We start from the raw sequence: 222,486 nt of genomic DNA on the forward strand, positions 1-222,486 counted from the left end.
CTATCTGCTGAACTCAACTTTATTTACAGAGCACAACGATAATAATAATAATAATGAAAATTATAATCATAGCTACATAATAATAGAATAATACAGTAGAAACAGCTGTGTATGATGCAGTTCAGTTCTACAGCACTGACACAATCATAAACAAATATGGTTAAACCAATACCTATTCATAAAACTATTTAAGAGACTGGTGAGGTGTTTTTAAAAAAAAAAAAAACTAAATCTGGAGCAATTATTTGTAAAACATTTACAAAATTGCCCCTATAAGGTCACTTACAATTAAAAAAATAAATAAATAAATAAAAAATGTAAAAAAAACAGCAGATGGCAGCATTGACAAACTAACTTGAAGGCCTGAAACAAATGGCAGCCTCCTGAAGATGAGCTGACAGAAAGAAAAAATTGATGTTTTAAAGGACAACCGTGAGGACAACAGTATTGTTTTATTGGTTCAGGGATTAAAGCTTCATGTGAGGACATAAATTAGATAAAGCCATGCACCTTCACTCCTCTTTATGCATGTGATCTTGTCACCATCACGTCTTCTATTCTGACTTGGACTGTACGTGCGTGTGCACCCATGGGGTATAATTACGATAAAACAAATGCATTGAATTAAACCGTCACGGTCCTATATGTGCTTTCCACAACGACAACAAGCCTCAGTACACTCAAGAATCCTCTCTGCGTTAATCCCGCTGTGCACATGTGCACTCATTCCTGATTTTTGCCTTTGTGTGTGTGCATGCTTGTGTGTGCGTGTGTGTGCGTGTGCCCTTGACGGCCCCCTCAGTGTGTGTGTGTGTAAGCTTTTGCGTGTTTTTATGCATGAGCACATCAGTGCGAGGGCCTCTCCCCTTTATCTGCACCCGTACACACGCCAAGAATCGGGGTCTCTGTGGGACCCGCGCGCGCGCACACACACACACAATGGACATGATAATTACATGTGAGATCTTGCCCTGTTGCACCTTCTCTAACTCTGGAGGAATTTCAAGGTCGAATGGAATCTTTTATTTCAAGGATTTAACCTATACAGGGTGCATAAATACTATATGGGACTTCGCACCAGCGGGAATTTTGGCCCAGTCCTCCAATCCAAGGCTTTCTTATTCTTCTGGCATGATGTGATTTTACGTTCCGGTGCTCTAACTTTCTTTAAATCCACTGCTTTTCCTAACTGGATGAAGGTCAAATGACGATATTGGCTGAAGGGAGTGAAAATGATAAAAAAAAAAAAAAAATTGGCTGAGCACACGGCCCCCCGCCTCCAGGTTGGATTTGGCTTATTTGAAGTAGAACGTCACCTGTTAGGAGGTGTCCACACGGGATCACCTTTGTATGCATGATTTTCAATGTCCATGTTGAACATGGAGTTAGCGGTCTGCACCTCAATGTGAATCGATCACCGAGAGCACTTCAGACATAATGTGCCCATTTCATTTAGTCCTGAAAGTCTCTTGAATTATTGACTAAGCAATTGGTCATACAGAACTCTATCAATGTGTGTGGGGTTCTTTAACTGAAAAGGTCCAGTTCACATGTGCTAGAATCCCAGTTCACTTAATTCAGCAATGCAGAAAATCTGAAATTAAATTAGACCTACAGTAGTTCTACAGTAAGTAATGTATGTATAAATCTATGTATGTGGTCTATGTGTATTTGTACTTATCTATGTAAATGTGAGGATTGCACATAACCAGTAAGCTCCAGAAATTTTAGTCTTTTAATTCTTCGCAGACGCTAAAGAATATGTGCCCGTGAGTATTGTTATATTATCGGTCTATATGTGTTTCTCCACCATTTGTGCTCAAATATCTGTTGCTTGAAGGGTTATAACACCGAGACACAGATGCTATTGTTAGCCCGTCTATGGCGTTTTTAATTATTTGTTAGCATCAAGATAGCACACAATGTGTTTCAGTATATTCATATTGTATTTTTTTTTGTACTGCATGTTGGAAATAAACATTCAGTCTGAAAAAACTATCCCAAAAAAAATTAACAAATATGTCAGTTGTGTAAAGGCAGACTTTTTAAGTTTTGTATTATCGGTTATTATTATTAGTATAATCTTGCATCTAAACATAAAATTCCCTCACTTTATAGCTATCGTATATACGCCTCCTGTTCGTGATAGGAAGAAATTGATTTTTTTTTGTTTGGTTGTTTGTTTGGTTTTTGTTTTTTTGCATTTATCAACGCGGGCGTGGCTGCCATGGCCGCCTAAGGCAGTGGCAGAAGAGAAGGGGTCTGTAGCCACGGTCTTCCCGGGGGCTTGTGGATGCGCCAGTGATGGATGAAGAGTGACAGATCGGGGTTAGCCGCCAGGGGAGTCCATTTTCTTTGCAGTGTACGCTGCCATATAGCGAGGGGAGAGGAAGGCGTGAAGAGAAGAGAACCCCTCCTCTCCTTCTCCTGCTCCTCCTCCTCTTCCTCCCTCACTCTCTCTCTCTCGCTCCACTCCGGTGCATCAGTGAGCTTCAGGCGGCTCCACGCCGCATTGACGCTGCTCCATCCTACTCAACTCACACACCGGGACGAAAACAGTGGATGCTATTTGCACTGGATTTTGGATCCTGTGATATGCAACACATTTCCTCCTCTCCTTTTCGCTTAGTCCAATGAGGAGGCGCTCCCCACTGCCCGGTGATGATGAATGCAGATGCAGCACGGTCACACATTTGGATGTAACCCACAAGTTTGCGCCTCGTGAATGCAGCGGTTTGTTTGTTTGTGTATTTCTTGACTGAGAAAGTGAGCATTCTACGCTGTCTCCAACATGGATGTTGACAGAATGGAAGAGCAGCAGAGTACATGAAGGTGCACTTTCTGGATTTCCAATTCCGCAATTCCCCGCACGATGCAGATCCTCTCACCCGGGATGTTATTTGTGTTATTTCTTGTCCATGCACATGTGTGTTTGTCCATGAGAAACAATGGGCACATAAAGGAGGACGTGAGCGCACACCCCGCCAGGACTTCCAGCGGGTCACCCCAGAAGAGTCGCCAAATTAAAGCCAGAGACCGCGCCACAGGTGAATCCCCGGTGGAACTGCAGGCAATCGTCCGAGGGACCTTCAACTCCACGCATCCGTGGAAACGAGGGGTCACGGGAGAAGTGAGGCGCTTTGCGCACAACAAGCACGACTTGAATAGGACAGTGACATCTGCGGGGGATGCTGTCTCACATTGGGACCTGACGCGGCACCGTAGTAAGAGGATAAAGTTGAACGGCGGGCTGAGTAGCGCGGGCACGCCGGCAAGTGGACACCACAATGCGCCTAAGCCCTCCTCAACGGGAGGTGGGGGGCCCACGGATGGAGATCGACACAGGAGGGGCACAAAAGAGGAGAAGGCTTGGAAGAGGGGGAGAACCCGGCAGAACAAAAGCTACGGGGCTCTGGCTCAGCCTCACGCGTCGCCATGGGAACCCATCCCCAAGCCCGTGGCCCTCACATCCACAGACGCGCCCTTTGACCTCTTCACCAGGAGGCCCGAGCTCTTCACGTTCCGGGAGGAGAATCCCTGGGACGCCACGCCGATCACGCCGCCCGGCTTGCAGGACTTCGGGGACGAGATCAAGAACCCGTTCTACCCGGTGACAAGCGAGACGTCGAGCGCTTACGCCATCACCTGCGTCTCCGGGGTGATCTTCCTGGTGGGCATAGCGGGCAACGTCGCCATCCTGTGCATCGTGTGCCAGAACTACTATATGAAGAGCATCTCCAACTCGCTGCTGGCTAATCTGGCAGTGTGGGATTTTGTGCTCATCTTGTTCTGCCTGCCCATGGTGGTCTTCCATGAGTTGACCAAGTCGTGGCTTCTGGGGGAGTTCACCTGCAGGGTGGTGCCATACATGGAGGTAACGTTGTGCCATCAATCTTTATGGTTTTACTGTATTATTGGTTATCAATTGGTTATCACGTTGGCCTCACAATGAGGCTCTGGGTTTCAATCTTGGCCTTCCTAGCGTCCTCCCACATTCCATAACCATGTACAGTATGTTAGGTTCGGTGGAAACTCCAAATCAGTGTTTCCCAACCGATACTGAGCCAAGGCATACTGTTTTTTATGTTAATAAAATCTCACAGCACACAGCTAAACAAAAATGTCACAAAATGGGTACAGTGGTGCTTTGAGATACAAGTGACGCAAATTTTAGGTACGAGCCCTGTACGGTGGCAACAAGCAGCAGTTTGGCAGTTAGTGAACAATTCTTCAAAATAAAGAGGCTTCAAGCTGTTTATTGTCACTCCCGGTTGAAGTTTACTCAAACAAAGAGAATTACAAGTGTATTTAATCAAACCACATAACTGCCTAGAAGTAGGCAGTTAAAGCTAACACATAATGGGAAACTCCATAGAGGGGCTGACGAATAGCAGCCGTATCTCTGTGTTATAAGCCTTCAAGCAACTTATATTCAAACACAAATTGTGGGGCAACACATGTAGACAGACAATGTGACAATAAAGTCATAAAGCTGCCTCATGCAGTCGGTGCCTCTGACCACAGACATCTTGCTCTGTCACGCAGCAAAATATAATATCAGAAAGAAAGGTTATATGAGGTTATAACATAGAATACATTTTATAACACAAGTGAGGATGTATTAGTTTGCACTCTGTACCTGACAGTGCAGCTCTGCATTAGGATTTGGGACTTTGAGGTGGGTTTCCTTAAATGGCCAGAAAAATGCATAGAAACTGGTTTAGGATATCAGCCAATAGAAAGAGACACTGATTTGTCACCTGCAACTCATGTGAAGCCTCACCTGGCCTCAAGGTACAAGACACACAAATACAGACAACCCCTTCCCAAAATAAAGCTTGGGAGCACACCTGCCACACCTACAGACGACTTTTTCACACAAACACAGTCAATCTAGGACTCTGCCATTTGTTATTTCCGTGCACACAGACAGCCACCTTTGAATGACAGGTTGTTTACACCATGTTGATTCCTTCCCCTTTGTGCGCTCGCTGCAATTCCATCAGCGTCACCTGACAGGAGACGCTCCCTTTTGTATCTGGAGCAGGTGTTTTTAACGTGAGGGAGCTTCATTTTTGGAAAGGGCCATCATCATAAACTGCCTCGGGATGGAAAGCAGATGAAGGCAGGTTTAAAGGCTTTCCTCCTGAAATGACAACAAACCCATTTGGTTAAGGACGCAACCAAAGGATATCAGGATATGACTGAGTATGCTTATGCTATTGTCACAGATACATTAATACACATAAAATGCATTTGTTGGCTGTCACATGCATAACCCCTGACTGTAAGGCAAGTTAAGCCAATCAAAAGCCAGATGAAAGTAATTGATGGAAAAGGCACCATGACAACAAGCAATTTCAGGAAACTGTGTAATGGTCAACCCTGAATATAAAGTTCACAGTACAAAAAGAGTGAATGGGAGTTTGTGTGCATGCGAGTCAGAAAGTCAGCTTGCAATGTTGCTTAAGGTTATTGTCTCTCAGTAGACACTACAGTAGACACATAACTCAAATTCAGTGTGATGGAATGTCAGCATCTGGCCACAAAAACCTGACGACACGCGAGCCCAACCACTGACAGCCCCGCTATGCTGCCTTCAGTGAACCTGGTTTTATTTGGCGTTCAATAGAGAGGTGCGAAAAGCGCATCAGAGATTTGGGCTGGAGCCAGCCTGTATTATTTCAGATAAGCTGTGTTGTCATGCAAATGCCAGACAGTCGTGCACAGAGCAGCACATTCGTATGAGGGGCCCTTAGGGACATAATACAGGGATAACCATTACACACACACTACTGAAATCCGGTCGTGTAATATTTAATATTAAGTGTAATATAGACAGATTTTTAAGCATAGAGCACACCGTACTAGTAAGACACACCAACAAACATTTAGCATTCAAAAGCATAATGACACAGTTGTTTACAAGTGTATAATAGAAGTAAACGCCCAGTGTCTTATTGCCTTAAAACCGCAATGTCACACATGGTCACGCATTCTTTTTGAAACTACAGTAAGAGACTGATCCCTTTGGATGAATCGGGGTGGGGTGTTTTCCCCCTACGCACACGCTTCTTTCCATCTGGCTTAATGCTAATTGTCTCTCCTCATCACGGAACACAAATCTAACAAGTCCCTGAAGGTGAGTGAATTCCAGAGTGAGTTCTCTGGCAGTTGTACTCGATCATCAATGGGGTCACATGTCATAAAGATACACTAAGCTGATTTTTTATTAGGACTTCATGAGGTACACCTACCCTATAAGACCCAATATAGGTGGTGAATTAAAATACCTGAAATAATGATCCTCAATTAGAATTGACACTTGCAGGTACACAACATTCCGCCATAGTGGATTAGATTTTGTGTGGCAATGAAAAACTCATTGTTAACTGCATCTCAGTGAGCTCAAGTCAAAGCATTGTGCTCTGACTGTTATGGGACACGTTTCTTTATCAACTGCCTCAAGGCTGATTGCCACCCTTTCACATTAGATAGGACACCACTTGTGAAGATATATGAACTGTGTGTTGAGTAGATTCCTCTGGCCTTGTCGGCAGGATTTGAAAGTAAAATACAACAACAATCACGGCAGTCAGTTGCTTTTAACTTTTAAGTTAAATACATTTGCATTTCATTTTCATCTTCAGGAACACAAGGATAGGTGATTGACAGGTGTGGAGCGTGCTTTTCGTGCGTCAACTCCCGCTTCTGTGCGGGCCCTGCTGGGTTGTACTGCACCCCGCCAGGCCGCCTCCGCTACGCTACAGCGGACCTCCGCGAGGAGGGGGGGCAAAGAGAAAACCGGCACACTGATGCAGCGCCAGAGAGGGAAGACTCTCTGAGAGAGTGAGATTTATTAAAAAGGGCCGCAAGGAGCTGCAGAGGAGCCGGGGGTAAAGACCCACCGAAATGGTGGGCATTCGTCAGCTTGACACGTTCCCATTGGCTGACTTTGAGGGATGACAATCACAGTTTTGCCTTGTGTAACGCTCAAGCAATCCTAGTTTAGTACAAGCTTGTATATCTAGTTAACCATCATGTCTGCGCACACACATGCAAAGTTAGTGGGGCATGCTTATCCAGCAGATGGGTGGAATGGCCTTCTCCCCACTGATCGCTGCCCGCGGCTGTTCTCCCTGCATCAGCTATCTGTGATTAGACAAAAGCCTCAGGGGAACACACACACTATCGCTCACACACACAGTAAGTACAGTGTTGAAGCATTTTTGCAGCACGCAACCCAGCTACACTATATCTGATGTCGCGCCCTGTCTGCGTCGCGGCCTCCCGCTATTGATTGCTCATTGGAGGGTATTTAAACAATTCAGCTCAGCGGCTGTCCATTTGCCCACACATTACAGACGTTATTGTGTTTTTCAATGAAGCGACAAGCCCACACAATGTGACGCATAGGCCTATTATTAGTAGCCAAATTGATCATTGTGAGAGTACTACTGTGAAATATTCATTCGGTGATTTGCGTACTTCAGTCAATTGATTGAACAGCGGCATGGACAGGCCAATAAATGAGGCTCTGTAGAATAGTGCAGAATAAAGTTGAAAAGCCCATCTGTCCGCTGCGACACCTCTAGCACAACTCCAACGACCTGGAAAAGTCACTTTTCCAGCAGCTACGCTCAAGACTGGAAGGCAAAGGTATTTCTTTTTCATATCCAATGGAAATATGCCCCAGACCGTGATGTAATTTAATGGAGGAGGAATTTATTGTCCAGAAGAATGTGCCTGGGAGATGCTATAAAATGCAAGGAGCGGCATCACTAAATGGGGCTTTTGATATTTGATCTCATGAGAGGCTCTACTTATGCTAATTATTGTATTTCACTTTGTTGCACACTGCTAGAACCCTCAAGGCAATTCATATAAAACATTATTTGGCATGTAATAAAATCTTTAGCGGCTTTCTCCAGAAGCGTGTGATGGTGTGTTGTAGGGGTTGAACGACAAAAGACTTTTTTGGGGTGATTCTGATGTGATGAAAGACGGGTCAAAGTCGATTATTGGTCGATTATTGGTCGATTATTGGTCATTTTTCATCACAGCAGAACCTAGGACTATTTTAAGACGAGTTGCAATCAGAATAAACGAAGCTAGGCTAGCCAACCTCTATTCTGAACCACAACTTCCTATTTTCATCGTCTCGGACCTGTGCAGACTGTGTCGCTTTGTAGACTTCGCATTTCACTGATCCTGGAGTTCGTTATATCGTCCGGAGATGGCAGTAGACGGGGCGAGTCGAAACTCCTGTAAATTGGCCGACGGCTGTTCTCCCTGCATCAAGCTATACTTGCGTCCCGTTTTAATAAAACCTTTGATATAGTGATAAAAAAAAAAAAAATGAAATGAAAGGCGATACCATTTTATTTGAGATGCCGCACAGTCAAAAGAAGGCCATGCGAGTTGACCCATTCGAAGACGACACACCCTGGCTGGCAGATTGATGTTATGGTCTGGTGAAGACTCAGTCTATGGCAACACACACACACACACATACTGGGTGTGTGTGAAAGTGTGTTGGGTGTGCACACTATCCCCATTCATCATTTGAGAACTCGCATTACAGCTGACGGCGGTCACATGGCCAAACAGGCTCCACCAGTGCTCGTTAGGAGCCAATTAATAACGTGCAGCCTTTGTGGCACCGTCACACCAGACCTTGAATCAGGGAGTTAATGACCTTTTATCAAATAAATCCACAGTGGGACACCTGCATCACCCGCTGCTCATATAAATGACCACAACATAAAAAATAACATGTTGCAGGCATATTCCAAGCCTAATTATAGAATCCGGCCTTCATAATGGAGCAGTACTGAGCTTGGATATAAGTCATTTATGAGAAATTTTGCAACTCAAGTCAAATTCAAGTCGAATCCTTTGCCCTCTTTTTTGAGCTGCCACACTCTTACAGCAGACTGAGTAATACCTGCCTAATAATAGCGTATAAATTATACATGAACCAAAATTACTGTTTAAATATGGATGTATAACCAAGCCAGTTCCCAACTTCCAATGAACCTGGGCTGGTCAAGAGGTAGAATTGGAATATCAACAAAGTTAATCACTTGTTACGGCTCATTTCTCTCTACTTTCCATCTCCAGTCTTTTCCCCTCCTTCTTCCTATTTCTATTCTTCTGTCGCTGTTTTCCCTGCCTCATCTGCATGAAATCCCATCCCCGAACACGGCTTTGTCACGCCACCAGCCCTGACTTTTGGACTCCTCTCTCTCTTTTAAATCTGCCCCACTCCCCCAGAGAACAAAGTTTGTTTGTTGTGCCCTCGCGCGCCGCCCTGATACACTGATCAAAGCTACTCCTCCGTGGCGGTGTTTAAAAGACACTCGTCCGGTGTATTAGCATGCTGCCACACGTGGGAATGAAGATGCCATGAAGGAAAAATTTGCGCTTGCATTGGCCAAAGACAAGACATACCATACATGTTGGTGGGTCCCAAAATGTGTGTATGCTGTTCTTAAATTCCAGATGACCTTTCCTAATTATCCTGGCTTTTGATTTGTCAAGGGAAAAATATTAAGCCTCTAGTAGACAAAGAGACAGTTGAAATATAACCTGATGGCTGGTCTAAGAAGTGTCTGGCGAAGTCATATATGCACACATGAACAGGCAGTTATCATCTCCCTTATGCAACTTGTCCCCCCAACCGTAGACATCTTGCTTTGTCTCACAGAAAAGTGATATAATATTAGGGAGAACTCCTCACAAGGTTATAAAACAGAATACATTTTATAAGGGCAAAGGCATATTTTCCTAACAGGATTCCGGAGGTCATCAAACATGCATGTGTGTGCGCAGCATTACTCATCATGCAGTGCGTGTGTATTCATACATCCATCTCCGTCCAGGAAGTTTGTGTTTCGAGAAGCAAAGCCGGGGCTCACTGGGGCCATCTGGGATCCTGGCTGCCGTAATTAAATTTCATATGACGGGAGGGACTGTTGGGGGGGAGTAGCGGCGATGGTGGGTTATGTGTGAGGAAGGGATGTTTAATGTCGAACAAGAGAGTGAGGAAGTAAAGTCATTGGGAGAAAAGCCAGAGATGGAATGAAGAGGATGTTGGGAATAAGGGGGAGCGTGTGTTTTGGCAGGTTTGGTGCTGGAGGCCAGTTCACGAGATGGTTCGTGCGAGGACACACAAGGATACACACTCCAGCTGCTGTAGAGGAATACTTTGCACGGTGCCAAACTGGCTGTTAATCCAACAGATCCTTTTGCATGAGGAACAATCCTTCTCATGATCTTAAATAGCAGCCTGCAGCCTTCTGTTGAGTGTCAGACATCTTCACCCCGTCTCTTTATTTAGAGCCTGTTTGTGTGTGTGCTGCGAGGAAATATACTTTCTCTTTAAGATACTGCCAAGTGGAGATGAATGCATCTGCTCGTTGTTATCCCATTCCCAGTGAAGAATGGGAATGTGACAGGCTTGACTACAAGTTCAGAAAGTGTTTCACATCTGTGGCGTTTGTCAGATTAGCACTTCCTTTCCTCCGCCGCCTCCCGTCGTCCTGGAGGAACAATGCGGTGGATAATGGATGCTGGCTTTAATGTGACGTTAATCCTCTCTGCTCCTTTCAGGTGGCTTCCCTGGGCGTGACAACCTTCACCCTGTGCGCGCTTTGCATCGACCGCTTCCGGGCGGCCACTAATGTGCAGATGTACTACGAGATGATCGAAAACTGCACCTCCACCACGGCCAAGCTGGCCGTCATCTGGATCGGGGCTCTCCTCCTGGCGCTGCCCGAGCTGCTCATCCGGCAACTGGTGGTCGAAGACGCCGAAATCCCAGACGAGCCTCCCGTGGAACGCTGCATCATCCGGATCTCCACGTCCCTCCCGGATATGCTCTACGTGTTGGGGTTGACCTACGAGGGCGCGCGGCTGTGGTGGTGCTTCGGCTGCTACTTTTGCCTGCCGACCCTCTTCACCATCGGGTGCTCGCTGGTGACGGCGCGGAAGATCCGACACGCTGAGCAGGCCAGCGTGCGGAGCAACAAGAAGCAAATCCGCCTGGAGAGCCAGATGAACTGCACGGTGGTGGCGCTAGCCATCGTCTATGGCGCCTGCGTGGTGCCCGAGAACATCTGCAACATCGTGTCCGTGTACATGGCGGCCGGCGTTCCCGAGAGCACCATGTCCGTGCTCCACCTGCTCTCCCAGCTGCTGCTCTTCTGCCGGGCGGCGGTGACCCCCGTGCTGCTCCTGCTGCTGTGTCGCCCGCTGGGCAGGGCCTTTTTGGACTGCTGCTGTTGCTGCTGCTGCAGCCGTACGCCCTCCTCCACCACGGCCAGCGACGATAACGAACACGAGTGCACCACCGAGCTGGAGCTGTCGCCGTTCAGCACCATCCGCCGGGAGCTGAGCAACTACACACCGGCCGGATCTCACTGCTAGGATGAAGGTCCGGTTGCCTTACCCAGTCCAGTTGCCAAATAGGCACATGATGGAGGACACTCAAGGCTTGGTTTCTTATTACCTCCGCTAAGCAGAAAGGCATTTGTGTTTCCCATGTAAAGTACGGTTCATCGTTCGCAGCCCTGCGATATCACTTCTTTTTTTTCATTTTACAGTTGTACCTTGAATTACAAGTGCCCCAAATAACGAGTTTTTCAATTTACGAACTGTAAACGATTTTTTTTTTTTTGCTTTGTGCGGCGAGCCAACATTTTAATTACGTGCGAACTTCAGATACGCGAGCGACAGTTGTCAATGCACTTTCAGCTGTTTATTGAAAGGGATAAACAGGCAAACACACAAATACAAAATGAAAACACTCGCAAGGAGCACGGCCTGAACACTTAACTAACTGTGTGGTAAATGGCCAACTTGTGTTTGATTTAGAGCTCCTGAGTGTACACTAGGCCACGCCCTTTTGAAGACACACAGCAACACACAAATACTAGTGTGTTGGAGTGTGTGTGTGTGCGTGTTAAAACGGCGTGTGTGTGTGTGTGTGTGTGTGTGTTTGACTTTCAGCCTAATTAGACACATTCTTTTATTTTGTTTCATTATGTTTTCATATTTATATTTTCCAATACATTGCTATTTTACTTTATTAAAAACTTAACAAAAACATTGTTGTTTTTTTTTAGGCGGTGAGCTTGGTCACAAAACAACTTAAACCAGTAAGTCAAGGTACCACTGTACTCACTTACTGCGATGCCCTCGCATGTGGGAAAAGCGAGCCACAATCGCCGATGCACTTTTCAGCCATTCGTTGAAAACCGGGAGAAGAGTGAAACACAGCAAGCACACTTACTGTATGCAGAAGCTGCTGTCGTTCACAACTCTCATCCAGGCGCTCACCTCATCAGGCCCCGCCTCTTAAAGGCACAGTATTTTCTAAACATTTTATGCTTGCAATAATTTTTTGTGTTGAAATACATTTACAGTATGTTTTTAAAGTGTTTTTTAATATATTTAAATGTGTTTAAACCATAATTTTGTTTACAGTTTTGCTTTGGCGAATTTCTACGCTCCACTGACTCCTATTCTATTTTAACACTGCAAATTCACTGAATCATAACCAAAACAACCGTGCCGCCACTCAGTTAATATGTGGTCAGGCGTCTAGGACAGAAGTTGGCTACAGACCTGTCATTGCAAAACACAAACTTGTTGAAATTATGCCAAGCAACCACGTGTCATGATGAGAGACATCGCATCCAGGCAGTTCACACTGCCTGAAGGTATTACAGGACTGTTTACATACGAAATCTACTGTAATTGTACACGTTGTTATGCACATTTCCTCTTATTTGTGACGGGAGATTGTTGTGGTCTTAGCTTGCACGTTCTGTTGAAATCCAATACAAAAGCTGTGTCAAAAATTGCTGAATGTTTGATACAGTTCTTGTTTAGGATGTCCAAATTTTTAATTGTGCAAGTATACGTCTATACTGTACATACTAAACGCATTACTGTGACTGTGTTGGACATTACTGGGCTGGTCTCAGAGAAGCATAAATAAGTGATAATAAAAAGGTTCTCAACGGACTCATCAAATGGACCACGATTGAATACGAAACGCACTCAGCATGGACAACACGGACTGCTCACTACACTATTGTATCATATTATGCCTTGCACTTGGAGCTGTATATATAAAAAAAAAACAAAAAAAAAAAAACGACAGAATACTACACTCTCTTTGGTGCTCTTATGATGAATGCGCTGTAAACAACAAATCAATCAGTTCCACATAAGAATCGCGAGCAATTGAGCTGCACACTTCATTTCTGGTCAAAAAGACAAATGGTGGTTATTTGTGTGAGTGTGGACTATACTAAAAATGAGTGTGATTAAAAAAAAAAATTTAATAAAAATTTTAAAAAAGCTACATTTGAATAACTGATCAGCTCGAGAGTAGAGTGCTACCGCTTGTAAAACTGTACCAAAGTGACGACTTTTAAAAAGTGTAAAAATGACGAATCAATGTGTGTAATGTACTGTAAATTAGCATTTCTAATCCCGCAAAGGAGACCTGGGTTGAGACCATTTTGAAATTACAATCAAGACAACTGGGGAGGAAACAGCCAAAAAGAGTTTACATTTATCCAAAAAAGTCATCCCCATCAAGCCTTTGATGCCCAAAATCTAAGCAAAAACTCTATTCATTTTGAAAGATGTTTAAAAACAACAGATTGAGGGTTATCTCTCCTTTAGCAAATTTCTCGTGGTTATTTGCATGTATCCAAACAAATCCTATTGATTTTGAAGTATATCTCACCCAAGATGTAAGAGGAAGCGCAGGCTAAGGCCAGACGGCATTGTACTTTTTCCACTGTCAGCACTTTTTCACACTTTGGGGAATTATCACTCCATGTCAGAGCAAGAATCTGAATGATTATGGATAATATACAATCCAAGATGCTTAAAGTAGCTCACAAAGGTCATATTGGTGCATGTTGTTTTATTGATTTTTTTTTTTGCACTGCTAATTAGCGATTGCTTCCTGGGGATGACTATCTCATGTTTTCTTCTTAGATTGACCAAAATAAATAAAAACAAGCCTTATGATAGTCACGACCCAGATGCAATGTTTTTAAGAACTCTGTGTATCACAATCAGTTGAATTCTGCACTGCCAAACACCTATCTGTAGCAGCAGATCGCCATTTCTAGCGCTCACTCTCACACGAGAGGTCAGTTTGGCTCTAATGTCGACAATCCCAAAGGTTGATCCTGCAGTGCCGTTAACTACCGTGGTGCTACTGTACGTGCAAACCAGAGCACAAATCATAGCTCATTATTTCAACTCACAAATCCAGATTTTGTGACCGAAGTCAAAGTGACCTCCCAGATTTTTCCGGAACATTTTACGCGGCGGGTTGGGGGAGGGGTACGGCAGATTCTAAGTGGCTCGGTGTGTAGTTGTGTGTGGTTCAAGCTGTTGATGATGTGATTCTTGTGGCATACAGTGTGTATTCTCAACTGTGTCCTCTGTCCTTAATTGGTGGCTGCAAATGTAAGCACATGCACTGTTGTCTTCAAACCCACTCACTGGTTTCTAAATAGCTTTTTATATAGCCAAAAACTGTCCCTTTTGTCTATCAAGGAATGGAAAACTGTACATTAAAACCCACAAATCCAAGTTTCAGTTTCTTGTTATCATACCAAGGAGGCTGTTTCTCGCACTATTGTTTACCTCAGCTGTTTTCTTACAGAGATGGGAAAAGTATTCACACCCTGTAGTTAAGCACTGATTCAACCCCTCTATTTCAGTAAAAAAAAAAAGGAGATTCTGAAAATGTAGTGGATATACAGTAAAAACATCTATACACCTCAGTTCCACCACCTCTGTGAGACAGATAAATCATTTCAAAACATTTTACACCATTAATGTGACCTATAACCTGTACAATACTGACTGACCCCAATTAAAATTCTTCTGTTCTTGTAGGCTTTTCCTGACATGTTTTTGCTTTCAAGATTTTGCTGTGGTGCACTGAAACCAAGGTTGAACTTTTGGGCAATAAGTCCCAAAAATATGTTTGGCCCAAACAACAACACTGCTCGTGACCAAAAGAATATCATTCCTACAATGACGCATGAGGGTACAAATCTTAACGACAACTTGAACACAGACTGCAATCCACTTTCTGCCATTTTTCTGTCACCTCCTTGTTGTCACTTTGCTATGTCAACTTCCTCCAAAGTCTTTATTCATTCTATTTAAAAATCCATCGTCTTGCCGTCACACCAGTAGGGCTGTTGCTATGGAGACACGTTGCTGTTACGGATACCATATCGATACCGCTCTGCCACTGAGGTGAATAAACTTGTGATAAAAGCTGGCCGGTTTTATAGAATTCGGATAAATCTATGGTACACCGCCAAAGAGATGAGCAAACCACCAGATCTAACAGCCTGTTGTGTCGCAGTTATTTTTTCCCGCAGTTGCTCCCCAAGCTGTCGCAGCTTCCTTTACGGACCTCACACAAGTGATGAATATCATCATTCTGCCATTAGCATGAACAATCGAGCCCTTGTTTGCCATAAGGATGCAGCACGGACAATTTAAATGAGCAGAAACTGAATTAGCGGTCTCCACACTGAGCAGAAACACAGAAAGGGTTACTTTTGCTTGCTTTGTCACTCATTTATAGGTCTCTGAGAAACATGAACGGCTGACTGAGCTTGAAGCATATTCATTGATGGATCTCAAGTGTGTGTGTTGAGAGGCGAAAGACCTTCAACACATCACACACACATTACTGCACCACTGCTGCAATAATAGTTTCCTTAAATGTCCTTTCTCGTGCCTGGGAGCAACTAATGAGGTTTTGTTACTTCAAAAGGTCTTTTCTCTTCGACTCTAAACAGCAGGCCAGCAGGCCGGTAATGATACCTTGGCAGATACAAAGAAACTAAAACTAAAGAAGTCCAAGATGTATTTAATGCGCTCAAAAGGTGACGGACCCCAATTAAATTATGCAGATTGCTGGTATACAAGCGAATGTAAAAGTTACTGAGGCCACTGTTTCCCAACCTGTAGAGCCAAAACAGATTTTTACATTTACTTGTAACTTTCTAAAAAATAAACTAAAATCTTTTTTTCATCTCCAAATTTGAAAACAGATGTTGAACGACTCCAAATTTTAACTTTTTTTGTTGTTTTCTTCCACTCCTCATTTGAATACCAGGACTGAAAGCAACAGGGGTTTTTAGCATACAATTAGCAAATTGTTCTGCTATCACTATGTCGCTGGCATAGATAGAAAGAAGAAAGGCACACCTGATGATATCTCACAACTCATCTCTGTACATGAAATTATGTTACTTTGTTGCTATCACCCAAAAAAAAAGGACCGTTTGTCAATTATGTAAACATGGTCTTCATTATCAGGAGAGCCAGACGGGCACCTGCTGCTGACTACTCGATGGGCCCTCTCTAACGAGCGCCGTATATTGCCATGGAAACCCTTCAGCCCGCAGATTGACAGAGAATGGTGATGCTTCTTCTCGGTGGCCTCATGCACCCTCCGTTCACATCCCCTCCTTCCTCTTGTGACATCTCTCTTCCCCTTTGTCAAGTTATATTTTGTCTTTTAATCTACAGCATCTGTGCTTTTCCTAGTTTTTACTCCGTTGTTCTATCTTTAGCCTCCTCAGCCTAACTCTATGTTCCCCTTCCACCGCTTCACCATCTCATCAATAATCCCCCTTGGTAGTTTTAATTACAGAGAGGAGGACTAAATGAAACCCCAATTAATGCCCTCCTTGTCAGTGCGCAGAGGGAGCCACCACGCTGCTCGAAAATCCGATTTTCATCAAGGGGCATATTTTCCGGAGTGATTACTTTACGCAATGTTTAACTGTATTAGGGTGGTCCATTGAAACTGCAGATGAGTTAGGATAATGCTCACAAATAGCTTTACCTCAATCTGTCGCTTGTGGGGGTGGGGGTGGGTGGATGGGGGGTGGGTGCGGGGGGGGGGGGTGGGGGGTGGGGCGGGGCGACGGTAAAGCTGCAGGAAATGATTTTTCAATGGACAGACATATATCACAAGCTGTGGAAACCTAATGCACTCTGCATGAATTGGATTTCAGTCAGACATAATCACATTATGATTGATCATAATGCGGCACTGGATGTCACAGTTGGTGACATCATCACATTATGGAACAGAATTGCTTTTATTTAGTGATGTAAGCTGTTCAGTTTTGCAACATGATTTTTAATGAGGCCAATACAGGTTAAAAACATGGTGTCCCTAAAAGTCACAATACACTTCATCTTTTCTATTTTTTGTTTCAGTTATCATTCAGACAGACATGAGGCCATCAGCAGAGAAGCTTAATGGCCGTCACACTGCTCCAACTCTGAGTAGACTTTACGCTCTCAATGGCAAGTTTCTTGAAACAGGACCTGATCTTCTTCTACCACGCTAAACTCCTAGAGCAGGCATTCATGCAAAACAAGGGAAAGTCCATGCAGAGGGCTGCACTGGAACTCGACATCAATAAAAGCTTGATTTAGCGGATGCTTCCGACAGTGAGAAAGCTTTACCCGTACCGACTTCAGGTTGTTGAAAGGCTTCAAGCGGAAGATTCTCGTGTGGGTATGTGGGAATCAATTGCATAATGACTTTTTGGACACCCTGTATATTAGTATTTTTCTTTTTTTCCCCTAATTTAGGCGTGTGTATAAGAATGTGCACTTGACATTTGACTTGATGTTATGCTGCAACACTCCTGTGACGGTTACTGCCTTCAATATGTAAAAGGGGCTAATTATGCAAAATACTTTGCCCACCATCTGGTGACATACAGCAGCGCACAATCACTCCATTGCTCCCATGCACGCAACAGGGGGTTCCTTTTCTTCTCCGCCCCCCTGGTGAGTCCAGCTCATTGCGATCTTCTTTCCAGATTCACTAGTACTCTCACACACACAGTGATAATCTACCATTGATTGGCCGGACCGACTGAAAGCCATTGTCGCATCATTCACTCTGCAAACCTACAGTCCAAAGGAACCAAAGCCTAGAAATGCATTGCCGACCACAGCAAACCCCGCTGGGCATCTTCTGGGTTTATTCATGTGTTCCGATACACAAACACACGCAAAAAGTGTAGTAAGGAAGTAAATTACCATTTCAGCAAGTTAAAGAAGCATTCCAACATGTTCCACTGCAGGAGAGACAGGATGAACACCCCCACCACCACCCCCCAAAAAAAGGCGTTCTGCACAGCCACCTGCAGTGTGACAAGGACCCATCTCAACGGATTGGGTCTCTTCTGTTGGTGAGGTTCGACTGCATGATTATTGCACTCAAGCCACAAGCTGAGCCAGACACTTCTCCCTGGGAGGTGGCAGCCGATGGCTAAGTGCACTGGAAGCACCAGTGGACCAGGACAATACCAATTAGGCTGAGCAAAGAAAAAAATATGGATCCTTGCCTTTGTGTCTCCTGTTCATTCATGAGCTTACCATGCAATACATAAAAATGTTATATGTATGTGTAATACATTTTCCATCTAAATCCCATCAGAATATGTTACCCAGTATAAAACAAAAACTTGTATTACTTTTTCTGCCTTAATCCAATCAAAAATTCACGATAACTTAATAATCTGTTATATACCAGACTCCTGGAAGGCTTTGTCTTGGAAGAGAATTGCTTTATATAGTTAATCGCATAGTTGTCGAAGTCATTTTTTAGCGTTTGCAACAAGAAAAAACACAACAAATCAACCAAACAAGAATCCAGTTGCCTCAATTTAACCTGTGCGGATGACTGAGAATATAGGCCCTCTCTAACGAGCGCCGTTGGTGTTTTTATTGATATTGTGAAAGTGACTAAAAAATGACTTGGGCAATTATGTTACTAGGCTAAAGAAGTACAAATATACCCCTAAACACAAATTTGAAGTTAACTGTAATTTTTTCTTTCAAACAAAAGACAAGGGATTGAAAACAACAACAAGGCAGCAAAGCGTAATATTTGTTAGCACGTCTCACAGTTTTGAGCTTTGAGGTTCGACTCTCAGCTCTGGCTTTGCTGTATGGAGTTTTCAGGTTTTCCCTGTGCTTGCGTGAGCTTTCTCTGTGTACTGCGGCTTCCTCCCACATTCCAAAAACATGCATGTTAGGTTCATTCAAGACTCTACATTATCCATAGGTTTTAATGTGGGTGTGGTTAGCCCAAAGTCCAATGGAATAGGACTCCAGCTCACCCATGAAACTATTGAGGATAAACAGTATAGAAAATGGACACAACAATGAACCCAAACCCAACTGTTCCAAACAACTATACCATCAGAAATTAACTATTTATGTGTATTCAAATGGCTTGTCCAAAAAAGGAATTACCCATGATGCCTCAGCATTATGATGACATCATGCTATGATCACGCTTTTCCAATAACCTAATGCGTCGACACAGAGCGACGCTCTGGGTGATGTCATGACACGACACATTAGAGCTGTGAGCAGCCCCATTCCTGTGGTCGAAAGAAGCCCGTTGTGGCTGTCCAGCCTTTAGCTTTGTCAATTACACCCTTTTACAAGCTTCTGGACTGCCGCTCTATCATGAACCGTGAGTACGGCCTCCACTGGTGCCCACTGCTGCTGACTCTGCATGGCAGACTCACCCTCAAACACTCTCTACCTCCAGTGACCTGAATCCACACTTCATTCAACTCAATTAATCTTCACAGCTAGTAAAAAAGCTACCCATTTGTAAATGGAATGGATACAAACACCATGCACAGAAGAAATTGAGTTTTACAATCAGCTTGACTCCACAGATGACATGTCAATATTATTCCACCATGCAGCATGGAGTGACGAAACAAGTTCAGCTGGAAGTATTTTTGGTGATGAATTAGGTCTGGAGGTAGGATCTCTGATATGCTCCCCCTCTGCAGAATACATGGTGGAGAGTGTTTTGGGGTGCGGGTCGTTTGGAAAGGTTGTCCACTGCAAGAAGCTGCCCAGCAACGAGTCAGTAGCTCTTAAAATCATCATGGAGAAAGACTTCATCAACGACGCACACAAAGAGGTGGAGACCCTGGAAGTGCTCAAAAACTTTAATTTGGAAAAATTCAACATCGTCAAATGGTACAGCTCCTTTGTCCACGAGGGTCATTATTGTCATGAGTTTGAGAAGCTAGACATGAGTCTTTACCAATACCAGGTCACAGAGAAAAATTCTCTGGAGCTCAAGGAGATACGGCCTATTCTGCAGCAGGTTTGCTTCCACCACAGAATGATGCAGGATTGTTGAGTTTGTTGACGAGGTGAAATGACTATTATTCTAAATCATTTCAGGTGGCTGTATCTCTGCAGCTCCTAAAGAGCCTGGGGATAGTCCATACCGACCTCAAACCAGATAACATCATGCTAGTGGATCATGTACATCAGCCACTGAGAGTGAAAGTCATCGATTTTGGTACAGCCAATTTGATTTCAGAGAGGTGTAGGGGTTCAGAACTTCAGACACTCTGGTTCAGGTGAGCTAGTGACAGCTACGATGGAACATACCGCATGACCATTAAATGGTAGTAAAATGTTAATGTTTGCCAAAGATCTCCGGAGATTCTGCTGGGAGCTTCCTTCAGTGAGGCTATTGATATCTGGTCTCTCGGCTGCATTGCAGCAGAACTGTTCATGGGCAGAGCATTGTTCCCTAGCAGCGATGAGTTTGATATGGTGAGTCCAGTACAACTTTGTTTGGAACATAGCCAGATATACGCAACATTTGTTTAGTAAATGTAATTATGATTATTTCACTAGATGAGACACATACTTCGCGTCATAGGAAAGCCACCCAACCATCTGCTGAATACTGGCATACACACAAAACAATATTTCCAACATTACATTGCAAGATGTGAAAAAAGGACACCAACCCTGTGGATGTTTAAGGTATGGAATGTTTTGAAGATTTATATTCAGAACAGCTTTTAATAAATACAAATAAATTGTATCCTCTTTAGTCAAAACTGTACAGTTCCTCTTGCATACCCTGCACCGTTAACAGCCTAAATGACCTACTGGAGGTAAGAGGCCTTAAGTAGCTGAAAGTCATTCCAATTGGGAGTAAGAACACACACAAAAGTCCTGCCATTTTTTTTCTTCTTCTTTATGAGGGATGCAGCGAGCTGTCCGGAGAAGACGCGAGAGCTGACGATCTTGACAGGAGGACCTTCGTTGAAATACTGGGGAAGATGCTGCAGCTGGATCCCAATGAAAGGATCAGACCCAACCAGATTCTTCAGCATCCCTTCATCACCATGAGCCACCTCATCAGGGACTTCAATGACTGCCAATAGTAAGAAATTGTCAACCTCTATTGTCGAGAAATTGCCAACCTCCATTGTCGCAGAGGTTTTTGACATGCTCAATCCCGGATGATTTCTAGCGTTAAATCCTGCTCGGACCTCCTGAGCAGGCATTTGACTGAGGGCTCGTTGAGCCAAGGAGATATCCAGCAGTCCTGTGCAGTGTGACGCCACCATCAGACCTTCAAGACTCTTCAGGATGAGGACGATGGGTGAAGATTCAGACACCAAGACAACGGGATATAAACTAACTTGACGCAGGCGGCCATCCTACTATCTGTTTGGTTTTGGAATGTTTCAATAAGAACAATTGGAATATACGGAAAAATATCAAGTGAACGTTAAAATCAAACAAAAATGTAACTGTCCTATGTTAAAATGCCATATGAGAGCAAGACAGATTAAAGGATGACCCCCTTTGGGTCCTCCCATAGATTTTGAATTGGAATCAGCTTTGAGTTCTGGTTGCTTTCACCCAAAACAACTGGTTAGTGTGACTTCACGACTGAGTGTACAACAAATCATACACAAATAAATGTGGGTCTGCCCTGAAGTATGATGGAAAAACTTGGCAGTGCAAGATTATTTCTCCCTCTTGGCACTCACTACTTACACAGCATCTTTGAACAAAGCCACTACAAACAAATGTTCGGTTACAGCGCTTTTTACAAGGGATTAAGCGACATTATAAATGTAGTTCCATGCATTTTTGATATCTTATGGTCATATACCGGTGCTGCTGTTCAAATTGACTTTATAACCGAGGTTTAGTTTTGTTGGGTGAGACGCTTCCCAGCATACCTATAGGACCACTCGTAATTGAGTGTCACACATCACGGGACACGACGTCAAATTCTCCAGATGAGTACTTTTTAATCCCCTTTTCGAACATGTAAACTCTTATCTTTCATGACGAAGGATGTATCAACTGTGATGCGGTGTTTCATGGCCACTGTTTAAGATACATGGAGCCTTCTTCAAGTGACAAAATGAATGCTAATGAGGATGATCCTTACTATTTTATTGTCGGTGCAACTGAGGATGCAGAATTCCTAAATATCATACCCTGATCCTGCCACACTGCACCAAAGCTCAGTCTGCCGCAGAATCATTCTCAATACTGGAATTTTCAGCCAGTTTTGGTTGGTAAAGGCTGTTCAATGTGACTTTTGTGAATGAGGCAGCATCTGTGGATCTCAAGGACAAAGGCCATCCCGTGGCCTGACACAAATGTCAGTAGATATCTTTGGATTTCCCCCACTAAATGTCAGCGCCTGCCTGCATCTCCGCCCTCGTTACCTGTCAGCACATGAGGGAATGAGAGGAAACACTTGAAGGATGGGTGAACATGGTTGCAGCACAGCACAAACAACCATACTCCAAAGGGTACTGTCTTATTTTGGTACCTCCTGAAAACCCAAATAGCTTTGCTATTTCCCTTCTTTTATCCCATGTGCCTTCCTCAAGTTGACTTTGGACAGCATAGCAAAAATGTACATGCACAGACTAACTGCAATAAAAACATACACCACATTTTCTTTCCCCATTTTTTTGTCATAAATCACTAAAATGAGTTCAGACTTGCTCAAAACTTCCTAACATTAAAAAAATGTAGGCGTTTAACCTTTAAAACTGACAATTTTAAAATTTGAATTATGGACTTTTTTTAACAAAATGTAATTTTTTTTTCGATGTTTTTGCTGCTGGGCGGAAACCAAATATGTCAATTAGGGTTAATTTATTATTATTATTTTTTTTTTTTTAAATCGATAGTAATGGTTAGTCTCCATGTGGTCATGTGTTTGTTTTTACCAATTATTAACCAATCTAAAGTTATTACTATGACTATTATTCTCTTGAACACTTCTGAGAAGTGTTCTATAACTCCACCTCTTTTTGACTTTGCAGGAGCCTCCCAGCAATTTGTTGCCTCAAGATTGAAAGTCTGTATGTTTTTTTTAGACAAAATCCGGTGAAAATACTTTGGTTATTTACATTTGAGTAGGCCAGTTTTGTTAAAAATCGATAGCTTTCAATGACACAAAAGTGAAGCCCTGAGCAACCATTCCATCGTGTGTCTGATAATTTCGGGTCCGAGCGTCGCCATTTTATCACTGGCCTCAATGAGTCGAAAACTGACAGAAGGCGACAACTCTTCGCATCGCTTCCCTTTGCAACCACCCACTCGCTCTGCTTTACTCTGGTTCAGCTGGAGTTTAAACGCGGTGACATCGCGCATTGCCTGTATGCTAATGCAGGCGGTTGGGAGGAAATCAGAGTCAACACAAATAGGCCACGATGCCGCCGCTAGTGCTGTTTGCTACGACTGGAACCCTTCAGCGAAACTGGGGTGACATGTCATACTTTTTTTTTATATTATTTGTACGTCAGTGTTATTATCATTAGATTAAGTTTATTTAATGTAAGGAGCCAACATGACCGCCAAGGTTTTTGCATTCCTGCTGTTCTTATTCTCTGCCGTAAACCAATGATTACACTCACAGCTCATCCTAAAGCTCTTTTCATTATCTGGTTTACCTTCCACCTCAGCGTTTGAACAGATTAGCTAGACTCACACACATACACACACACACACGCACACACGCACACACAGACACACACACACAGTTCTAATCTTCTGTTCATAGCTGCCAATGACTCAAGCAAAATGGACCAGGGAATTGGGGACTATGGCCAATGAAAAGGAAGCTGCTTCATAGCAACACACACACAGATAGACGACTGTTCTCCATTTTTAATGTCGCACAGACAGCTTGACCTAGTATTTGGGGCTCTGTGTGTGCTTTGTGTTTTGAGGCAGAAGACAAATTCATTGTTTATGTCAAATGTTAATGCATTCAGACGTGTATCTGCACCCCAAATAGCGCTTGTGACCGCCGCGATGAGTCACACAAACAGTCAAGTTGTATCAACATACCGCGCAGGGTGTTCAGGCCACTGGGCCCACCTGAATATATTTGTCACAGTCTTTGCAAACCCACACATTAGCTGTCATGCGACCGCTTTTTGACCTCCCTGTTGGCGTCCGTTTTGCAGTGGCCTACATCCATGCCAGCTGCTCTTGTGGCAGCAACCCTTCCAACTTGAAAGTGCAATGTTTTGGTAAAGCACGCTCTGGTTGCCAAGTCAACGGCGCATAGTGGAAAAAGAGTTGAAATAAACGCTCTTGACACAAAGAGGGCAGCTCGTTAAAATAAATCTGAACTTCGAGGGGAAAACTGTTAGCTAAAACGAGGTGACGTTTTACCCAGATACAGAATATTACACACTGTAATGAGATCCCATATCAGCTCGACAAATTAAATGTTGAGTTGATAAGATTTGACAGAGATATAAGCATCCAAGCATGCTAAATGGGATTTTTCATGTTCATTTAAATTACTGCCTAATCTGGATCAAATATGGATGAAATTTTATTCTGATTTTTTGAACAAATTACAAAATACCGCATCATGAGAAACTATAGATCCTCGCCTTGCTAAAATAATAGTTTTCTTTTTTTTCTAAAAAATACAAGAAAAGTCAACCAAATACTGAATATATTAGATTTACTAATCATTTCATTTCAGGGGTAGAATTGCACGATCTGTTCAACAGAGGATGTAGCCAATTTTAGTAGAGGTGGCCCAAGTCTTGAGATGATTTTGGCAAAAAAAGATTTCTTTTTTTTCCCAAAAAACCAACAAACAAACAATATACCAATAAATCATTTCATACAAATGAATAAGAGTGTCAAGTAAACAGTCCCAGATTTCATCCAGCCATCCATTTTCTGTACCGCCTTTCCTCACTAGGGTAGCGGGCGCGCACACAAAGTCAATTTGTATCATCTCAACTTAATTTTATTTATGAGCACATTAAAAACAACTACTTCAGTATATTTTGTATACATTTTGCGAAATATTTGTTTGGTCAAATGTTCCTTTATCCAATAAAGGTTGGAAAATGTTATCTGTAGGCGGCAATTCCTTGGATCATAACCTTTACACAATGCACAAGGACTCCAAATTGTAATTACATTTTGTTTTGCTTTTTCCATTGTCATATGTTATGATATTTGTAGCGACTTCCTTGTTTTTTTTTACTAGCACACAAGTAAACCAACAAATAACAGCCTTGTAAAATCCATCAAGAAATTGTCTTTGCAGCTTGCCCAGCAGTCCAAGGTCCTTTGGCTGCTCTGCCTCGTGGATTATGTGCACATATTATTTACATGTCTTTCATGTGTGTGAGTCACAGGAAGAATGACTGAGGCAAATAAAACCTATAGTCAAATTCAACATTTCCTCCATATCGGTAGAAATCATGGTTGCTATACTGTCCATCAACCTTCCTCGGACAAGTTAAGTTGTGTGATTCTACGTCATATTTCTCCCTTGGGAGATGTTTGCTTGCGGTAGCGTGAAACAAAACCTAGCACAACAAGCTGTCATTGTGCAGCAGTTGTTGCTGCACCATTTAAAAAAAAAAAGAAAAAAAGAACAGCACACTCGCAGCAACGAGGATGCATGGGGGATGTCACTGTTTACACCAGGGAGGAAGAGATTGTGTTTCGTTGCTTCACTACGGGTGTCATGTGCTGCAAAATTGAGGCCCTCGTCATCAGTACTGGGGGGTTATTCAGGGTTGATGGAACCATAACACGCAACTACACGATAAGTGTGCTTGCATATTGGAACACTGTGCATTATTGTTGTCCAGCACCACACATTTTATTTACATTTGGATGTCTGAGATTTGCTTTATTTCATATTTAGTATCGCTCACACACTTTGAATTAGAGATACTATACATCTGTGCACGTACTCGGACTAGTAAAAATGCTCCGATACCACGACACCCAATACCCTTTACCAGGTTGTCATATATTGTACTATTCTATCCTCCCTCAGCGTGCGGTGTGCAGTTCTTATAAATAGAATAGTGTGCTTCCTTCAAGTCGTTTATTGACGTTCCCAGTTGAATTTCTCAGTAAAACTACCACAAAATAATTGGAATTACGTTGTATATTTATGCAAACACAGAGCTAGTTAACTAAATGCTAACACATCATGCAAAATGCCATAGATAGGCTAACGAACAGCACTGACATTATAGTATCAAACTTTAAATGGGTATATATTCTTTCTATTCTGTGAAAAACAAGTTTTAAACAATATTTAATTGTCACATTTGCACAGCTTGTGCTTTATGCTTATTACTTTTTGAACAGTAGTTTATTAAAATAAAACGCATTTTCATCAATATTGCAAGACATAACTATCAAGTATCTGTACTCATCACCGGTGAGTACTCAAATGTAAGTACTTGTACTCGTACTTGGTCTGAAATATTGTGGTATTGGTGCATCCCAATTCAAATGTTTGTTAAAGGTTGGGACGTCACTTCCAAGGTCAAAAGGGTCAAGTTGGAACAATACCCACTGTGTGTGTCTGTGTGAATATGTGTGTGCATGTGTGTGCGTGTCTGTGTTTGTGTTTGGACGTGTGGGAGTGATCCAAACGGATCGGTCAGTTCCCTGTCACCACACGTACACGCACGTCTTGTCGGGCCCACTCGCACGGATATGTAGATTTCGTCGATTACGCACACACAAAGTGTACAGTGTAAAGACAAAGGGAGGCAAGTGCATAATTTGTGAGTCAAAGCCGCACTTGTTCGCACGACACAAACACTCACACTTGGACAAAGACGAAGGGAAACAGGAAGGAAAGCTGTAACTTTCCACTGAGGCTTGGCCACTACCCCGATTTCACTTTCTCTTCTGTGGTCATGGCAGCCTTTGTGTGTGCTACCTTGTATCCTGTGTGCATGTTAGTGTGAATGAATGAATGCAGGAGGTGCGAGACGCGGTCTACAGCCTCATTTTCGGTCGCTAAGAATTGTAACACCTCGTCTTTTCTAATGAGTCTCGCCTTTTCTGGTTAATTCCTCCTCGATTTGCCCATCTATTACGTCATACTTCAATTGAAGCTACATGCTTTTGTGCACGGATGCAAAGCAGCCCCTGCGTGCTCGTGCATCAAGTCAGCACTGCGTGCCTCTTAGATTCTCATTGGACCTCTGCCTCTCTGATTGGAAAGTTGTGAGGACAGATGGGGTCTACATAACGGTGTGAAGTCTCAGATGTGAAGTTTGGAGGCAAAATAGAGAGTTTACAAATCATCGACATTTGGCCCACTATCTCAATATGTATAACGATCTTATCTAATTCAGTACAGGGCACTTTTTTTACTTTTCATGCACAGTAAATTTTTTAAGTACAGTTCAGTTCTATTTAACTTTTAAGTACAGTACAATACATATGATTTAGTTTTAAAGAACTCCGTTTTTACACTTTTATTGTAGTACATTTTTTGTGTGACTTATGTGCGATGCATTTTAATGGAATCATTATTTAAGTACATTTGTACTCTTCGTATATTTAAGTCTTTTTTAGGGGCTTCTAGTGTAAAAAGTTTGAGAACCACCACTAAAGTAATGGGCTTCTAAATTATTTTTATATTTTAGGGGGGAAACACTTCAGAATTCATGAATATTATCAGCTCGAACACGAGTCTTGTGTAGTTCTTGCAATACACAATTGAGCTGCTATGCTTGAATTAACCTACCTCTCCTGCTTTGAATTAGCATTTGAAATAATGAATAACTAAAAAAATGGGAACCTGGATGTCCTTGTTCATGCTGAAATTTTATTTTAGCGTTTTGTGTGCGAGAAAAATAGGATTTCACAAATTTGGCGCACACGTCAGTGTAATATATTCTAATTAGAGGTCCCTTTTCAGAGCTCCTCAAATGACAAAATATTTGCCTTGTGTGCCGAGTGAGCTCTCAGCTATGATTACACAAAGATGTGCTCCGCACGGCCACGTTTCATATCGCAGTCATTGCCATAGTAACAACAAAAAAAAAGGTCTCCTTTTGAATATCATCCCTTAGAAGATTTCGCGCAGTGGAAGCCGTCAGGAGATGTGCTCGGAGATCAGTAAGAGAGCGGCACTGGGAGCATGTAAATCCGCTCCCAGTGTTCCCAGCTGTAGCGTGCGATGGGAGGGAGGGGGCAGGCTGTTGCTAGGTGGAGCCGCACTGGTGCTTTTCAGGCAGATTAGGCTGGGTTAACTACACTCGAAACACGCTGAAAAGCTCTCGTTTATAAAAATCCGCTTGTGCCTGCTACAGCACCCGTGGGTGGACCTGGATGTAAAAATATAGAACAGCATGTAGATGAAGCTAGGGAATGGCAGAAGAAGGATGGAGAGGAGGTGGTGAGAAGAAATGTGGGAAGAAAAGCGCACATAGAAAGGGAGGGGCAATCACAAACTGTATTTGCAGTTAGTTTGACGGAGAGGCACTCACTTGCCACAATATTAGGTACGCCTGCACAATTGAATGGCATCCAATAAAAGAGCTGCGCTAATGTCATCACTATATTACTGGACATCGTAATGACATGCTGTGATAGCATTCAGTATTGTAGTCCTCAGTTTATATTTGGCATTTCAACCAGTGTCGGCTCATCAATAGAGGGTAATAGGGCGCTGCCCCACCACATTACATCCTGTGAAGACAAAAAAATGGAATAAAAATACTGACAATAGAATAAAAGATTTAGAAATAGATGTAGATCTATTTTTAGATGAGTAAGATATCATAATTAATTATGAGTTTTGTTCTGTTGTCTGATTTTATGGTGCACTTCCAGTCTGGGGGTGCGGAAATCTTTACCCATTGACTCTTGTTAAAAGTTTGACATGCGTAGTAGCGCCTCATAAATGCAAAAAATAGAAGCAAGGTGGGGCACATTGCAGTGCCCCGAAATGACCTATGTCACATCTTGGCTGGCTCTCTATGCACACAGCACTTTGGCTTTGGTTGGCGTGTTGAAGACGTCACTCATCACTCTTGTTTAAGCTAACAATAATAGATGATCGTAAATATGACTACAATTGTTTAATGGGAAACAGACATATTTTATGCTCGTGCTGTGCGAAAGCACATTCAGACTTCACACTTCGGCTGGCTATCGGGCTGACAGCAAGGATTTTGCTAGCGGGAATTCGATCCCCAGTGAAGACCCCGACAGAGAAACACAGTTTTTATCATTGCAATGGTGTAGTGTAGTGTGTGTCTCTAATATTTAGCCCCTTGCACAAAGCTTTTCCGAGAACAACAAGCAGCTCTCATTACCCAAAAGCTTATACTCTCAATTACAAAAGGCAGATTTGGGGCTTCTCGACAGCAGTCAGTGGTAATAAAAGAGGACAAACAGCTCCAACGGATTCATGTTTTTCCTCCCATTCCGCCCGTTGGATTGAAACAACTGATTGGTTTGCGCAGGATGATTGTTTATTGATTGTGTAGCGGAATACGACGCATATTTGTTCACCTCCATCTTGCTGAATCTCAGCTGCAGTCTGTAGGTTAGTCAACAATGCGACAGAGATCCTTTTGAAGACTTCATGTTAGTGAGCTAAGGCAGGCAGGATGCAGACCAGAACAATAGACAAGTACAGTTCGGAGATTCAGGTGGGCAAACCCCAGCTAAATTGTGTTTCACACACACACGATTGCTCAGTGGTTTAAAAAAAAATAATAATCCAAACTTGCACGCTAGAGCACACGCCTATGCACGAGCTGTGGGGCAAATGGAGTTCACCATGGCAACAGCAGAGTCCGACACAGGTGGTCCGATATGTGTGGATGCACCTGCATACATGGGACCCACACATGAGCGCACACAAAAAAACAGGGAGTCGATGATGTAAATGTGATAGAGAAAACATGTCCGCCTTTTAATGGAAATTAAATATCTTTTACAAGTTGGACAAAGACCTTTTTTGAATGAATGAATAAATGAATGAAAAAAAAAAAAACAAATACACAAAAATCTTGTAGAATGCAAGCTGGAAAATCATGGATGAATTCGAAATTTTCTTCCATTTTTACTTCCCAATATCCCAATACTATTCTCCAGATAGAGTACACACACGAGAGTGAAAGTCGGAGAATCCACAGGTATTATGCGAGTGCCCTTGACAGAATAGAGTGGCCGTCGCCTTAATGCAGACGGAGTGGGGGAGAAAAAAGGATGTGATGATGACGCAAAACCATTAGAAGCCCAGAAATACGCCTGGACAGGACAGCCAGTCAGGAAGAGAATGGGGTCACGGGCTAATTGGACAGCAAATACATCAGTCTGGATGATCTGTGCACTGGCACGTGTGAGCAAATGATTAGCACCTGAGCACGAATGTAAACATGTTGTGCACTGATGGATATATTATAAAAAGTCTCAAAAGACTTATTTTTGCTGTATCACACAACAGGAATCTGGCATGTACACACACACACACACACACACTTGTACTCGGGCCTGGATGTATTTCAGACACACTTTGATCCAGCAGATTTCTGAGGGGTGTTATAAGATTATAGGGATTGTTGGCGACAGATATGGTGAACTCTCCTCCCCTTGCGCTCATTATCTGCTGTTGCCTCTCTAGTTCCCTCTTCCTCTCTTTCTGTCTCCTGATGAATCAATTTAGAATATTATTTCTGCATTGTGGAAGCAAAAGTCAATATAGAGCAAAAGTTGAATCAGGCAGGACTTACATGAATGATTAATATAGCTCAGTAAGCGTGCTGCTCTGCACCTGTCTTCTAGCACCTGCGCATGAAGCTGGAAATAACGCCGACTTTTCTTTATGCACACTACTTGATTATGCACTTTAAAGGGTGCGGAAAGAAGTGGGTTATTCATGCATGACAAAAAGACAAGGAGGCGAAGGTGATGCGGTGAACGGAGGAAAAACGAAGGAAAATGAGGAAGGGAACGGAAGCAGATGGGGGTCACTGGGGAATGATGGATTAAAGAAGGGGCCAGCAAAGAGATTTATGTATGATTTATGGATCTTTTCGCTTGCTGTAGAGGAGAAGTGAGCAGCAGGGGCGGCGTGCCACTGAGGACGGCAAAGCCCAAGGTTGAATTATTCAAGGAAGTCGTCGGGTAAACATCCGAGTCAACACGCTCACGTCCGAGCCTTCGCCCCTCCTCGGATCTCCTAGTAGACAGATGGAACAGGAAGTGTGTCAGTGGGTCAAAGGCAGATGTCGGTGCCACAGCGCCGACTGTCACCTCGATTAACCCCGGGGGGGGGGGGAATTGGCTTCTATTAAATGAATGTCCGATTACCCCAATTCCAGCTGGAGTGACTTCTCATGAGAAGTATTGGAATCAAGGTTGCGTTGCACCAGGGAGGAATTTAGGCTTATAAGCACATTATTTGTTGTACATGAGTACAATCAGTAAAATGGTCAGTTTAAAAAGAGACAGAGACATATATTCTTTATCCTCTGCAAAGAACGACTAATATTGCTGCGGCTTACTGAGGAGCTGTAACCGTCTCCTTGTATATCTGTATTACAAGTGGCCAAGGCGTACACACCAGGAGCAACACAATGTCCATTGAATTGACGCAAAAAAAGTGGCAAAAACTGTTTACAAAATTCTTTACATTCTATTTGATTATATCTTTACATTATTGCATTTCTTAAGCACAACATTACATATTGCTCTTTTTCTTATTTCTGTGATATCTTTGGAAATGCGTCATTTACGATACAACTCTCGCATCAGATCTCATTTGATTGCAGCAAATGAAGCGTGCAAAGGCTATAAGCTATACTCGAATTGGACCACATCTTAATTGTTATCAGTTTGTCCTAAATAGTTGTGTGGCTAGCAATAACGATGCACCACAAACCAAGTGGAGCACTTAACTCTCCATTAAACCCTAAAGTTGTCACACTCTGCGAAGAGAGTCGACGTTAATAAACAAGTTCTGGCATTTACTGATCTTTATGATTTCCCTCTGCAGTATTTATTGTGACATTTCTTTTAATCTGTTGAACATCAGGCTTGACTAAAATGCTAATGTGCCATTTACATATGAAACCGCAACTATTCCACAACTGCGCGGTCATTTAATAGGTTGGTTCAAAAGGTTAAAAGTGTCATTGTAGCTTTCTGATACCACAAAAGAGTGTTTACATGCCCGACTCGCCTACATGTATTACAGGCATTTGTGTGTTCAAATGAGCATCTTATATTCATAATCCATCGTGTTTTTCATTATGCATGGATAAAAGCAGCCTTAAGGGTCCGTATGCCAAGGAAATAGCTTAAAAATATTTATTGTGACGGCCATGTTGGGTGAATGGGGCAGGGATAATCTCGCTATTCATGTCATTGTTTTTAATTTTTCATTCAATTTGAAGTCTTTTTTTCGTTTTGTTCTTGTGTGAGCTCCGGTGTGGTGCAGCTGTCGGAACCTCGTCACCTGTCGGGATCTACGAAACGGAAACACCCGTTCCTAATTAACGTCAGGATTATGCAAATCCAAATTGAACTGTGGAATTTAGCGGCCCGGTGACCCCGTCTCCTGATTGACAGCGCAGCGGTCATAATGCACACACACGAAAACAATAATTTCTGCAGCTACTGGCGTGTGTGAGGAGGGGTCCATGTGGTGGCCATGGAGGCCCTGTTGTCCATGTGCGTGAGATGAATGATAATTTGGTCATTACAGCTGCGGCACGAATTACGCTCAGACGAACACACACAGTCCACACTATTAGTTTTAAACAACAAAATGTTGCTGTATACACTATCTAACCCTCTATTCCTCTATTTTGTAGCTCAGTAGGGTTGCAGGGTAGCTGGGGCCTATCCCGCAGAGTGAGGAAAAAGGTGGAGTTTTACACATGCGGCCAAGACACTCTCAGTCACTTTAAACCAAAAACAAGCTACCCTTAGCTCCTCCCCCAAATATCTTCAAACAAGGAAGATGTCATGACTCACATGTCATGATACCGATAGAAAACCATTTCACGGAGCAGAAATGTCACCCTGTGCAATCGCACATATTGTAAATATTCAAATAACCTAATATGCATGTCTTTGGAATGTGGGAGGGAGCCTGAGTACATGCAAACTCCACACAGGAAGCCCAGAACACGAACCTCCAAAGTGTGAGGAAAGACTTGCTAACCACTAGTCCACCATGGTGCCCCAATAGAGCATCAAGTAACACCAAAAGACAAGGGGTTGTTATCACATATTTAGCACCTCTTTTTTAAATCTCTAATAAGTACCAACTTGGCACTCCCTTGACATTTCACTGTTTAAAAAAAAGGGCTGGTTCTGCTAAGTGTGTGTTTGCATATACGTCTCAAATGTGTTTGCACGCACTCAACAGACGCGAAGACAGCAGCGTGCGTGGGTGCCGCGTGGTGTGGGAAGTGAAGGAGGAGGGTGCGAAAGATGGCATCGGCGGCAGGATCACAATGAGGAGAAATAAAAGCGCACATGTGAGTTCTGGACATGGGGGACAGATGGAGTGACTCAAATGCAACCATTGCTGTTCCAATTTTAACATTTTGACCTTGATGGGAAGCATGCAAATGTCATCGAAATGTTGGCAAGAAGAAGAAAAGTCACCTGTATTGCAGCTCTTATATTTAAATGTGAAAATCTGCTGTCTGCAGCTAGGCGGCCTATCGTTTGGAGTCAGCCAGCACTTTCTTAAATGTCTTTGTTTGGCTCAAAAGGCTGCCCCTCGCCTCTTAACTGGAGCACATATCATTTCTCCTGACCGTCACGTGCTTGTTTTTCATCCATCCATTTCCGCTCCTCCCCCTACTCATCCTTCAGTGACGCACGGCATCATATTCTCTCTCTAGGGAGTATGATGTAACTTAATATTAGTCATTGATATGCAGAGAAAGGCTCTATACTCCCCATCAGGGTAGACCGTGGGCTGCATTTGTGTGCGTTTGTTGTGTTTGCGTGTTAATGCAACCCAAGTATAAGTCTATTTCATAATGAAGTCGGCCTAGTGTTACATTGTAAAGCGCTTGGATTTCAGGGTGGAACATTTGATAAAAGCCCACTGGAGACTTTCGAGTGTTCACCAAAGCAGGGAGGCCGCCGTGGGATCTCATTAAAAATGTTTCTGTTGTGCGTTTTCTGAAAAGGAACAACCACTGCTGTGATAGTCGTCTTTATTTGTCATTTTCATACCTTTATTTTTGGGGGCTCTAAGACATATTGACATGACAGATATAAACACAGTGTCTCATTTCCATTCCGGTGTGGATGTTTATTAAAAGACACACTTTGGGCTAAGAATAGACTTTGTAGAGCATGATTGATCTTCAATAGGAATGAGCATTTTGTGTCTTGAGGAGTTGCTAATAATATTTGAGGCTAATAAATTTCAATCTATCCATTTTCTATACTGAAGGGAGTTGGAGCTGTAAGTATTGCCTGATCGATGTTGTTGTCTTCTAAAATACAAAATCAAAAGTCATCTGAAGGTCATACTGTTTTCCCCACGGCGCCACACTTGATAGTCAACTTCCTACGCACTGCCTCGTCTGTCTGAGTCTGAGTTGAAGAGGAGGAGGAGAAAGAGCGCAACAACAACAACTATCAGCAAGTGTCCATATGACTAAATGTCGGCGTCGGGCTCGGCCAATTGGATCACGCATAGAGTCTCCGTAACCCATGGCTACAATCTCCCACAAACCCCTCTGGGCACCACGGAGGATGGTGAACAGGATTTGAAAAGAACGCACAAAAACCCTCGCAGTATACAGTTTCAACGTGAGAATAAAAGCAGAAACACACTAGCCCCACCTTAGCGGACACCTTTCAGCCAAATTGGATCATACACTGACTGAGCTATCATCCCTCGCTGGAACCTGGAGGTGGTTGGGACTGTCTGGCGGCAGGTACGTAGAGCCAGACAGCGGAGTGTGTCGCTGATTGAACAAAGAGGGGGCGTACGCGGGCGGTGAATATGACAGCTACCAGCAAAGGTCAACAAGGGGGAACAAAAGACTTGTAAATGTCAGTTGCTATAAAGTTGCCATGGACAACCAGGCCCAGGCTCATAAAAATTGTGACAAATAATCCTAATTAGATTTTCCTCAATAAGGGGCTCTGGGCGCCTTGTTGCCATGATGATCACTTTTTATTGATTTTAAGACACACAGCGGGAAGCACGCCACGTGTAAAAAATTACATAACTAAGATTCCATCAAGGGAAGTGCATAAAGGTTTTCGAAGTAAAGAGATGTTCTTGCTCAAGCCTATTGGAGATAACTGGAGTGCAGTTGAAGACGAGGAGAGGTGAAAATGAAGGTCAGGTCGAGGTTGAACCGACGTACAAGCGAGGACGAGGCGGTGATTGGGGTTAGTTCAGATGACGACCTTAAAAGGAAGGTCAGTGGGGTCTCTCGCAAGAAAAGCAGATATTTCGCACATATAGACAAACAAGCATTCACACTCGCATTCACAACTATAGACAACTTAGATTCTTTGATGAACATAACATGCATGATTTGGTAACGGGGAGGACATGCTAACCACTATTTTTGGCCATTATTGGGATTTCAAGTCCTTTTTGTTTATGCAGTGCAGACTATCAGGCCCCGTTTAATGTAGTTAAGCAGACTAAACAAAAATAAGCCGTAAAAAGGTAACAACTGAAGAATAAAATGCCATTTCTGGCCCAAGTTTACGCTCTTAGGTACTGCCACGAACAAAAACAATGCACACGTAAAATATGACCTCTCCATGCAGGGCGGATGTGTTGGACAAGATAACCTAACAAAAGCACTATCAAGGCTGTATTTAATGAATAAAAACAAGCCACCAGAGTAGGGGAGGTTCATTAAATCCAAAGGGAGGAGAGAAGCTGCATAAGATTGCTACAAGGGACATTCAGACAAGTTGATTACAATATCACCTTAAGGAGGAGAAAGGCGGGGAGAGGAGAAACGGGTGTTTTGCCTCTTTGTGACGGGACGTGCCCTCCGCGGTCAGGGGGGTTGCTTTGAATCCCTAATGAGGAAACTGTTGAACGCCTCCCGGGCATAATGCAAAGCTCCTTTTGGGAGGAATGTCTTTATCCTCGCTTCATCTTTCCCGCCCTGGAGGAAGCACAAATCTTATCCGAGCAACAGGCGCCTTGGAAATATCTCCAACGCAAAAAAAAAAACATGACAACATATAGTGTAAACAAAAAATTAAAAAAAACAAAAAACATTTATTATGAATGCCTCTCATAGGCTACACAAATGCACAGTGCCATCTGTCCATTCAATAATGGCTCAAATTGGAGGAAATGGGTTCTGAAATTACATTTTCTGCGCTCCTCATTCTAAGTGCGTGGCCACAGACTCACATTAATTTCCGGAGGGACTAAGTCAAGCGTCACCCAAAGACAGCTTCACCGCCAGGCCATTCGCCGCCTGAAATGAGCCTAATGGAACGGATTTGATGAGAAAATGTTATCGTCACGCTACTGACGGCAGGCTTGTCAAGCACCTTAATGGGATGCAGACGTAACAGGGGCGTTTGGCTTACTGTTCTTGACAAGCAGGAAAATATTATTATGTGTTAGCTAAAGCACCAAAAATGACTGCAATACAGGAGGGTGGGGGTGCATGCAGTGTTTCTGTCGGTGTTTTTACGACATGATGGCTGCTGAGTACTACTGGGACAAGCCTGAGCAGCACTGATGCATATATGAGCAACCATTTTGCTCATGTTTCTGTGAATGAAAACAGGATTTTAGGCTCAGAAGGGGCCCGCCCAAGCCAGGACACAACAACGTCACGTTGCTGCCATCTACTGTGCAACCTTGGTACTACAGAATATTACAGTCAAACTTTGCTCTGGCCAATAAATATCCATCACAAAACAAAAAACTAAACAAAAAACACAGAGGGAGTATATCAAACTCTGAACTCTCCCCACAGAAAACTGTTCCGGCATTTAAATTGTTTTAAGATGGGGGGAAAAGTACAGATCCAGCATTCTGCATGACCAAGTAGCCGAACAGGTTAGGTTAAAAATAAAAAAATAAAAAATAAAAGGATAATGCCAGGATATGCTCAAATAATACTTTTCGGACTGTGTCAATCAAAGCTGAAGAAGGATATGTCTGTAGAGTCGTATAGCATGTACTTTTGAAATGCACTTTTAACAACACATTTCATTCTCGAAAAATGCTTCTTTTTTTGTAACTGCAAATACTACTACTTCTTTGAGATTATATTTTAACATTGAAACGCCACATTAATTGCAATAACTACAATTTCATAATAAAGCTGTGCGGAAACCGTGAGACGCTCAAGTCTTGTTTGGTTTTGTTTTTCCCCGGTTGTACCTGAACGCACCAGTAAAGTCATCAGACGCTCGCACCCGCTGCGGATACTGCAGAGCGCCTTTGAAAACAATGTTTCGGGACAGGGAAGCAGATGTATCTCGATGACCAATGATGGTCCGTCGTTCCAGAGACACTCCTCGGATCAGGACCGATGAGTCCAGCGGTTCCGGTGAGTCTGATGAGTCCGCACGCGGGCTGGCGCCATGGATGCGGCTGTACTTCTACGGAATGCACGGCGTCACCCTGGATGTGCTGTTCTCCGCGGTGCAGGGGGTTTTATCCGACCGGGACCCGAAGTTACTGGGCTTTTCCTCGCCGTGTTTGTGCGTGGTGCATTCACTGACCCACTTAGCGCTGGAGAAGGTCTACTCGAAGAAGAGGTGCTTTCCAGGGAGGCCTGTGGTTTTCCATCTGCTCCTCTATCCATCTGTTTACATCGGGCTGCAGGTTCTGATAGGAAACATCCGCAACGCACTGACCAAGCAGGTGAGGGTCATTTCAGGGACGCACTTGGTCCTCCACTACATCCTGGCTCTTTATTTTAGTCAGGTGTTCCACAAGGGGCTGTCTAGGCTGCAGTACTATCCCACCAGAGGAGCCCTTCCTCTTCAAAGCCTCCCTGGGTACTTCCGCTTCTTGTTTTTTGGGATGCACGGCTTTTTGGACGAGGTGGCGTTCACCTCCGTGTTCAATCTGGTGGAGAACCGGAGCCTGACGGGTTACACGTCCCTGTGGTCCTTCCTCATGTACGGCAGCTGCAGCTTCGTGATGGAGAAGCTCTACCTGCACCTGCACTTCCAAAGAGGCTGGAGGACCTGGCAGAGGCTCCCCATCTACATCTGCTTCATCTACACCTGGGAGCTGTGCTGGGGTCTGGGTCTGAGGCACTTCGGCGCCTGCTCCTGGGACTACTCCCACTATCCGCACAACTTCATGGGACTCATCACCCTCCTCTACTTGCCGGGGTGGGCCTGCCTGAGTCTTTACCAAGATGTGCTGTCCAACATCCTGCTCGGCATCAGGTGCACCAAAGAGACTCAGCGATCAAGCGTGGCTGGCAGAGAAGTCAATGGACAGCCTCGATCTCGGGAAAAAATATTTTAAATGTACAAACTGGCGTAGTGGTGTTACATTAACACTGACTGTGATTCACACAGGCGAGACATTTATTAAGAAATTAAAGAGGGAGAGTCGATAATTACATGACCTCAAAGGCTATTTATACAGCGGTTTCACCCGTGCATGTGCAATGCGGACTTGTTTTTTTTTTTTTTTTACTTTTCATATGAAACTAGGAGAGAGATGCTTAACTACAAATGAAATTCAGCCAATATCAGCATAAGGCGCCTTTGAGACCTCCCCATTTCAAACAAACAAAAAAACAAAAAGCATTTCATATTCCTCGTATTAAGTAGATGCTGTGCTGTTAGAAATGCATATTGGTCAAGCTCCCACATTTTAGTTTATTTTTTGTTTAATTAACTGCAAGCAGACTACGTCCATGCAAACAGAAAAATATGTGAGCTTGCTGACAGGGTGGACAATGACAGGTTGGACATTTTTGGCTAACGTTTGCATGTAATGAGCACATGGTGCACCATCACTTAGCAATATGATTCAATCAAAAACCCGACCGCGTACTGTTTAAAAAATACGGTTTTGATATTTCACTATGACAGAGTTGACACGCTCAACATCCAACTGCACACATACTGTGATATGAGAAAAATCACAAAACATAAGTGTAAATATTTACCCCGCAACTATCCACTGTTTCATTCTCTACTGAAGACAAAATGCTGGTCGTAATATGTCACTGTAAACATTCTAGAGCTTCTTAAACGGGTAGCTACGCGATAATGACAAGGTGGACAGCAATTTCAGGGACACGTGCAAAACCTTCAATATGATTATGAAAATAGAATATACGTGGTGGAAATCACCCGTTTTATCAAGACAATAAAACCATGCAATAAAATTTGGATTTAGTATCATTTAACACCGTATTACACACACTGTTATCCCGAGCAGTGTTTGGGAAATGCCTTAATCATGCATAGCCGATGAACAAAAAACGGTGTAAAGAAAAGGAAACATATTTTAAGAGGCTTATCATTGTAGTGGTATGTGTGCAAATGTTTGGTCACCTATAATAAGACCTTAAAGTGTCATTATTCAGCTGCATTTTCATGATGACTGAGTGATTCTGATGAAGACACCAAAGGCACTTTGTAGTGATACTGACCCTTCCACACTGTCTGGCTCTGCCATGTTTCTACTCACAGAAATAGCCTATCTTACGGTCACGTAAATATGTAGTCACTGTGAATGGAATCCTCCATTGAGTTGTTTTAATCCAACATTATAGTCTGCTCTTGTGCTCAAATTATGTGTATATTAGTAAAGCGTACTTAAAAAAAATAAAAACCGATACCTCGCACTGTGATGATCAAATCAAATCTCTGTAAATCCTGTTTAACTAGTTGTCGTTGCAGGTGCGCGGCATGAATTGGACCACAGAGTAACATCTGTTCCCATAAAGCTGGTTCCTCATTACAAACGCAACATCAAGTCCCGACATGACAAACCTGTTTTGAATGCCACGTTAGTAAGACCAGTTTGGATGTGATGACGTCAACTTGCACTGTGGCATGGATTGTCAAAATAAGAAGAAGAAGAATAAAAATGCAATAAAATATAACATGTTCTTGCGTCTGACTTTGCATTTCTTAATTGAAACATTCTGTCGACTTGACATGAACACGATTGCATGCTCCAGCCTTCAGCCCCCTGAACACAACATAACGCCGGTGAGAGAATACTGCACACACAGACCTCCATGAAGAATTATTAGCAGACAGATGAAACACTACCTGTAAGACAGCCGTACAAAACACTATATATTTTCTTGCAATGAACTTTGCAATCACCAAAAAAGAGCTGTATAAGCAATAATTTGGGTGCAAACTAAAAATTGAAAGTTATTTGTAACACAATGGAAGCCATCCACTTTGTTTTTCCATTGAGTTTGAACACAATATAGCACTGGGAGGAAGTCAGCAAGCAAAAAAATGCACACTACAGTATGTTTATACCGCCATCTATCGCAAAAGAATCACTGTCTTAAGTACAGTCAGTTGTATTTCAGTTTTAAATTCAAAACATTTGCATTTCATTTTTAACAACTGTTTGTTTTCAAACATTTATTTAGGTACAATTTTTGCTTAACTTTTATGTTCACTCAGTAAGAACTTGCCCCCTATATTGAAGTGCAGTGTTTAAGTTCAAACTATGCATGTTAGAGTGGTTTACAACAATATTAAATATAATTTTGGGGGACTAAAATCTCTGTCTTGTTGGCTAATGAATTTTAATGTTGCTCATTATGGTTCTACTTGGAGAGCTAAGTATTTTTGTTGTTGGTGGTGGTGGTGGTACATAAGAACCACTGAGCTCGTGAAATGATGCGCTTTTGTGGTACACTTCAGCAAATGTATTTTTGCTTAATTTAATTTCACTTGTTTTATATCACCAAAAAGGTCTCATTAAGAGCACAATACTTTTGGTGTAGCAATGTAATCGTTATGTCTATTTTATTTGTCAGGATTCCAATAAAATTTACCAATGCAGCAAGCAAATAAATAGATACAATTTTATATTATGTGTCACAACACCTCTTAATTTTAACAAATAGAAATATTCCTAAGAGTACAGTTTGATCTGGATTTTAATTCAACAATGCATGTTTGACAAAGGTTTTCTGAATCTGTCTCTTATTCTAGTGAAATGCTGCTCTCTTGTGGTTTACTTGAAGAGTTTCGCTTTAGTTTTTGAGTGATGCACACACAACATTAGCATAGCATGGCTGCAGTTTTATTTACTATAGCACAGGTGTCAAAGTGGTGGCCCAGGGGCCAGATTCATTCTGCCACATCATTTTATGTGGCCCGCGAAAGCAAATTTGGCTAAAGTTTGCATGTATTTGCTCATTGTGTTCTGGTGGAATAGCATTGAGATATTTGCAAGCATTTTTTTTTTTACCAATCCCACTTTGAAAAACCGTCGAAAAACATGTTTTTATAGGCTTCTGATTTCAAAACTGGTTATTCATCTACGTGTTGTGTATACTGTATGTAATTACACTATATAAGGTCATCTTTAATTTATATGGGTTCACAGTTGTAGTGGCCCTCCGAGGGAAGTCCTAACTATGATGTGGCCCGTGACAAAAATGAGTTTGATACCCCTGTACTATAGTGTATTCATCATTTTTATGTCGTCATTCTCTGATATTGACTTTATTTATTTATTTATTTATTGCACATTGTGGTCCCAAGTGAAGACCAATCTTCCCATTGTTAGGCATACAGACAAGTTGTATGAATGCCAACCTGTTAAAAAATGCATGTGAAAGCCTATAGGCCACGTCTTCCTCCAAGATCCAAAATATAATATTCATGTCATCCTCTGCCCTCCTTCTCGTTTTGTGGGTCAGACTAATATTTCATGAGGGCGACCCCCTGCTCGGTGTCTCCAGAAAAAACACACACAACATGACCATGCAGACACACAACTGACACATTCTTCTCTTGCATGTTTGCCTGAGGATGTGGATACCAAGTGACATTAGCTGGCACTGAGATAGAGTTTCCAATACATGGACTGTTTCACGTCACATTTGCTACTTTAACTTGCGTAGTTTACCTTTGAGGTATTTGTAAGATGGAAGCGGGAAGAAGCAACAGTTTCAGAACTCACTTCCACACACTCAAAAGGAAGCGAAGCCTCTTGTGTTCTCTCGCTGTGGCTATCTAGAAATCAAACCAGGTGGAGCAATGCAGCGTTTCCCGTTTTTCTCCACCTGTCAGTCAGGTTTGTCAAGGTGGCCAAGCATCTAAGTGTCGTGCACAGAATTTGGTTTGACCAAAGACCACGTGGAAGCACGCATTAGTGATGAATAATGTAGAAGCTGCGTTGATTCAAGTTATTCAGATAGATCAATAAAACAGACATAGAGTGGATATAAAGTCTAAACACCCCTGATCAAATGTCAGGTTTTTTGTGCACAAGATGACTCAATTCAAAACTTTTTCCACCATTAATATGCGCTATAGGCGGCACGGTGGACGACTGGTTAGAGCGTCAGCCTCACAGTTCTGAGGTGCGGGGTTCAATCCCCGTCCCCGCCTGTGTGGAGTTTGCATGTTCTCCCCGTGCCTGCGTGGGTTTTCTCCGGGCACTCCGGTTTCCTCCCACATCCCAAAAACATGCATTAATTGGAGACTCTAAATTGCCCGTAGGCATGACTGTGAGCGCGAATGGTTGTTTGTTCCTATGTGCCCTGCGATTGGCTGGCAACCAGTTCAGGGTGTACCCCGCCTCCTGCCCGATGACAGCTGGGATAGGCTCCAGCACGCCCGCGACCCTAGTGAGGAGAAGCGGCTCAGAAAATGGATGGATGGATGAATATGCGCTCTAACGTGTACAACTCAATTGAGAAAGAAAATCTTTTTGAGAGTGGAAATAAAAAAATAAATAGATAATGTGGTCTACACACCCTCTAACAACATGGAAGGTGGCTGTGTTCACAATGTACAAATTCATGTTAAAAGGGAGTCAGCACACACCTGTGCCTCTGATCTATCCCAAATGAAGTTCAGATGTTCTAGTAGGCTTTTCCTGACCGTTTTTTCCATTTGAGATTTTTGACATTTAGCCCCAAAGCATGATGCTGCCACCACCCTGCTTCATTGTAGGTATGGTGTTCTTTTGGTCATGAGCAGTCACGTGTTTGTGCCAGAAATACCTACATCTGAAAACATCTAAACTGTTGCAAACCCATCTGAATGCAATTTAAGTTTCATTCACAAGCCAGTCATTCACCAACCGAGCCACAATAAGACAAGAATTTGGATTCGTGCAGCCTGGAAGAGACTGTACACTAAAATGTTCCCAGATATGGAGCACAACGCAGCCACTACCTCCCTAAGGGCCCACGTTGGACAAGTAACTGAAAGCCACTTGAACTGGGACACTGGGTTACGCATTTAGGAGTACAAAAGCACAAACTGTGTCTCACAAGTGCCATAAATAAAGCATGTAGCAAAAAAATAAAATAAAACAAATTTAAAAAAAATTCACATCTGGAGTGTATTTTCTTTTTCTTTTTTTTTTAATTTCCACCACACCGCCATTCTGCGTGACACCCATTGATGAGCCTGACTGAGCATGTTGCAAAAATATCCTCAGGCTTACTGTTGAAATGTGTATGACTCATGCAGGCAATGATGTATACTTGTGTAAAAAGGCGAAGATAACGATAGAAATATAATATATAAAGGACATGATTCATGTATGTGCCACACATGGTCCTCGTGCCCCTGAGGGTACGTATACTAACTAGAGCAGTCTTAATTTTACCTCAATGTATTATGGACTATATTTAGTGCGTTGTGATAAATCATCCAAGCTGCATTCATAGTCCAGGGAGCAAATTAAGTCTTAAATCCATGGAGAATGGTTCTTTATAATGCCCAGATAACTGCAGACCCTCTTTTCTGACTGAATTAAGCAGCACAATCCTATATGAGGAAAGGAATTATCATTTTAATACTTTTTTTTTTTTTTTTTTTAAAGGTGCATTTAGATTTGCATTAATTTCAACCCATAGTCCCTCAAGTAGCTCTCACTATTATGTTGGCAACATGCACCTTGTGTCTTACCTCCTCCCATTCTGCACTGCACACATTCCTGTCATAAAAGGCAGGGGCGGACAGGACCGTACCAAACCTAAGAGAGGATATCGCGAGACATGTTATTTTATGTATATTAATAAAGCCACTTCAATTCAAGTATAACAAAACCATGTTCAATTGAGAGATGATGACGTCAACGCGTTTTTTTTTTTTTTTTTTTTTTTTTTTTTTTGAGGGCGTGGGACGCAGCCGTAGGAGGTCGTGACACCCCATTCCACAAGAATGGACTCGTCCTGACACTGCCATGTTGGATGGAACAGGCTGCGGGCGCTAAGGCAGCTGGACTTCCCAGGAAAGGGACGGACGAAGGCCACGGATGACCCGGGGATTGTTTATGGATCTTTCCGGACTCAGTTTACCGTCTTAGAGTCCGTAATACGTTATCGTTTGGTGAACAATGAGTGGACTTCATAAGCAACAACGGCATATAAATGTCGGTTCCATGCTACTGACGCCTCAAGAGAATGACTACCTTTTCAACCACCTCGGCAGGAAATGCATCGTAAGTTACTTTATATTAACCTTGCGATAACTTGGTTTATTATGATTGCGCCACGCTTCATGTTTGACGTTAGCTTGTCCCTTTCTTTTCCTATTGGAGTGGGGAAGGTGGGTTTGTTTTGACAGCCGAGACGGCGGGGGTGTGGGGGTGGGGGGGGGACGTCGAACCTCGCTCGGGACGGTCACTTTCGGCCGTAACCTGCGTTGTCATCCAGTTTTGTTTTGTTTTTTTGTTTTTTTCCGCCCACGACGCTTAAAAGTTGACGCTTGACACACCTGAAGTCACCCAGCAAATGTTGTTACCTGACATAGCTCCGCCACTCCGCTACGACCGAGTTGACATAGTTAGCTGCTAAATCAATCATCGGCTCGCAAAAGTAGCATTTGTGTGTGTGCGTGTGTGTGTGTGTGTGTGTGTCGGTATTATATAAGGTTAGCCGAACCTGGGTTGTTTTCGGGAAGTGTGTTCACTGAATGTGCCGACAAGGCTTGGCAGGGGACAGCGCTGACTAGTGAAAACTCATCGGGGCTTTTTATTTTATTTTATTTTATTTTATTTTATCCCCCCGCCCTCGTCCCGTCTTCGGTCCCCAAAAATCTGAAGTCTTGCTCGACCAGTCTGACTACAGTGCCGTGTCACCTAAAATAAAAATAAATCACCTGTCCCTTCTCTCCTTTTCTATTACTTAGTTTAACACTATGTATTTATCCACTTTTTTTGCCCCAATGGCTGGCATTCGAGAGAAAATAAATAAATAAATGCTCCAGTACTTTTGACACCTGTGGCACTTTACCAGCCTGACGTAACTTCCGGGAAGGTGGCATTGGAGTCACGTCAGCATTGTGGAGATACTTTCAAGTTAAACGCAGAGGATAACACTTTTGTTAGTAAAAGGCAAATTATGCTCTGCAGAATGGATGATGGATATTAGATTGTTTTTTCATTTTCAGTTATCAGTTTAGTCCATTATGTAGCTCGTCATTTGGTCAAAGGTGGTTATATCCAACATATTGTCAGTGTGCTTCCCCCTAGTGGGCTGGAGCTGTTTTTCTCAACCCGAATTGAGCCAAGGCACATATTTTCCTTTTTAAATATCCCAAATCTTACCAAACGTACATATAATGAAATAATGATGATGGTGTTGTCTCAATTGATACAATAATGTACTCACTCGGTGTGATTATGTGGCCCGTTTATTTGAGCATCACTGTCGTCTTCCATCTAGTGGAAAAAGCATTTAATTGCTCTGCCTGTCACCATACGTAACTCGCATAGGTAGATGAACAATTATGTTATTTGTAAAGCGTGAAAAAAAATTGTGAAGTTGTACAATTTCCCATAGGACAGTGGTTGGGAGTGACTGGTCTGGAGTGTCATAGTTTTTAAAGATTACTTCCATATTACCCTTTTTATAATGTTATTTATAAGTGTCATGGCATATCAGCCACACTATTGTATTGTAATGGCCCTTATGTTCTGATTTTCACGTGACCTCATCTCAGTTTGCTTCCTCAATGTATTCACTGATTCGTGAAAGTGAAATTTGCAATGGTTGGGGAAGCGTTTTTTTTTTCCTTTTTCTTTCTGCTCACCTGGCAGCAGTGAGCTACCTGTGCTCCATTTCCTTTTCCCGTGAGCCTTGACAGACACCTCACACTCTGCTCTCTTTGTCTTCCCTCTTGCGTAAGAACACAGGTTTCTGGGGTGTGCCGTAGGTTGACGTAGGCCCGCTCAGAAATACGGCGACGACGTTCCTCCGGCGCTCTTTGGCAATTGTGTGACTCTGCATGAGACGGGGGAATTGGGAGCATTCCTCGCAATTGTACGATATCTTTGCATCCAGAGAGGGTAGCTTGTCTCTGAGATTGTGTCTCCTCAATAATCTAATTAAAATGCCTGGGAGTGATTTAACGGCTGTCTTATATATTGCACATAGTGTCTCTTGTTGATTTTTGCTTCTACGTCTTGATTGTATTCCTGGTTGACTGTGGAAAATGGGTCAAGTGAGGTTTTTATTGCTTAGTCAGTGCAATAAAAAAAATAGAGGAACATGATTTCACGACTGCTTTGACTCATGCACGTGCAGAGATGCTCATTGGTATTCCCTCGCTTTTCACCATCAGCAGTACTGCCGGCCTCGGAGGGGGGTTGTTAGGGGTCCAATCGACGCTGTGTGTTTGTGTGCGTGTGCGTGTGCACAGACTGCCTGATCAGCAATCCCCATCCTACAGGAAGTCCCGTGGTCAGACCTCCTTTGGTGATTTGTGCTGGATAAGTGGAACATGATTCCACTCGATATTGCCCTATCTATCTCCTTCCTGTCGCCATTATTTAAAAAAAACAAAACAGAAAAGAATCTAATTTTAACTGATTCTTTTATCTATTTCTACCTCCTGCACAAATGAGGTCAAGCTTTCTTGTCTCCTTGTACTCGAGGGGCACAGAAATGAAAAATTGTCGTCACTGGTTTGAGTAAAAGAAGCAAGCGAGCTCATGTAGCCATAACGCTACAGCCAGCGCTTCACTTCCTGTCATCTTTGACCCTATCAGGAACTATCAGCACTCCATGGGCAGAAGAAACCTCAGGCTCTTAAGTCCTGACGTGATTAAAAATACCTTAAAATAGCCGCTTTTTACTGCTGCCATGAGAATCTGATTTGAAGCTATTATGTAAAGGAATTACTAAAGAAGTGGCATTTCAGAACATGTCGTGTAATCATGTGTGTACTGTATAAGCAAAGCAAAAACATGTATTGGAGTCTCTATTTGTGTATTTAACGGAGCACGCATGCTGACCATGATGTAATGTCTGTGGTGCTTTTCCTTGTGTGCAGTAATGCGTGGGCTGCATGATGCACTTTAGCAAATGTGGCAATGCTTCAAAAATGATATCATGAGCAGTACAAGTTGTCACTTCTATCAATATTTAACTCAGAACAGGAACCCGTGTTTGTGTTCCTTGCAAGCTTCTCAGTCACAAGATAAAATGACACCTGAGGGCTTCCGTGGCAGAAAACACCTCCAAGCCTCAACCTGTTCTTCCCAAATGTGAACACGAGACATGATGCGAATCACAACTAAAATGGGCCATCAGCTCAGCATGTGTTTCCATCCCTGATGCTTTCATCTGTGCGTTAATAGCTGAACCCCACATGACGCCGGTACCCCCACAGCAAGCTGTAAACCCAAAATGGCGTCTGAGCTGCGTCTGAAAGGGTGCACCGCTCGTCTGTGCTTTACGTGTATCCTTTAACTTCGTCAACGTAAAGAAGCAGGAAGGATTTCTCGGTTAATGCCGGTGATGAGGTCGGAGTGTCACTTTTAGTAATGCCTTTTAAATAAGTTTTTATAGTTCTTGAGCAGCTTCCTGTTCTTAGTCTTACAGTGTAAAGTTAATCTAATCCGAGCATGTGTGCTTAGCCCCAATAAGATCTTAAAACCTTAAGGCAGCGGTTCTCAAGTACCACCTAAAAAAAGTACTTGGCTCGCCAAGTACCGAAAATTTGTATTCAACATTATTGTAAGACATAAGTGAGGCTTGACTCTGTTGCTGTGTGTCTTTCCCCGATCCTAGACATTATCCTCAGGGGTGGTCCAGGTGTTCACTGCAGACAGGAACGCCACGTGGACCAAGAGATGTTGCGGCGTTGCCTGTCTGATCAAGGACAACCCGCAGCGCTCCTACTTCATCCGAGTCTTTGACGTCAAGGTAGGCGAATGCGATGCGGTTGAGTGTCAACATCAGAAACGTAACGCGTCTGTGCCTTCTCTATCCTACATGGTGTGTTTTGTAACAGGACAGTAAGATGCTGTTCGAACAGGAGCTGTACAACAACTTCAACATGAATCCCTCCAGACCGTACTTCATCACATTTGCTGGAGACGTGAGTTGACTTCCACCTTCCTGCGGCAACCATAATAATGATGTATTTTGCATCTATTTATAGAAACGCTGATTCAGAAGCTTAAAGGAGTCTCCATCTCCATCATATTGACAAAAGCGCATGCCCTCTCATCACTGGGAAACCGTTTTTTAATATAAAACAGGAACGACTGTGCCTTTGTATGCCTCAGTTTGAAATTGAATATATTTATTGTAGTGAGATTTTATCCAATAACGAAAGTCCTAAGCAAGACCCGTTTTATCTGTTGTGCCGCAGCGTTGGTGGGTGCAGCAGACCGTGAAGTATGCGGCACTGTAAATTGTGGTGATAAGAGACTCATCGCTGTGTACACATCGTCAAAATTGTTTTAGCACAATAAACTCAACACTCATTGTACACTCAGCTGTGTATGACTGTATAAGGAATTGTGCCTTTGTTTTCTTTCTGTGTTCATTCTTTTGTTGTCCCCCTCACCCAAACCTACAGTCCAGCCAAGTGGGCCTGAACTTTGCTAGCGAGGAGGAGGCTAAGCGTTTCCGAGGTCACCTGGCAGAGCTCTTGGGCAAAAGGCAAAGGAAAACTGGTACTGACTTCCTTATTGCGCCTCACCCTCTTTAACCACCCCTTAGTGATTGATTGGAGTTCAGCTCAGGCAAAGGCAAAGGGCCTTCAAGGATGGAGAAGTCAACTTCTAAGCGTGTCATTTTCCCAGTGTTTAATCACATGCAAAAACACGACACGTTCGTCACCATCTTCAGTCTGCTACAACAAAGCAGATCGGTAAATGTACAGTGTACATATTTATGCATCAGGTGTTGCGTTCTACGGTAAATGTACAGTGTACATATTTATCCATCAGGTGTTGCGTTCTGAAATAGGCAAGTTGCAAAAGCTTATCCAGAAAATGTAATGTTGTCCCTGTCCTAAGGAGGAGGGCACTAGAGACCAAATGCAACAGCAGAACCTGTCATGAATCGAAAATAAAGATTCAATAATTATCTTTTCAAGCACACTGACAATCATCTTTCTTGCAAACCCTGAAGAAAAAGTCAAAATTTCTTGGCACAATTTCACTGCTCAGGTTTGATGAAGCATATTTGTCTCTCACCCTTGTCATCTTCTTCTAAACTAAACCTTCCATTGGAACCTTCACTTTCCTCTTTCTGCTTTGGGTTGACTCTTTGCTTAGAAGGCTTCTTTCCTCTGTTCTCCAGAGAACTCGCACCGTAATACAGCAGCATCTTTGCATCCAGGTCACTTCTCCTGGACCTTTGCCACACTTTCTTTCGGATGTACGGCTGTCATAATAACTGTATGTATGTGCCGAACGTAGCGCACTAACTCTCCCAATTTCGCCAAGCCTTTCTTTTTCACAAACTCCTTTCTTTGTCTGTCTGCCTTAGCTTCTCGCCAAGCCACCGCTTAGCGCAACGTTGTAACTATTTCATTTGTCTGTGTTCACAGAGAAGAGACGCGAGCCTCCAAATGGTACGTCCTCCACCGTTTCCTGTCGCTAACGTCACATTTCTTAGTATGCTTGCTGTTTTTAGGTGAATGGATTTTGTCCCAGACGGTTCTTCTCCCAATCACCAATTTCCATCCTCTTTGTCCCTTACTTTCCCTCCCGACCTTCGTGTTTTCATAAGCAGAGATTTAATCTGGGATTAGGCATCCATGAAGAGTTACATAAAATCTGTGTGCTAAATCCTCAAATAATATGACGGGATTAGAGCCCCGAGTGTGTGTGGTTTGATGGGAAAGGGAGGAGAAACCAGTAAAAGTGGGTGGAGATATGACAGCGTCGAGCCAATCCAAGCGGGATAATCTTGCGATGGAAAGTCGGTTGGAAAAGGCGTCCATGTGTGTCGATTGACAATCACAGCAGGGACTCCAGCTGTCCTGATGGAGGGCTTGTCCAAACAAGTGTTGGCAGGATGTGCGTCCCTTCAGCTCAGACAGCACACCAGTCCACTCTTCCAGATGTCTGATGAGGGTATTAAAGGCTAAATCCAAGTTGGCTTACGATGTGCACCTCCTTTGGCTCTTGTGTTTTGGAAATCTTTTTAGACCAGGCAGAACCATCTTCTTGACTTTCGAGAGTGGATTTATTTGTCACCAAAGGAGGATTCTTTTTCCAGAGTTGATTCTCACCTGGATATGATGCGTCCACCAGAAACAATTTGTCATTTTTTGTCCTGAGAAAATCGTCTGTCTTTGGAGCCGATGCAAGTTCACTCCAGGATCTCCCTCGCAGCGATGATGTTCTGCACCACCTTCCTGTCCGCTCCCTCGGAAGAGCTCGGCGGCGAAAGCGGCGGTGGAGCGGGAGCCGGCGGCAGGGGCTTGGGCCCGGCTAGCTGCTTGTCCACCTTGCACTGCTTGGTTCTCCCCCAGGATGAACTTTACCCGGGTCTCTCGGAGCCCTCCTTCACACAAGTGCGAGCTCACAGCTTTATCGGCGACATGCTGCTAGACGTCAGGGGGGGCGCATGCCACGATCGAGATAGTGGGGGTATTTGGGACAGGGTGAGGAGGAGACGCAGTCGCTCCGCTTCGCCTTTACCCAGCAAAACACCAAAAAGTCCTTGTAGTGACAGTTTGAAAGGTATGTAAGCCTCTGGGACTAAATCTGCAGAAATGGGGCTGTGTTTTTGTGTTACTCTCCTCTCTATATGTGTAAAATCTACCCGAGTGAGCTTGTAGTTGCAAAATAGTCAGACGACGGCCACCGCATCTGTCCGAATGATACTTGAAAGGAAATAGAAAAAAGGAAGTGCATTGTGACTTATGGGGCACCCTGTACTTTCGATAGAAATATGGCGTTAAGGCTTTCTCTCAATGTCATCTTCTAGGCCCCACGCTGCCAATGGCCACTGTGGACATCGAAAACCCAGAGATCAGCACGGGGCACCGTTTCCATAGCAACTCTCAGGTGAACAACATCATCCACTCCACCTTCAAGAGGGAGAAGAAGGGCAAAGGCAAAAAGAAGAGGCTCACCAAGGCTGACATCGGCACACAGAGCAACTTCCAGTGAGTCACTGGGCTTTATTTGTTTATTGCATTTTCACACTGACATTCGAGACCGATTTGCCAGTGAAGGTGTCACCTGTGGTTTTGTTGATTCACGCATCTCTGCTTTGGCACAGGCACATTGGGCACGTAGGATGGGATCCAAACACAGGCTTTGACGTAAGTAAAGGCTTAAAGGAAACAATGCAACTTTGCCCTGTATGAATCAACATGATGAGTGCGTGACACTCCACATGCTTTCAAATCAAGGCCTGGCTGTTTAGCTCCGTGTCATTCAGACTTACAGATCTTTGAAATTAACCATCGGCTCCAAAATATTAATCTTCGCCGCACGGCCGTGTCGTCAGTGCAGTTACACAAGGAGATTTTTGGAGGGAAGGCGACCTGTGTTTGCATAATCCTTGGACTTGTTCCCCAAAAAAAAAAAAGCATCCCCAGTATGAGATTATACCGGGGCGTGCTGAAATTCAAATGATTTCATTTCACAAGTCAATGCTTTCAAGGCCTTAAAATTGATAGGAATGGATGATGTCATTCAAATGAATTGTTCCCATCTTCTGGTTTAAATCAGTGGATTGACACAGGGGCCTGCAACATTCTAGTTCAAAGAGAAATTGGTTCTCAGCAAAAATTGGTTACGAACACTAGAGGGTGGTGGTGAGCAATTCTTCAAAAAAAGAGGCGAATTGTTTCCTTGAAGCTGTTTGACACTCCCACTGGAAGTTGAAATCTAAAGCAAAGAGAATTACACATGTATTTGATCAAACTTCATTTTTACACTAAAAAAAAAATAATAATAATAATTAGCATTATGCTAACACAAAATGCAAAACAAAATAGCATTGAGGTGACATAATTATAACTCTTTAAACAATGGATATTTGAAATCAAGGAGAAGCGGCTCGGAAAATGGATGGATGGATATTTGAAATCAAACAGTGGAGCAACCCATGTAGACAGACAGTAACGATATTCAGGCTAATATTCTTTATTTTCTGAGATTACCGTTTTCCACTATGTTAACCATTGTGTTTTTGTTTTTGTTTTGTTTTGTCCTCACAGCTGAATAACTTGGACCCCGAGCTGAAGCACCTCTTCGACATGTGCGGCATCTCCGAGGCTCAGCTCAAGGACAAAGAGACCTCCAAGGTCATCTATGACTTCATTGAGAAGAAGGGTGGAGTGGAAGCTGTCAAAAATGAGCTGCGCAGACAAGGTGGGCCACACGAGAGTGCGCTATGTGTCGCTTCTGAAAAGGATAACTGACGTCAACGTAACCGGTGCTGTGGTTTTATGCTCAGGGCCTCCCTGCATTGGTACGTTTCCATGCATGGTGTGGTGTGACACACCATGCATGTTAAATGATAATCAGCACCGCATTTGTCATAAAAAGCTATGGCAAAAATTGAAGAGTTGAAACGAAAAAGCAGGGGTCTTCATTTTTTTTTTTTTTTTTTTTTTTGTGAAGTGAATTTTTTTTTTTTAGTTCTGGTTCCAGGTTAAAGCTATCCATCCATTTTACGAACCGCTTAACCTCACTAGGAGGCTAATTTGGGGAAACAAATCTCACTCTGATTGAAGTCTTTCAAAGAGTTCTTTATTTTTTTAATGGTAAAACCAGACAACTCCCAAAAAATAACAGACAAGTCAAAAATGTTCACGTAACTTTAAAATTACACTAAAATTAGGCTTTGAGAATAAAAAATAGCTTGCGCTCACTTTCCTGCAAAATGTAAGCTATAATAGCGGTGAGTTAACGAGAAATAGCTGCCGCTGCCATGTTTGTGATGATGTAAAAACGTATGGGCTTGTGATTGGCTTAAAATGAGATGATGGCAGCTGCAGCAAAATGTTCATGGCGCTTGGCGTTTCTGTTAGGAAATGTAGCATCGAAAGATGCATTGATAGGCTGTATGCTTTTAGGCATGGCTCTATTTTCGTCTTAATGGTACTTCATGGCTTTTCCGGTTGAACTCTTCAATTAAACTTGGGTGAAGAAAAAGGTATAATCTTTTATCCACTGAATGTCACACTAGTTTTCACACTGAGAAACAACACTGTGGTTGAAAACACAAACTAGGAACCCAACCCAGACCTTTTGTTTGTTTAGTTTTTTACTCCAGGTGTCTATGTGGTTGATTTGGTGTGCACTGTGGTTTCTGTTTCCCATCAGTCCCATCCAGGTCACTTCTCCTGGACCTTTGCCACACTTTCTTTCGGATGTACGGCTGTCATAATAACTGTATGTATGTGCCGAACGTAGCGCACTAACTCTCCCAATTTCGCCAAGCCTTTCTTTTTCACAAACTCCTTTCTTTGTCTGTCTGCCTTAGCTTCTCGCCAAGCCACCGCTTAGCGCAACGTTGTAACTATTTCATTTGTCTGTGTTCACAGAGAAGAGACGCGAGCCTCCAAATGGTACGTCCTCCACCGTTTCCTGTCGCTAACGTCACATTTCTTAGTATGCTTGCTGTTTTTAGGTGAATGGATTTTGTCCCAGACGGTTCTTCTCCCAATCACCAATTTCCATCCTCTTTGTCCCTTACTTTCCCTCCCGACCTTCGTGTTTTCATAAGCAGAGATTTAATCTGGGATTAGGCATCCATGAAGAGTTACATAAAATCTGTGTGCTAAATCCTCAAATAATATGACGGGATTAGAGCCCCGAGTGTGTGTGGTTTGATGGGAAAGGGAGGAGAAACCAGTAAAAGTGGGTGGAGATATGACAGCGTCGAGCCAATCCAAGCGGGATAATCTTGCGATGGAAAGTCGGTTGGAAAAGGCGTCCATGTGTGTCGATTGACAATCACAGCAGGGACTCCAGCTGTCCTGATGGAGGGCTTGTCCAAACAAGTGTTGGCAGGATGTGCGTCCCTTCAGCTCAGACAGCACACCAGTCCACTCTTCCAGATGTCTGATGAGGGTATTAAAGGCTAAATCCAAGTTGCCTTACGATGTGCACCTCCTTTGGCTCTTGTGTTTTGGAAATCTTTTTAGACCAGGCAGAACCATCTTCTTGACTTTCGAGAGTGGATTTATTTGTCACCAAAGGAGGATTCTTTTTCCAGAGTTGATTCTCACCTGGATATGATGCGTCCACCAGAAACAATTTGTCATTTTTTGTCCTGAGAAAATCGTCTGTCTTTGGAGCCGGTGCAAGTTCACTCCAGGATCTCCCTCGCAGCGATAATGTTCTGCACCACCTTCCTGTCCGCTCCCTCGGAAGAGCTCGGCGGCGAAAGCGGCGGTGGAGCGGGAGCCGGCGGCAGGGGCTTGGGCCCGGCTAGCTGCTTGTCCACCTTGCACTGCTTGGTTCTCCCCCAGGATGAACTTTACCCGGGTCTCTCGGAGCCCTCCTTCACACAAGTGCGAGCTCACAGCTTTATCGGCGACATGCTGCTAGACGTCAGGGGGGGCGCATGCCACGATCGAGATAGTGGGGGTATTTGGGACAGGGTGAGGAGGAGACGCAGTCGCTCCGCTTCGCCTTTACCCAGCAAAACACCAAAAAGTCCTTGTAGTGACAGTTTGAAAGGTATGTAAGCCTCTGGGACTAAATCTGCAGAAATGGGGCTGTGTTTTTGTGTTACTCTCCTCTCTATATGTGTAAAATCTACCCGAGTGAGCTTGTAGTTGCAAAATAGTCAGACGACGGCCACCGCATCTGTCCGAATGATACTTGAAAGGAAATAGAAAAAAGGAAGTGCATTGTGACTTATGGGGCACCCTGTACTTTCGATAGAAATATGGCGTTAAGGCTTTCTCTCAATGTCATCTTCTAGGCCCCACGCTGCCAATGGCCACTGTGGACATCGAAAACCCAGAGATCAGCACGGGGCACCGTTTCCATAGCAACTCTCAGGTGAACAACATCATCCACTCCACCTTCAAGAGGGAGAAGAAGGGCAAAGGCAAAAAGAAGAGGCTCACCAAGGCTGACATCGGCACACAGAGCAACTTCCAGTGAGTCACTGGGCTTTATTTGTTTATTGCATTTTCACACTGACATTCGAGACCGATTTGCCAGTGAAGGTGTCACCTGTGGTTTTGTTGATTCACGCATCTCTGCTTTGGCACAGGCACATTGGACACGTAGGATGGGATCCAAACACAGGCTTTGACGTAAGTAAAGGCTTAAAGGAAACAATGCAACTTTGCCCTGTATGAATCAACATGATGAGTGCGTGACACTCCACATGCTTTCAAATCAAGGCCTGGCTGTTTAGCTCCGTGTCATTCAGACTTACAGATCTTTGAAATTAACCATCGGCTCCAAAATATTAATCTTCGCCGCACGGCCGTGTCGTCAGTGCAGTTACACAAGGAGATTTTTGGAGGGAAGGCGACCTGTGTTTGCATAATCCTTGGACTTGTTCCCAAAAAAAAAAAAAGCATCCCCAGTATGAGATTATACCGGGGCGTGCTGAAATTCAAATGATTTCATTTCACAAGTCAATGCTTTCAAGGCCTTAAAATGGATAGGAATGGATGATGTCATTCAAATGAATTGTTCCCATCTTCTGGTTTAAATCAGTGGATTGACACAGGGGCCTGCAACATTCTAGTTCAAAGAGAAATTGGTTCTCAGCAAAAATTGGTTACGAACACTAGAGGGTGGTGGTGAGCAATTCTTCAAAAAAAGAGGCGAATTGCTTCCTTGAAGCTGTTTGACACTCCCACTGGAAGTTGAAATCTAAAGCAAAGAGAATTACACATGTATTTGATCAAACTTCATTTTTACACTAAAAAAAAAAAAAAAAAAAAAAAGATTAGCATTATGCTAACACAAAATGCAAAACAAAATAGCATTGAGGTGACATAATTATAACTCTTTAAACAATGGATATTTGAAATCAAGGAGAAGCGGCTCGGAAAATGGATGGATGGATATTTGAAATCAAACAGTGGAGCAACCCATGTAGACAGACAGTAACGATATTCAGGCTAATATTCTTTATTTTCTGAGATTACCGTTTTCCACTATGTTAACCATTGTGTTTTTGTTTTGTTTTGTCCTCACAGCTGAATAACTTGGACCCCGAGCTGAAGAACCTCTTCGACATGTGCGGCATCTCCGAGGCTCAGCTCAAGGACAAAGAGACCTCCAAGGTCATCTATGACTTCATTGAGAAGAAGGGTGGAGTGGAAGCTGTCAAAAATGAGCTGCGCAGACAAAGTGGGCCACACGAGAGTGCGCTATGTGTCGCTTCTGAAAAGGATAACTGACGTCAACGTAACCGGTGCTGTGGTTTTATGCTCAGGGCCTCCCTGCATTGGTACGTTTCCATGCATGGTCTGGTGTGACACACCATGCATGTCAAATGATAATCAGCACCGCATTTGTCATAAAAAGCTATGGCAAAAATTGAAGAGTTGAAACGAAAAAGCAGGGGTCTTCATTTTTTTTTTTTTTTTTTTTTTGTGAAGTGAATTTTTTTTTTTTAGTTCTGGTTCCAGGTTAAAGCTATCCATCCATTTTACGAACCGCTTAACCTCACTAGGAGGCTAATTTGGGGAAACAAATCTCACTCTGATTGAAGTCTTTCAAAGAGTTCTTTATTTTTTTAATGGTAAAACCAGACAACTCCCAAAAAATAACAGACAAGTCAAAAATGTTCACGTAACTTTAAAATTACACTAAAATTAGGCTTTGAGAATAAAAAATAGCTTGCGCTCACTTTCCTGCAAAATGTAAGCTATAATAGCGGTGAGTTAACGAGAAATAGCTGCCGCTGCCATGTTTGTGATGATGTAAAAACGTATGGGCTTGTGATTGGCTTAAAATGAGATGATGGCAGCTGCAGCAAAATGTTCATGGCGCTTGGCGTTTCTGTTAGGAAATGTAGCATCGAAAGATGCATTGATAGGCTGTATGCTTTTAGGCATGGCTCTATTTTCGTCTTAATGGTACTTCATGGCTTTTCCGGTTGAACTCTTCAATTAAACTTGGGTGAAGAAAAAGGTCTAATCTTTTATCCACTGAATGTCACACTAGTTTTCACACTGAGAAACAACACTGTGGTTGAAAACACAAACTAGGAACCCAACCCAGACCTTTTGTTTGTTTAGTTTTTTACTCCAGGTGTCTATGTGGTTGATTTGGTGTGCACTGTGGTTTCTGTTTCCCATCAGCCTTAAGAAAAACACACCTATAACATGTTAGCTCACCATAATATGAACGGTAATGTGTGAATGCTGCCCTTCAGTGGCGTACCATTGTAACTGCATAGTGCCTTCACAGACCGGAGCATAAAATGTCTGCAGTGAGTGTGATGTTTTATCCATCCATCCATGTGCAAAACCGCTTATCCTCATTTGGGTTGCGGATTAGTTGGATTCTACCCCAGCTGACTTCTGGCGAGAGGCGGGGACTGGTCGCCCTGGACTGGTCGCCGGCCAATCACAGGCAGATAGACAAACAAGCACATTCACACCTATGAACACTTCAGAGTTGTCAATGAATCTCACTTTGCTCATCGCTACCTGGGGGGCTGCACTCAAACAGACCAAAATCCAGATGTCAGTGGGTAAGGCAGGGCAAGGAATCTGATGTGTTTTTGGGGGGGCTAGTGGGAGAAAGCTGGAGTACCTGGAGAAAACCCACATACTTAAAAAAAATTGATTAAATCGAAGTTTTTTTCTTTCTCCAGCTCCTCCGCCCCCGCCATCCAGAGGTGGCCCTCCTCCGCCTCCCCCTCACCATGGCTCAGCCCCGCCGCCAAACTATGCATGTTAGAGTGGTTTACAACAATATTAAATATACTTTGGGGGGACTAAAATCTCTGTCTTGTTGGCTAATGAATTTTAATGTTGCTCATTATGGTTCTACTTGGAGAGCTAAGTATTTTTGTTGTTGGTGGTGGTGGTGGTACATAAGAACCACTGAGCTCGTGAAATGATGCGCTTTTGTGGTACACTTCAGCAAATGTATTTTTGCTTAATTTAATTTCACTTGTTTTATATCACCAAAAAGGTCTCATTAAGAGCACAATACTTTTGGTGTAGCAATGTAATCGTTATGTCTATTTTATTTGTCAGGATTCCAATAAAATGTACCAATGCAGCAAGCAAATAAATGGATACAATTTTATATTATGTGTCACAACACCTCTTAATTTTAACAAATAGAAATATTCCTAAGAGTACAGTTTGATCTGGATTTTAATTCAACAATGCATGTTTGACAAAGGTTTTCTGAATCTGTCTCTTATTCTAGTGAAATGCTGCTCTCTTGTGGTTTACTTGAAGAGTTTCGCTTTAGTTTTTGAGTGATGCACACACAACATTAGCATAGCATGGCTGCAGTTGTATTTACTATAGCACAGGTGTCAAACTGGTGGCCCAGGGGCCAGATTCATTCTGCCACATCATTTTATGTGGCCCGCGAAAGCAAATTTGGCTAAAGTTTGCATGTATTTGCTCATTGTGTTCTGGTGTAATAGCATTGAGATATTTGCAAGCATTTTTTTTTGTTACCAATCCCACTTTGAAAAACTGTCGAAAAACATGTTTTTATAGGCTTCTGATTTCAAAACTGGTTATTCATCAACGTGTTGTGTATACTGTATGTAATTACACTATATAAGGTCATCTTTAATTTATATGGGTTCACAGTTGTAGTGGCCCTCCGAGGGAAGTCCTAACTACGATGTGGCCCGTGACAAAAATGAGTTTGATACCCCTGTACTATAGTGTATTCATCATTTTTATGTCGTCATTCTCTGATATTGACTTTATTTATTTATTTATTTATTGCACATTGTGGTCCCAAGTGAAGACCAATCTTCCCATTGTTAGGCATACAGACAAGTTGTATGAATGCCAACCTGTTAAAAAATGCATGTGAAAGCCTATAGGGCACGTCTTCCTCCAAGATCCAAAACATAATATTCATGTCATCCTCTGCCCTCCTTCTCTTGTTTTGTGGGTCAGACTAATATTTCATGAGGGCGACCCCCTGCTCGGTGTCTCCAGAAAAAACACACACAACATGACCATGCAGACACACAACTGACACATTCTTCTCTTGCATGTTTGCCTGAGGATGTGGATACCAAGTGACATTAGCTGGCACTGAGATAGAGTTTCCAATACATGGACTGTTTCACGTCACATTTGCTACTTTAACTTGCGTAGTTTACCTTTGAGGTATTTGTAAGATGGAAGCGGGAAGAAGCAACAGTTTCAGAACTCACTTCCACACACTCAAAAGGAAGCGAAGCCTCTTGTGTTCTCTCGCTGTGGCTATCTAGAAATCAAACCAGGTGGAGCAATGCAGCGTTTCCCGTTTTTCTCCACCTGTCAGTCAGGTTTGTCAAGGTGGCCAAGCATCTAAGTGTCGTGCACAGAATTTGGTTTGGCCAAAGACCACGTGGAAGCACGCATTAGTGAAGAAAAATGTAGAAGCTGCGTTGATTCAAGTTATTCAGATAGATCAATAAAACAGACATAGAGTGGATATAAAGTCTAAACACCCCTGATCAAATGTCAGGTTTTTTGTGCACAAGATGACTCAATTCAAAACTTTTTCCACCATTAATATGCGCTATAACGTGTACAACTCAATTGAGAAAGAAAATCTTTTTGAGAGTGGAAATAAAAAAATAAATAGATAATGTGGTCTACACACCCTCTAACAACTGGAATGTGGCTGTGTTCACAATGTACAAATTCATGTTAAAAGGGAGTCAGCACACACCTGTGCCTCTGATCTATCCCAAATGAAGTTCAGATGTTCTAGTAGGCTTTTCCTGACCGTTTTTTCCATTTGAGATTTTTGACATTTAGCCCCAAAGCATGATGCTGCCACCACCCTGCTTCATTGTAGGTATGGCGTTCTTTTGGTCATGAGCAGTCACGTGTTTGTGCCAGAAATACCTACATCTGAAAACATCTAAACTGTTGCAAACCCATCTGAATGCAATTTAAGTTTCATTCACAAGCCAGTCATTCACCAACCGAGCCACAATAAGACAAGAATTTGGATTCGTGCAGCCTGGAAGAGACTGTACACTAAAATGTTCCCAGATATGGAGCACAACGCAGCCACTACCTCCCTAAGGGCCCACGTTGGACAAGTAACTGAAAGCCACTTGAACTGGGACACTGGGCTACGCATTTAGGAGTACAAAAGCACAAACTGTGTCTCACAAGTGCCATAAATAAAGCATGTAGCAAAAAAATAAAATAAAACAAATTTTAAAAAAATTCACATCTGGAGTGTATTTTCTTTTTTTTTTTTTTTTATTTCCACCACACCGCCATTCTGCGTGACACCCATTGATGAGCCTGACTGAGCATGTTGCAAAAATATCCTCAGGCTTACTGTTGAAATGTGTATGACTCATGCAGGCAATGATGTATACTTGTGTAAAAAGGCGAAGATAACGATAGAAATATAATATATAAAGGACATGATTCATGTATGTGCCACACATGGTCCTCGTCCCCCTGAGGGTACGTATACTAACTAGAGCAGTCTTAATTTTACCTCAATGTATTATGGACTATATTTAGTGCGTTGTGATAAATCATCCAAGCTGCATTCATAGTCCAGGGAGCAAATTAAGTCTTAAATCCATGGAGAATGGTTCTTTATAATGCCCAGATAACTGCAGACCCTCTTTTCTGACTGAATTAAGCAGCACAATCCTATATGAGGAAAGGAATTATCATTTTAATACTTTTTTTTTTTTTTTTTTTAAAGGTGCATTTAGATTTGCATTAATTTCAACCCATAGTCCCTCAAGTAGCTCTCACTATTATGTTGGCAACATGCACCTTGTGTCTTACCTCCTCCCATTCTGCACTGCACACATTCCTGTCATAAAAGGCAGGGGCGGACAGGACCGTACCAAACCTAAGAGAGGATATCGCGAGACATGTTATTTTATGTATATTAATAAAGCCACTTCAATTCAAGTACAACAAAACCATGTTCAATTGTGAGATGATGACGTCAACGCGTGTTTTTTTTTTTTTTTTTTTTTTTGAGGGCGTGGGACGCAGCCGTAGGAGGTCGTGACACCCCATTCCACAAGAATGGACTCGTCCTGACACTGCCATGTTGGATGGAACAGGCTGCGGGCGCTAAGGCAGCTGGACTTCCCAGGAAAGTTTTTTTTTGCCCTTTTCCGCTCTATTTTTGACCTTATTTCGCACACAAGCAAGATCTGGCGTCTTCTTCTTCAGCACCTCTGACATCACAGCTGTACGACGATCGGATCAAAGTGACTTAAGTGTGGGGGGGGAGAGGGGACGGGGGACGGACGAAGGCCACGGATGACCCGGGGATTGTTTATGGATCTTTCCGGACTCAGTTTACCGTCTTAGAGTCCGTAATACGTTATCGTTTGGTGAACAATGAGTGGACTTCATAAGCAACAACGGCATATAAATGTCGGTTCCATGCTACTGACGCCTCAAGAGAATGACTACCTTTTCAACCACCTCGGCAGGAAATGCATCGTAAGTTACTTTATATTAACCTTGCGATAACTTGGTTTATTATGATTGCGCCACGCTTCATGTTTGACGTTAGCTTGTCCCTTTCTTTTCCTATTGGAGTGGGGAAGGTGGGTTTGTTTTGACAGCCGAGACGGCGGGGGGGGGGGGACGTCGAACCTCGCTCGGGACGGTCACTTTCGGCCGTAACCTGCGTTGTCATCCAGTTTTGTTTTGTTTTTTTGTTTTTTTCCGCCCACGACGCTTAAAAGTTGACGCTTGACACACCTGAAGTCACCCAGGAAATGTTGTTACCTGACATAGCTCCGCCACTCCGCTACGACCGAGTTGACATAGTTAGCTGCTAAATCAATCATCGGCTCGCAAAAGTAGCATTTGTGTGTGTGCGTGTGTGTGTGTGTGTGTGTGTGTGTGTGTGTCGGTATTATATAAGGTTAGCCGAACCTGGGTTGTTTTCGGGAAGTGTGTTCACTGAAGGAATGTGCCGACAAGGCTTGGCAGGGGACAGCGCTGACTAGTGAAAACTCATCGGGGCTTTTTATTTTATTTTATTTTATCCCCCCGCCCTCGTCCCGTCTTCGGTCCCCAAAAATCTGAAGTCTTGCTCGACCAGTCTGACTACAGTGCCCTGTCACCTAAAATAAAAATAAATCACCTTTGAGTCTGTCCCTTCTCTCCTTTCCTATTACTTAGTTTAACACTATGTATTTATCCACTTTTTTTTGCCCCAATGGCTGGCATTCGACAGAAAATAAATAAATAAATGCTCCAGTACTTTTGACACCTGTGGCACTTTACCAGCCTGACGTAACTTCCGGGAAGGTGGCATTGGAGTCACGTCAGCATTGTGGAGATACTTTCAAGTTAAACGCAGAGGATAACACTTTTGTTAGTCAAAGGCAAATTATGCTCTGCAGAATGGATGATGGATATTAGATTGTTTTTTCATTTTCAGTTATCAGTTTAGTCCATTATGTAGCTCGTCATTTGGTCAAAGGTGGTTATATCCAACATATTGTCAGTGTGCTTCCCCCTAGTGGGGTGGAGCTGTTTTTCTCAACCCGAATTGAGCCAAGGCACATATTTTCCTTTTTAAATATCCCAAATCTTACCAAACGTACATATAATGAAATAATGATGATGGTGTTGTCTCAATTGATACAATAATGTACTCACTCGGTGTGATTATGTGGCCCGTTTATTTGAGCATCACTGTCTTCTTCCATCTAGTGGAAAAAGCATTTAATTGCTCTGCCTGTCACCATACGTAACTCGCATAGGTAGATGAACAATTATGTTATTTGTAAAGCGTGAAAAAAAATTGTGAAGTTGTACAATTTCCCATAGGACAGTGGTTGGGAGTGACTGGTCTGGAGTGTCATAGTTTTTTAAGATTACTTCCATATTACCCTTTTTATAATGTTATTTATAAGTGTCATGGCATATCAGCCACACTATTGTATTGTAATGGCCCTTATGTTCTGATTTTCACGTGACCTCATCTCAGTTTGCTTCCTCAATGTATTCACTGATTCGTGAAAGTGAAATTTGCAATGGTTGGGGAAGCGTTTTTTTTTTCCTTTTTCTTTCTGCTCACCTGGCAGCAGTGAGCTACCTGTGCTCCATTTCCTTTTCCCGTGAGCCTTGACAGACACCTCACACTCTGCTCTCTTTGTCTTCCCTCTTGCGTAAGAACACAGGTTTCTGGGGTGTGCCGTAGGTTGACGTAGGCCCGCTCAGAAATACGGCGACGACGTTCCTCCGGCGCTCTTTGGCAATTGTGTGACTCTGCATGAGACGGGGGAATTGGGAGCATTCCTCGCAATTGTACGATATCTTTGCATCCAGAGAGGGTAGCTTGTCTCTGAGATTGTGTCTCCTCAATAATCTAATTAAAATGCCTGGGAGTGATTTAACGGCTGTCTTATATATTGCACATAGTGTCTCTTGTTGATTTTTGCTTCTACGTCTTGATTGTATTCCTGGTTGACTGTGGAAAATGGGTCAAGTGAGGTTTTTATTGCTTAGTCAGTGCAATAAAAAAAATAGAGGAACATGATTTCACGACTGCTTTGACTCATGCACGTGCAGAGATGCTCATTGGTATTCCCTCGCTTTTCACCATCAGCAGTACTGCCGGCCTCGGAGGGGGGTTGTTAGGGGTCCAATCGACGCTGTGTGTTTGTGTGCGTGTGCGCGTGCACAGACTGCCTGATCAGCAATCCCCATCCTACAGGAAGTCCCGTGGTCAGACCTCCTTTGGTGATTTGTGCTGGATAAGTGGAACATGATTCCACTCGATATTGCCCTATCTATCTCCTTCCTGTCGCCATTATTTAAAAAAAAAAAAAACAGAAAAGAATCTAATTTTAACTGATTCTTTTATCTATTTCTACCTCCTGCACAAATGAGGTCAAGCTTTCTTGTCTCCTTGTACTCGAGGGGCACAGAAATGAAAAATTGTCGTCACTGGTTTGAGTAAAAGAAGCAAGCGAGCTCATGTAGCCATAACGCTACAGCCAGCGCTTCACTTCCTGTCATCTTTGACCCTGTCAGGAACTATCAGCACTCCATGGGCAGAAGAAACCTCAGGCTCTTAAGTCCTGACGTGATTAAAAATACCTTAAAATAGCCGCTTTTTACTGCTGCCATGAGAATCTGATTTGAAGCTATTATGTAAAGGAATTACTAAAGAAGTGGCATTTCAGAACATGTCGTGTAATCATGTGTGTACTGTATAAGCAAAGCAAAAACATGTATTGGAGTCTCTATTTGTGTATTTAACGGAGCACGCAGTATTTTAGCAACGTAATGGACTGATTGACTAATGCTGACCATGATGTAATGTCTGTGGTGCTTTTCCTTGTGTGCAGTAATGCGTGGGCTGCATGATGCACTTTAGCAAATGTGGCAATGCTTCAAAAATGATATCATGAGCAGTACAAGTTGTCACTTCTATCAATATTTAACTCAGAACAGGAACCCGTGTTTGTGTTCCTTGCAAGCTTCTCAGTCACAAGATAAAATGACACCTGAGGGCTTCCGTGGCAGAAAACACCTCCAAGCCTCAACCTGTTCTTCCCAAATGTGAACACGAGACATGATGCGAATCACAACTAAAATGGGCCATCAGCTCAGCATGTGTTTCCATCCCTGATGCTTTCATCTGTGCGTTAATAGCTGAACCCCACATGACGCCGGTACCCCCACAGCAAGCTGTAAACCCAAAATGGCGTCTGAGCTGCGTCTGAAAGGGTGCACCGCTCGTCTGTGCTTTACGTGTATCCTTTAACTTCGTCAACGTAAAGAAGCAGGAAGGATTTCTCGGTTAATGCCGGTGATGAGGTCGGAGTGTCACTTTTAGTAATGCCTTTTAAATAAGTTTTTATAGTTCTTGAGCAGCTTCCTGTTCTTAGTCTTACAGTGTAAAGTTAATCTAATCCGAGCATGTGTGCTTAGCCCCAATAAGATCTTAAAACCTTAAGGCAGCGGTTCTCAAGTACCACCTAAAAAAAGTACTTGGCTCGCCAAGTACCGAAAATTTGTATTCAACATTATTGTAAGACATAAGTGAGGCTTGACTCTGTTGCTGTGTGTCTTTCCCCGATCCTAGACATTATCCTCAGGGGTGGTCCAGGTGTTCACTGCAGACAGGAACGCCACGTGGACCAAGAGATGTTGCGGCGTTGCCTGTCTGATCAAGGACAACCCGCAGCGCTCCTACTTCATCCGAGTCTTTGACGTCAAGGTAGGCGAATGCGATGCGGTTGAGTGTCAACATCAGAAACGTAACGCGTCTGTGCCTTCTCTATCCTACATGGTGTGTTTTGTAACAGGACAGTAAGATGCTGTTCGAACAGGAGCTGTACAACAACTTCAACATGAATCCCTCCAGACCGTACTTCATCACATTTGCTGGAGACGTGAGTTGACTTCCACCTTCCTGCGGCAACCATAATAATGATGTATTTTGCATCTATTTATAGAAACGCTGATTCAGAAGCTTAAAGGAGTCTCCATCTCCATCATATTGACAAAAGCGCATGCCCTCTCATCACTGGGAAACCGGTTTTTAATATAAAACAGGAACGACTGTGCCTTTGTATGCCTCAGTTTGAAATTGAATATATTTATTGTAGTGAGATTTTATCCAATAACGAAAGTCCTAAGCAAGACCCGTTTTATCTGTTGTGCCGCAGCGTTGGTGGGTGCAGCAGACCGTGAAGTATGCGGCACTGTAAATTGTGGTGATAAGAGACTCATCGCTGTGTACACATCGTCAAAATTGTTTTAGCACAATAAACTCAACACTCATTGTACACTCAGCTGTGTATGACTGTATAAGGAATTGTGCCTTTGTTTTCTTTCTGTGTTCATTCTTTTGTTGTCCCCCTCACCCAAACCTACAGTCCAGCCAAGTGGGCCTGAACTTTGCTAGCGAGGAGGAGGCTAAGCGTTTCCGAGGTCACCTGGCAGAGCTCTTGGGCAAAAGGCAAAGGAAAACTGGTACTGACTTCCTTATTGCGCCTCACCCTCTTTAACCACCCCTTAGTGATTGATTGGAGTTCAGCTCAGGCAAAGGCAAAGGGCCTTCAAGGATGGAGAAGTCAACTTCTAAGCGTGTCATTTTCCCAGTGTTTAATCACATGCAAAAACACGACACGTTCGTCACCATCTTCAGTCTGCTACAACAAAGCAGATCGGTAAATGTACAGTGTACATATTTATGCATCAGGTGTTGCGTTCTACGGTAAATGTACAGTGTACATATTTATCCATCAGGTGTTGCGTTCTGAAATAGGCAAGTTGCAAAAGCTTATCCAGAAAATGTAATGTTGTCCCTGTCCTAAGGAGGAGGGCACTAGAGACCAAATGCAACAGCAGAACCTGTCATGAATCGAAAATAAAGATTCAATAATTATCTTTTCAAGCACACTGACAATCATCTTTCTTGCAAACCCTGAAGAAAAAGTCAAAATTTCTTGGCACAATTTCACTGCTCAGGTTTGATGAAGCATATTTGTCTCTCACCCTTGTCATCTTCTTCTAAACTAAACCTTCCATTGGAACCTTCACTTTCCTCTTTCTGCTTTGGGTTGACTCTTTGCTTAGAAGGCTTCTTTCCTCTGTTCTCCAGAGAACTCGCACCGTAATACAGCAGCATCTTTGCATCCAGGTCACTTCTCCTGGACCTTTGCCACACTTTCTTTCGGATGTACGGCTGTCATAATAACTGTATGTATGTGCCGAACGTAGCGCACTAACTCTCCCAATTTCGCCAAGCCTTTCTTTTTCACAAACTCCTTTCTTTGTCTGTCTGCCTTAGCTTCTCGCCAAGCCACCGCTTAGCGCAACGTTGTAACTATTTCATTTGTCTGTGTTCACAGAGAAGAGACGCGAGCCTCCAAATGGTACGTCCTCCACCGTTTCCTGTCGCTAACGTCACATTTCTTAGTATGCTTGCTGTTTTTAGGTGAATGGATTTTGTCCCAGACGGTTCTTCTCCCAATCACCAATTTCCATCCTCTTTGTCCCTTACTTTCCCTCCCGACCTTCGTGTTTTCATAAGCAGAGATTTAATCTGGGATTAGGCATCCATGAAGAGTTACATAAAATCTGTGTGCTAAATCCTCAAATAATATGACGGGATTAGAGCCCCGAGTGTGTGTGGTTTGATGGGAAAGGGAGGAGAAACCAGTAAAAGTGGGTGGAGATATGACAGCGTCGAGCCAATCCAAGCGGGATAATCTTGCGATGGAAAGTCGGTTGGAAAAGGCGTCCATGTGTGTCGATTGACAATCACAGCAGGGACTCCAGCTGTCCTGATGGAGGGCTTGTCCAAACAAGTGTTGGCAGGATGTGCGTCCCTTCAGCTCAGACAGCACACCAGTCCACTCTTCCAGATGTCTGATGAGGGTATTAAAGGCTAAATCCAAGTTGCCTTACGATGTGCACCTCCTTTGGCTCTTGTGTTTTGGAAATCTTTTTAGACCAGGCAGAACCATCTTCTTGACTTTCGAGAGTGGATTTATTTGTCACCAAAGGAGGATTCTTTTTCCAGAGTTGATTCTCACCTGGATATGATGCGTCCACCAGAAACAATTTGTCATTTTTTGTCCTGAGAAAATCGTCTGTCTTTGGAGCCGGTGCAAGTTCACTCCAGGATCTCCCTCGCAGCGATGATGTTCTGCACCACCTTCCTGTCCGCTCCCTCGGAAGAGCTCGGCGGCGAAAGCGGCGGTGGAGCGGGAGCCGGCGGCAGGGGCTTGGGCCCGGCTAGCTGCTTGTCCACCTTGCACTGCTTGGTTCTCCCCCAGGATGAACTTTACCCGGGTCTCTCGGAGCCCTCCTTCACACAAGTGCGAGCTCACAGCTTTATCGGCGACATGCTGCTAGACGTCAGGGGGGGCGCATGCCACGATCGAGATAGTGGGGGTATTTGGGACAGGGTGAGGAGGAGACGCAGTCGCTCCGCTTCGCCTTTACCCAGCAAAACACCAAAAAGTCCTTGTAGTGACAGTTTGAAAGGTATGTAAGTCTCTGGGACTAAATCTGCAGAAATGGGGCTGTGTTTTTGTGTTACTCTCCTCTCTATATGTGTAAAATCTACCCGAGTGAGCTTGTAGTTGCAAAATAGTCAGACGACGGCCACCGCATCTGTCCGAATGATACTTGAAAGGAAATAGAAAAAAGGAAGTGCATTGTGACTTATGGGGCACCCTGTACTTTCGATAGAAATATGGCATTAATGCTTTCTCTCAATGTCATCTTCTAGGCCCCACGCTGCCAATGGCCACTGTGGACATCAAAAACCCAGAGATCAGCACGGGGCACCGTTTCCATAGCAACTCTCAGGTGAACAACATCATCCACTCCACCTTCAAGAGGGAGAAGAAGGGCAAAGGCAAAAAGAAGAGGCTCACCAAGGCTGACATCGGCACACCGAGCAACTTCCAGTGAGTCACTGGGCTTTATTTGTTTATTGCATTTTCACACTGACATTCGTGACCGATTTGCCAGTGAAGGTGTCACCTGTGGTTTTGTTGATTCACGCATCTCTGCTTTGGCACAGGCACATTGGGCACGTAGGATGGGATCCAAACACAGGCTTTGACGTAAGTAAAGGCTTAAAGGAAACAATGCAACTTTGCCCTGTATGAATCAACATGATGAGTGCGTGACACTCCACATGCTTTCAAATCAAGGCCTGGCTGTTTAGCTCCGTGTCATTCAGACTTACAGATCTTTGAAATTAACCATCGGCTCCAAAATATTAATCTTCGCCGCACGGCCGTGTCGTCAGTGCAGTTACACAAGGAGATTTTTGGAGGGAAGGCGACCTGTGTTTGCATAATCCTTGGACTTGTTCCCAAAAAAAAAAAAGCATCCCCAGTATGAGATTATACCGGGGCGTGCTGAAATTCAAATGATTTCATTTCACAAGTCAATGCTTTCAAGGCCTTAAAATTGATAGGAATGGATGATGTCATTCAAATGAATTGTTCCCATCTTCTGGTTTAAATCAGTGGATTGACACAGGGGCCTGCAACATTCTAGTTCAAAGAGAAATTGGTTCTCAGCAAAAATTGGTTACGAACACTAGAGGGTGGTGGTGAGCAATTCTTTAAAAAAAGAGGCGAATTGCTTCCTTGGAGCTGTTTGACACTCCCACTGGAAGTTGAAATCTAAAGCAAAGAGAATTACACATGTATTTGATCAAACTTCATTTTTACACTAAAAAAAAAAAAAATTAGCATTATGCTAACACAAAATGCAAAACAAAATAGCATTGAGGTGACATAATTATAACTCTTTAAACAATGGATATTTGAAATCAAGGAGAAGCGGCTCGGAAAATGGATGGATGGATATTTGAAATCAAACAGTGGAGCAACCCATGTAGACAGACAGTAACGATATTCAGGCTAATATTCTTTATTTTCTGAGATTACCGTTTTCCACTATGTTAACCATTGTGTTTTTGTTTTGTTTTGTCCTCACAGCTGAATAACTTGGACCCCGAGCTGAAGAACCTCTTCGACATGTGCGGCATCTCCGAGGCTCAGCTCAAGGACAAAGAGACCTCCAAGGTCATCTATGACTTCATTGAGAAGAAGGGTGGAGTGGAAGCTGTCAAAAATGAGCTGCGCAGACAAGGTGGGCCACACGAGAGTGCGCTATGTGTCGCTTCTGAAAAGGATAACTGACGTCAACGTAACCGGTGCTGTGGTTTTATCCTCAGGGCCTCCCTGCATTGGTACGTTTCCACGCATGGTCTGGTGTGACACACCATGCATGTCAAATGATAATCAGCACCGCATTTGTCATAAAAAGCTATGGCAAAAATTGAAGAGTTGAAACGAAAAAGCAGGGGTCTTCATTTTTTTTTTTTTTTTTTTTTTTTTTTTTTTTTTTTGTGAAGTGAATTTTTTTTTTTTTTGTTCTGGTTCCAGGTTAAAGCTATCCATCCATTTTACGAACCGCTTAACCTCACTAGGAGGCTAATTTGGGGAAACAAATCTCACTCTGATTGAAGTCTTTCAAAGAGTTCTTTATTTTTTTAATGGTAAAACCAGACAACTCCCAAAAAATAACAGACAAGTCAAAAATGTTCACGTAACTTTAAAATTACACTAAAATTAGGCTTTGAGAATAAAAAATAGCTTGCGCTCACTTTCCTGCAAAATGTAAGCTATAATAGCGGTGAGTTAACGAGAAATAGCTGCCGCTGCCATGTTTGTGATGATGTAAAAACGTATGGGCTTGTGATTGGCTTAAAATGAGATGATGGCAGCTGCAGCAAAATGTTCATGGCGCTTGGCGTTTCTGTTAGGAAATGTAGCATCGAAAGATGCATTGATAGGCTGTATGCTTTTAGGCATGGCTCTATTTTCGTCTTAATGGTACTTCATGGCTTTTCCGGTTGAACTCTTCAATTAAACTTGGGTGAAGAAAAAGGTATAATCTTTTATCCACTGAATGTCACACTAGTTTTCACACTGAGAAACAACACTGTGGTTGAAAACACAAACTAGGAACCCAACCCAGACCTTTTGTTTGTTTAGTTTTTTACTCCAGGTGTCTATGTGGTTGATTTGGTGTGCACTGTGGTTTCTGTTTCCCATCAGCCTTAAGAAAAACACACCTATAACATGTTAGCTCACCATAATATGAACGGTAATGTGTGAATGCTGCCCTTCAGTGGCGTACCATTGTAACTGCATAGTGCCTTCACAGACCGGAGCATAAAATGTCTGCAGTGAGTGTGACGTTTTAGCCATCCATCCATGTGCAAAACCGCTTATCCTCATTTGGGTTGCGGATTAGTTGGATTCTACCCCAGCTGACTTCTGGCGAGAGGCGGGGACTGGTCGCCCTGGACTGGTCGCCGGCCAATCACAGGCAGATAGACAAACAAGCACATTCACACCTATGAACACTTCAGAGTTGTCAATGAATCTCACTTTGCTCATCGCTACCTGGGGGGCGGCACTAAAACAGACCAAAATCCAGATGTCAGTGGGTAAGGCAGGGCAAGGAATCTGATGTGTTTTTGGGGGGGCTAGTGGGAGAAAGCTGGAGTACCTGGAGAAAACCCACATACTTAAAAAAAATTGATTAAATCGAAGTTTTTTTCTTTCTCCAGCTCCTCCGCCCCCGCCATCCAGAGGTGGCCCTCCTCCGCCTCCCCCTCACCATGGCTCAGCCCCGCCGCCCCCACCTCCCGCCCGCGGGCGCGGCGCCCCGCCGCCCCCGCCGCCCTCCAGAGCCCCCGTCTCTGCCCCGCCGCCCCCGCCTCCGTCCCGGCCAGGCATGACCGCTCCCCCGCCACCTCCGCCCAGCCGAGGCTCCCTGCCGCCGCCCCCGCCGCCGGCCCACGCCTCTGCACCCGGGCCGCCTCCTCCACTGCCCCCCACATCTTCCATTCCTTCCTTCGGGGGAGCACCTCCGCCTCCTCCGCCCCCTCCCGGACCCCCGCCGGTGTCCTTTGAGGCCAACGTAGTGGATAACGCCCTGGCGCCCGCCGGGGGCAAGTCAGCCTTGCTGAGTCAGATCCGGGAAGGCACCCAGCTGAAGAAGATAGAGCAGAAGGAGCGGCCTGTGTCCAACACCACCGGGCGAGACGCGCTCCTGGACCAAATCCGACAAGGAATCCAACTCAAACCTGTGAGTATCTCCTCATTACTGTAAACCTTGGCCGACTGTTTTTAGTCTGACCTTGAATCCTGCTTTCTCATCCTCAGAGGGATGAAACAAATGACTCACCTCCTTCCTCCCTGGCCCCCTCAGCCGGTATCGTGGGGGCGCTGATGGAGGTCATGCAGAAGAGGAGCAAGGCCATTCATTCTTCAGGTACTTTAATATTCTAAAGCACTGATTCTCGAAGTGTGGTTCGCAGGCTCCCTCTAATGGTATGCACAAGAATCACTGAATTAAATGGCCAAACTGTGCATAACACAGGGGCTTTTTTTACATCCAGTACTATACCGTTCAGTACATTTCAATTGTATTTAACTTTTAAGTACAATACATTTGCATTTAATTGTTTAGAAATGTTTATTTTCAAACATTTTTTTAGGTGCAAAGTTATTTAGCTTATTTGTATTTAATGACTCATTCAATACAAATTAGATTTTACTACAGAGGGCTCAATATTTTTGTAGGTGGTACTTTGTGTAAATGTTTAAGAACCACTGTTCTAACAATTCCCAGAATTCCCCAGGGGTCATTTTTGTCTGCCTCACTCAAGTCTGATTCTCTTCCATAGATGAGGACGACGACGATGAAGATGACGAGGACTTTGAAGATGAGGATGAATGGGAGGACTAGTGATGTTTTCTTTCCCCACCTGTATTCCCTTCCACACCTTTGGATGATTATGATGCAAAAATTGTTCCTTTCGTTCTTAAAAAAGGAATCTCTAATTTCAAATCACAAAAAAAATGTACATTTTCTATCAATTTGCTGTATATTTGTTGTTGCCTTTATGCTTTTTTTGTATTCATCTGTGCAATACCTCATTTAATCTGTCGGACATTCTCATCTGTTGTTTTTGTTTCTATGACAACTGTCTTTTTTTTTTAAACCCTTTTCTGCTTGTTTTGCCTCTCGTCAGACCATCTGTCACTTGTCATCGCACATTCCCTGCATCCTGTCGCGCTCGCCCTCGTCTTCCCAAAATAACGTGCAATTTTGACATCAAGCTGTCGATTATCTTCTGGTCAGTTATTGGAGGCGAGAGTTGCCACATGTCTTCCTTTTGTCTCTTCAGTGGCGGGGGAAGAGAAAAATATTTTCATAGCCTAATTGTGGTTTCTTTTTTCTTACTCTAATGATCTTAGTGTATGTAGCACTCCTATTTTCTTAAACAAAAACAAAAAAATTTGGACTATTTAGCTTGATCTGCTGTCCTCTGTCAATGCGCTCCAGATTTGAGTCTTGATATATTTTTTTGACACAGAAAGAGAAGACTCGCTGCATGACAACAGGACATGTTCAGGTCTGTATAGTCTGTATCATACGTGCGCGAACAATGGAATTGCGGCGGTGTATTTGACTGTTATCGTGCTGTGTACATTTGCTTATAATGCGGTATCGATAACTGTTGCAGACTCCTGTTGCATAAACTGACACAATAAAATGTTATTTTAATAAGTGATATTTTGTGACGCAGTCGTGCCGTGAATATCTCATACCATTGCAATCCTTGAGGCATTTGGACATAAACCCCCTCCCCAGCGCCCACCTATTAACATGATGCTACATACAAGTGGAGTTGTAAGTCACAACAGAATCTTTTTGTTTCTTCATCTTTTTATACTTTACAATATGAAGCAGAGTATTGACAATATTTGTTGGAATTGGGTCATTGTTAAACTTGAGGAATAAAGACGTTTAGTTTTAACGCCTGATGCTTATATTTATTAGAAACAAAATGGACTGCTTTTGTTTTATATGACCAACGTAACATTGACTATTAAGCAATCTTGTTTAAATGAAGAACTTATAGGCAGTGTTAAGTTTTCACCACTGAATAAACATACATTGAAAATGAGCCGAAATAATAATTAGACAGTCTATTTGACATTGGTGACGATTATGTGAGAAAGCTGAAAGCTAGTAATGCAAACCGGTCATGCATAACTAGTAAATAATGGTGTAAGCTTTATTATATTATTTATTATAGTATTCTTGAGAAAATTGTATCGCTCTAAGTAGAAAAATTGTTCGGCAATTTTGATGAGTCCTTTTTTGAAGGAAAAAAAATACATTTAGAATTGGCAAAATATACAGCCTTGAATGTACCGTTGAATTAGCAATGAGGCTGATTTGGCTAAAATGCTGACAGTAGCAAGAATGGGTGAAATTCAATACAGTATACTATTATTAGCATAGATAAATATGTTTTGTTAATATGACATTCAATGTACAATTACATTGGTGGAATAATATGGAATGTGCAGCTAATTTAGTTTAATTCTATGCAACCTCTTGTACATTGTGTCCTCCAATAAACAGATCTAATGACATATTTTGGTGTTTACTTGCCTGTTTACAATCAGATGGTGCATGTATTTTTGATATTGTGAAGCATATTTTACGATCAATCCACAACACAGTATTAAAAGAGCTCATTGTTCTTGTTTATGGACAAGCCCTTCTTTACGCAAGTGTGTCAATAACAACAGCATCAATTCTGTTTGCCATTTTATTTTTAGCTAAATGTATCACATCTCAGCTGTGGACCTTCTGACCGGGATCAGACCAAGGTATGTCACTTTCCGCTCGCTCTGTGTACCCATCGTGACATGCACGCACGCACGCAGTCTAAAGCCACATTTGAAATCTGCATGAGTAAGGAATGCAAAGGTTTAAATTCAGTTTAACAGCTTCAGAGAGATGTACTATCCTCATCCAGCTATTGCAGCGCTAACTGTTTCATTGTATCTTGGGGGACTGGTTTTATATTACTGTGTACAGCACAAACGTGTCTCTGAATTTTACATGAGGGGTCACTGACCACATTTAAAAGCAGGAAGTCTCCACATTTTACAGCAGATCTCGCTGGAAGGGTTCCCCTTATTGGCACTTGGACGGATTGTTATGACAAAGTGCTCCACTTCCTACGAGTAAGTTTTATTCTTAGGAACACTTAGGCCGTGGAAGGCATGCACGCTGAGGGGAAGGATATCGAGTACATGTGTTGTCACAAGTCCTAAAATTATCAAATAAAACATGCAGATTGCTGTCAAGTGAGCGGGCGCCAAAGTTAATAGTATTTTACACGTCTGGCGCAGGTTTTAAGGCACTTAACACCTACTAAACACGTACTCTTCATGCATCTGTTGACCGGGCCTCATCCATCCAAGTAGCAGCTTCATAAAATGATACAAACAAAGCATTTCCTGTTCCTTGCAACCGAAACATTGCTCATGATAATATCCCCTTTTATGTCAATGACGAGGGTGTCTAATTGTTATTATCAGCTGTCACTCGTCATGCATTATGAACGTCCCAACCAGAGCTATATACAGTAACCCCAGTGGGCAAAATGAATGGTTCATTTGCATCTCAGGAAACTGATCACAACTATTAAAAATTCTAGACGAAAAATGGAAACTGGATAGGATTCTTGGTAGTAATTAAGAAAGACAAACCAAACAATCTGTATTTAGAAATGAACACTTCATTCAATCAAACAAGAGCACATCATATTTACAAGTTGACAAGAAAAAAAAAATATCAATAAACAAACTTTTAAGTTTTTAAAAATAAAATAAAGTTACAAAATAGATCGTTTGTACCAGGGCAAAAAAAAAAATCCCACTTTTTTTTTTTTTTTAAACCACTGTTGCTCTTCCTGTGTCAAAGCCAGTTACCATGGCAACTTCTTCTTTCTTCTATATTATCGTAGGTGTAACGGGAGTTCAACCTGTAAGAAAATATCAATAATTCTGAAGCAAAGATTTGCACTTCAGCGTCAACTGACAGTGTTTGTGTTGTTGCTACGTCTGCCTTTATCAAACCTCTGCTGAACACTTGGCTATGAATAGCAGCAATAAGTGGCAGGAATTTCGCAGCTGGGGGCAGAGCTGACTTTTTTTCCACTGTGACAAGCCGCGAGATAACAACACACTCGCCTCATTTTAAAAGAGCTACAAGTTTTTAGCGGAGACCATTGATTCGACTTAAGATGCATTTGGGAGTCCGTCTCCCCATCTTTGGTGAAAATGTTACTTTTTCCTGAATCAATGTGTGTACGTACTCAAGTGACGGTTTTGAGTTCAACTAAACAATGTGAATATTGTTATTGTTGTTTAATATGAAGCAGCAAACGTCAACATCAACAAAGAATTACACGTTTTGTATTTAACCAAACTACGTCTCTCTAGCTTACGAACGTCAAAAAACTTAATGCTAACACACAATACAAAATGCCATAAACGAGCTAACGAAACAGGCATCAATGTCGCAGTAATTAGGATACAATTATAAACCAATTTATATTCAAACACAAGCAAGAACCAAACATGCAGACAGAAGATACAACAATACTCACAGGCATCTATTCTTTATCCTCTGCGAACATCGACTGATATTATTGGAGCTTAATTGTGACAGTGTTCGTCATCAAATCTGCGTGTAGTGTGTCTGCATGCATTGCACTACCCCCTGGTGGCCAATGTCCACATACCAGAAGGAGCAGCAAAATGTCAACGGGCATTGAAGCATGAAATCACGACGCACAAACCATTCATTAATGTTATTACTGTATGTTTGTATAAAGTACAATGCTGTAGAGTGTTAGTTTTCTTACTAAAAAACTTGCTAAGTATATATGTAACATAAATATGTGCAAGCTTGGCCTGATAGTGAAATGAATGTTTCCCTCACCTTCCTCAGGCTGCGGATGCTGCTGTTCCGGATGGAGTCCATCAGCTGGTCGTGGGCCGACCTCATGGGCGTGGACGGCCTGCTGCCCTCCTCCCCCCGCCTCTCCGCCGCCACGGGCCTCAGCGCGTTCTTCAGCTCCTTCAGGATGCAGGTGGTCTCGTCCTTGGCCTTGCCCTTCTTGCCCTTCTTCCCTTTGGTCTTGGACTTCTTGCTGCTCGCCTCGTGGGATTTGATCACCTCCGCGATGGTCCGGGTGGGCTTCTTCTTCTCCTGACGAGAGGGAAGCAGTGGCAGAGGAGGGGGTGGTGGTGGTGGTGGAGGAGGCGGAGGCGGTGGTGGAGGTGCAGGAGGTGTCTGTTTCTTAGCCAGGTTGCTGCGCGGGACTTTAGGAGAGGACCAAGGAGAGGATCTAGGTGAGCTGCAGGGTGTTCCTCGCTAGAAAAAGAAAGAAAGCCTCATGTTGGAAATAACACAATACTAATGCTGTCGTCTGTGACGTTACCAGTGCAGTGGTCCGGGGGTTGGTGGCTCCTTCCGGCGCCCCCTGTTGCTGCTGTTGCCTCTGCTCCTGCAGTCGTTTCTGCCTCTGACGGTCCTGGTTCCTGGTGAGGATTCCCGTCATGCTCATCCTGGGACCAGGTAGATTAAACTGGTAGCCCAGCTTGATCAAGGTGTGGTTTTCCCGAAGTATCTTCACCATCTCCATCTCTACCTAAAGTAGAGGAAGCCATGTTGTGGCAAAAAAAAAAAAAGGACATTCAGAGTAGGAGCGAGGCTAGACACCAACCTGTCCTCCACAGATGTGCCTCTGGTTATGGAATCGGAGCTCGGTCAGGGTGTTGTTTCCTGGCAGGGCTTGAACCAGCGCCAGGACGCCCTTCCCGCTCACGTAGTTGGACTCGATGTTGAGGCTCACGATGGACGAGTTCTCCCGCAGCATCTTGGCGATGGCCAGAGCCACCGGGTCGTCCGCGTGGGTATTGGCAAGGCTGAAGACGCGCACGTGCGTGTTGGGCCTCAGAGCTTCCGCGAATCGGATAAGAGTCTCCTACGAAAGCAATATTTTGTGCTCTGAATTATTTCTTGGTTATCTTATCTTGCGTCATGCCTTGTGTTTTACCTGCTGTTTCGGCAACACGTTTTGCTGTTGTGTCTTAATAATAGTAATGACGATAAAGCCCCAAAAAATGTAAAATTAGTTGTCAGATTAAAAAGAATAAGAAGAAACAAAGACATTTCAATACGGTATATGCTTATATGGTATTGAGATTTATTATGCTCAATAATTGTAACCACAGTGTGTTGTGGGAAATGATTCAATTTCACTTAATTTGTCTGAAAATTATTGATTATTCACTACATACAACGTTCATCTCTCTCTGCCAGCGACTTACAGTGACAGGCAAATAATTTAAATGCTGTTCCAGAAGGTGCAATTAACCTTTGGATCCACCAGTTGCCATTCATGCAACAGAATGATAGCGTTGTGTTCAACTAAACCAGATCTAGATTTCACACGAAGTGAATTTGACGAGTTTCTCAAGATAAGAGCTGTCGCTCGGCGGATTTCTTGTCTTCGGTTGTGAGCAAAAGTTTAATTTACGAATGCTAGATGGTGGCAGCAAACGCTAACAAACAAAGAAAATTACACTTGTATTTAACAAAACCACATTGCCTTATGAAAGCCTGCTAGCTCAATGCTAAAACTCATGCCAAAACGCCATAGACGGGCTAACGAAGCTAACATTGATGTATTCTACCTTATATTTAAACATATAAATTGATCGTTGTTTTGTTACCGTTGTTCGTCCTCTCTTTATTCTCTATTTATCTGATTTCTTTTTATTTTTTTCAGGGGGAAACTTCGTCCTGCACTCCCGTTCCAATATGGGGGAACACACCCGGAAAGAAGTGCGCCACAAACGTCTTTTTCTGACAGTGAGGTACAGTTCTGAGATTAGATTATGGTCAATTCTACATGGAAATGGTCGCATTTTTGTACCTGTGAGATGTCGTCGATGTTGTTCAAGTTAACTTCCGTAAGCTCGGGGTCGTCGCTGAGCGATCGTTGCAGGGCCTCGTCCACGACGGTGGGGTTCCCGTTGGCGTTAGGGTCTGCAGGTTGAGGGGGAGGAGTCAGTCTGACAGGCTCCGCCCTCTGCGGCTTCAGCTGCTGGGGGACGTTGACAGGCGTCGGCGGCAATACGGGCTCCACGTGAGCTTTTTCCCCTTCGTCGTCGTCTTCTTCGTCCTCTTCTGTTACGACCTCCTCCTCCTCCTCCTCCTCCTCTTCGCTTTCATCCTCCTCTTCATCCTCCTCTTCTTCCTCCTCTTTTTGCTGTTGTTGCTCTTTCTCGCTTCCGTCATCCTTTTCGTCCTCTGATTCGCTTTTTCTGTCTGTCACTCCCTCGTCGTCTTCATCCTATGTCAACACATTTTAAACAGCCTGTTGCTTTTAAAAGGACATTTTGTCCCAAATTCACCAATCACTCCCATCGTTTTTCTTTCGCGCTTATTATCATTAGGGTGAGCTGGAGCCTATCTTAGCTGACTAGCTGTATTTTCGGAGTAGTTTTGGTGCTGGCTCTGACTCTTATCCCTAGGGTCCCTAGTTCAACATTCAAACACACAGGAAGGCCCGAGCACAGATTCGAACTCAGAACCTCAAACCTGTGAGGCAGATGTGCTAATGACATTCCCTCCAATTCAATTCTGAACGACAAATTTCATGTCATCTTTTGCTACTGACCGTTTTAGGGCTGGTTCCAGCGATTTCATTTTCTAGGATTTTCTGGGTCTCGGCTTCCCAATATTTCATGAGGGCCTCTCTGCTGAAGGTCCCGGTCGGGGTCTTGTCGGTCTGGTCCCTCTGTCGTAGCCCAATGGGCACGTTGGCGTCGGGGTCGATGTCCACCAGCTCCTTCTCCAGCTCGGCCAGCTCTTCGGGGCTGAGTGACGCCAGGAGCTCATCCTCGTCCACGTCTTCGTACTTGCTCAGCTCCCGGCGGTATCCGAAACAACTCATCGCCAAAGCGGGATTAGCATAGACCGCTCACATTTAAAAACATAGACTCTCTCGTAAAAACTTATCTTTGGAATTCTGAATCAAGTCACAATCGGTCTCCAGTCCAAACCAGATATCTGCGCGTTGGTGTCCTCGCCTCGTCTAATCTCCCGCAGCTGCCGCCCCGGCCTTAAGAGAGGGATCAGAGGGGTATGTGGCAAAAATGGCGGCCCCTATGATGCGCCGTCTTTTTTTGGGAGGCCGGCGCTCTAAAGGGAACAGAGCCACGAAAAGCATGTGAGCTCAGAGGCTGCGGCCTGTCATCGTTGCGGCGTGTCACCGATGCCTGAGTGGCTTTGTTCATAGCCAAGAACAGAACACACAATAACAAACACAAATGGAGACATGGCATCACAAACCTCTCTTGGGTACATGGACATTGTTTATAGCCATCCCTATTGCAGCCACTAGGGGGTGTATATTTCCATGGTTTACGGGCTTTGCTATGCTATGCTTGGATGTATGCCTTCTCCATCTCCTTAATTCATTTCTTTGGCAATTCCGCCCGGAGACAGCATCTCAGCATAACTTCTAAGTGAATTGAAAATGGGATTTGAATGTATAATTCATTATACATGAATTATTAATGTTGTTGTTTGTATTATGTAGTATTTGAAGGTAAATATATATATATATATATATATATATATCACCAAGTCCCGGCTACTTGACAAGCTCACAACAAGGAAATACTGAGAAACAACAAACAAATGCAACTCATTGAATTAATAGGATGCAGGTGACAGAAAACTGGTCTGGAAGCCACACAAAGGGCAGATTGTACTGGATTAATTCAAATATAACAGGAAACGTGTTTGGCCACAAGACAAATATGCGATTGAAATATTCAGTTGTCTTAAAAATTTTGCCTTTTGAAAGATAATAAGGCTCAGTTTTGATTGATTGGGAAGTATTTATTTCAATGTAAAGTATGTATGAGGGACGTTGCTGATACTTAAGGCTCATTTAGGCACAAAATTAAACAAAAAGCTCTTGTTATGATCCATTATTAATTAATTCATTGTGCGACGTTTGCAAAGCAGAATTCCCCATATTGCCAGTAATTAGCAATGGGACATGGGTTGGTTTCACCAAAAACAGTGGTTTCTGACCAAAAAGTGGAGAAAAACAGCTTTTTGTGAAAAGAAACATCAAGCAGAACAGTGACTTTGACGTGAATATTTTTTTTTACTTTTGTGACACCTCAAACTATTAAAAAAAAAAAAAAAAAACTTGATTGAGAAAGTGCTTTTGATAGCAAACTGATTTATTGTTATATACTATACATATATACTATACAAACTTGTCTGACTTCCAGCGTGTTTGCATTTACAGACGTGACGAGCCAACATTCACTGCCTAATCTTTATCTTCGACTCAAAAGCTGTGCTGATCTCAAATCCAAAGCGATGCAACGCTGCCATCTACTGGGATCTGTGAGTCATTACAGTGGTTTACAAAGCTGAGTGTCACCGACAAGATGGGCGAGACACACCTACCCGCTGAAAAACGTACTTGACGAATATGCAGTAAACGGTTGGGTTAGACATTTAGTGAATATAAACAACCACGGCCGTTATGGATGCAAGTTATCCGGAAAGAAAGAATTTTGTGTACACATTTTTAGCATAGCTTTGTTATTAGTTTTATATGAGCTTAATTTAGGATCATTTTCTGACCTTTCTTTTGTGACCGCTATTGATTCAAGTGGAATGAGGGATGTCACAGCATCAGTCATTACGAAGCAACTGCATGTTGTCTGAAAATGAGCTTTTACGCATATAACATCATTTGTGTATGCTATATGTTAAGTAGATGCGCCTTGGTTGAATATCAAAGCCAAAAATTCCTTCGGCGGAAGAACAACCTGCATTCATTTACATTCAAAAGGAGCAGCTCTCGGGGATAACCCTCGCATATTCCGAATGGAATACACCCATCCGCGTTTCGAGCCGAAGCGCCCACGCGCCAGTGACGAGCCGGTTGATCCGTGGGAGAAGTCTCAGACGTGGTCAGCGTGTGACACGGTGACTCAGCCCGTAGGCGGCCTCTCCAGTCCTTCAAAAAGCCTCTGCCGCTCTGCGTGGAGGCAGGCAGACGGCTGGCCCATCCTCAAGTTTCACTGCTTGGACCTTGCACACACACACGCACGCACACACGCACGCACACACACACACACACGGGCTCTCAGTTATCTCCAGCTTCGGATTATAAAGACCGACTTTCATGCAGCGGATTTGGGCAGCCTTGCATTTGTGCTCCATATGAGGGAGAAAGTAAGTCTGGTTGTTTTGTTTTTGTGTTTTGACTCATTTGTCATACAGTATATTGTGTATGTAATGTATGGGCTGTCATCTGAGTACATGTGTGGACAATGGCATTCTGTGTTTAAAAGGATATCTCTTGTAGCAGTAAAAAGGTGGATTTTTTTTTTTTTTTTCCGCATGTGTGTTAAGTGAAAGCTGACATTTGTTTTCACTCATGATGTTGACAAAGGCAGATGAGCTTGTGCTAAGCCTGCAGTGAGACAATATTGACTTTCAGTGTTATATGCCATTGCATTTTCATTCACTCATCGTGCCAGGCCACAACATGGGAGGTACAACTCAGTGACAGTGTCAGAAAATGAGCATTATTATATAATTAGACTGCGTCCCTAATATTAGGACATCTTTGCAGATCTTCAAGGCACCTTGCGTCCTCCTGAGTCTGTTCACAAGTTTGAATCTGTGCTGTGGACAATTTGGAACCCCGATAACTGATGATGTGAGCAAGCTGTCGCTTCTGGTGAGCTTTTTAAAACGTACATTTTCCACACGTGATTGTTCGTTTTAATTAGATTGATGCCACTCCTTTTAGAAGCACAACATCCCTTCCGATTATGAGATTCCGCTTCATTACATTCCCAAAGAAGTGGTATGTATGTGACAAATATTGCCTTAGACCTTAAACGTGAAGAAAATATCTTCTTATTCTCAGTCAATGGTGTATTTCTTAGGCTGGTGCGTGCTGGGTGGTGTTGAACGTCTATCCTTTGGAGCAAAGTCTTCGCAACCTGGCCAACATGTTTGGGGCCGACTCCTCCAACAAGGAAAATATCCTGGTCTTCATCGCCATGCTGAAGAGCTTGCGCTTCACGTTTGACCACCAGGAACTGGTAAGTCGACATGGCTGTCCTCTATTCAGTCTTTGCGTACGGGAAATTAATTGGATGTCGTCACGCAGGAAACCGCGATGCAAGTCTTCCAGTGTCACTACCAGGAGGGGAGCTTGAAGAACGAGCTGTATTTCAACTACATTGAGGATATCCTCCACGTTGCAGGTCAAGAGACATCCAAATTCTCCTGCAAGCCACCATCGTGTCTCAGTACAGCAAATGCACCAGGTGAACACGCATGTTTATAATAGATGCTTCCAATATTTGCATTAAGTGGGGAGCAGAAGTGAGCGTGGGGCAGTTTTTTGTTTTTTGTACCAATATCCAGCCACGTTTATCCTTATTAAGGTCACGGGTGAGCAGGAGCCTATCTGAGGTGATTTTGGGCAAAGTACATTGCACTAATTGCCAGCCAATCACAGGCCATAATAGACAAGCTCACACTCAAATATGGACAATTTTCAGTCACATCAAGTTTATTCATATAGCTCTTAATCGCAAAAGAGTCTCAAAGGGCTTGACAAGCCCACAGTTCACAAAAATCAACGGGAGGGAGAGAAGTGGCAATAAAACAGGCCAAAATCCAGATGTCAAGGCGCGAGGTAGGGCAAGGAATCTAATGTGTGTTTTTTGGGGGGGCATGTGTGAGGATGCCAGAGTAGCCGGAGAAAGCACAGGGAGAATTTCTTGTCAATATGTGTTTTATAGTTAATACAGAACTGTGATTCAAACTCACTAATGTGTATCAATAAAGTTAATCTAGCTAATCTGCTCAAATTGGATTCCAGTCATTTGAAAATGACATATATTATCACTATACAATCACTGCTGTTTTTAGTATGGATAATAGGTTGACGCTTCAATATAACTCAAGATCAGGGGATTTGGACAGTCTGTGATCAGATTTCGTAGTTGGAATATATTCCGATAATATGTCCTTACCGCAGGGGATCACATGGAAGGCCGTGATTACGTATGGTGGAAAAGAACGCCGTTGCTGTTGGTGTTCATTCCTGTAACGGCTTGCGTCGTTCTCATCATATGGCGGGTGAGTGGATGAAATTTATAACGCTCGGTTCTGTTGTATTTACATGAGCGCTATGTAACCGCCTCACGGCAAGACATGTACGATTTCAGGCAGTTATTTTTACTGTGTCGTCTTTCCTGTGTTTACGAGAACATATTAACATTATGCAAACAATATAATCGCCTTGCAAACAGTTGTTTAAAAGTGTCCAAACTGAAACAGGACTAGTTTATGTTTTTTGGCATAGTTAGTATATCGTGGTGTAGTCGACACGTCTCCCACCGCACAATTCAGTACTTCAGCCTTATGTTTTGCCTAAAGCCATTTTAGAATTTGTCTATTGGAGAGGATGACAATTTTTTTTCTGTTGGCTATTGAATTTATAGCACAAATTAATGTAATAAACTCAAACTGGAGCTCATGTCAATCATTACTACCAATACATCTTATTAGCTGAATATATAAAATAATAGAAAATGAATGCAAATTATCAACGACTTGAATTAAGACAGATCCAAGCCAGACTCTTATTCTAATAATGTGTTTAAGAAACTGTAGTACTAACAAAAATAATAAATACACATGAATAATACAAAATATATTTTTTTTTTTTGGGGGGGAAAAAATCCCATTACATGAAATCTCCAAGGGCCACTCCAATAAATAATGATGTTCTCTTGTCTTAGTGAGCACTTCCTGAAAGGAAATCCCTGTTAACAAGTGCTCATCAAATATTCAGCAGTGTTTTATGGCTCCCTATTAGCTCACCTAATGACGTCCGCTTGGTGATTAACTAATCGTCATTTTCTTCAGGTCACATCTACGAGACATTTACCGGAGCACGCTGCTGAGGATATAGAAATGGCACCTTGTGACACCGTTCCCAGCGTGACTGTCTCCATCCCGCTTCAAAGGGCCGCCCACGCCCATGAAAGCAGATGAAGAATAAAGACCAAGGGGGGAAGGATCTGTACGGGACGAGCTCAGATGGCTCGTTCTGCCGAGATGTGGCACGTCAGTCAAATTGACACCACCTCCTGCGACGGCGAGCGTGTGGTTACCCTGACGCAGAACTCTCTTGGGCCACATATTATACAAATCGTATATGGACTTAAGGAACTGGAAAGAACCACTTCATCATTCCATGCTTTCCGATTTCTACTATCCAAGTGGTGTGATGCAGCAAAGCAGACGTGTAAAGCAACCAGGATGTTGCTGGTGTTCCAAACCTCCTCTGACATTAAAGGCAATGTAAAAACGGAGGCCGGAGCATCACGTATGGATTCCTGCAATGCTACAAGGTGTAAAATGTCCTACCACTGGACTCTGGAGCATTGGAAAAGCGGGTGCTTGGGGAAGGCAATTGTGTTCTTTGCACACAAAGCACAGTAAAAGCATGCTTGGATGGAGTTTCTGTGGAAGAAGACCAATCATCAAACGCCTCGGGAATGGACGACCTGCGGTTTTAGAATCAGGCGTCCTCGAGGCAGACATGGGGACTCAAGTCATCGCGACATGGACTTAAGTTGACTTGAGTCACTATTTTGGTGACTTGTAACTTAACGTGACAAAAACTAAAAGACTCAAGACTCGACTAGAGGTGTGAAGAGCTGTTGTACACACATTCAGGTTAGATAAATTGGCCAATCATATCACTGTCCGACCTTACTGGGCTTCTCTCTTTATGAAGACCAGATACTGCAGGTAAGACTGCAAAGGTGACTTGACTCAAGACTCGTCTTGACTTGAGGTAACCTGTGATCTGATTTGACTTTCCAAAGGCAAAATGACTTGGGACTAACGGGTTGAACCCATGAATCCCCAAGTTCAACCTCTACCTTGGACTTGCTCGAGATATCAGTGACATCATCGATAAATCGACTTCGACTCGACTTTCAGCACATTATACAGGCGTCCCACTATTTTTTAACACATTGTGTAATATTACAGTATAGCCATTGGAGTTTGATTACGCATGTCTTGCTGTTTCTTTTAATACCTTCTCAGCATATAAACACATAGAAAGGGATGCGTTGGAGCCACTTGTGCACTTGTTGTTGACATTGCGATGATCGGTCACAGATGGTAAAGCTGCCGGTCGCAAACAACACTGCGCCTGCGGTTCAACAAGGGTCCCACTTTGTGTATCAAAGCTCGGAGCAGATGGCAAAGATAGCCGCGGCCAGACTGGCTGTGAATCCCTCCATTGTGTCCCCCTTCCACCCGTGATCTATCACTTCTTCTTCTTCTTCCTCTTCTACGCCACAGCAAAAAAGCGCTGGACTTTCTAATGCCTCATTCACTGAGTCAATCCTGTTTCGGTCATGAGAACATGACTGTGTGGAGAGAGTGTCTCGCACACTCACACACACACACACACACACACACACACACACACACAGAGGGAAGACAGGAGGGTCGACGATGTACAGACGGACGGATGGACGGACGGGCGGATGAGCTCAATGAGGAGCATAAGAGGGACGCTTGTTCTCGGCCCACAAAAGACGTGGCCGTAGGCTGGGGGAAATGCCACTTACCAACACGACTGATGTCGGCCCAGTGCGATGAATAAACGCGCTAGGAATCTCTGCCGACCGCACAAAACTGCGAACGGTGATTAATATTGCAATAACAGTTTTTCAGTATTCCAATGATTGCGTTCCAAGGAACCCCTTCATTAAAATATAAACGAGTGCAAACAGCTAAAACAGATTTAAAAAGTTAAGAATTTGGGGGCTTTTGGGTGAAATTTCATGATGAACTTAAAATGCAACCTTTAACGGTGAACTTAATTTAACCTGATCTACACTTTTGAATGCACAACTGTTTAATGTTTCAGTTTCATCCTAGAATTTCACCTCAAAGCCCAATATCCCTACTTTTGGTGAGTAGTGTACATTCCAGTGTATGTTTTCCTTGAAATTAGTATTCAAAAGCGGTGTAATGTTTACGGACGCTTCCAGGGAAAGTATTTTTGTAAATGTGAGTCATTCTACAACAAAATGCAGTGAGCACATTTGTTCATCCTACACGTTTTTGTCTGAAGACTAACACTTCTATACTGTTTTTGCCAGTTTTACCAGCTTTAGAGACATGTATAATCATAAATTGCTAAGTATACTCAAAAGTGTGAAATGATATCCTGTGTTTGGCCCTACTCTTTTTTGGCTACAATTACAAATCTACAACCTGTTTAGAGGTGTTTCTAATATTCTGGTTGGCTTATTTAGCCACAATGTAAAAATGAAACTACAGTACAATTAGAAACAGCTCAGTATGACGCAGTGCAGTTTTGCACCACTGCGCCCCACTTGAATGAAACATGTATTTAAATGTATGTTTTATTATTATTAAAGTTTCAATCAAAAAAATGAGTTTGTGTTGGATCCTTTGACTTTCTGTCACATATTTTGTTGTGACGTTTATACAGCGTGTTAACTGTGTATTTAACGCAAGAACAACGACGTGTATGATGATCGTCTTGAGAGGCTTCTATTTTGTGGTGTTTTGCAAATTTCAAAGGGGAAAAGAGCACAACCAAACAGTCGTTGAATGCGTTCTTGTTTGAATATTAATTGAAAAGATGGTATTCCTAATAGGACAAAAGGAGGAGTGAAACAATTGATCGTCGCAATGCTACTTTATTACATTCTGTAAGAGAATTTTTAGCTACACGGTTAGATAATCATTGAAAGGTAAGATTTTTTTTTCTTTTTTTTACATCTAACAAGTCTTTAAACGCTTTGTTAAATTAATTTCCTTGGCGTTATGATTTTCCCGTCTTGAAATAGAATATAATAAACGTATTTTTGACAAGTTTACTCTGTCATTAACTCTCCGGTTTCCGAGGTAGACAAACGCAACATTCAGTTTCAACTATGCGATGCTTTTATTTTATTCAGTCATTTCCGCCGGAAACACCTCAGCTTTTGTTTTGGAAAGCTACTAGCCACGGTCGCCATTATTCTTCCTGGCTTGACGTTCGAGCAAAACATTTATTTACAAATTTATTTTATTTTTATCATATATTTTTAAGCAAAGAGCACGCTTTCAGCCTTTTATGTAAGTCGTTTGTACCCCCGTGAGTTTGCAACGTTGCCCGGCGGCCACAGAATGGAGAGGCGGTCCGAGGGCGCTGGTAAGTTGCTAAGCTAACGTTGGCAAGCTAACAGCTGCCGCCATGAACAGTTGAATAAAATGCGTTTTTTTACCCCCAATCTGTCGCTGTACATAAGCTAAATACTGACAGCTAAGGGCGACCGTATATGTTACACAAACGCTTAAATTTGGCCTGCATGGCGAAGTAAAATAGCACATGAGACCCTGCACGCGCTTTATAAAAAATTAAACAGGAGTTGCCCGGATGTTCCGATCGCCCACTGCATGTTGGGTTTTGCTGCTTCCCTTAATGTCGTAAACGCAATCAAGCACTTTATTTGATCAGTTGTTTCTAATGAAAACCCACATGCATTTGGGCGCCCGTTCCGTTCACGTAGCACGGTTCGGCTCATTTGCAGTTGATTTACAACGGTTGCTGTTTACTCTTCCGGTTTTAGGTGCACAACATCGAGCGTTTGCGCACATTGTTATGTTCATTAGCATGGTACAATTATTTGCATTTTCAAGTTGAAATTCTGGGGCGAGTTGAAGTCACCCCAGCGCAATGCCACCCTGTGCGGACGCACACACTGCACATGCCAGAAACCGCTACTGTATATGTGCCCTGCAATTGATTGGCGACCAGTCCAGGGTGTACTCCACTTCTCGCACAAAGTCTCGCCTCATGTGACCCTAACTCGGACAAACACAATAGTACATCGATGGATGGCTAGTTTTACGGGCCGCTAACTGCTTGTTGTGGCCCGCCTAGGCGGTGGAGGGCCTCTCCCCCTGGCCTCCCTCCGACTGATGGCCTCCCCGCTGCAGCTGACGTACTCCTACATGTGGCAGGTGATCCGCCAGAGGAACGTCAGTCAGTACAAGAAGGTGGAGGAGTTTGTCACCATGGTGACACAGACTGTTCCGGAGCTCATGAGTTTCAAACAGACGGCCCAGCTCGTCTTGGGTTTGAGGGCAAGGGTAAGAGGGTAACTTCACTATACACATGTCCACGAATCCAACTACTATACAGTACAGTGATACCTTCACCTACAAGTTTAATTTGTTCCATAACTCAATTATCTTGTATAGCACATTAATTTCCCCCATTGAAGTGAATTAAAATGCCATTTTGGCTCACAACACAAAGCTAAAAAATCAACAAGAGCGACTGCTGTTAACTTGAAAAAATTGGTCGGGGATGTTGAGGGACTTGTAAGTCAAGGTACTATTCTACTTGTCTACTTATTTCTTCTTTTAGATCATTTTGGATTTGCTCCAGAGGGAGGGTCAACCAGACTCCCGCACTATTCAAACACTAATAAATAAACTGAAGATCGCTACACATCCAGGGGTAAGAATGTGAACACTCTCTTTCTAAAACATAAACAGTGTTAAACATTGAATCCTTTCTGTCACGAAAGGATGCGGAAGTGGAGAAATGTCAAACCAACTTCATGGTGCTGGTCCAGAATCTGCTGAAAAGCGCCACAGAGAGGAAGCACTTCTTTAAGGTACGCTCTGACTTCATGGAACAATACATTGTTGGGCTCCGGTCCCAGTTGTCATGGATACAGTGGATTCATGGGGCCTGTATAATAATAATAACAAAAGATGAATCCATGGTAGCTGTGAAATTGGTCAGCTTTCCCAGATTTTGGAGGTCTCCGCTGTCATCGAAGCTCACGCATTGGGTTTTATTTCACAGGAAGTGTTCCCAGTTCAGTATGGCACAAAGTTTGACACGGCGCTGCAGACTCTGACCGCCGGTCTGGTGTGCAAGTTGGAGCAACTGCTTCCTGTTCCCAATCTCTCCCAGGTACGCACTCCACCAAAAATACCCGAAGAAAACAAACCCAAGCACAGGGAGAACATGCAAACTCCACATTTGAGCCCAGGACCTCTCGACTGTGAGGCTCTGTTAACCACTATTCAACTGCGCTGCCTCTGCCTAATCACACCAAAATGGATCAAATCTGGTCATTCGCAGCTAAGGGTCTGCAACACTGTCTGAGTCATCTTTTTCTACCTCAGCTCAGTGCCATGATCTCATCAGAGCCCACTAATCTGGACGCATGTGGGGGCTTCATCCCTGAAGGCAGCGACCTCAAAACTCTCCTCCTGTACCAGCAGGCCAAGGGCCTCCTGTCTGGTAAAGGTATGAACAAGCTTGCTTTTATAGCACATTATCTGACCTAACACGAAATGGTGCCATTACAGTAAACCCTGCCCATGTGTGTTCTTCACCTAATCACGCTTTTTGAATTAATTTTTTATTTTTTGCTCTTTCTGTAATGCCATAAGTTGCCACATTCCCAAAAAAAGTTACCAAATTCCTTGGTAAAAAAAATATATATATATAGTAATTGGTATCAAGGAAGTATGTTGAAGTTATACATCTCAACTGACAGACTAACAGCCAACTCTCTACCCTCATTTGCTGACTCCCACATCACTCACCAGATCAGGCCTGACCTTTTAAGCCATACACACTCAAAGCCACAGATATTACAGTGTAGAACTTGAGGATGGCAACTCCAAGTTGCAAAATAATTTCTTTACTGATTAAACGATGGGATAATTGGTAGAATAATTGATTCAGTCAATAATCAATAGCTGCAGCCCAAGTTTAAGATTATCAATATAGGCAATTATAACACATTTTGAGGCAGTTGTGTTTTTGCAGTATTTGTGGGTTTTACTGTGGTGAATCCTCTTCCATCTGTTTTCATTGAGGAGCCTAACCAAAACTTCTCCATGTGTCCAGCAACCATCTCGTCTTCAGTGGGCGAGTGTGTGCTCTCGTCGCTAGCCTTCCGACCCAAACCTGTCGAGCCGCCTCCGCCGCCTCCTCCTCCTCCTCCTCCTCCCCCTCCTCCTCCCCCTCTACAGCCCGTGGTCAGCCCCCCGATCGCAAGCCCTCTCACTGACCACGACGACTTAGGTGACATGTCAGACCAGTCGGATGACATGGCGGTCCTTGTTACCGCCTCTCAAGTCGATACCGCAGCCAGTAGCGGAGCCGCAAAGGGTCTCCCAAAAACAGCGGTTTCTGAGGCGAATCTGGGGCTGGAGGCGGAGCAAAGAAAAGGAGACGACGAGGCCGTGACGGTAGACAAGTCGGAACAGCCACGAACACCCTTGAAATCCATCCCCTTCAAGGTCGTGACGGTGCCCATGAAAACGGCGTCGCCGCATTCCACCGTGACAAAAGACGGCCAAAAGGTCCAAACGCAGCGAGTCACCCTGCACCAGTGGGTGTCGCAGATAGCCACCAACACCATCTCCCTCCCGGCCTTGCCGCCGCTCCCCCTTGACAGGCTTAGCGATGACGACTACTCCAGGCCGAGCATCCGGAGAAAGAAGCAAATCAGGCCCCCCGCCGACCGGTTCAACTGCACCATGTGCGACAAGAGCTTCCCTTACCAGTCCAAGCTCATGGACCACGAGCGCATCCACACGGGCGAGAAGCCCTTCGCATGCACGTCGTGCAACAAAAGCTTCCGCACGCAGGCATTCCTCAACAATCACCTGAAGACGCACAGCACGGCGCGGCCGTACGCCTGCGGCCAGTGTGGCAAGTGCTTCGCCAAGCTGCAGAGCCTCACCAAGCACATGCTGGCCCACAGCGGCCAGAAGCCCTTCTACTGTGACATCTGCAACAAGGGCTTCACGCAGTCCACCTACTTCAAGAGGCACATGGAGTGCCACACCAGCCAGATGACGTTCCCGTGCAAGCACTGCAACAAGAGCTTCCCGACCTCCTTCAAGCTGAGTAACCACGAGCGCTGGCACACTCGAGACCGCCCGCACATGTGCGAGCGCTGCGGCAAGCGCTTCCTGGTGCCCAGCCTGCTGAAGCGACACATGGGCTACCACATTGGCGACCGCCAGTACCTCTGCTCCCAGTGCGGCAAGACTTTCGTTTACCTCTCAGACCTGAAACGACACCAGCAGGACCACATCCCCAAAGCCAAGATCCCGTGCCCCGTGTGCCAAAAGAAGTTCTCCAGCAAGTACTGCCTGAGGGTGCACCTGCGTATCCACACTCGCGAGAGGCCGTACCGCTGCTCCATATGCGAGAAGAGCTTCACGCAAGTGGGGAACTTGAAGGTCCACATCCGGCTGCACACCAACGAGCGGCCCTTCAGCTGCGAAGTGTGCGGCAAGACGTACAAGCTGGCGTCGCACCTCAACGTCCACAAACGGACTCACTCGTGCAAGAAGCCGTGGATGTGCGACACGTGCGGGAAGGGCTTTACCGTGCCGGGCCTGCTGAAGAACCACGAGCAGGTGCACCTGCGCGAGGCCAACCCGGACTTAGCTGCCAAGCGCAGGAACAGGGGCAAGCAGAAGAAAAACTCCCTCAAGAGGAAGTTTGACGAGGAGGAGGAGGAAGGCATCGACGAATACTGATGGAATATAGTGGTGCCTTGAGATACGAGTGACTGCACCAATTTTTTTCTGCTTTGACTTACAAGCGTGAGATACAAGTGCTGTCTGGTGGCAGTGCCTAAACTCACTTCACAACAAGCAGCAATTTGGCAGCTAAAATTAGTGAACAATTCTTCAAAAGAGAAGCTTCAAGATGTTTATTGCCACTCCCCGTTGAAGTTTAGTGTCACACTAAAAAAGAATTGCACCTTGCGTATTTAAAAAAAAAAAAAAAAAAAAAACATAGCTTAGCCCTTCCGTACGCTAGATTAATGCTAACTCTAAAAAAAAAGCATCTATGTTGCAGTGCTTTAACCGTTTACGTAATGAATTGAACACAATATAACAGGACTCAGTCTTTATCCTGTGCATAGAACTATTATTGCCGTACTGATAACCTGATAGAGGAGAGAGATGTCGCAATTAGGGCTGCAACTAAAAATCATTTTAACACAAGTAATCAACCTGCTTTCATGGAGGACTAAAGAAATTTGAGAATATTTATTACTGAGGGGCTGAAATTCCGAGAATTTAGACAATTTAAAGTTAAACAAGGTCTCCAAACGATTCATCGGTTATCAAAATAGTCGATTAATTTGATAATTGATTAGTTGGCAATTAATTGTTCCTCAATAAACAGGATATTTGTTTCTGTCTTTTATAAAGTACACTGATATGGAGTGCTATTTTTCTATTGAAATCTACAATCCAGCAATTTTTGTTGTTTTTAGGGGAAGACTGGATTGACATTTCCATTCGTTTCAATGGGAAAAGATTTGAAATCAAGAGTAGTCAATGAAAGAATTCCACTTGTATCTCAAGGCACAACTGTTATTTTCAAAGGCTCTTGAAAAAGCATCCAACGGTGAACACAAGACTTTAACCTGTAATCAGGCTTTTGTTTTACATTTTGCTTCTACTATCAACTATGACTTATCTTAGCTAGCTTCGTAACATTTTATTTTGCTTTGCTCATAAGTAGCTTTATTCTGTAGCAAGTTTGTGTGTGTGTGTGTGTATGCAATCAATGAACTGAAAGGCAAGCATGGCATTAATCCTTTTCATTTGTGTAAAAAAAAAAAAAAGTGACGTAATGTATTATTTTCCTCAGTAGTATTCAAGTGCATGTGACTTGACTGACATTTGTAGTATTCTGACATTTGCATTGGGCTGCGCTCTGCTTTTGATTTTTTTTGGGAACGTAGTTTAGGCGGGGAGTGCATTAATGGATTACAAGTGTAACTCTCAGTGTCATAGTATTATTTTTATTTTTTTTATATACAAATATGATGAAGTTACAGCTGTACACCTGAGAACAATAAAAGTGATAGAGTACATTAGTGCCTTTATTTCACATACTCATTCATCTTCATATTAAGTGAAGACGTCCGCCATTAATCTTCCTTACTGGACCTGAGGCAGTCACCCTCTTAACACTTAAAATGTTTTGTCCTAATGGCTTTTTAATTTTAAGTCCTTTATTTCCCACCCCTCTTTGACTCCATTGTGAGTTTTTGTCTCCCATTCATGTTTAATTGAGCTCCTCCCTTACATCTGCTACTCACTATTAAAACCAGCCTTTGCAAAGATGATCATGAGGTCTGACTTTAAAAACATTTTTAGTAGTGGGCGCATTAAGATCAGTCTCGCTTAATGAGAATCTGTCTTTGCACTGTATGGTTTGAATTAATGCTTAGTTTGATGTTTAATAAGCTACCATCTGGGCCATTTTGTCTGACTAAACATTTTTTGTAGAGGGCGCATTAAGATCAGACTCGCTTAATGAGAATCTGTCTTTGCAATCCATGGTTTGAATTAATGCTTAGTTTGATGTGTAATAACCTACCATGTGGGCCATTTTTTTTTTTAAAGCAAGTGGACAGTCAAGAGGTGAGTCACTTCCTTTCCTTCCCCAGGAGGCCTTCCTCGACCATTATGGCCAAGCCAGCAGCAGTACGAGGCCACATAGTACATACATTAGTACGTAATTGAATCATCAGACTTAACTGTCTGTTGCCTGGGAGACGGTGACATCTGACATGTAAGACAACAATGCAGCTCATGTAAAACAGATGGTCTGGGCCCACTTGAGTTTTTTAAATGTTCAGAAAAGATTCACTCCTCAAAGATAAGCGAATTTTAAAATTACACTCAAAAGGACAAATAAGTAGACAAGTAAATAAAAAATGTGTTTATTATTATATACATATTATTTATGCGTCAGATATTGTACCTACTTTTTAATATATTATTTTTGTGCGGTAGTTATTCTGTCTTCCGTTAGGAACTTCTGAAGCCGGAACAGTTTATCCTTTTCGGGGGAGATAGTTTGTGGCGGACCACCGCCGGCCATATTTCCGCTAATAACAACCCTAGCTAGCCAACCCAATGATTGTTTTGTGCTAGCAACTGTGCTTCGGTGCACTTTGGAAACCATCATGGAGGAGTGTGATGAAAAGAACATTTAATTTACTGATAAGTATTCAATAATCTCTGGTAATAAAAGCGAAACAGAACAAAAATAACCCAAAAACCCTCCGATCGGCCAGCGTACTGCGATAGCCACTTGCTTTGCTCCTTTAGCATGTAGCCTGCTTATGAATTGTGGTCGGCTGTCATTAACATCTTTAGAATAATTAGTGTGTTCCCAATAGGTTTACAGACAAGTAAATGTAAACTCTGGTGTAATCATGTTTCAAGCGATCATTTCCTGACCGGTAAGCTTTGAAAAGATTTTCGTCGCGTGAGTAATGTATAATACATAATTATTAATGTGTCTCATTAGATATACTTCATTTGATATGTTTTCCCCACCATCCTTGCAGTTTAGCATTCACCACAGGCCTACAAGATGAAGATGTTCTCAGTGGCTCACAAGACTGTCTTTGTGGTGGACCACTGTCCCTACATGGCTGAGTCCAGTCGCCAGCAGGTGGAGTGTGATGTGCTGACCAAGAGCCGAGGCCAAGGAGTCATCCCTTTGGCCCCAGTGTCCAAATCCCTGTGGACGTGCGCCGTGGAGTGCTCTATGGAGTACTGCCGCATCCTGTATGACATTTATCCACTGGACAAACTGGTTAGTGAGTTGTTCTGGTTCCTTACGACAATGGGAGGCCAGATGCTTTCATTTAAAATCTATATTTCTTTACAGATTAATTACATTGTGAGTGACTCAGAGTTCCACCTCTTGAATAGCTGGAAACGTGATTACCAAAGCACTCATGAGGTTAGTTACGTCCCTTTTATTTTAGAAAAATCTCATGGGAAAACACCACAAAAATGATTGCATCTGAAACAATGATCATCTCAAAACGCCACAGACAGGCTAAGGAATACCATCGCTGTAGCTTTGTTATAACCATATAAGCAACTGATATTATAACACAAATGGTGGAGCAACACATGTAAACAGACAATACACAGGAATCACAGGCATGTATCCCTTCTCCTTTGTGAAATAAGAATATTACTGCAGCTAACTAAGTCGATTGTGAAACTCTTCGTGTGTCTATGTCTGTCCAGATGGACCAGTACAATGTACATTGACTTGAAGCAAAACAATGTGGCAAAAACGATTTTATTCTTTACATGTTTATCTCTCACATCAAAGCACAGTGTTTGGGAATCACTGCATTAAACGCAAGCCCGCTATTTTGTACAAATTCAAATGTGGACTATATGTAGTTCCATTTCCTTTGTTTCCTTGTCCGACAGCTCATGTCATCTCTGGCCGCGGTGGGGCCACCCAACCCGCGCGAAGACCCCGAGTGCTGCAGCATCCTGCACGGGCTGGTGGCGGCGGTGGAGTCGCTGTGCAAGATCACCGAACTGCAGCACGAGAAGCGCATCGCCCTGATGGACACGGCCGAGAGGGTCGCCAACAGGGGTCGTATTATCTGTCTAACGAATGCTAAGAGGTAGACATGACAGTGATAGAAAGTTCATCATTATTATCGTCAACCAAAAAATTAAAAGTACTATATACATTACATATCGTAATTTGTTGAATTTTGCAGTGACACTCACGTGCGCATGTTGGAAGACTGCATTCAGGAGACCATCTTGGAGCAAAACAAGCTAGCAGCAGGATCAGACAGGTCAGTTTGTTTCTTTTTATAGCTATTGTCGGTCTCTTTTTTTTTTTTACATCACAAAAACCTGGCATTTGAACTTCTTTACATACATACATATTTAATATACAGTATATTATTGGCTCTTTCAGGCTGATGGGCATCCAGCAGTGTGAGCTGGTCCTCATTCACATTTACCCCCAGGGGGATGACACGCTGGTGTCGGACCGGGCCAAGAAAGAGGTGGATGCTTCAAAGTCTTCTTTTTTATATATTTATATCACGGCATTTATTTTTTGAATTTCTCCGTCTCTCAGGTGTCGCCTCTGCTGACCAGCGAGGTCCACAGCGTCCGCGCAGGAAGACACTTGGCCACCAAGCTCAACATTCTGGTGCAGCAGCACTTCGACTTGGCCTCCACCACCATCACTAACATCCCCATGAAGGTAAGCGCCCTTGAACCCCCGGCGTCCATACTCACATACACATTCAAATATGCCTTTGCTTTGTAAACATGTTCTCACAAGCCGCATGCATTGCACCACTCACGTCTGCTTTGAGTTCTCACTCTTTTTGCTTGCCCGCTCTCTACTCGCGAGCCCCTCCTCACCTCCAACGACTAACTTCACGCTCTTTTTTTTTTTTTTTTTTCGTTTTGTACATCTCACCTGCATGTCGATGCGACTGAACCCTGCTGCTGGTTTCATGCTGTATTTTCTGTTTTGATAGCCCACATTAAATGTTTGCGAACAGGTTAGTACTTGATTCTCACACACACACGCACGTGCGGAGGAAGGGGCAGAGTCCGAGTCATGTGTCGTCTCTTTTTGTTGTGTGAGTGGTTGTGTGTGTGTATGACCTGCGAGACGTTTAAGAACAGACAACTCTGGTCTCACTGACTTTATTGTTTTGTTTTTAATACAGTGGTACCTTAAGTTATGAGTTGAATTCATTCCGTGATAAGCTTGTAACGCAATTTACTTGTACAGTGAACCTTGGGTTACAGATTCTATTTGTTCCGTGACCCGGTTCCCAAACCGAAATGTTCTCAAACTGAGGTATTGTTTCCCATTGAAGTGAATTGAAACTCAGTGAATCCATTCCAACCGCAGAGCGATGTTATTCATTCATTCATCTTCCGTTACACTTATCCTCACTAGGGTCGCGGGTGTGCTGGAGCCTATCCCAGCTATCTCCGGGCGACAGGCGGGGCTTGCCCTATAGAGCAATTTTAAAATTGATGTCAGACCTGTTAATTGTGAGAATCGTCAGTGGCCCATTCATTCTCAATGGGAGTTATTTTGGGAGTTTCTAAAAAAAAATAAAAAATTGGTCCAATCTGAGTACGGCCGAGACACATTTTTTGATACCACATTTGTTCAGATGTTAAACAATGTGGGCTGTACCACTGGAGTTGCTAAAAAGGAAATGACCTATTCAAACTGTTTTTTTGTTTGTAGCAAATAAATTGTGTGATCATTTAAATCACTGCCACCAGTGTTGTCTCTTCTTCACCCTTAAATCTGTTCAGTGTCTGTGTGTTCCTCCTTCACTCTTCCACTTACAGTCCCGACCAATCCCCCACTGTGTTATCCTGATTACATCACTTAAGTGTTGAAACACACCTTTAGCTCTTAGCATATAGCTTACCCTCCCCTTCCACCCCAGAGTGTAAAAGAAATCCACCTCGCATAACCAGAACATGAAATCAGCAGTGTGTGAGAATTTGTATTTTGTTATTAGACGGGATACTAACGTGTTGTATTTGTTTGTGTCTCTTCTGCGGACGGACAGGAAGAGCAGCACGCCAACACGTCGGCCAATTACGACGTGGAGCTCCTGCATCACAAGGACGCCCACATGGAGTTCTTTAAAAGTGGTGAGTAAAATGAAACAGGTCATAACTCTTAAGAAGACAAACTATTCATTCTGTCACTTTTTTTTTTGCGGCACAGGAGACTTGCATATGGCCGGCACCAGCACGCGGGAAAATGGACTCAAAGAAACGGTCACATTGAAATGGTGCACGCCGCGGACCATCTCCATAGGTGCGTTCAAGTCAAATGGGAGATGGAATTGTTTTGAAAATGTGTAATGACTCAATTACTTTTTTTTTTTTTAAACCGCATTCAGAACTGCATTATTGCACGGGAGCTTATCGCATCTCCCCCACTGACGTCAACAGTCGTCCTTCGTCATGTCTGACCAACTTTCTCCTCAATGGTAAGTCGCAGAGTCCAAAACGTGCCTTGGCTCAATAACAGTTTGCAAACACCATCTTAGACAGACGGGTGATGTCAATTGCGACTGAGTTTTGCCTAAGGCAGTGATTCTCAAAGTGTGGTAGTACTCTAGTGGTACATAAGTATCTCTAGTATCTGTAGTGGTACATAAAAGAGTCACTGCCTAAGTACAGTTCATTTGTATTCAACTTTTTAGCAGTACAATACATTTTCTTGCTGCCAATTTGGTCAATTTGATTTTTTTATAAATCAATACTATTGGTCATTCCCAACAAACTATTAACGAAACAAACTGTTTTTTGTTTTGTTTTTTGTTTTGTTATATACTTTAAAATTGTAGTTTTGCAGGTGCAGTGACAATTTGCATATAATCTTGAAGAAACATTCAATTTTAAACAAAAATTTGTTGGTAAACGTTTATGTGCAATACGTTTGCATTTAACAATTGGTTCTTGTTCGCTCCAGGTCGATCGGTGCTCCTGGAGCAGCCGAGGAAGTCGGGGTCAAAGGTCATCAGCCACATGCTCAGCTGCCACGGAGGAGAGATCTTCCTGCACGTGCTCAATAACAACCGTTCCATGCTGGAGGACCCGCCCTCCATCAGTGAGGGCTGTGGCGGCCGAGTGACAGACTATCGCATCACTGTGCGTTTATTACAAAAACACAGCCCAAAGATCTCCTGTTTTTTTTAAATTCCTTTCGTCTCTTTCAGGACTTTGGCGAGTTCATGAAGGAAAACCGCCTGACTCCCGTTTCCGAGGCCTCCCATCATCCGGCGGCGAAGCTGCCAGCGGAGCGGGCCAAAGCTCAGCTTGAACGCCACACGCGTTACTGGCCCATGATCATCTCCCAGACCACCATTTTCAACATGCAGGCAGTGAGCACATCATCCCTCACCTTTCTCACAATAATCAATGGGGCATCCTTTGGCATGTGTTCCCATCTGCTAAGGTGGTTCCTCTGGCTAACCTGATCGTGAAAGAGGCTCTGACTGAGGAGGACGTTCTCACCTGCCAGAAGACCGTCTACAACCTGGTGGACATGGAGAGGAAAAACGACCCGCTTCCTATCTCCACTGTGGGTTCCAGAGGCAAAGGCCCCAAGAGGTCGGTTTGTGTACAACTTCCTGTGTATCGTTTTTTTTTTTTTTTTTTTTTAAACACTACTCACAAAAAGTTAGGGATCAAGACGCAAAGAGTGAGATGTTGAAATGTTTTGCTTACACGGCCGACAGTCAGGGCAAGCCGAAAGATACTATAAACTAAACCGCACAGACCACAGGAGGGAGCGGTATGGCCAAACAGCTCACTGAGGGTGACACATTGAAACAACTCCCCCCCCCCCCCCCCAAACAGAAGTCTTAACGAGTATGAATCATTTTGTGACAAGCAAACCTGTGCCCCAGTGGTTGCATTTGACGAGGCAATTCATCAATTGTGTTGTTTGAAGATGAGTGGAGGCAAGCACTCACCCACCAACTACACAGCTGCACTATAACCTTTACAAGTGAACTTGTTTGAGTAGTGTTTATCAACCTGAATGAGATTTGTTCCCCGCAGAGACGAGCAGTACCGTATAATGTGGAACGAGCTGGAGACTTTAGTGAAAACCCACGCCGGGGCCACCGACAGGCACCAGAGGGTCCTGGAATGCATCGTCGCCTGCCGCAGTAAACCTCCCGAGGAAGAGGAGAGGAAGAAGCGAGGAAGGAAGAGGGAGGACAGGGAAGACCGGGCAGAGAAAAACGTGGCCAAGGATGTCGAGGACAAAAGCTGGAAGGACTCAGAAAGGTGACTCACTTTCACATGTGTGTGTGGGCAAACAGGTAACTGTGACTTCTTTGTTTTTAGGGTGAAAAGTGTGCCGGATAAAGAGGATCAGGAGTCGGAAGTCATCAAGGATTCACCGGACTCACCAGAGCCCCTCATCAAGAAACCCCGCCTGGCCACTGACGAGGTTGAAGCACCAGAGGGCGCAAAAGGTAATTGAATCAGGGTGGTTGTGTTTTCTTTCTCAACCTTGAGTGAGCCATTTTAGATGTATTTTTATTGGAAGTGTCATCTAAACTTGATGCCTTGTGTCGCCACAGGTCCCGTCTCGCTCCTCTCTCTGTGGACCAATCGGATCACTGCCAAGTCCAGGAAGCGCCGGGAGTTAATAGGCAGAGCGCGCTCAGTCAACAGCAAGTTCGAGCTGTACCAGCACCTCAAAGATGAAAACGGGTGAGTTGGGAATCGACTCTCAAATAGATAAAATCAACTCACATGTGCTCGGATGTTGCATTAATGGACATTTTCTCTGTTTACAGAATGGACATTCATGAAAATGGCAAGGCGTCCAGATGATACTTTTCCAACAAGCAGCGGTGCCTCTGTATGTTTTAAATTTGGCTGTCAGTCACGCCCTAAAAGCACGACTTGCCAGTGAAATGAAAGGAAGAATTTACATTTTTTTTAACCATTTTTGTAAATATGCCATTCTTGAATTGTATATTGCAATAAAAGCACACAAAAGAGAACGCTGGAATACATTAAGATGATGCTCACTTTTTATTACACACCCTACATGTAGCTCATTAACAATCAGTTTACAGAAAAACAGTCTCACGATGTTATCTGGCTTAACTAACTCACAAAACTAAGTTTTGATGTTTTGATGTATTAGAGAGTGAATATACGGCGTGAAATTGTACGCAAACATATATGGCAGTAGTATGCATGTAAGTGGAACATCATTAGTCGGAATTATATGGAAGCAACAATGAGAAGGAAGTCACTGGAGATTGGAAAAAAATTAGGTAAATGTCACAGTAAACAGACTGGAAGCAAACATCAAAATGACAGGAGCAGTTGGGAGCTAGTCTATTACAGATGTTTTTATTTTTATAGTTTTATAAATTGAGTGACAATTGGGATTAATTTAACAAAATAGATGTATCAACTTGCTGTGACGTCATTATCAACCAAATTCGGACTTCCGTGCAAAAAAAAGTTTGGTTATTTTTGTTAGTTAAATTATGATGCGATTTTATAATGTGTGTGTATGTGGTTTTTTTTTTTTAAGAAAAGAAATTCGAGATCGAAGTGATTTCATGTAGGCATCCGTCTTGGTTTTCCAACTTGCTGTGATCTGATATTAGACTCTAAACTTTGATTTACGGGGAGAAAGTAAAAGTAAAAAAAAAATGGCGTGATATTGTAATCTAAATGTATATATTTTTAAAGTGTGTTACAAAAACTGTTTTCACAACGTCAAGTCATTTCACGGAGGCTGCCATCTTGGGTTGTCGACGTCCCTGACGTCATCGTACCTCACCAAATTTGGATTTACGGTGGAAAACGAAACGTTACGCCTCCTTCTTCTTCGACCCCACCCGTGTTGTACCGCGTCTCTAAAGTCTCAACTTGGTCCAAAGTGTACTGAACGGTTGGTCAGTGTTGCGAAATTCACCTAAGAATGTACGCGGGACGGCGCCGTTAAGCTGCTGTGACTTCCAGACAATAAGCGAAAACTTTCGCTTTAGAGAGGCTAAAATGGAGAACGACATCCTGGAGATGGAGTCGCTCTCTGACGCCGAGGAGCTGGAGGCAGATGCCCGCTTGGAAATGATCGCAGAAGACGTCGGTGAGACAGACACTGGAGCTGATTTTTAATACTACTTTTGTTTGTTTAGTTTGGGAAGCTTAGTCGCAAAAGTGGCCACACAGGCGCACATATGGCAAAAGGGAAGCCCATGCCAACTCTCCATGAGTCATGACTTAAAACTGTGTTGAAATCAGTTTGCATTGCAATTTGCAGTGTTTTGAACTGTGTTGTTGTGACTTGCTGGCAACGCAAACTTGTGGTTTTCCCTAGCTTGGGCGTGTCTCCATGCCCGTCATAATTAAATCAATAAATAAACCAGCCCTTTCGTGTTCCTCAGGGATGTCACATGGGCCCGCTGACATTTTCTGGGATGTTGTGGTTCTGCTAAGCAACAGCTCGTTTGTTGTTGCTTCCATTCCTTGAGTGGAACCGCACTGCATCGTAGAAGTGGGCGAGAATGAAGTCCAACCTGTCTTTCAAGGGGAAACTTTTGTTGTGGGTTTGTGTGTTTGCTTTACGGCCATGTCACAATAGTAGATACATCTAATCAATCAGTCTCGTCCATCTATTTTCTATAGACTTGTCTGGGATACACCTGCACTGGTACCCGAATCTCTCGACTGTGAGGCAGACATGCTAAACACAATTTCACCGTGCTGCCCTTACACATAACATATTTGTTGAACGTGCATATCATATTTTGGGCGATGTCATCAATGTGTTGGTTCTATTTTCCGAAATGGAACAAATTTAAAAATTGGAATGCAGAAATCCGGCGGCACGGTGGACGACTGGTTAGAGCGTCAGCCTCACAGTTCTGAGGACCCGGGTTCAATCCCCGGCCCCGCCTGTGTGGAGTTTGCATGTTCTCCCCGTGCCTGCGTGGGTTTTCTCCGGGCACTCCGGTTTCCTCCCACATCCCAAAAACATGCATTAATTGGAGACTCTAAATTGCCCGTAGGCATGACTGTGAGTGCGAATGGTTGTTTGTTTCTCTGTGCCCTGCGATTGGCTGGCAACCAGTTCAGGGTGTACCCCGCCTCCTGCCCGATGACAGCTGGGATAGGCTCCAGCACGCCCGCGACCCTAGTGAGGAGAAGCGGCTCGGAAAATGGATGGAATGCAGAAATCCAGAATCTGTCCATCAGCATAAATTGTGCTCCTCTATCACATGCATTATTTGAATTTTTCAGCTTGTGTTGTATCTGATGAGATTTTTTCAGAAGCACCGCATGAAGTGGCTCCTTTTGCACCAATTTTGACAGGCACCTCTCAAAAGGAGGATATTATCGACCCCAATGTCAGTTAGTGCACTTTGCTTTAATGACTCATCAATTATTCACACCCAGACTTTGGGAGCATTATTAAGACTGAAAGCATGGAGATACAAAGTACAGTGTTGTTCCTTTTTTGTGATATCGAACCAAAACCACACAATAAAAAAAGTGTGACCCTCGCTGCTGGAACACAGGCAGGAAGTACCATTCACAATGGGGAGGGCATCAAACCAGCCTTGCTGCGTGTCTAAAATAAATAACACTCTAAGAATGCATATGTTGCATCGTTGTTCTCTGTGGGATTATTATCTGTCAGCTGGATGCGCTCGAGAGGAAGTGGTGAGGCCTCTGTAGATAATCATATTTAGTTGAGATTGCAGACATGACAACCATACACCACCCACCCAAAGCAAAAATTAGAAAGGATTTAACGTTGCGTTCCTACACGATTTCAATCTATCCATCATTTTTATATTTTTTTAACCTTTGGTTTCCTTCTACAGTCTACCCTGAGGAGTTTCTACCAACATATCACAGTATTATAGAAGGTTCGACGGTAACTAAAGTGCAACTGGTGAGTCTGGCATATTCCATATTTCCATAGTACAGGTGTGACTCAATAAATTGGAATGTCATATATACTGTAAATATAAAATAAGATGCTGCAGTATCGTTCTACATCAGTAAACCCACTGTAATAACCACACTGTTGAAAGCAGCTGCACGTGCTTTGTCATGTTTTATTGTTTGAGTGGAGGTGGAGGACGGGTGTCGTAATGTTTGCACATGCCACATCACCCGCGTAAACTGCGACCACACTTAAAACCCTCAGCGCCATATCAGCGTGTCGCAGGACACGGGGCAGCCGTCCTCTCCTCCCCGACATGTACGAAGTCATGGAGAAAGAGGAGTACGCGTTCCAGCCCGCCGACTTACCCGACGGGCCGCGCTTTTGCCCGCAGGCCGAGTTCAACGACAAGCCCGATTCGCTGTTCTTCAACGACGGCGTCCGGCGCATCGACTTCATCCTGGTCTACGAGGATGAGGACAGGAAGGAGTTTGAGAAGCGACATACGTTTGCACGCCGAAAGGTAATTTTGCGGAACTCTACTGAGTAATGGCCTGCTGTATTTTATCCGCATGTGCTATACCAGTAGTTCTCAAAGTGTGGCTACACGAGTTGTCTCTGGTGGCGAAAGAATCGCTGAATTAAAAATAAAAATTACATTTAAAACATGCATTACGGTTTATAATTTTTAATCCAGTACACTACATTTTTTACTTTTCATGCACAGTATGCTTTTGTATTTTTCAAGTACCGTACGTTTTTTAAGTAGTGCAGTTCAGTTGTATTTAACTTTAAGTACAGGAGGCTACAATGCATTTCTACTCCATCTTTAAGAGCTTTTTTTTTTTTAATTACATTTTTTATTTTCCTACGTTTAAGTCTAGTGTTAATGTTCAAACTGCAATGTTACTTTACTACGACTACTAATGTTACTAGTGGTACTCGTGTTCTCTCTATTGGTATGCAAAAGAATCAATAAAAAAAATACATTTACAACATATAAAACATGCAATTCAATCAAATATATTAGAATGAAGCTATGCATGCAGCCTGTTTTTTTTTTTTATTATTCCAGTATAGTAAATTTTTTTACTTTTCAAGTTCGCTACATTTTATTAAGTACAGTGCTGTTGTATTTAACTTTTAAGGACAGTAGGCTATAATACATTGGCATCAAAATTCCAACAACATTTTAGAATGTATTTCACCAAGCTTCACAAATACAAATACATACACTGTTGTTTGAATGCGGTTAAGCATATTGTAACGCACAAAAGGCCTTTTCATTGCCAGTGAATGTCATTTTTCAACGTGAAAAAAGTCAAACATTAAACTTAAGTTTAACATTAAACTTAGTGACTGTAGTTTTTGAACATCTCGTTATTATTCAAGATATTATTAGACTATGAATCTATGTCAAATATTTGGGAACGCATTATATGGTAATCTCGTAGAATCCATCAATAAATAGTAAAAAAAAAAAAAAAGCTGTAAATGTAACCTGCATTATTATTATTTGATTGTATTTCTTCACTGAAGTAGATATAATCACTCTAAACCGCAGCCACAATTAATCAAAATTGAGCATTTTTATTTTTCATAAAAGCCCCTTTTTTATATGCAATTCTTATTTTAGAGCTAAATTGTTTAGGTGGCGGCACGGTGGCCGACTGGTTAGAGCGTCAGCCTCACAGTTCTGAGGACCCGGGTTCAATCCCCGGCCCCGCCTGTGTGGAGTTTGCATGTTCTCCCCGTGCCTGCGTGGGTTTTCTCCGGGTACTCCGGTTTCCTCCCACATCCCAAAAACATGCATGAATTGGAGGCTCTAAATTGCCCGTAGGCATGACTGTGAGTGCGAATGGTTGTTTGTTTGTATGTGCCCTGCGATTGGCTGGCAACCAGTTCAGGGTGTACCCCGCCTCCTGCCCGATGACAGCTGGGATAGGCTCCAGCACGCCCGTGACCCTAGTGAGGAAAAGCGGCTCAGAAAATGGATGGATGGATTGTGTAGGTGGGTATACCCATTGTAGCGTCCTGTGAGTGTACAGTCGAAACCTATGCGTTTCAATAACTATTGACTCTGGACTACTATTTGCACAGGGAGTTTTAGTTTACATCAGCTTAAATGTGTCACAGCCATTCATATTTATGGAGTAGCTCTTTTTTTTTAATGCTATCTTAAATCCCTGCCAGGACATAAATGAACAGAATCACACTCATACAGTATGTTCTATTGCTGTATTTCACAACTGGGTGGTGCACAGTAGGTATTGTCGAATGCTCGTGAGCTCTGTTTATACCTGCAGTGTTGCGAAATGCATGCCCACAAGGTGATCTCATGACAAGTTTTGCCATTCTGTATCTACTCCAGTCACTCGTGAGTGTGTCCATATCCAAATGCACCTCTTAAAGGGATTGCTTTGGATCAGGTCAGCCAAAACAAACATTGATGGTATTCCGTGTATGTTATGGCTTCTCATGGGAATGATAAGAAGACGTGGGAAAACGTCCTGGGTCCCGCTGAAAGCCACAAGATTAAGGGCATCCCAGAATGCACTACTCAAATGAGTACTTATGAAGTCAATTGTTGTATTTGTGCAGCATAATAAAGTGTCTTCCTGGTCTGCAGAGACGGCGGGAATACTTTGAGGCCAGCCTGATGAAAATGGGAATGGAGTTAGAGGCGACACGATCTGTGAGTGGATTCTTTTAGGTTTGGTTGTTTGTTTGTTTGTGTGTGATTTTTCTGTGTGCAAGTTGTGGTAGAACCCAAGGGTGGACAAAGTTTGAAGTCGTAAAGATGGGCCAAGTCATTCATAGATGGTTAAAATGTGTATGTTAAATATGTGAAATTGTTTATTTTCATTATTAATCCATGCTCATTTTTTTATTATTTTATCATATTTTATATTTATAAGTAATTTAATTCTAACTAATTAACCTGTTTTTGTTTTATTATTTAAAAATAAAACAACCAGTTATTTTTTGAGCAATTTAAATAAATAATTACATTTAAATGTACCTATTTTGTGGCCAAATGGCTAAATTAATGTAGCATATAAAATATTTTATTTTGATAATAAAATGCAACGTAAAGTGCAATGCCACGTCGATCCAGGTGGCGGACGACAACCTGATGTTCGTCAAAGTGCACATGCCGTGGGACACGCTGTGCACGTACGCCGAGGTGCTGCACATCAAGCTGCCCATCCAGCCCAACGACCTGTCGTCGCAGCGCTCGCCGTGGTGGCACTGGCTGTCGGTGGTCACCAAGCCCTTCTACCCGGACGAGAGCCTCATCACCAAGGAGGCCGAGTTCTTCACCGCCCCCTTCGAGAAAGACCGTCTGGAGTACTTCTACGTCAAGGACAAGGACCTTTTCTTCACATCATCCATGAGGAACAGGATGGTGAGCTCGCACTTGAAATGATCATTTTGAGCATCACAATGAAGGACAACGACGCTGTCTTCCAGACTTATTACATTTTGAGTCGAGCTCCCTATGAGATACGAGGCAGCGTGAAGAAGTTTGGCATCCGAAAACTGTTAGACGGCGGCGTTTACAAAGCTGCGTACCCGCTCCACGACGTAAGTGTTGACCGTCACCTGTGGGTGTTCGCTCGCAGGACGTTTCCTGGAGGTTCATCCCGTGTCATGTGTTGATCCAGTGCAGGTTCAATGTGAAGTCCCAAGAAGAAGGCTGCCCCAACGAGAGATTCCGCCTCTACAAAGAATGGGCACACCCCAAAAGCTTCTACAAGATGCAGCCACTAGTCCTCATAAGGTGACATCATTCATATGTGCGCTCAACCGGTGATTCTCAACCAGGTGTGCTGTCTGAAAATGATTTATTTATCACAAATGATGTATCTTTGTTCATCTGTCTATGCCAGGATAATTAAATGCTCTTTGAGGAAATGGCAGAAATTACAGTTAACCTGTGTATCCACCTGTTGCCATTCGTACAACATAATACAGTGGAACATCAGTTTACAAAGAACCCAGTTTTTATTCACAACATTTCGGGAGAAAAAACATCTTCAGGCACTATGTTCGGTTCACAAACGGTCTTGGCATGGTGGTGTGCCATGGGATTTTTCCAATGTCCAATATGTGCCTTGGCTCAATAGAAGTTGGGAAACACTGCTCTACAATTGTTCCACAGGAAGTACTACGGCGAGAAGATTGGAATTTATTTCGCCTGGTTGGGCTTCTACACCATCATGTTGGCTCTGGCTGCTGTTGTGGGTCTCAGTTGTTTCATATACGGATACAAAACGCAAGAAACCAGCACGTGGAGGTACTCGTCACAAGTACATAAAGAGAGTCTTAATCTCTACTGTGTGCTAATTCCAGCTATTCCTTAACAACGACATCTGCTGTCTCGTGTGTTTGCAGCAAAGAGGTCTGCGACCCAAACATTGGAGGCAAAATAGTGATGTGCCCGCAGTGCGACCAGGAGTGCAAATACTGGCGGTTAAACAGCACTTGTGAAGCGTCAAAGGTCAATATACTGTATACATCTCTTTGTCTGTTGATGGGTCATATTATTCCCCCCAAAATATATTTAGGTACAAAAAGTAAGTTAGGGATATTGGTCTTAAACTTGATTCTTTTGTTTTGTAGAAACTGTGCATATTTGACAATTTCGGCACTCTGGTGTTTGCAGTTTTCATGGCAATCTGGGGTAAGTCTCTGATTTGAGTGTTGTTGTCATTGTTTTTTTTCCCCCCAAACATTACTCAGGCGTTATTCTAATCAGCAGATGTGTCTGTCTTGGTCTCCTCGCTGCAGTGACGCTGTTCCTGGAATTTTGGAAGCGCTACCAGGCCGAGCTGGAATACCAGTGGGACACTGTGGAGTTCCTGGAGCAGGAGGAGCCGCCCCGGCCAGAATATGAGGCCAAGTGTATATACGAGAGGAAAAACCCAGTCACAGGGGTGATTTTCAGTCCTTTTGTCATCTCAGTTTGGTTGCAATGGTTCAAAGTTACAGTAGTTTTATGTCTGTGCGTGTGTCTGTGTGATTTAGATGAAAGAAAAAGTGCCATACACAACCTGTGGACGATGCATTCGGGTGTCAATAGGAATAGGGACAGTTTTATTCTGGGTAATATAATTCTTTCAAGGTTGTTCCTTTAAGTCAAAATCCATCATGTTAAAGTTTGAATCTTTGCGTCACAGATCCTGCTAATTGTGGCGTCCATCGTGGCCATCACCGTGTACCGCCTGGCCGCCTTCTTCGCCTTCTCGGCCAGGCTGCGAGCGCAGGACCTGAAGGAGCTGGAACCCCTCAAGGAGTACGTGACGCCGCAGATGGCCACGTCGGTCACGGCCTCGCTCATCAGCTTCGTGGTCATCATGATCCTTAACATGCTGTACGAGCGGGTCGCCATCTGGATCACCAACTTCGGTGAGTCGTCGTAATCGAAACGGAAATGTGAATGTTTACAGTGTTCCCTCGCTATATCGATATATTTCTTTCTCCTAACAGAGCTGCCAAGGACAAAGACTGACTATGAGAACAGCCTGACGCTCAAGATGTTCCTCTTCCAGTTTGTCAACTATTACTCGTCTTGTTTTTACATCGCTTTCGCCAAAGGGAAAGCCGTCGGTTATCCCGGACGACCCGTCTACCTCTTGGGAAAATACCGCAATGAGGAGGTAAGGTTCTTCTCCCTCTGTTTGCATGTTTACTGGTTGAACTGTTTTGGATTTGTGTTCTCGTTTTTTTATTTTTTATTATTCTGATTTTTTTAAATTAGTGTGATCCTGGTGGATGTCTGATTGAACTGACCACCCAGCTGTCAATCATCATGGGCGGTAAAGCCATCTGGAACAACATTCAAGAGGTCCTATTACCGTAAGAAATCAAAAATGCACGACGAGCCGATACCGCTATAGCAGCTCAGCTGAACTATGACCTCCACCCCGTGCGTCTCGCAGGTGGGTGAAAAATTTGATCTTCCGCCACTGCACGCGTGCGTCGTCGCAGAAGGTGATTCCTCGCTGGGAGCAGGACTACCAGCTTCAGTCCATGTCCAACCTGGGACTCTTCTATGAGTATCTGGAAATGGGTAAGAAGAAGTTGAAGCGTTCAAAAGCCCACAAGCACCATTTACACAAAGCAATATTAAATAATGCATGAAATGTTGTCTTGCTCACCTAAAAATAAGAACTAATGAGGACAACCGGTATGAAAAAAAATTATGGATGGATGGTATTAACTGTGCAGAATTATGCATAATGTCAGACATTAATACACTATAATAATACACTGTAGATATGAATATAGTGGTGTGTTTTTCCACTCACGCAGTCATCCAGTTTGGCTTCGTCACCCTTTTCGTGGCCTCCTTCCCCTTGGCTCCGGTCCTGGCGCTGGTCAACAACCTGTTCGAAATCCGCGTGGACGCCTGGAAAATCACCACGCAGTTCCGCCGCATCGTTCCGGAGAAGGCCCAGGACATCGGCGCCTGGCAGCCCATCCTTCAAGGCGTCGCCATCCTGGCCGTCGCCACCAATGTGAGCTCCCGTCCTAGTTTGCCGTCCTCAGCCGTACGACGTCATCAATTGCGGATTCATTTGAATTGTGCCCAGGCTATGATCATCGCCTTCACCTCCGACATGATCCCACGGCTGGTCTACTACTGGTCTTTCTCCGTGTACCCGTATGGAGAGCGCGATTCTCAAACCATGCAGGGCTACATCGAAAGCTCCCTGTCCATCTTCAACATCAGCGATTTCTCCAACTTCAGCAGGCCTCTGAGCGCGCCGTACAACATCAGTACCTGCAGGTACAAAGAGGACAACGCCATAAATAGCTTTTGTTTTATGGGACAGTTGTAACAGTGTTAAGGAAGGACCTTGAAACAGTCCTGTGAACTGTCTGTTTTCACACAATTTTGACAAAGTCAGGAGTAGAAAGTGCAGATATCTGTTTTCCAGTGTAGTGAGTGAAAAGTCAAAAGACAAATGCGTAATTGTGAAAAATGTAGGTACAATGAAGTATTTGTACTTTCTTACTTCTCACCGCACAAACAAACACATTTTTTTCCAGGTATCGAGATTTCCGCTACCCTCCTGGGCACCCTAAGGAGTACGAGTACAACATCTACTACTGGCATGTGATCGCTGCCAAAATGGCGTTTATAATTGTTGTCGAGGTAGGAACACAAGCAGCAAGTCTCAGACTCTAAGAAAAAATACCTTATCTTGAGTTACAAATGGATGTCTGTCGACAGCACATCGTTTACTTGACCAAGTTCATCCTGTCCTATGTCATCCCCGACGTGCCGTACGCCGTCAAAGAGCAAATGAAGCGGGAGAAGTACCTGACCCAGGTGATCCTGCATGAGACGAACCTCAAGCTGGTCACCAAGCGTTTGAAGCCGGCCCACGACGCCGCGCACAAGAACTCGGAGGGCAAGTCAGCGAACCAGGAAATTGAGCTGAATCTGGATTTTTGAAAATGCTTGCGAATGACTGAAAGTGAACAAAACTGACAATTTCAAAGATGATATAAGCAAGCAAGTTGGACAGTAAGGAGAAACACTGCTCATGTGTTGCGATTCAGAGAGAAGAATACAATGTAAAGTGTAAATTGGTGTTTCCGACAGGTCACGTGATAAGCTTTACTGTTAAATTCTGACATATTTCAGTATTATTGAAAGCCATAGAGAGACACTTTGTTTTTACTTTACAATCACATGCCAATCATCTCACAATATATACATACAATGAGTTCATTAGAAAAGCGCTGCATAATAGGAATAATCTGTTTTAGATGAGACATTCTTATTTTAGCAGCAAAATAGTCTGTGTGGCACATGTCACAAAATGTAATGTTTACATTACGTCTCTTTGCCACGGTTTTATTATGTTTCTGTCAAAATGATGAATTTTGTATTTGAAAACTCCATTTATTCTGCTGCACTTTTTTATGGACAGGGTTCCACTTATGTGACCACTGCTGCACAGTATTTTTAACTGCATGTTGGAACCTGTGTTAAAACAGTTATCTGCAATACCTCTGCTGTATTATTGCCATGCTTTATGATGGTACTATAACCACTATAAAGGGCCTCTCTCATTTGTATCTGTCTTTTATACAGACCTATTAAATTGTTCTATAAAGAAAATGTGTGCTTCAAGTCATTCTTGTCATGGGGTAATAAAACAAAATAGCTTCATCTTAGAAGTATTTATTATTGTTTTCATGGCTAATATTATTATTTTGATTTAACTAAATGTATGTGGCAGCTTTAGTTCACATTTTATACACTATAAAATGCGTTATTAAGATAAAATACTGTGTGTTTTCGCCAGTTTTCACATTTATGATCAGGTGGGCGTGTCTTTGCGATGACGTGACGTCATCAACGTGCGCAGAAACCACATGGCTTGTTGGCAGATCCAGTTCTTGCGTTTTGGTTCACGACTTGTCATTTGTATACAGTAGTTTATCCACAATTTTACAAGTGTATTTCATCCATCATGAGTTCTCAAATTACTTGTATCGGCTGGGTGAAGCAAGGTGCTGCCAAGGAAATTCCGGACAAAGTAAGTAAAGTTGTAGAACGATTAGCTTGCTAACGTTAGCCTGTCGGGTCCTAATGTGTAAACAAGATAGTCTGACACCTATCCAGCTGTTTAAATAATGACGGCAGAGGTTTTCAGTAAGTGATGATGTTTATTAAGATGATTGCTCTTTTACAGGTTGAATTGAGTCAGGAGGAGCTGCAACGCATCATCAATGAGACGAAGGAGGAGCTGGGGTGCGTTTATGTGCAGTATTTTTAGTCAGGATATTCAAATGATGCGTGAGCTCTGAATTATGTGTTGTTGTTGTTTTTAAAATAAGGGAACAAGCAGCAGAGGAGGAGGAGGATGCCGGCATTGTAGCTGACGATGATATTGGCGATGTTGCCGCAGCGCAAAATGAAGAAGAGGATGAACTTGGAGAATATGACCTGGATAAATATGATGAAGAGGACATAGGTAAGGGATTTGACCACATTTTGTGCAGTCCCTCCTCGTGTTCTTCGATACTATACCTGCATAAAGTACCTCGATGCTAGTACTGAATGATGCCGATACCAACACATGAGTAAAGGCAGTGGAATAATAGGTGACAAAACAAATTCCAATTCTTTGTATTTTTATTCATTCACTATATTAGGATTCTAATTAGGTTACTATTGATAAAATAAAAAATGTAAACACATTTTAACACAAAATATTTAACATATTTAAATTGAATATATATATTTTTGAGGTGTATTTACTATATAAGATTTCACGGGTACACACTAGAGTATATGTATTATGGGACTAGATATGTGTAAAATTGCCTCGGCAAATGCAACCAGTCGGGAACAAGATTGATTATCACCAAATAATTCACACTGGTTTGACTTAAAAGGAAGTCAGTGTATCACATGCTAACCTTTCGTTCTTCTAATTGGTCATATAATTCAGGACACCGGTCAGCGATAATCTCTTCCGATAGCTTTCTACCACGCCTTGCAGACAGGCTTTGCCATAATTATCGGCTTGCCCTGGTGGTTGGCCATGTAGGCAAAATAATTCCAGATGACACCGCATGCGTCTGGAAGGTGCACAGGGGCACGAGAGTTAGTCGCCTTTTCTTGACTCTATATGTATATATACTAACAAATATTTTTTATACATATTAGACAAATACAAGTATCGGGACTCCACTGTCAGGCCTCTTAAAGAGAACAGCTAGCAAGGTTTAGTACAACGTTATTTTTTGGGAGTCAATTAACCAAATCATTTGTGTCTCCAATGTAGCAACGGCCAACCTTGGGGACAGCCTGGCTGGGCTCACCGTGTTCTGCTCGAATGACGAGGACCCTTACATCACGCTCAAAGATACTGTGAGTTGAACGCTCGGTGAATGTGGAAGTCTGCCATTTTAAATATAAAATATCATCTTTGGTCTCCATTTTGAGGATCAATATGAGCGAGACGAATTCCAAATCAAGCCCACCGACAACCTCATCCTTTCTGGCAAGGCTGACAAGGACTGCTGCAACCTGGAAATCTATGGTAAACCTCAGACGTGTCGCCACCAAGAACAATCCAGTAGGGTTGAAACAATTAATGGAACAAGTCATTCAGAACGCATTCATTCATTAGTTCCCGATGGCCACAACTCATTCAACACGCAGACTTAACAACCAGCCAACTCTGTACTCTCATTCGTTGATGCCCACGTCACTCACCAGTCTAGGCCCTCATGTTTTAATGCCATACAAAGTACTATCTTAGAATGTGAGGATAGTGACCCCGAGTGGACAAAAATAATACCTGAGCCTCACATGCTAATGTTAATTGTGTTTAATAATGAGAAATACATTTTTAACTGATTAAGCGAAAGAATACTCAATTCTAAAAATAATGTTACAGCCCTAATCACTTCCATTCCAGTGTACAACGCCGAGGAGGACTCTCTGTACGTGCACCACGACATTCTGTTGCCGGCGTACCCACTAAGCATCGAGTGGCTCAACTTTGATCCAAACCCTGAGGAAACTCTATGTAAGATAAAACCAAAAGTGTCATATTTGCTGTTAAATAGTTAGTGGAGATGTATAATTTTTCCTTGTGTGACCAGCTAACTACGCCGCCGTGGGAAATATGACGCCGCAGATCGACGTGTGGGACCTGGATGTGGTGGACTGCCTGGAGCCCGCGTTCACGCTGGGAAGCAAAGAGGCGGCCAAGAAGAAGAAAAAGAGCAAGAAGGTACGTATTTTAAAGCTGTCTGATTTTTTTTTTTTGTGACATTTCTCTTTTGGTTGATGTTAGGGTGCATCCGCAGAGACTGTGGAAGGACACACTGATGCAGTGTTGGATTTGTCCTGGAATAAGCTGGTCAGGTCGGTAATATATATTCATTTTAGGGCCCAACCGATTAGATCGGCAGGCCGATTTAATCGGCTGATGTAGATATATTTTTTACATTAACACATTACAGTATAAAGATAATCTGGAAAAAAAAAAAAAAAATATATATATATATATATATATATATATATGTATTTTTTTTATGAAAGGTGATACTCTGTGTGCTACGCTCCAGAGTGGTCCGCAAAAAAATAAATAAATAAAAATGTTCAAACTGTGTGTAATATTACAGTGGCTTAAACTTTTTTGTAATTCAGTACAGTACATTTTTTAGCTCCAGTGCAGTTATAGTTAACTTTATTTAGCTTTATTTTAACTGTATTTTAACCATGTGAAGCACTTTAAATCCTACTGTGGGTGCTATAGAAATAAAATGTACTTACTTACTGTTGCCTTGGCATGTCCTCGACAGCCTACAAATGCAAATTTCTTGTGACGAGAATGTTCTGAAATGTCATCATTATATATTTCATGTCCCATTTTAATTCTCAGGAATGTCTTAGCCAGCGGATCAGCAGACGCATCGGTTATCCTGTGGGATCTGTCTCAAGGCAAACCCGCCACCACCCTCCACAGACACGCTGATAAAGTATGATGCAGATTAATGGGGATATTATTAAATGAATATCACACTTGACTCCTGCTCTTCCTGTTATATTTATTCTAGGTTCAGACGTTGACTTTCCACCCATTTGAGGCGCAGACTCTCCTGTCGGGATCATATGACAAGTATGTTACACGTTGACATTTGCTTAGAGCGCATGTTTGAAACCCGTGGCACGCTGTCTTTGCAGGACGGCCCTCCTGTACGACTGCCGCAGCCCGGACGGCTACCGCACGTGGCGATTCAGCGGTCAAGTTGAGCGCTTGGTGTGGAACCACTTTTCACCGTGTAACTTCCTGGTAGGTGACATGAGTTATTTCAGGTTCAAATATTTTGAACAGCGCCGGTGATCTGTGATTGTGTTTCAGGCCAGCACGGAGGATGGCTTTGTGTACTGTCTGGATGCGCGCGCCGATAAACCCATTTTCACACTGAAGGCACATGATGAAGAAGTGTCAGGTGTGCATGAAAAATATACTTTAGTACAGTAATAAGGTATTTGTACTCTGTTACTTTGCACTTCTCCAACTTTGTATGTATTTTTAGGTTTGGATCTCAGCAGCCAGATTAAAGGCTGCTTGGTGACGTCGTCGGCAGACAAGCACGTCAAGATCTGGGACATTTTGGGGAGCAAACCCATTCTGGTGCATTCGAGGGACATGAAAATGGTAGGAATTTTGTGGAACGGTTAAATTGATGCAGAGAAAGAAGCAGCGTGACACTTGATGTTTGCGATGGGGCGCACAGGGCGTGGTGTTCTGTGCGGCATGTTGTCCCGATCGGCCCTTCACATACGCTTTTGGGGGACAGAGAGACGGCTTGCGGGTTTGGGATATAAGTGATGTTGCAGCAGGTATGACCAAAATTCTCCCGGAATCAATCTCCCGTAAAAAGGAATGACCTTTCTGTCATAAATGTCTAATTGTTTATGATATTTACCTCTAGTGGCTGCGACGTTTGGTAGTCGGGAGCGCTTGGTGGTGAATGCAGGATCTGAAACATCCGCAGCTGCAGCAGTGATGGACACCTCGTAGTGGCACGACGACAGTCTGCTCATATCAAAATACTTGTACTTTTTCATTTACAACAATGTGCTTTCACGGCAAATTCTTGTTAGATTCTCAAAGACGCAAGTTCATATATGCATTCATATTGTTGGAATTACCAGTTTGTTGCTGAAGGCTGCAAATCCTTTGTACAGTTCCCAGAATGCCAAACTAATACAGTTTACATATTTACTGGTATAACTGTTAATCAAAATGTTGTATATCCAATGTATAAATACAGTTTTTGAATATGCTAGCTTAATATTTTGTTATGTTTTCTTTTTTTTATTGGCTTTTTATATTATTGCAACTATGAGCCAACTTGTTACAGTGGTGGAGCCATGGCGTGATAAAAAGTCATGACGACATACTGTAATTGGGTAAATTCAATTGTAATCGGTATTGTTATTAAAAGAGAATTTTTTTTGATAATCAAATCTTTTATTTACACTTTATAAGAAGACTGATTGCAATTAATCCATTTATTTTTGTGAGTTGTGTAATTTACAGTAACTCAGTACATTTTATTTTTATTTTGGGGCGTTTAAATAGGTAAGCAAACTTGTCCACAAAAATACATTGTAATCCGTCTGCAAATACAAGTTAAAATAATATTAGACCCTATGCTATTTCCTGCTCACCTTGTCTTTGCATTTTACCGGGAAATTGGAAAGTACAATTTTCTAGATCAATGTAAAGCTCTGGTAAAATTTAACAATAATACAGACTATTGCGTATGCAGTTTATTATTTGATAAAAAAAAAATTATAGGACGTCGTTTTTGGAGCTAATGTAATGCGGAACCAATTTTAAAGGCTACACCAACCCACCCGGAAGCAAATAGTGACGCACATGGAGAAGTAGCAGCATGGCGTCGGGTCACTTGAGCAAAATAAACAGTCTAATATCGACATTTTCCAAATGTAGTAGATTTTGGCCCGCCCAAAGTAAGTACATTTTTTTATTTGGAATTAACTATCTGCAAGTTTGTATGTACGCCGTTGACCTTTAACGATGCCGAGTAAAACTAACGACAGCTAACCTTGACGTTTGTTGACCAGCTGAAAATATTAAAATGTATATTTTATTAGTAAATCGCGATCATAGCGAGCCACCAGGCCTTACTTGAAAGCAACAATTTCAAAATGTGTTTTGCAGCTTTCTTGGGTCCAGTTCGAGATGCGTCCAATGTCCGTGGTCCTTCCATTGATGACTGCAGGTTTGTTTATTGTCAAACTAATTACTGTAATATCCTGTAATTGATTGATTCTCTTTATTAGTGACGTGGAGATCGGTTTGACTTCAGACGGGAAGACCGTTGTGTGCTACCATCCAACCGTGGATATTCCTTATGAGCTCACCCAGGTCGTAGTACAGTACAGGACAGACATAATTCACATTGCAATCATGCATTGCATGCATTGTTATCTGATGTACCTTTCCTTTGCTCCATTGCAGCCGATCGAGAGGCCCGATCCGCTCAGTAGCCCGCCCGAGACCCACGAGCAGGTGCTGAAGGCCCACCTCAGCAAGGAGGTGCTGAGGGACAAACCGGGTCCCACCATAGAGGAGCTGAGCAAGATGTTTTTCACCACCAAACACCGCTGGTATCCAGTCGGACAGTAAGTCAACACACAATGCACAATTAATGGAAAATTAGCTCTTTTTATATGCGCTTAATGTTGTTTTCCCCCGCTATATTTACAGGTACCACATGAGACGCATAAAAAAGAATACTCCAAAGGACAGATAGTTGTCTGTATGTATATGTTATGAACATGTTTCTGTAAAATAAACTTCTAGGTTTGTGCACAGTATTTTGCGTTATTGTGGGCCTTTATGGACATAAAATAAAATGTTGTGTTATTACTCAACACAAATGGGTACGTCCCAACATTTGCTAGAAAACCTTAGTTTTCCTTTCAGAATCATTATTTTCAATGACATACTAGTCTGCAAAATAATGTTGCAACACTAAAAGTTGAGCAAAATGTCCATTTCAGATTAAAAAAATATTCAATCAACAAAATTCACTGAAAAAAAATGATGGTAAATTTCTCGTTTCAATGTGAAATGTAACTATAATGCATATCAGCAGAACGCATGTTTCATTCACTGTACATATTGTACGTATCATAATTAATCAATATGTTATTGTATAATCACTCAATATTATTATGCTGTTCTTCCCATGTTACACTAATTGTACAAATACTACTGTAGCATAATTAGACTCTGATTTACCAACATGCAAAATCTAAATCCGGTTTGTGTTGTTTAGAATAGATTTGAATTCATTTTAGAAGTTCCTCAATGTTGCTACTTATCATAAATACAAGTGTTTGTCCATTGCAATGCAACTGGTTTATTAATTGACCTCAAAAACACATTTCACACCATCAATTATGACATTATACTTAACGTATTAGAGAAAATAAGGATTAGAAGCATTGTACTGGAATGGGTTAAAAGTTATTTGGATAGGGGATAACAATGTGTAATGATTAATTATAATTACTGCTCAACACGTTTGGCCATTACTTGTGGTGTCCCCCAGGGATGTTATTGGAGTCCAAGTTACTTATAATATACTATACTTTTTTTTTTAAATTTATATATTTTTTGCTCGTGTCTACAAGCAGGTGAGTTTTGTTTATGAGAAAATAGAAAATAAATCGAAAACGCAAAAAGCAGACGATCCTGACTGGCTGCATTTTTTCCTGTGACGTACCTTGAAAACGGAAGCGGGCGTGGTGGGCCCCGCCCCGGCAGCTCGCTAGCTCGCTCAGTCCATCCAGCCTGCCGAAGAGAAGGCGACTGCACGGCTAATAATATCCCCCAAAAAAGCCAACACAAGATGGCCGGTTTGCCTCGTAGGATTGTCAAGGTACACTCCAGCGACACACCGTTGAGCGTGGGTGGTAACAGGACTCGCGTGACGTGGGTGTTATTTGAACGCAACGGGTATTTTTTTTTTTTTGCTGTCCTCTGGACGGGGAGGTTGACATTAGCACGGTTAGCTCCGTGGCTAGCTGCCTGAAATGTTTTGTTTGCCACTTCCGCTCTTTCGCGTCCACTCTTCTCCACGTCGGATGATACATAGTTTCTAAATTCGTTATATTAACTGAAACTCGTGAACGTACTGTGTGAATATAATGACACAGTTCGAGTGGCCATATGAATGGCATTCGCCAGGCTAAGCAACTGTGTCGCTATGGTGGTGGCTTCACATTCTAACTGCAGGAATTCACAGTACCAAACCGTTCAATTCCTGCTTTAAATGTGTTAAAAGATCCAGGTACACTCGGAACCTTCCGCCACAGCTTTTAATCAAGTTTAGCAGGATTGAACAGCGATTAGCATAACAAAGCTAATTGACAGAGGCCATCTAATAACGACTTCCTTGTCGCATCTAAATTTGAGGCTTTTTCTTCCCTCGGTGAGACAATCAAAAGGTCATGTGCATTAAAGCACAAACGTCATGATTTGCATTAAATTAAGTGTTTCACTCATTGCAGTTAGTGTTTTCCTCAAAGGGCCATTATGACTGAAACCATATATATATGGACGCCTCTTCATATTATTACATACACACCAGTGGTTCTCAAACATTCTAAACTAAGTGCCTCTTAAAATAGATCATTTACTCTCCAAGTATCACCATATTGAACAACTTTAACATAACAACTACTTTAACATACAAGGCCCAAGTGTTAATCAATAAAACGATATGCCAAGAGCGATCTGGAACTTTGCGGTATCTTGAAAAGTTTACCACCCCGTTTTAATCCAAGGCGCCTTGCCTGCCTTTCAGACCTTGACTGGAATCTTCTGTCACGCTGCTGTTTGCTGTCAAGCTGGTGGCCAACGCTAGCCGTTGGTGCCTTACCAAGAGCACGGTGTTACAAAGATAATGCAGATAAATGCAAATAAGTGTGTTTTTCAACAAATAGTTTATATTGTGTTCTACAGGAAACAATGTTAGTAGGAGTCTTCATAAATGGTGATTTGCAAATGAATTTCTTAAAGTCCATCTTGAGTGGCACAACATGCGGTGATCCCCAAAATATGTTCTGATTCGTCCTCAGGAGACGCTGCGGCTGATGCAAGAGCCCGTACCCGGCATCACGGCGACGCCTGACGAAGGCAACGCGCGCTACTTCCACGTATACATCGGGGGACCCAAAGACTCTCCGTTTGAAGGAGGCACTTTTAAACTTGAACTATTTCTCCCAGAGGAGTACCCCATGGCAGCCCCCAAAGTGCGATTCATGACCAGAATTTACCACCCGAACGTCGACCGACTGGGGAGAATATGTTTAGACATTTTGAAAGGTAACCTCATTTAATACATGTTGCTTTCTGGATGTGACCTTTTTTTAGTCATTATCTCCCATTTCTCCTCCAGAGAAGTGGTCTCCGGCCCTGCAAATCCGCACCGTGTTGCTCTCCATCCAGGCATTATTAAGCGCTCCCAATCCCGACGACCCCCTGGCAAACGATGTCGCTGAGCAGTGGAAGAAGAGCGAAAGCACCGCCATAGAGACAGGTCTGGATTTTTTTGATTGAAACTCACACTTTGAATCTTGGGCTCAAACGATTAATCGAAGCACTAATTTGTTGCATTGAATTTTTCCACACACGCTAATGTTACTCCAGACTCGTGCACCACTCTGTGTAGAAATAAGTTGGCACGATGCCAGCGAGGCAAGAGTGCGTAAAAGACAGTGGCCACAGTTTTTGATCATTTCACACTTGAAAAAGAAGATAAAGAGCAATGTGTCTACTGACCGAACTAACGTACGACAACAGCACGTCTAACATCGCCAACACAAGATATCAGTGTTGGCTAGTTTAATAGCCTACCATTGCTAGTTAAAACGAGGATAATTAGCCAGTTAACTGTGACTCCTACATCACTCACCAGACCAGAACTAAAGTCACAAATATTCTAATGTGGAATGTGCGGGATGGTGACCCAAAGTGGACCACAATAATACAAGTACCTCACATGCAGTTTTTGTTGTTTAATAATGCAACATCAGTTTTTATCCGATTACTCGATAGGATAAACTAACTTATTATTATTATTTTTTTCCCCCCTCCTGCAGCCCGAACATGGACCAAGCTGTACGCAAACTCCAACAACGAGCGTCACAGTAGCAGCACTGGCGTCTGAATGTGATCCGCGATGTGTACTCCATTACTGTCAATGTTTGAATTTGACAGACAAAATCAGATTATAAATCCACATCTATTTGAAAGAAATCTACTGTTGCAGACCTTTGGGGTGACTTTTTTTGTTTTCCTTTTTAAGATGTGTTTAATGGTTGTGAGCCTTTTTTTCCCCCCTCTCCCTTTCCACGCTTCCCCTGTGTTGCTATTTAAATGCATGGACAGAGAATGACACCCTCCTCACTACAGTCTTAAGACGAATAATGTGTTCATATACAGTATCATGGAAGAGCCAGGCGCACACTGGTATGAAATCCTCATGCATTAAAGCTGTCCTACTTTTAATACATGCATCATTTGTCAACTCATCTGTCTTTTTATGTCGTGTACTGTACACTCACTCTGCCAAGGGTTACTGTTGCTGAAATTGTAGGGTTTCCTCGAAGGTGTGTGTTTATTTTTTTTGTGATTACATAGGAAAGCTAAAACACATTTCCTGTTCTGTGATTGACAGCAAACTTGGAACAGTGTGATGATGCTACAAGTGAAAGGAGCTGTAGTCTAAAAAATTGGATTAAAAAAAAAAAAAAAAATACTTGTATATGCATAAGCAGTGTAGTACATAACTTTCCCTGCTAGGTAGAGCAGCCACATTTGAACGGCAGGATAAGGATGCACTGTGGTCATCTACTGAGAATTGTCAGGTACCAAAATGTTACAACTGAATTAGCAGACATTTATCTGCTCAGTCACAGTTACTTTATTACCTTATTTAATTAATTATGTATTTATTTTTAAATTGCAGGAGTAGTCTTTTCTACATGACCATGGAAATGAGCTGGTGACTCTCAGGTAATGTCAGCTTCACCATCACACATTTTGTGTTATGACCAAAAAATGAAGAAAATATAACAGTCAATGTTTTCTTGTCTTTGCCTCTGCTGTCCTACAAACGTCCACAGGATGGCGCCATAAGCCAGTCCTCCTGGTGACAGAGGGGACTCCCTAATATTGTCATTCTGAGGTACAGCAGATGTTAACTTGTAGGTTTAGTTCTGTGATCTAGTGATTGCACGCTACATCTAGGCTCAAACTGTTTTTGTCCTATTTCAAGTACTCCCCTGAAGCCTGGATGACAGTTTATGACCTGGTTCCCATGGTAACGGCCAGACATTGGGCTTCGCAGGAAACGATGTGAATATGTCTTGACTAATTATTAACTCATCAGCGTAGCTCGTTGTCACTCGAGGGCGTTATTGCTCCGACGGCCTTGTTTGTCATATTATATGAACCTGTTTTGAAGCCAGGGTCTAAACCTAAACGATGACGACAGCAGGTTACAGATGAGCATCCTATACGTAGTGGTGAAAACACTTCGGCCTGACAGGCGACGACAGGCTCCCATTTTAGGTCCGCATCAGCACTTTTATCGAACACCTGATACTTGCTTATGGTGGTAGAGAGACCTCATAATGTACACTAATAAAAAGTTAGGGCTATTCGGCTTGCAGGTAAAATTTCAGGATCTACCTAAAATGTACTGTGACCTTTACAGCTGAACTTATTTTAACCTCTAAACTCTTGAATGCAGACGTCCAAATGTTCAGTGTTTCAGTACTCGAACCGTGCTTGGGCCCACTTGACACCTAACGTCCGCTGCGTTTAGCTCGCCCAAGTGCGCAGGTTTGATACACTTTGTAGGAATGTAGCTGTATCAATTACTGTAATGCAACCCTTCCCTGCCAGTTAATCAAGTCCCCTTGAAAAATAGAAATAAACTATGACTAGAAATAATCGACATTAAAAAAAAATAATGCAATGCCTCTCACTAGTTCATGATAACAGCCACTTTGCTCAATAGAAATAAACACAACAACTTGGAATCAACAAAAAAAAGTCTAAAGGCGCACACTGGCACATGTATGTATGGGAGCAATGTATGTGTCGGAATTAATACAATGGCTCCTATCACCAGTTATTAATGCTAACAGCCAAATTGTGCAATAGAAATAAATGTGACAACTCGAAGTAATCCACAAAAAATGTCCAAGGAGTGCTGGTACATGCATGGGAGCAATGTACATGTCATAGTTAAGGCAACGGCTCTTCTCACCAGTTATACGTCCCGGCCAACTTGCACAATAGAAATAGACAATAAAGTAAAGTGAGTACACCGTCCTTAGCGTGTAGTTGCACTACCTACTGGAGAGTTTGGTGAATTGCATCTTCCTCATCCCTTTTCCAAAACATACTGCAAGTGCGAAGAAGAGAGCACTTTTAGCCCATGTTGACATCTCAAGTGCACACAAAATGTCAACACAAATAATTATTAGCACAAAGACGCCGTCGCTGTGCTGCAAAGCACCACAACAATTAAAAAAAACAGAATCCTTTTGAACGTGATGTCACTGCAATTCCAGACACATTTTCAAGCCCCTTCCTCCTCCCTCTCGCCTCCATCCATGCATTGCCTGTATTCAGGTCTCCACCCCCCCCCCCCCCCCCCCCCCCCCCCCACCTTACATAACAGCTCATTCATAAATCAGCACCACACCTCAGGGAGGGATGAGGCTGAGACAAAATGTCTTCACCGGGAGATTTTTTGCTGCAGCGTGTGAATACTGATGAGAGGTCAAGTCATGTCACGGGGAAAATGCACTGAAAATAGTGCAAACATCATAGTTCTCGCTGACCGCTACATTCAGCATCTCAATGCAACATTCAGTCAGCAGTTTTATGTAATACTGGGAAGATTTTGTGGAAATAGCTCTTCCTGCGCAATTATTTGATGGCGTTACATCGCGCAGGTGTACCTAATGTTGTGGCCATCCCATCGGAGGCCTCCGAGCTAATCAGATGAGGATTTCTCTGCGTAATCCGAGTGAAGCATCGCAACTAAATAAGATTACAATCGCTGTGTGCATGTGACAATGATGCGGCAGTTGTTAGTGTTGGTAACTTGTGACACAACCGTCCCGGTTCCTCCAGAAATTGGATCCCGCTATTCCCTTCACACTTGGGCTAAAAGAAGACTCCGAAATTGCTTTCCATTGCTGCGTAGGACGACAACAATGACGCACTTACAGAAACATAAAGACGGGACAATTTACTGTTCAGGTGACCCATGCACATATGAATACGAAAGAATTTACAAGGTGGCACTTTTTGACAGGCCTTTTTGGGCTACAAATGATTTTACCTTCCAAATTCTGCCTGGCAACAAAAAAATCATCTGTGCTGATTTACACTGCTATGCAATAGGATACATTATATCTGCTGTAAACTGTATAGAAGTGTGACAGTCGTTTGGGTGATTTAAAAAAAAAAAAAAAAAAAAAAAACATTTTCCTGTTGGAACAAGCAAAAACGCATTGGAGCAAGATGAAAAATGTCAACAAGACATATTTGTGGGGGTGTACAGGTTGAGTTTATGAGGATTAGAAAGCCACAACTGATCGGATCATCGTGTAGACCGCGGACCGGTTAGGAGTCGGCATTTTTCTCACGGACCGACACACACACACACACACACACACACACACACACACACACACATATATATATATATATATACACACACACACACACACACACACACGCGCTTGCCTCGCTTCTGCTTCATCCTTCGCCGTTCATGGTGCGTCCACAGTGGGCCCGATGCAGGGTTGGGGGTCGGAGTTATTGTAGGCAGCCAGACCAGATTGCAGTTCCGTAGCTCCTCAATGAGAGTAGACTTTGAACTCCGTAAAAGTAGTTCTGCCTGTGTCGAGCAGCAACCTACGACAGTATCTGTTTCAGAGCGGACGTGAGAGTTAACTGTTGCGATAAACCCATATTAGGACTCCTGATGTAGTGTTGTTTCGTTCAAAAGAACAAATCTTTTCAGTAAACGTAATGAGCTGAATTAGTTTATGAAATGATTTCGTTCTTTGAGGTCTGCCGCCATTAGCCAACCCACTCGGACCGGAAACAGAAGCGTTCGAGCCGACTCGGACCGGAAACGGAAGCGTTCTGTGCAGTCTCGACGTGTCAATTGAGATCCAGTCAATTTTCAAAATAAAACACATTGACACGCGAATTGCAATACAACAGAAATTATATAAATTGGTCATTCTTTCTCTGTGGCCCGGTACCGGTCTGCGGACCGGTGGTTGGGGACAACTAGTGTTGATGACTGGAAGTGTACACACAATCCTGACAAGTGTGTTATTTTCATGACAACAAAGGCCTTTTCTCCATTGAGCCTCCATTGTCTGCAACTTCGACTCCATTATCTCCACCAACAAGTCGATTGTCTCACATGGCCCACTTTTGATCAATCGTTATCTCGCACAGGGATGTCTCCCCTGTCTTCTGTTATCTCAACTTTTATGATGTGGATTCTCCTCAGCTAACAGGTGAAAGGTTAACAGAGGTTTAGGGTCCACATGCACCTTGATACATTTGAACACTTCACTCACGCACCGGAGGACTGTGTTACGTATTCATTATCAGCCCAGATGCGAATGAAGTTAATGAGTGCAGCGACTGCATTGTTAAATCAGCCGCTATCACATGCCTGACACTGAGTGGAACATGGGAGTGTCATGACATGTGGGACATATTTAACTTTTAACGTGTTTAGTCAGTGGAAGCAGTTTTTAGCAGTGGTATCTGTTTGCTTGCTACACTTGCAAATAGGAGCCAATGATCTCATCAATGTCATGTTAATGGGGACAAAATAGCACCAACAATTCATTGTCAGCTTGCCTGTTTGTTGGGGTGACTAATAGAACTTAAGTGACGTACTCACTAATTTTATGAGTCAAGAGGACTCAATGTGCGGCTTGTATGTACAGGTTTCACTCATTACAAGCACAACATATTAGCAGCTTTTCAGTTAAATTACTGTTTTCCAAGCTTTATTGAGCCAAGGCACATTTGACTTTTAAAAAAATCTCACGGCACACAACCGGACAAAAATGTCACAAAGTGTGTTGTCAGTGGTTCTCAGTTTTTACACCAAATATCCCCTTAAAAGATACTTTGCTTTCCAAGTACACCAAAGTTAGAGGCCCAACTGTTCATAAAAAAAGCAAATATTAGTCATAAAAAGTATATTTAATATAAATTGTAAGCTTCTGTAACACTATGCAAAGTGTGAGCATTATCACGACACTTCAATATAGTTTTTTTTTTTTTTTTTTTTAAAGTACTTAATTGATTCAATTGAAACTTCTTTAAGATTAAATGCAAATCTATGGTACTTAAGTGAAATACAACTGAACTGTACCTAGGCTGCTTCGGTTTTAAATGCAATGCAGATATTTTCCATTCATTCTTGTATGTTTGATTGTATTTCATGTTATAGCTCTCTCATTTTGTATTTGTATATGTGTTCAGTGATTCTTTCACTCATAGGGGACATTTGTAGTAAATAAATAATTTTCAGACCAATGACTGTCAGTGAAAGTGGATAATTTCCCACAACACACCTGATGATGTCACTGCACAATGGTTGTGAATTCCTGCCTGAAACTGCAAACCACATGATAGTGTCTAAATACAAAACGTATTGCAATATGTCAGCAGTTGACATTTACATCTTTCTCTTGGGCATTTACAATCTTCCAACATCGAAAAGTGATCAGAGTGCTAAAAATGGCACATTTGACTGACAAATTAATATTTTATGCATGCCTTTTTCTTGGCATTTGCACACAACCAGAGCCTGAGGCTTGTTTATTTGAAATGGAAGTGAAAGTTGTCAGTTGCTGATGGTACTTATGTGTCAGTTTCATTTTTAAATTGGCTAGGATTTCTCACTTATTTGTGTGTATTTTTCCAGATTACAGTTGTTTTTTTTTTTTTTAAACACTTGAAGTTTTGATTAACAGATTTCCAATTGTGAAATATTTGATATCTTTCCACAAGCTAAAAGCTGCAATGATGTGACGGCATTTCCCAAAGATCATAGTGCTTATTAGGCATCCAATCAGAATGCTCTGATGCTTGAGGGCATATTACTTATTAAATCATAATAAGAATATTGATAAGTAGTCATTAAATGCAATTGGATTTTTAAAAAAATGTATTGCTTATGCTTATCCTATTGTCACGACTTGATAGGGGATTGCTATGGTTGCCCATCGATTGATATTTTCGGGCATTTCGCCAGTGGATTGCTGGGAGACCACAGCCAATCAGATGACGCTAACCTGACGCGGAATACCGCCCATCCGGAATAACCCGTCCAATGAGATCGCGTCATCTTCCACAGGGGCGTGGCTTGTATATGTCAAACTCCACTCTGCTGTGTACTGAGTCAGCGGCGGCCATGCGCATATGGACCCAGAGGAGGGCCGTCTACATAAAATCCCTGGCGGGGTCGGGGGTCTCCATTCACCGCTTACCAGAGAACTTAACCCAGCCGTTGGAGATTCGACCTGCTTTCCTGACTTATAGTCAACCGAGGAACACTTAAAAAAAAAAAAAACCCTTGTGAGGCTTAACCCAGCCGTTGTAGATTCGACCTGCTTTCCTGATTTATAGTCAACCGAGGAACACTTAAAAAAAAACAAAAACCTTGGAGCCTCACAACTAGTCCCCTCCTCCTCTCTTGACTGTAGGATTTTGGTGGTGATGCGGCGGCTGTGTTGCTAGCCCCTATTTTCGGTATTTATTTTCTACTTGTCGCCGGTTCTACCTCGAGTGAAGACAGCATTCAGGATGAAACTGAAACCCAACCAGACCAGGACGTACGACGGCGACGGTTTTAAGAAGCGAGCGGCGTGCCTGTGCTTCAAGAACGAGCGCGAAGAGGAGGTAAGGGGAAGCCGTCTGGCCGTGCGTTGCCCTCGGCTACGCACATGACACACGCCGGTATACTTTTGGGGCCTTCTCGCTCCCTAAATACGCCGTCCATCACACACTAACTGGGGCCGTGACTTCAAATAACGTCGTTTGGCTTAAGCAATTCTTACGTTAAGTGGGATTCTCACTAAATGCGTCACAACATATTCAAATTTAGATGTTCTTTTTTTTTGTTATTTTTTCCTTTTTTCTTTTTTTTTTTTTTTTTTTGTCTACGGTTTCCACTGATGCGCCTTGGACCATCCAGTTTGGGCTAGTTTGAGGAGTCAAGAAAAAAACCAAAAACGAGTGTCGTCATCGGGGTCTCTATTTGGCAGCACTAAACTACCTGTTTGGGTTTTCAAAGTAATCCACTTCCGCTACTTTTGTATTGGACCCGTGCCTGGTTGTGATGCTATACTCTTATTTTGAACACTGACATATGTACTTCCGTGAAGCCTCTCGCTAGCTTGCAGGCGCGGAGGCAGGGGGGCGAGGCGCTTTATTGCACGTCCACCGGGTTTTCCCACGTACTCGAGTGTATCGATCATATCATATGAGTGTTTAAATGAATATACATCAAGTGTCACCCGGCCTTCATCATAAAACTACCTTACTGTGTAGTAGCTGGGTGTCATTCATGTCTTTTACTGCATCTCGATCGGCCAGTTTGGCGCATAGCGTTGGTGCGTATGAGGATTTAAAGGGGACGTAGCATGTAAATAACGAACACGAGCTGACGGGCATGAGTTGTTGTCTTCTAAACTCACCCCTTACGTTGGTATTCTTATCCGTGACCTATAGTTACCCCAGAAAGTTGACGCTAACTCATAATAGGGGATCAGTCCCTTGATTTTTATTTATTTTTTTCATTTAAAGCAATCAAACATTTGTGCCTAAATGTCTCAGCAAGATTTCACAAGAAGAGGCAAGTGGGCAACCTGTCAAAATATTGACTCACCATCATGGTATGGAACAGTAGACAATCACAATGTAGTCTTATTCAAGCCTGTTACACACTCACCTCTTGCTTAACCTGTATGTGTTTTTAATCTGTATGAATAATTATGACACGTCATGCAGGCCTGGATTCTAATTTGCAGTCTGATGCCAATCCGTCAACATTATGCACGTTAGTCGACAGTCCATCACATTTTTCAAGATGGCAACAGAAGCTCCTCGAACCTCCTGCGTAGCTTCGGCACAAAAAGGGAAGTCACCCACAATCTAGAATTACTACTTTGAGCATTTACACCATAATATTCTGAGGGAAGAAGTGTGTTAATGTTTTAGTGTTTTTTTTTGTTTTATGTGACTGTGCTTCACTAGTTAAAAACAATTCTAGTGATGATTGTGGGGATGATTATGTCATGGTTATTGGCCACAGGATACAGTCTTGAGTGTTTCAAGGAAGGGCCTATCTGAGGGTACGACTGCTGCTCAGGTTTGGACACGTGACCATTTGAATTTTATGAGCCTGGCATCGAGTCGGCGCCCATGTAATCGCAGAGGTGACTTCGCTTTGTCGCCAGCGGCGACTGTAATCTAAGTTGGTAACAAAGAGCTCCTTTTCAGGCCAAAGCAGCCTTAGATGTTAGACTTTGCCCCATCAGTGCCCGAGCCTGGAGACATGAGAGGCGATTGTTGTGAAAGAAGAGCCAAATTGACTCCTGCAACTCTGTACAATGGGACTAAACGGCCCTTGTGACTCATCAACTATTAGAATTGGCTTGTTAGTTGTGGATAGCAGGTGAAAGAGCAAGGGATTTTAATAGTTATTTCATCTGCCATGTGATAATCAGGAGCCCCGTTTTTCTATTTGACAGCTACAGGCGTTCCTCAACGGGTTAGATGAGGTGTTTATGTCGTCCAGAATATCCCGCTCGGAGGTTTTGCTGTTGCTGTGTGACTAGGGGAGATTCAAGGTACTCTTATTGTATAACCACCGCGATTTAATGTTGTGTGCAGAACACAAGTGTATTTTATTTTTTTTTTTTACTTCCCACACTTGAAAATGTTGACACTACTGATTATTCTCATGTCCACAAGTTCCACAAGTTATTGGTAAAGGAAGCATATTTGACAAGGTGATTTGGGCTACCCACTATAAGATATTTTTTATTTTACCGTTATGCAGATTATTTGCAATGGCCACCTGCTGTGGCTGCAGACAGCAGAGTAACACAAAGCAAAATAAAAGCAAATTCAAATAAACTGTACAATGTGATATAGTTACTATTCACTTAATAAGTTGCATTATATCATAGCATATGGTGAATAAAAGATTCATAACAGGCTAAAAACAGGTGTGGCAATCATGTGCAGCATCCCTCATCAACTTTTTCAACAACGACATTGGGGTGAATGAGGTGAGGTTTATTATTTGTTGCAGTATGTTCCAGTCGTTTTGGGTAGAAAATTGAAAAGATTGACCCAATGTAGTGCAGACTTTGGGAATGAAGAGGTTAAAAACTGCTGGAACAGAGAGTGCGGGTGGTGGTATGCATCGTGAGCAGAGAGCGAAAGGTCGTGGAACCGTGCGACCTTCAACAAGAAAAGTGAAAATTGATGGATAAATTCGACAAAAATGAAGTCAACTCTTATTTTATTTTTTTTTGCTCGCTCACACGATCAGATTGTGTGCTGTTTTGAATTCCACGAAGCTGTCCTTTCAGGTACCTTCCGTGCATATTGTCGCCTCCACTGGTGCGAACGACGTGCATGTAGCTTATACCGAGAAGTGTTGCTCGCTAAGTTTATGACATTTGTCAGGCCTCTATTGAGGCGATTTACTGTAAGTTGCTCCTCCTCCTCCAAGCAAGCGCCACACTGGGAGCTGGTGTGAATTGCTCAACAGTCAGGGAAACACTTCTGGGGTTTCGTTTTATTTATTTTTTCGCCCTTGCTGACCCTCTTTCCAAATTTAACCTGGGTTTCTGTCCAGCTGTCACTTGTCCTCTGACCTATCTTGCAGGACGGTGTGAGTTATTTTGTTTTTGTCGCAAGCGTTCAAATGGTAGAATACACTGTTCACTGACACACACTTTCGACTGATAGTGTAGTTTGGTGTTATTGCATAATGAATCTTACTTTTCATGACTCCTATTTTCCCAAGATCATAGCGTTATTTTCTGCATTTAAGTAGCTTCCAGTAGGCGTCTCAGCAATGTAGCGCATCAGCAAGCGTCTCCACATGACTAGTCCAAATTAAACACACTTTGTAGTATGTAGATTTGGTGCGCTAAATTCCTCTAGTCATTAAAGTCAAACCAAATGGAGCCCCGTGTTGCCGCCGCGCAACTGACAACCTGACGGTCCGTTTGGGTTTTGTCCTATCCACGCCAGCTTTTGTTTTGTACACACATCCCACCTCTTTTTGGAGCTAAGCCTCCACAGGACGGCGAGGGCTGGAGTGTGGGAACACGCCCAAAACGCAAAGAAAGAATGAATGAATTCTTCGAGGGGCAAGCACTTTGAGCAGGTGACAGCTCGGTATATAAGTCCTTTTGTCTCACCGTGAGGGTCACATTGTTCCATTGTGCACCTTTTCAAATACTGTACACTGCACCTGTTGTACATTGTAAACACCTGTATGTGCTACCGTTGTGGCATTTGCACCATCTAGCTACACAACACACTTAGCCAGGAGTTCTCGGACTTTTTGATTCCAGGTAGAGAAATTTTTCCAAGGACCCTCTCATAGTCCTAATGCCAATTTAATATAACTTCTATGCCATAGGACGGTCATTCTTAGTCTCAAAGTGTGGTACATGGGCTCCCTCTAGTGGGAGGTGAAAGAATCACTGCCTGAGTACAGTTCAGTTGTATTTAACTTTTTAGTGCAATACATTTGAATTTAATCTTTATGGAGCATTTATGTAGGTACATTTTTTATTTATCTTACAGGTATGTGCCATATGTTTTAATGGCATCATAATTTAAGTGGTTTTATTAATTTCAGACATAAAACCTGTCTTGTTTTTGATGAAAACTTTGACCTTGTGTGCTACTTACTGGTGGTACTTTGATAGCAAATAATTTTTTTAATTGCTAGGTGGTATAGAACGTTTCAGAAGCAGTGCCATAGGAATTAAAAAGTTGCCTGCTTTTGAGAAAAAAAGTAGAAACTTTTCAACCCCAAATTTATATTTTTTAGAGTAAAACGTTGTATTTGTTAGAGAATAAAGTCATGATTTTTCCAGAAATATAAAGTAATCATCTTTACATGAACAAAGACGTATTCTATCAGAATAAAAAGTCATCATCTTGTGAGAATAAAGTTGTATTCTTCCAAGATAAAGTTGAAATATTATACTAAAGTCAAAGTCTAATGAAGGAAGAAAGTATTATTTTAACAAGTACATTTCAAATTGCAAATTATTTTGCTGATCCCTAAGCTACAGTCAGGGGGACCGTACTAGTACGGTGGTAACACTGCAGCTACAATAGAAGCCGAAAGGTGCACAGATATGTTCCGGAAGATGGCTGCACGTGTCCAAAAGGAAGCATCTTGCAGTCGCTCTGACCCTACAGAGGCCTCTTGCTCGCCATCCAAATCCTGTTAAGGGTGCCAGCCAACTCCTCAGATTATGCGGGATCACATGCGGGTCTGTCACCATCTGTTGCGTAAGATGCTTTTTATTTGAATATTATATTTTACTGTGGATTTGTAACAAAAATGCACTGAAAAAAAACTTAAATCAGCAGTTTGTAACAAGAGTGCAAGTGTGCGCCCTTGAGCTATTTTTGGCTCCTCGTGACCCATCTGGTGTGTGTACACTCGCTGGCCACTCCATTAGGTACACTGGCACTTCATAAGCAGCTGTAAGATGTAAGCAAAATTGCTGCCTTTCTAAAGACAGTGATTCTCAGTTCAGGTTTATTTAGTAAGTAAATGAGAATTTTTGGACCTATTAAGTGAAATTGGCACATTAAAGTGTGAATTGCTGGTCTTTAAAACTAAGGGCTGCAGTATGTTGGATTAAATGCTTGTCTGCCCATTACAAACATTCTTTTATTATTTTTCATATATGCATGTATGTGTGTGTATATAGTAACTGCATCAAAGTGTGCTAATGGTTACAGCAGCTGTGTTGTGCCGCCGACCTCACTGAGGCTTCCAGAAAGTGATCCGCACATATCGCCGCACACTGCAGTTGTCGTGTAATGCCAGCTCCCTACCACCCCCCACCCGCTGGCGGGTGCTCACAAGTGTACTGGTAGAAACTGAGCGGCCCCTGTTTGGTTTTGGGGGATTTTGTATACTAAGACAGTCACGTCACAGCGAAATAAAAAAACTGTTGATGTTAAATTGGGACAAATGCACAATTATTATACATAACGTAGCCTATTTTGAACCATAGTATTTTTATTTATTTATTTATTTTTTGCTGCACAGGTGTTGTTGGTCAGCAGCAGTCGGCACCCGGACCAGTGGATCGTCCCCGGAGGAGGGATGGAGCCCGAGGAGGAGCCTTGTGGAGCGGCGGTGCGGGAAGTCTTTGAGGAGGTGGGGGGGGGAAAAAAAGACTTTTCCCATTCATGTTTCATTATTTATACAATAATGTTCCGCTGTTTGCGTGTGATATGAAACGAACCCTGTGAGTAATTGACGCCCCCCCCCACTCTCAAAAATGTTTATAATTGCCTATAGATGTCACGACTGTGGCATGTTAAATTGAAAATCAAAGCTTCTTGCCTCCTTACTTGAACATAGTGTATTTCCTTGGTATTAAGGAAATAGATGGATGGGTGTATAATTTCCTTTGTGGAGGTAAAAAAAAAAAAAGCACCCTTTTGAACTTGGTGGCGCAGCAGTGACCATGCCGAGGTCAGTATTTGCATCTGAGGTGAGGATATTTGCATCGGAGGCGTCGCTCGCTGAGACCCTTGTCTTCTCAGGCACGACGGCGGTCTAAACTTGGATCCTCGCAGGATTCCCGAGCATTCGCGGGCCCGCTCGCAGGGGAACGGACAAACGAATGGCCAATGTGTCGTATGTCTTGATGTCCCCAAATTACACCTGAGTAAATAAACTCATGTCAGGTGTTAGGAGAGGGACCTTAATGTCATTTTGCATTATTTTTTTGCTCGGATTTGGGCCAAGGAAGCAGTCGTGTCGATTCAAAAGCATTGGTGGGCCATATATTGACTCAGAACAAACAAAGAAACCATAAAAAAAAATCTTCTTTTTTTCTTCTTCTTCCTCAGGCTGGTGTCAAGGGCAAGCTAGGACGTCTGCTTGGCGTGTTTGAGGTAAGACTTGTGATATACATGTGAACCAGGAGGTGGCCAGTTGCCAGTAGAAACTCTTTCGCATATCATTACTGTCATCAGGGCAGATTTGACAACTTCTAATTTTGTTAGAATTGTTTTGGTCAATTTTTACAGCAATCGAAAAGAATACATTCAAACAAAAAGGCGGTTCCAGTATTTATTGTTGGGATTTTAACTTATGTCCTTGCTGTCCGTCTCATTCCCAACAGCAAAACCAAGATCGGAAGCACCGGACCTACGTGTACGTGCTGACCGTCACCGAGACATTGGAGGCCTGGGAAGACTCGGTCAACATAGGTGTATTATCGTTTTGACTCCTGTCTGTCCATGTGTGAACTATTCGGGGTTCGCTTTGTTTTTTTTTTCTTGTGGACCATCTTTCTTTAGCTATTTGCGGAAATTTCACCATTTATCATATTTGCGCACTTCCAGTAACACTTTAAGATGCCACGAGATGAGGTTAAAGCTCTGCATAATAGGAAAGTAGTAATTGGTGTCAAGGCAATAGTGTTCCCTGCCGTTTGCTTGGACTCAGCACAAAAATGGCAAAAAGATCAATTTTTCCATAAAAAACAGGGCATAGGTTTAAAAAAAAAAAAAAATCCACAAATCAGTGAATTTGTAAGTAGCAAATATGTGGGGAAACTAAGTTGGAGTGATGCATCTTGACTGAGAGACACGTATGTTCGGGAGGAGCGAAGTTTAACCTGCGTTAGTGGAAATTGCAGCGAGTCTGCTATGATTATGGTGCATTTTTTTTTTGAAAAGCAAATCATCTGTAAGCCATTTATTTGTAAGGGTAATGTTGTAAGATAGGTTTAACATGATATTAAAGGGTTTTAAGATGATAGTTTTGGGGTATATTTAGTGTTTAAACTATTAATATAGAAATTTTTATGAGGGGCATCAATTTTCCACATTGGTGGCAGAGCGCAATCCCGTTCGGTTTCCTGTATTTATGCGTGTATGTTAACCTGCCAAGGGGTTTGTTTACCTTCTGCAATATATAGCATGTCTGTCGAGCCCATACGGAGCGCAGGGGCAACATAAATGTGCACCACTCATCTCAGCAATGTTGCCACTTGGTACTTTAGACATACACGTGTCAACATTTGTTCTTTGTCTCCCCCCGCAGGCCGCAAGCGCGAGTGGTTCACGGTGGACGAGGCCATCAAAGTGCTGCAGAGCCACAAGCCCGTGCACGCCGAGTACCTGCGGAGGCTCCAGCAGCTCCAGCTCAGCTGCTCGCCCACCAACGGCAACTCCATCCTAGCCAGCCCGCCGGCCAACGACAACTACCCGCACTACAGTGCCACGGCCACCACGCCTTCCACGGGCAGTACGCTGGCCTCCTCCCGCAGATAGGACTCCAATACGTGACGTTTTTGTACAGCCTCGCATGGAACCCGAACTCTTCAGCAAGTTGTGTAAATAGTCTTACCTGCTGGACGGACCAAAGCCATTGCCAGAACTTGAGAAGGACTCACGTGATTGAGCAGTGAGATGGCAACGCTCATGCGGCAAACTCGCACGTTTTTGTCACGGTGACGAGCAGGAGGACGCCGTGGATGCTGCTGGCATGCCTTATAGTACTTTGTATGAATGTTTCTGTTCTCTTTTTGGCACAACACACACAATCTGTGGTCAATAAACACAAAGCATGACCATGGCGGGAACGTTGTCAGACACAAGGATGGCTTTTAGTGCATGGTGGCGACATCATCCACATAGAAGGTGCTCGTTTTTTCTAGTTCTTATTCATTATCAACTATTTTAAGTCACCGCAAGTTGGCATTAAAAACAAATAATAATAATAACTGATGTTACATTGCAAAGAGTATTAGGGCAATACTGGAAAGCATAATTTAAAAAAAGTCAATTGTGAGAATAAAAGTGTCATTTTCATGAGGGGAAAAAAGTAACCGTTCAGGAATTAAATTTTTTTTTAAAGTTGGACTATTATGAGTGTAAAATTGTCATAGTTCATAACAAAATGATAAAATATACAGATAATAGAAAAAGAAAATTTCATAATTACAATGCATGTGCAAAAATGAATTTTATTTATTTATTATATTCATAATAAACCCTCAAGGGGAAATCAACTCAGTATCCTATTTTTTGCCACAATTTCTTTGCACAAAAATGTAGATTTGTTACAAAAATACTTAATAGAAGAAAGATAAGAGACAAAGAAATTTTGGAAATGTATCACAAATCAGACTATTTCTAAAGCACTTTAAAAAAAAAAAACCCAAAAAAACATCCGCAGCTGTAAAAATGTGCTGTATATAAAGTTGCAACTTAAAAAATAAAAACAATGTAACAATAAGAAATTAATAGCAATATTTTCCAAATTAAACTATCATTAGCCTAATAGCATAATCTTCAGTCACATATTAATGTTTTGGAAAAACAAGGGGAAAAAAGAAGCAATTTTTAGCAAGCATTTTTTTATTGGTAACAATTAGTTAAAAGTGACTTAGACGATCATGCTATTAGGATAATAATATACTACCGGTACTTTAAAAACAAACTCCTGCAGTGCCTCAACTGTGTCTTTGACCAAACTGTCACAGTCCATATGTTGGCTGCCTGCTGTAATTTCAAAAACTTATTTTACTCAAAACAAAACAAACAAAAATTCTCATAATGCAGTATTTAATGCTCTTTTTTTTTTTTTTTTTTTTTTTGGTTGTACACTTAGTAGAACAAATTGAAAGTATGGCCCATGCTGGATGTATTTCTTTATTACTAGTATTATTTCTGGGCCCTTGTTGGCCAGTTCAAAGGTCACAGGAGGCTGGACCCGCTGTCTGTGAATTGCTACCTCAGTCCAGGAAAAAAAAAAAAGTAGATGAGTTGGGGATGCTGTCTGCTGACAACAACACTGCTGTGCTCGTCGTTAACACTTTACCCAAAGCATCCGTCGGTGATGTCACGTGTGAAAAAGCCGCCTGGTTCCCACCTTTCAAACTATATGAAGGTCTCTGCAGTATAACGTGTGTGTTTGCCACGGGCTGCTTCCTGTTCGAGCGTTTACACACACATTCACACACACACACACCTTTTTTAGATGGCCTTTGCTTTAACATTTGAACTCACTAGAGCTGCTCTTGTTTTTAAATGTATGGTGTTGCCCAGGAGGCTTTGATACACTTTCTGCCAAAAAAAAAAAAAAAAAGTCAAATATAAGACAGAAGCTGTAAATTTGCTTCTGCTGATGGCTGAATGACGATGCTCTTAATTTGTCAATGCCTTTGGAAACATATCGGAATTGTGTTTTTAACTGAAATGAACCTGTACTTAACTGTTTTGTATCTTTTTAACTACGTACAAATAACTGGAGAACCCCTACACACCACAACACACACCCACTGTGTGCTTTGTACAGTCCTGACGATGATTTGGATGTGTCTTTGTGGAAGCAATTCAACTCATTAAAACTCACTAAAGGCATTTATGGAATAACAAATTTAATTTTTCACTTGCAGTTTCCCAACATCACTAAAATGTGTGTGTGAAAGTGTTCTTACGGAAGTGAATTATGTGCCAAATTTGAACATTTCATGTAGACATAGAGAAAAATACACTTTTAATGATTTAATGTGGGGGGTGGGGGGGAGTGTGTGGTGTCGAGACTGTACTTTTGAACTTGTGACTGATGAATCCCTTCTGTCATGTAATAGCACATGATATGTTTAAATGAAATCCCCAAACATTGACTTTTCAGGCAATTATTGAACCTTCAGTCACCCTAAAGTCCCATGTATTTAATGCAAGTGAATGTAAGCTGGTGCAAGCCTCATTGAGGATGTTTCTGTCACACTTTGAATGTTAAATCAAAGGAACCAGGAGAGATGTAATTGATTCTTATGCACGGTGAAGTGGAAATTGACTGACTTTAAACTGGAAATATTGTGTTGTGGGGGGGGGGGCATTAAATGGGGGTAAACTCTTACTGCAACTGTTGGTGGTGTTTTTTTTGTCCCCCCTTTAGTAAGTTAAATGTCATTGCATTTTTATAAAAAGCTTCTATGGGGTTAATACTCCCAACAATTTCCACACCCCCGCACCTCTTATGTTCCTCTTATTGCCTGACAAATGTGACACTTTGTCACCGTATTAAATTGCAATGACACTAGAGGGGCGATATTCAAAGACCCTTTACCAGGTAATGGAGCCTGTAGTAAAAATAGTATCCTAGCAACATACAGTATGAGAGCCATACAAAAGTAACCTTACAAAGAATACGTGGTCATAGAAGGCCACTGTGTAGCCTATTAGACACCTTATGAGAGACAATACAAGGGATGTATTTAAATTTTTTAAAATTTAGAATCAAGGAAACAACAATTTAAAAAAAAATAAAAATCTTAGGGGGACCTTATTGCCCCCAGCAACGTCACCCTGTGTGGCCTCACATATTGCACATGCCAGAAACCGCCACTGGCTCTCAGTATGATGTAAGTACAAAATATTGTTAAAGCAATCAAGAATTAGCATTTCAACAGCACATTTTTTGATATTTTTGAACCTTTTGAGTGTAATTATTTAGAGTATGTACCTACAGTGTTTTTAATATTTTTGTCATTTATTTGCATGAGAGGGTACATTTTTTAAATATATACATTAGAAAAAGCTCTTAGTGTAATAGAACCTCAAGATTTACCTATTGTTAAATCAATCTAAAATTGGCATTTTCATCATTCTAAAGACATCTTTTTGATACAACTCTGGAACCTTATTATAGAGTGTGAAGGTGCATCTGCTAATACGTCTAACAATATGAAATTCTTGTTTACAAAATATTTAAAACATTTTTATTAAAACATATTATCAATATACATCATTTTATAGATGCAAATATTACAGTGCAAATTAAATCTGGCGGAGGCAAAAAGTAGATCCATCCACCTGCCCAAACAGGGGTGTGTGGAGTCTCATTGCTTGACATATTTCTTTTTAAATATGTTCCACAAACAAATAAAAACAAAGTTCGAAACGGAGACGTCCTGTTGGGACTGGGCGTGTTTTAGTAAGAAAAACACAACAATACAAAAAAACAAACTCAAATTCATCCACAACGGCGTCACCTGACACCTCAGGTAAATTTAGCCCCGCCCGGCATGACGTCACTAGCCCACACGGATGGATTTTCAGTAGGACAAAACAGGAGAAGAACAACAACAACAAAAAAGTTTCCTACCGGAACGGGTTCGTTGTACTCGGGTTAACAATGTCGACGAGGCTGTGAAAAGGCGAAAAAAATAAAATAAAATAAAAAACCTCGCCCCACTATGGAGGAGTTGTTCTTCAAGTCGGCGCTGGACTACCACCGGCAGGACACCGACACCACGCTGGCCTTGCCGGCCGAGCCCAGCGCTCGGTCGTCGGCGAGACTTCCGTCCAGTGACCGCAGCCTGCGGGTCCAGCAGCAGGTTCAGCTCACGTTGGCACGGAAGTCCAAAAGGAGCGTGTCCAACGGTAAACACTACTTCTTCTTTATGTGTCATTTTTTAGCATTGTTCCGCGAAGCTAAACATTCTCTACATATATACTGTAATTATTATTATTATTAGTAGTAGTAGTAGTAGTAGTATTAGTAGTACACAGCTTGCTGTTAAACTCCACCTTCACTGCATTCATTCTCTGCTGCTGTTGTCATGTAATCTTAAATGAGGACTAGACTATCAAAACTAACCCAAACCCAATGCAATTAATCACACACTACTGTATACAGATTTACTTCGAAGAGCCACACCCTCAGGGCTGGAGAACTTTCGTAAAAGTAAATATTACCTGGATAAAAGGGTGTATTTTAGTGAGGTAGTCTTTCATTGCATTGATGTCTTTGATTGACTTAAAATGCAAAACTGATTTTTGCAGTGGAATGCACGTCACATAGTATTTTAGTGGTCCAACAGGTTTCAGCGGGCTCATTCATCTGCCAAAAAGCAACATGGAGGCAGCTTATTGGTTTGAACTGTATCAAATATTTACCTTTTATTGATGAGGCAATAACAGACTTTGGACTCTGGTCACAGACTTATCGTGTCATCCTATTGTGCGCTTACACACACCAGTCACGACATTCTGTTCACCAATGAGAGCTAGTAGCTTTGTCAACAATGCTCACTTTTGATTGACACTCTCACAGCTATTATTTTAATACTATGTTAATTATTATGGTCATAGTTTGTACTGGTTGACCTACTTCTGGAGCTTATTGGATGCCAAATATGATCAGCGTCATCATCACCGTTCAGTCACCCATTCATGCAAATGAGCGTTTGTGTTGTAGTATATTTGGGTTCGGCTTCCCAGGAAGTGTCTGCGATGCGTTCAGGTGATTACGTCGGCGTGCAACTCAACACTCTCCACTGAACCTCATCGACTTGTTTCAGGCAGTGTCCACTTACAGAGAAGCGCCGCCAAGAGTTCCGACGCTGCGGACGGACTGAGGCCTCACACCGCGGTAAGTTTGAGTTTACTGTATGTTCATTCATAATTTATTAAAGCGTGACTAAGAAGAAAATGCTGAAGCTACTTTGTGATTTATTCACTCTGCCAAATTCAAGCAAGCAGAGAAATGGTTCTAATTTGTTTGTACGCTGAACTGTTTATGCCTCTCAGTTATGACACCGTTAACTTAATGTATTTTTCCATTTATTAGATTTTTATTTATATACTTAACTATATATATATTTTTTAATGTATCTATTTGTTTCTTATTCATCTTGTTTATTATTAATGTATTCATATTTTACATTTTTATTTGATTTCTTTGTGTATTGTTTTTACATTTTTAACTTATATTTTTATATATTTATGCATATTGTCATTTTTATTGTAATCATGTGATTCTCTATAGTTTTGCTTTTTTAATATTTTATATAAAACATTTATCTAATTATTATGTATTATTTGAACTGAATACCCACTAGTCGCAGCACATAGCCCTGCCACAAATATCGAAAATGTGGAAATAATTGACGTCCCCCCCAAGGTTTATACACGACTTAATTGCCTGTAGATGCCACAAGATGGTGTTAAAGGCTTACTTTTGTCTAAATGATACTCCTCAACTCACTTGAGCACAGAAACATCAAATAATTAAGGATAACTGTACATTATTAATGGTAAGTTAACTATATACCTTATAATGAACCTTAAATACTGATACATGTGTGTTTTGTTCCACAGGTAAATGGCTTTGGTTGCTCTCTGTCAAGCACCGAGCGTGTGCGGAGGCCTTCCAGGAGAGTGGAGGTCTCACCCCCAGGGACGCCCGACACGGCTCAGCGCCATTTTGTCTTCAACGGCCGCCATTTCGGTACATCCACCCTGCTCGCTCGCAGTGTGTCCCACAGGAACTGCTCCCCGCTCGGCCGCTCGCTAGGCTCGCAGAAGCACTACGCCCTCTCCGAGGCCCCACGTTGGGTGCGGACGAACCCCTCCATGCCCGCCAACGGGAGCGTCCGCTTTTGGTCGGACGCTTCGTTTCGCCAGCGCGGGCACGAGTCCGGGTGGAATGAGTCAGGCTGGAATGAGTCGGCTTTCCACCAGAGCGAAGGGATGGTCGCCGCCCCCCGGTTACGTGACGTAACCTGGATGTCAAAAAGTCACAGGCTTCTCAGACTGAACACGTACCCGCCCTCGGGCAACAGTTTGGAGGTGGACATGGGGGGGCGAGCGGGGGCTGAGCTTCATCAGATCCAAGCCAACAACGTCTCAACTCCGTAAGACCTCTTTTTGACACATTTGACTGTATGGATGGAGATTCTGATTTGTCGTCTTGCCCAGGAGGTCCGAGAAACCTCCGGAGATGACGCTGGAGAGGGCCGTCAACCTGCTGTCTCAGGAGAACGAGTACACGCTGATCAGCGCCGCCGCGCTCATCCAATCTCAGTGTTTCAAGAGCGCCGACGCAAGGAAGACGGTTTGAGCCTCTCGTGTTCCGATACTCGTAATCCCTCGCTAATGGCACGTGTACGACCAAATACCAAGTGGCCACATTGCTGACAGCTCAGACGTCCCTGCATTTGAGCACGATGGCGCAGATTTCTGTTGACCCTGCGCTCCGAATGGGCCTGACACACATGCTATATACAGTATATTGCAAAAGGTAAACAAGTTCCTTGGCGTGCCATAGACTTACAGCAAACCAATTGGGGCCGAGCCCTGCCAAGAACAGTGAAAAACTTCCAGTAATTTACGTCTCCCCCTAAAATGTTAGTAAGTTCAAACCGGAACTGTACCACAACGTATGTTCTTCAAACAGTTACATTACTCTAACAAATAAATGTCTTTCTGATTATTTGATTTAGAAAAAAATGCGCCGATTGTGAATGTGTACATGCACATGTGGCAAAGACGCTCCATACTTTCCACGAACAGCCCAAGCAGCAAATACCTGGAAATAGGTTCTACAAAAAAACAAAAAAGATCAATAGTTGAATTTGTGAAGAGTGAGCCGTGAATATGTGGGGGATTACTGTGCAGTGACGAATATTGTGACCAGTGTGTGAGTTACATTCAAAGTCCTCTTTTAGGTTTATTTCCTGCGCGGCATCAAAAAGCTGCTGCAGCTGCTCCACAACGACGAGGAGGAGGTGCAGCGCGCCGCTGCCGCCGCCCTGCGCAACGTGGTGTACCAGAGCAGCGACAACAAAATGGAGGTGAAGGACCACGCCGGCCTGGCCACCATTTTGGGCGTGCTGAAGAACAGTCACGATACAGAGACCAGAAGACAGCTTGCCGGTCAGTTTTGTACTTAAAAAGCACCATTTATGCATCGCAACCAGGATTAGGCTCCTTACCTGATGACCTTTAACCTCTCAGGCCTCCTGTGGAACCTGTCTTCTCATGACCTCCTGAAGGAAAACCTCTCCAGAGAGGCCCTGGCAGTCCTCACGAAGTCCGTCCTGGTGCCGAGCTCGGGCGTTTCCGAAGGGGAGAATCCCAAAGATGAATTGCTCGCCGACGATGAGGTTTTCTACAATGCTACTGGCTGCCTCAGGTACGCCACACGACTGTAGGTGTGCGGAAAATTGTCCAGTTTAACTAATTGGTCCAAAAGTTTTTTTAATTTACAGATGTGCCTCAATATATTGAATTTGTTCTGTGACCTTGCCAACCCAATTCAATCGACGTTGTGCTGCTTCCTCGGTTGTGTGCACCTTGGCCACCTGGTGGCAGTATAATAATGACATCAGAATGAGAATCAGAATCATCTTTATTTTGCCAAGTATGTCCAAAAAAAACACACAAGGAATTTGTCTCCATTAGTTGGAGCTGCTTTAGTACGACAACAGACAGTCAATTGACAGGGAATACTTTTGAGACATAAAGACATTGAGAAAAAATGCGCAAATTGCGTTACAATTGTTTTTATTGTTAAGTAACCATTACAAAAAACTACTGTAATAAACCTTACATTTGGTGGTGATTTAAATAAGTGTTGCGCATCAATATGTGGAAACTGAAGTCTGAAAAGAGTTAAGGACTGAATTATCACATTTTCTCTGAAAGTTCTCCTTTTTCCAGTTTGAAAACCCCTATCCCTCGGTTTTAGAACTGTTTTACAAAGAGTCTCCTGTCAAACGTCAGAACACCATCTGCCGCTGTTTGTTTAAAAAAAAAAAAAACTCACTTGTGGAAGTTTTTGTGTTTAGAAACCTGACCTCATCTGGTCCAGATGGAAGGAAAGCCATGCGGGAGTGCGAGAACCTCATCGACTCTCTGGTCTACTACATCCGACGGACCGTGTCCGACTACAAGGCTGACGACAAGGTAGCGTTGAAAGCCTTCTTTCCTCTTGCGACACTCACGTCTCACATTAATCCGATGCTTTCATCTCCAAAAGTCCACAGAGAACTGTGTGTGCATCCTGCACAACCTGTCCTATCAGATCGAGTCGGAGCTGCCCGATAAGTACGCCGCAAATCTCCTACAATCGCAAGAACACGTGACGCCCAAGCCAAAGGCGGTCGGATGTTTCGCTCAGCGCAGTGCCAAGACCAAAGAGGTATAAAAAAAAGCGACTTAATATTTGTAGTAATACTTTGGTACTTCCCACCACTGAATCTTATAAGTGACAATGTATCGCGTGTCTGCCCAGCAAGAGCAGGATCACTGCAGGCTGCTTGAGGAGAAGGCCAACCCCCGCGGCATCGAGTGGCTGTGGAGCTCCATCACCATCCGTATGTACCTGTCGCTCATCGCCCGCAGCTTGCGACACCACACGCAGGAGGCGGCCATTGGAGCTCTGCAGAACATCACGGCAGGGAACGGAGCGGTGAGAGCCTAGCGGACGTCATCTGGGTTCTTTAATTCCCAACTGCAAATTTCAAGAGAATGTTTTGGCTCCCTCTTGTGGAAAGATCTGACAATTGACAAAGTGAATTCGTCTCGAAGTATATCCCCATGAATTGCATTTCGTGCATTGAAAAGTATAGTAAGAAGTCAATGCAGATGTTTTTTCCTAACAAATTGTTTACTTGCAGGTGACGGAATCCATCGCCTACACCATCGTCCACAGGGAAAATGGCCTCCAGCACGTGAGGAAAATGTTGCAGGAGGGCGAGCTCGACGTAAAGAGGACGGCCGTGTCACTCATCAAAAACCTCTCTCGGTTCTTCAAGCTGCACCCCGATATTGGTTAGTTGTCTCATTAATCACCATTAGAAACTTTTTTTAAAGAAAAAACAACAACAAATATGTCACCCTGTAGTTAGGCAGGTGCTGCCAGAGGTAGTGGAGCTCCTGCCCAATAACGACACGGGGAGAGACCTTCCCTCGGACGTGACAGCGTTTCTGTGTCACATCCTCTTCAACCTGAGCCAAAGTGATGTGCACAACGTCCGAGCCCTGTTGAGCCAGGACGCCCTCCCTAAGATCTGCAACATCAGCAAGAAGGACAACGGGTCAGTCAGCAGCTCCTGTACATCCATCATGTGTCATTTTATTCTTTAAAAAAAAAAAAAATCCATCTTTTTGTAGTTACGGCCCAAGTAGAGCAGGTGTAGCAGCATGTCTCCTTCTGCACGCCATGTGGAACCACAGCGATCTCCATGGGACATACAAGAAGGTCAGCAATGATGGAGGCCGACTCATTCGTTTTTTTTCCGATGTGACAGCGACATCCACTTACAATTTATGGATCTGTGTTCAACAGTGTGGCTTCAGGAAAGCTGATTTTATAAATGCAAGGACCACAAAGGCAGTAAACTCCATCTAGAAGACGTCAAATGTCACTTTTGTGGAACATTTCACATGTGGACATATATTGTTGGTTCACAACTGAACTTTATAGATGTGCATTCATATTTTATTCAATAGTTGACTTACATATTTTGTAGCTTTTATATATATATAATAGTGTAGAAAATATGACTAGCACTTGTTTTTTCACCCGCAACAGAAAAGTAACCACACTGAAACAGTTACAGGAATATCTTGTGCAACTTTAAACAAGCTGGTGTCTCTTTTTTACTGTTTTGAGTTGTTCGTCAAAAACATCAACCTAATGTCGTTGTTTAAATGCCAAAGCCCACAAACAAGCACACGTGACAGCTAATAACAAGAGTAATAAATCATAGTGAATGAAGCAAGGAAAACTGTCAGCCACTTAATAAGAAAATATATTTATATACACTTGGCTACGCATGAATTTTTCAAACATCATTCTAAAGGTTAATATTATCTTGTTTTCCTCATTTAAGGGGATGCTATTGGTTTTTGGTCCTCTAGAGTGCAGTAGTGCACCATTTTTAATGAAGTCTAATTTTGGCGTCCTTTAATGTGTCCCCAAGTGGCCTTCAACTCATAATGCATAAATTCCCCCGAATCCTCATATGCTTGAAGTGCTTTAACACTCTGATTAAACTCTCAGCCTTTCTATTTGCGGAACTCACTCCAGTCAACTTTTAATCATCTCTTAATTCGCTTTATGTGTGTGTGTGTTTGAGAGCTATTTTGGTGCAGTGTGTGCGATTTCCAGTGCAAGGCGAGGGGAAAAGCTGTGCACAGACCCAAATCCTTTTGAACAATAGGCCTCTTTGTCGTCAGTGGAGCTTACACGGCCGCTGCGAGGGAGAGGCTCATCCTCTGCTAATGAAGTCTAGACACCGGGGAAAATGGTAGAAGGAGTGAGTATTTCCCAGGGAACTGTGTCTTTTGAACCCACTCGAGCGCTCAAGAATTTTGGGAGTGAAGAACCACCCTGTTAATGTCAGGACAGACCCTGATAAAAGCCACTTTGGCGGTTACAATTCCAGTTAGCTCAGCGAGCTAACCTGGCTAACTGTGACGATAATAATATATATAATAATATAATATATAATAATAGCGCAGCACGGTGGATGACTGGTTAGCACATCAGCCTCACAGTTCTGAGGACCGGGGTTCAAATCCCGGCACCGCCTGTGTGGAGTTTGCATGTTCTCCCCGTACCTGCGTGGGTTTTCTCCGGGCACTCCGGTTTCCTCCCACATCCCAAAAACATGCATGCTAGGTTGATTGAGGACTCTAAATTGCTCGTAGGTGTGAATGTGTGCGCGAAGGGTTGTTTGTTTATATGTGCCCTGCGATTGGCTGGCGACCAGTTCAGGGCCTCCTGCCCGAAGATAGCTGGGATAGGCTCGACCTGTTACAGATAATGCATGGATGGATAGCTCACAGCAGCCAAAGAGGAAAACAATGAGAAAGTCCAAAAACAAATCAAGATAAATATAGTCATTTCAATGGATTCCTGATAACTTTACTAATTGAAGCCTTTTCATTTTTCATTTAGGTGTTACTGATAAGCAAATTAAGGTCTTTATTTTGCTGAGACAGTCTTTTTAGAGTTTTAGAAATGAGAAATGTGAATTTGTTTGAATGTTTTTGTTGTAATTGGTTACAAGGGCACATTGCCTTTAATTTTATTTGGTTTTATTATACAATACCTTTCTACATCATGGGGGAACAACAATGATGTGATGGTTTCCTTTAGAAGGTAAGCGTATATTACCTTTCTATTTCCAAAAGTTTTTTCTTTTAAGGTAACAAGCTTATATTTCCACCCCAGCGCCATCTCCTGGGTCTAGCGAGGCAACTCCCAAAGCGCCTATTGAGGGTATCCAAGGTATGCTGAGAACCTCGCAGATCCCGCACACAGCTGTGTGCCGAGGTCGACGAGGACGAAGACCACAAAGTGAGTGCTTTTTTTTTTTTAAACTTCTTAATGCTTAGGTCTGACGCTTAAGACCGAGTGCACTTAAAGGTACTCGTGACCAGACTGGGATCAAGGGAGGTTGATTTGAGAAGCTTAGAGGAAAACATGTCAAGGAAATCAGGGTGCAAGTGAAATTAAAGCTACGGAATATGAGTTTGGAGCTCATTCCCGTCCTGTAAAATAGAAATACTAAATGAAAACCTGCTTCATTTTCGATCAACACGTTTGAGCAAATTGAGCATGATTTACAGTACTCTTGTAGTCCCTCTCACATAAATAAAACATGAGTTGTTTTCAGCTCGTCATCCGTCTAAACATATCATCCACAGAAATGTAAAAAATGTTAGAGATCCCTGAGCCATCAATTACACGCCGAGAGGCAAATTGTTTTGGAGACGTGTGCGATATGACTCGCAAGTCTTCAATATTTATGCAGTGGTGCAGCAATGGAAGTGTGACTTAAAGCTGCAATGTAAGGCAGAAAATTTCCTCCCTCTGGGGATTTTTATTTTTTTTCTTATGCTGCATAATCAAAGTTGAGAAAGTTTTGCATAGTTCTTTTACGATCACTGAGGGAAGAGGCAAAACCTTTTTTCACTAAGTGCCACCAAAAACAAAATACTCATGACCAAAATTAAAAATCCCCTTGTGTAATAAGTATTCATCAAAAACGAGACAGGAAAATATTTAATATTATTGTCAGCCACTGCACAGTAAGAAAATTAACACTGCGCTTAAATATAGTGAAACATTTTTAAAAAATAGTTAAATAAATTGATTGCCCTTAAAAGTTAAATGAAAACTTTACCTAAATAAAAGTTTAAAAAGAAAAACTGTTCTTAAAGATTAAATCGACCTAAAAATGTAAAATACAACTGAACTGAACTTGCTGTGTGATTCTTTAATCTACCACGAGAGGGAGCCAGTGTACCACTTGTGGTACGAGCACTACATTTTGAGAATGCAGAAAATGACACAGAAAGGAGGTCAGACAGACACCTCCTTCATAAACACCATGGATTAAATCACTGCTCTGTATTGAATATAAACAAAAAATACAAATGCAAAATAGCGCCATCTGTCGCCACTGTATTATAGAAGCTCCGGTTTGAAAGGTCCCGGCCAGTGCGGCAGTCGCTGTAGCTTTAACGGGTCCATCATGCCTTGCAGTGCCCCAGTTCTTTTCCCACGTTTACAAGCCCCCCTCGTTCATCCCCGCCCTCGCCAGTGTGCACACACCAGCAAAGTGAGGGAGTGAGAGAGAGAGAGAGAGAGAGCTGCGGATGCTGAACGCTCCGTGTCGGATGTCCGGTGAGTGGAGCGTGCGAGCGAGCCGTGTTTACGTGCACATGCGGCGGCGGCGTGACGCGCATCGGCCCGCAGCAGACGAGATCTCCCCGTCTCCCCCCTCCTCTCCTTCCTCCAATCTATCCCTCTATCCCCGCAAAGTAGGCTGCTGCCTTTCCTTGAGTAGGGGACCATTTTTTAAATCCATAGGGGAATAAACTGCTTGGAGGGGAACATGCGTGAGCGTAACAGGACACTGTGAGAAGGTATGTTTTGTTTTGGTGAGGTCAAGCCAACCTATGGTGACTGATTAGCTAATGTCTGCTTGTTTATGCATTCTATGCTAATAATAATCATCAGAATACTTTGACTTGGCATGCACGTGGCATGATACAGAGTGGTTGTGCAATGATTGCCGCTTTTGGAACACAACTGGAACAGCAGCAAGCTTGTGTTATACTGATATAAACACAATAAGTCAAATTATTGTGCTTGTTTACCTTTAAAAATAACATACATCAATCTGTCCTTGGTTGAGGACATGCATCTAAATGCTTAATACCGCAAGTAAATATACTTGCATCATGTTTGTACTCATTTAAAAACACTTGAAATGATTGTTATACTGTTTTATCTTATTGTAGTCGACGGTCTAGGAAATGATAAAATCCAATTTCACGTCCTAGAATGCTGTTTTTTTTTTTTATTATTTCTTTAACGATCCTGAACTTACTTAACTTAAAAATTCTTTGTAGTGCTGTTGAGTAACTAATCCCGTTGGAGTGGGTCTTTTTGCAGAAACTCCCCTCCCACTGAGTTGAGCTCAGAGTCTTACAGGCTTATTGTCGCCACCAAGCTGATTAGTTTGAATTTACGAGACTGCGAGGTGTCGTTTAGTGTCAACGTGGTCAACATACTGGCTCCATATGTAGGAACTTTTTTTTACACCGAGTACAAGTACTAGTATTGGCCGATGCCAAGTATCAATACTTGATAATGCCATTACGTCTTGATGACACGAAGAAGAACATAGAGTCCGGTGGATGTACAAGGAGGAGTATGGATGCCAGGTTGCCTCTGTTTGTTAACTGCAAAATAAAGTGCTGATTCATGAGAATACCACAAATTATAAAATAAAACTGTGACAGGAGAACTGAAGTGATACTTAATCACAGAATCAGACCAGAACATAATTTGCGGCCGGCTAAAAAGTACTGACATCTGTATTTACCTTCAAGTATCAACACACAGCTTATATGTCATGCTGGTAAAGTAGTGTCGGTGTCCAAGTATCGAATCATTTTTTCGAGTATGAGTACAGACAGTATCAGCACCAGTCCCTATCAATATGTAAAGATGCACTAAAACGTGCAGCCTAACACAAAGACAGTCATGTTCACTTTTGATAATTTGCCAATACTGGAAATTTGCCATGTTTGTGGGTGTCTGATATTACACGGAGATTACTGAGAGCTATTTCTAATATTTTGACCCTCGCATGGGTGCACTTAACGAAGGCTTATTTGTAGCATGTACTTCAGACCTCAACATGGGCTAAAAATGGCAATTAAGGTTTGATGAGTTCTACTAACTGTCCATGCTTAAAATTAATGCGAAAGTCCTCATTGGATGTTTTTAAACTGAGCTTTGTGTGCTAGGCCACATGTTTTTCTACTGTGTATCATATCTGTCAGATGGGACAGTGGGAAATAAACCTGAAGCCCATGTGTGCCAACTAAAATGACAAGGTCACCAGCGTATTACTTCGCTGGCGGCCCGAGTGCCTCCATCAAACTAATTGATATCTTGTCCGGGGGACACGGGTCAATCTAATCTAATTTACTTTTTTATATTAAAGCAACTGCTGACATGAACGCTCCTTGTTATGCTGCTGTCCTCCTATACTGCTAGCGTGGCCAAAATGCGTCCCCCCGAGGACAAGTGTTGTGTGATCTCGCTTGACTGGCAATGGAGCTAGCGTGCAAGCATATAGCGGTCTGATTGCATCCTTTGTGTATTTGCTAAACTCTCTGAAAACATATAAAAGGCACAAGTTTCTGTTAACATCATAGCCATGAAAGAGTACAAAGATATAGCTTTATTTCGATGTCAAAAACAGCACATTTACTTATAGTGCTTGTGGTTGTGTGACACTGTTGTTCTCCATGCTTCACAGATTCAGGTATGTGTATTAAAAATTGTTTATCTTCACTTTACACGCAACTCTATCCTGTTTCACCACATTTATTATGATAACATTGCTTTAATTTGCTTTTTGAGCTAAAGTTCCCATTGTACTGCTACTATTCCCAAACATACAGGACTCCACTCTGTTTTGTTTGAAAAAAAAAAAAAAACAACCTTGGTTGTAACAAAGTGCTATACGTAGATAGAAGTCGAACAGACAATATATGACAATTGAATACAGAATAGGAGTTATCTTCTGGATGCGAGGCGAGTGGTGGGATTTTTGGACTGGTTGACTCCACAAAGTGAAGTACATTACAGTAATTCATCTGAGATGCGATGACGGCATAGATTACTTTTTAATGTCGTCTGCATTTCGATAGAGTCAGTGACAGGAAAGCGCTGGTTACTTCTTAATTGTTTCTGCTCAACTTTTCCCCGATCAATGCAGTCAACTGTGCTGTGCGAGCGAGGCTCGGCACAAAAGGCCAGCGGGCTGCGTCGCCATGGTGATGAATTGTTTGCATTCAGTCAGGCCGTCGGCTAGCCATGTGGACACACACACACCACAGTGGTCTCTCTTGTCGGCACGTCGCTTGTTTTGAGTGAAGTCGTCCTTTAAAAAATGATGACATCATCTGTTTGTGCCTGATTTTCACTGTCACTTTAATATTCCATGATATGATTATAAGGGAATTGCGCCTCTTTTTTTCTTGATTACTTGTACAAGCGTTTGCAGTGTAACCACAGTGTTCCCTCCCTCGCTCTGCTTTCCTGTGGCATCCCGAGAATGACGCTCGAAGAGAGTGAAGTTTTAGCTAAGTTTAGCTCAGTTCACCGCGCAGGCGGCGCACATGTCCAAGTACTGTATTGTGAATCCAGCTGTCTATTTTGTAGCTTTTTTTTTTTTTTGTCTGCGTTGCAGTTTGTGCTCGTTCTATTGTGTCCAAACACTGGCCGTTCGTGCTGACCTGGCAGCCATAAGTGTCGCACTTAGTATGGCTGACATTATTATAGAAGGAAAAGAAAAGCCTGTGGAAATGTCACATCATAAAGGAGACGCTGCACACGCTGTGTAGAGTTTATTTATTTTGCTTTTAAATGCGCCAACAGTGCAAGTTAAGGCTGTTTTTCCTCATAATGGCTGCTGATGGGAATTGTATCATTGTGCAGGTATACCTAATGTTGTGGCCAGTCTTCATAATGCAAACGCCCATATATGAACATAAATGCTTTGAGAATTTAACATCTATTTTGAAGATTTTGAGCCGCTCAAGAATGCAGCTAGTGTGCACACCCTTTAATCAGATTTCTTATTTCCTGTGAGGAATGAGAATTCCGGAAGCTTCTGAGGCTACAAGACGTATAGCGGCGTCTAAATGTGGGTGTATAGATTTACAAGCAAGCTGCACCAAAATAGGCACTCGCTGTTTACTCACTACCACGTCTGGGATGATTTATTTATCCGTCGGCTGACATTGGCTGGCATCAAAGTGGCTTTAAGGGCAAGTGTAGTTATTCACAAGTGAAGAAAATCAAAGGTCGTTCCCACAAGGAAGCACACTGGAGTGCTCGTGATGTCGCGCAGCTAATTTGATTAGGGAGTCTTTAAGTTAGTGCTGTGTTTTTCATTTAGTTGGTAGAAAAGTGCCTTTTCATCACAAAGATTAAAAAAGAGCAGCAGCTGCCCCTGAACAGCTGGTTTCTTCCAATGCTCTTCAGGCCTAGCTCTACGTTTAATGAAAGCAAATTTCAATAAACTACTGAGAAAAAGTGCCAAGAAATCTTAACTTTGATCAGACTTTCAAACAGTTTGATTTGGTTTAATCTAATGGCTCCAATCTATATACTGGCTGTTTTGCGTGTTACAAAACACTAGAATCCCACTCAAGTCAGTTTTAAAAATAACGTTTTTCTCATTCACTTACTTAAAACGTCTGTGTGCTGCTGAAATGCAGTTGACCCCACTACAATAATAATCACATTTAAATGACTACCTTTTAGAAAAACTGAGCATTAGCGCTCCCAAGTCAGTGGTATAGTCAACGTTGTGAGTCACAATTTCCAGGGATCACCAGCCTTTTTGAAAGTGAGAGCTACTTCTTGGGTACTGTTAAATGCGAAGGGCTACCACTTTGATACACACTTCTGCAAAAACAAATTGTCTCAAATGACCTTTAATTATGTTATTTAAGTGAAAATGCTGATCATGTTCATGATTTCTCACATTAATTATCAACTGATTTAAAAAGGTTGGAAACATCACTATCAACATAAATCAAGTCAAAAGAGAGCATTGGGCATAATACCAGCCGTATCACCAATAGCCCCATGATTACTTGTACAATATTCCAAGGAAATCGCAATGTCCCATCACTGGTGAGCCCTAGACTTGAGTATGATTTCTCACAGATATGCCCAGCTAAGTGTGTGTATGTACATACAATACATGTTCGTGAGTGATGCGTGTCAAGGTATTCTTCCTTGTTGCACAGAACCACGGCGTGGTGTGTGGATCCATTCACCGCCGAATAAACACTCTGCTCCGACGTTTCGATCGCTCTCGTGAAACTGCGACACATCATCACATCGTCCGCTAAATGCTCCCCAGCCAGATGCCAAATGTGCCTATTGTAATGCACTCCTCGCTAGCCCGTCATTTAAATGGAGAGACCCACACTGGGAGATTTGCGCGCACAAAATAAGGCCCGAGCGCTAAGCACCGGCGCCTTCTGCTGCGGTCTGTGCGGCCGCTCTGGCTCGCCGTTGGGTGCAGCCCCTGCCAGGTTGGTAATGAGTCCGCCGAGGTGCTTGTGTCAGCTTTTTGAAATAGCTTTCCAGCTGCGTGCATGCAACTGCTGTTAGCTTTGCCGCATGGAAATCAGACTAGAAGCGGGGAGGCCTTTTGTCTGAAAAGCCATATGAGCATTTATTCGAAATATTTAATATCCAGCTTGAGGTCCGTGTACTAGTACGCTCTTTGGCATACTAGTAGGACAAAAAAAAAATGTTACTGTTCAGGCAAATCTGTGCATTAGTTGACATCTTTGCGCTACTAGTAGTGAAACGCTAGATGTTAACTAGTAGAATATGGTAGAATTTTACACATTGTCTAACAACAAAATAAGTGAGACAATTCAGTGAACTAGTAGAACGAATGTGTCTTACTTATGGTTGCAGCTATCAAATACACTGAACCCCATTATTCGTGGGGGATAGGGCTCAAGCCCGGCTTTGAATAGCAAAAATCCTCAAACAATTGATGACAATACCCCCCCCCCCCCCCCCCCCCCCCTAAAATTTATTGGCGACAAAGGACTACTTTTGTCTAAATGAAGTTCATAAACTCAATTGTTTGTTTGGCAACCTGATTCCACCAAAGCAGCCAAAGCAATGCTGTTATTGCTGTTCTCCTTGTTAGGATGGCCATTGAACCCTTTAGCACCCTCTTGTGGTGTGAAGGAATGAGGGCGTCTGGATGAAGGCCATGGAGCTGAAAGTGTGGGTGGACGGCGTGCAGCGCATCGTGTGTGGCGTTACCGAGTTCACCACTTGTCAGGAAGTGGTCATCGCGCTTGCTCAAGCCATCGGTAAGCCCCTGAATTAAACGGATTCTTGTCAATAGACACTTGTTGCTAGGCAGAGTTCATAGCATAGCATGCACACATTGATGAAGTCACTCCCAAAAATGCTGATTTAGGATTACGTGTTATTTTGTCAACATCAAATTTACAATTGAATCACCAATCCGTAAGGTAGCACCTTTTGCTGGATTTGACAGGGTACTGCCTTAATACAAAATTACCTCAATATGTGTCATCCTGCAGAGTTCATAATTTGCTGAGAAATTGTCACAATTGTACACTCCATCCCTGAATTCAGCCCTGAAATGCACCAAGAGTCCCATTTTATATCTCTTTCCCACAAGCCCCCAGCTCAAGATATTGTTCTCCTGGAGGTCTTGAATGGTGACTGTGGAGCAGGAGTTATGGCGCTCACTGTCCTTTGTGCATCCCGTGCCTTTTTATCCACAGCAGTCTGTGGTGATGAATGTGCCTCTTTTGCTCGCACCCACGCTCCATCTGCGCAGACACAGAATTCACAGAGCTGTGAACCATTGAACCCAGTTCCCAGTACCCACCTTTTGTTGAGGTGGAATTTTGCCCGCTATAAAATCCCTTCTTTAATGTTTACTGTAAGAGTGTTCTTTTCCATTGCCGCACAGGTCGTGGGGGGAGTGAGTGAAGAATTGTTTTGAAATACAGCCCACCTTACACCTTAAAAGTAGTGGGAACATTAGAGTTGAAGAGTTCTCAACAGTGCACTTATTACCTGTGAGTGGAAATAGAAATAACAGGGTTGAACACTGCCAAAGGTCACCATTAGATGGGGGTTGCTTTGACCATATATAGTTCGAGCTCTATAGAGCTCTAATTATACATATATATATACATACATGCATATATACATACATGCATATATATATATATATATATATATATACACATATATATATACATACATATATATATATACATATATATATATATATACATATATATATACACACATATATATATATATATATACATACATATATATATACGCATATATATATATGCAAATATATATATATATATGGGGGGGTATGGATTAATGGCATTTCAATTCATTTCAATGGGAAAGATGATTTGAGATACGGGTGTTTTGAGTTATGACACACTTATTCTTCTTGTCCCAGGCCGCACAGGCAGGTACACCTTGATTGAGAAATGGAGGGAGACGGAGCGCCACCTGGCCCCCCACGAGAACCCCGTGGTGTCGCTCAACAAGTGGGGCCAGTACGCCAGCGACGTGCAGCTCATCCTCCAGCGGACCGGCCCGTCCGTCAGCGAACGAGACCCCTCGGATGGGCTGGCCCGCGGGTCCGACCGCGCCTTCTACCGCCAGAGCCTGCCCCCGCTGGCCAAGCTGCGCCCGTCGGTGGCTGACCGTTCGCTCAAGCGCAGGGAGCCCAAACGCAAGTCTCTGACCTTCAGCGGAGGAGCGAGAGGTCTGCGGGAGATATTTGGAAAAAGCCGAGATACGGAAGGTAGCGTAAGGAGTTACTTTCTCATCCGCTTAATTGGGAACACCAGAACCATCTAATGTGAACCAATGCGTTAGTTTTATGTAAATTGCTGCTTTTACAAAACTTACGGAACGTCATAGTAGTATATATTGGTGGCCATTGGTAAGCCCCTGACATACATTTCTGCACACTAGTTTGTTCAACTCCGTTACTGGTGATGCAAAACTCGTTGACAACTCCTTGCTACTAGTGATATTATACAATTCTACTTGTTAACATCTAGCACTTGACTAGTAGTACTAGTGTGCAGATGTCAACTAGTCCAGTTTTGCCTCCACTGATAACATGTATCTGTCCTCCTAGTATGGCAAAGTTGTCTTAAAACAAAATAAGACAATTCAGTAGAACAACTAGGGCGTACTATTCGCACAACTGTCTTACTAGTAAAACAAATAACTGCCTTCTACTACTGTATAACATTTCTGCAATGCCTCCCTGTGCGGCCCCACATAACGCACATGCCAGAAACTGCCACTGAATAGGGCTACTACATGGTACTAGTTTGTCAAGGACACAGTTTTGCCGCACTAGTAACATGTAGTTGTCGACTGTCTGTTAGTTGTGTTGATGACATTTCAACCCACTATTTTGCCACCTGTGTGTTTAAGCAGCTAAGCTCGCCCAGCAGCGCGGCGTGAGCTTGAACCTGAACCGGGTCGTCGGGGGCGGCAGCGGGGGGTCCTCGGCGGCGGGGAGTCCGGCCCGAGAGCTGGGCCGACTGGTGCAGCTGCAGAGAGACAAACTGCAAGTCCTGGAAAGCCGCCTGCTGGGCTGCGAGGCCGAACTGCGGGAATGGGAGGAGGCCGGCGAGGTGAGTGGGGATCCTCATCAGCAGCCCGTGTTGCCTGGCAACCAACTAAACCCTGTATGTCGTTAATAATATTATACGCCATCGTTTTTTAAGTTGAATCAATTTTCCACCCACCAGGAAGGATGCCTAGAAGAGGAGCTGCTGGTGTTGGAACAGCAGGCGAGGAGGAACGATGCCGAGATGGACGAGGAGGAGTTCTGGCAGAACGAGCTGCACATCGAGCAGGAGAGCGAGCGGCAACTCCGGCAACAGCTGGCTGAGCTGCAGGCCCGCGTACGCGACTGCGAGGCCAAGCTTTCGGAATACTTAGCACGCATTCAGGTTGTTTTATTGAGCGCCCGCAGTGGAAAATCTGGTACGTTTTTCAAGTCAAAACAATGACTGCTTTCTGTGCTTTAGAGCATGGAGAGTGGCCTGGAGCAAGAACGTCTGCTGCAGGACGACGAGCTGTATCACATGATCAATGAGGAGGAGGTAACGTCGGTTCACTTTGGACTGCAAAACATTGCCAAATGCATGCATAGACAGATTGAAACAAATGCCGTGGTACATTGGTTTGTTATGACAATTATGTAGACAGATAATATACAAATATTCACAAAACTTATTCAGGGTTGACTGTACGATTTGGTGCTAATCCAAAATTGTGGGGGATTCAATGTTTTTTTTTTTTTTTTTTTTTATTGCTTTGGTGTCAGGTGGAGGCCCAGCTGGAGAAGGTGACAACCGAGCTGGGCATGCAGAGCCACCACACGGCTCGCCTGGAGAGCAGTTGCAGGGCATTGGAACGTTCGCTCGGCCAGTCCGGCAAGAGACTACAGGTCCGCGTCCCAAACAACTGTGAAGCATTTTTCACATCCAGCACAAAAACGAATGTTGGAGGAAGATGCTCGCGGGGGTTTGCAAATCCCATCCTTCCGCGCTGGAGTGGAACCGTGCAAATCTAAGCTCATTAGGTCGCGGACAGGGAAGACGAGTTCAATCTCTACTTTGCAGGAAGGCTCCGAAGGATCCTTTGCTGCACTTGATTCAAAGTGTCAAATGTATACACAAGTTCCCCCTGGGTGTGAGGTCATAATGAGAAAAGGGAAGGGGGGAAGGTGGATATTAGAGCATTCTTTGCCTTATTAGAGGCCCCAAGAAGTCTCCAATCCCTTGCCTGCACTTGCATAGCTAACCTTTTTTTTTTTTTTTAAACTAGGCTATGTCTTCTAGAAAGCCTACTATGATGTCTTGAGATGGGTTTTTTTTTCCTCCTAGGAGAAGGAGCAGGAGCTGGAGCAGCTGACCAAAGAGCTTCGCCAGGTCAACCTGCAGCAGTTCATTCAGCAGACGGGCACCAAGGTGACCGTGCTGCCAGCTCAGCAACCTGCGGGGGACGACGACGACGACAACAATGGTATGTAAACACACATGCAACAAGAGTGAATAGAATAATTAGAAATAAGAAAACAGTGAATTTACAAAACAAATCTTGCATTGCAAAAATGAAAATGTCCTTTGGCTTTGTTTCTCCACTTGCTTGCTTGTTAAGAATTAGATTTCACAGTCTATGATGTCCTTGTATATCTGCTCCCCCATTATATTGATTTATTTCTGCTTCCCACCCTGCATCTCTTCTACAGATAGCAATTCCACAAGTCGGCGCAAATTCCCCATACAAACACCAATAACGCCATTACGCAATACAAAGACATTCTACATGGCAACTTTTTTTAATTTTAGGGAGTGTTGGCCGCTCATAATGCACATGCCAGAAACCAACACTGAATATGTCAACAACTAAATTACTATTACTAAAACGTTACTAGTAAGGCACAGTCGTTCTACTAGTGTGGCTTAAGTCTCTTAATTGTGGTACGTGGTCTGCCTGTAGTGGTATGTGAAAGAATCACCGCCAAAGTACAGTTCAGTTGTATTTAACCCTTTAGTCCAATACGTTTGCAATATCTTGTTTAGACAATACATTTCAATTGAATCATTATTTTCCCCCTATATTTAAGCACAGTGTAATGTTGTGCAACTTTCGCATTATGTTACGGAGGCTTACAGTAATATTAAATATACAACTGGTCAAAGGTTTTGAAACATTATCCCATGCTATTGAATAGAGGAGTGTTTCTAAACATTTGACAGTTAGTGTACTTTTTAGGAGTAAACCCTCTGTCTTGTTTTTGATGAAAACTTCCTTCTACGTGATTTTATTTTGTATTTGGATGATGGTGGTACTTGGAAAACTAAGTACTTTTGTTTTTGTTTTTTTGGTGTAAAAAATTTGAGAAGAACTGCCATAACGATATCACAATTTTCCTAGCTAAGCTGGAGATTCCTGCACATGTGTGTGCACAGTGCCACTCTGTGGTCATACGCAGTATAAAAAGGTAGATTTGAATTCAATGTGGCAACTGTTTGGTGCTTAAAAGCTTATGTGTGTAACCCTATTATACCAACTGAATTACACATCACCCCTCACCCTTTCTCAGGCGCTCATTGAAATACTCACCATTCTTATATTTGCTTGCCACAGACGAGGATTGCGCCTCTCTGAGACGCCTCCTACCCAGCGACCTGCGCTCCCTGCAGAGCACCACATCCTCCGGACTCAACCCTGAAGGCATCTACGTTTGAAAAGCGGTAACCGTTAGACGATATTTTGATGGTAAGTTAGGCTGATGTCACCCAAACTCTCGTGCAAGTAATTGAACCTGAGTGGAACTGGAGTCCCATCTTTTCTGAGCTACCTTTAGGACTTCAAATGATGTCAATACGCAGTGCATTTGCAACTCTTCATATCTGTTCAAATGCTGTATATATAAAAAGAAGACAAGTCAGGCCAGCAGATGTATTTTTGTTGACTACGGAAATGTTTTTTTTTTGTATTGGAATGCTAAAAAAAACCAATAGCAGAGAATCTTATCAGGATGTCAGCAATGCATACATGCACGATCATGCACAACCATAATATTTGATTGCCTTACTCTGATGTGCTGAAAGCGCACATCAAGTGAACTCACAGTAGGTAGAGCCGCATCGTTTTTTACTTGAGGAAAAAATGGGTTTCGCACCAATTCAGGGAAATTCTTAGACGTCAGTTTTATTTTGTATTGATTTGAAGTTTGAAGAAAAATGAAGGAAACCGGGAAACTGATTTTAGTTCTGTTGTGCATCAAAGATTTAGCGTCACTCAAGTTAGCTTTGCAATTTCCGAGAGCCATTAATATCTGCTTTTTGTTCCAGTCTTAACACTTTATCCTTTAGTTCCCAAACGAGAGGACATTTCAAGCCTATAGGCTTGAACATCCCAGATTGGCCACGAGGTGGTAGCAAAACCAAGATTATGCAGACTGACGTTTTTGAATAATCACACTCCATTCACTTTGAAATAACTAGCATTAAACTGCATCCTAACGTGTCTGTTGTGTTGACTAAAGCAGGGACTCTGTAGTGTTTTTATCCAAACAAAAGATGTCTACTATGAACCAAAGCTAGTGTGACAAAACATGAAATAAAAAGGTTAGATGAATGTATTTTTTATACACCCTGGACAGCATCCATTTGATTCAAACAACAGTGAAGAAATCCACTATAGTGTCGTCGTTATAGTAGTGACTGACTGGAGCACTGTAACTTACTAATAAGAGAATATTGGCATGCCTTACCGCGAAGAAACTGTAAAATGTAAATAACATTTTAAGATGCACTACTTGGAAAGTGTGCATTGAATAGAACCCATAATATGCACACACACACACACACAAAAATGCTTTGAAGGGTGATTCAAAAAAATGAAGCCGCAGCAAAGCTGGGTATGTTTTTCCACATGTACAAATGTTGCCTGTTATGGAGTGCTGTTGTGCCATCTGTTGATTTTAAATAAAATGTGCAAATACTACACAATTGAGGTGATATTGACTGAGCTACACAAGCATAAGGTATATCTATAATGTCATATGCCTTCTCAGGAAAGTTTTTGGGGTGTAGAAAGTGTCTTGACACATGAGGTAACCTTTTTGTTGACCAGACCAGATGAGGCGAAAGCAGCAGAAACCCTCATCTGGCGGACAAAGGATGAAAACAACTTAATTTTTAATGTGTCTCCGAGTGCACACCTGTTCTCAGACAAGAACGCAAACAAAAGTTGACTCAATTTGGGACTTGTGCAACAAAACTTTGCCCATCACACCGGCCTCGCTGTTATAGCGCTACTTTATTTCATACTTTTATCAGAGGTCAGAGGGGCTCGGATTACATCTGTGACCATTTAACCCCTGAAAACCTGATATGTGGCACAAAAAATAAAAAGCTTAATGCGGGAGCATTGTCCTTTCGATAAAGCCAAGCCACGTGTCGTGAAAGTAAAATACGTAAGCTTTGACATCTTCTAAATGTGATGAATATGGAGTCAACTAGGATGTCAATACATAGAAACCCATAAAATCAATTAGTCATTTTGCACGTATGAGGCAAATAACGCATCATTAGATGGATTGGACTACTGTTTACAATGAAGATGGACAACTGTGGCGTATGTGTGGGCATGGCCTAGCTGACACTGTCATTAAATAGCCCCTTGGCCACCTCTCCTGAATGTGTTTATTCTGCACTGGGCAGGCGAGGAAGTGGCAAACAGATGGGCATCCATGAATTATGGAAATGATGGGCTCTGATTAACCAGCGTGTTCTCTTTTTCCCCCCCCGCTGGATGAAAGTAACTTGGGTGCTGCCAAGTTGAGCGCACGAGCCGCGCTGTCACTCACCCGAGCACGGGATTGATGGCAAAAAAAAAATTGCGTTAGGAGAATAAAAAATCTCAAGTCGTACAACTCGTTACAAGTTTTACTTGTGGCCTTTATTTATCTATTTAAGGCAACTGAGAACATTCTAAACCGAAAAGAACGAGGAGGTTCGTAAGAATGCTGGAATGTAAAGTGCGGGTTGTGGTATGCATGGTGAGCAGAGAGTGAAGAAAGGGGGGATCTTGTCAATAAAATAGTATAATAGTTGTAATAGCTGATTGCCGTGCCACTTACATATGTAAGTAGACAAAAAAGTTCAAATATAGGAATTTTTTTCGTGTCGTTGATGATAATGTGCCGTTTATAACAGTTAAAGAAGGTGGTCATCCCAAGAACCTTTTTCATGTGCCTCTTGGCCTGTAAAATGTCGAATTGATTACCATTCAAGTCACCTCCTTTACGAAGACGCAGTGTTTTGCAACTTAATGATCATTAATTACGCATCTCATCCCAATCACTGTTTAATTCTTTAATTACTGTCTTCAAATGGAGTTGGCTCTCCAAAAGTGTTTCATCAAAGCTTTTTTTATAAAGTGTTTGATTTGGTGTGGAAGGGCTACCAATTATCTTTGCATTGGCAGCGCAATTTGGCAGTGCCTCCATTTAGCGGATGACCCCCCCCCCCCCCCCCCCCCCACCCCTTACCACCAACACACACACATTGTCCCCATCCCCTTACTCTCATAAATGAAGAGAGACAGCCTTATTCGGCGACCAGCACTGCAAAGCAATTAAAAGGGAATTAAGTGTGCACGGGGAGAAATTGGATATGATACCCGAAGCCTATTTTAAATGTCAACGTTATTACAGTGTTGTTGTTTGGCATCCTTTTGGCTGCCTCGCCCCTTTGCCAGGAGTGACAGCCCATAGTGTTGCGCGCTTAATGAAGCCTTCTCGCTGTCCTCAGGGTGATCTTTTTTGGGGGTGCGCTATGTACCACCTCTCATTAGGATCCCGGTAGAGAGGACGCCTTGCCCTTCCTAACATGCAAATGTTGGCGTTTGACACTCTTGCCTTAATGACACGATGGGAAATGGCTGCCGCGGTATACATTTATCACTTTTCTGATGCTCGTTCCTCACGAAGGGCGAGGTGTGACACGAGCTAATAGGCATCTTGATTGAGCCGGCGTGATACGAACACGCCGGAACGTCCACTGTAATGCTCCTCGTCGGTGCAGTGAAGAAAAACGTGCAGCGCTCAGTGCTCTGATGAGCTTTGTGACGAGGGCTGCGGATTTCCCATGATGCACCTCCATCCATCTTTCGCCACAATATTAATTTTATTTGTTTTACTAATTTGTGTCTCCCCTCTGTATTAGACGCTCGGGCCTCCATTTATCATTGTAAATTATGACTGCTGCTTATTACGACGAGATTGTTAAGTGCATTCTTCTCCCAGCTCCCCGATCGAGGCAGATGGCCACCCTGCTGTTTACGTCGTGAGTATTGAGGTTTTTTCCCCGAGATACAAGCCGTCGCCAAAGCACACAGTTCACGAAGGTCCACAGTGGAAAACGTCAAGGATGGGCAAACGAAACATGGACAGACAATATAACAAAACTCACAGGCATATATTCTTTATCCTCTGTGAAAAACAACTCATATTACTGCCGTTTCCTGAGTCACTTACTTGTGAAACTTCTTCGTGTATTATGCTTGGGTGTATTATACTGCCTCCAGGTGGTCAAGGCGTGCACTCCAGAAAGAGCACAATGCCAATGGGTATGAAGCCTGAAATCATGATCCAAAAACTTGAATAACTCTTTACATTCTATTTAATTATTACTACCAAATTGACTGTTCAAGGCTAAAAATTATCATCATCATAAAGTTAATATGGGTGCATTGAAGGAAGATGTTTAGTGGTATTGAGGATTTATTTATATATATATAGTTTTATTTTTTACTTTTCTAGTGCATTTAGATGACTGGATACGCCTCTATTGAGGATAATTATGAATAGTTTTTGGTCAAATTCAAATGTTAAAATATTTATAGAGGTGAAATTGACAAGCATTTAAATAAATAATCACAAATATTTCAAAAATAAACATTTCAAAACTGAAATATTTAAGAAAAAGGACAACTATTATTTTGTGATTACACAACATTCAAATACGGCTACAAATAAAAGCCACAAAAAGCCCTGTACTGTCCTAACTACCTACTCAAATTTCATACTTGATATTTCATGGTTTGCAATGTTGCCTATACTAAAAAAAAGCACCCTTTAAACCAAAAAACTAAGTATAATGGACTCCGATGACAACCTGTTGGTAAGATGCACTTTTTTTTTTTTTAATATACACAAGCGATCCAATGCAACACTATCCGTTCAAAAGAAAAACTGCTTGGAAAGAAAGCTCCTGTCGTCGCGTGAATTAGAACAGCTGATCCGGGGTAGCCACAGCGACTATGCCAAGGAATTATGTAGCTTTGATTCCAATGAATCACAAGTCCCCGCTGCAGTGCACAGACTGGATTTAGATTTCTTTAAAAAAAAAAAAAAAAAAAATGTTTTAAATAACATCCTCAGAGGGTTTTTCCTGGCATCTCTTTATAGGCTGTGGACATATTCTCTGAGCTAAGCCAGTCTGCTGCCGTTGGCCAGCATGCAGCAGCTCCACCGGACCCATTTGAAGTCCTTGAAGGCACCACGGCAGATGTGCTTGCCTTTTTCTTTTTTTTTTTAAACAACTGAACACCCTTTGTGTCCTCAAATTGCACAAGAGTTCAAGGAACAACTGATTCCTTTATCGCTTTCTCTATTATTCCAACTACTCTGTGTGTGTATCCTTGTGCTTTGTTCTCAACACAATCTGCCTTGTGTGTCACACTTCATTCTGCCAGATAATGGAAGAAGGTGACGGCAGCATCTGAAGTCAGGAGATGAAAGACATCATTTGGAAGAAGACACACACACACACAAAATGCAAAACTGCATTGTATGCCAGTAAATCTATTAATACAAAACAAAGATCAGATGACACAATTGACTTGATACCTTTTATCCTTGAATATAAAGTATATTTTACTGACCAAAATTCAGTATTATTGCAAAGTGAGGTCATTAAGAGAGTTTAAAAAATGGGCCGGTAACAGAATTTGAAACATTACTTTGTTCTGAAGCGTGTTGTAAATCCTTAAATGTCCATTCATTCAATGTTACTATAAAGTGCCTTTGGTGTCCTCATCAGAATCACTCATTCATAATGACGATGTGGTGGACAATGACAGGGTGGACGTTTTTGACTTGATGTTAGTTAGCATTTTTGGGGCTAATTTTAGCATAATGAAAGTAATTATAAGTTGGCAAACATTTGCACATATACATGTACTGTGGGAGCTAGACCCATATGCATTTCTACCAGCATAACATCTACTTAATACAATGAAAATAAAATTTCAATGGGACAAACCTTTTGGGTTGAAATTGCGACATCTCACTATGGTGGTAATGATTCCTGTCATTAGAGTGTTGCGTTTCCAAAAGGAGGAACAAGTGCTGTTCTTTATTATGATAATGTCAAGTGTTTAGCTCGATACGCTTAATTAATTCGGTCTGTTTGTATTTATGGCCCGATAAAGAAAAGCCTACAAAAAACGCTGACCGTGCTATCTGGCAATTCCCTCCCCGCCTTTTCCTTTGTAGGTTTTTTTTTCCTTCTCCACACTGACTACTTTTTCCACCCAATTACGTTTGAACAGAACCTGCCCGTGCTGATGGAGTTCCTGTAATCTCTTCCCTTCCGCATCCCTGGCGCGAACACGGCGGGGCCGAGGTTACGCGCAACCCGGCGCACCTCGTCTCCGTGCCCTTGAGCAGTAATTGGTCCAATCCCTCCACGATCTGACTGGAGGGCACCGGAATCCACAACTCCCCAATCAGCCGGCTGTCAGTCACTCCGCCAGCTAAACTAAAGCCGGGCATGGCTAACAGGCTGAGATTGGGATTTAGAGTTGGACAGACATAAATCTGGGAGACAAGTTTGTGCTCGGCCAGGTAGTCGGGCTATTACTGGAGTGGATGACAGCCATGTTGCTGGTTCAGGGGGAAGCCCGGAATCCAATTCTGCCTGTCGTGAGAAGACGAGTTTGGGCAATTTTCCTGCAAATATACATAAGTGACCACATCCCCTGCCAAAATGGTTGTTTAGTTCGGACCGATCCAAACTGAGATTGCTTTTGTCGGGTGTGTATCTTGACAGATAATTCACTTCTACATACCCACATATAATACTATAACGGCACACACTGGCATATAGTCTTTATCCTCTGCGAAGAACAACTAATATTACTGCAGCTTACTGAGTTGTGACCACGGTCTACATGTATATTCATAAGGAGTAGGACACTGTCCAGTGAATTAATGCAAAACCGTGGCGAAACCAATTTAATTTAAATGTCATTACTGTAAAGTACAACATTATAGAGTGCTATTTTTCCTACTAAAAACAAATCACGAAAATGTGCTATCTCTTGTTATGCAAAGCCAAATGTTGTTTTTGTGAGAGACCAAAGGTAGTGGAAAATGCAAATTATGTTTGATGAAGAATAATAATTTCCCCATTAATATCTCCAAGGAGGCTGTGTTTTCTTCACCATTTGTTTGGGCGTCCGGATAAAGAGAGGTGTGGCTGCAGGAATTTGTCTTCACTTTTACCATTGCAAGGTAGGAGATATTGCCTACTTATGAATAATGCATGCTTTTGATGCTTATGCAAAGGTTGCTCATCTATGAAGTTACACCATTTGGTGCTGATCTGTTCCTGTCCGTTTTGTTTGCCTACTTTGGGCTATGAACGCTTTAATATTGCACCAAGCATGTGCCAAATGTCCATCCCTGCTTGTAAAGGCACGCCTGGCCGCTCACGGTTGCAAATGAATGGGGTGTTTCATAGGCACATTCGTAGAACCCCTGGCATCCACGCTGTACAAATTCCATTGTCAATCTGCACCCGCAGGCCCACGCGTGCCCACGCTGACCTTGCTGTCGGGGCCACGCGGGCGCGCACGCTCACGAGCACGCGACTATCGATCGACAGTGAAAAAGTTCACGCGCGGTGTCGTTCATCACGCCGGAAAAGCCGGTGCCTGACGATAATCCCTTCCAACGGTGATTAATTCGGTGAAATAATGATCTGCGTCGACACAATCATTCCCTTTCCTCCCGGAGACACATTTAAAAGGGGAACAGTGGTAGCTAAAGTAGATGAATGGCCTCCTGCGGTAGTAAATAATGAAACCTTTACCGGAGTGGAGCTGTGACCTGTGCTGGACGGTCAATGCTTGCGGCTTTATACTAGTAGTTGTAACTAGTACAGCTCACGTCGAAATGAATATGTATATCGTGTGTATGCTGCAGGTGAATAATCTAAGTACATTTATTTGCATATTTTGTATTAGTATAGTTTGAAACATCCTTGTTTTCTTCTTCGTCTATCATTTTCTTTTACCGCTGTACCTGCTTTCTTCTTCGCTCACTCGCGCCCCCTTCTGTTTTACCTGGAGATGTGAACATTTTCCAGCGATGATGTGTCAGGAAAGTTTCATTGTCTTGCATCTTTAAGCACATATACATTTGAGACGTGCACATTTTCCAGCAACGACGTTTGAGGTAAGTTTCATTGTAGAGCATCTTCAAGCAAATATACATTTGATGATATTACCTCAAAACGACCTAAGCTAATGTCTCTTTCGTTCTCGACGGGCTGTAGCACGTTAGGCTAATAGCATTTATGTGATTTTTTTATTTTTCCCTCCCCTCCCAGTTGTCTTTTTAGCCATCTACGTTTTATAAAAACGTATAAAAATACCCCTAAACTGTTAAGTTTTAAATGTATATAAGCAATAATTGCAAATTAGCACTAAACATTTAATACATAATCGTTAAAATGTTCCTGAGGCTGATGGGGATGCTATTAGTTGGATTCAAATTTGTGATCCTTCTCCAAATGCAACTTAAGCACGTCAGTATCAATTTTGCTTTTATCCCTTCACATGAATGTGAACATTTTATATGATGATGGCCCTGGTGATGGGAGTCAGCAGCTCGCAGAAAGTCACTGGGTTTTATCGTCTTAAAACTGTGAATGTGAGAGTCCATTTTCAATGCAATCCATTCAGGAGCTGTGGGAAAATCATCGAGTCGTCGTGGAGCCCTTCTCCGCGGCACCATGAGTGACTTAACCACATTTTGTCCCTTGGAATGGTGCAGCGGAATCATATTCTGCCTGCATGTTGTGCATGATTTTATTCCGCCACCGGAGGAGGTTTCCAGCGCCTCCACCTGGCGCCGTGCACGCATGCTGAGCAGCGTTCGCATTAATATTCAGATTGATCACATCCTACGATTTATCTCCTCGCTGCCGGGTGCATTGACACCGCGCACAAGTGGCCGCCCTGTTGTTTGATGAGCGTTGATAATTATGTCAGCCATATGCCGCTCTTTTAAAAGCACCTGATCTGAACCCAACACAAGGCGAAAGTAGCGTTGAAAGGCAAAGCCGTCGTTTGCCGCAGACCAACCATCATTGACATTCTCTGTGTTTATTATTTGCTGCTCTTTGCCCCCCATTTTTCCCCTCATCTTCCCCATCTTTGCCGTTCCTTCAGCACCCCCCACTCCTGGTTCCCCCACGCTCGGCTGCAACCCCCACCCCTGGCTCACTTGATTATGTGGAGCCAGAGTCGGGGAAAGTGTCACTATGGAAACAGGGGCAGAGGCAGTGGAGGGCTCTCGATGGGAGAGAGGCAGCGGAGAAAGAAAGAGATGGGCTGTGGAATCCACCAGCGGTCATCTGGACTGAAAATTTGGGAGGTAACAACTGAATTTTATTCACCACTCAAAGAGGAAGAGAGGCACAGCTGTGAGGTTTATTTTTACTCCAAGCACTTTGCTAAACCTTAAGTGCCTCAATCTTTTTTCTTTTTTAATCCAAGCACCATTCCTCAGCCCATTAGACACAGATTCCAACCTCCTTTGCGCTTCATCTGCACTTCTACTGCCAAATTGTCAGCCATTTCTCTAATGACAACCATATTTAAATGAAACACAAGGTAATGATTTCAGTCGTGCCCTGGCCACATATTCAAGTAAATATAATCAGCTTTACATTAGATTTAAGAAAAGAATGTTGCCTTCGGGTGTTACATACAATTCAAATTCATTATTACCATCATTTGAATATATTATTCAGCGATCCACCAGACAACTTTGGACTATCAAATCAACATTTTGCTCATCATCATATCTTGTCTCAAGAGAACTTCACCTTGATTGAAGCTTGAGCTCTTGAGCTTAAGGTCTCCATTTGTGAACATTCTGGTCACAAATGAATAACACATCTGTCTTATGTTGGGATTTTGGAACAATACACCACAACCGAACAGAGCTTCTGAAACGGTTTTTTATGTGAAACGGAGTTTGAGAAGCAGGGCGGTGTCGGAGGATGGAGAGAAAGAGGGGGTGCGCGGGTTAGGGAAGGGGGAGGAGTACAAAAAAAAAAGAGGAGGGCGAGCCGAATGGGAGGGAGGTTTGATAGTGAGACGCGAGCGGAGCCAGAGGCAAAGAGGAGGCGAGGGTGAAGGAGCAGCATCTCCTCATCGGTCTCCATCCTCAAGCCGACAAGTTCCCGGCCGCCTCTGAAGTTCCAGCAAAGACGCCCGCTGTGAGGTAAGACCTTCTTCTCCCATCAAGCATCGTTGTAGCTAGTCTTTTGAGTCTCGTGTGTCATAGGAAATAGGGTCTGGTTTATCAAAATGTCAGCCGTTGACATTTGAATATTGATAGCATTCTGTCACGATAATACATTTCCCAGTGGAAAACTTCGCAATGATGCTTGTGCCTTTAACTTGTGAGTATTGTGTTCATGACATCATATTATCTGTTGCTAATTTACGAACAAAATTCCACTGTTCGATTTAGAATCGATTGAACCAATGGCGTGTATATTCTTGATCCTTAAATACGTATTTTCTCGCTTAAAAACGTGATGATCCTTGTGGCACTGCAGCCAACAGACCATTGGTGCGGTCTCGCTATCTGTCCACCACTCTCTTCATTAGTGCCATTAAAGGTGCCCTAATGTTATCAGCTGTATCGATCCGCCGAACCTGTTTTGCAGGGAGGCAATCAGCCCGACCCGTGCACCTTCCTCCCTCTGTCTTATTTTATTTTATTATTTTTTTTTACTGTGCTCTTTGTGCAAGCCAATACGATTCCTCAGAACAGTGTGCAATTATTGAGTGGACTAGCGCAGTGTCTTAGCGCCAGTGTGCAGATATTATGATGTCATCAGAGTGGCCAGACCCTCTCTTTCCTTCCCGGCTTGACAGCCGTCAAGTGTTAGGTGGAAACACCAGAACAAAATGTGGCGGTCACCTGGAGCAATTTTTAAAATATTCTTTTGAAGACAGAATTACATATGTTGTTGGAGTCTTTGTCCCAACCTCCTACAACGTGAATCCGTATCTTTGCTTGTTTCCTGCCTGTGCGTATTAACACAAGACGATAAGCCAATCTGGGCAATATGAGAAAACTGTACCGCAGGTGACACATCTGCATGACTAATGCAGATAATTTGACGTGTTATCCCCCAAATGAGCGTGATGATTGACACGTCGAGGCGAACACGCTCGAGTGCCAACGCGACAAGGCGGGAATATACGCTGGCAGTTGTAGCGACGGGCCCGGCGCGCAACGGCAACCGACGCGGGGCCCACACTCGATGCAAGTATTCGTCGGCGCCTGTGGGCAGCATCTGCTTGCGAGTGGACTGGCGCGCTCAAAGAAAGTGGATGGAGATCAATGCGAGCAGCTGTTCTGCGCACTTCAAACGCCGCTGTGTTGTCGGCGCTGACAGGCTCTCGCGCCAGGGAATGAAAGGCTAATGAGGCAGTCATCGCACAAACGCACCCGGCAGACCTATGAATATTGATACGCCCCAGGAGAGGGAGGGGAAGCAGGGTGTATATGCACACCATGGGTGCGGGGTGGTAAATGCGGTATGTTGGAAGGACTTAAAAGGGTGGTTATGTACAGGCGGCTCACTGATCAGTTCCTTCGGGGTCTAACACATACATTTTAGTTAAGTCTCTGCACCTTCAGCTATCAGTTTGACTGCAAACAAGCGATTCAGGGGCTGATGTCTGATCAGGACAGTCAGTAACTTGAAGAATGTATTTGCAAAGATCAGGCAGTCCTTGAGGGTCTTAAGGTTAAAACAGTTGAACCACCACCAGGACTACCAGAACTTTCTGAGAAGAGGCGACAGCAGTCCGGTGACACCAAAAGTACCTTTTACGTTTGTCATCCTCTTCTGCTTTTTGGCATTTCTCGAAAATCTGGTAGGTAGAAGATGATCTGCTTCGTAGGTTTCAGATCCTTGTAGATGAACACGAGGCCAACAATGGGGTTACCACCATCGATCTCAAAGTCGACTAGCATCATCTCAGCCTACACCAACTGTCAGCAGCCAAGCTAACGAAACGGCGTAAGGACTTTGGCTACAACGGCAGGCGGTCAGGGAGGGTATGACTGATGAGGCAGGAAGACGCTCCACCGTACGTGGGCGACTGAGCCGCCATCTTGACTCCGGCTCGTAAATCAAACCTCGCTCCCCTCCGGCGCCTATCTTCCGTTCGCAGACCTAGACGGCGCCGTGTTCGCCGGCCCGTGACGAGAAGTTGCGCCGTCCCGGCAGCTATCGATCGTGCCGGATGAGTTTGTCAGGACGAGCGTTACACCCGTCTGACCGTGGTCACTGGAGTGTCCCGCCATGTCTCCGGCCGGCGCCGTGTGTCCCCGGGCTACATGTTCTGTCTTAATGTCAAGTCAGTACAACTGTCAGCCCTGTTGCACATTGTTTCAGTTCAAAATAAGATATTTGTCCACTGAAATAAATCAAGTGCCAGGAAGCTTGTAGGCCTTTGATTCACACTTACACAAGAATCTGATGCTCATTCTCCTTACTCATAACGGCGAATGTAAACCACTCATGAGCTTAGCTTAGCGTTACGACTAGAAACAGCTAGCATGTTTAGATTTAAAAAAAAAAAAAAAAAAAAAAAACTGCCACATGCTCAACCATGCAATCATGTCTTGTCTTTCAAGCTTTGGAAACAACAACAAAAAAATGAATCTCCTTTTTCATATTTCTTTCCTGCAGTGGGTGTCAGTTTCTTCAACTAGGTGGCACCAGTGTCGGTGATTGTATGACTCTGGTAAGTACTGATAATGTGTTGCGGTGCAGTATCGCAGTTTCCAGGGTTTTGCAGGGACTATTTGTGAAGTCACAAGCGCTGAAATGTGTTAATAAATCTGCGTTTTTATACAGATTAACGGTCCGGAAGCACCTTTTAGTCACAGTCCATTATCTTTCCTCTGTGGCTGGTGGGTTATGGCGGCGGGGGCTGATATTTAAATCAAATGTAATTTCGTCTAATTTTTGAAAATCAGTTGTAAAAGTTCAAACTAGCGCAGTAATGGATTTACAATCATATTCAAATACTAAAGGGCAGTTGGCGGTAAAAAAAAAAAAAAAAAAAAAAAAAAAGAGAGAGAAAAGCGATATCAGACTCCTTTAAAATGAAGTAGTTAAATTATTCACTTGCGCTGGCTCCGTCCATTTAAAAGCCAATTGCGTGAGCGTTTCAGGGAAAACAGGGAGATGTTTGATATGCTGCTGTCATTCTGATTTTAAGGGGGGGATAAATTCCATATTCTTGACAGCTAGAAAATTAAGGGGCCCTTGAATCTGATATTGCTGACAGGTGAATTTTTGACAAGCTAAAGCTCACAAATATTGCTTGCACACGCCTTCCTGGAATTTATTTTCCGGCACTTCCACTGATGAATGACAGTGATTATGAGGACTATGCAACATTTTTACAGAGGGCATCAGACATTGACTGCAAACTTCCTCTTCAAAAAAAGGCCCAAAAAATACAAAGCAATAATAACTTCCAGTGGAGCTATTCTAAAAAAAGAAAAAACAGTGGAGGAGGAGAAACTCAATCAATTTCCCAGACATCCTAGAGAAACAGAAAGCAAATGTATCGACGACAGTGGCGGAGGCGGCACTAAAGTTGCGCCACCCCGTCGCCAGTGCCGGCGCACACTCATTGTCCTCGGGCGCTTTCACGGCATTTCTTCATCTCGTTTCCTGAGCCCAGTTTGTGAAACTCAAGTGGCACTGCATGAAAGAGCTCACCCACTCAACCTCCCGGCCTGCTGAGAGCACTTGAAAGCAATTTTCTTTTAATCAAGTTCACTATAAAGGCCCTTCTGACGCCAGCCACAGCAACACGACCTTTTTTGTTTTGTTTTTTTCCCTCATCCCAGCCTCGGCATACTATATTGATTTCCTGATGAGTGTTTTATATAAAATACTGTGTACCGACGTAATGAGAATTCTCTTGAGCTTATTGCTCTCGCGGACTGATATGAAAATGAAGGCGCCCTGTATAAAAAGAGGGCCCTCTTTTTCGGAAATTGGATTTTACATAACGAGAGCTCGTTTTTCACATTTACAGGAAGCAGTATTGCTGCAGTGGTACCGGTCCTAACCCCTTCAGTTTTCAACTGAACCAGCTAAGTACCATTTATTCTTAAATGTCATGGAACATAAGCTCAAAATTCATGGGCTGGGTGTTTCAATAACATCACAATTTTGTCCATTAGGTCCAGACGTTGCGCTGAAGTGCAACAAAGAAGTGGAAACCTGTGAGAAGACTCCCGAGCACACAGGTTGGCCTGACTGCCCTTTCTGGCTCCTTAGAGAAAAATACCAAAAGGATGTGAAAATGATCGATGGTAGTTTAGATGAGCCATTATAGAGTGTGAGCAGCATTTGATGTCTCAGTCGTGACAAGACAAACGATCCTTTACGGTATTTATTATGTTTTATAGCAAGAGTCTACCGCTGGTGTATTCATGACGTCGTAAATCCCAGACTTCCCGTTCAATACCTGTACGGGTGGGGAAAACATGCATTTATTATTTATTTAGGCTATATGTGCACAATGTCCTGAAAGGTCATACACAGAGGGAAAAAAACACAAACACAACCCACACCCAGGATTTAGGGGGACAGATTTTCTATGAATTTTAAAGTGGTACAAACGCAAACATTCAAGTATCTGCACTTTTCACTTCACTGGTGACCCTCTGCTGCTGCATGGATCCCCAAGTGGGAAAGCTGGAGGGGAAATGCAAAAAGTGAAAACTTCAGCAAAGGGACGCTGGCAATGGCTTTGACTCACAAAGCACAAGAAATAACTAATATTTGTTTTAAAAAAAAAGTTCATTTTCATTGGAAAAGCCAACATAGTACGTAGCTAATATCCATTAAACTCCATGACAACCAAATGAAAAATTCGAGAGAAAAATATCACATTGCTGTGTAATGTTCCTTCACTTCATCTAAGTTGAAGCAGCACAACTGAAAATGTAATCCTCCGCACCTTTCCTTGGCTAATGAAATCCACCAAAAGAAACACAAAGCACTTAAGGCAGGCAAATAAAGGGAGTGAATAAAGACCTGCAATATATTTTAAATTGAGTCTCAGGCTGCCTGTGAAGCAATCCTTGGGAAACCGTAAATCTATTCTGCAGTCACCGAAAGCTCAGTCAAAGTCAATAAGAACGGAATATTTGTTTGCCAGATGCCTTAAACGGTACATTTCCTCCACTTTGCCTATTTTCATCTGCTATGTGCAATCTTTCTACTCTCTGCTGCTCAAACAATTTTCTTCATAGCACTGCAGAAACTGGCATGAGTCATACTGCCTGATTGAGGGGATTTATGTGTCCACATGTCGCAGTTTGATTTCAAGAAACATTTCAGCAATCCAAGACCTTTTGAAGTTTTGCAGGATTTTTTATTTTTTTTTATGTCAACATGAGTGTCCCCCATTGCTCAAAGAAACATCCATAAAGGCCTAGTTGGGTGATTTTTGGTATGGAAGAACTGGTCTAGCTCTGACCTCGAGACTTTGAAACACTTTTTGGAAAAACCTCACAAATGCTCGACAGACACGCCACAATCAAATGGAAAATCTTTGTTGCCAAGGTGCCACTAAGACCTTTTTTTTTTTGTTCAATGTCCTTCCCTATTGTTGTATCTGTCTGTATTTGCATAGCTATAAATCAGCGCATAACGTGACGAGCACCATACAGGACTTTTATCTTCCGATAGTTACCCGAGGATTTAAAATGTGAGGGAAACGGTGCATTACGTTGTTTCGACGGGTGCTTAATGACTGCGCCCGAGCCGATCTCAGGTTGCATCGTTGACCGCCGACCCCGGCCGGCTCGACGCTGGGGGCCGCCTTTCTGTCGGTGTTAATGAGATGAGTCCGCTGTGTCTCGGGGTCACGCCGATATTTACCGAAAGCGTTGTAGCGGCAGCGATCCGCACCTCCCTGCGGTGCCCGCGTGCCTCATTTGCATAGCTTTCAGACTTCCTTTCCCCGCTCTCGCCGTGCTCCTCCCGCGTGATCGACAGGCTCCTTCGCACTTCTCTTCAGTTTGTGTCGCACATGTTAATTAACGCCGCTAATTAGCTTTCCCCCACTAAAAGGCTGCATTAAATCAGAGATGGAATGGCAAATGATTCCTTGAATTAGCATAATTGTGTTTTAGAAGTGTAAAGATTTGGGCATTAGGGATGCTAGCTCACTCTTTTCTTCCATCATTTGTTGTGTTTTGGGCTCCAAGCCCAAGGGGCCATTGGAGGTTGGTTTGCTGGGTAGGTTGCAGGGCTCTGGGACCCTACCAGGGCCAAAACGTTAATGAGGCCCGCTCCCCTCTCGGATGCAAGAGACACAGGAAAAACAAACGGGCGATGTGCTCCCCCTCAGGTGTTCCTGAGCCCGCCGGAGCGGAACTGCCATGAGTGACTTTTGCAATCAGGAATAGTCAGAGGAGGAAAAAGGAGAAAGTTACCCATGATTGCGTGTGCCCTTGCTCAATGCGTGCTGGGATTTACTTCGACCTCAGAGAGAGTCAAAAGAAATGATTTCTAGTATTCGAGCAAACTTTTCACTTTATCGTAGAAGATGAGTGGCACTTACCCCCTCACGCGGTGAGCAGTCTGATGTTATGATGCCGATAAGTGAATCGGCGGTGTACAATGGAGAGCTAGAGCTTTTCCAATAGCTTTATATGGGATGTCACTGTTCATGGATCACAAATCCGGATTTACTACTGATCACCAGCGTCCACCTCGTCCCGCCATCGAACATGACCGAAGCTGTCGGCGTCCGGCACACGATGCCTCCAGTAACACATGATGCACTTTTCACCATCTCTCCACGAGCAAACTAGCTCTCTGCGGGTGAATTATTCAGGGTGAACTTCTTCCCAAAGGCTCCGTAGAGGAACGGTGACAGTTTGGGGTTTGGATGATAACTGAGAGTGTTGTCATATAAGTTATTATGGAGGCAGACAGATATACCATAATGCTGAAGATTCCCGCTCTGGCCCTGAATGTGCTCCGGGCATGAAAATCCATTAAGAGGCAGTAGAGGAAGGAAAGGGAGAAATGATGTAAAGAGGAAGACTGAAATTATCACCCCGTCCGCACTAGGACTCTTTTAATTTGATAAATCCCATTCCATTTCAGACAAATCATTTCACTTTTTATAGACCATAGCACATGCACATGCCATCACATTCCGCAGGCCACAGATTCAATTATATGCAATGATTTTCTAGTGGCACGCAAAAATATCTTTTCCGTGCTTTTAAGTGGGAGAGTAACCGAGCGTGGAGAGCACAAAGAAAATGGAAAAAGCAAAAAAAAAAAAATAATAATAATAATAAATAGAAATAAAAACACAGGGCAAGGCAGAAGTGGACAACAAAGGCAAAAGAGTCCAAGAGATATTGAGTGTAGAAAGCGAATGACTCTGTTTGGATGTCAAACATCCATTATGTCTGTTTGAGTGCCGCTTGTAGGCACTGGAGAGTTGGCGAGCTCAGCTCAGCCAGATGAAGAACCGAGGGCATCACCGGGGCTTTTATTCATAGACAACAAAAGACTTTCACCCATTGTGACCTACATGAGATTTGTTGTTTGGCAAAGTTTCGCTAAGTTTATTTCACTGGTCTGACCGAGAAATATTGCTGCACTTGGAAAGTTCCCTCAGCATCCAGTGTCATTTTTACTCCCTGTTTTTGTCTAGCAGGCAGTCAGCTGGTAAAAACGACCCTTTGGAAATGTCTTGCTTATGGTACAGAACCACCTACTGTTTTTTTTTTTTTTTTTTTTTAATCTTTTCGCCAGCTTTTAGCCAGGCTAGCCATATTAAGAGAAACATATCATCACTCTCAGTCTGAAAACCAATATGGCCAAATATGATCAATTCCACTTTTTTTTCCCCCTCACAAATCGATACTAATAGTTGCCACATCGTCTGTTATGTTCACCAATTATTAACAAATCTAAAGTATGGCTTGAGAGCAAATCTATTAACTCTTCTTGACACTTCAAGTGTCTGCGACGTGTCGTAAAACTCCACCTCTTCTTGACTCCGCGGGAGCCTGGCGGCATTATCTTGTCTCAAGATTTAAAGTGTGTTTTTGACAAAAACAAGTGGAAATAGGTAGCTCAGATACAGATACAGATAGAGAAGACCTGTTTTGTTAAAATTTGATAGTAATGCTGCAGCCACCAAGGTAAGTTTGCGTGCAGATTCATTTCCGCCTTTGAAAGTGTCAGTCATCTCATTTAAAAAATAAAAAAAAACTTTTTTTAAATTGCATCACTAATGGCTCTTAGACCTTTGAAATAGAGTTTGGGAACTTTTGTGAAGTACTAAAGTCTTTTCTCTAGATTGGGCCATGCCCGGATTGCAGACTTTGATGGGCACAACTGGCGGCGATCACGTGTCTGTAACATTCCAATCAATGACATCATAAATTAACTCTTTTTTTAATTGAATTAAATCCGAAATTGAATATGATTATGAGGCTGTGTTGGGTTGATGTTGGTACGCAAAAATATATGACAGCAATTTAATACCAACTTTAACGATGCGATATTTGATAACTCAAGCGAGGTAATGTTTTTCGATTTGTTGAGAAGTCGTGGTTTCGGAAACACGAGGATTCCGCTCGACAGCGACGATATGTGTGTGATAGTTTCGTTGCATATAATAAATAATATTTGGGTATTAGTCTGGGTTCAGGTTTCATATTTGTCATCATAAACAGCACTATAGTTTTCCCTTTTTTTTAAAAATATGCTTCAGCGATATTTTACAGTGGCGATAGCTGTGTTGTAAGTCTCATTCCACAAGTTAATTTAATACCACCTGCCACAGGTCCGAGCTCTACGCAAGTGCAACCAAGATGTGTGGTGTTTTTTTTCGTCAAGATACAAGGTGCTGATGGGCTTTCAAATGAAGAAAGTGACTGCACGTAATAGCTGCTTTTACACGCACACATTTATTTTTGCACTCACTGCACGGGGAATAACAGTAAGCATCCCGTAATTGCAATGACGTGTTTGATCGTTTCTCACCTTCCTCTTCTGTCTCTTAACATAAAATGTGCCTTTGTTAACATAAGGCAATTGGCACAATGGCCACAATATAAGACATACAGCTTAGCGTCTTGGCTGTTGTGTCACCGCTGATATTTACAGATAACCAAAATCATTATGTGGGTCGATAACTGACCAATTGGCCAGGCTTTATATTTCCAATCTGGTGACTGCACCTTATGTGTACTGAAATGTGTTTTGCTCCTTATTTCCCTTTCACCTTTTAGATGACTCGTAAGCTTTGGTTTCAGTCTCTCCGTTGTTAATTTAACGAACAAATCACCGCAAACTCTATTTGCATAAACAGATCGATCAACTGTGTGCGAGCAAACGAGACCGTAACAAGATGGCAGCAGCAGAAATCAACAATTTTCATCTTTAAGTATCCCGCGGCCTCATTTAAGATAGGATGGGGTGGGGGGCGGCGGGGATCGGGCCTTTAATGTGGCAACAAAAATATGACAGGTACACACACCCGCGCACACAACCCGTGCAGCCTTGATTGAGTGTAAGTGTCTGCGTTGGCGGTCAAGGTCAGCTGATAATGGGAGAGATTGAGGACAGGGTGAGGCAGCGGCGGGGGGTTCGCCAGCCGTCTCAGGTAATGAGATTTACGACCCTGAGCTCTCACCGCACGCCCCCCCCCCCTCCTCCCCCCTCCCCATCCACCAGCTAACATGATTTATAGATCTAATAGACGTCACAGCTCCCACCTAAGATAGAGGCTTCACATTATCACAGAGGCAAAGTCATCTGTTCAACAGGGTACGAATATACGACAACTTTACCAAGATGTCAGTGTACGCGTGGGCGTGTGTCTTTGCGTGTTAGCATTGTTGTCAGCATCGTTTATATTCATTTGGGAGAAAGGATCCCTCATGATGATTGCTTCAAAGACAAAAGCTACAGCTTTTGAAGGCTTTAAGGAGCTCCATTGGTAAAAGCAGAGACGTGACATTCGTAATTGCTGTATGTTGCCAATGTCTCATGAAGATCGATTGCGGGATCTTCATGAGTTCATCTACCTCCAATTGAGGAAACTCCCTCTGAGGAATTCTCTTTGTCCGATAGATGAAATAGATGTATGACCTAAGGGAAGGAAAAAAAATTTCAAAGTGTAATAAAAAAACGGTCCACGCTAAACTACAACTTGATTAGCTGCCACACAAAATGGTGGGATTACCCTGCCGTGCCACCCTCCACGGCACTAACGCGCTAAATAAAATGCCATTCAATCGAAGCAACGCACAAACCGCGCTATTGTTCCATGCGCTGCGCGTGAAGCCAGACGTGGTGCAGCTGCAGCTGCATAGGATGGAAGCCATTGAACTGACTGCTGATTACCAACAGCAGCAAAACAACGGAGTCGATGCTTGCTGTCTGTTCAGCTTTGTTTGCTTACGCTTCTGCAAAAAAAAAAAAAAAAACACCAACAATATGGTGACGGCCAGATTGCTTCCCAATAGATGCAGTGTTAATATTTGCACTAGGCCTTCTGTACGTGTTGAAAAATATGCTCGATTGGATTTTGAGCGCATGCTTACACACAAAAACGCCTCCAATCCCTTCAGTTGTTTGCTCTTATGCCGCCTCCCATCTCTGCTTATTTTGAGAATTAAACCAATAAGCCCCCCCCGCTAAGCTACAGCCTAGCGGTTATTGATGTGCAGCCTTATTATTGTCTGGAGTTTGTTCTGCTTGTATTCACTGTGTCTGCCTTTGGGCCAGCACACAGTCACATTCAACAATGTGACAGTGAGGGACTCGGAGCCACACAGGCAGCTGTGGGAATTGAGGCAAGAACATGCTGTGGAAATCATTAATGCTCTGATATGTGTTTTGCCTGTGAGTATTTTCATGAATCCTTCAGCTGTTTTGGAAACTGAGCGATTAATTTTTAATTTTGAGAGGATACACAGAAAAATCGCTTCAGGGGACATGGATTTTGCTGATTGGAACAAGTCGTTTTGAGCCACAAAATGGGAGAGACAAAAGACTTTTACAGTAAATGTATTCATAGCAAAAGTTCAGTTTAGAAGAATAAGTGAGATTGAACACTTCCAAAAACACTGTTTAATAAACCGGCCTGGTTCGGTACACGCGTCGCAAAATGTTGCAGTCCTTAAAAGTTTAGATATCCCCCTAGCAAACACCGGAAGCCGGTCAGGCTTTCTTCAAGAGTACCGAAGTCACGTTTTATCCCCTCTCACATTTTATCTCATCTTGCACATTGTCGCCTTGTGGGTGTTGCTCGCCACTCCAGCCCGCCGGCGACTTTGTCACTTTGATGGCAGGTGGGAGGAGAGGCGCAGTTGCGGGGCAAACCACGAGGCGCACTTTGTCTTAGCAGGTGTAGATAGTGAAAATGACTAAAGGTGATAATCATCCTCGTGTCGCCGACGTTAGATTTGGACGAATTGATAGCTTCGTCCCTCAATTGTGTGCCTGACTTCCTGGTGAGCAAGAGACAAATGAAGCAGATGCATCAAACAAGCAAACGATTCCTGTTGAGCAAACGTAGCCAGGTTAATACAGTAGAGAGGCACTCCCTGGTTTTATTCGAGCACAGTGTCCTAAAACATCCCCGTTTTGTTCCAACACAGAGGAGGGCGAGTGTTGCCAGTGGCGGCTTAAAATGGCGGCCGCAAGTCACCGCACTGGATCCGAACCAAGCCTAGCAGACGGTGGCCGAGCGAGTGGTTGGATGGCTGCGTTGGTAAGCAGCAGCTTGTTAGGGTGGAAATGGATTAGCGAGCGGCACAATGGGAGTCTTAGGCGTGTCTGCGGTGTTGTGTTAAAGCCCTGCCTGTGTTGCCCCGGCTGCTCGACTCATTTATGCCCAGCGGTGCATGCAGCAGCCAGCACTCTCACACTGGGCTGTTCTAATTGCCGTGGCTTTCTCCTGTGCTTTCTGCATCCATCAAAGAACTGAATTAACCTGCAGCGCCGCGCAATTGTTGTGTTTGTCACGCGCCGCCGGTAGCGGAATGATTTTTTTTTTTTTTTTTTTGCTCAGTTATTGTTACCTTGACAGAGAGACTTTTGAGATGTTTTTGCTCTTTTTACAGTAAGCAGGTTTCAGCAGCCCCTGCGGGTTGCGACTTGACATTCAAAAGTCACAGAAATAGCTCGAGCGAAGCTTTATCTCAAGGTCGCATAAGCCAACACCTTCCTACAATGTGTTCATTTTCGCACCAAACAACCGGTCGTTGCAGCCGTGAACAATTGTACATTCATTCATATATACCAACTTTCTCCACACACACGCACGCACACACACGTAATAACAAGATCTTCTTTGGTCCATCCCAGAAAATTTAGGGAAATCGGCAATCCTGCTCACCAGTCAAATAAACAAACAGTCAAATTCTTAAGCTAATTCATCTCTTCAAGGATTCTGATTTTGTATTTTTGTCCTGGCTAATTCACTTCAGGGAAGGGATAACTGGGAAGAATGACGGCGAGCATAGCTTGTGAAGAAGACATGGACTTACCTCGATACATCCATCCTTTATCTGCAACCTGTTCTGTGCAGGGACAGCGCAAGGGGGTTCACCTTGGACCGGCCGCCACGCTGTCACAGGGCTGCGGCGTGCAGATAAGCAGCCACAGGGCTTCTATCTTGCAGACATTTGACATGTTGCAGTTGGAAAAACACAAGTTTAAAAAAGCAAATTAATGATGTTTGAATCCCATTAAGCGGCTTAGACTCAGGCTCTTTGCATTGTACATTCCGGCTCAATGTCACACCGCCGTGGCTTACTGGGACACTTGAATGCGGCCTAATCGTATTATTAACACCTTTTGCTCTTCCTGCTATGACGGCTTAAAGCGTCCGCCGTGACAAAAGCCTTATCGCACACACTCATTCACACAGTCTGCAGGTAAACTGCCTGTATTTGTGCCGTCTTCTTCCTGCCATCCCTATTAGCTTTGGGAATGTGCCAGAGAAGAAAAAACAACAACATTTGAATGACGTCTAAGACAAGACAAAGAAAAATCTATTAATACCCGCAAATATATTCCATGTTTATATGCCTGAATAAATCACAAACATATTTAAAAATTCTCTCACTCAGGTGATTTTTGTGCTGGAAGTAACCATGCGTGCGTGACATTTTTCCAGTTGCGTGGAAGCGCTGCCTCGCTAAATTAAGATTGACGTGTCCCTATTGCCCTTTGCCGTGAACAAGCAGATAATCAAGAATCCCGTTTTGACCCGTACAGCCCCTCCAGTCCTCCCCGCCCGACTCGCCCGTGTCTTGAGATGGCGTTCGAGCACTCCAATGTCGCTGACGGAGATTGATTTGGTGAGTGTTTGTGAGGGGATGACAGAAAGATGAATTTATTCTGTGGCTGTCACACTGTTTAAATATTCATTTGTCATGTTATAATGCAGTGGCGCTGATATTATTCTGCCACTGCCTCCTTCCGCATATCCTGCTTTGCATTTTTGGGCTTTTCATGGCTTGTCATGCATGTGTTGCGAGGATTGGAATCCCCTTTAAAATCCTTTTATATATTGTCTCTCCTCTGTCGTGCCCGTCATGTTTAAGTGGATCTCACAAACCGGTGACAAAAAGATTTAGCAGTTTGCAGCAGATTTAATAAAAGAGGCATCTTGACTAAAATCGAGAAAATTGCGTTTACCGTCTGCTAGCTGAGATTGAGGGCGATGGAGAGGTGTAATGAAATAAAAGCCCAAGCGAGGAGATGGACTATTGGGCAGGTCACGTCCGTCTGCAATGCACTTATCAGGTGGGGATTTTCTGGAAGTGTCACTCGCTGTAGGAAGCCTTCAAGGCCCTCGGGAAAAGGGGACGCTGGGCTGGTGACAGGGCTATCTGCCTCTGACAGCCCAAAGACCTAAAGCCGGATGGCTGGGACAGATAAGGCCGCATCAACACTGACACACGTGCGCAGCGGCTGAGGCGCACACACACACACACACACACACACATGCACATGCACGCACACACGCCAACAAACTGGCATTCACTTTGCATTAACAAATTACCTATTGCCTGACCACTGGCCGGTTGGTTTGCTGGTGTGCACGCACACATACACACACCCACACACACAATCACACGCATTCACACTGGCTGCGTCCCTGTCTGGCAGCCAGTGAGGCTTCCCATTAGTTGTGGTGCAGTGTGCAAAGTGAGGAGCGCTGGGGCGAGAGACATCAATTTGCTTCCTCTAATGCGCTCGCTGCCCCCACAAGACATATTGATTATTTCTTCCCCGCAAAGCGACAAATAGCAATTTCGGAGGCATAATGGAGATAGATGGGTTGGTTTATAAAAAGCCCCCAAAGAAAAGTTGTAAGGCGGGGGGGGGGGGGGGGGGGGTCTTCCATCCTCTTTTTGTTGCCCCTGTATCTCTCCATCTCGTCAGTGTTGACGTCCGCAATTTTTCCATATCACACAAAGTGAAGAAATGTGAGCAAATAAATGAGGCAGGGCTGCGGTCAATACAAATAAAGGGAAGGGAATAGAGGACAGATGTTTGCAAACTTTTTTCTTTGCGGGGGTGCGCAGATGTCGAGGCGGTTCATCAATGCAACATTTGATGCCCCCCACACCCCCCTTTCCACAACGAGTGACACCTCCTCCAGTCTTAATGGCGGTGCTGCAGAGAGCAGCTGGTGCCGCAGTGTTTGTTCTGCCCCAGCCTCTGCTTGATGCATCTACTTCATATCCCCCCCGTGTTAGCGTCAGCGTGAATGAGCCTTATGGTGCAACATTCAATACTCGATTCACTCATCTTTCTCCATTCTCCCCCCCCCAACAAAAAAAACTGAAAAAGGTTTTGCTATTTTTTTTTTAATAAGGAACATAGCACTTTATATAACTACTGTATAAAAAACTATTGTAGTTCCTTTTTCCTTTGAGGAAGTGCTGCCTCTATGAGTGAAAATACAAATTATGCTTTTACTTTGTCTTCATGGAGGCTCACTTTTCTCTTTCAAGTTTGGGCTGCTTAAGAACAAAAAGGCTACTTGAAAACACTCAGGCTCCGCCCACTGTCATCATGGTAATGAAAACCATACTTTGCATCGGGTGAGATGTGGCTCATTTGCATGAGACAGAACCGCCCAGAGGATATCGGGTCTGCTTTAATTGTTGAGCCTTGACGGATTTGGACAAAATCGCGTCACAGAAATGTTGTTAAGAAACCTGGGAACTGTTTTAAAATGGGGAAAAAAAGAATCCTGTCTTCTTTAAACAAACATCTTGTTAATTTGAGCCAGATTCAGCTTTGTCATTAAACTATGAAATCATGTCAAATCTTGTGGGGGCTACTAGTTTTTTTCACGGAGGATAAAGAATACCTACCTGTGAATATTGTAATATTGTCCGCTTTCATGTGTTGCTGCATCGATTGTGTTCAAATAGCCATTGCTATTCTGCCCAACTGCTTCTTGTTGTGAAGTGAGTTGACTTCCCTGCCATAATAAAGCAAGGCACCACTGGAGTATTTTACAAGTCTCATCCACTGACAGCTGGGATGTCAAACAAATTGTAAGGAATATCTATCTCGCGTGCAAAACATAACCCCAGCATCAAACGTGCAATTTGCAGGCTGCTATTGGCGCTTCACTTTGTACATTCATCCTTTGACATTGCCCGGAGTCAGCCATGTTCTCCCCATCCACAGCAATTGAAGTGTTCAGTGTCACGTTCAAGAGAGAGTCTCTGGAGGAGCCGGCGGATCGAGCTAGCAATCATCCAATAACAAGATGGCCACTCTGCCAGCTGAGCCATTTTATATCACGGGGTCTTGCGTTTTAAATTTATGATCCAAGTCTGACTCTCGTTAGCTCCGCCAGTGGCATCCAGTCAGGACCGGATGGCAAGCATGTCACGTTTCAAAGAGTCTGTTGTTTCCACTCGTTTACATCCGTGTTGGCAGGGACATCTTTTCATAAAGTTTGCAGTGGTTTCCCCGCTGTCATTTAGGTCCCAAAATGTCTCTGTACATTATCAGTTTTCCTCTTTTTCTTCTCTCCCGTTGCAGACAGCTCATGCAGCGAGAGCACGAAGGCTGATTCGCTGTCGCCTCCAGCAATAGGAGCCCAGCGTGGCCCCAAGCCTCCATGAGGTAAACAAGCTAATACGCCGCTCATCACGCCACAGAATGATGGGAATTGGTTAAGCCGTGTATACAACTTTTTCCTGCCCCTATCAAAAAATAAATCAAATAAAAAATTTTAAAAAAGATGTCTGCAAGTGATAACTAGTGAAAAGTTAATGGACTTTCGGCCTCCTCAAACTATCCTTGTGATAATGTAACTCGAAATATAGATTGCTTGAGCGATATGGCTGCAGTTTTTAAGAGATGCTTCAAGTTGAGACGTCAATACGCTGACAGACAATGTAATATTCGACCCGTAGTACGTTCCAATTTGGGGGAATGACAAAGTGAAGCAAAGCAAAGCAAATGTATTTATATAGCGCATTTCATACACAAGGTAACTCAGTGTGCTTTACATGATTAAAAGCATTTAAAAACAAAGGGAAAAAACAGCTTATAAACATTTAAAACAAAGAGAAAAATAAAAATACAATTACAACAGCGTACAGTACAGGAAATGGCATTTAAAAGTGGAAACGCTCTCAAAAGCATGAGGGGAAAAAAGAAGAGTTTTTAACCATTTAAACTTGGGCCTGACGTCACTTCTGTTGTCAGTTTTTGCTATTTGTGTGCAGCATAACAGCTAAATGCTGCGTCACCGTGTTTGCTTTGGACTCTGTGCTCCAAGTGATATACAAAACAGAAGTGATATAAAGCATCACAACTTTACTGTACACAATTGAAATTTTGTTTCCCCCTCCCAAAAAAAAAAAAACATTCACAAGCCGTCACCTTTCCTGGGTAATACGTATTACGTTTTCTTTTTCTGTTGTGTTGCGTAGTCTGCAAATCATTTAGTGAACAGCAATTCGGATTGAAGCCACAAGACTGTTTTGTGCTGTGAATGGGAGAAATATTGCAGAGGTGTGCTCCGGCTCTTTTATCTCGATAAGCTGCCTTCTTCCAGTCGCTTGAACCTCCTTTCATCATTGCTTTCGTTAATATTTCATGCACACACACACACACACAACCTTTTTTTATTTCAATTTTCAGCTCTCAAGCTACTATCATTGTTTAGTCACTAGAAAATCTTGCAAATCACAGATGGAGTTTTTGTTTAGAGTGTAACTATGAATAATTTAATATTTTCTAGTACTGGTTTAACCGTGTGAAGAGTGAAGCCGATGCCTCGCATGCTGCGCGTCAACAACAAACTCAACAAACACAACACTTTTAGATTTAGTGTTTGTACACAATGTATCCGCAGCCCTTCTGCTCTTCCCCAGAAACAAGTAACAGTAAGTTTTTGTGGTTTTTAAAAGTTGACATATAGTCCTTGCCAATAAAAATGAACATAATTTCGAAATTCAAATAGACATTAATTTCCTTCCCTGTGAGCATTTTGTCCAGCAGTGATATGGACTGTTGATTTCAAATATTTTTTAGCCTCCTATAAGTGAATAAAGTGGATATGACAGGCCTATTCATTTATTTTTTATTATTATTATTTTTTTCAGCTGTAATGGATTACAGCTTTAATTGCATGCAACAAGCCTGCAGCGGGCCATTAAGCATAGTAAATGATTTCCAAAGCTAGTTTGACGAATGGGGGAAACTTTCAGCATCTCAGTGACTTTAATACCCAGCCTGCTCTGGCTGCCGTCATCGACGTAGTTTGTCAAATGAGGGCGGTGTTGCCATTACAAAGCAGAATAGCGATGGCAACTTGTTTTAGCGCGCGTGTAAACCGGCACGCTTAATGAAATGGAATTCTTAAACACCCCGGCCAATCCCCGGCAGAGTAATAACGCATTCCTCCCCAGAGATGGAGCAGGCCTAAATTATAGGAAGCAGCCCCTGACAGAGAAAAGTGACGCATTCAAAATGAGCTTATTATCCCTGTTACTGTCAATGCAGCACAGCCCAGCTGTCAGCGATCACAACAGGCATGTTGTATAAAGACAACGGCGTTAGAGGCAACGGGGGCCTGATAAGAGGAATGATCCAAACTGGTGATGAAGCCAGACAGGTGAGCTGGAGAGGAAAAGAGGGGGCGGGGGCTGTTATCGGGGGGAATGGAGAGGAATGGGTGCACGGAGGGATGAGGCAAGACTGTCACGCCAGGTGGAAACAAAAGAACAGATGGGATTATCGGAAGGGGATGCAGAAGTAAGCAAGAATAATGTTTGGATTCTGTGGATGGAGGGATGGCTGTTGATGGGATGCTGGAACGGAGGAGAAACGGGGGGATGAGATGGAGGGGTGAGGGGCGCCTGGTATTATCCGGTATCGATTTACTCTACTCAGGGATGGCTGGACGCCTAATGAAGTGTGGGATCTTGGGCTTGCCGTGTGCGCTTGTCTGTGTTGCTTATAGCTTTTAGGATGCATGATGGCATGATGCGGCACCTGTGTGTGTGTGTGTGTGCGTGTGTGTATATACACGTGTGTCTTACAAGCAGACGCTAATCATAATAGCCGATCTTTGTTTGGAGGGGGATTTTTGTTTGAACGTCTTGTAACATGCTTACATTTGAGGGGGGGGGGGACAACAACTGATTAAAAGCAAATGTACTGTTGTAAAAGGTTAAATACAACTGACGACTTGTCCACCAGGGGCCAGTATATTACAGTCTACTGGCTCAGTAAACTGCAGTGAATTTGCTGTTTTTCACAGAGGATAAAGAAAATATGCCTGTGCATATTGTTAGATTGTCTGTCATTGGGCATTTTACATGGTGTGTTAGCATTAAGCTAGCGGAAGGTTAAGCCGTGTAGCTGTTTAAAATACACAATGTAACTCTCTTTGCTCACAATCAACTTTCATCCACACACCTTCCCCGCCAAATATTAAGCGCACCATTTTCTTAATTTTCCGCTGAATTAGGACAATGTCCCTCTCGTGAGCCACAACTACCAATTACCAGGTACCAAAGGCCCAAGTAAGAAACAAAAGCTAGTGAAGACAAATCCCCAAAATATCTCCTTCCCATCCCAGTGCGGCTCCTCCATTCCTTCCGTCGCCACTCATCTCGCCACCACCCTCCTCCACCGGTCTAATCCTGTGCCCGACATGCTCCCTCTTTGTTCTGCGGCCCCGACAAGCCATCTCATTCCCTTGCTCTGAGGACAGTCCCGGTGTGCTCGGGATAATGGAATGAAATGCCGGCGTGATAAAGCTCCAAGGATCCGGGGAGAAAACACAGGAGTGTGTCAAGCAGGGTGATAACACTCCATTCTCCCTCGTGTCTGTCCGAGGAGCACGGATTACAATTTTACAAGCGGGCTTTTGCTTATTTGCGGCCCCTTGCGCGAGGTTTACAAAGCGAGGTGTCACGGGGATGGCAGAATACTCTCGTATCTGTCAGGCGCAAAGGCCTTTATTAATTTTGACGCGTGCTGCCTCGTGTTGGTGGACAGGCAATTTAAAGTCGCCGGAGCAAAAGCTAACTGCTCCCAGTGGAGGCACGAACTCCAGAGTTGGTGTTGTCATAATAGGAGCTGTAAAGCCTCGCTCATGTTTTGTGTGCACTCAATGTAATATAGATATCGAAATCCATAGCGCCACTAGCTCGTGCTGTCGCATAGGCTAAAACTAGTGATGTTTTCTTCAAATTGCCAGCACATTTCTGGGACCTATGAGACCAATTACTGTACTTCATTTCTGGTCATATATGTTAAATATTATGGCTGCACCAATATCTCTTTTTTCAAACCGAGTGCAAATCCTTCTTGCAATTGGGATGACAATGTTTTATTTTAATCAAATATTGTTCAAAACACAAACTGTTATTGAACATGGAATCATTCATTCAATTTTACTCAAATATGACTCTTAATTCATGCATTTCTTATTATTTTGGGGAGACGCAAAGATGAAAGTTGAGGCAAAGCGCCAGTGATATAACTCCTTTTTTAAAGAGCAGAAAGAGTATTATGCCTGTTAAAATTGTTATATCAATGTATCGTATATGTTGCGCTGCCATTTGTGTTCAAATATTTATTTAAAGGTTTATAGTGGGACAGCGATGCTATTCTTTAGCCCGTCTACGACGTTTTGCATTATGTGGCCGCATTAAGCTGGCACGGCATGTGTTTACGTAAATATACAACTTGTAATTAGTTTTACTCTAAACTTCAACTGGGAGTGCCAATTAATAGCTTGAAGTAAGCCCACGTTGACTCTTTTTGAAGAACTGTTCGCAATCTGCCCCAGTGCACACCCCACGCTCAGGGAGGACAAAATATTATCGTATATGACAGGCTGGTTAAGGTTATCTGGTCTTGTATTATTTGAGCATTTTTATGGCGAGTCGGAGTACAGACATACAGTATCGGCACCAATACTGATACGGGTACCGGTGCTTATATCTGAACATCATTTTAGCGGATTAGCCGGTAACTTCGACCGGTCCAAGTGCAGGATCCAACTGTTGAGGTTGATGCATTTTATGTCTCAGACAGCATTCTCAACAACAAACTATTTGTGCAGGCCTTGAACTGGCCATTTTGTCTTTGTCACCACAATTTAGCAAGTGGTGCAGTAGAATAGAAATGATTGTTGTCGCCACAAAACAATTTCAAAATCAATGAAAAAGTCGAGCAAAGGAGCAGCGTGAAGATTTCTAGCTAGCGCGGTCTTGGGCTATTACATGGCCGTCCACCTCCTCTTGACCTCAATCTGCTCGGCATCCACACAGATGGAAAAGGCGGCGGGATTCCCGCTTTTAGTCTCAGCGGCCACTCGGCCCTGCGACTTGACCTCCGCCCATCTAACCAAAACATTCAACGAGCTGACCTTGGCCATAGAAAGAGGATAACTGAAGGAGGGTGTTGTGGGCTACCTCAGGGGAGATCCTCTCACCCTCGAAATAGAAAAGGTGGCAATTAAGTGCCAATCTAATCGTCCCTCTGGTAAATCAGCCCTGAAAATTCCACCCTCATATCTCATAGTCTTTATTCACACGACTTCCTCATCATCGCTGGCTATTGGCTTAATCACGCCTCCGCCATCCACAGATAAGAGCGCGATAGCCTTATCGCCGCGGCTCATTTCCAGATCCGTGAAATTAATAAAGTCCACCTCCCGTCTCGGTTATGGGGGCAAGTTTATATTAGTTGTCACGTACAAGCTCTTGTGAAGTAGTACTCTTAGCCGGTTTTTACAGTTTGCAAAGAAAAGTGACAGGAATTCCTCTTCTGGTAGTTAAAGACAAAGAAAATTATATTTGCGGTATAGTTTTTCCACGATGATGAGGTGTGTTTTATGTGGCTCATTTGTCAGATGCACAGCAGTTGTATTATTAATTTCATGTAGTTAACTACTTCATTTTCTTTAATATGCACCTGGGGAGAACTCATTGTTTCCCTCTGGAGTGGACTTTGTAAATATTGTTAGCGCGACTGTAAAATATTAATTATTAGCACTATGATGGGGCGCAGCCCGAGGAAAGGTTGTAAACTCCCATCTCCTGACTGACTTGGAACCTAATCAGATAAAACTGGACAGCGAGCTGCTTTCCAGCCAAAGTCCTCCAAGTTTCCGTGTTGGCTCCTGTAATCAGCGGGGAGACAGTTGCTTTCACCACGCTGTTCCACCTGCCGGCTCCTCTGAGTAAACGGCTGCGCTTCGCCGACCAAATCCACTCCAACCCTCTGCCGGAGTCACACTCCAGCACACAGTGCTCTCGCACATCGATTTTGGGGAAAAGGGGGAAGGCTGGATGACGGGCGCTACCCGTCACAGAAACGATGTTGGCAGAGGAATGAGACGGGCTCCCGTGAGGTTTGGGCCTGTCATTTATTTCTAAATGACGGCAGATGGCGGGCTTGGCGCTTGCACCGTTCTCCCCGTGTCCCAAGATACACTTCTATGATGGATGTGGCGACCGGGAAACGCGGTGGAGGAGGCCGAGGCACATCTGCGCAGGCCGATAACGGGGCCAAAGTGCGTCTGGGCTTTCTGGCCGTCCGAGTTTATTTGATTCTGCGGCTTTGTTATGCAGGCCTGCATTGAGGTGAACGTCCAAGCATGATGTTGACACCTGCTGGCAAACCAACCTTTTCTTACTTGGCAGGACATTATGAAGAAGCTTTTAAAAATACACATCCATCCTTCACTGAGGAACTGACACAGACGGTTTCACACCTTCAGGTCCAAAGACGCATTAAATTGAGCAATCACCGCCCAACAACAGCGTTGCAAAGGTCACGTCAGCATCATCAACCTAATCGCCGTCCACCGTCGCTTTCGGTGATTTAGGCTCGCAGTAAAAGCGTCATAACCCGCCCAAGCGCGTCCGTGCCCATAAACGTAACCCGGGCAACGGGGATGTCGGGCTGCCCGCCGCCGATGCGTCTTCGGGATTCTCTGCCTAGCGCCGCGCGGTGTCAAGTCAGGCGTTAAGAGTCGATTTAGCTGCGGCATTGGGGGAGGCTCGCACATTAGCGGCAAGGAAATAGCAGCCAGCAAATACTTAGTGGGTGATTGGCTCCGCAATAACACAACACCCCCTTTGGCAGCCTGTCAAGCGCTACTGTACGGATGCCGTTCCAAAGAGGGGCCCATTAGCGGGCGGGGCGGCTTTGTCAAGCGTGTCGCTGCTTCACGCATTTACGCCACAGGGATGTTTTATGTCATCCGTGATCATTTTGGGGTATCACACACGAGGTGATAAAGTTAAAAGCAAAGCTGAGCGTAGATTCTAACAGAGCCAAAGAGGTAAACCCTAAAGGGGTAACATTGATTTTATTGCAAAGATAATTGCATTCGACGTCGGCTTCGTAGCTACCGTGGTGGTATTAATTTGCAGTAAACAGCGAACATGTCTTAGCGTGAATATGTAAATCCGTGGGTTTCTGTTTCTTCTCGTTGTCAGCTCCAACTCAACTCAACTACTAAAAAGCACTGCAACGCCAGTCGTGATTTTGTTGTGTACATCCGTTTCACATTTTGACTTCATTGCCCGTCCTTGATTTGATTTGTTAGCGGTGATCATACATACGACTTTGCGCATCCCTGCGCACCGCCTCTCAAACCGCCGTGGCTCAGAGGTGAAATTTCCAATGCTGTCAAGTGGAAATTACATTTACCTAATGCTAATTTGTTTTCCCAATTATGTCTGTGGAGAATTGTAATTACTTCCTGGATCGCGTACCCTGGGAATGTGTTCTGCCATGTTGCAAGTGCTGCTTTCATGCGTAGAACTTCAGTGTTGTGATTAGGTTCTGTGGCATAAGTATCCTCGCGTGAGAATCATTTGTGCTCATTTACGAAGAGAGAGCAATAGAAACCTCCTGTTGTGAATAATTAAGATAATATATTGTAATTTCGAAGTCACAGTCCAGTCCTTAGCCAAGCAAACCGTGACACTAAACTGGTTGCGCATGGGCTCAGTGTTGTAATTGTGTCATTGAAATATGAATGGCATTGCGTTGCTTTAATTGATGGCCCTCTGCAATGAATATAAGCCGCTTTGCATGGCGATTTCAGACGCCGTTGGTGCGTGACAAAGTGTTGGTAATCAACAAAGTCAGGTGAGTACGTGTTGGATGACAGCGTCGACCAAATATCATGTGCAAAAAGCCCCCCCACCCTCTCCTAGTCTTTTCTGTTCAGCCCACGAGATGATGCAAAAACCCCTCAGGAGCTTTTTTTTTTTTTTTTTTAATCTTAAACACTCTTAGGGGCACCCTCCTGACTGGCATGTCATTAGGAGAGTGCCACGCTCGTGCGTCCCCCGCCAGACAGGCCACGCCACAGGCTGCATGCTAATTGCGGAGGCGTAGCCGGCATGAGATGACCTTGTATGGTAAAAGGAAAGAGGCAGATAAGTGGTTTTGTTTAGCGTCTGGTGGGCAGGGGGCCTCTCGCGCTCAAACCGCCTTTGTCTTGACCTTGGGCGGCAAAGTGGGCCAAGTCAGAGCACTCGCTGGAGAGAGATCATAAAGCCGGCGCCTCATTAAAAAAATATGAAGCAATGTAGTGTGTATAATGGGTAACAGGCATATCACATCACATTATATAATGCAGATGTAATGAGCAGCGCGTCATTGCCGTTATCACAACATATCGTTTTTGCTTCACGCCATTAGGTCCCAGTCATATTACGACAGTCAAATTTATCCATTCACCTTTCAAGGCGATCATTCCCCTCATGGCTGCTGTATAATAGATGTGAGGTCATCTTCTCAAAGGGCATGCAATTTCTACTAAACAGGAAAAGCTGCTTCATAATCCTGATAAAGATGTAGGTACCTTTTTTATTTTGGGACTCGCAGTAAGCAATCTCTCGACTCTTTAGCGCGCCGAACATGTCGGGCTTTATCTGTAATTTTATCAGAACCGCTCCAGTCCCAAGAACGCGACCTTTTTGGCAGCACGCGTGCTCTTTGTGCTTGCCTCTGACAGGTTTCCTCTCGCCGCTGAACCGTAAAGTCCTTAGATTAAAGTCCAATCAATGACAAAGCACGTACGGATGAGCGAGACGAGACGGACGCAGAACTCTTCAATAAAAGGTCAAACACAGCTACAGTTAGACTGATGGATGGCGCAAGACCTCAAAATTGCATTTCTTGCATTGTTTGACAGCTAAATGTAATGCACTACGGTCTAAACAAACAAAACCAAGCATGTGTGTGCCGTCAGCGAGTAAGGACGAACTGCTAACCTATCGTTTTTAGCGCCATTAGTTCTTTGCTGACACGCATTGATAAAGAGGTGCCGTCTCCTTCGGTCCTCATTAAAAAGTCGTCATATTAAAAACAATAATTCCAGACCTTTGCTGATGAGTATTTTATTGCCTTCATGAAAATATTGGAGAGAGAGAGAGAGAGAGAGAGGGAGATAGAGAGAAAATCTTCAGCCGTTAATGAAAGTGACAGCGGAGGGGCGCGACAAAGTAGAAGCTGATAAGGGTGATTTGTTAGTTTTATATTGATTTTGATTTTTAGACTGAATATTTCTTTTGCCAATTTAGCCAGCTTACAGAAACATCTTAACATATAGCCAATAGGATCGTAATGATACACCAAAGTTAAGATTGCATTACTATCTCGATTTCTGACACACGGTTCAATTTGTTATTGAACATTTTATAACGTGCCAAACGTAAATTTTGGGACGCTGTCTTTGAAGGTGTATTAACATGTTTGACTTGAAAGTATTTTGGAGGATTTAGGGCAAATAATCCGTTATCCCAATTTTCGGTTTTGATACTGTATCGTTATAGGCTTAATTGTTAATGTGGACACCTCCACTATCACAAAGGCTTTGTCGTCACTGTCTGAACTACCCAAAACAAGTGCTATATTCTCTTCCAAGGTTGTAGAGACTTGGTGGTAAGTCAGTCTCCCTCTGGGCATGAAAGTTTTAATCTGCATGCGAAAGAGTCTGATTCACTTTTGACTTGTTGACATGCGACTGCCTGAAGTGCCAGGAGGAAGGTTTGCCTCTACGTGGGAGGGGAATCAATCCATCATTGCGATAAAAGTTGCTTCTTGGAACAACCGCAGCGTAGACAAAGTTGCAATCGAAATCAAATGCGTTGTGGCAGATTCTCCTCGGAATAGCTGCTCAGGTGGCTGCTGCGCCTGATTGGCTATTCGGGGGTCAATCCTTTTACTGGCAGGTGCTTCCGCCAGCACTTTTCCATGATAGCAACACGAGAAACGGGCAAAGCGATCCTCTAAAACCCCCGCAGTGGAAAAGCAGCAGCAGCAGAAACTTGGAGGCTATCAAGTGGAATGGGAGGCTTACTGCGAGGAGAGAGTCATCCATGCACATGTAGCAGTAACCTAATGAAAATCCTGCCGAGTCTTAATGACACTGGGACCTGCGGCGGCACTGAGTTCCACAAACAAAGCTTAATAACGCCCGCAAAGACTGAATTTTCTCACACAGCAGCTGCAAGTCTAATGAACGCCCTTGAAATGTCAAAGGCACAACAGTGGAGTTTGGTTTAAATGGACGCACATTGATTCACAATGAACTGTGTTATTACCTAAGGTAGCGCTTATGTTCGCGTTTTGTTGCTCTACGAGTAGAAAACCAGCTGCTGCCCGCATGTTCAGCCTTTTAAAAGCCCCGCTTTAAGTGCAAATGCTTTTGTTGCACATTATGCCATAATGTTACTTTAATGCCGCCACATGCTGGTGTTTGCAGGCTCCACCGCTGATTAAATGAGTCCACCTGTATCTTGATGGAGGGGTAAAAAGTCGACCTGATTAATTAATTGCCTTTCCCGCCCAAGTGGAGTAAAACTAAAAATAACAGCGTAGCTAATCTGTGAATAGAAACAAGAGTGCACCGCAATCGCTAATCTATGAAGGAGGGAAACCTTGAATAATGAAAGGAAATGAAGCCAATTTCACACGTGCAAAGCGACGCGCAAACCGGCGGCTCACGGGAATACGCTGAGCCATTTGATTGGCCCCGAGGGACTCAATATCTACGATTTAATTTCAGATAGCAAGTAAGCATATCCTGTTACAAGCCATTACAAGAGTTTAATGCCAGCCTCTGTTTGCTCTGCTCAATGTATATCGGCGCACGTCTTGGGAGTTAGCCATTCGAGATGCAATTACCAAGATTCCTGCTACTTGTTGTTGCTACTTGCTTTCTTTTCAACTTTTTTTCAAATCTATACTAATTAAATCCAATTCAAAAATAACTAGTTTAGTGTCATCCATGCATCCATTTTCTACCGCTTATCCGAGGTCGGGTCGCGGGGGAAGTAGCTTTAGCAGGGATGCCCGGACTTCCCTCTCTCACCCCCCGCAGGATTCCCCGAGGGAGACGGTCAAACGGTAAAAGAATACTCCCTTTGTGTTGGTTGACGAATAGCTCTATTTTAGCTTTGATATTTAAGGACAAACTTCCCACTGTGGCAAATGAACAGAGGCGTTCTACTTTGTGGGCCACATCCAAAAGCCCACACTATTGATCATTCCACAACCTGCTGGGCGGAAATTGGAACGCAAGCTGGATAAAATGTGCCGGGAACTATTAAATGTTGCGGAAGCACTAGGGAGAAAATGATTTAGAGAGGCTGTAACTTTCGGAGAAAATGATATTGGTGTAATACAGGTTGAAACGGTACATTCAGGGGGTGGAAGGATGCTCATTTGCAACATTTCATATTCTCGCCACTTGCCTCAGTTTTGAGGTGTAATATCGGCCTTCCAAATCAGCAGTAGCCCCATTACTCATCCCCCACTGCGCTGTCTCCTGGCTGGGGCTCCGCTGCTCATGCAGATTACAGGGATATATGAGGGCTATTTTGTTCGCCGCAGGGTGGAAACGATCACAGGCAACCCCATCCCTCTCTTGATGCACCACCCTACATCTGTTCACCCCCCGCCGCCACCACCCACCTATTCCACATAAGCCGATCTGGAGATCCGTCATAGCCTGCTTCCTATCAGATCTGAGGCAGCGACATCGATTGGCCATCAATTATGGATGATGTGTATTAAAAATTGGGTCGCACTAAGAGCCATTGGTTGGCTTGCTCGTTGGCCGCCGGACTGCGGATGTGACACAGTCAGTGCGACGGAGGCACTTTAGTGAAGAGAAATGACATTTTTAGCCGAAGCAAAATCTGACTCATGCTTTCTTTTGTGAAATAACAAATGCGCTGACACTTTGAGTGATCTTTTAGAACCTCTACTGAGGTGCAAATCCACAATTCCAATCAATGCATTCCCCCCCCCCCCCCCCTCTCCTCAAGGTGTTGAAGCACGCGTTCCGTCTTGATTCAGGTCTGTCCTCATCTGACGACTAAAGAGACCATTTGTCCTGTGACTGGGCTTTTACATCTCGACTTTTGAGTGAGCCGCCTCTCAAACAGCCACTCGGTCCGGCAACATCATCCATCATTGTTCGACGGAGATGTCACAGCTCGTTGTGTGAGGTGTTATCCCCTCTCAAAGCATTTTTAGAGATGATAAAGTCAAAGCTAAACTTGCACCCGAGGAGGGCAAACTGTTCTTCAGCTCGTCACGGTCTCAATGCTGATTTAACACGCCGGCAACAGTTTTCAACTCAGAGGAGATGATAGCAGGCGCGGGGACGTCGGCACACTGGCAACCTTTCATTAGGCGCCGGATACGGCGCAAGTCATCAAAATGTAGTTGCTGCTCAACAAGGGATATAATTGGTTCGTGGCTAATGGCGGTTTGAAACTGTTAGCTGTGGGTTTATCTCTGCAGTCGCAGTTTGAGCGTGAGCATTTGTCTCATATGCACAGCTTGTTGTGAACGCCGGATGGCAGTCAGAGGGCTTAACTGCTATTTGCTTCTTTTGTTGTTTTCACAGGATCCACCGGGATGGGACGATGGCTGCCACATATAAAGCCTGAACATGGCACCTCAAGTTCACCAAGATCAATTAGATAAAGGAAGAAACAAAAACTAAACTGATAGGAACATTATTTAGGCTCCTCTGCATGGAGGTATGTATGCATTATTTCCAACTGTAAGTGAAAAATGTGCCAAAAACTGTTTAATTCTTTCCATTTTATTGAATATTTTCAATACTGTGTGTTTTTACAAAGTACAATATTATAGAGTGCTATTTTTTTTTTCAAATTTCAAATGACATTTCCATTCATTTCAGTCTCGAGTTGATTTGAGATGGTCACGGAAAAAATTAAACTCGTATCGCAAGGCACCATTGTATATCCAAACTCTATAATGCACATAAATATCCATAGGCTGTAATGTATTTCTCTGTGCAAAGCTATTTTTAACACTTTCCGCCCTACATATTTTCTGCCCTCCGTTTAGAAGTGTTTTCTCGCCAGTCACGTCTTATGAGGCCTCGTGCTGACCCCCACCACCGCCTCCATCTCCCCACCCCCGGCGCAGCACAGTCGCATTATTAAACTTGTATAAGATCATTAGCATACAAAGCAGGAAACCTACAGCATCGCAGTCATACATATTTATCTGGACGTGCCTGGCTCGCACTTGCACTGTAACCCCTTTGCACGCAAAGCGTGTCCGGCTAGCTGTCGCAGGTGACGGCACATTTCGGCCGCTGTGAAGTGGGTATTACTTGAAGCGTGCCCGGTTTTAAGGGGTAGATATTTATCGAGACGATGCCGCCCTGTAAGGGAAGGTGCACATTTGGAAACAGCAGACGGACGCTCGGGTTCATCACTGCGCTTTGTTTCAACCACAACAAATGTAATTTCCACACGAGCGTCTAATAAGCATATACATAATCAAATACATATTCATCTGCTCGCGCACATAATCAAACAGGGACTTGGCGAGTACACAAGTGTCACCTGTGGGTTAGCTGTGCATGAGTGGGAGAGCAGCTCCGCTTCTGCAAAATGCACTTTGCGCACGACCACGCCATCATTGTCTCCTTGCTCTCCTGGGTACCACCCCCCTCTGTTTTCCTGCTTTCCCCTTCCCCTCTTTTTCAAGCTCCCCCCTGATTGCCAACCCCTCCATGCTTGCGATGTAGAATTCTCTTGATAGCATGCCTTGCTTTTCCCCAGTGGCATTTAACACACAAAATTGGGTGGGGCTCTAAAAAAATGCATAGTCTTTGTCAAACTTGGCATTTAAACATTTTAGTAAGCTACTAGATACTGCAATGTAGATCTACAAATGTGTTTGCTTTCATTTTCCTCTTCATGGCCCCTTGTTGCGAGGCAGAGTCCCTGGGGCTCATTCATCGCTGCCCCAAAGGCCAGTGACAACGCACCAATCAAACTAGAGGCTGAAGGTGAAAGCCAATAGGAACAATACTATAAGAAATACGTTTACCGACACAAACTGATAGAATCGCGATCCGCTGGTTGCCACTGCTTCTTCCTTCCTTTCCTCCCCCCTCCCCCCACCCCCTCTTCTTCCCTCCTGTGAGATTGCTGTTGTGTCTTATGGCTTTTTATTCCTACGTGATGGTCGATGGGTTCATGTAGGAGCAGAAGCCACTAAACACGCGGTGACCGCTCAGCGCGACGGCCGACGTCACACTGATTTTGTTGTTGTTGTTGAATTTATTCATCGTTCTGCCTCCGAACAGGAGGTGTAAAGTTTTCATTACAAAAGCAGGCCACAGAGATGAGATGCATAGAGGTAGGTCCTCCTTCTTTTTATGTACTTTGGGAAAACAATGTAGAAATGGTCATCAACACATCACACGTCCAATATTCAAGTTTAAAAATGTAAATTAATTGGATACTTTCCTGAAAACTTGCATTTCTTACCTCTTTCAATACTTTTTGACCAACTTGTGGAACAGTGGCATTTATTCCCTTAAAGCTCCCCTTGAGCTGAGTTCCCCACCAACCAATTAAGCGTAAAATTCAAATGACCCCCATTGCTGTTGGGTCCACTTTGGCGTGATGGGATTGGGTTTAAATGTCAACTGTCTGTTCGTGTCGCCGGCTCGCCCCCCTGGAGCGCAATCCGAATAAAGCCTGAACGTGTTGTTGTTGTAAGCCAAAAGGCTGAATTATGAATCCACTGGATGTATATTACAACGGTTTGACACATGCTTCCAATTGTGGGACATTACTTCTGCACCGACGCAAGGTTGGATTAATATTCAAGATGACATTGCAATAGCTGTGCTCTACTGGGGTTTAATGATTTATTCACCGCTGCGAGTTGTTGTGATCTAATATTCCGCAGGCGGGATGGGAAGTTTCTTTCGCTTGCATTATCGGTTTAATTTATTTTACGTGGTGTTTCTTTTTCATACGCGTGGGGGTCTGAGAGAATTCCAGAGCAGAGTCGAGATGGGTCTTTTCGATCCTGGACCAGCAGGGGCTCTATGGGAATCTGAAGGTAGGAACGCATGTCTTAGAGGAGTAGAGGAGGGAGTATTATTTCCAAATAGCGCAGGAAGGAGATTGATTGCAGATGCCTGCGGCTGCGTGCGCCTTATGATCTGATGCTGCTTTCGACGTTGCAAATGTCAGAAACGCGCTGAGAAATCCGACGGCACGAACGCATTTGCACGGACGTGCGCTGGGTCTCGATTAGGCCTCGGCGTCCGTGGGTCCTCGAACCCCGATCGAGTGGCGCGAGGTCACGCGACCCTCAACTTCAATTTTTAAAGTGACCGTCAGAAATTGAATTTTCATGTGACAAATGACATGTGATGTGTTTGTGTACAGTATCAAACCCTCCGCAGGCTACGCTTTGATTTGCCTGATAAATAATGCTCTTTTGTGTTCTCTGCTTCATTTGTTCCCGTTTGTAATGTCAGCGCTGTTCAATAAAACATGAACAATGCCTATTCAACCTGCTGCATATCTCCTGTTTCATTTGTCACTCAAACGTTGGTGTTTTGGCTTTGTTTCCCATCTCACAAACGTCAAACACTGGCACGTATATGCGCGTATGCAGTCCAATGGTTGTTTTGTTATGAGACGCATGCACAGGAAGTTTCATTCCATGCAATTAAGAGACAGTGACTAAAGCTGCATTTCAGCCCCCGTGTCAGCACGCTGACACATTGAGAGGTGCACTAAATCTGCTTCCATTTCTGCCTCATTAAACAATAGCGAAGCCTTTAATCAGCACTACATGATAGCCTACAAAGTTGAGCCGTGAGCCTTGAGAGGATTGTTTGCTCGCCTCCACACGGCAGCTGGACAGCGTTAGCAGGGGAATCGCCCTCGCCGTCTTTTTTTTTTTTTTTTTCCTGATGAAATCAGAGGAAATCCACAAGCGGACCACACACACACACTCAAACACTCTCTCTCGCACTCGCTCTCTCTCTCTTTTTAAACTTCGCTGTTCAATAATTCTCAGTGATAGGCCTCTCCTTTGAGTGCTGATTCCTCATTCCCATTACCGAAAGGCAAAGAGATCCTCGTGTTTGTCGGCACGCAAGTGATAATTGGATAATCCCCGAAATTTGGCCAACTGCACAGAAAGGGAATCTAATTAAAGCGCAAAGACGGTCAAATATTTGGTTGACTCAACACGAGCTGCTGTGACGCACAAATGTAAGCCGAGATCTCCAGTCCTCCTGAATAATAAAGCCAGCGTTCATATTTTATCATTTGACACTGGGCGCCGTCTATAATGTCCACTAAAATGTAAACATGGCATCGACAACCAAACAAACATCGTAGGCGCCTCAGCGATAATCCATAGCAGTGATTCATGTATTGAGTTTACCCACAAAAATGTATTTTTCCTCATCCATCTATCCCATATTGTGACAGGCAGAAAATTAAATGCGCTTCCCCTTGATCACAGGTGTCAAACTGGTGGCCCAGGGGCCAGGTCTGGCCCACCACGTCATTTTATGTGGCCCGCGAGAGTGTGCATCGACTTTGTTTCTTGCTAAAATACCGATTTCCAAATTGTCTCCACTTTTAAAAATATTGAGATATTCCAAGCATTATTTTTATCATCCCTACTTTTAAAATAAAATGTATTTGTACTGTAGTTGAACAGTTTTTACTGGCTTTTGATTTCAAAAGTAATTATCCATGAATTTGTGTATTTGTAATAATATGAGGCAATCATACATTCATATGGGTTTGCAGCCATAACGGCCCTCCGAGTGGAACCATAACTGCAATGTGGCCTGTGACAAAAATGAGTTTGACACCCCTGCACTAGATGGTTGAAGGTACATAATTAACCTGTGTACAGGTATTCACTTTTTTTGTTGTTGACATTTTTGTTCTATGGTGTGCTCAAATATTTCCAATGTAAAATATGTGCCTTGGCTCAATAAAAGTTCAAACAAAAAGACCACATATAATGATCTTGCTCATGAAGCAGACACAAAAAAAGAAATGAAGTTATTACCATCAAAGTATAATATAGTTATCATCATGTTTTGTTATTCAGGAGCAAGAGAAAATGGTTGCCTAGCTACAGTATATGGATAGTTGATGTCGGCGTGTCAATGCTGTATTGATAAGAATACAAATACAATATATTACACTATTGATATTTTGTGGCACCACTCCTATATCACATATTCAGCCTTCACATAGATTGTTCTCTTTTTTTTCTCTTCATCAATATATTGATGTGTTTGTAATATTTTACCCCTTGTGTAGTGAAAATAGGTACTATGATGCAACACTTTTCACACCACAATAATGGATTTTCTTTGTGCACCGTGCAATGACAATAAAGATTCTGATTCTAAACAACAATATTAATGAACACCTTTCTGGCAGTGTCAACCAAGCTGAGGATCCCACATCTCCTCCTCCCAGAAATCAAAGTCGAACACAATAGCCGAGAAAACGAGCCCCGCTTTCTCTCAGTAATGACTGTCGGCCTCAGGCGCAGCCGTTCTGCCAGCTCACGCCGCCGAGAATGCGACCCGCAGACGTCCCGGTGTGACAGCCGTGTGCTGAGTTGCGAACATTTGTTCCACAGCTCACTTAAGAAAAGCTGCCACCGCCACGCCACGCCGTGTCCACTTAATGAGAATGAAGCGTCAGCGTTCTGCCTGCAATTACAGTGCTTAGGAGTCTTTAATGATATGTTAATGGCTTGGCTCTATTACCTCTCAGCTGCCCAAACAACATTAAATATCCCGCGGCTGATTAATCCGGCATCCACAAAAACATCCAATTAGAGGGGAAATGTTTGACTCCGCTCTTGCCAAACAACATGCGGCCAAGAATGACGGGCGGTAGATTAAATGCGATATTGGAGTCAAAACAGAGCCAGCAAGATGAGTGAAGGTTCATTTTTGTTCTTGTTGGTTTTACAATAAAAGTATTACCAAACCTGGCAATGACATTTACAGGGAAAGGGAAGTGTAACATGAGGATACAAGGCTAGGAAAGACCAAAATAAATGTTTCGGCTCGCCTGTCACTGCGCCTTAGCTTTGGACGCTGCAGTATGAAACTCCAGTCTCTACTTTGCTTTAGCGGTCTGTTCTCTTACTGCCCTCAGTCTCTTTTTGAATCAAATGTCTTATTGCCGTGGCCAGCTCTGACTAAATATGAGTAGCTAGTATTTAGTGAGATAGACGGTCTAGCTCAGCTGTTAATTGACAAATTCATCAGAGAGGACCTGCAATTGGCTGAAGACCGGTCTAGGGTGTCAGCTGGGTTAGGCTTCATGCTGTCCCAAGACTTGTGCCCCCATAGCGTCATCATAAGAACTTCCGAAGAGTTGCTCTGCTGAAGGGTACGGTGCAAAATGCGCAGCTGTTGCCGAACGCCGTGGGTCACCTGGGTCAGAGCCGTGACCTCGCCGTTGCGCAACAGTCTGTCGTCCCAGCAGGCCTGTGTTGTCGAGCGGGCTCACGCCGCCTCAAAGTTAGACTGATCGCAAAAGTGCCCCCATTAGTCTGCCCCCTCCTCCTCCAACACTCTTCTTCTTCTTCACTGTTCATTAGTAGAGTAGAACTCCGATTGTCTTCGCTGCTTTTCAAAGCGCTTCAAAACAAAAGCGTTTTTCTCTCACCACCTACAATAATCACGCAACGCAACCCCCCCGGTGATTGCTGTCGACATCAAGCTCACAGGGACCATCCTGATTATTTACGTGACAGATTCATCTTCGGGGAAGCTCCTCTAGCAGCACCGTGGAGACGCCATCCCTGCTTGTAAGGAAACCAAAATATGCTCTCACTGTGATGCAGTGCAGTTCTACACCACTGATAGTCTTGATGGGATACACCCATACCAAGTTCCGGTACTTGCTCGTGCTATTACGTCTGGCAATTGATTGAAAATGTGTTTTCAAATATTGTTTTCCTCGAACATGGCATTTCAGCTATGTTGTGTCTCACATCCACATCCATTTCGCTAAGTGTATTTTGCAGTCAGCTAACTAAGCGTTTACCTTAAAGTATCTCCGCACGGCTGACGTGGCTCCTACTCACCCTGCCGTGAAGTTATGTCAGACTGGTAAAGTAGTATCGGTGTTGCAGTATCGGAGCTTTTTTTTTTGTTTTTTCGATTATGAGTAGACATACAGTATTGGGTGCATCCCGAGGTAAAACCTTAATTCGATACATGTGTGAAGCAAAATATTTTAAAAAGTGCCCAGTATGATGCAATACTAGTAGTAAACAACTACACTAGTAAACATTCATATTCAACAGTGTGTCAGTAGCAAAACTAAACATCAATGACATTTTATAAGATGTCATTCTGGTAGTGTAAAATTTACACACCACATAATACTATTTCTTTCTTAATTAACTACAATGACAACAACAACAAAAAATCATTCAAAGTAACTAATTAAAGGCCAATAGTGTGCTACAGTGCATTTCACTATGTGGCTCGGACTACATGAGACGTGACTTCATTTCAGAATTGTGCATTGTCTCGGATAAAAGTGAGAAGTTGAAATGCAATCACATCACAGACTAAACAATACAACAACGTGTCGGCCTGATAGCGCGTGTGATAGTGGTCCACTCATCAATCTTCGCCATAAAAGCCTCCTCACAGCGGTGGGCCTTTAGCTCCATCTCGTCTCTTATCAGCTCTCATCAGCAGGCCAAGAGAAAGAGGTTGCAAGGGCTCCTGCTCATTTGAGGCAAACAAAAAGAACGATGGGGCGGAGGGAAGGGGTGGTTTGCAGCCAGAGCATCCTTATCAAAGACCCCGTGGGCTGAGCTAAAAATAGAAAGCAAGGGAGATTGGCATCGATTTGCGCTGCCGTTGACGGCTCGATTGACAGCAGCGCGGCAGCGTCTGGCTGTTGAGCCATCGAGGGAATCCGCCGGAGCGGCTATGATGAGATGAGATGGGCAGATAACTTCTGACAAGCTCCTCTACCCGCCACCCGCCTGTAATCACACACGCGCGCGCACACACAAGTACAAGTGAAAAAGTAATTACCACACACACACACAAACACAGACACTTGAGCAAGTTAAGGGACGTTGGCTGGCTGAGCATCCCACCTGTCCGCTGCCTTGTGCCAAGTCCGAGCCCGTGCGCTCCTACACATACCAACTAGCTGTGGATGTCCACACACAGCATCCAGCATGCAGCCACTGTCCTCCGGGCTCGGCTCGCCAGTAAACACCAGGCCGTCCTTAGAGGGCCCGTCAGTGTCACTGACCTTTGTTTTTAGTGCTGTAAATGAACTCCACTAAGTGATTAGTGTTATTACATTGTCTACTTTGCTTCACCGCCATGTCACTCATGTCCCTGCTGGATTAACTTACTACTCGAGCGTGGCAGCAAATGATGTGCTACCTCCCTGCCAGCATTGTTAAAGGTAGCCTGGCGCCCTGGGAAATATGCTCATTAGTGGATAGGTGTGCAAAGGTTTGGTTTGGGGGAAGTTTAGTGGGGGGAAATAGCTCTCAAAATTAATGGATTTTAACAGAAATAAAAAATAGCGCTGCAGGTCTGCTGTCAGTCATCGTGCTAAACCAACCAGTGTTATATTACATATTTACGGAAAGAATTCTAATTTCAACTCTCTCAACGTGGGAAAATCTTTTCCAGACACTTTTAATTCCAGTCTTTGTGCTAAAACATGACTTTCTCATCTGCCTCAAAAAGAGATACTTCCAAACTTAATTATTTATTGAGGTAATGTAGAACACATTTCAACACGCTGGCCAGTTTAATTGAGGTTTAACAGAACATTTGATCTGCAGTAACCCTGTCTAACGCTTTCTCCCATCCTTCCTCCTTTGCTATAATTATACAACAAAGGCCAAATAACCATCATTCAAAAGCTGCATTTGTGTGTGTGTGTGTGTGTGTGTGTGTGTGTGTGTGTGTGCGCGCGCGCGCGCGCGTGCGTGCGTGCGTGTCTTAATTAGGTGATTTTCCGCAATCTGCTACAGTGGCTCAGCAAATCTGTCGGTGGAAACAGTCACTCTGAGCTGCTGCTAATTCGAAAACCATTGAAATGCACGAGTGCCTGTTCAGATTTGGGAGCATTGTTGTCAGTCCAGTCAATTTGGTGCAGGTCAGTTTCATAGTCCGGTTTATGGCTTGATTTTATTTTTAAAACGGTATATGTCTACCTCTGGTGGTGAAAAGGAGGACGAGTTTTCTATGTGATGACATAAATATTCAAGTAGTATTGTCATGACACACAAAAATGTAAGAGGAATAATATTTAAATAATAAGGGATTTCTAAAATATTTTAATAAAAAATGTACAGTATGTAAACGATGCATTTTGTTAAATGTTTCATTGGCTTTATTCCCACGAGCGATAACAGAATGCACATTCATACAACAGCTGCTATTTGCTACAACTCCAAGCACTCCACACATAAACATAGACTCCCTGAATTGAGCCAACGTTTAGGCTTAATTGTCCCTTTACGCTTTCATCTTTACTCTTACAACTTAAAACGTATACTATATATATATATATATATATATATATATATATATATATATATTTTATTTATTTTTATTTTTTCTTTTTCAAAATCTGCCTGAGGTCAAGTGTGATATCATCTCAGATGTGGCCACCTTGCATCATAAAGCACATTTAACAACTGAAGGTCCAGCTGTATGAATGTAATATTGTTTAATGTTAATGTTTAATTTAAATAACCTTTTTTTTTTTAAACCTCCCAAGGTCTTGAATGACGTCATAACAGACAGGAAGTGAAAAGCAAGAGCGATCTCTTTCTTTCTTTCTCTTTTTTTTTGTTTCATGAGTGTTTGTGAGTTGTTTTTGCACTTTACCGTCAAAACAATGTTACATTGGATAATGGAATGTCTACATATGTTTGTATCATGTTTATATATGTGAATAAGATTTTTGGGGGGGTGATGTTGCCACCCTGCATCATGAAGCCCTTTCTAAACAAAAACAAACTTAAAGGTGTATAAATGTAACGTGTAGTTACATTTTTCATCAGACTCTTTTCTAAGTTATTTTTTTTCCCTAAATCCACCTTTGGTCAAGCGTGACCCCAGCACAGACCGGAAGTCAATGTAAAAACGATGTCGCCACCTAGCGTCAGAAAGGCGCAACAACTGGTTCGTTCCGGTCTTCGTCAGCCAACCAGGAAAGGGGGTTTGCTGTGATCTGGACTGAGGCGGATGAGACCAGCGACCATTGTTCCGTTCCGCCTCTCCTCGCCTTTTACCAGGCTAAAAACAAGAGCCCGAAGCGGCTTCTGGCTACCAAACGGAGCTAACGACGCGAGCTGGCGGATATCGTCACGTTTTTTTTGTTTTTTTTTGTGTCCCCTCTCGACGTACTCCCAACCCGAGTGGTGGGGTCCGCTCGGGTTTGTCAGTCAGCTGCTAAATGGAAATAAAACGAGGAGCTGAAAATGGCAGCAGTCGAGGTGCGTGTTCTTCCATGTTACACAAAAACAGGAAAAGCAAACCAAGCGGGTTCATTTGCTAGCTTTGTCAGCATTAGGAGGGTTGCGGGTAACTAGGTGACGATCATGATGCGTTCACGGTCCGGCTAGTGTGTGTGTTTGCAGATGCACAGCACGAATTAGCATGGGAAGTGGAGCTGGTTAGCATCATCCTGCTTTTCCGTGCTACTACTAGCTGTCTGGTCAGCTGACCCTTCTTCTTCTTCTCGTCTTGTTGACGACATATTATGGGGTGGAAGGTATTGCCATGTGAGCCTGTGCGAGCAGGGCCTGCAGGTGAGGCGGCTGTTGATGCTAATAGTGGAGAAAAACACTGAGATGGATGTGTCCGAAAGAGGTCTTCAAAGATGTAATTAGCTTCTTGATACAGCAATTAAGCTTCTCCCATTATTTTTGCCTTCAAATTCAATTCAGTTATTTCAAACTTAATGTTCATAACACATGGACAGATTAAATAAAACATATATCAAAATCCAGTGCAAAATACCTCTTCAAGACTGATACAACAACTTAAGACTGTGGTTGATATGGTTGATTTTATTGTCTTTCTCTTTATTACTAGTCAAACTCCCTTCTGATCTGTCATATCGGGTACCACAACAGCAGTACCTTAGTAGTTTGTTTATTTATTTATTTTGTTGGGGGGGGGGGGGGGGGCTCATAAAAAAAAAAAGACCCAATTAGAGTGAGGTCTCTAAACCAAACAATGATTTTTTTGGGGGGGTGGGGTTTTCTGTTTCAGCTAATGACCTCCCTGTGCATTACCTCCGCCTCCTGGCCCCGCCATTGCAGCTCCTGTCAGCTGCAATGTGGCGTGTCGTGCAGCAGGGACTGGTGGACCACTACGGCATGCTGGAGGAGTTTGTTACCATGGTGACGGAGCTGGTCCCCGAGCTTATGAGCTACAGCCAGAGGGCTCAGCTCACCCTGGGACTAAGGGCCAGGGTCAGTAATAAGCAGTCTCTCAGCACTTTATTTTCTAATGGGATGAGTTGAAAATGGTCGGGTGGGTTTTGTGTTTGTGTGTGTGTGTGTGTGCGCAGCTGGTTCTGGAGTTGTGTCGAGGTGAGCAGCCAGCGGACATGCGGACCATGCAGCCCCATCTGGACAGAATCAAAGCTCCTGTCAGCACAGCCAAGGATCACCATGTGAGTATAATATCATAAAGAACATCATGGCTTACATATAAAACCTGCCTCAATGGTTTTTGTGTTGTGTGTTGTCAAGAGTACCATAGACCTGGTGGAGGAATCTGAGGTGAACTTTGTGGAGCTAGTGCACTCCTTATTGGAGGATCCAATGGAGAGGAAGTACTTTTTTGAGGTGAGACCATGCTCTATTTTTTTCTTCTTTTTTTTCTCGTCTCCTGGAATATTTAAACATGGAAACCATTTTCTCTGTCTTATCGTAGGAGATCTTTCCTGTGTACTTTGGGCCAAAGTATGATGCAGCACTCGAGATGTTGGTGTGGGAGTTTATTTCCAGACTGGAGGAACTGCTCCCGGTCCCCGACTTCACACAGGTGCCTTGTTTCAGCATCAACATCACTGCATCACCGCACACCACATTAGACTGTGCGCATGTACCTAATGTTGTGGTTTTCAGTGTATGTTTTCCTTTTCAAAACACTCAAATGATCTGCCTGTAATTCATACCTTGACTGTTGTAAGCATTAACACATTCACCTGCCATTGATGGCTTTAAAAGTCTAATATCCATGTTAACTGGGAAGGCTGGCAGTGAATGAGTTAAGGGATCATAAAATATGCTATTTTATTCATTAAATATTTTTTTTTAATTCATCAGATATTGGAATTGTATTTATCCTACAAGTCCAATTGTCATCGGCCTCCTAAAATCCATATCGTTGGGCCCTAATGTTCCCTATCGGAGGACTTTGGTTGACATTATTTTTAATTACATGTCACTGACCAACCGTTCTGTTTTGAGGATATGTAATTATCTTTTCTCATCTCAGCTGGCAGCTTTGCTCGGCGACGCTCCGTCCTTCCTCAGCGACTGTTTACAATCCTTTTTCCCGCCAGCCGACATGAAGGCTCTACTTGAACACCACAGAAACCTTGGTCATTTTGAGGAAAAAGGTGATCCCACTTTCTCATGTTTTTGTCACTAGACACTACAGAAACAAACAAAAGTGTGTGTGTGGGGGGGGGGGACCTATAACATCCAGGGATGATCTATAAAATAAATTAATCCGTTCCAAAAAGTCTGACTAAACCGAATCGTACGAAAACTTAAGCAATTACTTCCAATCGGACATGTTAATCCAATTAATCCATTTCAGACACTCCATATTTACAAAATATACATTTTATAGAGAACAACTGTAGTTAAACATACAGAGAACGACATGAACTAAATAGAAATGACAAATGAAATGGATAAATGAACATTACTCATCACTTTTACCTTTATAGACGAGGGGAGAGGAGAGGTTATTGTTAGGAATGGAAATCTGACATTGTCGTACTTTGCTACGTGTTCTTTCTAGAATTATTTGGCGTCTCATTTTCTTGAGCACTTGGAACTTTCTTTGGCCCCATTGTGGCTTATTGAGCAGCCGCATCTCAATCAATAAGCACAAAAAAAACCAATTTGGATTTTTACGTGTGTGTTTTTTTTATGCTCCTCCGTAGATCCAAGGTTATTACCTATGGACGACTGCATCCTCACCTCGATGTCCCTGCCTCCTGGGACCAAAGCCGCCACGGACACTACCTCCTACTTGCCCGCTCACAGAGACCCAAGGCCCTCGGAGCACCACGCCCGCCCCGACGCGCCCGCCAACACGAGCACCCCAGAGATGACGAGAAGGTGGCCTCGAGACTTTTCTAACGAGAACAGGAAGGTGAATTCCTGCGACGAAACCATAGACCTTACGACGTCCAACGATCCAGAGCCCGATGAGCTCAGCCAAAGCTTCAGAGGGGGTCGGGCCCTCAGAAAGAGGAAGCTGAGCGGTGGCGTGGAGACACCCGCAAAGCAGCGGATGGAAGCGTCATCATTCTTGTAAGGGAACCATTTGCACATTGCTCAGGAGAGAAACTGCTAGTAACTGATGCCCCCTGACCCAAATGTTTTATAATTGCAATAAATAAAAGACATTGATGAGCTCTAAATAGATGGTTTACAGTGTTTACTCCAAAACATTAAGCTGATAATTATGTCTATTTTATTTTTTGACATTTGCAGAGAGTCCTCTGTGGATGATGAGAATTCTGGTGAATCTCCCTTAATCTCCATATGGGGCGATTATACAGGTTTGTATCACAATTGATTAAATTTGTCGTGTATTTAGTTTATATACACTACTCTTCAAAAGTTTGGTTTCAGTTGTATATGTCCTTATTCTTTTTTTATTATTATTTATTTATTTTGAAACTTTTTTCCCACATTAACAATGTCTATGCTCTATTTCTGATTACTTAAACGTGAGCTTCATTTAAAAATAAAAATAAAAACTTTGTGATTGTTAGAAGCTCCTGAAGGTCCTGCCACGGCGGCGAGCGACCCAAAAGTTCCCTGGACGGAAGAGGAGACTCTCCATCTGCTCGACATTTGGGGGAATGACACGGTGCAGCAGGCTTTGAAGGGTTGCCTGAAGAACCGGCACATTTACGTCCAGATCGCCCACACAATGGCCGAGAGGGGCTTCAAGAGGACGGTGGAGCAGTGCCAGACACGCATCAAGCGCCTGAAGAAAGGCTTCCGCCAGAATAAGTTAGTGTTGTCTTGTCTCGCTGGTTGCTGATGTTCTTCCTGACTTCAACTGAAACGCTCTCTTCCTCAGGGGCACCTCCCGAGTGGAGCATACATTTTACGAGCACATGAAGCGGGTGCTGGGATCGCCGGCCGCGTCCGCCGCGCCAGATTTGACGTATGACGTCGACGAGGTTATCGACGACGAGGAGTCTCAGGACGGTGACGAGGACTTGCAGTTTGTGGGGCAGACCAGTCAGGAAATGGGTACGATTCCACCTTTTTGTCACAAAAAAAACAGAGAAAGAGTGGGCACTGGGCAATGACATCAAATGAGTGTTTTTCTGTTTTAAGGAACTAGAAATGTGCCATGGACAGAACCGGAAACGCTGGCCCTCATCAACACGTGGGGCCAGGAGAAGCTGCAGCAGGAGCTGAGAGGAACAAACAGAACCATGCACATGTTCCCTATCATCTCCACACAGATGGCCGCGCAGGGCTTCTCCAGGACGCCCGAGCAGTGCCAAACCAGGCTGAAGAGGCTCAAGTCCAGTTTCAGGCAGTGCTACGAAAACAAGTAAGTGCACTTCGGGAAAGATGCTTCTCTCTCTCTCTCTCTCTTTTTTTTTTTTTTTTTTTTTTTAAAGATTAGAGGTTTCGACACCACGCCTGACCCTTCTTTTCCTGCAGCATGAAGGGTCTGGAGCAAGTTCAGTGCAAGTTTTATAACGAGCTGGCAAGATTTTTATTGAAAGAACACCGCTCAACGCCGCAAATGAATGAGACGTCAGCAGAGACCGACGACAACGACTCGCCCTCCTGCTCCGTTCAGGACGTCGGTACGAACAAATGCTGTCCACTGGGACATTACTGTTACTCTGAAAACAAACTTTTGACACCATGGACCACCTTACAAAATATTTATCTTTTTATGTACCCCCATCATGAATAATCAAAAATCGAGGCAGAGGTTTAATTCCTAAAAAGTGATGTTTCATGTTTTCCTCCTTGATCTGTGCCTTCAGTGTCTGTTGTCAGCCTCCAGGATGACAGGAAGAAAGTCCCCTGGGCTGACAAAGAGACCATCATCCTTCTGGAGCTTTGGGGAGAATCGCAGGTAGAGTTTTAGTCATATTGACACGCAGCTTCGCATTCCCAAGTGTGTTCCCGCTGATGTGTTGTTTTTATGCTTTTTCATTAATCTTTAGATCCAGCAGAACACTAAAGGTTTTCCGCCCAACGTTCACATTTTCAGTGAAATATCAGAGAAACTGTCCGTCCACGGTTTCACTCGCACCGCCGAGCAGTGCCACACCAGAATCAAAAGACTCAAGACCAATTACTGGCAGTGTCGAGACAGCATGAGGTGAAAGAATAAACACAAGCGACAGAGTTACTTTTCAATCAAGCTGTTAAACTTATAAATGTCCGTCCTTACTGCAGCTCGTCCGGGACCGAAAAGCTCAATTTCAAATTCTTCAATTTGATGGAACAAATCCTGGACAAGCGTCCGTCCACCTCCACCGCTGTAGTCACAGACCCCATTGAAATATCAGAAGACTCCAACGGCGACTCTGTGACTGAAACGGGTAAAGATCAGGAACAAATGAGACATGAGACTGTCAATGTGCAAAATGACACAAACAGTTTCACCTCTTCTCTCAGAGGGAGAAGCGGGCGTAGCCATCAGCTCGTGGTCGGATGAGGAGACCTCGGCACTGATCGACATCTGGGGAGAAGAGGAAGTGCAGCGCTCGCTCACGGGTTTCGTCTCCAACGGACACGTTTACGCCGAAATTTCCGGGCGGCTGCACGACCTCGGCTACGCCAAAACCCCGGAGCAGTGCCACGAGAAAGTTAAGATGTTGAAGAGCAACTTTCTCAAGTGTTACGAAGGGAAGAAGTGAGTGGGATTGTTGCGCGGAGGTGTACCAAATTCATCGTCCTCTGAGCGTAATAATGATTATTCCTCCTTTTTAGATGCGGAAGGCGAGTGGATGACATTCTACAAGTGAAGTTCTACAACCAGTTGGAGCAAGTGTTCGGCACGGACGTGGTTTCGCTAGACGACTGCGACGAGCAGGATGCGGGGACGCTAGACCCTCTGAACACGCCATGGAGCGAGCAGGAAACGGAGGCCCTGGTGGAGGTGTGGGCCGCCGACGACGTGCAGCACAGCCTGAAGACCTGCATCCGCAACGGGCACGTCTTCGTCGACATAGCCAAGAGGCTGGCTGCAGTGGGCTACGTCAGGAGCGCCGAGCAGTGCCAGGCCAGGATCAAACGGCTGAAGAAGACCTACAGGCGCCACTGCAACAGCCGCAGGTAATGATGCAGAGACTGTGTGTGTTTTTACTGCTCTTAGAATGTGTGTGGTGTCCTCGACATGGCCAACACAGTACACTACGCAGAAGGGGTTATGTCATCGGCTTGTCAGTAGGAATTATTTAAAAAAAAAAAAAAAAACTTCAGGTATAGTTGGGTGTAGGAATAATGCAAATATGTTTTTTTTTTTTTAAAAGATCTTTGCCTGTTTATTGATTTCTACATTAGACTGTTTTTGTTTTATCCCCCCCTACCCAGAAATGGCCGATCCGGAGCCTTTCGCTACTTCAACCTCCTCGCTCCGGTGCTGGGTGATGATGCCCTCTTTGATGAAGTGGATACTTCGTCGTCTTCTGCTTCTCTAACCTTGCCGCCCTTTGAAGAAACCTACGCAGACGTCTGTAGGTCCACTCGCCTTCCCGTCTATTCAAAGTACAACATGCGCTACAATCGTCACACCGCGCTCCGTTCCTCCATTTTAGACGAGCAGCCCTCCACCAGCCACCTGGTGCCCGACCCGAGCAGGAAGATGCCGTGGTCGGACCAGGAGACGCACACCCTGCTGGAGATTTGGGGCGAGGACAACGTGCAGCTGACCCTGAGGGGTTGCCTGAAGAACCGCCACGTCTTCGAGTTCATCTCGGAGAGGATGAGCAACCGGGGCTACGCCAGGACCACGGAGCAGTGCTACACTCGCATCAAGCGCCTTAAATACGGCTTCCTCCACGAAAAGTGACCTTTTGTCGTTGCCTAGTCCACTACTTAAAAATCTCAATATTGTGATTAGGGAGTAGGAAATGAGCTGAGTGATTCCGAATGCAGCCGGTGCGTTCAGAATCATTCAGCTCATTCCCTACTCCCTAAATCACAACAAAAGGACTTGTAGTTAGTGAAAATTCCGATTTGGTCTTTTCTCCGCAGGCAGGAATTTAAGTTCTTCCGAGAAATGGAGGAAATCTTCAGTCGGGAGTTAAAGTTGGACGCGTCGGTCGCAGGCATCCCGGTCCCGGACGAGCCCGACAGCGGCACGTACGAACCCATCAGAGGTAAAGCGACCAATTCGCAGAGCACAGCAGACCTCCCCCAAAGCTTCATGATTCCAATCCGTCCCCCTCCAGATTTTGTGTCCCCGGGCAACCAGTGGCTGTCGGACAACTCCAAGCATCCGTGGAGCGACGGCGAGACGGAGGTGTTGCTGAGCGTGTGGGGGAGCGAGGATGTGCAGGAGAACCTGAAGGGCTGCACCAAGAACAAGCACATCTTCATGCAGATCTCTGACGCGCTAGCCAGCCACGGCTACCAGCGCACGCCCGAGCAGTGCCAGACCCGGATCAAGAGGCTCAAGTACAGCTTCCGGCAGTTCCTCGACGGCAGGAAGTAAGTGTAGAATGCACGCCCGGTACATCCTGTCTCTCCAAAGCAGGCTCTGATTGCGTCTCATGTTTGCAGAGGAGACAAACAGGAGTGCAAGTATTTTGACCAGCTGGTCAAGATATTTGGCGACAAGTACATCATCTCTGACCAGCAGCCCGACGATGTGGCTGATGTTTTTGGTGAGTGCTTTTCAAGTGGGAAGGGCAGATAAAAATTGACAGTTTCATTTTTATTTTTATATTTAATTCTCAAATAAATATGATCTTTAAATTGTAACGTAAATGAAGGCAATTGTAAAGTAAATGAAAGCCATGTTGTTATTCAGTGCTTTGATTGAAACGACATACTGACCAACTCGTTTTTATGCTCAATACTGATGCACAAGAGGGAGTATGATACAGGAGTTATGTCTCGTCTACATTATTCCAAATAATTGAGTCACCACGAGGGAAAAAAAATACTTTTACATACATTCTCTAGTTATGATTTGAAGTTACACTCTTACCTGTGCACATAATATATAATAATTCAAAACAAAAAGAACAGTATTTAAAAAAAAAAAAAAAAAAACATGAAATCATCCATACATAAAGTGAGAGATTTAACAGTTTTGCTCTCTGTGCTGTAGAGTCGTAAAATAAAAGGCACTTTGTTGCCGTGCCAAATACTGGAGCCACAAGGAGGTCGAAGAAGAATGTTCAACCGGGACGTTCATGCTGAAAAACTGTGACGTCATCGTATGCGCTGATGCCATATTCGGGCGCTTCCGCCCACCCCCCAGCCTCACCCCAATCCCAAACCAAGACGCTCAGAAGGGACGCACGTGTGACCGTGTCCTCGCATGATGCTGGTCTTCCTTCGGGAACCGCTGACCTTTTTCCAAACAAATGTCCACTATCTTTTTTGTACTTGACGACACTTCACGAGTCCAATCTATTACCTTTCTACTTCATTTTATACACTATTGTTGTATACAATTTTAAGTGCTAAAGAATGAGATACATTCTGTTTCTTAATCACGTCAGACGTCTTAAGCAGAGTTCTATTTATTTAAAACGTTTCTGTATGTGATCCAAAGTTTTATAGCTAATTTATTTGTTTGTTTTTTCACCGTCACTGAGTTTTCTTTCTTTCTTCTCATGCGTATGATCGTTTTTTTTTTTTTTGTTTTGGGTTTTTTTTTTTTTATCATTGGTGAAAAGCTGGTTTAATTTCAGGATATATTGCTGTAATTTGTCATGTTAGAATTTCAAACTTTGTACAGCGGGATCATTATAAATAAAGCGCCCTCAAGGGAAAAAAACGGTTTGTGACTCAATTACAAACTGAGTGAAATGCCGCCGTCTTGTGGCCAATCGGAAGAGTTACATCTTAGGTGGGCAGTTTTTCCTGAACTGTTGCTGCACTTAGAACATTTCGTAGTATATTACAAATCGCAGTTCTATCGCGCAGTAGATTACATGGCAAGCGACTGCTGCTCGACACATTTCGACAAGGTGAGTCTTCAAAGTTCTTTAGCGAATTTATTTCAACTTTGTTCGCCAACTTTTAACACTAATTCACGTTTTCGGCGTGCTAGCAATTTGCTAGCATGGTAACTAAAATGTTTGCCCGAACGAAGTTATATAACGTCAACTGCCTGCTAAAATTACACAAGTATGGCAATAAATAAATGCACGCGGTAATTAAAATACTTAGTCATAGGCAATGTAGAGCTATTAAACGCGTATTTAGTACTTATTGATTTAAATTGTTTAGCAATTGGGCTTCATTAAGGTCACCTGCGAGCTTAAATGAAGCTAATATATGGAGTCGGTGTTGTATGTACTGATAACTAATTGCGCTTTATCATTAAAGTATTGGCTGCAACCCTTTCCAACATCTGGAGAAGAGCGCCGTTTAGTGGGAGGGAGCTTGCCAGCATCAGTATATTCTCAGTTAAACAGAATTAATAAAGTATAACTTTTTGTATGTGTGAATTGTACAATTTCTGTCCATAGGCTTACATCTTAAACTGCCAAGTTGACTCTAAAATGTCCACGTCAAACAAAAATGGCAGACTTTGTATCTTTTAGGGCATGCTTCTTGAGATTTTTATTACAGCTCTACTCTGTATACACATGCTTACCAAATGTCGTGTAGATAATTATGTTACTGCCCTCTGTGCTGCAGGCCATTAAGAAGGTGTCTCCACCTCAGTCCTGTTCTCGTCACTGGTGAGCCACACAGACAGTCGGAGAGATAAAAATGTCATGTTTGAATTTGTTTCAGCAAATAAAGATGAGCAACCAGCAGGAGGCTTAATTCCTGTGATGATATCATGGTGAAGGTGGAAACATGTTACAACACCCAAAATGGATTAATTTCCAATGGTGAGGATGGTAAAAGATTGTGCTCCACACTAGACCTCATTGTTAACTCGCACACTCCAGGCTTATTGAAGAAGCAAGTTTCTGAAGTCTGGTTCAAGTTGTCAGTTTCCCCCTGTATGCTCATCTGCGTTAAAGACAATCTTCTGAAGGAGCGTAAGGACACATAAGATGACTTGCAGCAACCAATCCTGACATCCTGCTTTTTGTGTGCAGTCTTGACAACCTCTTGGTGACGTCATCCAGAGCTGCAAGATGTACGAAGCTGGCCTGTTGCCATGTCTGCTGGGTTGAACACGCTGCAAAACAAATGATGCCTTAAACATTTTAACTTCTTTCTCCAAAGCTGCAGTCAGGACCCTCAACAAGGTACTTCATTTTCCTCGTGAGACCCTCACGTGATGGGTTTCCCTTCGACTAATGTCCACCAGGTAGTGCTGAAGAATCTCTTGGCCCTGAAGAACCCAAGACTTCATGCGTGTAGTGTGGAGTCACCACCAGCTTTTTATGGCTCTTTTTAACTGTCAGCTGCAATGTTATTTTAATAAAATAAGAAAATATATTCATGTCTTGTGTTCTGTATACTGTTAATTTCAACTGGTCAAAGAAATGTCGCCCATTTGGGAGAACCTGAGTCGACGATCTCCACGCACCTTGGACTGACTCATGAAGCAGATCTCCTTCGTTAAGGTCAAACTTGATCTATTGCAAAGACAGACTGGATAAATTAAAGTACCTGATGGTTCGTTGATGATGATGTAGGTGGTGGTGAAAAGGGCATCATGATCAACTTCCTGTCCAACATGCTGAGATGACGTAAGCTGCAAACCAACTCAATGTAAGTTTTGAAGATCACTCACCTGCTTTTTGGTTTTTGACTCTTCATGCAGGGCGGCTTCCGGTCCAGGCCTTCCTCTCACTCTGGTGCCCTCCTCTTCCTCAGCTGAAGGACAACATCCAGAAGGTGACAAAGCCAAACTATGAAGAAGTGGGGGATGAATTTGAGAAGCCAACATTTGAGCTGTTGGTACGCTCGGAATGCTCTCCACAATCCTCGTGACTTTCTTTGCCCAAATGTGTTCTTGTTCTTCCACAGGCTGAGGAACATGTTCAGCTTCCTGGTAATGCAGCTGGGCGAGGGCACAATGTCAAGAACATCCTCTTTCCTTGTGGGTCAATCCTTGTGACAACTTGTCTGTATTCCCTAACATTTATTTTTGTATGTAAAAGCCAAAAGGTGAGTTTAATGACTTGCGAGTGCGCATAATCGTTTGCCCATGTGTAATGTCACATCGTTTTCTGCTAGTGTCTTATTTAACGTGGTTCATTTGTGTTGACTAATTAAATTACTGAATACAGTTGTTTATGTAACATAGATTCACGATTGTATACATGCTAGAAGTATGGTGTTGGTACTTTACGATACTCTGTTTTAAGTGTTGTCGCCGTTATTGGCATCTATAAGCAATTACAAAAATGTGTGACCTTGACTGGACGGGACTCTAGATAGCCATCAAATGTATGCTATTGGATTTCTGACTCCTTGGCGAACTACTTGAAATAGCACGGTGATGTGTTGGAGACGCTTGGTTCAGTCTGCAGAGATTCTGATACTTGCTAAACCTCATTAATTAAAAATGACCATAAACTATGCCGATGAAAGATCCGGTGGCGTTATTCCCATGACCCGCTGGACAGAGTCCGGGAAACCACAAGTCTTTGGCTTCCGGGTGGAGTATGGTTGCAAAGCTTAAACTGAAAGGAATTGACAGAAGGGCATCACCAGGAGTGGAGACTATGGCTTGATTTGACTCAACACGGGAAACCTCACCCAGCCCAGGCACGGCGGACAGGATTTTCAGATTGACAGCTCTCTCTCGATTCCGTGCGAGGTGGTGCATGGCCATTCTTAGTTGATGGAGCAATTTGTCTGGGGGAAGAAGGGGTAGAAAAAAATATTTCAGCCGCCAGGGTTCATGCTACGTTCTCCCATGCCCTCCCAGAGGGACACTCGGCAGGCCAGCAAAGTGGAAGGAAAAAAAAAAAACTGAGGTCAGAAGAATTATTATTAAATGTTTTCCCTCCATCCCACTGTTCTGAATTTCTCTGGCTGGTTGAGAGGCCCAGTGGGATAACATGTAAATGCGGGGTGTGACATCTGCTGGGCGGAGGATTATTTATTTTATTTTAATTTTTTTTCTTTCCCTTCTCCGCCCTCAAGCATCCCTCTGTTCTGAACTTCTCTGGTTAGCAGAGAAACCCTCTGGGCAGGCATGGGAGACTGTGGCATGACCCCCACCGGCTGGATGATATATTTTATTATTATTATATCTCACTGTTATTTGTGATCTGTTATGAATGTCTCTCAGTCGGCCAGAGAAGTTCAAAACAGCGGGATGGAGAGAAAAAAAAATTCTTAAAGGAGGGGGGGGGAATGTGTTTTCATCCAGCCAGCGGGGGTCATGCCTCGCTCTCACATGCCCACCCAGAGGGCCTCTCGACTGCCCAGAGAAGTTCATAACAGTGGGGGCGGGGCTCATGCAGCCGCCAGGGGGGCACACCCTGCTGTCTCATGCCTGTCCAGGGGGCCTCTCGACCGGCCAGAGAAGTTCAAAACAGCGAGATGGAAGAAAAATAACCGATCTCCATTCAGCTGTTATGAACTTCACTAGCCGGCCAAGAGGCCTTCTGAGCGGTCATGTGAGAGCGAGGCATGACCCTCGCCGGATGGATGATGATGATTTTTTTTTTTATTTATTTTTTTTTATTTCAAAATAATTATTATTTTTTCATTTTTAAAAATAACAACGAGATGGAGAAGGAAAACCGTTTAGGGGTGGGGGGTTGTATGATTCATTCAGCCAGGGGGGTAACACCCTGCTTTCACATGCCCGTCCAGAGGGCCTCTCGACCGGCCAAAGAAGTTCAAAACAGCGGGGGCTGGAGCTCATCCAGCCACCAGGGGGCACACCCTGCTTTCACATGCCCGTCCAGAGGGCCTCTCTACCGGCCAAAGAAGTTTAAAACAGCGAGATGTAGGAAAAATAACCGATGTCCATTCAGCTGTTACGAACTTCACTAGCCAGCCAAGAGGCCTTCTGAGCGGTCATGTGAGAGCGAGGCATGACCCTCGCATGATGGATGTTTTTTTTTTTTTTTTTTTTTTAATTATTAATGTTTCTTTTTAAATAACAACGAGATGGAGAAGGAAAACCGATTTTTTATTTTATTTTATTTTTTATTTATTTTTTTGGAGGGGGGGGGGGGTGTTCATCCGGCCAGGGGGGTAACACCCTCCTTTCACATGTCCGTCCAGAGGGCCTCTCGACCGGCCAAAGAAGTTCAAAATCAGCGGGGGAGCGGAGATCATCCAGCCGCCAGGGGGCACACCCTGCTATCACATGCCTGTCCAGGGGGCCTCTCGACCGGCCAAGAAGTTCAAAACAGCGAGATGGAAGAAAAATATCCGATCTCCATTCAGCTGTTATGAACTTCACTAGCCGGCCAAGAGGCCTTCTGAGCGGTCATGTGAGGGCGAGGCATGACCCTCGCCTGATGGATGATGATGATTTTTTTATTTCAAAATAATTATTTTTTCATTTTTAAAAATAACAACGAGATGGAGAAGGAAAACCGTTTAGGGGTGGGGGGTTGTATGATTCATTCAGCCAGGGGGGGTAACACTCTGCTTTCACGTGCCCGTCCAGAGGGCCTCTCGACCGGCCAAAGAAGTTCAAAACAGCGGGGGCTGGAGCTCATCCAGCCACCAGGGGGCACACCCTGCTTTCACATGCCCGTCCAGAGGGCCTCTCTACCGGCCAAAGAAGTTCAAAAC

The 222,486-nt window shown here is 43.3% G+C and overlaps 17 protein-coding genes and 3 long non-coding RNA genes across 54 annotated transcripts; 18 read left to right on the forward strand and 2 right to left on the reverse strand.

Annotated features, from left to right (window-relative positions):
• The first annotated feature begins 2,477 nt into the window (after window positions 1-2,477).
• On the forward strand, window positions 2,478-14,628 carry gpr37b (G protein-coupled receptor 37b). The gene is made up of 2 exons (XM_061762815.1): window positions 2,478-3,874; window positions 10,615-14,628. Exons 1-2 carry the CDS (start codon window positions 2,873-2,875, stop codon window positions 11,428-11,430), a joined length of 1,818 nt encoding a protein of 605 aa, XP_061618799.1. The 5' UTR covers window positions 2,478-2,872; the 3' UTR covers window positions 11,431-14,628.
• LOC133472263 (uncharacterized) lies at window positions 4,392-45,404 on the reverse strand. The gene is made up of 3 exons (XR_009786663.1): window positions 45,285-45,404; window positions 44,308-44,374; window positions 4,392-5,146 (listed from the first exon to the last, which is right to left on the reverse strand). It is a non-coding gene; the product is annotated as an uncharacterized LOC133472263 (long non-coding RNA).
• LOC133471575 (homeodomain-interacting protein kinase 2-like) lies at window positions 20,575-21,835 on the forward strand. Its single transcript, XM_061761214.1, has 5 exons — window positions 20,575-20,694; window positions 20,779-20,910; window positions 20,982-21,044; window positions 21,135-21,316; window positions 21,407-21,835. Exons 1-5 carry the CDS (start codon window positions 20,653-20,655, stop codon window positions 21,492-21,494), a joined length of 507 nt encoding a protein of 168 aa, XP_061617198.1. The 5' UTR covers window positions 20,575-20,652; the 3' UTR covers window positions 21,495-21,835.
• Window positions 34,438-40,292, forward strand: tmem229a (transmembrane protein 229A). Of its 2 annotated transcripts, XM_061762457.1 has the most exons (2): window positions 34,438-37,754; window positions 37,856-40,292. In XM_061762457.1, the coding sequence occupies exons 1-2, from the start codon at window positions 37,737-37,739 to the stop codon at window positions 38,687-38,689; spliced, it is 852 nt and encodes a 283-aa protein (XP_061618441.1). In that variant the 5' UTR covers window positions 34,438-37,736; the 3' UTR covers window positions 38,690-40,292. The 2 variants fall into 2 exon arrangements, with proteins under 2 accessions (XP_061618441.1, XP_061618440.1); XM_061762456.1 differs by having other exon boundaries at window positions 35,962-40,292.
• On the forward strand, window positions 44,562-58,849 carry LOC133472256 (actin nucleation-promoting factor WASL-like). 6 transcript variants are annotated; one of them, XR_009786660.1, is made up of 14 exons: window positions 44,564-44,842; window positions 48,417-48,551; window positions 48,640-48,726; window positions 49,213-49,309; window positions 50,191-50,214; window positions 51,579-51,759; window positions 51,876-51,918; window positions 52,822-52,975; window positions 53,061-53,075; window positions 54,154-54,177; window positions 55,542-55,722; window positions 55,839-55,881; window positions 56,782-57,035; window positions 58,410-58,849. XR_009786660.1 is itself a non-coding variant. In XM_061762826.1 (13 exons), exons 1-13 carry the CDS (start codon window positions 44,738-44,740, stop codon window positions 56,983-56,985), a joined length of 1,293 nt encoding a protein of 430 aa, XP_061618810.1. In that variant the 5' UTR covers window positions 44,564-44,737; the 3' UTR covers window positions 56,986-58,849. The 6 variants fall into 6 exon arrangements, 5 of the variants coding, with proteins under 5 accessions (XP_061618812.1, XP_061618810.1, XP_061618813.1 ...); XM_061762826.1 differs by having other exon boundaries at window positions 56,782-58,849; XM_061762828.1 differs by lacking the exon at window positions 50,191-50,214 and having other exon boundaries at window positions 44,562-44,842; window positions 56,782-58,849.
• Window positions 58,850-61,776: 2,927 nt separating this feature from the next.
• Window positions 61,777-74,128, forward strand: LOC133472253 (actin nucleation-promoting factor WASL-like). 4 transcript variants are annotated; one of them, XM_061762818.1, is made up of 12 exons: window positions 61,779-62,226; window positions 65,837-65,971; window positions 66,060-66,146; window positions 66,633-66,729; window positions 67,611-67,634; window positions 68,999-69,179; window positions 69,296-69,338; window positions 70,227-70,380; window positions 70,466-70,480; window positions 71,870-72,390; window positions 72,468-72,576; window positions 72,992-74,128. In XM_061762818.1, exons 1-12 carry the CDS (start codon window positions 62,122-62,124, stop codon window positions 73,051-73,053), a joined length of 1,533 nt encoding a protein of 510 aa, XP_061618802.1. In that variant the 5' UTR covers window positions 61,779-62,121; the 3' UTR covers window positions 73,054-74,128. The 4 variants fall into 4 exon arrangements, with proteins under 4 accessions (XP_061618804.1, XP_061618802.1, XP_061618803.1 ...); XM_061762820.1 differs by lacking the exon at window positions 67,611-67,634 and having other exon boundaries at window positions 61,777-62,226; XM_061762819.1 differs by lacking the exon at window positions 70,466-70,480 and having other exon boundaries at window positions 61,781-62,226.
• A 1,762-nt stretch (window positions 74,129-75,890) lies between these two features.
• Window positions 75,891-80,336, reverse strand: lmod2b (leiomodin 2 (cardiac) b). 2 transcript variants are annotated; one of them, XM_061762817.1, is made up of 6 exons: window positions 79,868-80,334; window positions 79,121-79,540; window positions 77,906-78,166; window positions 77,621-77,830; window positions 77,119-77,553; window positions 75,891-76,156 (listed from the first exon to the last, which is right to left on the reverse strand). In XM_061762817.1, exons 1-6 carry the CDS (start codon window positions 80,141-80,143, stop codon window positions 76,130-76,132), a joined length of 1,629 nt encoding a protein of 542 aa, XP_061618801.1. In that variant the 5' UTR covers window positions 80,144-80,334; the 3' UTR covers window positions 75,891-76,129. The 2 variants fall into 2 exon arrangements, with proteins under 2 accessions (XP_061618801.1, XP_061618800.1); XM_061762816.1 differs by having other exon boundaries at window positions 75,891-77,553; window positions 79,868-80,336.
• LOC133472257 (uncharacterized) lies at window positions 78,173-87,731 on the forward strand. 5 transcript variants are annotated; one of them, XM_061762834.1, is made up of 9 exons: window positions 78,173-79,061; window positions 81,518-81,618; window positions 81,995-82,458; window positions 82,862-82,969; window positions 83,042-83,098; window positions 83,181-83,339; window positions 83,408-83,567; window positions 84,287-84,387; window positions 85,180-87,731. In XM_061762834.1, exons 3-9 carry the CDS (start codon window positions 82,108-82,110, stop codon window positions 85,306-85,308), a joined length of 1,065 nt encoding a protein of 354 aa, XP_061618818.1. In that variant the 5' UTR covers window positions 78,173-79,061; window positions 81,518-81,618; window positions 81,995-82,107; the 3' UTR covers window positions 85,309-87,731. The 5 variants fall into 5 exon arrangements, with proteins under 5 accessions (XP_061618818.1, XP_061618817.1, XP_061618820.1 ...); XM_061762833.1 differs by having other exon boundaries at window positions 81,998-82,458; XM_061762836.1 differs by lacking the exon at window positions 81,995-82,458.
• Window positions 87,732-88,270: 539 nt separating this feature from the next.
• On the forward strand, window positions 88,271-94,238 carry si:dkey-14d8.1 (zinc finger protein 35). Its single transcript, XM_061762807.1, has 7 exons — window positions 88,271-88,507; window positions 89,240-89,448; window positions 89,729-89,821; window positions 89,892-89,981; window positions 90,176-90,286; window positions 90,502-90,625; window positions 91,235-94,238. Exons 1-7 carry the CDS (start codon window positions 88,483-88,485, stop codon window positions 92,881-92,883), a joined length of 2,301 nt encoding a protein of 766 aa, XP_061618791.1. The 5' UTR covers window positions 88,271-88,482; the 3' UTR covers window positions 92,884-94,238.
• Window positions 94,239-95,237: 999 nt separating this feature from the next.
• Window positions 95,238-101,748, forward strand: ints13 (integrator complex subunit 13). The gene is made up of 16 exons (XM_061762814.1): window positions 95,238-95,977; window positions 96,053-96,127; window positions 96,616-96,818; window positions 96,918-96,998; window positions 97,124-97,214; window positions 97,289-97,417; window positions 98,766-98,850; window positions 98,927-99,019; window positions 99,105-99,194; window positions 99,680-99,858; window positions 99,927-100,091; window positions 100,166-100,320; window positions 100,774-101,004; window positions 101,065-101,195; window positions 101,304-101,436; window positions 101,523-101,748. Exons 1-16 carry the CDS (start codon window positions 95,753-95,755, stop codon window positions 101,557-101,559), a joined length of 2,103 nt encoding a protein of 700 aa, XP_061618798.1. The 5' UTR covers window positions 95,238-95,752; the 3' UTR covers window positions 101,560-101,748.
• An 805-nt stretch (window positions 101,749-102,553) lies between these two features.
• ano6 (anoctamin 6) lies at window positions 102,554-112,784 on the forward strand. Of its 2 annotated transcripts, XM_061762805.1 has the most exons (20): window positions 102,554-102,838; window positions 104,580-104,650; window positions 105,039-105,167; window positions 107,274-107,339; window positions 107,763-108,053; window positions 108,119-108,232; window positions 108,313-108,428; window positions 108,810-108,944; window positions 109,043-109,148; window positions 109,271-109,331; window positions 109,439-109,584; window positions 109,676-109,753; window positions 109,828-110,056; window positions 110,138-110,307; window positions 110,409-110,506; window positions 110,590-110,720; window positions 110,963-111,168; window positions 111,244-111,440; window positions 111,704-111,809; window positions 111,888-112,784. In XM_061762805.1, exons 1-20 carry the CDS (start codon window positions 102,748-102,750, stop codon window positions 112,110-112,112), a joined length of 2,766 nt encoding a protein of 921 aa, XP_061618789.1. In that variant the 5' UTR covers window positions 102,554-102,747; the 3' UTR covers window positions 112,113-112,784. The 2 variants fall into 2 exon arrangements, with proteins under 2 accessions (XP_061618789.1, XP_061618790.1); XM_061762806.1 differs by lacking the exon at window positions 102,554-102,838 and having other exon boundaries at window positions 104,909-105,167.
• Window positions 112,785-113,011: 227 nt separating this feature from the next.
• Window positions 113,012-117,490, forward strand: pwp1 (PWP1 homolog, endonuclein). Its single transcript, XM_061762823.1, has 15 exons — window positions 113,012-113,205; window positions 113,362-113,420; window positions 113,507-113,643; window positions 114,460-114,545; window positions 114,621-114,717; window positions 115,099-115,209; window positions 115,286-115,416; window positions 115,480-115,550; window positions 116,071-116,167; window positions 116,246-116,307; window positions 116,373-116,481; window positions 116,551-116,641; window positions 116,729-116,850; window positions 116,930-117,035; window positions 117,128-117,490. Exons 1-15 carry the CDS (start codon window positions 113,140-113,142, stop codon window positions 117,214-117,216), a joined length of 1,434 nt encoding a protein of 477 aa, XP_061618807.1. The 5' UTR covers window positions 113,012-113,139; the 3' UTR covers window positions 117,217-117,490.
• Window positions 117,491-117,625: 135 nt separating this feature from the next.
• Window positions 117,626-119,042, forward strand: mrpl42 (mitochondrial ribosomal protein L42). Its single transcript, XM_061762840.1, has 5 exons — window positions 117,626-118,175; window positions 118,387-118,447; window positions 118,509-118,593; window positions 118,687-118,850; window positions 118,936-119,042. Exons 1-5 carry the CDS (start codon window positions 118,097-118,099, stop codon window positions 118,979-118,981), a joined length of 435 nt encoding a protein of 144 aa, XP_061618824.1. The 5' UTR covers window positions 117,626-118,096; the 3' UTR covers window positions 118,982-119,042.
• Window positions 119,043-119,956: 914 nt separating this feature from the next.
• Window positions 119,957-122,756, forward strand: ube2nb (ubiquitin-conjugating enzyme E2Nb). Of its 2 annotated transcripts, XM_061762839.1 has the most exons (5): window positions 119,980-120,115; window positions 121,043-121,231; window positions 121,317-121,563; window positions 121,637-121,777; window positions 122,340-122,756. In XM_061762839.1, the coding sequence occupies exons 2-5, from the start codon at window positions 121,229-121,231 to the stop codon at window positions 122,405-122,407; spliced, it is 459 nt and encodes a 152-aa protein (XP_061618823.1). In that variant the 5' UTR covers window positions 119,980-120,115; window positions 121,043-121,228; the 3' UTR covers window positions 122,408-122,756. The 2 variants fall into 2 exon arrangements, with proteins under 2 accessions (XP_061618822.1, XP_061618823.1); XM_061762838.1 differs by lacking the exon at window positions 121,043-121,231 and having other exon boundaries at window positions 119,957-120,115.
• Window positions 122,757-128,688: 5,932 nt separating this feature from the next.
• Window positions 128,689-139,235, forward strand: nudt4b (nudix (nucleoside diphosphate linked moiety X)-type motif 4b). Its single transcript, XM_061762837.1, has 5 exons — window positions 128,689-129,207; window positions 134,633-134,743; window positions 135,445-135,489; window positions 135,720-135,807; window positions 136,646-139,235. The coding sequence occupies exons 1-5, from the start codon at window positions 129,112-129,114 to the stop codon at window positions 136,873-136,875; spliced, it is 570 nt and encodes a 189-aa protein (XP_061618821.1). The 5' UTR covers window positions 128,689-129,111; the 3' UTR covers window positions 136,876-139,235.
• A 1,405-nt stretch (window positions 139,236-140,640) lies between these two features.
• pkp2 (plakophilin 2) lies at window positions 140,641-148,709 on the forward strand. 4 transcript variants are annotated; one of them, XM_061762811.1, is made up of 13 exons: window positions 140,641-140,997; window positions 141,918-141,988; window positions 142,717-143,252; window positions 143,317-143,452; window positions 144,066-144,273; window positions 144,355-144,532; window positions 145,188-145,305; window positions 145,379-145,540; window positions 145,634-145,810; window positions 146,019-146,172; window positions 146,246-146,438; window positions 146,530-146,602; window positions 148,583-148,709. In XM_061762811.1, the coding sequence occupies exons 1-13, from the start codon at window positions 140,811-140,813 to the stop codon at window positions 148,646-148,648; spliced, it is 2,259 nt and encodes a 752-aa protein (XP_061618795.1). In that variant the 5' UTR covers window positions 140,641-140,810; the 3' UTR covers window positions 148,649-148,709. The 4 variants fall into 4 exon arrangements, with proteins under 4 accessions (XP_061618795.1, XP_061618796.1, XP_061618793.1 ...); XM_061762812.1 differs by lacking the exon at window positions 148,583-148,709 and adding an exon at window positions 146,690-147,367; XM_061762809.1 differs by having other exon boundaries at window positions 140,642-140,997; window positions 146,515-146,602; window positions 148,583-148,706.
• Window positions 148,710-155,652: 6,943 nt separating this feature from the next.
• Window positions 155,653-162,036, forward strand: rassf8b (Ras association domain family member 8b). Of its 2 annotated transcripts, none has more exons than XM_061762824.1 (8): window positions 155,653-155,793; window positions 156,945-157,295; window positions 157,943-158,145; window positions 158,263-158,466; window positions 158,545-158,619; window positions 158,844-158,966; window positions 159,406-159,544; window positions 160,673-162,036. In XM_061762824.1, the coding sequence occupies exons 1-8, from the start codon at window positions 155,682-155,684 to the stop codon at window positions 160,771-160,773; spliced, it is 1,308 nt and encodes a 435-aa protein (XP_061618808.1). In that variant the 5' UTR covers window positions 155,653-155,681; the 3' UTR covers window positions 160,774-162,036. The 2 variants fall into 2 exon arrangements, with proteins under 2 accessions (XP_061618808.1, XP_061618809.1); XM_061762825.1 differs by having other exon boundaries at window positions 157,946-158,145.
• Window positions 162,037-170,478: 8,442 nt separating this feature from the next.
• Window positions 170,479-174,536, forward strand: LOC133472262 (uncharacterized). Its single transcript, XR_009786662.1, has 3 exons — window positions 170,479-170,618; window positions 173,113-173,167; window positions 174,479-174,536. It is a non-coding gene; the product is annotated as an uncharacterized LOC133472262 (long non-coding RNA).
• An 85-nt stretch (window positions 174,537-174,621) lies between these two features.
• Window positions 174,622-201,840, forward strand: LOC133472261 (uncharacterized). The gene is made up of 4 exons (XR_009786661.1): window positions 174,622-174,692; window positions 183,721-183,803; window positions 186,517-186,600; window positions 198,890-201,840. It is a non-coding gene; the product is annotated as an uncharacterized LOC133472261 (long non-coding RNA).
• Window positions 201,841-208,524: 6,684 nt separating this feature from the next.
• Window positions 208,525-219,213, forward strand: zgc:113263 (uncharacterized protein LOC503753 homolog). 15 transcript variants are annotated; one of them, XM_061762045.1, is made up of 25 exons: window positions 208,525-208,824; window positions 209,606-209,808; window positions 209,907-210,011; window positions 210,091-210,186; window positions 210,275-210,385; window positions 210,842-210,965; window positions 211,521-211,893; window positions 212,077-212,144; window positions 212,361-212,604; window positions 212,675-212,850; window positions 212,938-213,160; window positions 213,274-213,422; window positions 213,609-213,700; window positions 213,792-213,949; window positions 214,027-214,172; window positions 214,249-214,486; window positions 214,564-214,908; window positions 215,167-215,309; window positions 215,391-215,640; window positions 215,830-216,285; window positions 216,358-216,461; window positions 216,911-217,778; window positions 218,455-218,654; window positions 218,790-218,908; window positions 218,998-219,213. In XM_061762045.1, exons 1-22 carry the CDS (start codon window positions 208,785-208,787, stop codon window positions 216,916-216,918), a joined length of 3,852 nt encoding a protein of 1,283 aa, XP_061618029.1. In that variant the 5' UTR covers window positions 208,525-208,784; the 3' UTR covers window positions 216,919-217,778; window positions 218,455-218,654; window positions 218,790-218,908; window positions 218,998-219,213. The 15 variants fall into 15 exon arrangements, with proteins under 15 accessions (XP_061618029.1, XP_061618028.1, XP_061618032.1 ...); XM_061762044.1 differs by having other exon boundaries at window positions 218,868-218,908; XM_061762048.1 differs by having other exon boundaries at window positions 218,455-218,498; window positions 218,868-218,908.
• The last annotated feature ends 3,273 nt before the right edge of the window (window positions 219,214-222,486 follow it).

The sequence above is a fragment of the Phyllopteryx taeniolatus genome, chromosome 22 (assembly GCF_024500385.1).
Source record: "Phyllopteryx taeniolatus isolate TA_2022b chromosome 22, UOR_Ptae_1.2, whole genome shotgun sequence".
In the NCBI taxonomy this organism is placed as follows: Eukaryota; Metazoa; Chordata; class Actinopteri; order Syngnathiformes; family Syngnathidae; genus Phyllopteryx; species Phyllopteryx taeniolatus.

Coding starts and splice junctions, on each gene's coding strand:
- lmod2b (XM_061762816.1), bottom strand. CDS start 80,143: ATGAGTTGTTTCGGATACCGCCGGGAGCTGAGCAAGTACGAAGACGTG. Junction 77,831..77,905: donor GGCACATCTGTGGAGGACAG/GTTGGTGTCTAG, acceptor CCTCTACTTTAG/GTAGAGATGGAGATGGTGAA. Junction 77,554..77,620: donor ACCCCCGGACCACTGCACTG/GTAACGTCACAG, acceptor TTCTTTTTCTAG/CGAGGAACACCCTGCAGCTC.
- gpr37b (XM_061762815.1), top strand. CDS start 2,873: ATGCAGATCCTCTCACCCGGGATGTTATTTGTGTTATTTCTTGTCCAT. Junction 3,875..10,614: donor GGGTGGTGCCATACATGGAG/GTAACGTTGTGC, acceptor TGCTCCTTTCAG/GTGGCTTCCCTGGGCGTGAC.
- pkp2 (XM_061762809.1), top strand. CDS start 140,811: ATGGAGGAGTTGTTCTTCAAGTCGGCGCTGGACTACCACCGGCAGGAC. Junction 140,998..141,917: donor CAAAAGGAGCGTGTCCAACG/GTAAACACTACT, acceptor GACTTGTTTCAG/GCAGTGTCCACTTACAGAGA. Junction 145,306..145,378: donor ACTACAAGGCTGACGACAAG/GTAGCGTTGAAA, acceptor CATCTCCAAAAG/TCCACAGAGAACTGTGTGTG.
- LOC133472253 (XM_061762818.1), top strand. CDS start 62,122: ATGAGTGGACTTCATAAGCAACAACGGCATATAAATGTCGGTTCCATG. Junction 62,227..65,836: donor ACCTCGGCAGGAAATGCATC/GTAAGTTACTTT, acceptor CCCCGATCCTAG/ACATTATCCTCAGGGGTGGT. Junction 65,972..66,059: donor TCCGAGTCTTTGACGTCAAG/GTAGGCGAATGC, acceptor GTTTTGTAACAG/GACAGTAAGATGCTGTTCGA.
- pwp1 (XM_061762823.1), top strand. CDS start 113,140: ATGAGTTCTCAAATTACTTGTATCGGCTGGGTGAAGCAAGGTGCTGCC. Junction 114,546..114,620: donor ACATCACGCTCAAAGATACT/GTGAGTTGAACG, acceptor CTCCATTTTGAG/GATCAATATGAGCGAGACGA. Junction 116,482..116,550: donor TTTCACCGTGTAACTTCCTG/GTAGGTGACATG, acceptor ATTGTGTTTCAG/GCCAGCACGGAGGATGGCTT.
- tmem229a (XM_061762456.1), top strand. CDS start 37,694: ATGATGGTCCGTCGTTCCAGAGACACTCCTCGGATCAGGACCGATGAG.
- ube2nb (XM_061762838.1), top strand. CDS start 120,086: ATGGCCGGTTTGCCTCGTAGGATTGTCAAG. Junction 120,116..121,316: donor TGCCTCGTAGGATTGTCAAG/GTACACTCCAGC, acceptor ATTCGTCCTCAG/GAGACGCTGCGGCTGATGCA. Junction 121,564..121,636: donor ATGTTTAGACATTTTGAAAG/GTAACCTCATTT, acceptor TTTCTCCTCCAG/AGAAGTGGTCTCCGGCCCTG.
- LOC133472257 (XM_061762834.1), top strand. CDS start 82,108: ATGGAATACACCCATCCGCGTTTCGAGCCGAAGCGCCCACGCGCCAGT. Junction 82,459..82,861: donor TGCTCCATATGAGGGAGAAA/GTAAGTCTGGTT, acceptor ACATCTTTGCAG/ATCTTCAAGGCACCTTGCGT. Junction 83,340..83,407: donor CGTTTGACCACCAGGAACTG/GTAAGTCGACAT, acceptor GTCGTCACGCAG/GAAACCGCGATGCAAGTCTT.
- si:dkey-14d8.1 (XM_061762807.1), top strand. CDS start 88,483: ATGGAGAGGCGGTCCGAGGGCGCTG. Junction 89,449..89,728: donor TCTTGGGTTTGAGGGCAAGG/GTAAGAGGGTAA, acceptor TTCTTCTTTTAG/ATCATTTTGGATTTGCTCCA. Junction 90,626..91,234: donor GGGCCTCCTGTCTGGTAAAG/GTATGAACAAGC, acceptor CCATGTGTCCAG/CAACCATCTCGTCTTCAGTG.
- mrpl42 (XM_061762840.1), top strand. CDS start 118,097: ATGGCGTCGGGTCACTTGAGCAAAATAAACAGTCTAATATCGACATTT. Junction 118,176..118,386: donor TAGATTTTGGCCCGCCCAAA/GTAAGTACATTT, acceptor TGTGTTTTGCAG/CTTTCTTGGGTCCAGTTCGA. Junction 118,851..118,935: donor CGCTGGTATCCAGTCGGACA/GTAAGTCAACAC, acceptor CTATATTTACAG/GTACCACATGAGACGCATAA.
- zgc:113263 (XM_061762038.1), top strand. CDS start 208,785: ATGGAAATAAAACGAGGAGCTGAAAATGGCAGCAGTCGAG. Junction 210,012..210,090: donor GCACAGCCAAGGATCACCAT/GTGAGTATAATA, acceptor TGTGTTGTCAAG/AGTACCATAGACCTGGTGGA. Junction 214,173..214,248: donor CGACTCTGTGACTGAAACGG/GTAAAGATCAGG, acceptor CTCTTCTCTCAG/AGGGAGAAGCGGGCGTAGCC.
- ints13 (XM_061762814.1), top strand. CDS start 95,753: ATGAAGATGTTCTCAGTGGCTCACAAGACTGTCTTTGTGGTGGACCAC. Junction 98,851..98,926: donor CATGGAGTTCTTTAAAAGTG/GTGAGTAAAATG, acceptor TTTGCGGCACAG/GAGACTTGCATATGGCCGGC. Junction 99,020..99,104: donor GCCGCGGACCATCTCCATAG/GTGCGTTCAAGT, acceptor AACCGCATTCAG/AACTGCATTATTGCACGGGA.
- rassf8b (XM_061762824.1), top strand. CDS start 155,682: ATGAAGGCCATGGAGCTGAAAGTGTGGGTGGACGGCGTGCAGCGCATC. Junction 158,146..158,262: donor AATGGGAGGAGGCCGGCGAG/GTGAGTGGGGAT, acceptor TCCACCCACCAG/GAAGGATGCCTAGAAGAGGA. Junction 158,967..159,405: donor AGTCCGGCAAGAGACTACAG/GTCCGCGTCCCA, acceptor TTTTCCTCCTAG/GAGAAGGAGCAGGAGCTGGA.
- ano6 (XM_061762805.1), top strand. CDS start 102,748: ATGGAGAACGACATCCTGGAGATGGAGTCGCTCTCTGACGCCGAGGAG. Junction 102,839..104,579: donor AATGATCGCAGAAGACGTCG/GTGAGACAGACA, acceptor TTCCTTCTACAG/TCTACCCTGAGGAGTTTCTA. Junction 111,441..111,703: donor TACAACATCAGTACCTGCAG/GTACAAAGAGGA, acceptor ATTTTTTTCCAG/GTATCGAGATTTCCGCTACC.
- LOC133472256 (XM_061762826.1), top strand. CDS start 44,738: ATGAGTGGACTTCATAAGCAACAACGGCATATAAATGTCGGTTCCATG. Junction 48,727..49,212: donor TCATCACATTTGCTGGAGAC/GTGAGTTGACTT, acceptor CCAAACCTACAG/TCCAGCCAAGTGGGCCTGAA. Junction 51,760..51,875: donor GGCACACAGAGCAACTTCCA/GTGAGTCACTGG, acceptor GCTTTGGCACAG/GCACATTGGGCACGTAGGAT.
- nudt4b (XM_061762837.1), top strand. CDS start 129,112: ATGAAACTGAAACCCAACCAGACCAGGACGTACGACGGCGACGGTTTT. Junction 134,744..135,444: donor TGCGGGAAGTCTTTGAGGAG/GTGGGGGGGGGA, acceptor CTTCTTCCTCAG/GCTGGTGTCAAGGGCAAGCT. Junction 135,808..136,645: donor GGAAGACTCGGTCAACATAG/GTGTATTATCGT, acceptor CTCCCCCCGCAG/GCCGCAAGCGCGAGTGGTTC.
- LOC133471575 (XM_061761214.1), top strand. CDS start 20,653: ATGGGCAGAGCATTGTTCCCTAGCAGCGATGAGTTTGATATG. Junction 20,695..20,778: donor GCAGCGATGAGTTTGATATG/GTGAGTCCAGTA, acceptor TTATTTCACTAG/ATGAGACACATACTTCGCGT. Junction 20,911..20,981: donor CAACCCTGTGGATGTTTAAG/GTATGGAATGTT, acceptor TATCCTCTTTAG/TCAAAACTGTACAGTTCCTC.